The 288,358-nt window shown below is 42.3% G+C and overlaps 2 protein-coding genes and 2 pseudogenes across 3 annotated transcripts; 3 read left to right on the forward strand and 1 right to left on the reverse strand.

The window, feature by feature from the left end:
* Positions 1–22,584: 22,584 nt before the first annotated feature.
* On the reverse strand, positions 22,585–125,724 carry CNKSR3 (CNKSR family member 3). 2 transcript variants are annotated; one of them, XM_055267710.2, is made up of 13 exons: positions 124,990–125,724; positions 65,004–65,167; positions 57,011–57,213; positions 56,214–56,301; positions 47,993–48,034; positions 44,990–45,109; positions 42,641–42,700; positions 37,443–37,511; positions 37,040–37,186; positions 31,781–31,905; positions 28,122–28,330; positions 27,541–27,630; positions 22,585–23,939 (listed from the first exon to the last, which is right to left on the reverse strand). In XM_055267710.2, the coding sequence occupies exons 1-13, from the start codon at positions 125,039–125,041 to the stop codon at positions 23,641–23,643; spliced, it is 1,668 nt and encodes a 555-aa protein (XP_055123685.1). In that variant the 5' UTR covers positions 125,042–125,724; the 3' UTR covers positions 22,585–23,640. The 2 variants fall into 2 exon arrangements, with proteins under 2 accessions (XP_055123685.1, XP_055123692.2); XM_055267717.2 differs by having other exon boundaries at positions 22,585–23,851; positions 124,990–125,611.
* Positions 125,725–165,080: 39,356 nt separating this feature from the next.
* Positions 165,081–165,814, forward strand: LOC129475692 (mitochondrial transcription rescue factor 1-like; annotated as a pseudogene).
* Positions 165,815–193,382: 27,568 nt separating this feature from the next.
* Positions 193,383–194,143, forward strand: LOC129462440 (small ribosomal subunit protein eS4, X isoform-like; annotated as a pseudogene).
* Positions 194,144–219,639: 25,496 nt separating this feature from the next.
* LOC129475674 (large ribosomal subunit protein eL21-like) lies at positions 219,640–220,154 on the forward strand. The gene has a single exon (XM_055267920.1). It carries the CDS (start codon positions 219,684–219,686, stop codon positions 220,152–220,154), a length of 471 nt encoding a protein of 156 aa, XP_055123895.1. The 5' UTR covers positions 219,640–219,683.
* The last annotated feature ends 68,204 nt before the right edge of the window (positions 220,155–288,358 follow it).

Genomic DNA, 288,358 nt, shown 5'->3' on the forward strand with positions numbered 1-288,358 from the left:
GCCTTGGCAAAGCTGAGAATGTTTTTCAGGGCTCTTCTGACTCATTGGCAGTTTCTCCCACAACCAGGCCTGTGGTGAGTGGCAGTGGCAGCTGAAAGTCTGACCTCTGCATTTTTCAGTTGACCACATATTGCTTGGCACTTTACTCTCAAGAATTGGTCCTTGGTTACCTGGATCTACCCCCAAAGCCTTAGTCATTGATAAGACTGGCTGCAGGCATTTAAAAAGCAAACATCTCTCCCCATCGAATTTCTTATCTCTTCCTTCATTCATTCCTGACCTGTGGTACCTCATGCACTACTTACAAATCAGTCTCCCCAAATTTAATCTCTTTGAATCAGCTCTGATTTTCTAAATTCTAGCAAAAATTATGCAACGAAGAACTTTATTATCTGAATTTGTGCCTCGTATCAGCTCCTATTCTGACTATTTTTAATGACTAATTCTGATTTCTAGTTAATAACCATCACCTGGCATATCAGTTATCTATTGCTGTGTTAACAAATCCTCTGAAATTTGACAGACTGAAAAAGCAACAAACATTTATTTCATTGAAAAAGCAACAAACATTTATTTTCTCACCCAGTTTCTGTTAGTGAGAAACTGGGGAATGGCTTAGTTGAGTAACTAGGGACCTCATACAAGGTTTGGATGTCAAATGGGGCTGCAGTCAGCGGAAGACCTGACTGGATAGAGGACTCCCTGCCACGCTGGCTCACTCCGATGGCTGGCAAGTCAGTGCTGGGTGTAGTGAGAAACCTCAGCTCCCTAGCACGTGGCCCTCTCTAGAAGACAGCTTGAGTATCCTTACAACATGGCGGCTGTGACAGCAAGGTGGATACCTCAGCATCTTTTAAAACCTTCCTCGAAAGTCACAATATCCCATCATTTCCACAATATCCCTGTTGGTGTCACAGGTCGTCTCTATTTGATGTGGGAGAATCTACAGAAGAAAATGAACACCAAGTGATGGGGATCACTGGGGATCCCCCGAAGGCTGACCACCACTCTCAGCAAACATTTTTCATTTGAAAGGGTGCAAAGCCAAATATCCCCAAATCTGAAGCTTGATAGTTTGTAAACTACTCCAATGCACTGAATAAAGGGCAGGAAGTAAACTTTTACATTTCCTATGCAGAAGAAGATGGATTTCACTTTTTTTTTTTTTTTTGGCAAGAAATCTGACAGTTTGGGGGCTGATGGCATTTTTTGTTTTTGTTGTTTTTGTTTTTGTTTTGTTTTGTTTTTTAATCAGGCAGCCTCCTGAGCTCAAAGTAGGCTCTGAGAGACTCCGTAGCATCTTTTTTGAGATTCCAAAAATGAAATTACATTTCATGACTAAAGAGTGAAGAACAACAGCATGGATAGAAACAATGGGGGGCTGTAGCAGAAAGTTGTTATTCAAAGGTTCTGAAGTTTTCCTCTTGAGAGTCCTTGGGTTTTGTTAATTTTCACAGAATAATCAGCTCCATTCAATGAAGAGTTTTCTTGCCCTTCTACTTCTGACAGTTAACTGTCATCATAGAATAATGCTAAACTACATTTTGTTTTGTTTTGTTCTGTTTCACTTTGCTTTCTGGAGTGCCCGAAATGACAGCACCCACAGAATTTCTGGAATTTCTTTATGATCTTCTAACGAGGTAGAGAGCCATAAGTCTAATTATAAAACAATGTTAGCCTTGTTACTGCTAGGTTAGCAAGCCAGAAACCTGGCAAAGTTCAACAGAGCAGTAGTTTAAAAATATTTATATAAACCTTTGTTTAGTTGCCAAACCCCTGAAGAGCGAGTGGATTTTTCCACAAGGTGCATCGACACCATCTAGTAATATTTTCTAAGCCCTCTCTTCCTCATGAATAATCAAATTCAAGATGAATTTATGAGAGAATCTACCAGCAGCATGTGCCAGACATCTTCCCAGGTTTCTGGGAGGTATCAAGAAAGCAAAGATCTTGCCCTCAAGGAATCAGCAGGTCTCTGCTCAGCATGGAAAACCTTTTAGGCTGAGCAGTGAGTTGTCATATGCCTGCCCCTTATGAACTTGCAATAAGACATAAAATTGGCCAGGCACAGTGGATGATGCCTTGTAATCCCAGCACTTTGGGAGGCTGAGGAGGGTGGATCACTTGAGGTCAGGAGTTCAAGACCAGCCTGGGCAGCATGGTGAACCCTGTCTCTACTAAAAATACAAAAATTAGCTGGGCATGGTAGCACGTGCCTGTAATCCCAGCTACTCCGGAGGCTGAGGCAGGAGAATTGCTTAAACCCGAGAAGCAGAGATTGCGGTGAGCTGAGATCATGCCACTACACTCCAGACTGGATGACAGAGAGAGACTCTGTCTTCAAAAATAAATAAATAAATAAATAATAAATAAAAATAAAAGACATAAAATCCTGTGGAACAGGGACTCAATCAGAAGGTCTCTTCCTCACTCTTTCCCTTTTTCCTCCCCTTGCCCCAACCTGCCATTACCTTCCTGGGAGCAGGAATGTTTCTCCTTCCCATTCTTGTCTGTTCAGAGAACAGTTCTAAGTTTTCTCCGAATCCAATCAGCATGCACTGTGAGTCTGCTGAGGCTTCACTCTCAGGTCTTAGACCCTTCGTTCTGCCCGTGTTCCAGTTTTGTGGTATAACAGCAACCTGGAGCAAATCTCAGCCCCTGGTGATTTGCACAGCAGGGTCCAGCAGCACAGCCTGGAGAGCCAGGAGCCACTGTCCGGGTGTCAGGAGAGCCACCACCTTTCTGGGAAGAAAGGCAGCAGAAGCAACGGCTCCTTCTAAATGGGCTCTGCTTCCTACATCCTAGGGCCTTTCTTCTTTTGCTGAGGAAGAAAAGAACATTATCCTGCCCCATCCAAACTAAGGACTCACTTGATCCTTTTTGTCCCATTTAGATGAGGCAACTCCCCAGTGTCTCCTCCCTGTCCCTCAACTCACTCATAATTCTTTGAAAAGAACAAGACACAATACATAAGCTGCTAGATTTATGAAGCAGATCACTTAGTCTATTCCTTCTTGAATGAAATGTCCACATTTCCTGAAGGCATCTTTCTACACTACAGACTGACAGTCCTAAAACCTTCCATGTAAAAGCAATTTAAATGCGCTATGAATCCAGGTGTGCTGGCTCACACCTATATTCCCAACACTAGTTCAAGACCAGCTTGGGCAACATAATGAGACCCCGTCTCTACAAAAATAATAAAATAGCCAGGTGTGGTGGTGCATGCCTACAGTTCCAGCTGCTCTGAAAGATGAGGTGGGAGGATTGCTTGAGCCACTGTAACTGTGGTTACAGTGAGTTATGATTGTACCACTGCATTTTAGCCTGGGCAACAGAGCAGGACACTGTCTCAAAAAATTTTTTTAAAAAAAACAGTATTATGGATTACATAAATACAAAGATCCACAATTTCCCGGGTCTCTGTATTTCTATTTCTCCCTCCTGTGTCCGTCTTCCCTAGCACAGAGCACACATTTTCTCCACTACCCTCCATCCCTGGGATCGAAATGACAGTGGACAGCCCACAAGTCCAAAGGCAAGCTTCCGCTGTAGAGCTCTTAGCTTGTAAAATGGAATTAAGTGTAGCTGGGCATGGTGGCTCACACCTGTAATCCCAGCACTTTGGGAGGCCGAGGCAGGTGAATCACGAGGTCAGGAGTTCAACACCAGCCTGGCCAACATGGTGAAACCCCGTCTCTACTAAAAATACAAAAAATAGCTGGGTGTGGTGGTGAATTCCTGTAATCCCAGCTACTGGGGGCGCTGAGGCAGGAGAATGGCTTGAATCCAGGAGGCGAAGGTTGCAGTGAGCCGAGATCCTGCCACTGAACTCCAGCCTGGGTGACAGAGCAAGACTCCCTCTCAAAAATAAAATAAAATAAAACAAAATGGAATTAAGTTATCAAAACTTAACATTCCAAAGGAAAAAAGAAAAAGCCTCCAAATAAATAGGGCAATTATCAAAACGTGAAGGGTAAATTACTTCATTCTAGTTGAAAAAGAATTATTGGCCAGGCATGGTGGCTCACACCTGTAACCCTAGCACTTTGGGAGGCTGAGGCAGGAGGATCCCTTGAGCCCAGGAGTTCAAGACCAGCCTGGTCCACTGTCATCGCGGCTCACCAGTAATCCCAGCACCTTGGGAGCATCATTTGAGCCCAGGAGTTTGAGACCATCCTGAGCCCCTTAGCAAGACCCTGTCTCTACTAAAATTCTAAAAATTAGCTGGGTATGGTGGTGCATGCCTGCATTCCTAGCTACTCAGGAGGCTGAGGCAGGAGGATTGCTTGAGCCCAGGAGTTTGAGGCTGCAGTAAGCCGTGATTGCACCACTGCACTCCAGCCTGGGCAACAGAGCAAGACCCTGTCACTAAAAATCAAACAAACAAACCCAAAGATCATGACTCCTAATGGGGTCCCCTCCCTTCTCCTATTGCTGCATTCACACTGGGTTCCAGGAACCTCTTCCTCCCCTAACCCCTTCACTCCTCCTTGCTGGTGCTGGGATGCTTCACCAGTCCCTTGTGGAAGCTCCAATTCTAGCTATACTTTTGTAAATAACCCCTTCATAACACTTAGTGATGACCCTGTTTGAGGGTATCACCTGTTTTCCGCAAGGACCACGACCAATACTTTGCATGACTGATTCTTTTAGCCTGCACATCAATGCATCTAGCATTTCACTCTTTCCAAATGAAAAGGAAACTACAAAAGAAAATAATAAGCTAACTGCAGAGTGCACAATTTTACATAACTAATAAAAGGTATTAGGCATTTTGCTGCAAAGAAAATGAAATAAAGATGTTTTATTATGTACATTAGTTAATGAGGCAGAGGAAAGGAATGTTAAGAAAAGCAGGAATGTTTGTCTAGTTCATGGTCCATGATAACCACAGATTGCTGCATTTGTAGCCACGAGTCATTCAAAAGTGATATGAACATGCATACATAACAATTCTTCTGCTTTTAATGAAACATAAGAAACTGTCAAGCTTTGGAAATTAGAAACAAACATATTCAATGCTTTTTGAAAAATCAGGCCTTATTTAAAAAGAAAAATGTTCTATCATCAAATGTATTATGCATTTCTTTTTTATCATTTGAAATAATAGCTAATAAATAACATCGGTCCAGAACTAATCAATGAATTTTTACAAGAGATCTTTCTCTCCCTCAAATAGGTTTAAATTTGCTTTTCAAAATAAACAGCAAATTTCCTGGATGTAAGGAAGAGAAAGGAGTTTCCAGAATTAAAATCCAATTGCTTTTCTCTTCTATTTTCTCTCTTTTTTTTTTCAGTAAGAACACAAAGTGAGATCTACTGTCTTAACAAATTGTTCAGTGCACACTGCAGTATTGTACATTGTAGTACATTGCACTATAGTCTCTAGAGCTTATTCACCTGACTTCACTGAAACTTTATGCCTATTGATTAGTAACTCCCCACTCCCCTCAGCCCCTGGCCACCATCATTTCATTCTTTGGTTCTATGAACTTGACTATTTTAAATATCCCACATAAATTGAATCCTGCCATATTAGTCTTTCTGTTAATAGTTTATTTCACTTAGCGTAATGTCCTTAAGATTTATCCATGTTGTTGAATAATTGCAGAATTTCCTTCTTTTTAAAAGCTAAATAGTATTCCATTGTATGTATATATACATTTTCTTTATGCATTTCTCTGCTGATGGACATTTAGATTGTTTGTATATCTTGGATATTGTAAATAATGTGGCAATGAACCTGCAAATGCTAATACTTCTTTGGGATCCTGATTTCAATTCTTTTGGATAAATATCCAGAAATACGGTTGCTAGGTCACATGGCAGTTCTGTTTTTACATTTTTTAGGAACATCCATACTGTTTTCCTTAGTGGCTGCACCATTTTGCATTCCCATCAACAGTATGCAAGGATTCCAATTTGTCCACATCTTCACCAATATTTGTTGTGTTTTGGTTTTTTAGTAATAGCCATCCTGACCAGTGAGAGTTGATATCTCACGGTGGTTTTGATTTGCATTGCCCGGATGATTAGTGATGATGAGCAGCTTTTATCCTCTGGGAGCCTCCCATTTCCTGTCTCTCACTGATGAGAATTTGCCCGTGAGAAGTTAATGTCCCTATACTCTCGCAATGTGTCAACTAGCTTCTTTCATTGCTGTTCACAATGCCAGAGCCCATGCTATTCAGATTCTTGGTCCATTTTTAAAAATTGGGTTTTTTTTTTTTTTGCTATTGAGTTATGAGTTCCTTACATATTTTAGATAACACCTTATCAGATACATACTTGCAAATATTTTCTCCCATTTCATAGGTTTTCTTTTCACTCAGTTGATTGTTGCCTTTGCTGTGCAGAAGCTTTGTGATTTGATGTAACTTTACTTGTTTATTTTTGTTTTTGTTGCCTGTGTTTTGGGGGTCATATCCAAGAAATCATTGACAAGACCAATGTCAAAGAGCTTTTTCCCTGTGTTTTCTTCTAGGAGTTTTGCAGTTTCAGATTTTATGTTTAACTCTTTAATCCATTTTGAGTTGGGTTTTGTATGTGATGTAAGATAAAAGTCAAATTTCACCCCTTTGCACATGGATATCTGATTTTCCCAATACCATGTGTTGAAGAGACTATCCTTTCCCCATTATGTATTCTTGGTACCATTGTTGAAGATCAGTTGACTATATCCATGTGAATCTATTTCTGGACTCTCTATTCTGTTCCATTCATGTATATGTCTATCTGTTGGCCAGTAACATACTGTTTTGATTACTGTAGTTTTGTTATACATTCTGAAATCAAGAATTGTGATGCCTCTATCTTTGTTCTTCTTTCTCAAGATTGATATGGCTATTCATGGTCTTTTGTGGTTTCATATGAACCGTAGAATTGTTTTGTCCCTGTCTTCAGATGACATCATCTCATATATAGAACACCCTAAGATTCCATTTTTTAAACATGTTAGAACTAATAAAGGAATTCAATAAAGTTGCATAATACAAAATCAACATACAAAAATCAGTTGTAGGCCAGACGCGGTGGCTCACGCTTGTAATCCCAGCACTTTGGGAGGCCGAGGCGGGCGGATCACGAGGTCAGGAGATCGAGACCACAGTGAAACCCCGTCTCTACTAAAAAATACAAAAAATTAGCCGGGCGTGGTGGCGGGCACCTGTAGTCCCAGCTACTCAGAGAGGCTGAGGCAGGAGAACGGCGTGAACCCGGGAGGCGGAGCTTGCAGTGAGCCAAGATTGCACCACTGCACTCCAGCCTGGGCGACAGAGCAAGACTCCGTCTCAAAAAAAAAAAAAAAAAAAAAAAAAAAATCAGTTGCATTTCTATACATTAACAAACAACTATCTAAAAAGGAAATTAGGGAAACAATCCCATATATAATAGCACCCAAAAGAATAAAATACTTGGGAATAAACTTAACAAAGGAGGCAAAAGACTTGTATACTGAAAACTACAAAATACTGACGAAATAAATTAAAGAAGACACAAACAAATGGAAAGACATCTCATTCCTGGCTGCAAGACTTAATATTGCTGTTCTCCTTTTATAGAAAAATAAACAAACTCAAGTATGCAGAGTTAAGTTAATCATACTTAATCTTTGATTCATTATACATCATCATCATTCTACGCATATCCCTCTTTTATTTTATTTCATTTTGAAGATAATAAAATGAACACCCCATGTACCCATTATCCTAACCAAGAACTAGAATATTACTCATCAGTCACAAATCTCGTATGCTTCCCCACATTTTCTCAGCACCACCTTTGTCTTAGACCTCAGCCATTTGCCTTGCCTTAGCCCCAGCCTGTGCCTGACCAACTCACCTAGGCTACCGAGTTCCCTTCTAGGCTGATTAGAGTTGGCTGTCCCCTTGACTGGCAACTCTGCAGCAGGGCCAACCATACACACCCAGAGTTCCTAGTTCCTCCTGCCCTTTATGGACTCTGACAAAAGGCCACACTGCAGGGCATAGGCTTGGCATCTTGAACAGCAACAAAAGAAGGTAACACTTTGTGAAAGTATAGGGACATTAACTTCTCATGGAAAAATTCTCACCATTAGAAGACAGGAAATGGGAGGCTCCCAGAGGATAAATTTCTTCTTCCCTTCCTCTCTTCTATAGACTATACCTTACAGCTTTCTAGAGAAGTTTCACTGAGTGGGACACAATTGCCTAGTGCCCCATTGTGTCTCTGGCTCATTTTGAAGTGATAGTAAGGTTGTGCATCATTTTGTGTATTAGTTTGTTGGGGCTGCCATAACAAAGTACCACAGACTGGGTAGCTTAAACAACAGAAATTTGTCTTCTCACAGCTCTGGAGGTGGAAGTCTGATCAAGGTGTCAGCAGCATTGGTTTCTTCTGAGGCTTTTTTTTTTTTTTTTTTGAGATGGAGTCTCATTCTTGTTGCCCAGGCTGGAGTGCAGTGGCTCCATCTTGGCTCACTGCAACCTCCACCTCCCGGGTTCAAGCGATTCTCCTGCCTCAGCCTCCCAAGTAGCTGGGATTACAGGCACATGCCACCACACCCGGCTTTTTATATTTTTAGTAGAGACAGGGTTTCACCATTCTGGCCAGGCTGGTCTCGAACTCCTGACCTCAAGTGATTTGCCCGCCTTGGCCTCCCAAAGTGCTAGGATTTCAAGCGGAAGCCATCGCACCCGGCCTGAGGCCTCTTTCTTTAGTGTGTAGCTGGCCTTCTTCTCCCTGACTTCACATGGTCTTTCCTCCGTGTGCATACATATCTGTGTCCACATGTCCTTGATTGAGCCCACCATAATGACTGCATTTTAACTGAATCACTTTTTCTTTTTTTCTTTTTTTTGAGACGGGGTCTCACTCTGTCACCCAGGCTGGAGTGCAGTGGGGCGATCTCGGCTCACTGCAAGCTCCGCCTCCTGGGTTCACACCATTCTCCTGCCTCAACCTCCCAAGTAGCTGAGACTACAGGCGCCTACCATCATGCCCGGCTAATTTTTTGTATTTTTAGTAGAGACGGGGTTTCACCGTATTAGCCAGGATAGTTTCGATCTCCTGACCACATGATCCGCCTGCCTCGGCCTCCCAAAGTGCTGGGATTACAGGCATGAGCCACCAGGCCCAGCCTGAATCACTTCTTTAAAGACTAAATCTCCAAATACAGTTATATTCTGAGATACTGGGGTTAGGACTTCAATACGTGAATTTGGAGAGAACGTAATTTAGTCCATGCCATTTTGTGTCGCCTTGTGTCTTCTTTTGCTTCCCTTCTCTTTTTTCTCACCTCACCTTGGGCTTGTATCTTCCAAATAAAGCACCAATAGTTTCATCCTTGGCACCAACTCTGTTTGTAGAGATTTGGGCTAATGCAACTCTCTGTCACATACCTGTGGCTTCCTTCCTTCCCCACAATCTTGCTGCCTCGTCACGGGTAACCAACATCCTAAACTTGGTCTTTTCACATAAATGTTGTGTCTAAATTATATATTTTTCAGTTTTACCTGTTTCTGAATGTTTAAAAAGAATGTAGCTGGGTGTGGTGGCTCATGCCTGTAATCCCAGCACTTTGGGAGTCTGAGGCAGGCGGATCATGAGGTCAAGAGACAGAGACCATCCTGGCCAACATGGTGAAACCCCGTCACTACTAAAAATACAAAAATTAGCTTGGTGTGGTGGTGCGCACCTGTAGTCCCAGCTACTCGGGCAGCTGAAGCAGGAGAATCGCTTGAACCTGGGAGGTGGAGGTTGCAGTGAGCCGAGATGGAGCCACTGCACTCCAGCCTGGGCAACAGAGAGAGACGCCATCTCAAAACAAACAAACAAACAAAAAACAAAAACAAAAAAAACAGTGTACCATTATATGTTGTCTTCTGATGCTTTTTCCCACTCAGCACTATATTAATAAAATTCATCTCTTTGATATGAATAGCTGTAATGTATTCATTTTTACTTGCTGCAGAATATTCCATGGTAAGAATATACCACATGTAAACCTTTTTTTGTCAACAGACATTGGGCTGTGTTCTACAAAGGCAGATGGCCAAGCAGCACACATAACAGGCGCCCTAGAGACCCTCTGCTGGGGATGCCTTGAGAAAAAGCAGGAGTGCAGGTCCCCTGCTGTCAATTTCATCTGGGGCACTAAACAGACGGCTAAAGGAGCCCACCCTCAATCCAAAACAGGGTCCCTAAACCTTGTGGGGATTGTAAGCTCTGTGATGAAAGAGGCACCAGCCTCTCTACTGGCATCATCAGAGGTTGTGTTTGCAGCTAGGCAACACTGCAAACTAGCAGCAGGATTTGCTTCATTAGCATCGATGTTTGGGGAACAAGGAGCCCTTCCCTCCCCTGACAGCAGCAGCAGAATGGGGTCTAAGCCTTTCATTTGATGAGACTTCACTGCCCTAAGTCATGGGTCATTGCCAGTTTCCATGGAGCTCCGCAAGAGCCTGACTTCTTTTCTGGGAAACCAACTTATAGAACACTTTGACATTTTAGCTTTGTCCTCTGAGGTAGTTAGTGGTTTGTTTGTTTGTTTGTTTGTTTGGAGATGGAGTCTCATTCTGTCGCCCAGGCTGTAGTACAGTGGCACAATCTCAGCTCACTGCAACCTCCACCTCCTAGATTCAAGCGATTCTCCCACCTCAGCCTCCCAAGTAGCTGGGATTACCGGTGCCCGCCACCACGCCTGGCTAATTTTTGTATTTTTAGTAGAGACGGGGTTTCACCATGTTGGCCAGTCTGGTCTCGAACCCCTGACCTCAAGTGACCCCTGACCGCCTTGGCCTCCCAAAGTACTGGGATTGCAGGTGTGAGCCACTGCACCCAGCCTAGTTAGTGTTTCTAATCCCCAGGATATATATCTAGGAATGAAACTGCTGAGTCATAGGGCATGTGAATACTCAATGCTAATTTAACCTCATACTCATAATACACCAGATCCCACTGATCGCTCTAGCATATCCCCCAAGTATTTTCTAATCATTTCACTTTTGCCAGTCAGGTAGAGAGCAGCATCTCCCTGTGATTTTTACTTCACTTTCCCTGCTCGCTAGTGAAAATCGCATGTGCACATGGACCATCTGATTCTCTTTTGCAAAATGCCTTTTCGCTCATTTTTGTGTTGATTTGTCATTCTCTTGCCAGTTTGTAATAATTATATGTATATATTCTTACTGCTAACCCTTAGGATTTTTTAATCTTCTCCCAATTTGTAACTTTTTTTAAATTTTCTTTAAAGTGTCCTATGATGAGGAAAAGTTCCAAGCTTTAGCTTAGTTGAATTAGTCTTTTCTTTTGTACTCAGCCCTTTTATTGTCTTCTATAAGAAATCTTTCCCTATCGAAGGTTATAAAAACAAACTTCAAAATGATTCATAGATCAAAGAATAAATCATAATAGAAATTAAAAATTAGTTAGAATTGAAGGGTAATGAAAATGCCATATACCAAGCGTTGCAACACATGGCAAAATAAATGTTTTGGGGAAAACGTAGTCTTGAGTATTAATATTAGAAAAGAAGAGTTGTAGATTAATAAGCTAAATATCCAACTTAAGAAACATGTCAGAGACCACTCATCCTGACCAATATGACTCTCCCAACCTTCCTTGAAGTTGCAGTGGCTGTGACTGTCATTTCTTTTCTTTTTTGAGATGAGGGTCTTGCTTTGTCATCCAGACTGGAGTGCAGTGGTGTAAACCTGGTTTATTATAACCTCAAACTCCTGGGCTCCAGCGATTCTCCCACCTCAGCCTCCCAAATAGCGGGGACCACAGGTATACATCACCAAGCCAGGTTGTTTTATTTTTTTGAGAGATAGGGTCTCACTATGGTGCCCAGGCTGGTCTTGAACTTCTGGTCTCAAGCAATCCTCCCAGCTCAACCTCCCAAGTGTTAAGTGTTGGGTTTCTGACTGTTAGCCACCACATGCGGCCTTATTATTGTCATTTCTAGGCCAGGTTGGTTGAGTATTCACTTTCCTGGGGCCCATCCCCCAATGTACCAGGTGGATAATGCCTGGGTCACCTTGAAGTCCAAAACTGGAGACACCATAACCAAATTGGAGACACCAGGAGCAACCCAAGTCCCTGAGTCACTAGCTAGAGGACAGCCACAGAGCATTACCCAACCTGGAACATCCAAAGTGGACCTTGACGAGGAAAATGTAAACTCTTGGTGTGTGAAGTCACTGAGATTTGGGGGTTGTTTGTTACAGCATGAGCCTAATATAAGAAGTAAAAAAAAGAAGAATTCCAAAGGAAACAGAAGAAAAGAGAAAATAAAAAGCAGAAATCAGTGAAATTGAAAACAAAGAAACAACAGAAAGGCCCAACAAAGGGACCACTGTTCTTTCCTGAACCTTAAAAGCCATCAGATAACTGTCCGATTCTGTTCTTAGTCCTCTTGCCAAGTCTATTTTCCTCTCCCCATGCTGTTCACAAGAAAAGCATATCGAGAACCTGCATAAATAAAGCTGTGTGGGTTGGATTCTTTGTTGCTTATACCTCCAATGGCCAAATACATTTTCTTTCATCACAGGAACTGAAGGAAAGAGGGTCTGGGCACAGAGAATGAATCTAGGAAAGAGGTGACTGGTTTGGGCTGCATCAGGAAAACGCAAAGGCTAAAGACCAGAGCAAGAGACCAAAATGCAGGGAGTACAGGTGGAAAAGGGCAAGTGGAACAGAGGCGCCCAGGGCAGGAGAGCAGGCCTTCCTGGCAAGCTTAGGACGCGTGCTCCCCCTGCAAGGAGAGAAGGAAAAAGTAGAGTTTTCTTATTTGCATGCATCAAGTATTTTCCATTGCCAAGAAGAGAATTCAATCCCATTTCCCATGTAATGAGTGAAGGGTAGTCTATGTTTCCAGTTAATTCTACAAGAGTGCTTTCGAAAAAAGTACCTCAAAGAATTAATTGGGAAAACGATCATACAGAGCCCTGGTAACAGTCATCATCATCATCCATTGCTGTTTACAAAGAAGTCTCTGTATTTAACCATCCAGGATCTCTTTATTTTGTTTTCTTTGTTGAACTGCATCATAATTGAGTATCTCCTGCTACTTGTTATCTTTCTGCAGTGCAGGATGTGTGGGGGAGCAGAATTTCCACTTGTTTTCTTTCATCAACAAAGTAGAACATCACAGATTCAGATGAGCCCTATGTAGCAATATGCAAAGGACTTTACTTGAAAACTCAACTTTCTTGTTCTCAGACTTTTATTAGTGTAGTTTGTTGTCTCCAATAGAGCAGCAACAATATTCTCAGTGGTTCTACCACTCAACCCCTTGGGATGAAGGTTCTTAGTAATATTTCACTATTTAGTCTACAGCCTCACTATGTATGTATGTACGTTTTGTTTGTTTGAGACGGAGTCTCACTCTGTCACCAGGCTGGAGTGCAGTGGTGCAATCTGGGCCTACTGCAGCCTCTACCTCTCAGGCTCAAGCAATCCTCCCATCTCAGCCTCCTGAGTAGCTGAGACTACAGGTGCACACCACCACACTCGGTTAATTTTGTATGTTTGGAGGCAGGGTTTCACCATGTTGTCCAGGCTGGTCTCGAACTCCTGGGCTCAAGCAATCCACTGGCCTCAGCCTCCCAAAGTGCTGAGATTACAGGCATGAGCCAACTGTGCCCAGCCAGCCTTAGTATTTATAGACCTGGTTTCCTCAGGTCCAAATCCCTCTCCTTCAATCAAATGTTATACAACTGCAACTGTCCTCCACGTCGCCTCCATTTATAGAGCATTCTATTACCTTACCTCCCCACCATTAACTTTTCCCTGGCTAATTTGAAACTGCCTGTACGAGCTTTAAATGAGTTCTTTGTGGACTTCAGAAAGTGCTTACATTCTCAGCAGTTCCTGTAATCCTGTAACCAAAGAAGTGTTGTTGATGGCCAATTATTCTTCCTATAAATATGATTGAGTTCTGACACCTGGTATAATGTTTTCTTTAAAATGAGAGCCAATGTAATAAAATTCTATATGGAATAGTCTGCAAAATGCTTTACTATATTAATAAAATTAAAACAATTTTCGCGGAAAATTTTAGTAATTTTTTCTAACTTCTTTTCTGATTGCACAGTTAATTTTACCATCTAGTTACTTCCAAAATATTTTCTCTGCCTACAGAGCAAATATAAGGGTAAATTATACACACCCTGCTTTAGAAAGGCTCACAGTCCAACCTGGTCTAACTAATACGATGAGTCAATGCTATGGAAAAACAGAAGAGACCAGTTAATTCTGTTCAGAGTAAGATCAAGGAGGATCTCGTATGGATGATCTTGGGACTTATTGGGGTAACTAGACCGAGAAGGATGAGTCCATTATCAGGATTTAAGAATTCAGAACTAAGTGCTAAGTAAGGGGTTTAAGGAAAGCATTGGCTAAAATTCACTGTTAGTTTAAATTACCATATACATGAAGTCTTAAACCCTGGCATTTGTATTTTATGTTGGCTAAAGAGTATAATTCAATAAGACCATTGGATAAATGCACCATTAAAGGTGCTTCAGTGGTATTCTTTCATTAAGAAATCTGCAGAAGGGTAGCACTTTCTAGTAAAATATAGTACCCTAAACATTGTTAGCTTACATGTTCTTCCATTTATTTAAGTGCCTTAAAAACAAAAGGAGAAGCAAAACCTTGAAAGATCTTGGTTTAATTCTTTTCTTCTCTAAAAGCAGGTTTCTGTTTTTTGGAGGGGATTTAATTGCTCATCTGATCTAAATGCCCATGACCAACCCTTGTTTATCATTAGCATGACCACGAACACAAATAATATAAAATGCCAATTTAACCAATCCACCATGCTTGTTTTTTCTTTTTTCCTAGGAATTAACAGTGACAGGCCTTGGAAATAGATGGGTAAGAGCAAATCTGTGGTCATCAACTAGGTGCACAGTCCAGTGGGTGTGTAAGATGCATGCACAGGGCAGACAGTAGTCTGCAACTGTGATGGAATTAACAGGGTAGGCCCTGGAAACAGATGAGTAAAAGCAAGTCTGCAGTCATCACTAGGGTCACAGTGCAGTGGGGGTGTGTGAGATGCACAGGGCAGACAGTACAGCCCGCAACTGTGATGGAATTAACAGGGTAGGCCCTGGAAACAGACGAGTAAGAGCAAATCTGCGGCCATCACTAGGTGCACAGCCCAGTGGGGGTGTGTGAGATGCACAGGGCAGAGAGTACAGCCTGCAACTGTGGCGCAGGCACGAACGGGATTGAATTTCGCTAAAAAGACAAAGGAAGAAAAAGTACGGTCTCTGTCCTCAGGGCACTTGCAACCCATTAGGCTGAATCATATGAACTGCAGATTATGCAGGTAAAATATGGCCACATATCCACACCTTCATTGGGCTCTGCCTGACACACAGAGGACACAATCACAAGAGCCAAAGCAGGGAAGGGGCCGGGAAAAAGTGGACACAACCCCACCCCAGTCCAGCGGTGCCGATCAAACCGAGACTTACAGCCAACCTGAAATAGATTCTATTCATGAAAGTCCTTCCAGAAACAACATTCAGGATGACGGCATCAGTGTTAGCCAAGTGTCTGAGTGGTCTGGGTGTCACACGTGTGTGTGCCCCCAAATGGATGAAGTTCATGCACAACCAATAAGCCCCACAAAAGTGGTTGTTATGCTGAGCCGAACAACCATTTTTTACTTCCCTTTGTCTCTCCCATAGCTTCTCTTTTCCCTTTCACTTCCTGGAACTACCAAAGCCTTGGGTGGGGAGGCATCCAGTGACTGTCCTTTTCAGCTTCAACAATGGCAACACAATCTCTTGGCTTTGTTATTTGTGTAAGAGTTCCTTTTCACGATGAGAATTTCCAAAATAGATACCATTCTACATTATTCCTTTATTTAAAACCACAGGAAACATAGAAACGAGTTTGAGGAATACCACTTCAAGATGGGAATGGGAGGCAAAAATGCTTCAGCCAACTAGGAGGTGGGCAAAACGCTCCGATTCCCTTTGTTTTCATATATGATTTCACTGAAGGAAGTGGAAGGGATTTAATAGAAAAGATATGATGATGACAAATCAAGTCAATATTAAAAGAATCCTTTAGGCCAGGCATAGTGGCTCATGCCTGTAATCCCAGCACTTTGGGAGGCTGAGGTGAGCGGATCATCTGAGGTCGGGAGTTCGAGACCAGCCTGACCAACATGAAGAAACCTCGTCTCTACTAAAAATACAAAATTAGCCGGGCATGGTGGCCACATGCCTGTAATCCCAGCTACTTGGGAGTCTGAGGCAGGAGAATCACTCGAACCCAGTAGGCGGAAGTTGCAGTGAGCCAAGATCGCACCATTGCAATCCAGCCTGGGCAACAAGAGAGAAACGCCGTCTCAAAAAAAAAAAAAAGAATGTGTGTCCAATCATAGACTTTTGTCATTTCTTGAGTTCTGACTCGGCCAAAACATCTGAATGAGATTTCTAACAGTAAAAACTGCATCTCCAGGCCACTGACCACATTGCAGCCCTCTGACAGTGTCACGCTGGCATTATTTTGCTGCTTATGGACAAAAGAATGAGCAATTTCCTGTTGGCCAGCTCTGAATACCTTATTCACCAGAGGCTGAGATGGAGTCAGTACTGCTGCTACATGAACACCAGTCAACATCTCTTAAATGCTGTGTGCCTGACTATGTGAAGAAAGGGCCTTAAAAACATTATCTAATTTAATCACCATAAGCCTTCGAAGTAGACGCTATTATTATCCCCATTTCATAGATAACTGAGGAGTGGAGAGGTCAGTCACCTGCTTCAAGTCACAGATCTTCTAAGTGGCAAAGTGAGACAGCTGGATGATCCGACTTCAAAAGCTGAGCCCCCGCCTGCTTCTATCTGCTTGATACAAATTCCCAAAAGTCAAAGGCTTCTAAATTCGCGCTAATGCCTTAAATCCCTCGTCTTATCCTGGTGCAGCCTCAGTTGGAGTGACAGGAAGTTTAGATATGAGTAAGAAAACAGAACCTGACACTGGGTTAAAAGGACAATTTCTTCCTTCAGAGACAATCTTACTTTATATTAAACTGCATTTCTGAAGCTCCCTGATTCTCTAAAATAATCAAAATGTTCAGCCCAAGATATGTCAAAATGGTGGAGAAATATCTTATAATCTAGTTTTCATCCCTCTAACAATAAAGTTAAATCCTCCCCTTTAATGGGTCTAGTCAGTGGAAGAACATTTCTCTCATTTTAATCATTTTTCTCCTGATATTTTCTCTCCTTTTAATCATTTCTTCACAAACATCTGAATGTTTACAATGCTCCAGGCAAGAGGAGAGAAAATGATGAGAATATCCTTATCCCTGGGTGTGAGGAGTAATTACTCCATTGCCCTTTTAAATACCTTTGAGGTTTATTTCTTAATTTGTTCCTCTAACTTCAGTTTCACAACTTCTTCATGAAACAAGGAGCTTGGTAAAGGCGGCCAGCGAGTAACAGGTTGGCTGTGAGTGTGACATGAATGCTCAGGCTGTAAACTGTCATCCTCAGAGAGCAGTGACTCCAATGGTCAGTGACATGCAGGAGGAAATGCAGGATTAGGACCGACTTTCCTTAGGTGTAGCCTCACGTTTTAATCCCTGAGGTATGTTGTAAATGGGCAGCACATGAACAGGTGATCAACTCAGAAGACGAGCTTCATAAAGGTTGCCATAGAACTTTAGAATACGCCTACAGATAGCCAAGTTACAACCAGAATTGAGTCCTTAATCACTGACCCCATGTGTATTTCTATGGAAGGGGAGTGCAGTATGTGCCCCAAAGGTTCTGAAAAACTGTTTGTGGCAGTCTCCTGGCTGTGTAGCATTATTTTGTTGCTTATAGACAAAATTTCTCTCCTCTATCCAAATCAGTAGGCCATAGGCCATTATTTAAGACAAATTTTTGAGTACAAAATATTTGTCTTTTATATACACACATGCACACATATATAGGGTTTGGGACAGACTCCACATGCCTAAAACTAGAGGAAAAACAAGGCCCTCTAGCAGGTCTGAACACGATGTAATCACTTTTTCCTTTACTTATGTAAAAGGTACCCTTTGTCAAATTAGCACACTTCTGGCAATAATTCTGGCCCCAAATAAATAGAAACTTTAGGGTGAAACTTGGCAATTGTGAAATTTCCAAATAATTAAAAGGTCAATTTTACAGTAAAGAGATTAATTTTTTTCTAATTCCATACGCTATAGGCTATAAAATATATATTTTAATTCCCTTAGGTATTACCAAATGTGTGTTGAGGTCCTCAACTGGGGTTGAGGGATGCTAACTAGGGTTAATACATTATGCAAAATTTTCCACATATTGGAAGAAGCATCAGAAATCAGCTTTTGTGTGCTCCTTAAGCCAGTTTTAAAATAGATTTTAAAATATTCACCTTCCAGCTGATTAGCATGAAAGGTTTGAAAAATATACAAAAGCAGAGTGCTATGGATTTCATGTTTACGTCCTCCCAAAATTCATCTGTTGAAACCCTAATCTCCAAAGCAATGGTATTAGGAGGCGAAGCTAATACCATAAGCGGGCCTTTGGGAAGTGAGTAGTTCCTGAGGGTGGAGCCCTCATGAATATTAGCGCCCTTACAAGAAGGGAAAGGAGAGCTTGCTTGCTTCCTTTCTCTCTCTCTCTGCCATGTGAGGATGCAATGGGAAGATGACGGCTATCTGCAAACCAGGGTAAGGGTGCTCACCAGGAACTCACCTTGATCTTGGACTTCCCAGCCTCCAGAATGGTGAGAAATTTCTGTCATTTAAGCTACCCAGGGTATGGTATTTTGTTATTGCAGCCTGAGCTGATTAAGACACAGAGTAACTCACAAAATAAATAACATCAAGTATCATTGGCCAAGCCATTGAGCAGCCATACCAAAAGTAGTCTACTTTTAAGATGTCCATCTTCCACAGAATCTCCAAGAAGTAGCTTGCAGTAGTCTCATCCCCACGGAAATGATGCAGTGATTTTATGCACAAGGGTAGAAGCAAAATGTGAACTAATGGTCTACAAAACTAATCTCATCTACAATAGGAGAAAACAAGTCAGGCCTACTTCTCCATACCATTCATGCCTATGGTGGCAAAAGGCAGCATGAGTCTCATGCTTTGCTGGTGACATTCAAATGTCAGACAGATTTACTTACTCGAGCTCTTTGGGGGATGAAAAGTTTTGTGTCAATACCTCAGAGTTTGCCGCAATACTAACAACCTAAAGAGGAATGTTCATGGTCTTCCAGGGAAAAAATAAAAAAAAGAAAGCCCACAAAATAGATTCTGAAATTTCAGGTTTGGTGGGGAAAGAACTGAGAGAGAAGTAGAGATAGGAAATGGACAAATATATAGACTGAAACACTACTTAAGGAGGATACAGGATTTCTTTTAAAATACTTGTCCTGAAAGAGATGGCACCCTCCCCCACCTCCGCCCAAGAGGCAGTTTTGGAAATGTGAGCACGTTAGGGGTGCCACTGATGGGCGGCCACTACTGAGATTTAACCTGTTGGAGTATGCGTGATACACAAGCCCTGCAGCCTACAGCCCTCACAACAAAGAGCTGACCCATCAACACAACTTTCAATTGCCCCACCAAATATTCATATAGATGGAAACTCAGTTTACAATAACAAATCTATGATCTAATTTCATTTTATATATAAACACACAGAGAATTTTCAGCCCAGTTTTAATATGCTTTGGATTTTTCAAGAATGCAATGAAAGAATTCTATAAATGGAAGGAAGCCTATATACCAAGTGATTACGAGCAAGGAAGCCAGAGCCAGGCTTCTTTCATTTTAATCCCAGCTCTGCCATTCTTAGCACATAACCAGGATAACTAGCACATAACCAGGATAACTAGCACATAACCTGGCTAACTCCCTCATATGTAAAACGGGACTAACAGCAGTACTCACCTCATAAATTTATTAGAAAGGTATTAGAACAATGCCAGGCACACAGCAAGCACTGTAAGAGTGAAGCCATTACAGACTTGGTATGCCTAGAACTTTATCAAGAATTGGCCACATTTTAGAAAATCATACTGCTGACATCAACCCCGTTCCTGGTATTGAACTGCCAATGCAGTGGGTCTGAATTGATAACTACCACATTCATGGTGATTTTTCATATATTTATATTTATATACACACATACAAAGTATGTGCCCTGCTTAGTAATTTAATTACATCTTGTAATATAACCATGCTAGAGTATGTGCATATGAAAATAATTATTTCATTATAAAATATTTTATCTGTTTCAGTTAGAACATCACTGATGGATATGTTTTAGAGGCTGGTTATATTACCTGCTAGTTTCATTTCAGAATAGTAAATGGAGTGATGTTTTTATGAGTGAAGGTAAGCTTTATCATCCACGATTTTCATTTGAAGATTGAAAAGTGATGCTATAAAATATTATAATAGGTGTAGGTGTTGAGTTGTGTCTGGTAGAGTTTAAAAAATCACTCTTTTAAAGTATCCTGTCAAGGAGTTCAAGATCAGCCTGGCCAACATGGTGAAACTCCATCTCTACTAAAAATATAAAAATTAGCCAGGTGTGGTGGCGGGCACCTGTAATCCCAGCAACTTGGGAGGCTGAGGCAGGAGAATTGCCCGAACCTGGGAGGCAGAGGCTGCGGTGAGTCGAGATTGTACCACTGCACTCCAGCCTGGGCGACAGAGTGAGACTCCATCTCAGAAAAAAAAAAAAAAAATTTAAAGAAATAAAAATAAAGAATCCTGTCAAAAAGCATCATCAAGCAACTTCATATGTGAACACACATCCACAGTTAAACCCGGATTACTACTGAGGCAAGCAGTTTCCATTAATTTCTAAGAAATCCATATTAAACTATTATTTCTATATGTCCATAGTAGAGGTTTACAAAGGGTTTTTTTTTTTTTTTTTAGCAGCAATATATTTTTCAGACACAATTCAGGAGAAAGCCTCAAATAAAAAGAAAGATGAAGCTGTGGAGGGTGACTGAAGGTAGAGGAGCCAGGAGCTTCTCTCGCGGGTCCTGGGACTCCAGGGAACAAAGGCTGAAAAGCACCGATCTGGTTGGCCACTGCCTATAATGAAGACTGACTGCCGAATATTCATTTAAAGGATGGCTATTCAATTCACAAGTGGCATTTTCCCCACAGAAAAAGAGCTCACCAGCCAGCTAAGGCCTCCAAAGTGATTTAACTCATTATGCAGCAGAACTACAGCTCTTAGAGTTCTCCCCACAATCTGGGGAGTAAGAGGAGATGTCGCCACCCACTTCCTAGGCATAAAGCCAGCTCAAGACAAAACAGGCAGGGCTGGCTCGCCCCTCGTACACAGCTCCCTCCTCATCACCAGTGCCCTACACGAGACCTCCCCAGCCCACACCCCACCCTCCTAGTGTGCTGAACACCCTGTGCTCACACACTGCAAGCCTCTTCTCTCCATCTGCCAAACACCCTTGGGTCTCCATGAAATACCAGATCTTTTTTTTTTTTTTTTTCTTGAGACGGAGTCTCCTTCTGTCACCCAGGCTGGAGTGCAGTGGCCTGATCTTGGCTCACTACAACCTCTGCCTCCAGGGTTCAAGTGATTCTCCTGCCTCAGCCTCCTGAGTAGCTGGGACTACAGGTGCCCTCCACCATGCCAAGCTGATTTTTAGTAGAGACAGGGTTTCACCACGTTGGCCAGGCTGGTCTTGAACTCCTGACCCCAGGTGATCCACCCACCTTGGCCTCCCAAAGTGCTGGAATTACAGGCATGAGCCACTGCGCCAGGCTGAAATACCAGATCTTCATGGCAGTTGTCTTAGAGGTGGAAAGGAAAACAGCTAGACTGAGCCAGGTGTGGTGGTTCACGCCTGTAATCCCAGCACTTTGGGAGGCTGAGGCCGGCAGATCAGTTGAGGTTAGGAGTTTGAGACCAGCCTGGCCAACATGGTGAAACCCCGTCTCCACTAAAAATACAAAAATTAGCCAGGCATGGTGGCGGGCACCTATAATCCCAGCTACATGGGAGGCTGAGGCAGGAGGATCGCTTGAACCTGGAAGGTGGAGGTTGCAGTGAGCTGAGATTGCACCACTGCACTCCAGCCTGGGTAACAGATTGAGACTCCATCTCAAAAACAAACAAACAAAAAACCGGCCTGATTGAATTCAGTCACAGTAATAATACGTGAGTGGTTGCTAGTTCCTTTAACCACACCAGAGGCATTTTAAAGGGAAGACATTTCCTAACTCCAGTGATTTTCATGGGCTGAATTCCAGGCAGTTCAGCAAACTCAACAGTTCCGGTGGTGTGAGAAAGGGCATTTTAGAGTAGGGGATTTCAGCTCTGCCTAGGAAGACATCCCAGAAAATTCCCCTCGTGCAATTTCACTTTGCATATGCTTCTCCTGTTCCTCCATTTCTAATCCATAAAATCCCAAAATGCTTGGAAGGGTTTATTTTGATTCTTTTTTTAACAATACTGCCCTGCTGGCAACAGCCACGATAGTCACTTGCTCATCTGAAAATGCCTTGCACTTTCTTTTTCACTAGCTTCGTGTATGACGCAAAACAAAAATATTTCAATTACAGGTGACTAAGAGTAAAGAAAAATATACAACTATATTTAAAATACTTAAATTAACAGGATAGTACTTTTCCATTCTAACAAAATATCATACATTCAGTTTAAACAAGAGTTAATATCCAGACACACGTTTTCAAAATACCTGATGCTAGTTGAAAATTAGTGACCATGAGGCTTTCCAAGATATTTCTAATTAGCAAACTGCGTACAGTTTTGAAGAACTGTACACACCGTGCTGGAAGACAGACACTGAACAGGTCAAAATGCAAACTGATGTATCTTTCATCAACCTAAATCTTGTTGCTTCACTCTTCTAAATGATACTTTGGCTGTCAGCGAATCTTATAGCTTCTTTTCCCTTAAAGACAGTAATATATAACAACAACACCCCACACAAATAACCATAAACTTCTTTGTGTGAAATAAGCCCTATCAAAATGTGTTCATGTTTCTGTACCAACTGATCTATACTGAGACTGTCATGAAAAAGGTATCAAACAAGTGTAACAGGCCTACACTTAAACCTCTGCCTCAAAGGAGAAATCAGATACTTGCCACGTTATTGCAAAGTCAAAGCTGCTACACTTAAAATATGGTATATAGTTTAGAAAACTCAAATCAAAAATGTTTTCTCACTGGCTTTTTCAGATAAAGAAGTTGGACCACAAACCAACACATCTGTGTGAAAACAGCCACCAATTTTAGTCCCCTCAGCCCCTCAAAGAGGAACAATGCCACCAGTCCCTCACAATGACCATAACGTCTCTGGCCAGGACTGCGATTTCTAGTGCGTGTCTTCACATTCTGTCTCTGGGGAAGCAAGACAAACAGGCTCTACCCATTTCCCTCCTTTTGTCTCCACAAGCCAGCACCTAAGATCCTCTGAATTTGTTTCCATCCAATCCTGCAAACTTCCAAGAAGGGCAGTAGGTAACTTTTCAAAAAAAAAAAAGAAATTGCGTAAGGTCCCTACATAATACTGAGGCTGAAACGAGAAGAGGCTGTCCACTGTAAAAGCAAGGCACTTGGGGCAGGAGCCAGGCAGGTGACCTGAGCAGGGTCCCTCTCAGTGAGTCAACAGTTTGAGGCGCGTAAACCAGCTGACCAGGAGGGACGGTTCTGTGGACGAGGACTTCGTAGCTGACGAGCCAGATTTCTTTTTGGTCCCTTCCTCCTGGAATGGAATCGTGGCGCTGCTGTGGAGATCTGAGTTGATGTAGCACCTGCTTCCTCGGATGTAGTCCGCACCCCGGACCAGATGCCGCTCGGTCGTGGGTCTGGAGAACCGGTATGGGGGAGAGGAGCTCTCTTCGATGATCGGAGGAATCCGCTCGTTACTGAAATACCGGCAAAGGGCATCCTCCCCTGTTTCCAGACAAACTCCATTAAGTCACGATCCCAGCCGGGCGTGGTGGCTCACATCTGTAACCTCCACACTTTGGGAGGTCGAGGTGGCTGGATCATGAGGTCAAGAGATCTAGACCATCCTGGCCAACATGGTGAAACCCCATCTCTACTGAAAATACAAAAATTAGCTGGTGTGGTGGTGGGCGCCTGTAGTCCCAGCTACTCAGAGAATCGTTTGAACCCAAGAGGCGGAGGTTGCAGTGAGCCAAGATCGCGCCATTGCACTCCAGCCTGGCGACAGAGTGAGACTCTGTCCCCTCCAAAAAAAAAAAAAAAAATCACAATCCCCTGCACAGTGCTCTTTGGAGGGCCCTCGGCCTGCCCAGACTTCTGCCACCTGGGCAGAATGTAGGCACCATACCTTTACTGCTCTCCTCCCTGGATTGGCCACAAAGTCCCACCTGTGGCTGGGCCCACCAATGGGTGCTCTGGAAGCAGAAATGGGAAAGGTCCCTCATACTTTCGGCTGCTTTAGGGCCTGAGAGGTAACACACGGGTCTCCTTTAATGGGTGGGGATCAGAGACTGTAGTGCCCTGCGATGGCTGAACAAGAACTGTTTATGCACTGTTTAATGCAGGACATTAAAGTCAGGCATTCAGGGACATTCCTCAACAAGGAAAAGAGTGATCCTGCCCTAACTGCCAGCAGACCCCCTGGGATGGGGGTGGAATGTTAAGAAACGGAATAGAAACTTAAAATACAGGACACTTTGGTAACATGTAGCATCCTTGTGAAGCAGAAATTCTACACCCCAAAATGTGCAAAGATTTATGGACATGGATGCTTACTGAAACATTTATTTTTATGCTTATTTTTATTTTTTGAGACAGGGTCTCATTGTCATTCAGGCTGGAGTGCAGTGGTGCCATCTCAGCTAGTTGCAGCCTCCATCTCCCAGGTTCAAGCGATCCTCCCACCTCAGCCTCCCAAGTAGCTGGGACTACAGGTGCGCACAACCACACCCAGCCGGTCTCGAAATCCTGAGATCAAGCAGTCCACCTGCCTCAGTGTCCCAAAGTGTTGGGATTATAGGCATGAGCCACCACACCTAGCCTACTGAAACATTTAGAATTTGAAAAAAAAAAACAAAACCTGAATTTCCAACAGTGGCACATTGAATAAACAGGCGCTAGAGCCATAAGATGGCATACTAATACGGCTATATTCTTTTCAAATATGGTGTAGATAATATTCATTTTTACATAGTATTATTGAATATTTACTTCTCCCCTTTTTTTGAGACGGAGTCTCACTCTGTTGCCCAGGCTGGAGTGCAATGGTGCGGTCTGGGCTCACTGAAACCTCCACCTCCCGGGTTCAAGCGATTCTCCTGCCTCAGCCTCCCGAATAGCTGGGATTACAGGCGCCCACCACCACACCTGGCCAATTTTTGTATTTTTAGTAGAGGTGGGGTTTCACCACGTTGGCCAGGCTGGTCTTGTACTGCTGACCTCGTGATCCACCTGCCTTGGCCTCCCAAAGTGCTGGGATTACAGGTGTGAGCCACCGCGCCCGGCCAACTTCTCCCATTTTGTACATTTTTCTAAGTATATAAATGTAAATACAGGAACAACTGGAAATCACACGAAACATTCACAGTGATTATTTCTTAGGTCGGAGAAACAGATTCCAGCCGAGTTTTATTTTCTCATGCCTTCCACGTTTTTCAATATACTTGCTTTGCTTTTGTAATGAAAGGGGAACAGTCACATCGAAAAAGTGCCCATTGTCAAAAAGCCACATGTTGTATAAGTCTATTTATATGAAATGTCCAGAACAGGCAAATCCACAAAGTAGATGAGTGCCTGTAGGGGCTGAAGAAGGACGGAATTGGGAGTGATTGCTAAAAGGCACAAGGTTTATTTTTGGAGTGACAAAAATGTTCTGGAATAGTGGCAACTGGTACACAACTCTGTGAATATACTAAAACCCACCTGATTGTATATTTTAAAAAGCTGAATTTCATGCAATGAGTTATATCTCAATAAAACTGTTATTTTTTTTAAGTGGCTGTGTGTAGATAGATACCTTTATTCCAAAACAGTCATGCAAGAAAAATATGGAAGGAGGAGTGGAGGGAACAAGCATTTTTCCATTCCCCAATTTCACACCCCATAACCCTGACACTTCATCTCTCCGTGTATAAAATAAATAAATGGTTCAACCCGGGCTCAGAAGAATGGCAAGAAGATGTTAACGTATCTAAATCTAAACAAAGGACAGCCCTGCCACCTGCTGACTGCTCCACGGATACTCACACGTTAACTAAGGGGATCCTGAATGGTACCCAGGCATCTTTCCCTTTTTCACTTTAGCATAATACAGGTGATATGGGTACTTAGGTGACAAACTTTACCAAGTCCCTAGAAAGGGTCAGGGGCCAATAAATCCCTTTGGAAGGTTAGGCCTCCAGAATTTTTTCTTCTTCCTTTTACTATCTAAAGCCTATTGTACTTTAACTTTTCAACTGCCCTTTGTTTCAACAACTGCAAAAACAATGTTATAATGTTCTGCCAATGATGACAATCAAATGCAATCTGGCAATAAAATGAGAATGTTTTAAAACATTTCACTCAAGACCAGTATAATAACCAGTGACTTTGATTACAGGGTGAATTAAACACAAATTTCTTTTCAAACAGTAATTGCCTTCTAACATAAGAAGGACTTGGAAGAAAAAAAATCCATGTTTGTTCATCAGAAATCAAACAGATTCCAAAAATAAAAGTAACAAAATTTAGAATAAGATTGTTTAATGAAAGCTGGGCATGGTGGCGCACGTCTGTAACACCAGCTATTCAGGAAGCTGAAGTGGGAGGATCACTTGAACCCAGGAGTTCAAGGCCAGCCTGGGCAACACAGTAAGACCCCATCTCAATTTTTAAAAATAAATTTTGAAAAAGATTGCTTAGTGAATAATTTATTTCTATTTATTAAAAAATTAGACTATTGGCTGGGTATGGTGGCACATCCCTGTAATTCCAGCACTTTGGGAGGCTGAGGCAGGAAGACCACTTACAGCTAGGAGTTTGAGACCAGCCTGGACAACATATTGAGACTCCGTCTCTACCAAATAAATAAATAAATAAATAAATAAATAATTTTTTTAAAAATTAGCCAGCCGTGGTGGCGTGCACCTGTAGTCCCTGCTACTCAGGAGGCTGAGGCGGGAGGATCGCTTGAGTCCAGGAGCTCAAGGCTGTAGTGAGGTATGATCATGCCACTGCACTCCAGCCTGTGTAACAGAGCAAGACCCTGTCTCTAAAAAATAAATGAATAAAAATTAGACCATTAAAGTCTATAGCCTTTTTACAGCACTCAATGCTAATTAGGATATCTACAATCACTAACCAGGATTACATAATTTTGCCATTCTAGAAATAAGTAGGATCTTACAGATCTTTAGCAGTCCTAATTTTATAGATGAGAAAACGGGACTCAGAAAGGCCAAGCACTCAGTCTACTTACTATAACACATTTAGAAATAGAGGTGAAACCAGGGCCTGGGTCTGTTCACTCCCCATTTGCTGTTCCTTGGTTTGCTTGGATTAAACGTACCTTTCCTGCCATGACCTCGAGGTCTGGCAAAAGGGTCCACAATCCCCATCCAGTTCCCATCAGCAGGCATGGACAAAGGCCGTGGCTTGCCTTCAGAGGGATGAGAAAGAAGGTGACAAGTTTGATGAGTTCTGGAACTTTAGTGAATCCTTCCCTTTATTTATAACTTCGACCTCACAATATCGCACCCACTTAGACAGAAGCAATAACAAATTTTAAAATAAAAGTATTTTAAAGCACTGTATTTCCATAGCAGGCAACTAAGATAGAGGCACATTAAACTTGAGCCTATGAGTCTACAGAGCAAAGCAAGTCCAAAGCTAAAACCCAGGCACTGAAAGTTAAAACTGTAACATGATCTCACCCCGTTGGGCTTTGATGCCAGGCAGAGTAATGACTCAACAAGGATCCGCTTGAGAGAGATGAATAAAGGTCTCATACTTAGAATTTCATTGAGGTTTATGTTTTCCTCAGATTACTCTTAAAGTCTGCCAAATTCATCCAACAGTTCCAACTAAGGCAGGGGGCGGGGAGGAGAAGTCAAGGCCGACGGCAGAACAAAACAAACACTCGAAACTTACCATAAGATGGTGTTTTCTCTCTCATTTTTGTGGGCAGAATGTTGGTTTCCGCCGAGTACCCAGGCAACTGATCCGAGTCGGCAATGGTAAATCTTCGTCTCCGGCTTTCCTGGTCCAAGAAGGAATTCGGGGACTCTGAACCCTTAGGACCAGGCAATGGTTGTTTGTACTTACTGGACCCTCCATAAACAAAACTGCCATTCTCATCCCTGGAAGATAATATGGACAATAACTAAATTGTTTACAAAGATGTTCTCATACTGAAGAATTCCAGCAGTGCTGCTACCTCCGGCACACAGAAGATAATTTAAATTCTGGAGGAAAAGCGTTCCTTTTGTCAACCCCAGTGGCCGCTCAAATATATATAGATCCTATTAAATAAGCAAAATACCATGATGTAATGAAATAAGAATAAATGCAGGCCGGACACCGCGGCTCCCGCCTATAATCCCAGCACTTTGGGAGGCCAAGGCAGGTGGATCACCTGAGGTCAGGAGTTCAAGACCAGCCTGACAAACAAGGTGAAACCCCATCTCTACTAAAAATACAAAAATTAGCCAGGTGTGGTGGCAGGAGCTACTTGGGAGGCCAAGACAGGAGAATTGCTTGAACCCAGGAGGCGGGGGTTACAGTGAGCTGAGATCATGCCACTGCACTCCAGCCTGGGCAATGGAGCGAGACTCCATCTCAAAAAAAAAAAAAAAAAAAAAAAAAAAAAAAGAAGAGTAAATGCAGGGTTTTTTTTTTTTTTTTTTTATCCAAACAAATATACCTTTGAAAAGACAGCCCTAGTTTCCCTGTGCTTCTGTGTATAGCTGAATATCCTATTTACTACAGCAATCACACGTTAAGGTACGCTCTAGGGAACCACGTTGCTCATGCCAAGAGTCGGATCTTTGCCAAAATCCAGCAAAAAAGACTTGATGTATAATGAAGTTGTTAGATTTGAAAACCATGTCAAAAGATACAAAGGAACCTTTATAGTAACCAATGGAGGGTGATTCTTTTCTGAACCAAATACTACAAAAACCAGCAAAAGTTGGATCACCGATTCCATTCTAATTCTATCTACATGTCAGTTTAAAGTGTAGGATTAATTTGAGTCCAAGTTACCAGCTGCTTAGTTTTTTTGCACTTGGTAAATTCCATTAGGCAAATCAGGACAAAAACTGCTAGACAAACTACAGAATCAGCTGAGTCCCAAAGCAATCTACTGATCAGCCATGTCTGTGTGTGGTATTCCCAGGTGGGATGGCACCCACCTACCCCTCCCACCCACAAATATATCTCCTTCCATACCTTTAAACCAGGCATATAACTCCCCATTCACAAAGCTTTCATGACTCATGACTTGTTTCTCGGTAATCCATTCGCATTTTTCATTCCTCAGAAAATCCTTCATGAGTGGTGTGTGTGTGCACTCTCAACAGCGTCTTCCCAAGCAGTTTAATCCAGTTCTCCTTCTAGCCCCAGGTTCCTTTATCTCTCACTATGTACACACCACCCCTTTTCTTGCCACTACTCCAGGAACCCAGACAAGAATATTCTGGATCAAGGGAGGGCGCCTTCCTCCAGTTTCTGATAGAACAACCCACACATTGGTCGTGGAATGTCATGCTCTCTATATGCAGAGGCAAAGACTACCTGTAACTTTAAACACACCTAAGATCCCGCTAACCAGAATGCCCCGATCACCTGAGGTACATTTGCTACATGCTGTAATAAGTTCTGAGTAAGCCAAGACTCAAGGAAATGGAAAACAATGTTGAATCTCTGCACCCAATACAGAAGAAACACAATGAAGCAAATACCTCAGCTTCAAATGAAAACCAACAAACAAAAAATTCTGATACAAAGTAAAATGTCACTGTAATAAAATCCAGCCTGAACTTCATGAAATATTGTAGCCTAATCATATATTTCTCAATATATGCTTGAATTGCTGAATAAGACCCTGGCAGTTCTATAGGGTCAAGGACCGAGTCTGTTTTGTGTCAGATGATAACCCAGACCCAATACTGGGGAAAGATATGCTGAATAAATGAGCCAGATTGTCTAGTTTTATCAACATATATAAATATGTGAGTTGATAAATAAGCCTAGATCACACCTAAATCATCCTGTACACTCTATATATCACCCTTATTATACCATACAGTATTTAAGTTAGCCATGAAGAAAGCAACTATCTTTTTAAGAATTTATGGTACACACACAGGCCAGGCGCGGTGGCTCACGCTTGTAATCCCAGCACTTTCTGTGAGGCCGAGGTGGGCGGATCACGAGGTCAGGAGATCGAGACCACCGTGAAACTCCGTCTCTACTAAAAATACAAAAGATTAGCTGGGCGCGGTGGCGGGCGCCTGTAGTCCCAGCTACTCAGAGAGCTGAGGCAGGAGAATGGCGTGAACCCGGGAGGCAGAGCTTGCAGTGAGCCGAGATTGCGCCACTGCACTCCAGCCTGGGCGACAGAGCAAGACTCCGTCTCAAAAAAAAAAAAAAAAAAAAAAAAAAAAAATTTATGGTACACACACACACAAATATGAAATGTTCATACCTACGCTCACATGGGTTTGGGTTTGTTTTTTGTTTTTTTGTTTTTGAGACTAGGTCTCACTCTGTTGTCCAGGCTGGAGTGCAGTGGTATGATCATGGTGTATTGTACTGCAGCCTCGACCTCCTGGGCTCCAGTGATCCTACCACCTCAGCCTCCTGAGTAGCTAGGACCACGGGTGCACACTACCACACCCAGCTAATTTTTTTGATTTTTTGTAGAGACGGGGCCTCACTATATTCCCCGGGCTGGTCCTGAACTTCTAGGCTCAAGCAGTCCTCCGAACTGGCTTCCAAAGTGCTGGAAATATTGGTGTGAGACACCACACCTGGCCACATAGGTTTTTTTTCAAGTTCTACGAAGAACACATCTTTCTCAGCAAAATCAAGCTGCAACTCTCATTAATCTCACAGAAATACTTATTATCTACCCCCTCAAGATAAATTTACCATGGAGTTAATGAAACAACCTGCAGGGCCCCCAACAGACCCTTCCAAGGCCCCAGGAGAGCACGTTTTCATTTATTTTTCAAAAGTAAGGTATTGCTATATCCTTTTCTTTGTTTCTTTTTTGAGACAGGGTCTCGCTCTGTCACCCAGGCTGGAGTGCAATGGCACAAACTCTGCTCACTGCAGCCTCCACCTCCTAGGCTCAAGCGATTTTCCCGCCTCAGCCTCCTGAGTAGCTGGGACTACAGGCATCTGCCACCACACTCGGCTAATTTTTGTATTTTTTTGTAGAGATGAGGTTTTACCATGTTGCCCAGGCTAGTATTAAACTCCTGAGCTCAAGTGATCTGCCCGCCTCAGCCACCTAAAGTGCTGGGATTACAGGTGTGAGCCACCACACCTGGGCAATACTGCCATATTCTTTTCTCCAAAGGGCCCTCCCCACCAAACTGTATAGCTTCAAGCCCCACAGAACCTAGATCTGTCCCTACACTCCTACAAAGTAAGGCTGATCATACTTTTAACGGCAGTTCAAGATTCAGCCCTGTCACACTGTGGCTCAGCAACTTCCTCTCTCAAGACCCTCTTTTCACACCACCATTTACAAACGACACCAAGGGGAGACAAGCATACCATGACAATGGACAGCAACATACCGGGGAGAGTAGGGAACAGCTGGCGGAGGAGGAATATAAAGATCCAGGATGGCCGACTTCTCCTTCTTCAGTGAGGTATCCATAGTGCTTTCAGGGGACTGGGTTGTCGTGGGTGGAGGTGAGGTCTGAAACAGGAGTAACACAGCAATGCAGAGTGGAGATCAATTCAGAGATGATTCTTGGTGTTCATTTCCCCTCCCCCAAACCAACACCAACCCCGTGTCTGAACAGGGACTGAGGTCATTCATGTGTTCACAGATATTCGCAATATTTAACTTACATTCTTCTTTGAAACCTTAGAATGAGCTGAGGGATTTGAAAGACCATGTATAGTGGCAAGAAGCAGAGGCTTAGGAGCCAGGTGCCAGGGTTATGATTCTAGCTCTGAGCAAATCACTTAAACATCTGTGGCCTCCCTTTCCTCCTCTGTAAAGGAGTGATAATGATAATATCTCTTGCATAGAGCTGCAGTGAGAATTAGATGAGTTAGTTCATGAAAACTAGGAGCAAGGCTGGGCACAGTGGTTCACACCTGTTATCCCAGCACTTTGGGAGGCCAAGGTGGACGGATTGCTTGAGGTCAGGACTTTGAGACCAGCCTGAGCAACACAGCAAAACCCAGTCCCTACAAAAAATATATAAAAATTAGCCGGGCGTGGTGGCACACGCCTGTAGTCCCAGCTACTTGGGATGATGAGATGGGAGGATTGCTTGAGCCCAGGAGGCGGAAGTTGCAGTGAGCCAAGAGTGTACCGCCGCACTCCAGCCTGGGTAATAGAGTGAGACTCTGTCTCAAAAAAAAAAAAAAAAAAAAAAAAAAAAAAAAAGAAAGAAAAGAAATCAGTAGCAGTGCTACTATTGACTAGGAGTATTGCTTGGAACTCTGGATGTGATCCTGGCTAGACTTACTAGCTGTTTTTTTTTGTTTTTTTAAATCTTCTGAGAGGGTCCTCAGAATGAAGCCAACTCCACTGACACCTTGACTTTGAACTTCTACCACCCCGTACAGCAGCCCTAGCAGAGTAACAGAGGTATTAACGTAAAAGTAGCTGTCAACCTGTCACCTGTGGGAGAAAGCCCATACTCCCCAGCCTGGCACTCCATACTTGCCACTATAGTCTCATGCAACCAGTCCAACTTTATCTCCTACCCTCAGCTCCACAGAGTCGGAGCTACGCATTTCTTCTGGCAGAAGCTCTGGAGCCCACCTAGAGTCTCACTACCGCCACTACCACCCCCCGCTGCTGGGAATGTCAGCTGCTAAAGCACACAGAGAATGGCCCTCAGCTGACAGAGCTGCTTCGCCCGAGCAGGGCCACCAGAGCCTGGAGCTGTGTGGCTCCACCAGGCTGCTTCGTCCTGCATAGGAGGTCAAGGCTACGCTGCACCTGAGAGGCATCCTTGTTGCTTCCCCGTCATCATTCTGCCTTCCTCTCTCCCTTACCAGTTTTAGTTGGAGCACGTACCCTCAAAAACTGCTCTCACAAGGATGTGCACCTAAGACTCCGCTCTAGGAAACCTTACCTAAGACACTGCCCTTCCCTGATGGTGGTCTATCTATGTTTTGTGGGCGAGTGTTTTTAAAGAATAGCATTCATCTCCTGTATGATACACGCTCCCATCCGCCAATGCAAATCCCACCTACCCTCCCAGGCTCCCACCTCACAGTCCACACCTCTCTCCTTCAGAATCCAACATTTATCTTATGCAACAATTAGCGGGCAGAGCAAGCATTTGACAGGCACTCCATCAATTACCTACGAGGAATTAGCACCTCTGTAATGTTAAGCATCATATTCTGAGAAATCCAAAAAAATCTAAGCAAGTTTAAATTTTACACTGACCAATGCAAACAGAAACAGCTGGAGTATAATCAATAGGCTCAGTTATGGGCAATGATTTTTTGGCTCTGACTGCAAAAGCACAGGCAACAAAAGCAAAAACAGACAAGTGGGATTACATCAAATTAAAAAGCTTCTGCATAGCAAAGGAAATAATCAACAAGGCAAAGAGTCAACTAGAAAGTATCTGCAAACCATACATCAGATAAGGGGTTAATATCCAAAGTATACAAGGAACTCAAAGAACTCAACCGCAAAAAAACCACAAAGAACCTGATTTAAAAATGGGTAAAGGACCTGAATTGACATTACTCTCTTGGTTTTTTTTTGGAGACAGGGTCTCACTCTGTCACTCAGGGTGGATGCAGTGGTACAATCAAGGCTCACAGCAGCCTCCCAGTCTCAAGTAATCCTCCTATCTCAGCCTCTCAAGTAGCTAGGACTACAGGTATGTGCCACCACACCCAGCCAGTTGGTTTAAAAAAAAAAAAATTGTTGTAGAGACAGGATCTTGCTTTGTTGCCCAGGCTGGTCTTGAACTCCTGGGCTCAAACGATCCTCCTGCCTTGGACTCTCAAAGCACTACGATTACACGCATGAGGCCCTGCAGCCAGCCCCGAATAGACATTTCTCAAAAGGAGATATACAAATGGGCAACAGAGATATGAAAAAATGTTCAACGTCACTAATCATCAGGGAAATGCAAATCAAAGCCACAGTGAGATGACAGCTGGCACCTGTTGGAATGGCTACTATCAAAACACAAGAGGTAAGTGGTGATAAGGATATGGAGATGTAGAAATCCTAGTGCACAGCTGGTGGGAATGTAAATTAGCGGAGCCATTATGGAAAACACTTTGGAGGTTCCCTGAAAAATTAAAAAGCAGCCTCACTACTGGATACACATCTAAAGGAAATGAGATCAGTATACTGAGGAGGTATCTGCACCCTCATGTTCACTGCAGCATTTTTCAAAACAGCCCAGCCATCAACAGACAAATGGATAAGGAAAATGTGGTGTATATACACAAGGGAATGCTACTCACCCTTAAAAAAGAAGGAAATCCTGGCTGGGCGCGGTGGTTCACGCCTGTAATCCTAGCACTTTGGGAGGCTGAGGCAGGTGGAACACCTGAGGTCAGGAGTTTGAGACCAGCCTGGCCAACACGGTGAAACTCCGTCTCTACTAAAAATACAAAAATTAGCCGGGCGTAGTGGCAGGCACTTGTAATTTCGGCTATCAGAGGAGGCTGAGACAGGAGAATCGCTTGAACCCAGGAGGTGGAGGTTGCAGTGAGCCGAGATCGCAGCACTGCACTCCAGCCTGGGCAACAAGAGTGAAACTCCGTCTCAAAACAAAACAAAACAAAAAAGAAGAAGAAAAGAAGGAAATCCTATCATGTGTGACAAGAAGGATGAGCCTGGAGGACACTGTGTTAAGTGAAATAAGCCAGGCACATATAGACAAATACCACATGATCTCACTTTTATGTGGAATCTAAAAAAAAAAAAAAAATCGAACTCTTAGAAGCAGAAGCAGAGAGTAGAACGGTGGCTGCCAGAGGTTAGAAGGAGGGGTACAAAATTTCAGTTAGCCAGGAAGAATAAGCTCAAGAGATCTATCGTATAGCATGGTGACTACAGTTAATAAAAATGCATTGCATGCTAGAAAACTGCTAAGTTGCTATAACACTTGTAGATTTTAAGTGTTCTTGCCACAAATAAGTAAGTGTGTGAGGTAATAAACGTATTAACGAGCTTGATTTAGCCATTCCAAAATGTAAACATATTTTGAGACATTGTGTTGTACAATACAAATATATCCAATTTGTATCTGTCAATTAAAAGGTGAATTTTAAAATGTTCTGTTATTATTTACAAACTGATTGTAATTATGTTCCCTTCTTGCCCTGCCTTTATCACTGTGAGTTTTTGTTTGTTGGTTGGTTTTTGTCTTTGCTTTGAGACAGGGTCTCACTCTGTCACCCAGGCTAAAGTGCAGTGGCGCGATCTCGGCTCACTGAAACCTCTACTTCCTGGGTTCGAGCAACTCTTCTGCCTCAGCCTCCCGAGTAGCTGGGATTATAGGCGCAGGCCACCACGCTCAACTGCTTTTTGTATTTTTAGTAGGGGTTTTGCCATGTTGGCCAGGCTGGTCTCGAACTCCTAACCTCAAGTGATCCACCTACCTCAGCTTCCCAAGATGCAGGGATTACAGGCGTGAGCCACCACACTCGGCCTCTGAGTTATTTATTTTTAACCTCTCCTCTGTGACACCTATAATGTTTCCAGTACCTTGCCTCACAAAGTTTCAAAATTGATGGTTTAAGACTACTGTTCTTCCATGGGAAGACATACAATAACATCAAAAATAGTTACAAATAAACCATAATCTCAATCTTATAAAAGGGCTCTATAAGGTTATTGCTTTTCATTCTTGGTTTATGAAATCAACACCAAGGACCAATGGCATAACAAGGAGTGTGACCAGTTAACGTGATCCACCCAGGTGTCAGCAATAAGAGAGTATATAGTTTGAAAAGAATTTAAATAAAAGTCAGTCAGTTTGTCTTCTGTTATCAGCACAGATTGGCAATACTACATAATGTCTAAATAATGGTGTGATACTGTCCCCATGGGGCGGGCTGCACTCACCGCCCCCAACCCTGCCTTGGTAAAGCGCTGCTGAAGACTCAACCCCATGTGGTCCCTCCAGGATTAGTGTTCAAACTGTATAGTTACCTAGGTATATGTTTGAAATGAGAGAGGAGAAGGACTAGAAGGAACTTTCTGCAATGATGGAAATGTCCATATCCAACCATCTGATATGGGAGTCACTAGCCATATGTGAATATTCTACAGCCGAAATGTAGCCAGCGATCCTGCAGAGATTAACTTTTAACGTCATTTCATTCTTTTTTTTTGGAGAATGGAGTCTCACTCTGTCGCCCAGGCTGGAGTGCAATGGCGCGATCTTGGCTCACTGCAAGCTCCACCTCCCGGGTTCACACCATTCTCCTGCCTCAGCCTCCCCAGCAGCTGGGACGACAGGCGCATGCCACCACGCCCGGCTAACTTTTTGTACTTTTAGTAGAGACAGGGTTTCACCATGTTAGCCAGGATGGTCTCGATCTCCTGACCTCGTGATCCACCTGCCTCGGCTTTCCAAAGTGCTGGCATTACAGGCGTGAGCCACCGCACCTAGCCTCATTCTTTAAATAGTCATATATGGTTACTGGCTACTATACTGTTCCATGTAGATCTAGAATTTATATTTTCACATAGGCGGGATTATAGGATAATTACATACAAACTCCTGAAATCAATCAATCACCTTCAAATTTTAATCTCTTTTTGTTTGGAGACTAATGAGATACTCGACATTGTTGGATGGAGGTTTCCAGTTAATCCCAGATACCTGTACAAGAGGTGGCTTCCACCGTAGGTTTTTCAGGGGAGCAGGAGTAAAGTTGAAAGACCCGGTGGGGCGCTTCTTAAGCAGTAACACAACTCCTGTGGGATTCTCTCTCAATTTCTTCACCAGATTTTTCAGCTGCCATCCCACCTTCAAAGAAAGCAAATGGGGAGGGAGGACTTGCTCATGAGTAACGAAAAAACCAAACCTGAGAACTTAAGGCAGTCAGGGTTGTGAGCAGATACACAGAAACAAAATAAGCAGGCATAAGTATGTTCATGTTAGCACAACCTAAAATAATGAAAAATAAGATAGAAGCGGCAAATTTAAAAAATTTAAACAAAATGGTTTTAGATTTAATGAAAAGTTCTAAGGAGGAAAATCGAGTCTCAATAAACAAACTCACCACAGTTTGCTGATTAACTTGAATGACTTCATCACCAGCATGAATCTTCTGAGATCTGTCTGCAGGAGACTGTACAGAAACCAAATAACCTGCCTTAAGTATTTTAAACCTTCTATTTCTTTCTGCTTTTATTTCTTCTTTCTTCTGTAGACAATTAGCAACTGAAATAACATTTTCTCAGGAAAAATAAAACAATGCACTTTATTCTCCTGAGACTACACAGTCTATAGGACCTTACACATGAATCCTGTGTTATCCGTTTTATTAGTGTCTGTTATAACTGATAATTTGTCTGTTAGAATAGCCAGGTTCATCTAATCTATCGGGAAGAGACTGGACATACTGTCTTTTGTTTTGTTTTGCTTTTAAGACGGAGTCTTACTCTGTCAGCCAGGCTGGAGGGCAATGGTGGATCTCAGCTCACTGCAACCTCCACTTCCTGGGTTCAAGCAGATCTCCCCGCTCAGCCTCCCGAGTAGCTGGGATTACAGGTGGCTGCCACCACGCCCAGCTAATTTTTTTTTAGTAGAGATGAGGTTTTACCACGTTGGCCAGGCTGGTCTCAAACTCCCCAACCTCAGGTGATCTGCCCACCTCGGCCTCCCAAAGTGCTGGGATTACAGGCATGAACCACTGCGCCCGGCCTGGACATACTGTCAAAATGATTGCCTGATAAAAGCTACTGGTTCATCTAAAAAATTCTTACACATATCCTTATCAAAATTAATCTCATAAAAGCTGACCAACTGTTCAACATGGAAAATCATCTTTGTAACTCTGTCATCTCGTTTCCTTATTAAAACTAAATGTTGTTCTCATTCCATCTTCTTTTACATATTATTGCAATGCTGTTAAAATAGAAAGTTGGTGGCAACAGAAATTGCTTTAAAGAAAATGAATTTCGTTTTCTTTTCATTTTCAGATTACATTCGAAAACGAGTCTTCAGTGTCAAAACAAAATCCAGACTTTTTTTCCTTCAAATAGTGCCTGGTTATTAATTTACCATCACTGCAACAAAAATATATATAAAGGGATAGGCCGGGCATGGTGGCTCATGCCTGTAATCCCAGCACTTTGGGAGGCCGAGGTGGGTGGATCACGAGGTCAGCAGATCGAGACCCTCCTGGCTAACACGGTGAAACCCCGTCTCTACTAAAAATACAAAAAATTAGCCAGGCGTGGTGGCAGGTGCCTGTAGTCCCAGCTACTCAGGAGGCTGAGGCAGGAGAATGGCGTGAACCTGGGAGGCAGAGCTTGCAGTGAGCCGAGATGGCGCCACTGCACTCCAGCCTGGGCGACAGAGCGAGACTCCGTCTCAAAAAGAAAAAAGAAAAAAATATATATATAAAGGGATATAATCCATTTGTCAAATATTTTGCTCATGGTGTTCTTGTTCATATAAGCCACCTAGAACTCTTTATGTTGAAGGTATCTCATATATGACTAACAGAAGAAGAAAATATAAACCTTGGATTTCAAATTCTAATCAAACATTATCTAGAATAGAAGATTTAATTTTCTAACTTACATTACTGACTGAATCTTCAAACAATTTCCAAATATCCAAAAAATAGCACCTTTGAACACGGGGAGAGGGACAGCAATGAGGCCGAAGACACACTGGCTGAAGTTTCTCTAAATTGTTGTGACAGGCTCAACGGGAAATTAACAAGCAGCCCTAAACTGTAGAAATATTCCCTTTGATTTTATCTAGGTCTCATACAAGGCCCTGGTAACTGTGACAGTTATTTGCGAAAACATTTAACCTGCTACCGTACCCGACAGTGCTCACCTGAGAGACCAGCCCATGTTCATCTCAAGTTTCTTTTCTTTTTCTTTTTTTCAGACTTGACTTTTCAGTCTCACTCACACTCAGTCACCCAATGGTGTGATCTCGGCCCACTGTAACCTCTGCCTCCCAGGCTCAAGCCATTCTCCTGCCTCAACCTCCCGGGTAGTTGGGATTACAGGCACCCACCATCACGCCCAGCTAATTTTTGTATTTTTAGCAGAGACGTGGTTTCACCATGTTGGCCAGGCTGATCTTGAACTCCCGACCTCAGGAGATCCGCCCGCCTTGGCCTCCCAAAGTGCTGAGATTACAGGCGTGAGCCACCGCACCCAGCCCATCTCAGATTTCTTCTATCACTTAAAAAAATGAATTTATCTACGCTCCTTTTTGTGCCAGATGCTTAACCCACAGTTAAAGGCTTACTCTAGTAATTCTGATCCTAATCGGTCGGGTCCAGTTAATCTTCCTGGGCAAGGGATTCATTTAAGATAAGCTTCACTTTACAAAAGATAGCCCCAAGGCCAGGAAGTCCCTGTCTCTACATGTATAATCTTAAAAAACATGCTCTGATGTCCTGAATTGACTTCCCTTCCTAAGGATCCTTTGGCATTCATTTCTCAAATGTCCAATCAAGTGATTAAGAGTTGTGTTTGGCAGAACACTGGTAAAGAGAGAGCTTGGTACCAAAATTCTGCCCAGGGCAGTAGCTCTTGCCTATCTTCACCATGAGGAGGACTACTGAAAAATGATGCTTGTGTTGGTTTGCTGCAGAAGGGTCATGACCTAAAGAATAATGCACCCATTCTTCAGAGGCTAATCTAACTCCCACCAGATCTCAGGGGTGGAGGACAGAAGTATGAATGAGGTTGTGTCAAGACTCTTGTCAAGGTCTAAAATAACATCAAAAAAAGAAATAAGATAAGAGAAACATCAGACACTGTTGGTCTGACTTTGGAATGATCCTGGCCTCTCAGGTAACCTTCAAAGAAATGGACTGAAGACCTTGCTTGCTTCAGCCTCAAGTGAGCATTACTTCAGCCTCAAGTCCAAGATTGAAGAATATGGACATAATTCACTTGTGAAAACAATGGGTGATTTTCATCCACTGCTACCCCCCATACTAGGCTTCCATTAAAACATTCTGACAGTGAAGTCATAGCAACCTTAAGTCATAGCCAAAAGCTGACCTGGAGCTGGCACTTTCTACTGCCATTCAAGTATATAATACCCAATATTAAGAATAAAATAGCCAGACTGAGCCCGGGAGAAGTGGGCTCTCACCTAACTTCCCACGCTTGTCTAGAAGACTTAGACTTACTTAGCCCAGTGTCTAGCACATTCCAGGTCCTCAATAAATGTGAATTGAATGACTAAAGGAATGAGTGACATTTTCAAGTGGATTACCAGATGGAAGACAAATTTTCTTTTTTGATCTCTAACAAGATGGTAGCCACCACTCCCTGAGATGACTTCCATACAGTCCTACATGGGAACACCAGGACAGACCCTGAGTCTGTCAGCCAGTGTTACAATTCTGGTAGGAATTCAGGGAATGTATCATTAATGGCATATGACATTTCGTTTCATTCAAAAGCAGCTTTGTTTAGTCTGTCATTGAACTCTTTTCTTTTATTTTTTATTTTTATTTTTTTGAGATGAAGTCTTGCTCTGTTGCCCAGGCTGGACTGTGCAGTGGCTCGATCTCGGCTCACTGCAACCTCCCGGGTTCAAGCAATTCTCCTGCCTCAGCCTCACGAGTAGCTGGGATTACAGATGTGCGCCACCACGCCCAGCTAATTTTTTGTATTTTTAGTAGAGATGGAGTTTCACCGTGTTAGCCAGGATGGTCTCGATCTCCTGACCTCATGATCCACCCACCTCAGCCTCCCAAAGTGCTGGGATTACAGGCGTGAGCCACCGCGCCCAGCCCAAATTCTTTTCTTTAAAAAGGGGGGTGGTGCAAGAGGAAGGAAGTACTATGCCTTCCAGTAGTAATTCTGTAGTGCTCCAGATCCAAGATGGAAATTGCTTCAAGAAGACCCAATAGAGTTGGAAAACACACTGGTCTGGTTAAGACAGACAATGTAATCATCAAATTGCTAGATTGTGAAACTTCAACTCTAAAAACTGAAATGACATTCACCATGTTTCTCATCTATACAAACAGACATGACTGTGTTGTTATCACAGCTGAGCTGCAATGTACTGAGTCTCGACCAAGGATGCAGGAAGAATCATGTGTTGCATCTTGTGTCTTTTCTTCTGCACCATCCCAAGCCTAAAAGCAGAGCTTCCTGTGCTGTTACTGTCCAGGAGGTGACATGGTATAAAAACTCCTAGTGACTCTCAGGGCTTCCTCGCTGTAGCTCAACAGGGAATCCTGAAAGACACTACCATTTCCTACCCATTCATCTGCCAGAACCATGCAATGTATTTATAATTCATTGACTGCCTTAAGCAGTATCATTTTCTCACTACAAACATCAAGTGCTTATCACAGACACTCAAAGATAATGCCATTTTCCTTTATCAAAAGATCTAGCAGCTGAAGTTAAAAATTAGACACATATTTCTACCAAACAGATTAGAAAAGCAGCTCCTAAAATTTCCCCTAATTTTAGGAATTATCTCCTCCTGTCTTAGCTGACTAAATAGGTTAATTCCCCCAAATACATGCTTCTTTTGCACAGACCCAGGGAAGCTATTCAAACATTTTTAGTTTCATATCGATGTCTTTCAAAAGCAAGCCATATTGTAGGCTGCAAGAAGAAAGCATTCAACTAGCTCTACTTCTCACAAACTCAAAATGTTTGAGGGGCTAAAGACAACCCTCCACATAGCAGAACTTCCAGAAGGAAGTACACGGTGTACAGAAGTCTCTCACAGTAGAAAGAGACCTGCTTTTCCTATTCAAGGGGTGGGGACAGAGGACTAAACGTCAATCTCATGCCAAATATGATGAAACACAGCTATAAAAATATGTTGTAAAAAATCCTGAAATAGCTGCTTTGGAGACATAAAAATTCCATTAAATCAAAAAAATCGTATTTTATACACATGGCCACCAATCCCAGTTCTTATAAGAGTGATTCTCAAAAACAAAAAGATCATTGCTTTTGTATTTATGGCTTAACACTTCCAGGGTGCAAAAGGAATAATTAACACAAGGGTTGGGGTAAAAACTGGGCAAGGCATATGAACAAGAGCAATAAAGGACAATTTAAATAATAAATTGACAACAGCTGGTGACAAGCAGTACTCTATCAACAGAAATAAACAAAGCAGGTACCCATGCTCTCACAATAATCAAACAGCATGCACACATTTAAATTCAAACTATAGAGACTGTGGAGCAAATTTGTTTAAACACACAACAGCTTTTACACTTAATGAATATACACTTACATTTTCTGTGGTTCCAGTAATCACGTGTAAACCATCATAGGTTGATTTGATGTACATGCCCTGGAGTGAATCACAAATAGATTAAGTCATTACTCCAACGTTTAGAGACATAGCCCCAAGTGAGACTTAAACTTATAAAACATTAACAACAGTCCCTTCATAACAGTACTCATTTTTCAGCCTCCTGAAACATCGAGAAACAAGATCCAAAGGGTGGTGAAGGGGAGCTATGCAAACTGAAATACTGGTGAAAGAAATAAAACATGTGATCTCTTTGATACTATAATCTGTGTACCAGGCACACGGAATTATGCCACAACTCCAAGGATGTGGGCGTTTTCTTAGACCTACAGAATGAGTGAATGAGTGAGGCACTTCAGACAACAACTGTTCTATTATGTTGATGATGAGACACGATCTTGCTAAGTTGCCTAGACTGGAGTGTAGTGATGCAAACACAGCTCACTGTAACCTTGAACTCCTGGGCTCAAGTGATCCTCTCATCTCAGCCTCCCCAAGTAGCCAGGACTACAGGTGTGTGCCACCACACCCAGCTAATTATTTTATTTTTTTAATAGAGAAAGGATCTCGCTATGTTACCCAGGCTGGTTTCAAACTCCTAGGCTCAAGTGATCCTCCCACCTCGGCCTCCCAAAGTGCTGGGATTATAGGTGTAAGCCACCACACCCAGCCAAAGAACAGTTCTTTCTTGACCATTTCTTTGTCTAGGGACACAATATATTCATTTAAATTTGGTAACAGAAATAACCTCAGAGTGACTATTAAAGCTACTAATAATCCAGACAAAGATATATGAACAAAGATTGTTAAATAACAAAGCATAGGTAGCAATTTAGTAACAGACACCCCTCCTTTTAAGGGAAACGTAAAGATGAATGAATATTCTCTTTCCTAAGAGGCCTGAGAGGCAAACTCAGAGGCAAATACCTCACTGAGTAATACACTGAATGTATCATTGAGGAATTATTTCTGCAGTTGGACTCACCACGTGTAAATTTTTTTTAATTAAACTGTTACAAGATGGGGAAAGAGAGCAAAAAGTAGACCAGGCAAAAAGTAGTTGCTCACCCTGGTATCTATGCTGTAATAATGTGGACCCTCCTCAGAAATTATGCTGCACCCAGCCTGCTCATCAACCTACGCTAATATATGATCAGAGTCCCATCAAACACCAGCGCCTTCAGGTTCTCCTGATTCCTCTCCTATCCTGTTACTTTCACTCGCAGATTATATCAGCTTCTCCTCTACACACGGTACTCCCCCTCCCAGGGCACTGCTTGTATAACTTTACCATCTGAAATGACGACTCCATTTCTGCCTACTCAGGGCATTTATCTGCTTAAATATTTGACTATAAACCTACCTCCACAGGAAGTCCTCCCTGTTTAAACTTAATCTGATATAACCCATCATTTGCTTTGAAGCCAAGCAGTACCAATATGCAAATTTCTGCTAAGAATGTGGGCCTGTCAACAATTGGTTGATTTTTGTTTTTTCTATCTAAGAGCAGAGACTGCCTTAATAGCTCCCGACAGCTACCTATACATTAGCTACTTCTCCCCCTCCCCCTTCTCCTCCCCCTCCTTCTCCTCAACTGATGTCATCAATACCAGCAACAGTAGCTGCAGCCACGTTAATGCACACGAACTATGTGCTTGGTGCCTGGCACTTGGCATTCATAATCTAATACAATACTTTCAACAACCCTATGAGGAAACTGACATGTAAAGAGGTTAAGTCCCTCAAGAGCCGTGATTTAAACCCAGCTCTCTCTGACTCAAAGCCTCTAAGCTAACTAATGGGCTTCACAGCTTCTTCACGAAGATTTCAGCAAATTAATCCCATAAGATGCAAGCTAGGTACTAGGAGATCACTTGTATGTAGTCCCACAGCCTGTTATGATATAGCTTATATATTACTTATGAAATATTTCTAAACCTTTCTTAAGAATCACTGCCTTCAGCCAGTCTCTTCTCACATTCATCCTAAGTGCTAATACTTTCAGAACAGATGTTGTTTTTGTACCCAGAGACTATCTTTCCTTTGTGTAAATGTTTTATATTTCCTTGCATTGCTAAGTCCTAAAAATAAAGTGTTATCTTCAAAATATGAGTATACAGTTTTTAAATTGTATTTATTTTTATACTTTGAAGATAGAAAACATATCAACAGGATTCAAGATAGCACATTCCTAACTACATAATGGAAGGCGGTCTAACTTAATTCTACTTTTCAGAATTATAGTGAAAGCAATAAGGAATTTTTTTCAAATCTAGTAAATGATGGTGTATGTTATCTGAAAATAAAACAAGTGTTATTAGAACTTACCAAGCCTTCTCCAGGTTTAATGTTTGGTAAGTGAACTTCCTCCAGACATGCACACTGGCTCATCACAGGATCTGTGGTAGATCGGATTGTTTTGTCACAGATGCCATTTAAAACCTTGACCTAGAATTGGAGAAGCAAATAGGAAAGTTCAATCATTAACCAAGTTTATCTCAAGCTGATTTTTAGAGAAATGCATTTCACCTATCATCTTTAGTTCTGGCTGGCAATCATTTTGATAATTCTGCTCAATGAATGCATGGCATTTACACTCCATGTTTACCATCTGTGGGAACAGTGCCACTATTTCAGCTTTGTTCAGAAAAGGCAGCTTTTATATTAGCTCCTTGATGACCACTGAAGAGCACAGGCCAGGCAGAAATCCGCTTTCAGCAATGAAGTGGAATCATCTCTCCCCGGCCACCTACCTGACTTTTCAATGATTGCTCACAGTCTCTGAACACCAAATATTGACAAGGTAAAAAAAAAAAAAAAAAAAAAAAAAAAAAAAAAAAAAATTGTTTTGAGCCTAAACCATTTTTTTAATGGACTTTACTTTTTTGAGCTGTTTCAGGTTTATAAAAAAAAATTGAGCAAAAAGTCCACTGAGTTCCCTATTTCCCCTCCACCACCACCCTCCATTCCCAGCTTCCTCTATTATTAACATCTTGTACTAGTGTGGTGCATTTGTTACAAATGATGAACTAGGCCAGGCACAGTGGCTCATGCCTGTAATCCTAGCACTTTGGGAGGCTGAGGTGGGTGGATCACCTAAAGTCAGGAGTTCAAGACCAGCCTGACCAATATGGCAAAACCCCATCTCTACTAAAAATACAAAAATTAGATGGGCATGGTGGCGGGTGCCTGTAACCCCAGCTACTCGGGAGGCTGAGGCTGCAGAATTGCTTGAACCTCGGAGGCAGAGGTTGCAGTGAGCCGAGTTGCACCACTGCACTCTAGCCTGGGTAATCGAGCGAGACTCGGTCAAAAAAAAAAAAAAAAAAACCCACCAAAAACAAATTATGAACTAATACTGAGACATTATTACCAACTAACATCTATAATTTATATTAGGGTTCACTTTTTGTGGTGTACATTCTATGAGTTCTGACAAATGCCTAATGTCACGTATCCATCATTACAGTATCATATAGGATAGCTTCAATGTCCTAAATATCCCCTGTATGCAACCTAATTAGCCACCACCCCATCCCTCACCATGAACCCCTGGCAAACATAGATCTTTTTATTGTCTCTGTGGTTTTGATTTTCTAGAAAAGTCAAACAGTCAGAATTATGCAGCATGTAGCCTTTTCAGACTGCCTTATTTCAATTAACAATATGCTTGTAAGTTTCCTCCATATCTTTTCATGACTTGATAGCTTATTTCTTTTTTATTGCTGAATAATATTCTATTTTATAAATGTACAACAGTTTGTTTATCCATTCATCTACTGAGAGACATTAAGGTTGCTTCCAACTTTTTTGGCAATTTTGAGTAAAGCTGCTATAAACAACCTGTACACATTTTTTGATGTAAATTTTCAACTCCTTTGGGTAAATATCTAGGAGCACAACTGTTGGATCATATGGTAAGAATGTATTTAGTTCTGTAAGAAACTTCCAAATTGTCCTCCAAACTGCCTGCACCATTTTGCATTTCTACCAGCAATTAACGAGCGTTCCTGTTGCTCCACATCCTCAGCAGCATTTGGTGTTGTCAGTGTTTCATATTTTAGCCTATATAATAGGCATATAGTGGTATCTCATTGTTGTTTTAATTTACAATTCCCTAACACAAATGACATTGAACATCTTTTCACAGGCTTATTTGCCATTTGTATGTATTCTTCGGTGAAGTACCTGTTCAGATCTTTTGCCTCCTTTTTAATTGGGTTTTTTGTCTTATTCTTGTTTTTTGTATACTTTGTTCTTGTTCTTTGTATATTTTGGATACAAGTCCTTTATCTGATAGGTGTTTTGAAAATATATTCTCCCAGTCTGTGGCTTGTCTTTTCATTCTCTTAACAGTGCATTTCACATAGCAGTTTTTAATTTTAATGAAGTCTACATTATCAATTTTTCTTTCATGAATTACGCTTTTGGTGTTCTATCTGAAAACTCATTGCAAAACTGACAGTCACCCAAATTTTCTCCTATGTTATCTTTTAGACAGTTTATAGTTTTGCATTTTTCATTTAAGTCTATCATCTTTTTAGTGATCGCTCACATTCTTTGAATGCCAAACACTGACAAGGTAAAACTAAAGAGACAATGAGAGGATCCCTATTAAGTGGTCTCCTTGTAGAAGTCACAGTGGCTACGTGTGGTATTTCCCCAATCAGACTCATCTAACCTTTCAAAATTAAACAACCAAAGAAATCAGGATATTCCAAAGAGTGATTTTTCTTTCCAAGGGGGAGAATCCAAGAAGTGACACTTTTTACATTCTTCCAATTTGTTTGGCCTCCCTATTTATGGAAAATATATTTATAGCAGTTTCATTGCTAAATTCCTCAACATCAGTAGGAGGAAGGCCTTATCAAAAGAGCACAGGCTGGCTTATGTCAAAAGGAGGAAGTGATGATGAATAGTTACAAAATGCTCCTTAAACAGTTACAGCACATCCCCCCTCCATCATAAGGTTTTTGCCAAGAATTTTTTTCTTATATCAAAATGGTCCTAAAGTGAAATTTGCACATCAGTTCAATCCTGACTAGCAGGCTAGGTAGCAATGTATATATAACTGTATCCTGATAAAATGTTAGAAAAAAATAATAATAAAACAGAGACTCAATGTAGTTAATTTAAGCACAGGAATTTTCACAGTAGTTGGTCTTGTTAAATAACTTTTATGCTTTCCCACCTAAATTTAAAAACTCATGTCCCAAAGGCCAATATTTCAAAGTATCTCCTGAAGTAATTAGCCACAGTGCATTTATTTAATGTGATTCCCACTGCCTTTGGAAAAGGAATTTTACAATAACTTTTAGAATGTATACTTACCACAGTTAAAACTTTATCCTCCATTTCCGCTACACAGCAATCCTAAAGAAAGGGATGGAGAAAATGAACACTAAGTACAAGAATTAAAAACGTTCAGAATTGTTGGCTTAGCTTTCTAGATATTTTCTGCAGCTCAAGACAGTCCCTGACACACCCCTCAGCCTGCACAGTCCTGCGGGACTGGGATGGGAATGAGAGGGCAGAGTGGGAACAGAGCTGACGTTTGCACCTTCTGGAGGTCCCGCTCTCCCTGACCTAAGGAGTTCTCATCCAAGGAACCCATTTGGCCAATTACTTAATTTGAAAACTTACAAAAATAATTGAACTGAAATCCACCTACTCTCCAGACTGTCCAGAGAGTAGTAAGTCAGAAGTCCAAGTTAAGAAACCTGACGATGGCTCCCAATGTGCCCCCAGGAACAGATAGCAGTGGGCCAACAAGCTGGCAGTCTTTAGCTCTGGGCCTGCCTATAAGAATAGCTTTCAAATAAGGGCGTGAGTAAACTCAGCCACAAAAGTTTATTTTAAGCACCACTGAGATTAAATCAGGTATTTCAGTCCTTGATAGATGAAAAGGGTTCAACAAAACATTCATTAACACACTGCCAAAAAAGTGGTCTTGAGGTATGCTATTGATGACATGAAATAAAGGGCTGGAATGCAAAGCATTATTTATTCAGCTTAAGAACAAAAGGCTTGGAACACTGTATGAACTGGGTTAGCTGATTATAGGAATCACCATTGTCCTGTCTAAAAGCTGCCAAAGTGAAATTGCCAATGTGAAACTTTCACAGCTAACCTTCTAGAACTCATCTGTAGCAAAGGATTTCAACCTATACTGCAGAATGCATACAGAAAAAAAAATCAATACAACTAGATTCTATAGAGTTTATTCAGCACTATTAACTATAATCCCAAGTTAGGATAATCTTAAAGATAATGCTAATTCTTTTATGTACATGAAAAAATGTTAATCAACTGTGTTGGAATTGTCAGGTGAAGATTTTTCACTTCAATCAAAAAGTCATTTTTAGGTCATTTTTTACTACTTCTGAAGGAGGAAGATGCCTACCAGTTTCTACTCTATATGATTTAATAATCAGACTTTTATTGTCTTCTTACATTTGTTTAAAATTTTTTCTACTAGATAAAAATGTAGGAACCAATAATAATGACTGCTCCTAAAATTTATACTGACTCTCAGGAAAAGAGCAGCCTAGGGAGAAAAGACTTAAAAAAAATAAATTTAGAAATGTATTTTTACATGTGTGAATTTGATATTATCTTAAATTACAGGAGCGACTTCTGTAAATAGGAATAATTATAGCTCCAAATGTGCTTTTCCAATTCTATCTTGTAGATAAAACTAAATTGTCAACTACCGTTATGGCTCATCCCCTATTAATACTGTCTGGCAGACTTGTTAAACACATTTCAACCTTAGAAACACAGTATACATATGTGATCATGTGCTAGAAATAAAACTAATACTTTGACAAATTTCTTTTTTTTTTTTTTTAGACAAGGTCTCTGTTGCCCAAGTGGGAATGCAATGGTGCAATCTCAGCTCACTGGCAGCCTTGACCTCCTGGGCTCAAGTGATCCTCCCGCCTCAGCCTCCCAAGAAACTGGGACCACAGGTGCACGCCACCACGCCTGGCTAATTTTTGTATTCTTTGTAGAGACGGGGTTTCACCATGTTGCCCAGGCTGATCTGGAATTCCTAGACTCAAGCCATCCACCCGCCTCAGCCTCTCAAAATGCTAGGATTACAGGCATTGGTAACCACACCCGGCCCACAAATCTCTAAATTAATACAAGCACTGTCACTTCAGGGAGACCATCACCTAGAGGCAGAGAGCAACTCTCAATACACCAGAGCCCAAGAACAAGGTAGACTTGTGACCGCATGGTTCCTACAACTGGATTCCTTGAGGGATCCAAGAGGCCACCAAGAATATCGGTTCCCTGCGGTGGTGACTGCGGTGGTGAGGGAGCCAGCAGCACAAGGAGCTTCCCACCTCCCAAATTGTTCCAGTTGGCGTGTGAAAGGACTCCCTCTCACCTCCCGCCACTGTGAACGTGGTTCCCACACCCATTCCTGCCGAGAGGAAGCAGCTGCAGGCATGACTTCACATTGTTTTTTGGCATGAAGGCAATGGAATGGAAAAATGAGTGCTGAAACCAAGTCACTGACCCTCACAGGCTGGACAGTGAGCTGAGCTTCTCACAGCTCTGGGTCACCTGGCAGCAGAGGCCCAGCCTGGGTGGCTCTCAGCACCACCCTGCCTCTCCTCCTGTTCTGCCTTCTCAGGAACTGAGCAGCCTTGTGCAGTAGGTTTAACTTCTCTGAGCCTTAGTTTCCTTCTTTCTAAAATGGGGGTGATAACAAAGCCTACCTCTGAGATCTGCTGAGAATTCGGTGTGATGACACACGGCAAGCGTGGATGCACACCTGCTGAGAATTCAGTGTGATGACATGCGGTAAGCGTGGATGCACACCTGCTGAGAATTCAGTGTGATGGCACGCATCAAGCGTGGATGCACACCTGCTGAGAATTCAGTGTGATGACACACAGCAAGCGTGGATGCACACCTGCTGAGAATTCAGTGTGATGACATGCGGCAAGCGTGGATGCACACCTGCTGAGAATTCAGTGTGATGGCACGCATCAAGCGTGGATGCACACCTGCTGAGAATTCAGTGTGATGACACACGGCAAGTGTGGATGCACACCTGCTGAGAATTCAGTGTGATGACATGTATCAAGCGTGGATGCACACCTGCTGAGAATTCAGTGTGATGACATGCGGCAAGCGTGGATGCACACCTGCTGAGAATTCAGTGTGATGACATGCGGCAAGCATGGATGCACACCTGCTGACAATTCAGTGTGATGACATGCGGCAAGCGTGGATGCACACCTGCTGAGAATTCGGTTGATGGCACACATCAAGCGTGGATGCACACCTGCTGAGAATTCGGTGTGATGACATGTGTCAAACATTGATATACACCTGAGACACAGCACTCAGCAGCAGTCTTTTCCTCTTCTGCTTCCATGGCTTGCTTTCTTTTCGTGTATGTGACACAGGGTCTCGCTCTGTCACCCAGGCTGCAGTGCAGTGGCACGAACATGGCTCACTGCAGCCTCCGCTTCCCAAGCTCAAGCAATCCTCCCACCTCAGCCTCCCAAGTAGCTGGGACTACAGGCACACACCACCATGCTTGGCTAACTTTTTGATTTTTTTTTTTAATATAGAGGTCTCACTATATTGCTTAGGCAGGTCTCAAGCAATCCTCCCAACTTGGCCTCCCAAAGTGCTGGGATTAAAGGCCTGAGCCATTGAGCCTGGCAGGCTTGTTTTCTTTCCATTCAGTTTTCTCAGGGACAAATATTGCTCATTTTCCTAATTCTTTTTGTTGTTGTCGTTAAGATAGTATCTTGTTATGTTGCCCAGGCTGGTCTCAAACTCCTGGGCTCAAGAGATCTTCCCATCTCAGCCTCTAGTAGCTGGGCCTCCAGGTGTGCACCACCACACCTGGCATCATTTTCCTATTTCTTTCCAGACTGAAACCGAGCACCTGCCAGTGCCATTGTGTCTCTCTTGCCGTCTCTATTTCAGTTTTCACGGCATTACGACACGAGGAGACTACACTGGAAATACAGATCTCAATCCCTTCCCACCTTGGGGTCCTTTATCTCAAATTACAGCCTCAACACTGAACGGGAAGATCTATCCTTGTACTTGGTGTAGGACTACAGCTGAAGAAATGTTAAGAAATGAAGAAATTTCTTAAAAGAAATGTGCGGTTTCCTTGCAGGAGAAAAGCAGCAGCAATATGTATCCTTCAAATTAGAGGACTCATAAATTATTATTGGAAGGAAGGATGCAGAGATGGATGGAAGGAAGGATGTCACCACAAGAAGAAGAAGGCGGGACGGCAAGATGTAGAAGAGAGACGGGACAAGCAAATGTCTCTTCACAGACAGGGACACCAAGAATAAAGGCAGAACATGTTCTTTGTCACTGGGAAGAGATACAACTTTTATTCCTCCAGTTCCCCAGTTAAAAGGAATAAATGGCAAAGACAGATGTCTTCCCAAAGAGTCAACAGATCTTCTGTCAAGCAGCTGCAAGAGAATGGGAAGTACCCTGGCACGTTCAATCTTGTTGCTACCGTCACAACACACATGGGGTAAGCCACACTCAACTCATTCATCAAGTTTGCAATTTCTAATTTGTGTGTATCTGAGCGCACAGGTGCGCAAACATCACCATTTGCCAAAGCACCTATGTTTGTGTTGTTGTTTGTGTTGTTGTTTGTGTTGTTGGTGGTGTTGTTGTTGTTGTTGTTTTGAGATGGAGTTTCGCTCTTTCACCCAGGCTGGAGTGAAGTGGCACGATCTTGGCTCACTGCAACCTCCGCCTCCCAGGTTCAAGTGATTCTCCTGCCTCAGCCTCCCAAGTAGCTGGGATAGATAGGTGCTCGCCACCATGCCCTGGGTAATTTTTGTATTTTTAGTACAGATGGGGTTTCGCCATGTTTGCCAGACTAGTCTCGAACTCCTGACCTCAGGTGATCTACCTGCCCCAGCCTCCCAAAGTTCAGGGATTATAGGTGTGAGCCACCACACCCAGCTATGTTCTTCAATTACTACAGAACATGTGCTTGTCAATGGCACTTGTCAAGAAACATATTTTTCAATCTAAGTTCAGAAAATGATATCCTGATATATATTTACATATCAGTCTTACTCCTTCAAAACTGTTCAAATTTAAAATAAAAAAAATACCAGAGAATAAGGGCAGTATATTTGTCCAGTTCTTCTCTTTAAACTATCAAATTTGATTCCAGAAAACAAGTACAAGGCAAGATTTTTGTATTTCCTACCACAGTCTACTCCTTCTGAAGCAGGCACTGTGCTTTTCACATGTTGTATCTCCATCTCCTGACCTCGTGATCCGCCCGCCTCGGCCTCTCAAAGTTCTGGGATTACAGGCATGAGCCACCACACCCGGCCCACGTTATATCTCATTTAATCTTCATAACAATCTTTCGGAGCAGGTATTATTTTTTAAGTATTTTATATTATTTATCTGTATCTAATTTTACACAAATGTGGTCATATACATGATTTTTGTAAATAAAAAATTTTTGTTCTCTTTTTTTGGCTTGGCTTCTACATTCCCTCCCTATCTCTCCCTCTGCCAGAGTAAACACAACTTTTTTTCCAAATTATCCACTGTATTTACATATTACTTTGTATACAAGTTTGTATAGGATGTATGTTTTATACACACACACACACACACACACACACGTATTTTAGGTATGTATGGTAACCATTTATCTTCATACCACACTTTTTTTTTTGCCTTTTTTCTTATTTAACTCAACATTAACTTGTAGAAATCCCACCAAATTATCTGGTAAGGTAAATATTTGTATTCCCATTTTGCAAATGAGAAAATTGAGGTTCAAAAATTGTAAGTGACTTGTCCAAGGCCCCAGGGCTAATTAATGGTAGAGGTAGGATTTGAACCTATAGCTGTCTCTCTGTGAAGAATATGCTCTTAACCACTAGACTAACCTCCCTCAGTGAGCACCACAGGAAAAAGAGAAACAGAAAATGAACGCGGAAACAAACAAAACTAATACCTCTTGTGTCCCTTGAGTTCTGATAAAAGTCAAATTCTCAGCAGCCTATCTGTCCAAAGCATTATTTCATTCATATAACACACATTTAAAAAATCACCATTCATCATGGCCCAGGCATTCTTAGGCCCCAATAAGCCGGGCAGGCGCAATGAAGACGCTCACAGGTACCTTTCTGATGTGACCAGATCAGGACGTGTACTTCCTATGGGAAGATTTTTTTTTTTTAATCATCAGTTCATAATGATCAACCCCTCTCTACAATTACCAGGAAAAGTAGCACTTGAGATGATGCATTAAGCCCATCCCATCAGACAAGCACAGACTTCTCCTGGCTGAATTACTCAGGTGTCACCTTCTCAAGGAGGCGACTCTAGACACGTATCTCAAACTGTACTCCCCTCACTCCTTCCTGTGCGCCTTCCCTCCCTAGCATTGCTCTGCCTTCATATAACCACATAGATTCATATATAAAAGTTTGCTTATCTATCTATTTTCTCTCTCCCAGAGGCTGTATGCTCCAGAAGGTCAGGGACTTTTTATCTGTTTATTCACTCTGGTATCCCAGGGCAGCAGACACAGAGTACGTGCTAAATAAAAATGTATTGAAAGAAGTGTCCAAATACCTCGGAAGCCAACATCAACTTGCTTAGGCAGAAGTTCACCCCGTGAAACAAACATGACCCCCTCTGCCTTCGCTTTCATCCCTTTCTCTCCTTTCCCTACATTGCAGTGGGGACAGCCTGAATCAGCCACACAGTTGAGGACCCTTCACAATAAAACAAAAATGTACCAACAAGCAAAACTTTCCCATTTGCTAATCACAATATTTAACTCTTTCATTTAATTGATTGCTAGTAAACTCTGTTAAAAATCAAAACAGGGCCAGGTGCAGTGGCTTACGCCTGTAATCTCAGTGCTTTGGGAGGTAGAGGTAGGAGAATTACTTGAGGCCAGGAGTTTGAGACCAGCCTGGGCAACATAGCAAGACCCTGTCTCTACAAAAAAATTAAAAATTAGCTGGGCATGGTAGCATGCACCTGTAGTCCCAGCTATCCAGGAGGCTAAAGTGGAAGGATTGCTTGAGCAAGGAGGTCGAGGCTGCAGTGAGTCACGATTACACCCCTGCACTTCAACGTAAGCAACAGTGAGACCCTGTCTCTTAAAAATAAAACAAAATCAAAATATGAGGAAAATATTATGGGAAGAGGGAAGCAAGGGAGAAAAAGGACACTCAAGGTAGGTATCAGGGAAACGCCTTTAACCACAGATGCCATGCCTTCATGGCTGTATGACTAATGCATCGCAACTGGTATCAGACTCTTTTTTGTCAAAATTACTTTATGCATCATAAAAAAGAGCAAAAACTCAGAAGCTACTTTAGTTGCTCTGAGCACCTCTCTAAGATCATGACCTCAAAAATCCATATGCCTTGAGAACAATGGCTGCTCAGGACTAGAGCAAACAACTGCCACATGCAGAGATGAAGTTCACAATTCACATTCCAGAAACAACCAGAAAACGCATGGCTTTTCAGAATTGCATCTCTGTTATGGCATGGTCGGACAGAAGGGAGGATGTTCTTCATGTTTTGCCAAATCAGCAGTAGAAACAAATGTGGAAATAGAATTTTAGAACCAAGTGGGACGTGAAAAAACAACAAGCTCTTCCTTACATTTCATAGCCTCAATTCAATTCAAAAATATTTTACAAGCATCTGCTGCATGCCAAGTAACAGGACAGAAGGTAGTCCTAAGAGCTGATGGTCCAAGAAGAAATTTTTTTTAAAGTTAAGATCACAGAAGCTCAATCACTTGCAGACTGGCTAATATAAAACTTCCTGAGCCTTTACTAAGATACCTAGGTCTGGGCAATGAGCCATGAGTGAAATTGACATGTGTCACTTGCAGTCCAGAACATCAGTCAGTATGAGGACCTTCATGGTTTTTACCTCTCTGCCTTGGGGACAAGCAACATGACATACTGGTGATTCTGTCAACCTATGTCCTATATACATCTTGAAATGAGGAAAGTCAGAGGTGATTGCCCCCTACCCCTGACCCATTTGGATGTAAATAATCAAGGAATAAACTGCTAAGGTTTGAGGTTTGGGGGTTGTTTGTTACTGTACCACAACCTAGCCCATCCTGACTGGTAAATCCAACAACAAGAGGCCAAAATGAAAAGAAAATTAAGAAGCAGATATAGCAAAGTACTCAGAACAAAGATTATCATGCAACTTAGTTACTCCAGAATTTTCATTAAAAAAAAATTAAGTGCTCTAACATTTTAGGGGAAGTACAGGAACTATTAGTTCGACTATTTTAAAACACACAAAAAAGGTAATCTTTAATTCAAAGGCCACTGGTCAGTTTTCACAGAAAACATCTTTACAGTGGATCTAATTTAAAGCCTTTCATCTCTCCCCAGTTCTGATGGGAAAAAAACTGAGGTGGGGAGAGGAGAGTGGTACTTCATACCTGCATGAAAATCCTTTCAAGAAGAGGAAAAGCAAAAAAAAAAAAAAAAATTAGAAAGTGAAAATGACATACTACTGACCTTCTGCACTGTAGTGGTCAGGTCCAAGCAAAGCTGGATAATTTTGTTCTTCGTGACTGAGAAATCAGTGATCCCTGTAAACGGAGCCCTAGAAGGTAACAAGAATCCTCTTAAACAGGGGTAGGGAGAATCCACTGGGATCCCACTGTATGTTGATGAGCATAGCTAGCTACTACCCCCATGGGCTACTCTAAATTCCTTTTTGTTTTGTTTTGTTTGAGACTGTGTCTCGCTCTGTCGCCCAGGCTAGAGTGCAGTGGGACGATCTTGGCTCACTGCAACCTCCGCCTCCCAGGTTCAAGCAACTCTCCTGCCTCAGCCTCCCGAGTAGCTGGGATTACAGGCATGTGCCACCAAGCCCGGCTAAATTTTGTATTAAATTAGTTTTTATTTAACTGTTTTCTCTCAAGTGACACATAAAATAGGAATCTGAATAGAAAGAGAGAAGGATTAGATAAAAAAAAAATCAAAAATGACAGTTAACATCCCTTCTGAAGTCAACTAACAGCTTTCATACCAATCCAATCCCCAACCATTAATGTTTAATCTCAGTAAAACACAACCTTTAGCACAGTTTCACTCTTCTTTAAGCTGAGGTTAATTTGTTCCTGCTATTAACCTTTTAAGTAACTGGCAAAGGAATCCTAAAATCTACCACTGATCGAGGACTCCTTAAGAGCCCGTAAAAATGATATGAAAAGAACAATGGTTCCTTTTCCTAAGACAAAGTACAGCTTCCATGCAGCCGGGACTCCATCTACTCTTGCAGGGCAGTGAAAGGCACATCTCCAACTTACCGGTCCAGCCACGCCAGCAGGGCCTTGGCGGCGCCGATGAGCTCCACCACGGAGGTCAGGAACTCATTGGGGGCCTTGCGGGAGGTGTTGCCATCGTAAGCGGGACTTTTCCGCCGGCTACTTATGTAATTCTGTAAATTGTGGGAAGATGCTCTCAGTTTCAGAACCAAGTTCTTCATATTATCAGTTTCGAGGCCATAATTCTGTGGAAAATAAAATCAAAGAGAAAAATTCAAAACAATGAACAATATTCGGCTGGGCGCGGTGGCTCACGCCTGTAATCCCAGCACTTTGGGAGGCCGAGGCGGGCGGATCACGAGGTCAAGACATCGAGGCCATCCTGGCTAACACGGTGAAAACCCGTCTCTACTAAAAACACAAAAAATTAGCCGGGCGTGGTGGCGGGCGCCTGTAATCCCAACTACTCAGGAGGCTGAGGCAGGAGAATGGCGTGAACCCGGAAGGCGGAGCTTGCAGTGAGCCGAGATGGCGCCACTGCACTCCAGCCTGGGCAACAGAGGGAGACTCCGTCTCAAAATAAAAACAAAACAATAAACAAACAAACACCAATATTCAAACTCTCTGATAACTCAAAAGCCCAGTTAGTCACTTGAAAAACTCTTACAACAACCACAAAACCCTATGTGATCTATCCTCAGCCCACTTCACTCATCCCAGCCACACCAGCCTTCTCTCTGCTCCTTCCACAGCCACCCGGGCCTCAGGGACTTTGTTCTTGATAGTTCCTCTTCCCCAAATGCGCCTCCTACAAATATTGTCATGGACAGCTCATTTTTTTTTATTTTTTTTTTATTTTTTGAGACGGAGTCTGTGTCACCCAGGCTGGAGTACAGTGGCGCCATCTCGGCTCACTGCAACCTCTTCTTCCTAGGTTCACGGGTTCAAGCAATTCTCCTGCCTCAGCCTCCTGAATAGCTGGGATTACAGGCGCACACCACCACGCCGAGCTAATTTTTGTATTTTTAGTAGAGACGGGATTTCACCGTGTTGCCCAGGCTGGTCTCAAACTTGTGAGCTCAGGCAATCTGCCCCCCCTCGGCCTCCCAAAGTACTGGGATTACAGGCATGAGCCACCGTGCCCAGACGACAGCTCATTCCTATCACTCAGGTGCTGGCCCAAATGTCCCCTCCCCTGCAAGGCTTCCCTGACCACTTAATCTAGAACAAGGTTTTTCAGCCTCAGCCCTACTGACATTTGGGGCCAGATAACGCTTGTGGGGTGGGGGTCCCCATGTCTTATAGGATGTTTATCAGCATCCCTGCTCTCTACCCATCAGATGGCAGTAGCATCTCCTCCCCTGGTGTGGCAATCAAAAATGTCTCCCAACATCGCCCTGTGTCCCCTGGTGGCAGAACTGCCCCTTCGATTGACTCTCTAACCCATCACCCACTTCTGCCCCATCTGAAGCACTGTGTTTGCGGCCTTCTTCCTCCACTGGGATGTGAGGGCTGCAGAAGCAGGGCTCTGTGAGTATGCCCACTACGGTATTTCCAGCACAGCGGACTATCATATAGTCATGGAATGCATGGATTTCCACCAGGCGAGACACTCACACACACACACACAAAAACACAGCAGCACTAACTAAACACCAATTCACTAAGCGTGATCTCCTGAGCTTGAACATGTGGCTCCTGTCTGTACTCCCAGCTACTCAGAGGCTGAGGTAGGAGGATCGCTTGAGCCCAGGGGGTCGAGGCTGCAGTGAGCTGTCATCATGCCACTGTACCCCAGCCTGGGTGACAGAGGGAGACCCTGTCTCAATCAATCAATAAAATTAATTTTTTGCTCTTGTGCTTCTAACTTGTGTTCTTTTTGAACAATGTTCAGCTTACGTGGGTGCTTCAAAAAAATCAATTTCATGAGATAATACTGTCCTAGACTCCCTTTCAGAGAAAAGAGCCAATCCCGGGAAACAACACGTAAATCTGCAACATTAGAGGTGGGGGTATAAATTTCTGTATTCAGTTGCCTCTGTATGTCCTAAATTGTTTTATCATTTTTTTAAAAACATGACGATATTTCTTGAGATACATTATGCCATCTCAATAGCATCCTAAGGCAAGAATCTGGTACCATTTAAAAACTGAAACTAACAGAATACTTAACATTATTAAACACTTTATGCCAGTAACTGGACTCAGTGTTTGACATGTATTATCTCAGGAAAACAGCCCGTGAAGGTGGAAATGTTTTTATCTCTAATTTACCGGTAAGGAAACTGAGTCATGAAAACAGTAAATAAATTCTCCAAAGTTACAAAGCTCATCAGCGGTAGTGCTGGGCTTCTGACCAAGGCAATCTGCATCTAGGGCACAAGCTTTTGATTACTCTGCTGTGTACGTCCCCTTCCACACAGTCTGCCCAAAAAAGGGCCATGTGATAAGACAGATGACAAGATGGACTTTAGACAAGGATAAGGAAAACTGTCCAGTGATCCTGGATCCAGCGCAAACTGAATCGCTATTCAGCTTCTCAAAATTCTACACATCCCCTCTGAAGTGGAGAAACTTTTTCTTTTTTTTTTTTGAGACAGAGTTTCACTCTGTCGCCAGGCTGGAGTGCAGTGGCGTGATCTCGGCTCACTGCAACCTCTGACTCCCTGGTTCAAGCGATTCTCCTGCCTCAGCCTCCCAAGTAGCTGGGATTACAGGCAAGTGCCACCATGCTCAGTTAATTTTTGAATTTTTTTAGTAGAGACGGGGTTTCACCATGTTGGCCAGGGTGGTTTCGATCTCCTGACCTCATGATCTGCCCGCCTCGGCCTCCCAAAGTGCTGGGATTACAGGCATGAACCACTGCACCTGGCTGTGGAGAAACTTCTTTCAGCTGGCTTTGGCCATGTGGGCCAGAGAGAGGCAAGTCACGTGTCAAAATCAAGATCCATAAAGCATAAATATACTTGGAAGTAGGTAAGAAACTTTTTTTTTTTGCAAGATGAACAATGGTAAGTTAAAAACAACAACAAAATGCTTTGACTTTAACAAAACAATTCTAATTTTAGATAGATTTTACTTGAAGTTTAAATTTATGTTACCTCCTAGTAAAACAAAAAATATTTTAAAAATTAGAAATTTTGAAAGAAGCAAAAATTAGCTGGAAATTTTCTCTTCCAAGCTTTTGAAAAAAACTGAATTTCAAAATATAAATGAACATTCTATATTAGCAGTATTTTTCTAAATGTGATATTCATTTTTTATGTTATTTTCTAGAGACTAAAATATAACATTGTCCTTCAATAGAGAGACAAAAATAAGATGGATTTGCATCATAGCTTTTTAAATTCAAAGAATCAAAGACTCACAATTGAATGGATAAAGAGGCCACAAGACAGAGCTTGTTTTGAAGGACTTGTAACTATGATTAAAGGGAAAGGTCCCCTCATTCAGTCAGTTACTCAGCCTGCCAACTTACATGAAGAGTTTTGAACTACAAGCAGGAAAGTCAGCTTTCAATAATCAATGTCACCATAAATTACTTGGAACTTTTATGACCATATACATAATGTTTACTTATTGAACTCAAAGAGGATTAAGTGCATTTTATTGTTGCAGGAAACTTTAAACCTCAATCTTCTAAAAACGTACCACTTTTAATACTGAAATAAAGGGGTAGGGTGGCTTCTTATAACTGGTTCTCTTCATTTTCCACTCAGTTAGCTCTTTTTTTTCCCCAAAACAAATAATGGACCTAGAAAGATGAATAAATATAGCTAGAATAGAATTTTTAAAAGAAGGAAGGAGGAAAAGAAGAAAGGAAAGTTCCTTCCCTTCGACCCCATTCCACATTAAAGAAAGAACAAGAAACTGATTATAGTAGCTCAAAAGAACCTCTACTGTAGAAGCATAATCAGGAAAGGATTATTGACTTAAGTGCCCCACAAAGAAAGACCGAAAATAAACAATTTCTCAGACCAGATTAATTATTTTCACCAGCCTTTTCCCCAAAACCTGTCTCCTTCAAAAACTGCTTTGAGATAAGGCATCAAAAAGATACAAATTAAGTAACATAATGAGTTTCTGAAAATCTGTTCACCTACTAAAACCCTTCCACTGAGATCTCATTTCCTAAGTTTCACCATCCAGGATCCTTTCCTGATCTGGCTAGAGAAACCATACACTAAATGGGAGAAACGGAAAGCAAAAAGTCTTAAAATTATACACATTTAGCTAAGGACAAACCTTACACAACTTCTTCGCTACCATCTTCTCCATTCCTACTAGCTCTGTTCGTGATCTAACGTGTGCTTAAGGTGTGCCAGAGACACAAAATCAAAGCCATCTTATCGACTTGGGTCAATTAAGAGACAACCTAAGAAATATAGTTCACAGTTTTCCTAAGGCATTTTTAAATAAGCTCATAAGCAAGATCAAGTTAAATACAATTTGCCAGCAAAAATTCCTGTTCCTCCATTTCTTCTCATAAAAAAGATAACATGTTTAAATGATTTGCTGTGGGTAAATAATAAACAACAAATAATCTCAGAGGTATACCAGTGCACATAAGCACTCTAGGCCCATAGATTCATGACAGGTACTTCATTTAACCCCAAGTCTAGGTAGCATCATTTAACACATGTATCAATTCCAACTCTGTTCACTTCTCAACCTCCTTCAACCTTCAAAACACAGCTGCCCATGCCTTGGTGTTCAGTAAACTAGGGCCTCACTGACTTGGCAAAGAACAGAGGTTACAGTCATACTTATCCTTTTTTTGTTTTGTTTTGTTTTTGAGACAGTGTCTCGCTCTGTCGCCCAGGCTGGAGTGCAGTGGCGCGATCTCGGCTCACTGCAAGCTCCACCTCCTGGGTTCACGCCATTCTCCTGCCTCAGCCTCCCAAGTAGCTGGGACTACAGGCGCCCGCCACCACGCCCAGCTAATTTTTTGTATTTTTAGTAAAGATGGGGTTTCACCATGTTAGCCAGGATGGTCTCAATATCCTGACCTCGTGACCCACCTGTCTCAGCCTCCCAAAGTGCTGGGATTACAGGCGTGAGCCACCGTGCCCAGCCACAGTCATACTTAACCTTATTGGTTATTCTTACTGGTTATTCTCAATCACACCCTCTCTACCAGTACTGGCCAACAGAACTCTATGCAAAGATGAAAATGTTCTTTATCTGTGCTGTCCAATATCGTAGCCACTAGCCACATGGAGCTTCTGAGTCCTTGAAGTGTTGCTAGTACAACCAAGGAACTGAATTTTATTTTATTTTAGTTGATTTTCATTTAGACAGTCACATTGGGCAACAGCTATCCTACTGAAAAGAGCAGCTCTATAATCGATCTCAGGTACCCTCTACCCAGAGAGAGGAAGAAAAATTGGGCACAGATTCTAATTCAATCTTGGAAAGTGGTCTTGGTCTCATCGTATAATACAAATCACTCTCCTAAGCCACGACTGCCAGCCAAAGTCAATGTTCACAAAGGACGGTTTCTCTCATTGCTCTCTAACCACGACCAGCTAATTTGTGAGCCACTGCTCACCAGTTTTGGAATCTTCATTAATAGCTGTTTCCTATTTTAGGTTCCTGTCCATCTATCTGCCCCTCTCTTTGCATTGATACTTTCCAGTGGTTTTGTTTCTCCCCTCCCCCTTCCTTACTTTTAATTCTATTCATTTCCTGTCTATCATAAAATCAACATCCACTAAACTAAGTTTACATAGAAACCTCTCTTATAACACAAAGGCCAACTGTATTTGCACATTAACTGCTCTGGAGATGGTCTGTTCAAAGCATCACCAATTTATATATCCAAAGATCTATATGCTATAAATGGATTAAAAAGATAGTATAATTAGTATATGAATTATAATAAGAATATTCAAAAAGGAGATTATATCAAGACTAAAGACATTTTAGTAAAACTCACTAAAATAATCCACACTCTTTTGTGAACCCCTAAGTGATCCCCCTGTCCAATGCGGTCACTGGCACAGAGCAGGTCCAGAATGAGTCTGAGGTCAAAGCTTGGTCTGCAAAGGAAATTAGAAGGAAATTGTAGGAGATAAAACATAGCTTTAGGTTCTGGCATTTGTCCAGCTTTGTTCATTTTAGCCTAATGCTCTAAGAGGTAGAGAAGAGGAAAAAGCAAACAGAATGCCCAGAGGCGGCTGTTATGGTTATCATCCCACTTGACACACGTGATGCGTCTCTAGCTGACCCTTCCTGCCTCTCTTACTTTGGATTTGCAAGTAACTTTACCTGTCCTCAAAGTATTACTGCAAAGTGAAAAAGACAATTTGCAAAACATCAAGCAGAAAAGACGGAAAAGCCATGTTCCCAGAAAGTATAATAAAAGTAAACTCAAACACGTTGGTATAAAAAAAAAAAGAAAATACAGTTTCGGTAATAAACAGGATGCTTAGATGTCTGGGCAGTGCAAAACACTTACACAATAGTATACAGCCACATCTAAGGTGAGCGTTACTGTACAGATGGGAAAAACAGACACCATTTCCCCGGAGGTCACAGAGGGAGTAGCATGTAGCAGAGCCAGGATTAGAATGCAAATTCCTGCTTCCCAGACCTGTGCTCAGACTACTTGGCCGTAGCGTCTCCCAGGCGGCAGCTCATTTATCAACTACAAATAATTTCCCCATTACTTTCCTAAACAAGAGCAGCACATCTCAGAGCAGAAGACAAGGCTCTGTCCATTTTAAGAAGAAGAATACACACAATGCAGCAAGTGTTATATAATCAACAGTACGCAGACCAGCGATGGCAAAATCATCAGCAGCACATTCTTTCCCACCATTCTCAGTGATGTAATTGTATATACCCCTGGCTGGGGTTCAGGGCATTACTAACCCAGCCTGAATGCTGTCGAGTTTGTCCAAATCCTGACAGTTAAGTAAACTGCATCTTTAGCCTGGCACCGGGACAGGCAGATTTGAATCCCACCCACACTAACCAATTTATAAACAAAATGTCCTTACAGGTGTTTTTGGCCCACACCTAACGAAGCTACCCATGTGATTCTAGTGTCAGGACCCAGCAGGATTTTACTCATTCATGTTAAAGCCAAAACCTATCATCTACAAAATGTAATGAAGGCCACGTTTTTTTCCCATTTTATAGGTCATGTCAAGTGCAAATATCAGTTATTTAAATATCACAAATATCTGTGACACTCAACCGCTTTTTATAGTAACAAAACCAGACATGAAAATCAGAACCTATTTCTCACTTCATTTTAGAAGATGACATTTTCTTTTCTTTTTTGAGACAGGGTCTCACTCTGTCACCCAGGCTGGAGTGCAGTGGTGTGATCTCTGCTCACTGCAGCCTCCACCTCCCAGGCTCAGGTGATTCTCTGATCTCAGCCTCCTGAATATCTGCAACTATAGGTGCGTGCCAGCCACACCTGGCTAACTTTTTGTGTTTCTAATAGAGACAGGGTTTTGCTACGTTGCCCAGGCTGGTCTCAAACTCCTGGACTCAAACAATCCACCTGCCTCAGCCTCCCAGAGTGCTGGGATTATAGGCATGAGCCACTGCGCCTGGCATTTTCATTCAGGACTATTTCCATCATTTTTTTCCTTATAAAAGAAAATTAGACTAATACAGAGATTTTCTGAAAAAAAGACAAACTCTTTCTGTAAAGGGCAAGTTAATAAATATTTTAGGATTTGGGGGAACCATGTGGTCCCATTACAACCACTCAATTCTGTCACTGTAGCAAGAAAGCAGTCACAAACACGTAAGTGAATGGACATGGTTGTGTTCCTATAAACCCTTATTTACAAAAATAGACAGTGGGCCCGAGTTAACTCGCAGGCCATAGTTTGCCAACCCTTAATGTAGAAAATAACATTTTTTCGCCTTCCTATAGTATCTTCAGCTCATGTTTTATTTCAATGGAGCATTAAGGAAATAGTGATATGCTAAATCACAAACAATGAGGGCTTAAGAGAACAAGGCTCTAAAGAACGTCATCACGGTACAGACCGTCTTTTCCTGAACTAACCAGTGCACAGAGAAGGTCCACAGCCTCCAACACAAGCTCCTGGTGTCCGATCCGCGTGACCCCCAGCTCCTCCAGATCCTGATGGGAAATCTGCAGCAGCTGCTCGCCATTGATCTTCTCTCGTTCAAACTTGTGGACATATTGTTGCAGGCAGTCATCCAACCCTGCCAAAAAACAATCAGAAGTCCCATTATTGTCATTTTGTTCCTTTACCGCCTCCCCCCCCACCCGCCGCAAACTGCCCACATGTCACATCAATCTCAGCAATCACCAATTATGATGCCACTATCTGGTTATCTATGTGAGGCCTATTGCACCTGATGGGCATTTTTGCATGACGTGTCAAACAGGTTTTCAAGGGCAGCTTAATATTCTCAAGTGATCCAGCAGAATTTTATGATAGTTACCTTCTCATTCCCTGTAAACTAAAGGAATAAACACCAAACCCGTTGACTTAAAACGCTAATTATCTAGACCAGACATGTTGTCTGTTTGCTAAGCAACCCGTCTTTTGGGACATCATCCCTCCCACCCCACGTAATCCCAGGGAGCTTGCCAGTCAAAATGCCTTGCCACAGTGGGTGGCACATGGCCAGGTCTCCCGTAGTGCTCTATACACCAGCCAGTCATAGGTTTAGGGATGGACATGTGACTCAAGCAGAACCAATCAAAATCTTCCTTGATATTTGATATATGGACACAAGAACTGAGAAGCTCTTTCTTACTTTCCAATCAGAAGTCAAAAGATAAACCTTGGCAATGCTGGCAGTCATTTTTCTCATCAGTTTTCTGAGAATAAATCCATTTGAGAAAGACAGAGAGAAAATGCCCCAATAATATCCTATATGCCCCTGGATCTAACCTTGCTTAATAAAGATACTTCTAGCCCTAGAATATTTCACTTAAGTTTAAATGAGTTTTCTTTTTAGATTAAGCTTGTTTGTGTCGAATCTCTGTCCCTTATAACTGAAAAGTCCTGATAAATACAGACTCTAAAGGAGACAGGTACCAGCAGTGGTACCATACAGAAAGGCATGGTAAATGGGTTCGCTTACGGGAATTTTTCCAGGTCAAACACTATGGCCAGAAGTGCCATATTTTAATGCTTGTATATAATGACTAAAACGAGTAAGCCAAATAGAACTTAAGAATTCCTATTCCTGTACAGAGAACTTGTTTTAATAGTTTTACTGAAATAACATTTTACCCTGAATCAATTGATCTATTCAAGCCTAATAATGAAAGTCACCTCAGTGTTTTAAAAGACCCGAGTTATATAAACTCAATCCCAACACAAAGAGTGAACACTCAATTTAATGGGAAAAGTATGTAGAGAGCATGCTGCTGCCCCCTCCCCACCCAACACACGCATGCACACACGCGCACTCGCGCACACACACACATGCACACGCACACATGTACACACACGCAGACGCACACACACGCACGCACACGTGCACACGCACACATGTACGCACACGCAGACGCACACACGTGTGTACACACATGCACACGCACAGATGCACGCACACATTATATTTCATTTAACCCTCACAAAACCTGTGTCATGTGGGTATTTCTCTGAGCTAGAAAAGGCCCAGCACTTACTTTTTGTAATACTAAAGTCCATGGATATTAAAATCTGATGTGTGAGGCTAAACTACATCTCTGCCCTACAAATGTTCACCATTTGCCTCCTAATAAGATACAGGAAGAAGAGTAGTTTTCTGATAACCATTTGGGGCTATTAAATATAGGAAGAGGAAGTAATAAAAAAAAATCTATGGTAACCATTTGGAACCCAACTCATCCTCCCTGAAATGACATCTGTCTAGCCCAGGGGCTAGACATCATGCAGCAAATGAGGCTGGGGATATTGGTATAAACCCAGCTCTGCTCCCACAGCCTTGAGTTACAGGTGGCCTTCGTGGCATGTGAGTCAGGCAGGCAGTGGAGGCCAGGCAAGTCGGCAGGTGTTGAGACCAACACCCTACCTGGGCTGCAAATGCAACCTCAGCACCAGGACACTCAGAATCAATCGTCTGCAGGGGAGGCAGTATCTATCTGTAGCGGGCAACCATGACAAGGGACAAGATTGAAGGATAGCCTCCTATTTTGTTGATGAAAGAATTAAGGCTCACGAAGGATACATAACCTGTCCATAGTCATACAGCTGGTCAGATGCCAAGAGAAGGGCTGATGCACACATCATCAAGGGTCTGTTGGACACAGCCTCGCTCTTCTGCATTTTCTCACAAACGTGAGATTATAACCCAGGATTATAAAAATTCTTCTCCAACAACTTCTTAAATCAGCAGTAAAGTCTAACTACAAGACAGTTATTAAAATAGAATTACACAATCTTAGAGGCTCTTAAAAAGCATTTCAGATCTGAGTACAAAAAATTGAGACAGCACCGACAAAACGGAAATTACTGTGAAGTTTACCCAGAATCACTTAGCCAGTTCTAAGCCTGATCATGATTTTCTCCTCTCTCAGGATGCTGTCTTCCCTAGCCTACTTTTAAGCTTTAAAAAGAATTTTTTGTTTTAATTCGTCATACAAGTTTAGGACAACTATGTTATACATTTAAAGCCTGTTATGGCTAAACTGTGTCCCCACAAAATTCATATGTTACAGTCCCTGGAATGTATTTGGAGAGAGAATCCTTAAAGAAGGAATTCAGTTCAAATGACATCGTTAAGATGGGCTCAATCCGTATCACTCGTGTCCTTATTAGAAGAGGAGATTATGACACAGACACACACAGAAGAAAGATATGTGAAGACGTGGAAAAGACGGTCATTGTAAACCAAGGAGAAGGCCTCAGAAGAAACCTACCCTGCTGACCCCTCGATCTCAGACTTCTAGCCTCCAAAATGGTGATGAGACAAATTTCTGTTGTTCCAGCCTCCCAGTCTATGGAACTTTGTTATGGCAGCCCAAGCAACATAATACAAATATAATAACATTTCCTTTCATATTAATCCACATGTGATGGACTCTCTTAAACAAGGCCCAGTGACCAACAGAACAAGTGATGTTTACTGTGCTAAACACTGCTCATAATACAAAGCATTAACACTGAGAGATTCACATTCATTTTCATGTACAGAATAAATGAGTCCATTAAAACTAAAGTGAAAAAGTATATTGGATGTTCCTTGAGCTTCATTCGTGAATGCTAAGGAGAAATAAAGATGGGCCAGATCATTTCTCTGTTAATGAACTGAAAAATTCACAGAAGGAGTAGGATTTCAGAAGTAGCTTTAGAACAGTAAGGAAATGTTTGAAGCATTGGAAAGGTTGAGATGGGAGGAATGGTGAGGGTTCTAGACAGCGTGCAGGCGACAAATTATTAGAGATTGAGAATTGAAGAATACAGAGCATTTCTCTGAGAAACTAACCAGAATCTCCCTGAGGATTATGAGAGAATATAAGCATTGTAACCTCAAATAATCACAAGTTCCCTGAGATGTAGAATTATCAAGCAGAAACATCACGTTACTACCCATATAAGAATAGAATCTATTGTAGCTTCAAGACTTTGTCCTCAAGGCACACATATATCGAATATGCTAGGTTTTAAATAGTGTTACCTTACCCCCCAGAGTTTTATTATTCCAATACATTCTGACCTATTGTTCGGCAGTCCTATTGTTTAGAATACAATTAAACATTTATAAACAGCTAAATTAAACTATTACGCAGTCCCACAAAGGAGGGAAAAGCCTCCATTTCTAGTAAACTGACCTAATAGTCTTAGAATTTGCAATAAACCATATTCTTTTACTTATTTGTCAGATGGATCTATCTGCCAGTTTCTTGCTTCAAGCAATTTACAGAAAGTCCGGCAGGACCAAGAGAAACACATAATTCAGTAAAATTAGATTAAACACATTCCACTTATACAAATTAAACACATAATTAAATGTGAAGGAAAAAGAGAAGAAATTCTCACAGAAAGGGAGCCACAGGGCCCAGACCTACTCTATTGTCACGCGATCTGGCCGCATATAATCCTAAACCTTCAAGGAAATCCCAAATGCAAGATGAAAACACACACACACACACACACACACACACACACACACACGGATAAGAGCCCGCAATCCAATGCCAGTCTCCCTTCTTACTGACTGGGTAACCTGGGGCAAGTTACTCCGCTTTCTCATTTGTAAAATGAGAATACTCATACTACCCACTACATAGAACTGTAATGAAAATTTAATGTTAATGTTTATAAAGAACTTAAAACACCATGGAACACACAGTAAATACTCTGTAAATTTAGTTAAATTTTAAAATGTGATTTATTCAGGTCCTCAATTTTCTAAATGTTCAGAATAACAGTTGCTGGCTGGGCATGCTGGCTTACTCCTATAATCCTAGCACTTTAGGAGGCCAAGGCAAAAGGACTGCTTGAGGCCAGAAGTTTGAGACCAGCCTGGACAACATAGCAAGACCCCATCTCTATTAACAGAAAGAACTTGCTGTTTGTTTGTTTGAGACAGGGTCTCACTGCAGCACAGCAGCACGATCATAGCTCACTGCAGCCTTGAATACCTGGGCTCAAGTGATGTTCCTGCCTTAGCCTCCCAAGTAGCTGGGACTACAGGTGTGTGCCACCACATCCAACTAATTTTTTATTTTTTTGTAGAAACAAGGTCTCCCTAAGTTGCCCAGGCTGGTCTCGAACTCCTGGGCTCAAGCTATTCTCCTGCCTTAGCCTCCCAAAGTGCTAGGATTACAAGTGTGAGCCACTATACTTGGCAGAAAAAAATAATAATAATAATAATTAAATTTTTGAAAGAATAAAAGTTGCTAAAGAGACACAGAAACTCCCAAATGCTTAGGTGGCCATGTTATCACCTTTCCCAGAAAGTGTTCCCAAATGAGAGAGGCTGCAATCATCATTGGTTTCACCTAAAAAAATTTTATGATTTATATCAGAACATAAGCACCATGAAAGTAGTGACTTTGGCCGGGCACAGTGGCTCACATCTGTAATCCTAGCACTTTGGGAGGCCAAGGCAGGCAGATCGCCTGAGTTCGGGAGTTCAAGACCAGCCTGGCCAGCATGGTGAAACCCCGTCTCTACTAAAAATATAAAAAAAAAATTTAGCCAGGCGTGGTGGCAGGCAACTGTAATCACAGCTACTTGGGAAGCTGAGGCAGGCGAATCACTTTAACCCGGGAGGCAGAGGTTGCAGTGAGCAGAGATCATGCCATTGCACTCCAGCCTGGGCAACAGAGCAAGACTCCATCTCAAAAAAACAAAAAAAAAGAAGTAGTGACTTTGTTTTGTTCACTACTTCCTCCACTGGCGTGGAGAACATTGCTGGTATTCAATAAATATTTGTAAAATAAACACATGAGGCATGAAGAAAGACAAAGAGCTCCACATAAATATTAATATCACACCAATGCATAGAAGTCATCTGCTTTTATTTTCTTTCTTTCCTTTTTTTTTTTTTTTTTTCAGACAGAGTTTCACTCTTGTCAATTCTCCTGCCTCAGCCTCCCAAGTAGCTGGGATTATAGGCACCTGCCAACACGCCCAGCTAATTTTTGTATTTTTAGTAGAGACGGGGTTTCACCATGTTGGCCAAGCTGTCCCGAACTCCTAACCTCAAGCAATCCACCTGCCTCGATCTCCCAAAGTGCCAGGATTATAGGCATGAGCCACCATGCCTGGCCTGCTTTTATTTTCTTATACAAATAAGCAACTAAAGATAAACTATTGATTATGATATCAGTTACAGATATTTGCTGCACATTTCAACATTTCAAGATTAAAGGAGGTCATTTCCACACAAAGAGAAATATCATAAACAAAACTCCAAGCCTCTCAGTATCAGTCTTTGACAAGATACTTGCCTTGTGCTAAGAATTTTTATTAATTAATTAATCTCCCCTAAGCGTAGAAAGGATTATATACACAAAGACTAAGAAGTTAAACGCCCCAATGCAAACAAACAAATAAACAAAAAACAAAAACAACAACAACAAAAAACTATGGCTATTCTCATTATCTGTAAAAGAGTAAAATCAGATGATGAACTAGGTCCCAGAAAGCAAATGCTTATCATGACTTTAGCGGAAAGTGTCCCACAGACCACACCCTCTGTGGCTTTCCTTCCAGCTTGGCAAGCTCAAGTTGGCAGAAGCTACAATTCTTCAAATACAGGAGCCCAGAGTGGTTCTTCCAGCGTTTTGCATTGAGTACCTTCACCTGAGTTGGGTTTTGTGCTTTTAGGTTGTTTTTTGTTTTCTGGGTTTTTGTTTTGTTTTGTTTTGTTTTTTAATGATTAAATTCAGAAATCAGTTTAGCTAAAGCTTGTAAACTCTCATCTCACTCAAGACTTTTAAGAATGACAAGTGACATGTGCCGGGCACGGTGGCTCACGTCTGTGATCCCAGCACTTTGGGAGGCCGAGGAGGGTGGATCACTTGAGGTCAGGAGTTCAAGATGAGCCTGGCCAACATGGTGAAACACCATCTCTACTAAAAATACAAAAAAAAAAAAAAAAATAGCTGGGCTTGGTGGTGGGCCCCTGTATTCTCAGCTACTCGGGATGCTGAGGCAGGAGAATCAGTTGAACCTGGGAGGTGGAGGTTGCAGTGAGCCGAGATCATGCCATTGCACTCCAGCCTAGGTGACAAGAATGAAACTCTCTCAAAAAAAAAAAAAAGCGACATGTGATGCAAAAATTTGCTCCAACAGGATTTTGGACTATGTTCTTCCACGAGGAGAATCATTACAGACTCACACAAATTCAATTTAATTCAACAAACTTTAGGAAGCAACTACTACATGTAAGATACTCTCTACCGGGAATTGACCTCCACTACAAAGGAGACGGGGTTCAGGGGTAGGTCAGCTTATTATTATCTGAACCAGAGGGAAAGAAACAAGATTTGAGTGGTACATTTACACCTGACCACAATATTCTCAGAATTCTCAATACTTTGAAAAACATTAAATGGTAAAGACCTGACATCAAAGCTCCTTAGCCTTCCCGACTTACTGACACCACTTTCCAGTATATTATAACTTCCCCCAAACATGACATGTTGCTAAGAACAAAAAGACAGTTTTCAAACAGAAGCGTGACATGTTTTGGCTTCTATGTGAGCATAGTATGATTAATGGAGGGAGGAAGGCTGATGTCAGGGCACGCCAAAAGCCAGAAAGGTGGTCTACTGGTAGGCCTCTGAGTGCCCTTTGGTAAGATGAGTCACCCAGTTACATCACTTGGAAATGTCTTTCTTCTGTCGCTCGTTTTGTTGATGTCTGTAGGCCTTAATTTTCAGGACTAGTTGATAAAGAGTTGATTTAAATATAGCAATTTGAGGTTGTTCAATAATACTATGTTTGAAACCCAGGAGTGGGCCGGATGCAGTGGCTCACACCTGTAATTCCAGCACTTTGGGAGGCCAAGGTGGGTGGATCACCTGAGGTCAGGAGTTCAAGAACAGCCTGGCCAACATAGTGAAACGCTGTCTCTACTGAAAATACAAACAGCCAGGCATGGTGGCCTGTAATCCCAGCTACAGGCGTTCTCTACATTCTGTTCTGTCATTTGTCTCTGCAGAGTATCCCTTCACCATGTCCCCTTCTGCTCGTGGTCACTGTCACAGCTGAACTTATGTCTTGCCCAGATTTCTGCAATAACCTAGAAAGTGGCGGCCATGCTCACTCCCTTCTTCCTCTTAATTCATCCTCTAGCATTCCATCTGAGCAAAACCATCCTGTCCTTTACAGATCCCAGGCCATTAGCTCAACACAGTATCTCAAGCCCTTTGCGACCCGTCCTCTTCCAAACCTTCCTGCAGTCCCATCATCCTGTAACTCACCCTACTGGTGAGGACACGGTAAGCACCTGTTCTGCTGAGTTTCTCCAAAAGTAACAAAAATGTCACACTCACAGGTTGGCAAAAACAGCACCCAGGCCAAATCCTGCCAGCTGCCTGTTTCTGCAAACAAAGTCTGAATGGAACACGGCCATGACTCCTTGGTTTACAGATTGCCTCTGGCTGCTTTTGTCCTACAATGGCAGAGTTGAACAGCTATGCTAGAGACCGTATGGCTCTCCCACAGAGCCTAAAATATTTACTACCTGGCCCAGGTTTACAGGCCCTTGGTATAACTGACAGCAGCGATGAGTAGAGAGTGATGATGACCTCTGCCGACCAGAAAAACAGACTCCACCAGTCTAGTCTGGAATTAAGGGAACATGAGTTTTTCTTTTTTTGTTGTATTTTTTAAGGAATCATTTCATACAGTTACACTGAATTTAAAAGCATAGAAAATGTTACCTCCCCTCCCCTAATGAAAGACCTGAATGTTTTAGGAGGTTCCTTACAACTTTTGAGACACTTTATTATTTTCTTTTTGTCAGTTCTCTTGAGGCATAATTTACAGACATTAAAAGTCACCAATTTCCAGGGTAAAACTCAGTGAACTTTGACAAACAGGCAGTCATGCAACCACACTACAATCATGATAGAAACATTCCTATCACCCCCCAAAAAAGTTCCCTCGGGCCCCTTTGCTGCCCACTCCCTCCCCACAGCCCCATCCCCAGCTGCCACTAATCTGATTTCTACCTAAATGAGCCCAATTTCTCCTCCTGGCTGTACTCCCTGTCCTGCCCCAGTAACACTGGCTAACTCACTTAGTTCTGGTTCTCAGGCTTCCCATCAGTGGATTAGCAGGCTTTCATTAGAACTGACACCCACGCACACTACTAATTGCAGCTCTGATTTTATCAGTCATCCTTCGAGGTTTGTGGTTAAATTTAATTTGAAAAACGGGGACCATGATGAAACATAATGTCTGAAAACTGGATTGGAAAGCTGCAGTGTTTCTTTCAAGTCTAAAGATCCATAGTTCCAACATATGTCTGAACTACTCAGAAGTTACCTTCACTTACAAGAGCAGAGCATGCAAAAGGAAGTAAGCTGCCTGGAAACTTAAGTCCTAAATATCCTCAAAGCTACAAAAGAAAGAAAGAAGAAAGAGAGAGAAAAAGAAAGAAAGAAGAGAGAGAAAAAGAAGAAAGAGAAAGAAGAGAAAGAAAGAGAGGAAAGAAAAAGAAAGAAAGACTAGCAAATGAATGAACTTGGTCTTGAGAAAAACCATATAAAAACGATGCATGTAAGTCGGGTTTTGACCCTGATCAGAGCTGTGAGCTGGGACTGCTACTCCCTTGGAAGCAGGGGCCACGTGAAATCCAAACACATAATAAACATCCAGCCACCAAGAACCCTGGGAAGCCCAATTTAGAACGAGCAAAGTTCTTTCACTTTGTTTCTGAAATGGAATGACTGATTTTTGAGGACAAGGGACACCCCACTGGCCATTTATTTTTCGGGGTACCAAGCTGAAAGAACAGTAATGCAGAAGAGAAAATAAAAGTTTAGACTCTCACCCATTTGGGAAAAGCTGATCTACACATTGCTGAAGAGCTACCAAATATGTAGTAATGAACCCACAGCTTCAATATTTTTACAAAAGGCAAAAACAGGTGGAATGGAAGGACAGTCAACCCTAAAGCGCTTTCTTATTCCCAAAGCAAACGCAACTTTCTTGTCAGTAACCAGTGTCCTCTAAGACTTAGGTCACCCTGAAGACATCAGAAGACATAACCAAGGAACAACCACACTTTGAGTTTCATGACATAAGTAGAAGACATATTATTTAAACAAAATTTGGAAGTAGCAAACACATCCATGCCAGGATAATTTAAGAAAGTAAAAATAGAAGGAATACCTTAGCTCAAGGATTCAAGTTAACCAGAAAACAACAGTCAGATGGGCTGCCCTCATTTGAGGTTTCTGAATGGGTAAGTAATGTGTCCCAGCTGAAAACTTTAACCAGGAACCTCTGGCTCTCAAGTTGTACGGCTCCCAAGCCTACGCTGCCCCAAACCCCAACAGATTCTGTACAACTTCTGACCACTGTGAAAGGGACCCAGCCTGCCCCCACCCCCTCCTGGGACCCTGAGCTGCTGAACAAAGTCTAGCCGTGGAGGGATAAGTGCCCAGAGCAGGGACAGGCGAAAGAACAGAAGTTGGTATTATCTGAAAGCATTTTTGGAGGGAGGAGTTATGCTGATCTAAATCACAAAAAAAGAACCGACATGCAAATCTTAAGTCAACTGAAGAGATCATCAGAATTCAGAATATGATGGCAGCCCTCAATATTCTCCTTTGAGTCCTCCTTCCTTGCTCCTCCCTCAAAAAACAATGTATGAGGAGCTTGAAAGATAATACTGAGGGCAGGGGAGAAACACAACACTGACTTATATGTTTGAAGGTGTGTGTGCGTGCATGTGTGTGTATAAGCATACACCTATATCTCACAGCAGACGTTAAAAATGCAAAATGAGAGATTCTAAGGACAAAAACACAACTGTGGGGATGAACACAAAGCCTACTCAATACTCTGGTAAACATGTACTTTCCAAGGTTGTTTGTTGTAATTCAGTAACCTAACCATTGTATCCAATTTTGTAACAGACCTTGGGCCAAACAAGGGGAGGGGAGGGGAAGAGAGAAGCCACATGTGAAACAGAAGAAAGGAATGCATTTTACCGAGGAAGCTGTACTTCTTTGCCTCCTCTAGTGCAGCCTACTTTGCCAAAACTGTAAATTCGATTTGGTCTAAAAACCAAACACCGGCAAAACTATCCTCAGTTCATGCTTACGCTGAATGAAGGGTAGAATTAACTAGTTCCCCTGCCACACAGCAAGTTTACGTTTTTAGCACTGGGGAGAACCAACTCCACACAGAGACATGCAGTGGCCGCGACAGCTGCACCCACTGCTTGAGTGTCAAGTTGGGCAAGTTCTACCGTATGGAGGTGAGCACATCCATCACTTCCGCTCCACCTGAGCCGTCGGGATTTCCACGGAAAAACCATTCAGCCAACCCTTTCCCAACATTGCCATCATCATTTCAAAGTGCGCGGTCCAAACAGCCAGGTCTTGTATTAAATTAAAACCCTGCATGAATAGGGGACGGCTTGATTTACAAAGTTCTCACCCACACAGTGGCTCATGGATCCCTGCAGTGACCCCACGGAGGGTGCTGGCCAGGTTATCATCATCTCCAGTTTATCGGTGAGGAAAGCCAATCGCAGAGACTACCAGGAAAAAGGCAAAGCTAAGACAGAACCCAGACCTCAACTGGGCACCTAGATCCTCGTGGGGTCTGAGGTGGTCAATGAAGAAATCAGTGGAGGGACAGACAATTAAGTACGTTAATGTGCAGACTCTATTACTGAGTACTTACTGTGTTTTTAGCACCACGGGATACATTGTGGAAATGGCATAATTTACAGTTGCTGTTCAAGTAGCTGAAGATTAAACAAATGTAAATCAAGAAAGAAGAAGCTCTACACCAACTATACAGGCCAGGAGAAACAGTATGGCCTGTGGAGCCAGGAGGCCTGGATTCAGCTCTACCACTTCCCAGCTGTGTGACCTTGTGCAAATTACTTAATCTCTCTGTGCCTCACTTTCCTCATCTACAAAATGGAGAGGACAGCAGTCTCTATACTTCATGGGATTAACTGGATGATTAAATGTGTTAAAATGTGTAAATGAGTTAATATTATTAAAGCACTTACAAAAATTGCCAGGTATATAGTAAGCGCTATTATTTATAAAATAAAAGAAACTGGGGCTCAGCTTATAAGTAACTGGCCTAAAGTCACAGAACCAATAATAGGCAGAGTCAGGATTTAATGCCATTTCCCAGAATTGTGAAACAAGAGCATGAACCCAGCACGGGCTTGCGAGATTTGGAAGTTTGATGGCAGGAATCTGACATTATCCGAAACCTATGCCTTTTACTTCCTGAAGTGGCAGGAATTGGAGGCAGGAGGGGGTGCTCCAATACAAGGAGGCTGGAAAAGGGCCGAAACAGCTGGGGACAGCCACCTGGGACAATGGAGCAGGTTTGCCAGGCAGCATTAAAGTCTTTCTAAAATGTTTTAATAGCAGCTTTATTGAGACATAATGCATATACCAAACAATTCGCCTATTTAAAGTAACAATTCAGTGGGTTTTAGAATATCCACAGAGCTGTGCAACCCTAACCACAACCAATTTTAGAATTTTTAACAACCCCCCACCAAAGAAAAGTCTGTACCCATTAGAAGTCCCTCCCCCCGAAATTATACAATAACGTTGTATAATTTTCCCCCACCCTGTCAGTATTCTTTCGGGTGAACCTGTCTGACCCTCAACCCTGAGCAACTACTAATCTACTTTATGTCTCCATGGATTTGCCTGGATGTTTCACATAATGGATCCTGCACATTTCACATAAACAGAATCTTACAGTATGTGGTCTTCCGTGATTGGCTTCTTTCACTTAGTATCATGTTTTTGAGGTTCCTTAAAGCCTTCTTAACACACAACTTCAATGCCCTTCCCTTGCTCCAAGCCCTGCTGGCTTCCCACTGCACTTGGGATAAAATCTACAGCCAAAAAGGTCCAGTGTGATCTTCCTGAAGGCATCTCCGGCCACATTCTCCCCTAACCACTATGCTGGATGCTGGCCAAGCACCTCGGGTTCCTATCTCGAGGCCTTTCCCTGTGAGGTCCCATCTACCTAGAATGGCTCTCAGTCTCAGCTCCCTTCACATCTGCAGGGAGGCTTCAGCTGACCACGGTATATGAAGGAGCCCAGCACTCCGTTATTCGCTGTGCCCTCCACAAGCCTTTCCAAACCTGTGACTGTTTATGTGTTCGTTATGCTGCAGTGAGCCCCCTGCCTCCCGCCACAGAGGGCCAGGACCATGCACGGCCGCATTATTTACCATTTCGCCGCCTGCATTGCCCAGCACAAAGGAAGCACTTCGGGATTGGTTGAATGAAAGAAAAAAAAAGGAAGGAAAAGTTCAGCTGAGGTTGAAGACTGCAGTTTGGAGCGCATAAATCAATAAAGCCGTATAATTTCCCCCCACCCTGTCAGTATTCTTTCGGGTGAACCTGTCTGACCCTCATCCTCTCACCCTTTTCTTTTTTTCTTTTTTTTTTTTTCCGAGACGGAGTCTCACTGTATCGCCGAGGCTGGAGTGCAGTGGCACGATCTCGGCTCACTGCAAGCTCCACCTCCTGGGTTCACGCCATTCTCCTGCCTCAGCCTCCCGAGTAGCTGGGACTACAGGCGCCCGCCACCACGCCCAGCTAATTTTTTGTATTTTTAGTAGAGACGGGGTTTCACCGTGTTAGCCAGGATGGTCTCGAGCTATCTCCTGACCTTGTGATCCGCCCGCCTCGGCCTCCCAAAGTGTTGGGATTACAGGCGTGAGCCACCGGGCCCGGCTTCACCTTTCTTTCATATACACATCACCAAATATTTATTATGCAACCCACTGGCACATGGGCTGGGGGTATTCACCATGGGAAATGAGAAAAAGAAGATCCCGATCCTGCAGCCTGCAGTACGGCAGGGGAAGAATCCTACGAGTTCTTCAACACAAAATTCCCACAAGTTTGCTATGCTCGCGGCTTCATGGGATGCCAGCCCTGGTTACCAGAATGACTTAACTGAAGCTTTCTCTTGTTCTCCAGAAAACCCAGTTTTCACTATACTCTAGGGGCCAAGACAACATTCCCCAGATCCTATGCTGCTTGATATGAATCTCTAGGGTCCTCTCATCTTACAGAGTCACCTTTTTGCTATGCTGAGGGAAGAGTATCTAGGCCTGTGGCTCTGGCTCTCATGAGCTAAGTGACCTCAATCAGATCACTGGGCTTCTTCACCACTGTGTAAAATGCAGGGGCTGGGAAGGTGACCCTGTGGTTCCCACTGGCCCTGCGTTGCTGTGATTCCGTACGTCTTAAGGTGCTATGTTTTTTCCTAACTTCAAACTAATCAGGCACCACCTTCATGCCAAACCCCCGATAGCAGAAAGTCCTCTAATAGCAAAGCCAGCTCCCATCAACAGGGCAGGAATTGGCACTATTTATGTACAGTTAACTGACATGTGCAAAAGTAGTGTTTCTGAGGTTAATACATGATAAAATCATACAAGGCCAGAATTAGAGAAGAACTGTAAAGCACTGTTATACTTCTTGGTTTTGTTTCATGCTTCATAAAACAGTTGTGTGCATCATGCATCTGACATACAGAAAACCAGATCCTGGGTTGGCTCAGCTGGGACTGACCGTTAGGGTGGAGGGTGAAAGCCTTCCTGTGATCACTGCACATTGTCACAGCAGGGACAGCAGTGCCCCCTCTGCTGTCCTTCCCACAGATGGCAAAAGCAGGCAATGCCACTGAGGTTCTCAAAAGGAAAAAATTTCTACTCTCGGAAACATTCACACTAACATACAATTCACATCGTGGATTTAAGAAGCACGCTAAAGAAAGTCAAAGGCCTGGGCCGGGCACAGTGACTCATGCCTGTAATCCCAGCACTTTGGGAGGCCAAGGCGGGCGGATCATGAGGTCAGGAGATCGAGACCATCCTGGCCAACATGGTGAAACCCCATCTCTACTAAAATACAAAAAATTAGCCATGCATGGTGGTGCTCGCCTGTAATCCCAGCTACTCGGGAGGCTGAAGCAGGGGAATTGCATGAACCCAGGAGGCAGAGGTTGCAGTGAGCCGAGATTGCACCACTGCACTCCAGCCTGGCAACAGAGCAAGATTCTGTCTCAAAAAAAAGAAAAGAAAAAGAAAAAAAGAAAGTCAAAAGCCTTAGTGAGCCATAAAGCCCAGGCCACCAGTTTGCTCTCAAGAGGGACGTCATGGCACGGGAGGGAGAGAGCGGGGGAAAACTTCAAAGTGGTCTGTGGGCTTTGCACTGTGGCTCACACCTGTAATCCCAGCACTTTGGGAAGCCAAGGCGGGTGGATCAAGAGGTCAGGAGTGGCCGGGCGGGGTGGCTCATGCTTGTAATCCCAGCACTTTGGGAGGCCGAGGCGGGCGGATCACGAGGTCAGGAGATCGAGACCACGGTGATAACCCCGTCTCTACTAAAAATACAAAAAAATTAGCCGGGCGTGGTGGCGGGCGCCTGTAGTCCCAGCTACTTGGAGAGGCTGAGGCAGGAGAATGGCGTGAACCCGGGAGGCGGAGCTTGCAGTGAGCCGAGATTGCGCCACTGCACTCCAGCCTGGGCAACAGAGCGAGACTCTGTCTCAAAAAAAAAAAAAAAAAAAAAAAGAGGTCAGGAGTTCGAGACCAGCCTGGCCAATATGGTGAAACCCCGTCTCTACTAAAGATCCAAAAAATTAGCTGAGCATGGTGGCAGGCACCTGTAATCCCAGCTACTCAGGAGGCTGAGGCAGGAGAATGGCTTGAACCTGGGAGGCGGAGGTTGCAGTGAGCCGAGATCGTGCCATTGCACTCCAGCCTGGGCAACTGGGCAAGACTCCATCTCAAAAAAAAAAAAAAAAAAAAAGTGATCTGTGTTTGGTGAATAAATACAAGAGTTTCCATCTTCAGATATGCAAAATTGACAACTTAAGTAAAACTCTTAAGTCTTCAATGCAAAATACAATAGGGTCAATCTATCTCACCAAATACTATGGTTAAGAAGAACTCAAATTTCCTCTAATATTCAAAAGACTCTACTAAAATTTGGGAAAATGCACATATAAAATTACACGTATAATTACAGAAAACAGGTAAATGTCATTTTCTGCATGGCAGGTACTTTCTAAGACTTTATATATATATATATATATAACCCCTGAAGTCTCCTAGCATCCCCTCATATGTGTGCTATAACTGTCCCACCCGGAGCTGAGGAACTGAGGCACCCAGAGGGAAGTGACTTGCTCACAGCCTCGCCAAGCCTGGCTCACACCGGGGCACTCACATTCTCACTGCCAGATGCTACCCCCATCCTCCAACACAGAAACATTCACAGATGTCTCTTTAGCTGATCTCTGGAAAGTACAGTTTTATGTAACAGGAAATTATACACATCATTTAAGCTAACTTAGCTTACTGTCTGTGACTGCCATCAGAAATGTTCATGACCATGTAGATATAAATGGCTCTCCCACCTGGATGGGTCAGACGAGAAAATACTTTTAACTTAAAGACATTATCAAAAGCCAGTATGTGATGAGTTGGGTAGCCCAAGTTTCTAAATAACACTCAAAAATACAGGTGAGGGGGATTCTGTATATTCTTTCCAGGAAATCTGGATGGAATTCTTTTCTAGCGCTTTCATGTTTGAATGTATCTCTAGAAACTGGCCCTCCAGGCCAGTAGTGACCTAAGCAGCCATATGCAGTTGACTGCCTCCAAAGGATGAAACACTTGTGGAATTCACAAACTCTCTACCTATATGTTCCAAATTTATTTTGAAAAAACTTTAGAAAATGGCAAGTTATCCCTTGCTGGGACCAAATAACAATATGGTACTTTAGGCTGTGTACTTCAAGTTTTCTGTGTGCCATTCACATTTCAGAAATAGACAAAAGCAGGGAGAGAGAAACGGTACTACAGAAAGAGAAAATGTCAAGTAGTTGTCAGCACAGGTCACCATGTACCTGTATATCCTAAGGGCTCCAGAAACAAAATACCTGTCTAGTGGCTCGTAAATAGAGAAAGGCCAGTTCCCTTGGCTCATGTACTGACTTGTGTTTCACCACACAAACAAAAACAAAGGAAGTGCCTGCCCCACAGAAACACGCACAAGCATGAGCAGCAACACTGGCAAAATTTTGGAAATACTGTAAACCCTGAGGGATCACACTCCCAGAGTCCAGGACCCAGCCTTGGCCCTTACGGAAACAACTAGGTGATCCCTTAAAGAAAACATGTTGGGGATGGGGGGATGTGGGGAGGGGAAGGATGAGTGAAAAAAGACCTCTTGAGCTATTGTCCTCCAATTGCTCTTTTGGTTTTTGTTTTGTTTTTCAGTCAGGATCTAGCTCTGTCGCCCAGGCTAGAGTACAATGGTGCAACCATGGCTCACTGCAGCCTCCACCTCCCAGGCTCAAATGATCCTCCTGCCTCATCCCCCCCACCGAGTAGCTGGGACTACAGGTGCACACCATCATACCCAGCTAATTTTTTATATATTTTTTTTATAGAGACAGGGTCTCGATATGTTGTCCAGGCTTGCTCAAACTCCTGGGCTCAAATGATCCACCCACCTCAACCTCCCAAAGTGCTGGGATTACAGGAGTGAGCCCGGCCCACCTGTATTTTTTTATGAAAGAGAAGAAAATGTGGAAGTACCACTTCAAGGAAAAGAGCTAAGCAAAGAGAAAACAAACAGGACAGGCAGGCAGGAGGCAGCAAAGAGGGAGGCCAAACTTTGGGGAAGAGGAAAAGCAGATTAGATGGCCATTCTGTTTCTAGTTAGAGCCCTCAAATGGCCTCCACAGCCATTCCCAAGAACAGTCTTTAAGTAAAAACAACAGCTACTGAAACCTTTCCCATGGAACCACCCACCGCATCCTCCCCAGATACCCGCCGGGAGTCAGAGATACTTTAATCACCTCCATCCCTCGTGGCCTGTTTCTTGTTTTGGAGAGGCACGGCGCTGCCAACAATATAAAAGCTTTCTGCTTGGGAGTCCTAAAAGAATGACACCTTCCCCAAAACAAAGAATTTATTCCATCTAAAACAGCTTATATTTATTTAGCCAGGACATACATCAACTAGATGCTACTACTATGTAACACTCTCCCATGGAGGGCTTACAGATGCCTTCAGGGGTTCTCATGATACACACTGTCAACAGGTGGTCCTGAAGAGCACCAACAACTGGAGACGCCATCTTCTGCTGACAATCGTCACAGCTGTTTAGTGACTTAAGCAAGAAGCATAGGTCATATTCCTAAGAGGTAACTCCTTGAAGTGATTTTGCACAAGGCTTATGCCTTGATGGGAAAATCACACGAGAATGACAGTCTTCTATTGAAAAATAAGTATTTAATTTCAAGTTTATTTTCATAATATTTTATATATATATGCCATATAAGTATGTAAAGTATGTGGTTAGACCCATTATAAATATATATATATCATTTTTGTTTGTTTTGAGATGGAGTCTTGCTCTTGTCGCCCAGGCTGGAGTACAACGGTGCAATCTCGGCTCACTGCCACCTCCGCCTCCTGGGTTCAAGCGATTCTCCTGCCTCAGCCTCCTGAGTAGCTGGGATTACAGGCGCCCACTACCACGCCCAGCTAATTTTTGTACTTTTAGTAGAGACGGAGTTTCGCCATTTTGATCAGGCTGGTCTCGAACTCCTGACCTCAGGTGATTTGCCTGCCTCAGCCTCCCAAAGTGCTGGGATTACAGGCGTGAGCCACCATGCCTGGGCTTTTTTTTTTTTTTTTTTTTTTTGAGATAGGATCTTACTCTGTCGCCCAGGCTGGAGTGCAGTGGCTCGATCTTGGCTCACTGCAGCCTCCACCTCTTGGGTTCAAGTGACTCTCCTGCCTCAGCCTTCTCCCAAGCAGCCAGGATTACAGGCAGGCACCACCACACCAAGCTAATCTTTGTATTTTTAGTAGAAATGAGGTTTCATCATGTTGGCCAGGCTGGTCCTGAACTCTTGGCCTCAGGCAATCAACCCTCCTTGATCTCCCAAAGTGCTGAGATTACAGGCATGAGCCACTGCACCCAGCCCATATATATTTTATACACACACACACACACACACCACGACCATCTAACCTAAAAAAGTCCACCTTTGTATTGCAGTCACTTCTAACATACTGCCTCTTAAATTTTTTCCTTCTGAAGACAATCCTTTTTGAAATTACCGACTCTATTAGGATAATGGCTTCCTGTCTGTCATCTCCTCTAAAACGTCTGCACCGTAGAATTAGGGATCTCATCTGTCTTATTACCTGCAGTATCTCCAGCTCCTAGAACAGATTCTTGCTGATAGGAGGCACTTAGTAAATAACTACTGAATGAATGAAGAACGAACACCTCCCCGCACACCAAAGCAACAGGAAGCCATTACGGAAAAATTCAAACAGAGCGGACACAGAGTCAGACAACCTGGGCTTAAGAGCCAGCTTGACTTCTTAATTTCCTATATGTGTAGAGAAGTTGCTTAATCCCTAGACCTCTGTTTCCTCAGCTTTAAACTAAGATAGGATGGGCATGGTGGCTCATGCCTATAATCTCAGCACTTTGGGAGGCTAAAGTGGGAGGATCGCTTGAGCCCAGGACTTAGAGGCTGCAGTGAGCTAAGATTGTGTCATTGCACTCCAGCCTGGGCAACAGAGCAAGGCCTCATCTCTAAATAAATAAAGTAAGAAAATACAAAGTACTATGTTTGACAGTTCTTTGCAATTTAAAGAGTACTTTATTATTGCTGTTCATGACATCTTGAGTCAAAATTTATAGTGGCATCAAAGAAAAAATTCATTAGCATAAATCCTTAAATAAGTGAGTTAATCTGGCAAGAGTGAACTTTCTCATCTTCAACCCCATTTTGCAACGATTGGCTACCTCTCAAGTGTGTGACAGTTTGTTTACAAATAATAGTAGAAAGAAAGTATAAAGACCAGGGTTCAGGTCCCTACTCTACCACCCAACTTTAAGCCCTCCTCCCCCATCATCATCACATATGAATAATAAATATTTGAATAATCGAGAGATCTCAGAATGCTACCGTGAAGACAAAAACCTAATATTACACTTTGTCCAGCCAGTTGGAGCTTGCTAATGTCAGCTTACAATAGGATTTTGGCACCAACGGCTGGCGACATGGGCACCATTAGGAAAAGCACCATCCTATTAAACAATGGGACAATGACACCAGTCCCATTCCACTGGCAAAGCCAGACAACACCTCCACAAAAAGCCTTCTATCACTAGTCATGTGTTCTTTTGCTACCAGATCTTTCTTATTAAGATGTAATTCACATACCATCAAATTTGCTCTTTTAAAGTGTACAATTCAGTGGATTTTAGTATTTTCACAAGGTTATGCAATAATCACCACTATCTACAGCTGACTCTTGAACTAACTTGGGGTTAGGCGTGCCAACCCCCTCATAGTAAAAAACCCATGTGTAACATTTGACTTTCCCAAAGCTTAACTGATAATAGCCTACTGTTGACCAGAAGTTTTACAGATAACATAAAGTCTATTAACACACAGATTTATATCTACATATATTTTATGCATTCATGACATACCTATCTCTCTTAATTTTTTTGATATTTTGAGACTACAGAGTTTTTTCAAATTGTTGCAAATCTCCAAAAAATTTTCCAATACGTTTACTGAAAAAAAAAAAATCTACTTATAAGTGGACCTGTGAAGTTCAAACCTACATTGTTCAAGGGTCAACTGTAATTTGAGAACATTTCTATCACCCCAAAAAGAAACACCCTACCCACGAGCCATCGTTCTTTATTTCCTGTTCTCCCAACCCCTGTAATCAAGAACCTACTTGCTTTTCTTTTTTTTTTCTTGAGACAGGGTCTCACTCCATCGCCCAGGCTGGAGTCCAGTGGTGCAATCTCAGCTGACTGCAACCTCTGCCTCCCAGGTTCAAGCAATCCTCCCACCTTCAACCTCCCAAGTAGCTGAGACTAGATGCAAGCCACCATGCCCAGCTAGTTTTTGTATTTGTAGAGACAGGGTTTCACCATGTTGTCCAGGCTGGTCTCAAATTCCTAAGTTCAGGAAATCCACCTGCCTTGGCCTCCCAAAGTGCTGAGAATGAATCTACTTTCTATCTCTACGATTTGCCTGTTTGAACATTTCATATAAATCATTTCATACAATATGCAACATTTTATCTTTGTCTTATTTCATATATCATCAGGTGATCAAGGTTTATCTATGTTGCAGCCTGCACTAGTACTTCAGTCCTCTTCATGGCTGACTAATATTCCATTGTATAGATATACCACATTTTTATCCATTCATCAGTTGATGGACACTTGGGTTTGTTTCCTCTTTTTGGCTATTATAAATAATGTTGCTATGAACATTCATGTATAGGTTTTTAGGTGAATGTACATTCTCAGTTCTCTTGGGGATATATCTAGGAGTGGAAATGTTGAGTCATGTGGTAACTCTTGAACATTTTGAGGAACTGCCAAACTGTTTCCCAGAGGAGCTGCACCATGTTACATTCCTGCCAGCAATTTATGAAGATTCCAATTTCTTCACATCTTCACCAACACTAGTTATCATCCATCGTTTTTAGTATAGCCATAATAGTGGGTAAGAAGTAGTAATATTATTGTGTTATCAGATTTTAACATCCAAATTTTAAGTAGGTCCTCAGAAACAGAAACTAAATACCAGACAGTGGAAGAAAAAAAATCCACATTATGCCAAGGCAGTATTCCCAAACTTCAGTCATTCAGTCATTCCAGTACTACCCTCATGATTTTACCAAATCTGAGTGTCATTTCTACTATTATTTACTTATTTAACAAATCAATTCATTTTTAATTTCATTTTTATAAGAATCTTTAAGTCACTGCTATAGATATGTGTACTTGCCATAAATAGAAATATCATGAATACACACTTTGGGAGGCTGAGGCAGGCAGACCACTTGAGGTCAAGAGTTCAAGACCAGCCTGGCCAACATGGTGAAACCCCATCTCTACTAAAAATACAAAAAGTAGCCAGGCATGGTGCCACAGAGGCATGCAATCCCAGCTACTCGGGAGTCTGAGGCAGGAGAATTGCTTGAATCCAGGAGGCAGATGTTGCAGTGAGCCAAGATCGCATCATTGCACTCCAGCCAGGGCAACAAAGCAAGACTCCCTCTCAATAAATAAATAAATAACATGAATATAAATATGAAAGCAAAGCAAAGTTAGCTAGATGGAACTATCTCCCAGGGCCTGCTTATTCATGTTAAAAGAAAAATTTGCAAACAAAAGGTGCTGGAGAAATGACAGCTACAGAGAGAATCTTCCCTTGACCTCATCAAACAGACTGGACAGCAAGGTGCTGGAACCATCAGTGACACAGCAGTTCCCTATCACGTTTGTGTCTCTTATAACGTAATCTCTTTACTATCCCAGGCACCTCACTTTGAGAGACCCTGCCATAACGCTTCAGGAAATGCCAGTCCTGAAAGAGAAGGCCAGTTCCATAGCGGCCGTCATACTGGGGGTTTGGGTGGACAATTCTCTACAGAGCCCATTACACTTGGCTGAAGGTGTCCCTACTTCATGGTAACAAACCTCGTTCGGCAAATTTCCAATAAGTCTGCCCATTCTGTAGCTGCAAGCACCTGGCTTTTCAAGTTTCAACAAAAACAACTTTCAGAGCAAATATACGTAATACAAATTAAAATAAAGAACACCTGCCCTGGGCAGGCAAGCCCAGACAGCGCTATCCATAATGTGACAAAGTGCCTGGATGGGTTTTACTGACAGAACTGGCCCCAAGTATAATTAAAAAAAAAAAAAACACAATGCATCGGTTGTGCTTAAATATAATTCAGCCTCCCTCACCCAGCCCAACACACGTACTATTTATAGTGAGATAAAAGCAGCCAGTGACAGCATATTTGGATGCCTCCAGATTTTAAGAATAATTATCATCTGTCATCATCCAAGCTTAATAAAATACTAAATAGTATATTACATTAAAAGAAAAGGAGTGATGATTAAATCTGAAGGTATTCCACTGCCTCTGTACCTGGGTACTCCTCCTGGGCCCTCAGATCTCTGCTCACACGTCCTTTTCACTGGGAATACTTCCCTGGCCCTCAACTCTAAATGCCCCTTATTTCGTATCTCAGGATACCTTTCATTTCCCTTCCTAGCACATCTCGCTATGTAGTTTACTCTATGGATGGCTGGTGTCTGTCTCCCAACAACAAAGCCCCATGAAAACAAAAACCAGGACTGTTTTGGTCCACATCATGCCGTCAGCAGCTACGACAGTTCTTGGGACAGAGGAGATATTCAAGAATTATTTGCTGAATGGATGAGTTCAGAGGATGTCAAAATTGTATAAATTTTTTTTTTTATTTTATAAAGTCTGGCCATGCTTAGAACTACCACTAAGAGTACATCTTTAAAAGGCAAAAAAAAAAAAAAAAAAACGCAAAACAACAACAACAACAAAAATGTATAGGGCAGGACTCTACAACTTTCTGGAGTTCCCTGTGAACTGACTACAACAACCCAGGCTATCCCATACAAGAGGAACCTCCTTTCTTCTAAACTAAGTGAGGTATTGAGTCTATCAATCAGCTTTTATGGGCCTGCTGGTCAGTGGAGGGAAGTTGGTGATGAGGGAAGGAAGAAGGCAAAGAAACTAAAATGGACTGAGTGCTTACCATGATACACACATTCCTCCTTCAGTCCCCAAAGAACCCTCCGTGATCACCATGGTACATCTTAGGCTTGTAGAATGTAGTAACTTGCTCAAAGTCACGCAGCTAATATATGGTCAAACAGGAACAAGTATCTAGTTCATGATGAGCTGAAGACGTTAGACAAGTGTTAGAGAGCACACACACGTTGAAAGGGGCCAGAAAAGAATGGACAAAGTTAGATGACAGAGCCGGTGGAGCTATTGTTAGCTTACCATTTTCTATGCGTTAGGCATAGGACTAAAGCATTGACTCGCAAAATTTGATGTGTTCATCATACAAGCTCCAGGAGGTGGGCACAGTGATTATCGCCATTTCTTTAGGGTGAAACCGTAGCTTAAAAGAGTGACCTGGAAAGTGGTTGAAATCTGAAGCCCAAGCTGTCCGAGTTCACATTCAGAGCACTGACCCCTGCCTCCACCTCCTGCCACGATGCTGGGGGAGAATGGCATAAACGAGGCACAGAAGAGGAAATGAGGATGTTGTACAGAGCATGCATTTCGGGAGTGTCTGCTCTGGAGGGTAACGAGTAGAGGCGAACGACAGAGCCCCGCTCTTCTAGAGCGTCTAGAAGACAGTGAAGTCAGAGTGGGTCTGACGTATAGGGTCTGGAGTCAGGTCGCCTGGATTCAAACACTGACTAGCTGTGCAACTCAGACAATCACTTAATTTTCCTATGCTCAGTTCTCTCCACTATTTTTTTTTTCTTTTTGAGACAGAGTTTTGGTCTGTCGCCAGGCTGAAGTGCAGTGGCATGATCTCAGCTCCCTGCAACCTCCGACTCCCTGGTTCAAGTGATTCTCCTGCCTCAGCCTCCCAAGTAGCTGGGATTACAGGCATGTGCCACCACACCCAACTAATTTTTGTATTTTTAGTAGAGACGGGGTTTCACCATGTTGGCCAGGATGGTCTCGATCTCCTGACCTTGTGATCCACCCACCTCGGCCTCCCAAAGTGCTGGGATTACAGGCGTGAGCCACTGTGAATGGCAATAGTTATCATACCTACCTCATGGGGTTATAAAAAAAAAAATGGGCCAGCTGGGAGCAGTGGCTCACACCTGCAATCCCAGCACTTTGGGAGGCTGAGGTGAGCAGATCATGAGGTCAGGAGATCAAGACCATCCTGGCTAACACGGTGAAACCCCGCCTCTACTAAAATACATAAAAAATTAGCTAGGCATGGTGGCACAGGCCTGTAGTCCCAGCTACTCAGGAGGCTGAGGCAGGGGAATCGCTTGAACCCAGGAGGCGGAGGTTGCAGTGAGCTGAGATCGCGCCACTGCACTCCAGGCCGGGTGACAAAGCAAGACTCTGTCTCAAAAAAAAAAAAAGCGGGGGGTCAATATAAAGTCCTTCAACATACCCAGCACACATCAATATTAGCTATTATTGTTCTTGGAACTCATGGAAAACAAAAACAAGGTTAGATGGGAAAGATATCACCAAAGTAAAGGATTGTGGAAGGATTGAGTTCAGCAGGGTCTGAAGAATGTGCGAGATAGATGGGGGCTTGCTAAAGTCAAGAAATGCCCTCGGGAAGGCGGCTAGGCCATCTGGATGTGGGGTGATGTGCCCCTGGCACAGCTGTAGACTGGAGTGTCACGGGAGAAAGAAATGGACAGGATGAGATGATGGACTATGACATAACATGAAAGGCAAAAACTAGCCAAAGAGGGTGCCAAGGGTTTGGACCAGGTTCAAACTCTACACCAGACAGAAAATGTGGCACAAAAGAGAGAGGAGACGTGTGGGAAGAAGATGAGGTCATGCCTTTCCTCCTGTGCCTGCTGACTTGACAGTGGCTGTCAGTGAGTCAGAAAGCTGGGCAGGGACTTTCTGCCCAACTTTCTCAGGAGGCTCCAGACCAGGGCCCTGTGGAAGGGCTGGCCCAAGGAAACTACCATTTACTGAGCATATACTAGGTTTACATTGTTCATGGTTAAATCTAAGTCTTGCTTTTTCCTTCGGAAAAGTCTACAAGATCACTCCTGATCTCCCTTGTACACATGAGGAAGCTGATGGAGAGGGACTGGGGACATGGCTGAAGATGACACCACTAAAAAGTGGTAGAACTGGTCTTGAGGTCCAGGCCCATCTGACTCCAGAATCCATTGTCTTCCCACTGGGAGGCTCAGCCAGAGAAGCCGGGAGGTAGAACAAGCTCTGTTAAAAAGCCAGCACCTCAGAGTTACAACACACACCTGGCCCTTCTCCACCTCGCCCCTCCTGGCCACCATCTCTCCCCTTGGCCGCCCTTGCCTCCCCTTCTCCAACCCAACACTATGCTCATTAGACAGGACCCAGCAATAATCCACCCTCATCCATGAAGTTTTCACGCCCCCTCCCCGGTGGAAATGGTCACCTCCTCCATCTGCTGCAGCCCTTGCTGTCCTCCCTACCCACCTGGCGTGTACAGACAAGCTTCAACTCAGGTGTGGTGTTCTGGCCACCTTATGCCACCCGCTGACAGATGGGGCTGATTCTGCTATTGTGCATTTCCCAGGGCCTCTTGCTCCCTCTCAGCTCCATCCAAGTCCCCCTGAAAGCTGCACTCTCAGTCAAATGTCAGTCTTCTGGGGACAGGAGGACTCCCCAGCCCTAGGCCTTCCTGGGGCTGAGTTACCCTGCTGCACCTCTGACAAATTCCAAGTACTGTGGCTAGCTCTGCTCCACTATGTCCTCCTCCAAACTAGAATTTAAGTTTCTGGAAAGAAGTAATTTCCCTGTGCTGTTTGTAGTGCCTTACACGTGGTAGACGACCAATAAATAACCACCATTGTCAAAGATGATGAAAACAACCTTTAGTACAGTAACACCTCACTTCACACACCTTGGAACCAAAAGGCAAGCCAGGGGGCCTCTAGGCAAACAGTGTAAGAAGGCTTGGGGGTGTTGTTTTTACCCTGCAAACCCAGCAGTGATGCCAGTAGAAGTAATAATATCATTTTTTTTTTCAGATATGGATGGTTCAGTGTTAGAAAGACTTGAAAAAACAAAATAAGTCCTCCTTCTTTGAAATGTTAAAGATATGATAAAACCTATGCAGTCAAGTACATTCGCTTGACTTAAGGCCTTCTAAGACAGACCTTCGGGCCGGGCGCGGTGGCTCACGCCTGTAATCCCAACACTTTGGGAGGCCGAGGCAGGTGGATCACCCAAGGTCAGGAGTTCAAAACCAGCCTGGCCAACATGGCGAGACCCTGTCTCTACTAAAAACACAAAAATTAGCTGGGCGTGATGGCAGGTGCCTGTAACCCCAGCTACTTGGGAGGCTTGAGGCAGGAGAATCACTTGAACCTGGGAGGCGGAGGTTGAGGTGAGCCGAGATCGTGCCATTGCACTCCAGCCTGGGCAACAAGAGGGAAACTACGTCTCAAAAAAAAAAAAAAAAAAAAAAAAGAAAGACAGACCTTCACCCAAGGCCTGTTTGTTCTCATTTTAGAAAGCAGAAAAGTTCTTTTGTTTCCCAGCCTTCAAGAGAGACAAGTTTAGAAAATCCAAAAGAGGAGCCAGTGTGCATGTTACTTGGAGCATCGGTTACCTAAAAGCCAAGGAGAGTAACTTAGAAAACATGGCATTCTGGGGTCACTCGGCAAAAGTCATATGAGTATCGGTAGGCCCTATCATTATAGTAACCACACACTTCAGTGATTCTGAATAATTCATTCTTTTATAAGCAAGGAATGAAGAAATCATTAACTCACGTTGAATGCACTCTGTAAGCCCAAAAAATTAAAAATTTATTTTAGAAAGATTTCCATCCAAAACTACAAGGAAAAATTAAAAATATCCAGGTCTTAAAAATATCCAGGTTTAAAGACCTTAAACCAGGTCTTAAGGTTCAGTTATCAGGAAAATCCCTCTATATGAAACAGTTCATTCCCTTATGGGCCCAGCAAACAGAATGAGACATCATATCAGTTCTCTCAGAAGAACTGCAGAATGTCTACTTTCTTATCTTCTTTTAACTTTGCAAATAGCCCAACTATGAAATGCACATGGTTGTGAGGTCAGGCTGTCCTGAAGCCAATTTAAGAACCTAATAAAACCTGTTTTTACATAAAGAACCCACTTTATTTCAAAGCATTTCAAAAAAAGACAATTCCTTCAGATTTTTCAATCACTGAACTATCAAAAATGATTGTAACATTATAACATCATGACTTTTATTGGAATACCTGGGCAGCTATCAGCTTTGCAGAGTGAAAAAAAAAAATTCTGAGCTTCTTTGTAATTTTTATTTTTATTATTTATTTATTTTTGAGACACAGTTGCCCAGGCTGGAGTGCAGTGGCACAATCTTGGCTCACTGCAACCTCTGCCTCCCGCGTTCAAGCAATTCTCCTGTCTCAGCCTCCTGAGTAACTAGGACTATAGGCACACACCACCACGACCGGCTATTTTTTTTTTTTTTTTTTTTTTGTATTTTTAGTAGAGATGGGGTTTCACCATATTGGTCAGGCTGGTTTCGAACTCCTGACCTCAGGTGATCCACCTGCCTCAGCCTCCCAAAGTGCTGGGATTACAGAAGTGAGCCACGGCACCCAGCTGCTTCTCTGTAATTTTAAGTAGTTTCAAAATGTCACTGATGGAATGACATTGATACTAGCTATTGGTAATTAACTAGGCCAGCAAAGCTTGGGCCCACCCAAGGTAGCCTGAAAAGCGGGACCGCTAATGGACTCCCTTCCACTCAATGTGCATGGAGGCTCTCCCTAAATACTTGTCATCAGCTCTCCTGCCATCCACACTGCTCTTCAAACACCCAAATGCACTCATGTGACTCCCGTGATTTAGACCTTCAGTGATCCTGCCATCATTCACTACGAAGATGAGTCCAAATACCCTAACATCACTCCCCACCAGGCACCACGGGAGCCATCACAGAAGAACGTCCCCACTCTGCTCAGGCTTCTGTCCTTATGACGGAAGACAGGCAGCAAACACACAAACCCAGAACAGGGCAGGCGGTAAGTGCTTGGAAGAAGGCTAAGGCAGGCACCGGGGCTGGAGAATGGCACTCATCCAAGAAGCCCTCTCAAGAAAGGTGAGTATAGCCTGAATGACATGACCATATGACAAGCAAAGCCTCCCAAAGCTGGCCTGAGGCCTGCTGGCCAAGCTCCGCCTCCGCCTGTCCTCTTGCAACCTGCATTCCAGCCTCGGGAGCTGGGATTCCTTCTCCTAACGCACCTCGCTGCTTCCACACTCCATGCATTCGCATTTGCTGTTCTTCTGCCTACAACATCACCCACACACGTACCTGGTCTGGCCAACTCCTCCTGATCCTCCAAGGCTCCCCAGAAGTTTCTCCTCCTTTTTGAGGCCTTCTCTGGACACCAACCACGCACCAGCTTCCTCACCAGCAAGATCCATCACTTCTCCCTTCTGCACCTCTGGACCGCACCGTGTTTATTCATGTGTCTGACGCCTGAGCAAAGTGGAGCTCCTTAAGGTCCCGGAGCTGTGACACTCATCTCCATAGCTGCGGCCCCAGGTCCTTCAAGACAGCTGCGCCTCGAGGGCCTCCATTAATAAAGGAATAAAATGCACATCCTCTTTTTACAATGCCATCTTTGAAAAGGTCTGCCCATAAAGAAAGCACAAACAAATGCCTTTTTATTTAAAACTCCCTTTGTAAAAATCACTCTCCTTTTTTCCTGAAACCTGCAAGTTTTAAAAGTCCTTTTGGGTTCTTCCCCCTGTAAAACTATCTTGACACCTAGCCATGTATCACGGCACATGAAGCAGCTGTAACACTGCAGTTGGAAAAACATTATGCTGTGAAGGAAGAAACTCTATCTGCCAAGACACCGAAAGGCTTGCTACAGATACCATGAGAATGTCATGCTGGACACAATGAAAGCAGCTTGGACACTCCTTTATAGCCTGTGATCATTTTCACAAACATTTCCTAAATTCTACATAGTAAAACTTTCTTTCCACGGAGGACAAATTGTTTAAAAGTGGGGGGGGGGGAGATACGCTTTTCTGGTTTTGTTTTTCTGTGGTTAAACTGATCTTTAAAAACACAGCCTATACCTCCCCATCCTTAGGACACCCAAACACAAAGTCAGTTGGAGGAAAAAAGGAAAAAAGTGGCCAGGACGCAAGACAAATGGCTCCCAATAAAGGAGATGGATTCAGAGGAAAAAAAAAAAATTCTTCTTTCAGTGCAGATTCCACTACTGTTACTTGAGTTTCCATTCCGTTTTCAATGTGGGGCAAATAAAATTGTAGAAGTGAGAGCTTCCCATGTCGGTGGAAGGGAGTTGGATTCAGAATCAGGTTCTAACTGCAGAAACGCCAGCCAGATCTCATAAAGACCAGCCCAAGCCACGCTGACAGCTGGCCCTCCTCAAGCCTAAACTAGAGCTCCAAAACTGAAGACCCCCTAAAAATAACAAAGAAAAAGAATTCAGCTGCTCCATCCAAACTCAAGCACAAAAGAAAGAGGGGGGAAAAATCGTTTCCATATTTCACATAAACACAGATCTCACTGCGACAGCTAGGAATGCATGAGTCAACCAAGGACTGACAATAATTACTGCACACATCGAGCCCCCCGCTACAATTCAAGACGAGAATGTGCAACACAGAACGAAAACTATGGGCCTCTCTATTGGGAAACGTTTGTGCTTACATATTTCAAGATGGCTTTTTAAAAAAAAATAAAGTGTCCTTTTACGTGAGCTTTTAACTTTTTTGTTGTTGTTGTTCCAGAGAAAGCACCTGGAAGAGACTTTAAAACTTAAAACTTGTCCCAAAGTCATGTGAGATTTTATTCTTGCAACTTACTGTAACTGTACACTGTGAGTTTCTCCCAGCCCCCAGACTCCCTTACACGGTGGTTAAGATTAGTTCTGCCCCTGAACAGACTGGGGGTTTAACTGTACTGCAGTGGCCACTGTGGGGTAGGAAAAGAGGCAAATAAATCACAAGATGGCTGTAATTCCAGAAGAACAATTTTGGGGGAAGTAAACTTTCTCGTTGTTGGCTGTCAGGAACGGAAAGTTATCTATGGTGTACAGTGTTGAGAACCAGGCACCAGATGTCTGGTGATGGGGCCGTCTCATTTCATGAAAAGGAATGTTTTTTTTTTTAAATGTCTAAATAACAAGTACCATTTCCTAAGCTTTTCCGTATTCCACAACACAAGCTGGGCACTCTCCCCTGGTGTTTCATTAATGCTCACAACAGCCATGTGATGTATTATTATGCCCATTTTGCAGATGTGAAAGCAAACTCCGAAGGGCTAAATGCTCAAGGTTATACTACCATTGAGTGCTAGAGTGAGGATTCAACACGGGTTATTTTACTTTGCCCCAGACTGGCTCTGCTTTCTCCCTACAGCAGGTGGGGCACCTGTTCTGGCGTGTGACTCCCCCAGCAGGTAAAGGCTGTGAGCGCGGCAGAGTCTCATGAGCAGGACAGATACAGGAAAACAAAGCTGTCTCCCTGGCTCATTCTCCATGCGATTAAATTAGTCAATGCTTACTACATGGATGAATGCAGAATTTAAATCTAGTGTCTGAAGAGCCTTTATTAACCATCATGTGAGCATGTCCCTGGTTACCCACTGTCAAAGAAGTGACACTACTGAACTATAAACATCAATTTTACATCCAACAGAAGATATGCCACGTTCTTGACCTCCTTATGATCCCATAAAGCCCAGTTTCCTTGAAAGCCAGATTAAAACAGTTCACTGAGCATGTGCCACCATATCTCGCAATTACGATTTCTTTTAAAGCCAGGCGTGAACCCATATCTTTAAGAAATTTATTTGATAGCAGTCTTATGCTTATTTATTTGATAGCAGTCTTATGCTTATTTGATAGCAGTCAGTTCTAATTTATTTGATAGCAGTCTTATGCGTATTTGATATTTATGTTGCTTATTTATTATGCTTATATTTATTTTATTTGATAGCAGTCATGCTTATTTGATATTTATTTACTTATTTATGCTTATTTGATACTTATTTTATTTGATAGCAGTCTTATGTTTATTTGGTATTTATTTATTTTGCTTATGTATTTATTTGCTTATTTATGCTTGTTTGATATTTATCTATTTTATTTATAGCAGTCTTATGCTTATTTGATAGCAGTTTGATATTTATCTTTTTTATTTATAGCAGTTAAGTCAGTTCTAATACAGTTTCTAAGTCACTGAGCATGAAAGTCCATCTCTCCTCAAGAAGTTCCCTCTCTTAGGCAGCAACTGGCAGTGTGAAATATAAGAGACCTGATGCCTTCAAGAGTAGATGAGGAAAACAGGCACATGCTGCCCTGTCTCCCTGAGAATGACATTATCCTTTTATGCTGTATGATTTTATGCATGTCTGTGTTTTGTTCTTTTTAAAGGAGACCTGATGACCAGGTTCTGGTCACCTTCAGACCACTGAAGAAAATGAGTGACAGCAGGTGGCTGTCACATTATCAGGCCAAGAAGGCATCTTCCTCTTTTTCTAAATAACATGAGCCAAGGTAATAATGACAGCATTCCAAGAACATCTTCTACTCCCGGGACAACTGCCACTGCACTTCAGGGAGTAACCAAAACACCAACTCCCACTGCTGGGTTTGCTGGGGTGGCAAGCTCTAATGCACAGTACAGTTCTACCAATCTGTCATCAAGTGCTTTCCGATGACGTCGTCAGCCCCTGAATGTAACAAAACAATTATCTGCCCCAAGATCCCTTCCAAAAGGTTCCCCCTTATTAATTCTGTGTCCTACTTCTCAGCACTAAAATTCAAAGGAGTTACCTTGCCCTTTGGGTTAACCTTACCAACTTCTCTCAAATAGGCTTTGTAAAATCATGAAACAAGCTTTGGAGAAAGATACAAGTCCCACATTCTCCCTATGCCTAAAAGATCTCAAAGATTGTTTATCAGGCCACCTCCCACTTTAATATAAGCCTGGCCTTAAAAGAAGACTAAATGTTTGTTTTAAGCAGAACTGGTGCCACAGTAATAAACTTTCAGGGCAGAAGATCAGTTCTCCCTTGTTAGACTGACCTAAGATAATTTGCCAGGTGCAAGCCAGCCTGCCACAAAACATCCTAAATCCACCATCCAGTCCCAAAGTGGGTGGGCCATGACACCTTTCTGTTCCTAAGAGGCACTTAGATTTTTAGATTAATTTTTAGATAAATAAAGTTAATTAGGTTTGATTGCATAAGCACTACTTCTAAAAATTTGCGGTTTATCTAAATACGGTGATGCAGAGAAATCGTTAAGACAGTATTCAATGTAAAAAGAAACAGATTCAAACTGTGCAGAAATCCATTTACAAAAAGACAATGATTATGTGTAAATAAGAATAAACATGTATGCAAATATCTAGGAAGGGTTCCAGAAGGTGCTGACCCTCAACTCTGGGAAAGGAGAAGGGTATAGCAGAAAGGGGACTATCTTTTCCAACCTATCTAGAGTTCTGTTGTTTAAATTTTTTTTTTACAAGAAAGCATTTCTGTATTATTTGACAAATAAAAATAAAATCTACAGGCAACGGAAAGATAATGGGAGGAAGGGTGAATATATGAAAGTAAATCACATTCCATAGCTCCTGAATGTTTAATTAGAGATGATTTTCCATTAATATTCCTGTGATGACCAATTTGCTCCATGAGGATGCATTTCTGCCTGCCACGTTAGAAGCAGCTGTTTCCTATCATTCATTATCTGTTTCCTCCAAGGCCATGAAAACTGAAAGGCAGTTCTGTCTGGTTCCAGAAGCTGAACATGCAAAGCTGCATCCACACCTTTACCCCAGTGGCATCTTGGACGAAGGACAGGAAGTCCCCAAACAGAGCCTGCTGTCTTTCTATTTCTGAGTCTAACCAAAACATTCTCCCTAACCCTTCCTCCTGATCACACCTAGGCCACTGAGCCTCTAGGTATCCAATAATCCACACTAGTCACGGCCTGTTCATCGTCACACCAGTCATCATATGCAGACATTTAACATTCTTTAACCTGTAAGAAAACAGGAGATCACTGATGCACTCTCGGCAGCCTCTTTCCATTCTGAATCAGGCTGGAGAAGAGGAACAGTGCGAGTACACCTAGTGATTTCTACAACTTGACAGTATGCCACGCACAACGAACTTCACTGCCCAGCACTACCAGTGGGCAGAATCCCCTTAGTTTTCTAAATCACTTCACCTAGAAGTCCCCTACCCTCACCCTTCATCTGGCTGGCATTTATCCTCTAAAACCATCCTCAGGCAACTGTCTTTAAAAAAAACAAAACAAAACAAACTCTACTGCTTTTTGTGGAGCATGGCCAACTCCTAGGCAGGACACAGAGTCAGCCTTATTATCTTTTATTTTTAAAATACTTTACTGCTCCTTGTGGAGCACCAACAACTCTGTAACTCACTCACTCACTCCCTCTCTCCCTCTCTCATTCATTTGTGCTCCTCTGAACAGCTCCTAGACCTGTAAGTACATCTGAATGCATCAGATCATGTTGTGTAATAAATAGTGCTGACATTTCTCCTGCTAGACGGAATGCTCCTCACCAGTGGATCCTCCAAACCCAACACTGAGTCTAGTCCATCACACAGAAGGTTAATAAGGCTTCTTGATTGGGACTGTACTACAGAACAGGAAAAATGCTAGGATGTGCCACATTATTGCTGGTGGATGGGACCTACAAAGCCATAGGTTTTATGGGATTTGCGGAAAGGGGGCCAATCAGGGCAAGGTGGGAGAATAGTATAATCACAAACCTTCTGAACTGGGAGTCTAGATAATTTGGTTCTGGTCTAGGTCCTGCCACTTCAATCTCTGGGCCACAATGTCATTAACGACAAAATAATTTATTCACACAAAAGAATAAAATATTTGGACTGAATGATCGAAGGTCATTATCAACCCTCAAAATTAGAGTTAATGGTGGAAGAAAAAACATGGAATCCAGAGTGCTGAAACCACAGTCCTAGGAAAAACACCTGCTCTTGTTATATAACCAACAGAAGTCAAGAAACATCTCAATATGCCTAATACGCAGGCTGTCGTCCAGTTTACCAACGTGAACAGGATTTGCATCTGAGCACTGCCTCATACCCAGTATTTGTTCACTATAAGGATACTCCTGGCCACGCGCGGTGGCTCACTCCTGTAATCCCAACACTTTGGGAGGCCAAGGGGGGCGGATCAAGAGGTCAGGAGTTCGAGACCAGCCTGACCAACATGGTGAAACCCCATCTCTACTAAATACAAAAATTAGCCGGGCATGGTGGTGTGTGCCTGTAATCCCAGCTACGCAGGAGGCTGAGGCAGAAGAATCGCCAGAACCCAGGAGGTGGAGGTTGCAGTGAGCCAAGATCGCATCATTGCACTCCAGCCTGGGCAACACAGCGAGACTCAAAAAAAAGATACTCCTTGTCTCTATCATCTCAAACCTAAATAAGACGTCTCCCTCCTCCCCCCTTCCCCAAATAAAATGAATAAATACTTGAAAATAAAAATCAACTGTTACCATCTGGATGGAGGCAAAGCTTCTTTGAGAGTTTAGCCAGCACAGGAACACTGATGGCCCACGCTGGGTCTTAAGGCTTGAAAGCTTGAATAGCCACACAGATCTGGTAGCTGCTACTGACCTCCCTGTCTCAGGCCTTTGGACAGGTGGTTTTTAGCTTCATTCATCATCACTGCTTTCTCAGACAGCAAGACTGCCAATTCCACTGAAGGCAGAGCTGCCAATTAGCTCGGATTTTAACTTCTCTTTATGGGAATTTTTAGTGGATTTTTTCAACTTTTAAGTTCAATGTACAAGTTTGAAAACTGACAGCATCTAAAATATGATGTAATGAATCCATTAATTATGAATCACATCTCCCTACACAGAGTTCCAAATCTATAATGTTTGGGAGGAGGAGGATTGGTCTAGGTCTCTTAGAAATATCTTTTGAAAAGTACTACTCAACACACAAAAATTAGACAAATATTAACTTGGAAACTGATCTAGAAGAAATTATATGTGTTTCTAAAGGGTTGGAAAGGGGCTTCTTTGGCACATACAGATTTTTCCAGTTTTAAAAGAACTTTTCTACATTAATCACTTACTAAAGCTCCGTTCCGGAAACAGGCAAACACTGAATAAAATATAGAAACAGTTTTTTCCCCTGGGTCAAAGATGCCTTACAAAAAGTCTCCTTCATCTATAAAAAGGCAAATCAGGTCAACTTTTAAGTTTTTTATTTAACACCCTGCATTTCCCAAAATGCATCAGGTATGAGTCCTGCTCACCATAAGCCCAAATCTGTTCTTAACACTAACAGCGTGATTCACGTCACTCCAGGTTACTCCCTGCGAGGCACCTCTTTGACACGGTGGGCATCATTCTTTCTCCTCTTTGCACAGGCAATCTAAAAGTCCCTTGAAAAGTTTGAGACTTTCTGTGATTTGGAAACTGAGGAAGCAACTCTGGTGACTAAGGAACAGGGGTAATCACCCTTCTGATGGTTGCTTCTGTAAGATCTGCTCCTATAAGTTACTCCCAACCGTGCTTATAGGAGCAGATCTTTCCAAATAACTTCTTGGCTCCCAAGAAGAACCGGGCTGGTTTCCTTAATTGGGCTTGGCACGACGGGACACCTTCCATCTGAGGCCGTTCTGCCAGGACAATAACTCACTGACATACACACTACATCATGGACACACCCATGTATTACTGTCACACCCACCAGTTATCAAAAGCAGCAGTAAAGCAGGAAATGTAGTAAGTGTTGGGCATTAACTGTGATAAAACAAGAGATATGGCCTTCAAGGGTGTGCCTTTGTGGATGCCTCCCCTCGGCCATGTAATGCCTACTATACATGTCAATATCACCAGCCCTCAGGTCTCTTTATGCTAGTGGAAGAACTGAGGAAAGACATTTAAGAACTCATTTACCATCACCCCTCCACAGCATGACATTTAAAAAGGTAGAACTGTCTTCTGTTTTCTCTCTCTCTCTTTTTTTTTTTTTTTTTTTTCAGACGGAGTCTCATTCTGTCTCCCAGGCCGGAGTGCAGCGGTGCGATCTGGGCTCATGGCAGCCTCCGCCTCCTGGGTTCCAGTGATTTCTCCTGCCTCGGCCTCCTGGGTAGCTGGGATTACAGGCACGGGCCACCACGCCCAGCTAATTTTTACTTTATTTTTTGAGATGGAGTCTTGCACTGTCACCTAGGCTGGAGTGCAATGGCACGCTCTTGGCTCACTACAACCTCCCCCTCCCGGGTTCTAGCGATTCTCCTGCCTCAGCCTCCCAAGTAGCTGGGATTACAGGTGCACACCACCACACCCAGCTAATCTTTTGCATTTTTAGTAGAGACGGGGTTTCAGTATGTTGGCAAGACTGGTCTCAAACTCCTGACCTCAGGTGATCCGCTTGCCTCGGCCTCTCAAAGTGCTGGGATTACAGGTGTGAGTTACTACACCTGGCCATCTTCTCTCTTTTAAAAATATTTTTTAATTAAAAATTTTTACTTTTTTAAGTTAAAATAGAGACAGGGATCCCACTTTGTTGCCCAGGCTGGTCTCGAACTCATGGGCTCAAGCAGTCCTCCTGCCTCAACACCATTTCATATTAACACACTGCATAAAGGATGTGGGATCCGGTTTTCTCTTTACCATTCCTCTCACCAATGGGCAGTTTACTATTTATAAAAGGCAGAGTATCCTTGTTTGATTTGAGATTGAAACTACCCTGTTGGAAGATGTGAATTTTTTTTCCAGGATATGCCTGAGTTCTATGCAACAAAAGTAGCAGCTAGTGCTTTATTAAGCACTTAAAATATGGCTGATATTATGATAAATGAAAAATGCTTCACTCCCATTATCTCATTTAGCCCTGAAAACAAATCCTGAAAGTTTAGTAACAGCATGATTCCAAGTTTAAAGATGAGCTAGTTGACTAAACAATGTACATAAATTGGCCAACATCAGGCAACCATTAGAGGCAGTAAAGGATCCAAACTTGGGCAGTTCCTGAACAGCTCTGGTTCTCCAGTACTGTGTCACCCTGCAGCAGCCACAATGTTTCAGAATGAGGAACGGCCCACCCACAAACACACTGATTTATCCAGCCCCAATAGAGACAGGAAGAGACTATGAATGAATGGATACATGAATACATTTTCTCTCCAGGCAAAATCCCTAAAAGTAAAACAATTATTCTCTATTGCAGGCAATTAACTATAGGCATGTGCTCCCACCTTTACCCAAAACGGACACGCTGAAGCCAGAGCCATGGTTTTTATACGCTGATTCCAATTTTGTTGGACAGAGACTTTAGGGTTTTACCTTCTTCCCTGTCAAATATTGACCAAAGACCTTTACTGCCAGGGCCCTAATCTGAACAAACAGATGTCATCCTTGACCATCTCAAGGACAAATGTTACCACTACTATCACTTGGCTTTGAGATGAAAATAATCATTTTTAAAAGAGAAAAAAGAATGTTAACTACATGAACCAAAAAACAAACCAAACAACTCTAATCTTTACATCTTATCAACAGTATGTCACTTTCACTGTAACTTTAGATCTGTAAAGCGCAAACAAAACCAGCAATAACAATGATAAGATCTAAACTATGCAATCTGCTTTTATAAGAAAAGTAAGGTAGTCTTACAATGTTTTTATAATGTTATAGTTACTTAATTACCACCAAAGATGATAATTACCAACCTTAACCCACAAAATCGGTGTGAGATCTTTTGATGACAATTAAGTCATTATAACAGATGGATTTCACATCATTTACCACTCCCAGGAAGTCTACCACAGTTCCATTTAACAAGGCAGATTCTTCTTAGGTTTCTTCCTGAATTCCTAAGGTTGCTTATGGACATTTGTACTTTTTTATTTCTTTGTTACTAGGTACTCTTAGGAAATGTTCCTTTTCTCCTTAATTCATTAGATCATGATTTTAGGAGATGGAATTTCTACAGCATGACTGGAACATTACAAATCAAGTTAAAGTTCATTTTAAAATATGAAAAAGATACTAATACACATGCTGTCTTAAGGAAATATTTTTTCAATATTCATTCTAGGGATGGATCTTTTTAAAAGATAAAAGAAGAGAAATAAGAACACCCTCAGGATGTGAAAACAAGACCATTGATACCAAAAAAAAGTTGCAAAACAGAATTTCAATTTGCTAAAATATACAGATAAGGATGCTAAATTCAAAGTTAAAATAATAGCTATCCATGTCCTCCAAGAGATCATATACTCATGACTGGGGTCGGGGGTGACAGGAGCAGAAAAATTGGGACTGTTTTTTAAAAAGGTAACTATTAAAAACTTAAAATGTACCTTGTTAAATTACTTTCAAATCACATTCCACTGAATTCTAACTTTGGACTGTTGAAAATGGAAGCTTTCCCAGAACTGAGTGTACGTTTAACCCCGGGAATGATGCGACAACCTCAACCACATGAACAATCTGGAAAACAACACAAAGGGGAGGGAGAGCGGCCACACCCTTCAGAGGTGGGGTTTTGTGGGTTTGGGGTTTTTTTTATTCTGCCTAATCAATTCCCATTCATTTCAAGTATAACCTGTGTGGTCTTACAGGGTTCAGGAACTCAGAAATAAATACCCACATGGCTGCTTCTGGATCTGGTACAACAAATATATGATTCCCCTGGGCCTGTGTCTGAGATGCTCACTGTATGTATTTTTAAGATTTTGGTGTAAAGTCACCCTATTGCTGCTGGGCACGATGACTCATGCCTGTAATTCCAGCACTTTGGGAGGCCAAGGTGGGCAGATCACTTGACATCAGGAGTTCAAGACTAGTCTAGGTAACACAGTGAAACCACATCTCAACTAAAAATACAAAAATTAGCCTGGCGTGGTGGCGCACACCTGTAGTCCCAGCTACTCGGGAGGCTTAGGCACAAGAATCGCTTGAACCTGGAAGGTGGAGGTTGCCATAAGCCGAGATGCCACCACCGCACTCCAGCCTGGGTGACCGAGTGAGAGTCCATTTTAAAACAAACAAACAAACAAACAAACAAACAAACGTCACTATTGTATATTAGCATATGGGTATAAATACTAATAAATACTAGGTACAGTGAAATCGGGGGATGAGCAGTGTTGTGTTGGAAATACTGGACTATATTGTTTATCTTACATGTACCCTTCTTTGGGGGCATGGGGTTGGGGAATCCTAACCGTCAGATGATTGATATTTCTAACCACTTCCAGAGAAAAAATTCCAACCAATGCTATGCTTTGGCTTATCCCACTAGAGTGAAGTCTCTGAACATATAAAGACTAAATTACGTACTGAGCTAGAAACAATTACTAATCATTCATCAGCAATGGGCAGCAGATCAGTTGATAACACAGAAAACACCCACAGCTCAAGGTGTGACCTCTGGGGAACACTCCCCTCCAAACTTCCGCCATCTGTGCTCCTCCGCCTTCCCCCGCCCCAGTCTCCCTCCTTTCCATTCATCACGGCTCCCCTTTCCTCTCCCACTCCCTGTCAGCCCAAACTCCCATCTCTTTTTTTAGCTTAGGTCAATGTGTTAGTAGTTCCTTCTTTCTTTAATGAAGAGTTTTTAATGTTTTCTTATGCTTAACGTCAGCTCAGTTTTACATTTCACAGATCAAAGGAAATAAATACCCAGTAAGTCAAGTTCCTTTTTGCAAAGAGCCTTTAAATGACATTTCCCCTGGAGATCCAGGAGCTTCCCCTACAGTAGGGTGACTGGGCCACTGCAGGTCTAAAACCCAGTTAGTGCTACATCCCATTAAAGAGAGGACAGTGCCTGCCTGATAGAATTCTGAATCAAATAATGAGCATTAAAAAATAAATACACATGTATGCATATTTATATGTATGTATCTAAGTATATATATATGTATTTATGTATTATGCATGTATATATGATATATAATATGTACATGTATATGTGTATTGTGTGTGTATATATGTATACAATATATCTAATATGTATAATGTATCTATTATATATGTGCACACACAATACATATATACAAATACACACACAGTTCCTCCACAAAGGAAGGCCACGAAAAGCTCTTCATTCTTTCCTTGGATCCCACCTGCTTGGAGACTTACAGAGGGGCTTGGTGATCTAACACCCCACCCCCAACTCTCCAGCCTCATCTACTTCCATTCACCTCACAACAGATCCACCACATCGGCTTCTTTCAGTGGCTGACAAATGTCAAAATGTCATGCTGTCTCTTGCCTCCCAGTTTTCTGCCAAGAACATTCTCCTGCCCTAGACCTAGCTACCTCCTGCTCATCCTACAGGTCTCTATTTATTTTATTTTAATTTTTTTTTTTTTTTTTTTTGAGACGGAGTTTTGCTCTTGTTGCCCAGGCTGGAGTGCAATGGCATGATCTTGGCTCACTGCAACCTCTGCCTCCCGGGTTCAACTGATTCTCCTGACTCAGCCTCCCGAGTAGCTGGGATTACAAGCACCCACTACCATGCCTGGCTAATTTTGTATTTTTAGTAGAGATGGGGTTTCTCCATGTTGGTTAGGCTGGTCTTGAACTCCCGACCTCAGGTGACCCACCCGCCTTGGCCTCCCAAAGTGCTGGGATTACAGGCATGCGCCACCATGCCCAGCTAATTTTGTATTTTTAGCAGAGATGGGGTTTCTCCACGTTGGTCAGGCTGGTCTCGGACTCCCGACCTCAGATGATCTGCCCGCCTCAGCCTCCCAAAGTGCTAGGATTACAGGCGTGAGCCACCATGCTCGGCTAATTTTGTATTTTTAGTAGAGATGAGGTTTCTCCATGTTGGTCAGGCTGGTCTTGAACTCCCGACCTCAGGTGACCCGCCCGCCTCGGCCTCCCAAAGTGCTGGGATTACGGGCGTGACCCACCGTGCCCGGCCCAGGTCTCAATTTAAATGTCTCTTCTTCCAGGAAGCCTTCTCTTGCGGCACCCATTCGTAACTGCGAGAGATACTCCTCCCTCTGCACTTCTGTGACGCCCTGTAGCCTAAATGCCTGTTGATTTGTCTGTATTCCACTTAATTGAAGGCACCAAACAAAGACAGCCCCTGTCTTATTCACTGCACCTAGAAAAGAACTTGACAAACGGTAGGTGCTCAATAAACAGCTGATGAATTCTATTTCAAGTTGACTGGTTTCTCTCCAGTTGCACCAGTTTTCCTGCTAACAAATGCCTTCCACCTAGGGTCTGTACCACAGATGACATATATATGATTTCACGGCATTCTGAATGTTTCAGATAAATCTTGAAAGATATAAAGGTAAATCATTAGTAACAAGGAATTCTTCCAAGGTTTTGGATCTGTCCATAACAAATCTTTTCTACTTACATGGGTAAGTTATAGAATAACACCAAACTCAGAGAGAGAGCTATTTACTCATTTCCTGATCTTCATGTCCAAAACAATGTGAAAAAAAAAATGAAGAGATAATTTCTGCTGAATAACTCTTCTCTGTAGAAGCCACCAGTACATAGTCATTCACTAAATGAATGGCATTGTTAGTATTAAAATAAGGGATTGTATAATCTACAGTGTCCTGTTACCCAGTTCAGGGAGGGCATAACATGTTCCCATTTATCAGATATCTAATTACCAAACAGCTGATTACAGATTTTAAAGGAATTAAAATAAAATGCATTCAGCATGAATGCATCCTGAGAAAACAAAGAGCTGTGTGCACTGAGGGAGGTTCTTCACGAGTGGGTGGTTTCTTAGGACATTGATTCCTCTCCTCCTGTTTGTTCTTGAATTTACTCATCAGCTGTGTGTCCCACCAACCCACCAAAACCACCCTGTCAAGTTCACCAACCTGCACACAGCTAACTAGATACAGTAGTCATCAATTCTCAGTCATCCTCTCACTGACCTCACGGCAGTATTTGCCCCAGTTGATCACTACCTTGTTCTGGGAACAACTCCTTCGCTTGCCTCTGGCCATCACCCTCTCCTATTCCTCTTCCTACATGCTGGCAGCAACTTCACTGCAATCCTTGCCGGTTGCTTAGCTCGCAGATTTCTAAAGGCTGCGATGCCCTAGATTCCTTTCCTTGTCTCCCTACTCTCACTCACTTGGTGAGGTCATCCGGTCTCAAAGATTTAACACCATCGGCACCCCAATGGCCAGCAAATTTGTCTCCAGTATCAACCTTTCTGATTAATCCTAACACATATATCCCACCATCTCCCTCACTTGGTGGGTGAATGGGCGCTGCAAAATTAAAAGCCAGATCTTCCCTGCACTTTGCGAGGCCGAGGCGGGCGGATCACTTGATGAGGTCAGGAGTTTGGGACCAACATGGTGAAACCCCATCTCTACTAAAAATACAAAAATTAGCCTGGCGTGATGGTGCATGCCTGTAATCCCAGCTACTAGGGTGGCTGAGGCAGGAGAATCTCTTGAACCCAGGAGACGGAGACTGCAGTGAGCAGAGGTTCTGCCACAGCACTCCAGCCTGGGTGACAGAGTGGGACTCTGTCTCAAAAAAAAAAAAAAAAAAAAAAAAAAGCAGATCTTTCCTTAACCTGCTTCTCCCACCTCTCAGGAGATGGCAACTCTATCCTTCCAATTCCTCGGACCAAACACTTCAAGGGTATCCTCTCACACTCAGGTTCAATCTCTCAGTAAATCCTGCTGGCCTTTCAGAATACCCGGAACCTGGCCACCTCTCAATCTCTTTCATGTGACTATTGCCATGGCATCTGAACTGGTTCCCTGATCCCACTCTTGCACAGCCACCATTATCATTTTTAAATGTAAATCTGATAATACTTCTTGGCTCAAAGGCCCCCAATAGCTCCCCAGAACACTGACTGTAAGCCAAAGTACTGATCAGGTCTCTAGGGCTCCACACCCTCAGCTTCTCCTTGGTCACGATGCCTCAGTAACACTGGCCGTCTCAGGACACATGCACTCGCTGTTCCCTTTGTCAAGAACATTCTTCCCCCATTAGCCACATTGCTCTGTGAAATCGTTCCCTGGTCACCCTAGTTAAAATTGCATCTCCACTCCTCCAAATCTACCTGTGGCCCTTCCCAATGGTATCTATCACATTCACGTGCTATGAATTTTACAATCATCTTTCTACCCTACCAAAGTATCAGCTCCGAGAAGATAGGGACTGCTGTCTCTTTCATTCATTGCCACATCCTCAGCTCTCAGAACAGTGCATGGCACACAGCAGGCACTCAATAGATGTGTTTAATGAATGCACAGTGAATAGCAACCTTCTCCAGCCTTAATGGAGGTGCCAATTAACTGGGCACTTTAGTTAACAGGCAATGAGTGAAGGGAGTTGGAGTTAGCCTATATTCATCCATTCTCACATTGTTATAAAAAACTACCTGAGACTGGGTAATTTATAGAGAAAAGTTTAGTTGACTCATAGTTCTGCAGGCTGTACAGGAGGCATGGTTGGTAGGCCTCAGGAAACTGACAATCATGTCGGAAGGCGAAGGGGAGGCAGGCACACGTGGCAGCAGCAGGGAGAGAGCACCAAGGGGAAAGTGTTACACTCTGCCAATCAATCAGATCTCGTGAGAACTCACTCACTATCACGAGAACACCTGGGGGAAATCTGCCCCCATGATCCAATCACCTCCCACCAGGTCCCTCCTCCAACACTAAGGATCACAGCTCGAGATGAGATTTCAGTGGGGACACAGAGCCAAACCATATCACAGCCCCTAATGTGTTCCAGGGACACTGAACTTCACTGAAAGCTTCACTTCCAGAGCTAGGTAGGATTAATAAGAAAGACAAGTGGCATCATTTCAGAATACCAGGTAAATTAGTGTATCAGTCTGTTCTAACACTGCTATGACAACATACCTGAGACTGGCTGGGTAATTTATAAAGGAAAGAGGTTTAATTGACTCACAGTTCGACATGGCTGGGGAGGCCTCAGGAAACTTACAATCATGGTGGAAGAGGAAGCAAACACGTCCTTCTTCACATTATGTCAGGAAGGAGAAGAATAAGAGGCGAGTGAAGGGGTAAGCCCCTTATAAAACCATCGGATCTCATGAGAACTCACTCACTATCACGAGAATAGCGTAGGGGAAACCGCCCCCATGATTCAATAACCTCTCGCCAGGGCCCTCCCACAACACATGGGGATTATGGGAACTACAACTCAAGATGAGACTCGGTTGGGGACACAGCCAAACTGTATCAGTGGGGTTTGTTTTAATTTTAAAATCAGACATGAGAAATTAGCAAGTTTTAATAGAACTGTCAAGGAAACAGAACACGGGGGAAGAGAAATATAAGAAAAATAATTTATAAGAAAAACAATCTATCATTTTATAGCTAATCCTATTAAGTAAAGGATTTATTAACCTAACCTGAGAGAAGGCATAGAAGAAATCACCCCTACTTCTAAGGGCTTGTTGGGCCAATGATAAACAAGAAAACAGGCCACCCTTCCACCCTCTTCCACCCTCTTCCTTCAGCACGAAACCTTGAAGAGCTCTACACACCCCTGTTCCTCCCCTGTCAGTATTCTATTCACCCTCTTGCCTTGGCAACCCTAAGGAGGCACAAATCCCAGGGAAGTGGCTCACCCACCCGAATAGCAACTGCAGCCAGTTATGGTAGCCAGAACTGCTTATCTCACCAAGCACTGGACAAGACTTCAGGGATTATGCCAAGATGTATTTTGCATTGATCAGCACTGATTTTAGATCTCCATTGACATGCTGTCCTGTAGGTCTCTAATCCTCTGATTTTATTTTGTAGTCGATGACTTAGGATGCGCTGTACAGAAATAATTCTGGGTGCCATATTCATGTACATTGCATCATTTCACACTCAAGCTTGAGGACCTGAATTTCAACTAACACTGCCCTATTCTAGCACATTTCATGTGCCAGGCTGCATGATATTTGCACCTCATTACAACATGACACAATTAGAATGCTATAATAAGAGAGGGCACTGCATTTTCTTAAATGTTTGAATCATGGAAGTATCTTTGTTGGTATCAAGGAAGATGTATCATCTACAAACTAGAACAGCTTTTGAGATTGGTATCTGTAAATTGTGCTCACTCTTAAATCCACATAGCAGCTCCTTCCCAGAATTCAACACTTTTTTTATTTATTTATTTTTTTTTAGAGAGAGAGGTAGCTTTTGGGCTTTTCTGTCACCCAAACTGTAGTGCAGTGGTGTGATCATAGCTCACTGTAGCCTCGAACTCCTAGGCTCAAACAATCCTCCTGCCTCAACCTCTCAAGTAGCTGGGACTACAGGTGTGCACAACCACACCCACTCATTTTTAAATTTTTTTTTTTGTAGAGATGGTGTCAGTATGTTGTCCAGGCTGGTTTTAAACTTCTGGCCTCAAGCCATCCTCCTGCCTCAGCCTCTCAAAGTGCTGGGGTTACAGGCATGAGCCACTGTGCCCGGCCTCAACACATTTCTAATGATATGGCCACACTAAGTCACTGAGGCACAAAACCTGGACTTAAAGTTCTCCCTCTCACTACTCCCACGTGTATTCAGACCCTGCCAGGGCGCACAGAGTACTCCTGTGTGGCTCCTCTCTCTGCATCCTTCCACCACCTTTCAGTTCCGAGGCCTCTGCCTGAGTTCAGGCCCTTTCAACACTCACCAGGAGACAGGCCCAACAGCCACCTCCTCAACCCTCCCCATTGCCACGGCTCTATCACCAAGACACCACCTTTCAAAGCTCTGTATTAGATCTCTATTATCTAGTGAATTCAGAACAAACTCCCTAAAAGTCAGTGTCTCACAAAGTGTGATTCACAGACCACCCCAAAAGATTTACCTGGCCACCTGTTAGACATGCAGCCCTTACTATACATGATGTTACCAGAATTTCTGGGAGTTAAAGCCAAGAACTGTTTCATCCTGACTAGTGACTCTAATGTCCACTAACAGCTAAGTACCCACACCCTAAATCTTGCATTCAAAAGACATGGCTAGACACATCTGGCTATGATGGACTAACATCTATCAAGCCAACCCCGACAAAACTAAAAAAGAAATAAAGACGAGCTGGCTGTTTGAAGGTAATACAGAACAGCAAAGGCAACCAGGACTTGAGGGGTCACAACCCTGGAAAGACATGAAAGTGAATCCAACCTTCTCTCCCACATTTCCCTTTAAGGCTTTTCTGGTTCTGCAGCAGCCCGGGGGAGAGGCCAGGCAGGAAGCAGCCAGGGCTCTGAGTACAGAAGAAGCACCATCTGATTGCTTTAATAAGAGCAAACAAGAGAATAAAGCCATCTTTCATTCTATCCTCTATAGATAACCAACATGGGCATTTTGATGTATTTCCTTCTAGTTTTTTTTAATATACAGTCATATAATCTCAGAATTTTAACGTATGAGAGCATTAGAACCTAGAAACATTAAGGGGCTACCCAAAGGTCAAATAGTCCCCATTAAATAGATTTTAAAATCCACCTTGTCCCATTTACAAGAGCCCAATCATATATTAAAGAGAAAAGAAGTAGATACGCTATTCTCTAGAATTTTGAGTGGTAAGATTGCAGGTTAAAATTAAGTAGATCGATGTGATTCATAATGCTAATATGTAAATGTTTTTCCCTTGTCCTCAAAACCTTTTATCAGGCCAAACTTACCTACCTAAGCGCCTCTAGGGGAGAGGTCAGGCTCTGGAATCAAATGCCTCTTGATTCAAACCCTATTTGCTATCTACACAAGCTCAGACATATCAGGGTTTGGTTTCCTTAACTCTAAGATGGAGATGATAAAAGCACCCGATTTCAAGTAAGCATTGTGAAGGCAAAATGAGGTAACGCACGAGAAGCCTTAGCATGAGCCTGGCCCTTAAAGAATCGTGATAAAGGCCAGCGCGGTGGCTCACTCCTGCAATCCCAGCACTTTGGGAGGCTGAGGCAGGAGGATCGTTTTGAGCTCAGGAATTTGAAACCAGCCTGGGAAACATAATGAGACCTCGTTTCTACTAAAGTTCAAAAAAAAAAAAAAATAGCCAGGTGTGGTGATGCATGCCTGTGGTTCCTGCTACTTAGGAGGCTGATACGGGAGGATCTCTTGAGCCCAGGAGGTCAAAGCTGCAGTGAGCCCTGATTATGCCACTGCACTCCAGCCTGGGTGACAGAGGAAGACCCTGTCTCAAAAACAGAGAGAGAGAGAGAGAGAGAGAAATGCTATACATGTCAGCTGCTCACTGCTGCCTCCCTACTAAATTGCCAGCTTCCTGGACACGGATTTCATTTACACCTAACTCACCTGCATAATGTCCCTTTATGTCCCTAGCATAAAGCAGAGTAATTGCTATAAAAAAGGAAATCTGTACTTTTTTGGTTTTAGCTTTTAGAAAGGGAGTTAATGGTTGAAATAAAAATCTAATGAAGGTTTATCAAAATGTCATCCACAATAAATATATATGGTATGTTTATCTGTATATGTGTGTATATACACTTACGTATCTATATAGCCTGTATACTTACAACGCAAACTGAAAGGCTACAATATTCTCCAGTATTTAAGAAGTTTTGTAAATTGTGTTTTGGGGTGAGTACTATTCTGGATTAAGAACTGAAGCTGGTGTGTTTCTTGTTTGTTTCATTTCCCGATGCAGAGCACCTTGAAGATGGAAAGAACCTTGAGTCAATAGATAACTTACTAATTTACACAGGACCCCACTAACCAGCACAGAGATCGGGGGCACACTCCCTACTTTAGGTGATATGTGAAAACTTTCTGTGCAAACACAAACAGCTCCCATCAGAGGCCAATATTATATAGCCACTATGGGCAGGTAAACTCAACCAAGAGAAGCCAAATTCCTGTTTTTACCCTGAAGAGTAACTATTCAATGGTTTGCTGAGTACATCAGGGCATGAGTGTTTCTGGCTAAATAATACCTGCATGGAATTACATGTTGCAATTTTAGGAATAACGGAATTAGGTACATAGGAAAAACAAATTATACATTAAAAAAGTTTACTGAATAGCTGATTAATTACTATGTAGCCAATTTTATTCACATCTTACAGGTACACTTCTCACTGGACAATTAACACCTGACCATGGCTGTCCACAGAGGAAATTGCAAACTGGTCCATAGATACGTTTTGTTTGGTCTGTGTCCAAAAAAAAGCTATAGACAATTTTGTGAACACTGGGAAATGTCACACAGAAACCCAGATTTACAGCTTCATTTGACAAGAACAAAAAAAACGACAAAAATCAGAAGCTCTGGAAACTTTACATCCACAATCAGCAGAAACCAGACAACACATGGCTTTGGGTTTGCCGCAGTCTCCACCACTCCCTACAGTCACACTCCCCCACACTGCAACTTCTGACATTGCCTCCTGGCCCCTGTGGGCATCTGTGTTTGCAATTCCTGTTACAAGTCTCAGGGCCATTCCTGGTCTTTGGTGTTCACTTCTGTAGTGTCTTTTTTATTCTGGACTCTCATCGGTTTTGCCAAAAGTACAGGTTCAAATTCCATCTACACTGATTCAACGTTCACAATGTCCACCTACTAAGATAAAAGAGCTTTTCGCTTTGAAATGCAACATGTTTGTGTCTCAGTATTTCTCTTTTCTGATTTTTCTTTCCCTCACTTCTCATCTCCATGCTTTGTTCAAAGCCAAAACCTGAGTGCTAAGTGAGGAAGCTCAACTATCTTCTCGCAATGGAGGGGAGGGGGTTACATTCTGCTCCCCTATTCGAGTCAGGTCTGGAAATTCCACATGAAAGCTAAACAGGTCCTTTCAGACCCATGAAACATGCCCCTCCTGTATGTTCCTGGGCTGAGCACTCACAGGGACACAACAGAAGGATGCCCTGGGCCTGGGGTTTAGCAGGTGGCTAAGAGCCCAAGGGGATACCAGCTTTAACTCTTCCCTGCCTATTCTGCAGAAAGGACACTTACAAGCCAAGGTGCATTACTCATCCACTTAAATATGTCACCACTGTCCTTACTGGAAACATTGTCTTTCTTAATCAGTCATTTCGTATTAGCAAGAAACTGTCAACAGACATTATGAGGAAGAGTCTGGCTTATATCACCTATTTCCATAGAGTCCACATGAGTGGTGTAGACCCCCGCTTCTCCCATTTTAGCCTGTACCAGAATTCTCTGAGGAGTCTGTTAGCCTCCTGGATCCCACCCCCAGAGTTTCTGATTCTGCGGGTCTGGGGTGGGGCCCAGGAATTTACATGTGCATGTTCCCAGGTGAGGCTGGTGTTGAAGAAGTGAGTTCAAGAACAATGGTGACAAGATGCTGAGACGCCCTGCATGTATGTGCCTGGGAAAGGGTCTCTTGAAAAGCTCGGTTTAAACACTCATTAAGTTTCTCTATTCCATGGTGCCAATCTCTGCTGGGTTTTTTTTTTATTTGGAGTGTTCTTTTGGTAGAGACAGGGTCTCACTATGTTGCCCAAGTTGATCTCGAATTCCTGGGCTCAAGCCATCCTCCTGCCTCAGCCTCCCGAAGTGCTGGGATTATAGGCGCGAGCCACTATGCCCGGCCTGTCCATCTCTGACTTGATCCAAGTAAGAATGAAGAATTTCTCCAGCTCCAGGAAGGATTTTTCTTTAATCAGCTTTATGTAAAATTCTTCAAATTGGCCTAGGGGTGCTTAGAATCAAACCACTTCAAACCATGTGTCTCTAGGCATCTTACTAGCAAAGAGTATTTATGTTTTTTTAAATACTTATTAGTAACAATTTAAGGCTTTAGTGTACAGAGTCGTTTCCTAAATGCCACCCACAGTTGTGTCATCTGCTTATGGTTAGTTTAAGACTCCAGTTGGAATCCCTATTAAGATGGTGCTGACAACTTTAACAGGTGTTACATGAAGTCTGATCCACCCTACATATTAAGCTAGTTTTCCTCTATTTCAAAGATCATATTCCAACTAGTATTTTGACTTGATTCTCCTGAAGACTTTGTAATATAAAATTACTGCGAGAACATGCAAAATTGTTCAATTAATGCATATGTAAGTAAAATTAGAAACACACACACACATCCATTCCCAAACCCAAAGCACTGAATTTCCCCTCTCCACAGATATCTGAAAATAGGAAATAGAATGCTTCCTTTCACCAAAAGGTTATCCTCAGGAAAGCATGATTCAGATTATCATAATCGCCGCCTTTTCTGATGGAAAGCACGTAGGGGTTTTCCTCTGATGGAGCTGACACAGACTGTCTCCTTTTGGGGGACTCACAGCTAGGTGTGGGCACAGGGTTAAGGTTGCCAGGTTATTTTATTATCAGCCTCCCTCCTTAAGTTCCCTCTCCCACTCCCTCCCCTCTATGGAGAAGTGATATATTATGTGTTTAAAACTATGCTCATCTCTTGCTGAAAATTTCTCAAAATGCCATCTATTCCACCAAAAGTATGGGAGCTATAGTTTCTAAAGCAAAAATTAGGATAGTCTTTCAGTAGAGCAAAATATTTTAAGTCAGATATACCAATTTCTTTACTCAAATACTTTAAAAGTTTTCACATAGAAAGCTTTCTAATTTCTACATCTTATTGATTCGCATTCTAAGGAACTGCTTTGCTTTAATAAACACAACCGCATTTGCCCTTCTAATCCCAGGTTTAAAAATGTTCAATCAGCCATTTGATGTCAAAGTAAACAAAGTACCCCATTCATAGATGAATAAACAGCTTCAGAAACTAACCCCAGCAAACAAAAAGTGCCAGAAAATAACAATGATATGAACAAGGGCAAAAAGACAGAGGGCGCTCTCTATTCTAAATGACCATCATACATGGCCAGAGAGGAGCCGGGGGGAGAGGAGAGCATCTACCTTAGCCCTGGCAGGAGGGGAAAGAATGAGCAGACATCCCAACTGCAAATATAATGTTTACATTACTGAGATTGGAAGCTGTCAATGACCCAACCGTAACTAGAACTTGGCTTCACAAAGGCAGGAACCACCAACACCTGAATCCAAGACACCATCGCCTCCAAAATACTGCAATGCCTTCCAGCTGGATTTCCTGAATTCATTTCTGCTCAAAAACCGTGACTGATCTTTCAACACACATCAAATATTGTCACTCTCTACTTTCCACTGCAACTATTAAAAAATAAAAAATAAAAAATTGCACCTCCCCGACCACGACTTGTAAGACCCTACATGATCTGGTCTCTGTGTGTCTCTCTCACCTGCTCTTCACCCACCACACCCACCCTCGCTCTCATGACCCCACAACAACTTCCTTTTCTCAAACTCTCCAAGCCCGTTCACATCTCAGGGCCTCTGCATGAGTTATTCCCTCTCCTACAATGCCCTTCTCCCTAATTTTCTGATGGCTTGTTCCTTCCTACCATTCATGCCTAAATGTCACCTCTGAAAGGCTTCTCTGATGACTTCATCCAAAGAAGTCCCCCACCCAGTCCCTCTCCTTCACCTCTCTGCTTTATTTTCTGATTTATGCTTATCAGTAGAAATTTTCTTATTCATCGGTTTTGTGGTTGGTGATGGCGTTTGTCACCCACACATCTACCACACTAAAGCAGGGACTATGGATTCCCAGCACTTACAACAATACCTAAAACCGAGAAGGTTCCCCTAAGAACAGGGCGAAAGTGTCCAAGGAAACAATGAGAAGACGGAAGACGGACTTGATTTAACTTACCTCCTGTGCAACAACAAAAGGGTGAATGGAATTGTCATAAATTATTAATAAGCACATGAAGGGTGACAATCAGCCACAACAATATTAAACGTTAAAATAAAAATACCCCAATTACACCACCAGTTAACTTGAGTTATTATTGATCATGAATAATAAGTGGGTAAACACATACGCCATATGTTATGCAAGGGGCTTTCCCTGTATTTCTTCTTTTTTTTTTTTTTGAGATGGAGTTTTGCTCTTGTCGCCCAGGTTGGAGTGCAGTGGCACGATCTCTGCTCACTGCAACCTCTGCCTCCCCGGTTCAAGAGATTCTCCTGCTTCAGTCTCCTGAGTAGCTGGGATTACAGGTGCCCACCACCATGCCCAGCTATTTTTTTTTTTTTTTTTTTAGTAGAGATGGGGTTTCACCATGCTGGCCAGGCTGGTCTCAAACTCCTGACCTCAGGTGATCCACCCGCCTCAGCCTCCCAAAGTGCTGGGATTACAGGTGTGAGCCACCGCACCCGGCCTCCCACACTTGTTGGTTAGGAAGGAACTAGAAGGCACCACCTGGATAGAGGAGGAACCGGGGACGGGACAGGACCACAGAACAGAAGCCTGTGAAGCCTGGTCCCGGCTCCTCACCTCTGGACCTTGGACAACTCATTTCACTTCCAAAAGCCTCCTCCATGCTGCTCATCTGCAGTGGAAACTGCCTTCCTGTGCATCTCCAGGCTTCAGAAGAGTCAAATGAGAACAAATGCAGAAGTGCCCTGCAGAGCTCATGAAAATAACATGATTTTTTCACTTAAAGCCTACACAATGGGTAAGCCAGTGATGACACGCCAGAAATAGCATAAATGAGAGGAAAGAGAGAAAGCAAGGCAAGAACGCTCAGGTCCAGGAGCTAGAAGACAACACGCTGGGTGAAAAGAGAGGCAGTGACACAGGCATGGGGACACAGACGGGAGGGCCCCTCTCGGTTCCTCACAATAAGGGGAATGCACAAAGGGGCCGGAACAGGAGTTGTCACTTGCCAATCTCCATGGATAAAGGATGGAGATACCCCAGTCTCAGTGCAACTCATATATTTGTGCCAAGTTTTTAGAACTGCCATGGTTATTTATTCCTGAAATGACATTTGGTGTCATTTCCCATCAACAATAAAATCTCCACCAAAAGTCAGTTAAGTGTGGTAAATCCCGTGTGCTCACCAACTATAGGATGGTGTGACTAGCCAAAAGCCCATCTCATCCTCCTAGGTCCTACTGAGGATCCTGAGAACAAACTTCAACCACAGTGACCACTGACCACCCCACAACTCCCTTCTTACTACTTGTGTTAAAGATTTTTTTTAAAAGTGGGGCAGCAGGTGGTCTGAGCATGGTGGCTCCCATCTGTAATTCCAACACTTTGGGAGACCGAGCCGGGAGGATCACTGCAGACCAGGAGTTCCAGACCAGCCTGGGCAATACCACAAGACCCATCTCTACAAAAAAATTTGTTTTAATTAGCCAGGTGTGGTGGCATGTGCCTGTGGTCCCAGCTACTCGGGAGAATGACACAGGACGATCACTCAAGCCTCAAGCCCTGGAGTTTGAGGCTAAAATGAGCTATGATCGTGCCACTGCATTCTAGCCTGGGCAACACAGCAAGACCCTGCCTCTTATTAAAAAAAAAAAAAAAAGGCTGTTATAAGGACTCTTCAAGGAATAAGGAAGAAATCTCAAAGGAAATGTCTCATTTATTTTGCTAAGAATTGCCCGATGCTGTTGCCAGGTGGTGCTTATAAATATAGGCACACACCGTAAGACTGCTTTTTTACTTCAATTAGTGGTGAAGTCAAGCCTTCTCAAGTTAAGTGTCATCACTCCAGAATGTAAATGAAACAGCTGGAGTACATACCAGACCAGATAGCCCAATACTACAATAGCAGGACTCCAGCAAAGTTTGAAAACACATTTGCAGCTACGTGCCAGAGCAGTGCTTCTCTAATTGTGATGGGTGCACGAATTGCCAGGGGATCATATTAAAATGCAGATTCTGACTGAGCAGGCCCAAGCTTCTGCATCTCTAACAAGCTCCCAGGTGATGCTGAAGTTGCTGGTCACAGACCAGGTGCCAGACGGGGGCCAACAGTTGACAGCAAAAACCGTCCTATGCCATGCTCACCGCAAGCCCAGATACTATTTTTTAAAAGTGAGGAAATATGGCTCAAACTAATTTACCCAAGGGAAGTTCATGATATTTGCAAGAGGCATTTATCACTCCGCTAGTCAAGAACCCTCCTGATCAGCTGCAAGTTCTGCCCTGGATCCTCTGACCAGCTGGTAAACAGGGGAGAAATCTCTTTGACACCGAAAGGTGCCCCTGGATGATAAGAATACACCTTATGAAAGACTTGACTGCTCAGAGAGAACAGTTTGTGTCCTGGAGCTATAGGAAAAAGGAAGAGAAAAAGCAGTAAAAACAAGGAGTAGAAATTTATGGAGAGCTTACGTATGATCACACAGTCAAAAGCAGAACTGGGATACAAACTAAGTCCAGCTCCAGAGCCCATGCTCTGAACCACTCAGCTCCACCCCCTGGTACAAGTCATCAAAGTGACAAAGTGATGGAGTACGGGACAGCCCCAAAGAGACCACAACTAATAATTAGGGGACCCTGAGCAAATTCTCTCTGCTTCAGTTTCTTTAATATGGGCTAGAAATTATTCCTACACCTCACTGGGTTTTCTAAGGATGAAATCAAAGAGGCTGGACAGGTGCAATGTCTCACATTTGTAATCCCAGCACTCTGGGAGGCTGAGGTGGGAGGATCACTTGAGCTCAGGACAAGCTCAGCCTGGGCAACAGAGTGAGACCCCATCTCTGTATTAAAAAATAATAATAATAAAGCATTTTTATAATGAGAGAGCCTAAATAAAGCACTTAGAACAGCGTCTGCCAAGATAATAAATGCATCAATCAATGTTTTTCTGTTATTAAGAGAATTTTATCACTGGAGTGCAGGAGAGAGAATGGAACCAAGGAGAGGGTGGAATGAAGAGCTTTTCTGAACTATGGACAAACGGTAGACCTACAGCTGCTAAAAGAAAAAGGCCTCCCTTTCCCAGGGACCACAGAGGCTAAAAGAAAAGGTATAACCTAAACTGGAATCAAGATACAGAAAGAACTGCCTCTGTCTGGACGGCAGCAGGAAGGGCCTAACAGTGCAAGGTAGTACATTGCAGTTGACCTATGATATATCAGATCTCTATAGTTAACTTGGAAATTCCAGCCTTTCCATGACCAAATAGTGAAGCACCCTAAGACTGCTATGCGTCATAAACAAATACACATGACAGGGAAAAAGCAGGGCCCGTGGCTTAGACCTTGAGCAAGAAAGCCCCCTTTTCTCTTGGTTGGTGATGGGGACTGCTACCAACACTAGCGGCACCAGAAGCTGGCCAGAGAGACTTCTGTCCTGCGACCAAAGCTGGGTTTTAGAGATGTGCTGACTCAACTACACAATTTTTTTTTTTATTATTATTTTTTGAGAGGGAGTCTCACTCTGTCACCCAGGCTAGAGCGCAGTGGCGCTATCTCGGCTCAGTGCAAGCTCCGCCTCCCGGGTTCATGCCATTCTCCTGCCTCAGCCTCCCAAGTAGCTGAGACTACAAGTGCGCACCACCACGTCTGGCTAATTTTTTTTGTATTTTTTTTAGTAGACACAGGGTTTCACCATGTTAGTCAGGATGGTCTCGATCTCCTGACCTCATGATCCACCCACCTCGGCCTCCCAAAGTGCTGGGATTACAGGCATGAGCCACCACGCCCGGCCAACTACACAATTATTGACAGCCTACCCACTCTGGGCTGATCAACAGCCAAGGCTAGGACAGTTCTGCTGGGACAACCAGTCCCACTTCTTCCTCGTTGAAGGCACTCCCCAGTGGCCTTAAAGCAGAAACACGACTTGTGGTAGCTGCATTTGACAATGAAATTTCTCATATTTAAATCGAGCTTAGAGAAAAAGACCTCATATAAGTTCAGATTTTGACCTAAGAAGATTGAACAGGAATGAAGATATAATGCTATTTCTAAAACAGGGCTAGATATAAGTAGGGAATGTGGCACATGTCTACTCTAAGAACTGAGCTATGAAAATCAGTGCATGTAAATCCTTGTTGCCTGCCTACCAATATCTATTCTCCCCTTTTTCCTTTCTGACCAAACTCCAAGTTTTTTTCAGGGCCACAATGTACCAAACTTAAAAAAAAAAGGAAGGGAAAAAGGAAAAAGGGAAGAAGAAATGAAAAGGAAAGGAAAGGAAAGGAGAGGAAAGGGAAGGAAGGAAGGGAGGGAGGGAGGGAGGAAAGAGAAAGGAGAAAAGAAATAAAAGAAGGAAAAAGAAAGAAATTATAGCAACCAGCGTTCTTTGCTGCATGAGGTGGCCATGTGACATTTCTGGCACCTGAGATGTAAACCAGGTCACTTGATAGTTTTTCAAAGAACTCTTTCAAGGGGAAGACTTGGCTGCTACCTGTCTTCTGTCTTCCATGAGTCTCCCTTCTGCCTGGAATAGGAAGACAATCGTGCAGGAGCCGCCACCTTGCGCTGAAGCATTAAGTATGAAAAGGAACACCATGTGCCAGGCCATACCCTATGCCATGTGCTACGAATGGCTGAACAAGATGGCAGCGCCATGGAACCCCCTGATTTGGTTAACCCACTGGGTTTTCTGTTAGGTGCGGCTAACCCTACATATTGTAAAAAATCATTTGCTTTGCAAAGGCCTTTACTGAACTGACTGGCAAGGCGCCATGAACTAGGAATTAATTTGACTTACAAATAACTTTCTGACATGAACTAAAGATAGAGAATAACACAGACATATACTGGATGAGTCTCCTCCGCTACCATATGCTATTCAGACTGAATCCTGAAGTTCTATTCATAAATGTAAAGATTCTCGTTGTGGTCTAGGTGTGGCCTTGGGAAGAAACTCCTGAGAAAATGGAGTGGAGTGAAGCCAAACCACCTGCTCTGCTGGGTGACATCGGTCAATCTCTGTGTGACTTGGTTTCCTCAACTGCAAAATGGAATAACTGTTCCTACCTCAAAGGTGGTTGTGCCTATTAAATGAGCTGATATTTGTACAATGCTTAGACATGTGCCTGATACACTGCTTAATAATGACTGAGGATCCACTAACATTATGGTAAAATTGGTGACAGTGTAGCCAAATATTAATAATAAAAGCCAGACAGATTAATTCATTCTGTAGACAGCAACTTCTTTCCTAAGGCACACGTCTGTCAAATAACAAGAAGGTGAGATCCAGCTGTCGACTGTGGCCAGGTTTAGACAGTTTTAAATCTAAGGCCTTCTATGGTTCTCATAATCGCCCTACCCAGATTCATGCAATACCGTGAGTAGCAAAGTCTACATGAAGAGCTGCTTATCAGTAGCATGTATTTATAAAATAAAGGTTGGGTAAAGAGATTAGCAAAGAGCACTAAAAATAGTCCTATAAGCAAACAAGCTTTTGTAAGTCGATAGTTCGTTAAAAAGTCAATACTTGAGCATCATTATTATGAGAAATATTCAAGTAATGGGTCATGCAACTTGGAAGATTGCAGCCTCTTATCATCTTAGCCATCTTTTTTAGATTCGAACACAGAAAGTATCCAGGTCTTTCTTCTAGGCTGTATTTCAGGGTCCAAAATGGCACCGGCATTTTGTATAACGTAGCCAAGTGCCAACCACAGGTATGTAACCTAGTAAGTATCGTAGGTGTTGAGCCAGCCATAGATGTTCTTTCAGGTCAGGAGAAAACTTTTCCTAGATGAAAGTAACTCAACTAACTCATAACGGCAAGGCAACTGGATAACAAAAACATTTAAATACTCAACAAACATAACAGGATGTGATTTTACACTTCTCCTTTTCCAATCCCAAGAGGGACAAAAAAAAAAACAAACAGACACAAATCTTGAGGGTGTGAAGATCTCACTCCATAGTCTTCCTGTGTGCCTGTTACCATTTTTCTGATTGTACATTATCAACTAAGCTGGCAGAGGCTCAGAAAAGCCAGGGTGATAAGATGTAACCCTTTCTTTCCGCTACAGCAGCACTGTCCAATAGAAATATAATGGAAGCCACAAATGTGAGCCCTGTGTAATTTTAGATTTTCTAGGGGACATATGTAAGAAGGTAAAAATAAACAGGTGAAGTTTATTTTAGTAATATGTTTTATTTAACCTATCAAAATACTATCATTTCCACATGTAATAGAAAGCATTAAGATATTTCATGTTCTTTTTTTCATACCAAGTCTTCAAATGCCATGTGTATTTTAGACTTACAGCACATTGCAATTCTAACCAGCCGCATTTCAAGGGCTGGAGAGCCACAAGTGGTACTGGTTACTAAGTTGGACAGAGCGGCTCTAGAAGTCAACAGTAGCTGAAATTTGCAGTGTCTCAAGTTGGCTCTATGAGGGACATACAGATAAAATAGATATGAACTCAGTTTCAGCAAGTTGCCAGCCTAGGGAATTTGGTAGCATCCTGAATGGAGGAACACACCTCATTTCAAGCTAGCATGGGCATGGATGGCTTTTAAGCTCATGCTTCCTACCAAGTATTGGCAATGCCACTTACCCTTTACCCAGGGAAACCTAGTCACCAACGCAAAAGCATGTGTTGTTTTTAGCTTCATTTTATATAGCAGTCCAGGAAATTCTACTCACTTGACAAACCCGTTCTCAAGAAGTTCTCCCAGAGGAGCGGGAAATGGTCAGACATACCCACTGACACACCCCACACACCTCGGACATCCTATTCCACGTGGTCTATGTGTAAGTCACAGCCGTGAGAAATGAGATGTAGCGGTGATCAGTTTTCAGTATGCTGCAGCCATGGGTGGGACGGTTTGAAAGATGACCTGGTCTTACCAGTATTACCTACCTCACAGGCTTACTGTGATGACCAAGGACAACAACAGAGCTCTTAGCAAACTGTAAAGCGCTATACAATTCTAGTTACTACTGAGAAAGAACACCATTCCTCACCTGGAAGAGCAGATAGAAAAACAAACAGTAACTTGAAACAGAGATGTCGTTGGGGGTGGCGGGGGGAAACACGAAAATACAGATTGTTCTTGGTGGACTTTGTTCTCTTCAAAGTACAGAAAAAGGTTGAGTAAACTCTAGTACCTTTCCCTCGAAATCGTGGGAGACATCGAAAAGTAAGCGAGCCAGCTAGGAGGACAAGCTTCTACCTCTGCTCGTTCCCCCCACCCCACCCCCACCGCCCCAGCCCCATTGCCTTCCTCATCCCAAATATTGTATGAATCAAAGTGGTTCCAAACAATTAGATTTCTCCTTCCCAGTGCTTACATGTGGCCTGAAAATGCAGCGCCACCGGGGATACTGGCGCCTCCCGGAGCAAAAGTCACTGCCTCCCGGGGAGTCCTGGCTCGAGGTTTCTCTCCGGCGCAAATGCCACAGTGTTGGCTCTTGCGCGGCCCTCTGGCCTTCTCCAACAAAAACAGACAGGCTCAGCGACCCGCCGGAGTCCCCTCCTCTACCTGTCCGACTGCCCTGTCACGCCTGCGGACGGCTCTGGGCAGGCGGCATGGACGAGGTCCGGCGGGAGTCACCCACACAAAGGCGCCTTGTGCCTCTGCGCTCGGGCCCCCGGGTCGCGGGGCACCGCACCGGGGCCAGGCAGGGAGAACGCCCCCCGGCCCGAGTGCCGAGTCCCGAGATCGGCATCCCCAGCCCTCAACCGCCACAGAAAGGCCACCCCTACTCCCTGGTTTAAAGATGGGGCTCCCCTCGGCTTGCCACAATCCGCACCCCGGAAAGGAAGAGCTCAGAGCAGGTACGAGAGATAGGAGCGCACAGGCCACTCGGCAGAAGTTTGCATTGCCACCGGGCTGTGCCCTCACCGCTTCTCGCCGGGAGGAAGGGCCAAGCACCCCCTTCCTCAGCTCCCCGCCCGCCCCATCCCCGAGGCTGGAGGACTCTGGAACCCCCCACCAAGGCCCGCGCACCTCTAGTCCAGTCCACCACTTGTTTGGGGCTCCACTTGGTCACGGGTTCCATGGTAAACTGCTTCGCCTCTCGCTGGGCTGGAGAGTCGGAGATAAAGTGCTGCTGCCTGCGCTCCGGTGCCCCTTCCCGGGAGGGCGCGCCGCGGCTGCTCCCCTGCGCCCGAGCGACTCCGTCAAGGCTGCATGGCCGCGGTCAGCGGGTCGTCCCAGCGCGGCTCCGCCAGGGGAGCCTGGCCCTCTCCCTCCAGCTGCCACAGTCCAGCTGCAGCTCCTCCTTCCCCCACCACCGCCGGGATCCCGGGCACGGCTGCTGCTCCCGAGAGACGGCAGCTGCAGGCACGCCGGGCTCCGACCCCAGACCCCTGGCCTCGGCTCGGCACGGGAGCCTCCCGACCCGGGACCACTTCCTCGGGTCTCCCGAGGCGCTATCAGTTCTCCCACGGCCCGTCTTCTGGCCTGCTGGCTCTCCGGGGTCCCCGCTTCGCGAGCGCCGGCGTCCCGGAGCCTTCCCGGCGCAGGTCCCACCTCCTGCGCCGCCCTCCCGTGCTGCCCTGGCAGGGCCGAGCGCAGAGCGTGCGCGCTCGGGTTGCAAAGTTTCAGCTCCGGTTGCTGCAAACCGAATAAAAGAGAGGGCGGGGCCGAGAGGCCAGGGAAACTCGTGGGAGTGGGCGGGTCCGCCCGAAGCGGCCGACTCCGGTTACTTTCCCTCTCTAAGCGGGTCCGGCTCACACCCGTAGCGTCCCGGGCCCTGCTTTCCTTTTCAAGGGGCGGGTTGTAGATCGCGCGCGCACCCTGGAGAGCCCGCTGGCTTGTGTGAGGCCCTGGCCCTGTGGGTAGCAGAACACTCTGTCTCGCTGTGAGCAACAATACACTAAAAAAAAAAAAAAAAAAGGAAAGGAAAAAAAAGTAAGATCTGCATGTTCTGTTCATTTTAAATGCTTTACGTCGTAATACTACTCTACCATTAAGCCGTCATTTTAGGTTTCTTAAAGTAGAACAATTTTTTTTTTAATGGAGCCTCGCTCTGCCGCCCAGGCTGGAGTGCAGTGGCGCTATCTCAGCTCACTGCAGCCTCTGCCTCCCAGGTTCCAGCGATTCTCCCGCCTCAGCCTCCCGAGTAGCTGGGATTACAGGCGCGCGCGCCACCACGCCCAGCTAATTTTTTTTTATTATTAATTTTTTTGCATACAAAAACAATAAACATTTTCTAAAAATACATACAAACAAAAAGATGCGTATCAAACATATTAGGAAGGTTGCACATGGGAAGTCGGGGAATAGAAATGGGGGTGGGAGTTAAAATAAATGAGAGAGGGACTTTATATGGATCAGTGATAATAACTCAATCCTCTATTTGACAAAGAAGAGGGAGAAGGAAGAGGAAGAAAAAGAAGGTGGGATAAAGGATCAGAAAGGGAGGAAAATAGAAAAAATTAGAGTATGACTCCAGGGTAGACCTGTTTTGTTGTCATTGAGTTGGTTGGTTGGTTTGTCTGTTGTATTCTTCATGTTTCGCCAAGTTGGCCAGACTGGTCTCGAACTCCTAGTCCGAAGTGATCAACCCGCCTCGCCCCCTGGAGTGCCGGGACCACAGGCGTGAGCCACCACATCCAGCCCCCACATTGCTTCTGGCCTCCATGGTAGACCTCCCAGACAGAGCGGCCAGGCAGAGGAGCTCCTCACTTCTACCCAGACACGGGGCGGCCGGGCAGAGGGGCTCCTCACTTCCCAGACGGGACGGCCAGGCAGAGACGCTCCTCACTTCTTCCCAGACGATAGGTGGCCGGGCAGAGGCGCTCCTCACTTCCCAGACGATGGGTGATCGGGCAGAGGCGCTCCCCACTTCCCAGACGATGGGTGGCCGGGCAGAGGCGCTCTTCACTTCCCAGACGATGGGCGGCCGGGCAGAGGCGCTCCTCATCTCCCAGACGATGGGTGTCCGGGCAGAGGCACTCCTCACTTCCCAGATGGGGCAGCCGACGCCCAGCTAATTTTTGTATTTTTAGAAGAGACAGGGTTTCACCATGTTGGCCAGACTGGTCTCGAAATCCTGACCTCAGGTGATCCGCCCGCCTTGGCCTCCCGAAGTGCTGGGATTACAGGCCTGAGCCACTGCGCCAGGCCAGAATAATTTTATTTCATTTATATGTTGACTGAAATCGTAACAATGTAACTCTTTTAATGCTATTGCTATGAATTTTCAACTTTGCGACTAAAATTAGATTGATGGCTTTTAGCGTTATATTTTGCTATATTATAATTTCATATTTGCAGAGTGAGCTAATGCTCCTTGGGATTAGTCATTAACCGTGAGAGGAAAGTTGTTAGCCAAGGAAAAAAAAATAGCTCGCGCACAATTTCAGCGCCTGGCGGGGGGAGGGCCCTTCCACATTCATGGACTCCAACTGGGGCCAGAGTTAACGCTAAACTGGGGGAAAATCTAATTTGAATGCCTTCAAGTTCTCCCTGCATCCTAACCGCCCCCATACCCTGCCACCCTCGCCACCACCCCTCCCCTCACCCCCCAACCCCCCACCCCCGCCCCGCCCCGCCCCGCCCCGCCCCGCCCAGCAACCTCTACCTCCCACTCTTTTTGGCACTGAATGATTCTTACTTTCAATTACGGTTATTTATTTACATCTTTCTCTTGGAGACTATTAACCCCTTGAGGGCAGAACCTACTTGATCTCATATAGTTTTCTCTCCTCCCTTCCTTCCTACCACCTAACTTGTAGCATCCAGCACGGGACCAAGGGCAAGGTTGGTATTTATTCATTCAGTAAATATCCGGGATGGTTCCTATGTGCCAGCCACTGTATTCATTCAGTATTTGTTGAGTTCGTGTGATATGTGCTACTTACACAGGTCTGTTTGGACACACATGTGGAAAAATGGCTAGCAGCCAGCCTAGCATCTGATGAGCTGGAGCATCCAAGCAAAAGAAACATTTTTAAAAAAGCAAAACATCAGACCCACCTCCCATTCAACTCCCCTAGAGGACTGGGCAACACAGAGACACACAACTATCAAATATAGTGATTTTTTTTTTTCATCTAGCAAAAGTGACTGGCAGACCATGCAAGTTGGCAAAGGCAATGACAAAATTCCTGACAGAGTAGTTGTCCTAAAAAAAAAAAAAAAAGAAGAAGACCTTTAAACTTAATGACATCCAGCATTAACCATCTTTACAGCAGTCAGCAGGGAGAAGGACCTTGACACTGGTTCACTGTAAAAGATAACCAACCTGATGCACACCTTTTGTTTCAGCAATCACTGCCTGTTGTGTCATTTCTGATTATGATTAGGGTGACCACATAACTTACCTCCAAATCAAAATACTCTTGAGCATGAAAGAAGTGACTATCAAGAATTGCATTGGAATAACATGAATAAACCGGGCCATACGGTCCCCACAATTATAAAGAAAGGTCAAATATTAATGATTTTGCCATGGAATTTTACTTGATGTTTTCACGTCTTCAGATTCATTGGCAGTAGTCTTTACCAGAAGAGCTGAAACACTAAAATTCTGCGAGTCAAGCAAGAGTTTGCAAAACATCCCACGGAGCCAACACCCTATCTATACTTGGTACATAAATACAGCATAGCTAAAGAGGAAGGCCACGCCAAGATCTCTAACCCGGAAGACCAATTAACTATCTAAATGAATTAGCATTCTGTTTACACTTCAACTCCTGGAGGCTAATTACTATTTAAATAAAGCCTTCTACCTTAATTATAGCTGTTAGCATGTGAAAGTTTTAGGGAGGCCTGCCTTCCTAGCTGAAATGCAAACTTGAGGACATACAAAGCTATTAATGGCATACAAAGCTAATAAAGGCAGAATCTTAAGTAAATGGCTTTAAAAATTAAGTATATATAAAAGGATAATTTGTAAATCTGCTAACTTTTCTTCTCTGCTAGCTAAAATCTGTAGCTATTACACCATATGTTCACGCACATTACCAGACTGCAGCTATGCCATCTTCCAGATCAGAGCTCTTCATTTGTGCCTTAATGTTTACTACAATTCCTCGCTCATACAGAGAGTTCAACAAGCCTTTTTTAAATTGAATTAATATGTAGAACTGATACTAGAACCCAGATCTTCTAGATATCTTTCCAGCTCTTTCGTTTTTCTGACTTTGATCCTTCTTGCATGTTTAAGTCATTTATTCAGTTGATGAAATACGTATTAGGTACTTACTAGGCACTAAACTAAGCACTAGGAGGATTCAGAAATGATGAGTAGCCTTTTAGATCGAAAACACCATGTGACTTTCTAAAGGTGGATTTCTTCTGTAGTCTTTCATCCAAGGAAAGTGACATAGTAAATAAACCCAAACAAGGGAGTTGGAGGACCAATGTGATATTAACATTTTAAGCTTGTTCGAAATGTATTACTTCTTTATGTGACAACAAGGAATGGAGTATTTTGGATTAGTGGTTATACTTATAATTTGATAAACACAGAGGAGCAAATTAAGCAAACTTTTAAGCAAATTATTAATCTGTAAAAAGCCAGTCTCCTTCCCCAGTTAAAAACAATGTTTTCCAAAATAAAAGAAAAAAATAAAGCAAGTTGCTCTAAATATTCAACTTTATTTCACAATCTGAGTTCTTCTCTTATCATTTTCTTTCCCTCACATTTCTTTTTAACTATTTTCAGAATATTCAAAATTATTTAATTTTTTCACATATAATTGTCTCGTGTATGTTCTTAAGTTATCTTTTATCTTGAGAGAGACCAAAAAAGTCTGCAGTTTTCTGCCTGGAAAATACCCTACAGTTAGAGCTAAGCATTCTTATCTATGACATTACATCACTGCAAAGTCATCACTGGTTAACTAAATTATCCAGACTGCTCATGTTCTTGTCTTTCATTTAATTCCATTTGGTCTGAATTCTTCACACCATAGTAATGTAGTTATCTCCCTAAACATGCCAGGTTCCCTATCAGATAATTCAGGTAGTGAAGACTTCAAACTTTGTTATTTTTTATTTCTCAAGTGCTGCCTTACTTATTCAAATTCTTCTGATCATTGAGGAACATTAAGTCATTCTACAGTTGGAAAGCTGGTATTTGACTTTCTTTTACTGAGCCCTATCTCTAACTCAAAGATCAATGTCAATTAGATAAATATTCAAAAACCTCACCTACTTTAAATCATACTTGGAAAAGTTGATTAATCTTTTCTAATAAAAAGAGAAACATTGACGTTGCTAAATTCTATTTTCAAGGCCTTATCGTTGTACCTTGGAAGAGTTGATAGATGAGGCAGTACCCACAAAAGAACTGGATGTCCTTGCCCTGAAGTGCAGAAGCTACTAACGAAGGAGGGTGCTACAGACAAAGAGGGAACAATCAAGCGTACATTTTTTCCTGTGGATTTTTGTTACTTTTTGTACCCCCTATCAAGTTGCAGAGTATCCAAAAAGAACAGAATGCCATTTGCACCCGCTGTTCTTACAGTTCCAGTTTAACTTTATGGGACTCAATCTCAGAACAAGTCAAGAATTTCAGACTCGATGATTTTTGTTTCAATCATAAATTCTATGTTGATAAGGACAAAGTCTCAGGGTGAAAGATTAATGAACGTTTTCACTCTAAACCTAAAAATAAAACAATAATTAAGTTAGGCAATGTAAAAATACAACATTTGGAAATAAAACGCAAGATTTGGTCAGGTGCCGTGGCTCACGCTTGTAATCCTAGCACTTTGGGAGGCCGAGGTGGGTGGATCACTTGAGGCCAGGTGTTCGAGACCAGCCTGACCAACATGGTGAAACCCCATCTCTGTTAAAAATACAAAAATTAGCCGGGTGTGGTGGCGGGCACCTGTAGTCCCAGCTACCTGGGAAGCTGAGGCTGGAGAATCCCTTGAACTCAGGAGGCAGAAGTTGCAATGGGGCAGAAGTTGCAATGAGTCAAGATTATGCCACTGCACTCCAGCCTGGGTGACGAGCGAAACTCCGTCGAAAGAAAGAAAGAGAAAGAGAGAAAGAGAATGCAGATTTGAGTATTCTAAACGCACTAAGCTAAAATTTTAAAAAAATCTCTACAATGTTAACAAGAAGAGTATAAAAGTAATTGTTTATATACTGTTTTATGTGTTCAAGACACTTCTAGTAAAAAAAAATAATTTTAAAATATGTACTGTTTTATATTTTTCTAACTTCAGTTTGGCATAATAGACATTTAATAATCCTATTTCAAATAAAATAGAAATATATACCCAAATGCCCCAGACTATAATTAAGAAGCTGTAATGAATTTTGAGCTCAGTCTAAAAGTTGTCTGCTCTTCCATTACTTAGCTACCATTCCATACAGAGGAGGAGGCTTTTCTTCTAGTTTCAACCTACCAAAGGTATTTAAATTCTGCAGCCATTGCTAATCAACACATCCAGATTTTTACTAAAGGCACATGTATGTTTCCCCTTTGGGATCCTTAGACATTTGAGCCTGTAACAGGAGACTATTCCTTAATTTTCCGCAACTAGCTCCTTGCATTTGGAAATACTATAACCATTTGGGATGGGAGAGCGGTGGAAAGAAAAAGAATGTAGAAAAGCAGGAAATGTTTCAGTCTACTTCAACATCAAAAGGGAAAGGATGAAAATTAATACCAATCAGGTTTTCCTGTAGGCAGTCAGATGATTCCATAGGATTTTGAGAGCACTCCCAAGGGTCTCATAGAACAGGAAAACTCACACTTACTGCCAAAAAGTCAGCAAAATGATTGTTGAAATCCACAACCAGCTCACAAATGATAGCGACAGTCATTGTTTTACAGTAATTGTTTTAATACATATGCATTCCATTCTGGGAAAACTCCCAGATCAAATCTCTTTTCCGTTTGAGTTCCGTATAACTTTTGCTTTTGGTTACAGAGGAATGGGCTTCTATCCGTTTCTTTTCCACGTTTTTCCCCTTCTCCTGGGCCTAGTCCCAGAGAAACAGCTGGGGTAACGGGCAGGTGGCAAGAGGGACTTCAGGAGCTGGAGGAGCCTCATTTTAGGGAGCCACAGAAAGCCCTTGGGTGGTTAAACCAGTGTTACCTGAGTCCGAGGAAATCTCTGCTGCTAGTGGGAGAACCCAAGGGAGAACCTGAGGCCACAGCCTTCACTTCTGTCCTGCTCCAAATTACATCCCCTGGGTGTGCCACTCAGTGGCCAGCCAGATGGAGTATGGGGTTTCTATCTATTTAATATTTCTCCTAGCATGAAAGGACAGGAGACATAGGGCCCACTTCATAAAGCACCTTCTTAAGGTTTAAGAAGGACAGGAATACAAATGCAATGCTGGTCTCACCTGGGAGGACCAGGCAGTGCCATCGAAGGGGCCAAGTGTGCCGACTGCGTCACTCCTTTTCCAGAGTCACCTCCTCTGCCTTTGCCTCCATGTCTTCTTGTGAGATAACTTCATTTCCACTAAAGTGCTGGCCTAAGATTTCCCTTTTCTTGGAAAATTCATGTTTCCAAGAGGAACACTTCGTGATCCCAACTAACTTGATTACCCCAGTCTCTTACCCGGTTTATAACTGGCCGTGTGAGCTTGAGCAAGTCAGCTTCTTTGAGTGGAAAGGAACATTAAGGATCCTTCTAGCTGTAACATTCTCTTTTCTAATATTGAGATATCAGTTGTTGAGGGCAGCTAAGGAAGGGGATTTTATTTATTTATTTATTTATTTGTTTGTTTGTTTATTTATTTTGAGAGGGCTCTGTCACCCAGGCTGGAGTGCAGTGGCATGATCATGGCTCATTGCAGCCTCAAACTCCTGGGCTCAAGCAATCCTCCAACCTCAGCCTCCTGAGTAGCTGGGACTTTAGGCACATGCTACCATGCCTGGCTAAGCTTTTTTGTTTCGTTTTGTTTTGTTTTTGTAGAGGCAGAGTCTTACTATGTTGCCCAGGCTGGTCTCAAACTCCTAAACTCAAACAATACTCCTGCCTCAGCCTCCCAAAGTGCTGGGAGGTGTGGGCCACCCTGCCTGACCAAGAAGGCATTTTTGAATGAGAGAACTAATGAATCCCTTCCTGTCTGCCGTGAGTTCACATGGCTTACTGTGGTTGTGTAAACTCACTTGCTGAATTGGTTTTGGAGACATTAGGTTTGAAAATCGGAAATGGCCAGGCATAGTGGCTCATGCTTGTAATCCTAGCAATTTGGGAGGCTGAGGTGGGTGGATCACTTGAGCCCAGGAGTTCGAGACCAGCTGGGGCAACAGGGTGAAACCCCGTCTCTACAAAATAAATAAATAAATAAATATAATGAGCCAGATGTGGTGGTGCGTGCCTGCGGTCCCAGCTACTCAGGAGGCTGAGGCAGGAGGCTCACTTGAGCTCAGGAGGTTGAGGCTGTGGTGAGCCATGCTTGTGCCACTGCACTCCAGCCTGGGTGACAGAGTGAGACCTTGTCTCCAAAAAAAAAAGAGAAAAGAAAAGAAAAGAGGGAAGGAAGGAAGGGAGGGAGGGAGGGAAAAAGACAGAAAGAAAGGAAGGAAGGGGAGGGAAGGGGAGAGGAGAGGAGGGAAAGAGGCAGGCTGGGCATGGTGGCTCACGCCTGTAATCCCAGCACTTTGGAAGGCCAAGGCGGGCAGATCACAAGGTCAGGAGTTCGAGACCAGCCTGGCCAACATAGTGAATCCGCGTCTCTACTAAGAAATACAAAAAAAAAAAAAAAAAAATTTAGCTGGACATGGTGGCAAGCCCCTGTAGTCCCAGTTATTTGGGAGACTGAGACAAGAGAATCACTTGAACCCGGGAGGCAGAGGTTGCAGTGAGCTGAGATTGCACCACAGCCTGGGTGACAGAGTGAGACTCCAAAAAAAAAAAGAGAGAGAGGAAGGAGGGAAGGGAGGGAGGGGGGGAGGGCCTGGTGACAATGGGATAGAAAGGAGATTCAGGGTTCTGTATAATGTTTATATATTTAATATAGAATGAAGATATGCAATTTATCAGTAGAATGAAGATATGCAATTTATCAATAATGCAATGATAGCAAATCATACTTTGCATTTCAAACTGAGGCATTTCTGTCAGTATTAAAATAAAAATATTACATCCACAGAGAAATACTTGTTGCCATTATTGGTCATCAGATGCCAACTCAGGCTCCCCTTGAGGGTCTGGCTCCCCAAGAAAGAGACACCATCTGGTGTGATGGTTAATTTTATGTATCAGTTTGACTGGGCTAAGGGATGCCCAGAGAGCTGGTAACACGTTATTGTTATTTCTGGGTGTGTCTGTGAGAGTGTTTCTGGATGAAATTAGCATTTGAATCAGTAGGCTGAGTAAAGATCACCCGTACTAATGTGGGCGACCATCATCCAACCACTGACGGCCCAAATAAAACCAAAGGCGGAGAAAGTGGATTTTGTCTCTGTCTCCTTGAGCCGGAGCACCTGTCATCTCTTGTCCTCAGACATCAGTGCTCCTGGTTCTCTGGCATTCAGACTCCAGTACTTATACTAGTAGCCCACACCCCGTCCCCCGCCACCCCTGCCACCCACCCCACACAAACACATAGGTTCTCAGGCCTTCGGACTGAATTACACCATTGGTCTTCCTGCTTTTCCAACTTGCAGAGAACAGATGGTGGGACTTCTCACCCTTCATAATCGCGTGAGCCAATTCCCATAACAAATTAAAAAATGAAGTATACTAATATATACTTATATATGTCTGTGTTTGTACGTTTATGTCTGTGTGTGTACGTGTATGTATATGTGTGTATATGTATGTATATGTGTATATATATGTATGTATATGTAGCTATATGTGTGTGTATATATATATATAGGGGGGAGTTAGCATCTTGGATATTTGAGACATCTCTAGTTTTATAGTGACACACACTGAAGATGTTGGAAGCTCTTTGTCTCAGAAATACCTAATATTTTACAAAGTGTTTATATATATACACACACACATATATATACACACATACATATATATACACACACACACATATATATACACACACATACATATATATATACACACGCACACATATATATATGTTGGGTTTTTTTCTCTGAAGAACCCTAATACACCTGGTGTAAACAGAGGGGCTCCAATTTCACTTAGGACCAAAACACTTTCTGCCTTCCAGCCCCCTTTGCTCTGTCTTCTCCACAAACCTTACAGGCAAATGTTGTTTGAGCTTTAATTTCTCTGGGTTTTTACAGTTTGTATTCTGTTTAGTTCTGTGGTTCTCATTTCTTTTTTCCTCATATGAAAACACAACTATAAAATGACCTCTAATTAAGTTATTATTTTACAAAGACTGAAAATCCAAAACCAGTGGAGTTTTGTTTTTTTTTTTTTCCAGAATAGTGTACTGGAAGGTTCTAGTAGCCCTCCCACATCTCTTCATCAAGTAATGATCCACCAAATCATTTCATCTATGATTAAATCATCTACAATGTCTTCCTCAGCCCTGTCATCATAAATTTAACCATTGCAATGTTGCTTAACATCAACATAAATACATCTTAGGTATGCATCCTCTCACCCAAAAGAATTCTCAAATGTAAGTATTGCTTTAATCAGCACTTGGCTTTTGTTTATTTAGGGCTCTTTGTGTAAAATATTAGATGTTTCTAAGACAAAGAGCTTCCATCCTCTTCAATCTATGTCACTGTAAAACTAGGGTGCTAACTCCCTCACCAGTGCTTTCCCTACTCCTTCTTCTCTCTTTAACATCTGGCTCCATCAGCAGCTTCTTCTATTGAATGTGGGATCTAGTACGAATTAAATCTCTACATAACTGACAAGGTCTGAAATTTGACTGATTATCTTTTATGTGGTTTTTAAAATTTCTTCTTCTGATAGCATTTTTTCTGCTGTTTTATTTGTTGGAAAAGTGGCAACAATTCAAGGAATGGTGTTTTCTTCAGTTACTAATTAACCCACTAAGAAACTTAAAAGCATTCCCTTCTGGGAAAAGGGAGCCTTATGTAGTTCACAAAAGTCCTTTATCCTAAAAGGTCCAAAGGCTAAATCATTGTCAATCTCCAGTAGAGCTGCCATACTTTTAAAGACTCCCTGAAGGCTTCTCATGGAAGACTGCTCAAAGAAGAAGTCTAGTCATGGAGAAAAGTTCAGCTTGATGAATTCCAAATTCAGCATTTCAGTTACTTAGAGATAAGCCTTGTAACTGTCATCACATACGGGCCACAAAAGGAGAGCCTCTTATCTGTTCCAGTCAAGTATGTAAATATTATAGCCAAGTAGCCAAAAAATTACCCCTTCACCCACATTTCTTTAGATGTTATTGATATCCTTGAACAACCATGCACAATCTCCCACCAGGTTTTTGGGCTAAAATGTAGCTGACCAAAAATGGAAAGTTTCATTTCATCTTACAGTATTTATGTACCAACAATCCTGAGTGGTCTCCACATAGGAGCTGGACTTCTGTAGACAATATACGCACCACAAAATTAACTTATTTGGGAACTGGAGGGGATTTTTTTCAAATTGACAAATGAAAGTTGTAAATATTTATGGTGTACAAGATGATATTTTGATATACACACACATTGTGAAATGGCTAAATCAAACTAAGAGGGGATTTTATTTTACCCTGGACCATGTAATTCCAGTATAGCTGTCATTTAGGCAAATAATCTTGGATACAAATGTAAAGTAATAACAAGTGATCTTAAATTCATCCACAATTTCAGAAATGAAAAAGAAAAATCTCAAATGTTTTTATTAAGGGAAATTTAAATGACGATGGCAGCTTAGAAGTGACTAAAGTAGTAAGAAGAATGAAGCTCAAGAAATCAAAATTGTCAATAATTCTTTGTCCAACAATAATATTAATCGATAATAAGCAACAGATGTAAAACAAGGCATAACAAGGTATTACATGCTAACAAACAGTATAAATAAAGCAAGGCATGGCTAATTTAAAGGTCTCTGAAGCACACCATTTGTTTTTTAATGCATCAGGGTAATTATGGTAACTTTTGAATATGTCCACAAATTCTTTGATATTTCCCTTTTCAGAGGTAAAGCCTAATTCCCCTCCCCGTGAGGATGTGACTTGCTTCTAACAGAGTATGGCAGAAGTAAAGATATGTGACTTAGAGACTATGTCATGAAGGACATTGTGGCATCTGCCTGTCTTTCTTCTGGATCACACCCCAGTGGAGAAAGCCAACCTCCATGTTGTGAGGACACTCAAGCAGCCCTTCGTGGAGGTCCACGTGGTGAGGAATTGAGGCCTCCTGCTGATGGCTCATGCTAACTTGCTAGCCATGGAAGTCAGCTACTTTGGAAGCAATCCTTCATCCCCAGTCAAGCACTCAGATGACTGCAGCCCTGGCCAACATCTTGACTGCAACCTATGAACGACCCTGAGCAGAAGTGTCCAGCTAAGCCACTCCTGGCTCACAGGAATGGGGGAGATAATAAACATTTATCATTTCAAGCTGTTAAGTTTGGGAGTATGTTATGCAGCAAGAGATAACTAATATAGAATATTTCACTCATTTCTACATGAAGATTTCCTTTCTTTTTTGTTTTGAGACAGAGTCTCGCTCTGTCACCCAGGCTGGAGTACAGTGGCGCGATCTCGGCTCACTGCAACCTCTGCCTCCCGGGTTCATGCCATTCTCCTGCCTCAGCCTCTCGAGTAGCTGGGAGTACAGGCGCCCACCACCATGCCTGGCTAATTTTTTTGTATTTTTTTAGTAGAGACAGGGTTTCACCATGTTAGCCAGGATGGTCTCGATCTCCTGACCTCGTGATGTGCCCACCTCGGCCTCCCAAAGTGCTGGGATTACAGGCATGAGCCACCGCGCCTGGCCCTATGTGAAGATTTCTATCACATAAATATACAATACTATATTTATCAAACACTGTATGTTAATATATTCATTGTCAGTCCCATCCTGTTAGAATGTAAGCTGCATGAAAGAAGAAAGTTTGTTTTGTTCATTGCCATAGACTTACAGTGTTGATAAATAAATATTTCTTGAATGTATGAATCACTTGATGAGTTCATCATAATTTGTATCAGATTAAAAAGTGGAGAATAAAAAACTTTTTGGACTAGTGTTTCATCAGTGGTAAGCTAAATAAACTTCAGCAAAGGGGCTAAAAGGTCATCATATTTATAGTTGAAAGCTGGAATAACCTTTCTACTGTTAATTTTATTATTTAGATACAGTACTTGTGAAATCTATTTGTTGACAAAAGAAAAAAGTTCAACTGTAGATAAAATTCTATAATTTCTACACATAGTGTTTAACGAGTATGAGAAGAGAAAGTACTATAGAAAAACAATTACCAAACTCACACACATAACACACACACACACACACACCCCAGAGTCTGGTGTGGAAGTGTACTCAAAGGTCTCTACACGATGACCTCTATCAACAACTTCAAAATGCTAAGGGACTGTAACATGAGTACAATGTTGTAAGTCTTCCATGAGCCAAAATATATAGTGCAGTGTTCATTTTCAACACCCACAAAGCTGTTGCTTTCCTATGTGTGCCACGGAGCAGACAGGTCAGTACGTTTTCTTTCTTTCAGCAGCGTTCCTATTTGCATCTAAAGACCCATCTAATCAATCTAATTATTTTCCACCATGTCCAGTTGAATCCTTCTCTACTAAATTGCTTCTTTATTCAAGCTGTACCATTTCCTCTGTGTTCTTCCACGGCCGTCATTGTATCTTTTAATTTCTTTGCCTTCACTGGACAATTAAAGAAGTGCTTAGTAAATGACTATTCTGTATTTTACCATTCAGGCCTAAAACAGCCTTAAAAAGCCTGTAGTTATCTCCTGATCAATCCAACAAGGAGTTGAGTCTCTACCACCAGCTCCTACTGTTCTAGGTGATGTAAATGAGATAACATTTTTGAAAATTAGATCATCTTTTCCAAAAGAAAATATAATTCACCACAAAAAGATGGCACTGTAGTGTACAAGATTATCACACTAGTCTTATATTAGGCAATTGGTAAAAGTATGTATGAGTTCAGCGTCCTGGCTGAATTGTGTCCCAGAGATGGAAACTACGGAAGTTCAGTGAAATCAGAAATAGGTAAACATTTCAGAAGCAAAGTTAATACCAGGTCTGTATGGGTGGCTTGAGCTAAAAGCAGATTGGTTTCCATGTCCTAAAGAAAGCAATCCCAGAAAATAAAAAGAGAAAAAGAGAATGAACAGAGAAAATAATAGTGCATGAATAAATCAGGGACATAAAAACTGACTTACTAATGGGATTCCACCTTTAATAGAAAAAATGATGATTGAATGTTTTATGAATTACTGATGCCTGGGACAATAAAAATAAGAATTGTCTGACACTCTTCTGTTTAAGAGGCAACAGCAGGCAGGAGCTTGTGAGATGTGTCGTCACTGGCCTGGGTCTAGTCAGGTGACATCCACTTTTCTCCCTTGTCCAGTTGTTTTAAAAAATAAATGCAGAGAAACATCGCGTGCCAGGTATGGACAGCTTACAAAGAATCATAATATTGGGAGAAAGCAAAATCATGGTAAGAACAAAATAAGATGATGAAGTGGAGCATCATAAGTAATCTTGACTCTTCCACCTGTGTTAGTTCATTTTGCATTGCTATAAAGGAATAGTCAAGACTGGGTAATTTATAAAGGAAAACAGGTTTATTTGTCTCACAGATCTGCAGGTTGTACAAGCATTTCACCAGTATCGGCTCAGCTTCTGGTGAAGCCTCAGGAAGCTTTTAGTCATGGCAGGATGGACAGGAAGCCAGCATGTGACATGGAGAGAGAGGAAGCAAGAGGAGAGAGAGGAAGCAAGAGGAGAGAGAGGAAGCAAGAGGAGAGAGAGGAGGAGGAGGTGCCAGGCTTTTTTAAACAACCAGCACTCAGTTGAACTAACCGAGTGAGAATTCACTCGTGACCATGGGGAAGGCACCAAGCCATTCATGAGGGACCCGTCCCCATGACCAAAACACCTCCCACCAAGTTCTACCTCCAACATTGGGGATCACATTTCAACATGAGATTTGGAGGGGAGAAATAGCCAAACCGTAGCACCACCTCATCCCCCTTCCCACCCCATGGGTTCTGCAGTTCCCTGCTCTGTTATTATTAACATCTTCAATAGGCCCCGTGTTGGCTGGGGGACACAGTGGTGCGCCAAACAGGCAAGAATCTCTGTCCTCATGGATATCCCCCTTCTTCATGTATTGCATTTATTGTCTGCCTCTACCACCTTAAAAAGCAAGGTCCAGGAGTATACATGTATATATACATACGCGTGTATACATGTATATATACATATGCGTGTATACATGTATCTATACATATGTGTGTATACATGTATCTATACATAGGTGTATACATGTATATATACATGTGTATATACATACATGTGTATGTATGTGTATATACATATATGTGTGTATGCATGTGTATATACATGTGTGTGCATGTGTATATACATATGTGTGTATATACACACATACATATAGATATGTGCGTATATACACACATACATATAGATATGTGCGTATATACACACATACATATAGATATGTGCGTATATACACACATACATATAGATATGTGCGTATATACACACATACATATAGATATGTGCGTATATACACACATACATATAGATATGTGCGTATATACACACATACATATAGATATGTGCGTATATACACACATACATATAGATATGTGCGTATATACACACATACATATAGATATGTGCGTATATACACATACATATAGATATGTGCGTATATACACATACATATAGATATGTGCGTATATACACATACATATAGATATGTGTGTATATACACATACATATAGATATGTATATATTATCTGTATATATACACACAAATTAATATTGAGTTTATACATATAACAACTCATTAATTTTTCTCACATTAAACAAATATCTTCTAATGAAATTTTAAAATGACAGTGGAAAGCCTTTGATACTGGTTCACATGTTTGCCTTTCCTCAAAATTATCCTCTTCAAGGAGTGAGGAAGCTGGGGTATTTATACATCAATTCCCTGCAGTCATTGATTGAGAGTTGCTTCCAAGGAATTGTTAATTTCCTGAGTTAGAGCAACTGTTTTGGCCAAAGAAAGCCCCCAGGCAAAGAGTTGTAGCCATTAGCAGTAGGTCATAGAGCCAGCTTGCTCTGAAATGGTGAGGGCTGAGAGGAAAGGATGGGGCAAAGTTTGCCACAGTTTATAATTATAGATGCTACATTACAGAATGCCTTATTCACAGGCACACTAGCAAGGGTGCCTATGGCCTTCCTCTGCCGTGGCCCTCCCTACGGGGGAGCTAAGAGGACATGACCACCTGGATCCCATGCAACCCCTTCTAGACCATGCTTCAAGGAGCTGGAATCCCAAAATTTCTTCCTGTTAAGGGGTGAATGTTGTCCCCCCAAAGAAAATACGTTGGAGTCCAACCCCTAGTAGCTCAGAATATGACCTCATTTGGAAATAGGGTCTTTACAGATATAATCAAGTTAAAATGAGACTGGGCATGGTGGCTTATGCCTGCAATCCCAGTACTTTGGGAGGCCAAGGCAGAAGGATCACTTGAGCCCACGAGTTCAAGACCAAGTTGGGCAACATAGCAAGACTCCATCTCTATAAAAAATAAAAAATAAATTAGCTGGGCATGGTGGTGCTCACCTGTGGTTCCAGCTACTCAGAAGGCTGAGGCGGGAGGCTAACTTGAGCCCAGGGAGTTAGAGACTGCAGTGAGCTGTGATCATACCACTGCACTCCAGCCTGGGTGAGAAAGCAAGACCTTGTCTCAAAAAAAAAAAAAAATTAAGGCGGGGCACTGTGGCTCATGCCTGTAATCCCAGCACTTTGGGAGGCCAAGGTAGGTAGATCACTTGAGCCCAGGAGCTTGAGACCAGCCTAGATGACATGGCAAAACTCCGTCTCTACAAAAGAATACAAAAAAATTTAGCCAGGCGTGGTGATGCACACCTGCGGTCCCAGCTAATCAGGAGGCTGAGGTGGGATGATCACTTGAGCCCAGGATTTCAAGGCTGCAGTGAGCTGTGATTGAACCACTGCAATCCAACCTGGGTGAGAGAGTGAGATCCTGTCTCAAAAAAAAAAAAAGAAAAAAGAAAAAGAAAAAAAAGTTAAAATGAGCTCATTAGGGTGGGCCCTAATCCAATATGACCACAGTGTTCTCATAGAAAGCAGAAATTGGACATGGAGACAGATGTGGGAAGATTGTGTGAAGAGACACGAGAGAAGATGGCCATCCACAAGCCAAGGAAGAAGTCCTCACAGCACTCAGAAGGAACAAACCCTGCTGGTATCTTGGTTTGGACTTCCACCTCCAGAACGGTGCAACAGTAAACTTCCGTGGTTTAAGCAGCCCAGCTTGTGGTACTTTGTCATGGCAGCCCTAGGAAGCCTCAGAGGCAGGTAGGAGCTCTTCGGAAATCTGTAAGTGTGTATTGGTTTCCTATCAGCAGCAATATCTGGTTTTCACTCTTTTTTTTATGGTAGCAGCTACTGGTGCTCAATGCCTAGATTTATCAATTAATTAGGTTTGCATACTAGTAATGTTCTAATTCTACTACTTTGCTTTTATTTATTCAATGGAATAATTTTATAAGATGATTCTTCCTCTCATCTATTTGGTTACCAGTGCTGTGGTTCACATGGGAAAAGCAGGACAAGTGCTTGATATTCCCCCTTATACAGTTTTCATGATAATAAGTTGGGTCTGTATTATCCTTAGAAGGTAATGAGTTTCTTACTTTTTATTTTTATTGTATCCATTTTCAAAGTCATGGTTTTAAACATATTTGATAGGTTTCAACCCATTGAAATTCTTATTCTTATAGAAGTTCAAATTTTCCCCACCTTTGGCCAGTGAGAGCTTCAGATTGGCTTGCCGAGTCCCTTTGACATTATGTCTATGCCATTTAATCCTCAAAGCAATTCTTTGACGTAGATATTTTTGTCTCTATTTTACAGGTGGGTTTACTGCAGCTAAGTGGTTTGCCCACAGCTACACAGTAAATGAAGGAAATGGAATTAAAGTCTAGGCAATCTTTTTACAAAGCTTGACCTCTTCAACACTGCGATAACTCACTATTGACAAGAATGTGTCCAGCTTTAGCTTTACAAGTCTTAACTGGGTCAGATAATACTGCATATGTACTTGTATTGGTCTGGGTTCTGCAGAGAAATGGAATGAATACGAGATAATATTTTTACATCTGTATATAATTTATGTGTGTGTGTGTGCGTGTGTATGTAGAGAAAGAGAGAGAGAAATTTACTATGAGGATTAACCTGTGTGATGAAGGCTTATATTAGTCCATTTTCACTCTGCTAATAAAGACATACCGGAGACTGGGTAATTTATAAAGGAAAGAGGTTTAATTGACTCACAGTTCAGCATGGCTGGGGAGGCCTCAGGAAACTTACAATCATGGCAGAAGGGAAAGCAAACAGGTCCTTCTTCACATGGCAGCAGCAAGGAGAAGTATCAAGCAAAATGGAGAAGACCCTTATAAAACCATCGGATCTCATGAGAACTCATTCACTATCACGAGAACAGCAAGGAGGTAACTGCCCCCGTGATTCAACTGCCTTCTGCTGGGGCCCTCCTATGACACGTGGGGATTATGGCAACCACAATTCAAGATGATATTTGGGTGGGGACACATCCAAACCATATCAAAGCTGAATAGTCTAATCTCTGCAGCTGGCAAGCTGGACACCCAAGAAAGCCAGTGGTATAGTTCCAGTCTGAGTCCAAAGGCCTGACAGCCAGGAACACTGATGGTGTAAGTTCCAGTCTGAGAGGAGGAAAAGACCAATGTTCTGACCCAGGCAGTCAGGCAGTGAGAGCACATTCTTCCTTACCCTGCCTTTTATACTATTCAGGCCTTCAACCAATTGGATGAGGCTCATCCACACTGCAGGGTGGGGGTTGGAAGGTAATCTGCTTTACTCAGTCTGCAGATTCAAACGTCAATTTTATCCAGAAATACTCTCACAGACACACCCAGAAATAATGTTTAACCGATATCTAGGACCTTGTTACTCAGTCAAATTGACACATAAAATTAACCATTGCAATATTCTTCTGTAATTAATGTTTAAGTGAACGTGTTGCAGACTGTAGTGCAGTCAGGCAATGAGCATAGATTTTTGCCACTGGCCAGAATCACCATCAGAACAAGTTTTATGGATGGTCATGGTTTGGTGTTGGCCATATACAGAGGCAAAGCAATGTGGCATACACAGCATTGAAGTGTAGGTGACAGTTCAACAAAGTCAGTCTCCAGACATTCCTCTAGCACCATTAGATTTGAGCTGTTCATTTCACAGGAACCTAAATACTAAACTGGATTTAAACTATCATTCTGTTCTCCACATTGATGGTGGTCTATAACTTAAGAACAATGAGCAGAGACAGAAAATCATAATAGCAATATTCAAACAGTCAAAGGCTGAATGAGGCCCAGCGCAGTGGCTCATGCCTGTAATCCCAGCACTTTAGGAGGCCAAGGCAGGCAAATCACGAGGTCAGGAGATCAAGACCATCCTGGCTAACATGGTGAAACCCCAGCTCTATTAAAAATACAAAAAAATTAGCCAGGCGTGGTGGCGGGTGCCTGTAGTCCCAGCACTTTGAGGGGCCGAGGTGGGCTGATCACGAGGTCAGGAGATCGAGACCATCATGGTTAACATGGTGAAACCCCGTCTCTACTAAAAATACAAAAAATTGGCCGGGTGTGGTGGTGGGCGCCTGTAGTCAGCTACTTGGGAGGCTGAGGCAGGAGAACGGCGTGAACCCGGGAGGTGGAGCTTGCAGTGAGCTGAGATCGCGCCATTGCACTCCAGCCTGGCAACAAAGCAAGACTCCATCTCAAAAAAAAAAAACGAAAAAACAAAAACAAAAAACAGAAAAGGCTGAATGAGAGCTGTTACTGGTTGAATTGTGTCCCCCCAAAAGATATGTCGAAGTCCTAACCCCCAGTATCTGTGAATGTGACCTTATTTGGGAATAGATTTGCAGATGTAATCGAACTAAAATGAGATCATTAGGGTGGATCCTAATCCAATATGACTGGTGTCCTTAGACAAGGAGACAGACACACACAGGGAAGATGGCCACGAGATACTGGAAGTAGCAATTGGAGTGACTCATCTGCAACTAAGGAACTCCAAGGATTGCTGGCAAACACCTGGAGCTGGAAGAGGCCAGGAAAAATTCTCTGCTGCAGGCTTCAGGGAGAGCATGACCCTGCAGACACTTTGATTTCAAACTTCCAGCCTCCAGAACTGTGAGACAGTACACTCCTGTTTTAAGCCACCCAGTACTTTGGTACTTTGTTACAGCAGCCCCAGGAAACTAAGATGGTACCTTTCTTGGGTCATATTTTACCTACGAGAGGATCAAAGGCCAGTGAAGCTGGCCAGTGGCTCACGCCTGTAATCCCAGCATTTTAGGAGGCGAAAGCAGAAGGACAGCTTGAGCCTAGTAGTTTGAGACCCATCTGGGCAATATAGTGAGACCCCATCTTTATAAAAATTTCTAAAAAATTAGCTGGGCGTGGTGACGCAGGCCTGTAGTCCCAGCTACTCAGGAGGCTGAGGCGGGAGGATCACTTGAGCCCAGGAGGTCAAGGCTGCAGTGAGCCATGACTTCACCACTGCCTTCTAGCCTGGGTGACAGAGCAGAACCCTGTCTCAAACACAAAAACAAACAAAAAGAGCCAGTGAAGTAAAAAGATTTGCCAAAGTCCTCACAGTACAGCCAACACTTGAATCCAGACCTGACTCTTATTCCAGTTTTCCATAAACAATAACATATTCATTGCCTCTTGATCCAAGCATAAAAATTAATTCTTTTACGCTCTTTACAAATATCCATTAAACACCCACCAGTTGGCAGTCGCTAATATAGACAAAGAGATACATTGGTCTGGAAAAAGTTTTTTTCCTTCATGGGACTTAGAATCTACTGAGGAATGGCCAGGCACAGTGGCTCACACCTATAATCCCAGCACTTTGGGAGGCCGAGGCGAATGGATCACTTGAGGTCAGGAGTTTGAGACCAGCCTGGCCAAAATGGCGAAAGCTCGTCTCCACTAAAAATACAAAAATTAGCCAGGCGTGGTGGCAGGCGCCTGTAATCCCAGCTATTCGAGAGGCTGAGGCAGAATAATTGCTTGAACCCAGGAGGCAGAGGTTGCAGTGAGCCGAGATCACATCACTGCACTCCATCTTGGGTGACAGAGTTAAGACTCTGTCTCCAGAAAAAAAAAAAAAAGGAAAAGAGAATCTACTGGGGAAAATGGGTAATGATTAACATTAACAATTAATAACAATAAAACAACTACACAAGAATATATAGCAAATATGATAAGTTCATATTCTGGTAAAGGGAGTGAAAAAATAAAAGAATGAAAACAAGTTACAGTAATAAAATATTTTCATGAAAATGAAAAAATTAAATAAAATTAAGTGCAATGTCCTTGTAGCCATTTCACAAATAAATCAAAAGTTAGGCTACACTGTAATAAATGTATAAAGATTAGACCAGTAGTTCTTAATGGGGGGAATTTGCCCCCAAGAAAACATCTGGCAAAGTCTGGAGACTTTTGTGACTGTCAAAGCTAAGGGAGTGCTATTGGCATCTAGCAGATAGAGGCCAGAGATGCTGCTAACTGTCCTACAATAAATAAGACAAACTCTCAGCAACGTATAACTAGCCATTCAAAATGTCAATAGTGCCCAGTTAAACTGAACTAGACTAAAATAGAGGCTATTTTTTCAACTGTACTCCTTAGTTTTATCATCAGTTCCTTATTGAAAAGGACTTGAAGGTTGATATCTGAACCACTGTAAATCCACTAGAATGTGTTTACTGCAGGTCTATAGAAAAGTACACTTATTTCTCATTCCATACTCAACAAATCCTTTCTTCTTCTGAATAATGTCATAGCCACTATTTTACACTGATATCTGTACTAGGTGAACTCATGACAATTGCTATCAAGATCCCGCAAAAATCTAATTAACAGCACCTTTATATAATGCTGCCTTAACCAGACCTATTTCTGCTAGAGTACACTATGCATTTCACATATATCAGAGACTGATGTTTCTATGTTCTCCATTGTTCATCTATGGCTTTCTTTTTTTTTTTTTCTGAGACAGAGTCTCACTCTGTTGCCCAGGCTGGAGTGCAGTGGTGCGATCTTGGCTTACGGCATACTCCACCTCCAGGGTTCAAGTGATACTCCTGCTTCAGCCTCCCATGTAGCCGGGATTACAGATGCCTGCCACCACACCTGGCTAATTTTTGTATTTTTAGTAGAGACAGAGTTTCACCATGTTGGCCAGGCTAGTCTTAAAACGGACCTCAGGTGATCTTCCCACTTTGGCTACCTAAAGTGCTGGGATTACAGGCATGAGCCACTGCAACCAGCCATCAGTGGCTTCTTATATAAACCTATACATTATTGACCTAAGAGTTTTTAGATTTGTTAGGCACCAAGAATAAACAGTTGAAGCTGAGATGAATGCCTCTGAGATGACCGCAAGGATCAAACCTGAACAATGGGACAGAAAGCAGGGAGCAAATAATCATATGGATATTAGGTTAAGGAGGAAGTGAGTGATGCATTCAGTACAAGAATATATACAAAATCAAAACCAGGGGGATCGGAACTTACACCATTATCCCAGCTGAGCAGAAGAATCAAGAGATAAGAAGTTTCGTAAAAACAGATGATTCCGAATCCAGTATATGAATGACAGGGCAGATGGATCATGCACAAAAAGATAGGGCACATGGCCAATTCAAATTGGTTGACCTTGAGCTAGGGATCCTGCCTCAATGGCAAAGGAACCATGGATTTAGGAGCCAGATCCCATGTTAAGGTTGACTGTGGACAGCTGCAAGATGGAGAAGTGTGATTATGGAAGTCTAGCACAAACAACATTAGGCAGAACAATAAGAAGACACAGTCAAACACATAGACCAATGGAACAGAATAGAGATCTCGGAAATAAGACCACACGTCTACAACCATCTGATCTTTGACAAACCTGACAAAAACAAGCAATGTGGAAAGGATCCCCTATTTAATAAATGGTACTGGGAAACTGACTAGCCATATGCAGAAAATTGAAACTGAATCCCTTCCTTACACCTTATACAAAAATTAACTCAAGATGGATTAAAGACTTAAATGTAAAACTCAAAACTATAAAAACCCTAGAAGAAAATCTAGTCAATACCATTCAGGACATAGGCACAGGCAAAGACTTCATGACAAAAACATCAAAAGCAATCACAAAAACTATCAACAGAGTGAACAGAAAATGCAGTCAAAAACTGGTAGAGTAGTCTAGACTTTTTGAATGACCTTCAACGAGCAGATCATGATTGTAATTGAATACACTAATGAACATTCATAATCACCCACTAAAAGGAAAATTTAAAAATTATTATTGACTTTCAACATAAGCCTTTGATTTTTTTTTTTTTTTTTGAGACGGAGTCTCGCTCTGTCGCCCAGGCTGGAGTGCAGTGGCACAATCTCGGCTCACTGCAACTCCACCTCCCGGGTTCACGCCATTCTCCTGCCTCAGCCTCTCTGAGTAGCTGGGACTACAGGCACCCCCCACCACGCCCGGCTAATTTTTTTGTATTTTTAGTAGAGACGGGGTTTCACCGTGGTCTCCATCTCCTGACCTCGTGATCCGCCCGCCTCGGCCTCCCAAAGTGCTGGGATTACAAGCGTGAGCCACCGCGCCCGGCCAAGCCTTTGATTTATAAAGTAATGATAATTATAATTAGCAATAATAATAAGTAAAACATATGCTTCTGTGGGCCAGGAACAATATATTATTCTATTTTCTCAGTTGAAGCTGAGACGAATACCTCTAAGATGACCACAAGGATCAAACCTGAACAATGAGATGGAAAGCAGGCAGCAAATAATCATATGGATATTAGGTTAAGGAGGAAGTGAGTGATGCATTCAGTATAAGAATACACACAAAATCAAAACCTGATTTAATACTGACACTATTTAATACTGATACTAATCTTGTGAGGTAGGTACTATCAATAATTTCATCTTATCGGTGAAAAACCCAGGGATGAAAGAGGTCAAGTAATTAGACAAAGATTGTGTAGCTAGTAAGTGGCAGGCTAAGGTTCTCACCTAAATCTTTCTGATTCTTATGGCTTTCTTATTTTTTCTTGTTTTTAATTTACTATGCATTTTAATTGAGAAACAAAATATATGCACCTCATTAAAAAATAATAAACTATAAATGAATGATAACCATTCTTTCCCACCCCACCCCTACCCAGATTTTTTTCTTTTTTTTTTTCTTTCTTTCTTTTTTTTTTTTTTTTTGAGACAGGGTCTCATTTTCTCACCCAGGCTGGAGTGCAGTGGCACAGTCTTAACTTTCTGGGCCCAAACGATCCTCCCGCCTCAGCCTCCTGAGTAGCTGGGACTACAGGCACATGCCACCATGCCTGGCTAATTTTTGTATTTTTAGTAGACGGAGTTTAACCATGTTGCCCAGGCTGGTCTCGAACCCCTGGATTCAAGTGATCTGCCCACCTCGGCCTCCCAAAGTGCTGGAATTACACATGTGAGCCACCACACCTGGCAAACCACTCCAGATTTTCTGCTCCTCAGTCTTTACTCCAAAAGGAATCACTATTATCAGTTTTTTATACATTCTTCTAAAAAGTCTATAAATCATCTCTTGCTTACTTTATTTTTTTTTTTTAAGAGACAAGATCTCACTCTGTTAGCCCAGGCTGGAGTGCAGTGGTGCAACCGTGGTTCACTGCAGCCTTAACCTCCTGAGCTCAAATGATCCTCCCACCTCAGTCTCCCAAGTAGATAGGACTACAGGCGTGCACCACCACACCCAGCTAATTTTTTCTATTTTTTGTAGAGATAGGATCTCACTATGTTGCCCAGGCTTGTCTCAAACTCCTGGTCTCAAGTCACCCTCCCACCTCAGCCTCCCAAAGCACTGAGTTTACAGGCCAGAGCCGTTGTGCCGAGCCAATCTATTTTTAATCCAAATGACAGCACACAGCAGACCATATTCTGCACCTTGTAAATTCGTTCTTCTTAATCACTACACTATAGTTCTTCCTTCCAAATGTTAAGCTCTTCTGATAATATATTATCATTGAACTTATAAAGGCCAGACCAGCGCTTTTCACTAGGGGTTGATTTTGCGTCCTGGAAGACATTTGGCAAGGTCTGAAGACATTTGTGATGGTCACAACCAAGGAAGCCCTACTGGCACCCTCCGGGGAAAAAAAAATCACAGAAAAAAGCTCAGTGGCACAGTCACAAAAAGACTATATATTGTACAAAAAGCAGAAGACAATCTACCATAGATAACCAACATTTTGCAGTGGGTTAAGTGTGATCCTGCCTATTAGAGTGATCTCTTCAGGTTCCTTTGAGCCTTATCATGATTTAATGTAGCAATTATCAAAGGGTATATAGTTTGGAGGCTCATCATGGTCCCTAAGACCTTCTCAGGAGCTCTACAAGGTCAAAATTTATTTTCATAATAATACTAAGATGGTATTTGTCTTTTTTGCAGTGGAGTTTTCCAGAAGCTTTATGACGTGTGATGTTGCAACAGACTGAATGCAAAACAGATATGAGAATTCAGCTGTTTCCATTAAGCCAGACAAAAGACATTTGCAAATGTGCAAAACAATGCCATTCTTCTCATACATTTTTTTGTTTGGTATAGTAACTTTTATTTTTAAAAATATGTTATTTCAGTTGACATTATTACTGCTTTGGAAATGAATTATAAATAAATATTTCACAACTCTCTCAGTTTTAATTTCTATTATGGGTAAATATTGGTAGATATAACGCACATAAACGCACATAAGGGCTCTTTGGAGTTCTTGATAATTTTCAAGAGTGTAATGAGATTCTAAGACTAAGAAGTTTGAGGACCACTGATGTGGTGACTTAGAGGCCTAGTTAATACATTATAAATAGCATAATCTTGGCCCTACTTATAGAAGAATGATCTGAACATGGCAGCCACAAGGCAAGCGCAAGAAGCAAGAAAAGAGTCCCAAAGAAGAACAACTGTTCTCTAACTGCTAAGAGTAGGGCAAGAATCTTTTATTAGCTGAAAACAATAGATTGTTTTATCCTATTTTAAAATGAACATTTTTAATTTTAAAATTAGAAAAGAGCGAACTTAGCAGAAAAGCAGTCCAATATTTAATAATTTATGGCAGAATATTTTATGGATGATGTTAATATAAAAACAACAGAACTCAGCTATTCCAAGAGAAAGAGAGGCTTCCAAGATTTCCCAGAGAAGCAACACTGGATGCCAGATGTTCGTGCCGTTGAAGGATTTGCATGGTCCCTTCAAATTCATTTATAAACAGAAATTGATGATATGACTCGAATGAAAACCAAAGGAAAGGATTTCCACAAATAGGATAGTTTTTTTTTCAGATTTTAAAATTTGCAGCTAATAATTCTCACTGAGATGAAAAAGTAGTCCCTCAAAGAGCCCGCATTACCTTGTCGCATAGCTTTTCACTGAATGCACAGAGATGGAGATAAGCTGTCTAACGCAACAAAATGGAGAAGGATGCAAGTTTGTCTTGGGGGTTTCCTGTCTTCCCTTTCCCTTTTCCTCACCTTCAGCAGCTCCTCCTTCGCCCACCCACCCTGTTTCTATCCCTGAGTTCACCGCCTTCCCAACCCCCTGCAGTCTCTGCTTTCTTGACCTGAGTAGGGTTCTGACTTAACCACTGGCTGTCGGCAGGACTTAAGCCATGCCACATCTCCTCTGAGCCTGCTTACTCATTTATAAGATGGGAATGGTAATCTGCCTGCCACCCCGGGTTATTAGGATTAAATGAAAACACTTTTTGTAAATTATGCAGCTCCAGACAAAACTGTCAAATTATTAACCCCCTAACATTTATATCCATGTAGAATATTTATGTGAGGCAGACTGCACACTAGGAGAGGGTGTCAGAAATGCCCCTGGCATCCTGGATGTCCTGAAAGGGAACCAGTTCAGAAGCCCAGTGGCTTTGCGTGGGTGGGTGAAAAAGTCGGGTCAGAGGGTTATTCTGGGCTTTGCCAGGCTCTCTCCTTTCTTCCTCATTCGTCTTCTTCAACATACCTGATCACCACTCAAGGATTCGGGGAGCCAGCCCTTTATCTCCATAGATCCTCTTATTCCTGTAGGACCATCCCTGAACTTTGACTTCCCTTCCCTTTTTCACCGTTGAATTGTTATCCTCTTACCTGCACAGTGTTGAGCTCCACAGCCCAACACTTTGAATTTCTGCAGCCAGCAGCCTTCCACTCTGTAGTTCTGGGGACCAGAGCACAGTGTAAGGGCTCCGGTGGCCAGGGCAGTGCGGGAGGATGGGGGAGGCAGACTGTGGGAGGAGTTCATGGGCAGAATTTAAGCTTGGGCATGCCGCAGAAGGCAAGGGGATCCCGAATCCTCCGTGAGTAAATGCAGTTAGATCATGCGATGTGGGGGAGATGGTACTGGTGGTGATGATAATGACAGAAAGGAATGGTAGGTTTCACAGGGAACATTCCGGACTGGTTACAAATACACCAAAGCAAGAACCTGTGTGTATGTGTGTGTGTGTGTTATTTTTTTACAATGATATTAATTACAGCAATTTACATGAAATGTTAAACATAGATGCTTAATGACCGTGTGTCCCTGTGATGATTATGCTGCTCGCTAGAGATTCGTGAGCTCAACTGTATTGTTTTCTTTGACAACAACAGCAAAGAGCTGCATCTGCGTGCTCCTCTTACCCGCGCTCATCAATTCCCTGTCCCCAGCAAGACCAGCAAAGGCCATAAAACCCCAGCTGAGCCTGCAAGGGTGTCGCAGAGGCCGCACAGCCCGTGTTAATGTGTTTGGGAGGTGTGTGAGTGAGTATATGTTTCTCCTCTGTGTCTTCTATTTCCCCCTTTTATTGAGCTGCTGCAGTTAAAAGAAGACCAAAGGTTGGCGGGTGTTGAATACTTGCCCACAATAGCTGCATCTGACGTAGTGATTTAAGAGTTCTTTTAACATCAGCAGCAAACTAAAACATTTAAACAAAAGGGCCTTTGTGTGATTTTTAGTAACAAAGGGATCTAGAAAGACCGTCTTGATACTACATTTCTTATTTTTCCCAATCTTACATGTTATTGAAATAAACAACTAATTGGCACAAATTAAATGTTCTTTCTTTTTGGAGTATATGCAGACAATGACCTTACTACTTGTTATACATCATCTACCAGCAGGGGAAAACTAAAGAAGCAATAAGAAAGGTTTTTTGTCTCCTAATAAATTTTATGACAAGTTAAAAGCCAGGGGAAGATATAAAAATAAATAAAATCCAGCCCAGATTTTAAAGGCATTACAACATAGTCCAAGGGTCAGGCAGCCCAAGCACTGTAGCTGTGATATAAGGAGATGTTAGGGCCTTTGCCCATTTCACAATGCACTGCGAAATTGCAGAACAAAAAGTTTTGTATTTTCATTAAAATTTTAGGTTAAAAAAAGGAAAGGAGGACAGAGAATGCTTATATCATATGTTATTAAACTCTGCCAAACAGATTTAGCTGTAATCACTAAGAATTTTAAAATAGCGAATCCTATATTTAAGAAGCTCATCAGTGAAATAAGAGTTCCTTGCTTTGTTTTGTATGTTTTTAGCTTTTAAATATTAAATTCTTTCCCCAACCACAAGTTTCCTATGCTAGATTCTGGTACAGTGGATTTACTTTTATACGGTGGCAAAAAACGTGGGTGTACTGCACAAGAATTATAAAACATCTTGTGGGGAATAATTAGAAAAATAGATACTGTGAGTTAGGAAGAGAAAACATAGACAAAGCAGAAGCTGAGGTTTTTGTAATAAAGCCTTGTATAGATCATGGACATAATGTTAGCGAACACGGGAAAGCAAACCTGATACTCAAAACTGTCTTTCTGCATGTTAGGAGGGCAGAAGCTGAGATGCATTACAGAGATTTGTTCATGCTGGCATGAAGCTATCATGGGCAGAGCTAAGACTACACAACCTTGTGTCCTGGGAGCAGCTAAACACAAGGATCGGGAAACTGAGCAATGCCTACCTGTATGAAATAGCTGAAGTAAATCTTTCTCTGAACTTTCTCCAACTCAGCCATTCAGGTCTGCCTCTCCGAGGACCACGCTGGAAAGCTAAGAGACTGTAACAGCTGTGGGTCGTGAAGCCAGAGAGGCACCGAACAAATGCGTGGAGGACCAGAAAGGGGAAAAAATACTATAGGATCTATTTCTTTTAATTAAGTAAAGTGAATTTATTTGAGATCTTAGGAAAGGAGGAGAGAAAGAGCATCTGATGACAAGAAATGGTTCGTTACTCATTATTAGTTGAACATGGATAAGATGTTAACAAAAACATTTTTATTTGGTGTACTTTTATTAAATGTAAAAATATATAAAGGGATGTTTTTATATAAATGCTAAGTAAATTTTTATCACACAAAGGTTTTCACTTAACTGAATCCCTCTTGGATTTGCACATAATTAGGCTTGTTTTATACAGAAAAGCCTGTATGGGCCTCTTTTATAGAGAAGGCAAGCATTGAAATTCCAGTCTTAACAGAAGAGTGGCGAAAATACCTCCACTATTTAAGTTGAGAGCAGAATATTGATACTTGGCTCCTTTGCCCAATATTAGGACTATAGAAAGATATGCGCACACACACACACACACACACACACACACCATATATATATATTTTTGATCATGACAACAGTAAACCATTATTTAGACAGCCTGTGGTTATAGTGACTTTCTTAACAACAGTCAACTTTTGCTTTAGCTATTTCCTTCAATGGATGTTTTAAAAATTGTTGGTGGCTGGGGATGGTGACTCACACCTGAAATCCAAGCACTTTGGAAGGCCGAGGGGGGAGGATCACCTGAGCTCAGGAGTTTGAGACCAGCCTCCTGAGCTCAGGAGGCAACATGGTAAAACTCCGTCTCTACTAGAATTACAAAACATTAGCCAGGTGTGGTGGCGCACGCCTGTAATCCCAGCTACTCAGGAGGCCGAGGCATGAGAATCACTTGAATCTGGGAGGCAGGGGTTGCAGTGAGCTGAGATCGCACCACTGCACTTCAGCCTGGGGGACACAGCGAGACTCTGTCCCCAAAAAACAAACAAACGAGAACTTAAAAAATTAAAAACTATTTGTAAAGATATAGCCATGATTTCCTTACAAAAGTTCCTATATTAATCTTCTGAGAGTTAGAATACACTACCTCCCACACCTCCACCCCTTCCTCTCATGGAAATCTCCTCTCCTTTAAGGATGTTGGTGATACGCTTCTCTGTGGTTAGACAGCCACATCAGGAGCACCCTAACTAGCAAATCTCGCAATGATTCCATTTTCCACACATTCAAAAACATCTGTAGAGTTTCAGAATCTTCTGAGAAACTTTGCAATTCTCCAACTATAACTGATCTTTCAACTCCTGCAGAAGCTTGTGAAGTTTTCGTACCAACTACTCTCCCTAATTTGGTTGTCATTAGCTACAGTTAGTAAATCTAAGGATACAATATATTAAGTCATAGCCCCAGTCTCCCATCTGTATTTTGTTTTCCCATACGGTGTTGTTTCTTAACTGTGAATTCTTTACTGTAGTGTTTTTCTTTTCTTTTCTTTCTTTTCTTTTCTTTTCTTTTCTTTTTTTTTTTTTTTTTTTTGAGACAGAGTCTCACTCTGTTGCCCAGGCTGGAGTGCAGTGCAGTGGTGCAATCTTGGCTCACTGCAACCTCCGCCTCCCGAGTTCAAGCGATTCTCCTGCCTGAGCTTCCCAAATAGCTGGGATTACAGGCGCCCACCACGACGCCCAGCTAATTTTTTGTATTTTTTCAGTAGAGACGGGGTTTCACCATGTTGGCCAGGCTGGTCTCGAACTCCTGACCTTGTGATCTGCCCACCTCGGCCTCCCAAAGTGCTGGGATTACAGGCGTGAGCCACTCTTGCCCAGCCTACTATAGTGTTTTCTATAGCGTAAGTCTAGTAGGAAGAAGACAACCTAGTAGAGATACTGGGGTCGCAATCTACTAGGACTGCAATTATCTAACAGTGAGCCCCATAATCACAGGACTGGCCCAAGTTACGATCCAGGGATGGGAGGGAAAATACTCCCTCTAAATACATTGTAAAGGAAGAGTGGAAGACAAAAATGCAGTGTATTTTTGAATTCATTCTGACACATTAAGTTCAATGTACTAATTTTTATTGTTTTTCAATGAGATACATTAGGCAGGCATGAAATAAAATTCTCATGATGACCAAAACCTATCCACTTGAAAAGTACAGAAATCAACATTTTCACCAGTGAAACAATATTTTTGAGAGAGAAATTGATTTCAAAATTACTATGTCTCCCTTTGTGTTCATTTTTGGGAACATCGTAAGTTTTACTAATGTGTGATTTCTAATGTGGCATATTTGCCTTGGTGTATTCTTCACAAACCTAGGCCGTTTTCTTGGCTTTTATAGATTTCTTTCCTACTAGGGTGAAAGTTTCTTATAATCTTATAGCCAGGGACCACATCTTATTCATCTATAGAGATGATGCCCCATATTACATGGCACAAAGGATTATGCAGTCAATTCTTACTAACCCTTTGTGAAATGAATTTTCTTTACTTTAATAAGCTTTTGCTGAGCGCTTGTCACTCAAAAATCCAAGTGTTATTTCCATTCCATTTCACAGATGAACAAACTGAGGCTCAAAGAGGCCTAGTAAACTAACGCGAGGTCCTGCAGTTAAAAGTTGAGCCAGAATTCATACCGAAGCAGGGTAACCCTAGAGCCCATGCTCTTTTTTCCTTTTTTTTTTTTTTTTTTGGAGACAGAGTCTCGCTGTGTCGCCTAAGCTGGAGTGCAGTTGCAGGATCTCAGCTCACTGCATCCTTTGCCTCCCGGGTTCAAGCAATCCTCCTCCTTCAGCCTCCTGAGTAGCTGGGATTACAGGCATGCGCCACCACGCCTGGCTAATTTTTGTATTGTTAGTAGAGACGGGGTTTCACCATGTTGGCCAGGCTGGTCTTGAACTCCTGACCTCAGGTGATCCGCCCGCCTTGGCCTCCCAAAGTGCTGGGATTACAAGCGTGAGTCACCGCGCCCAGCTGAGCCCATTCTCTTAATGACCTCACTGCATGCCTCTTCCTTATTGATTTATTCGATTAAAAATAGGTTGAGTCACTGCTGTGTGCTGAACTCATTCTAGATGTTGGAGAGAGACAGTGAGGCAAAGGACCAGACCTGGTTCTCACAGAGCCTGCGCTCTGGTGTGAAGGGTCTGAAAGTATGTGGGAAGTGGGAGAGAGGAAGAAAGAGGAGTGGCACTGCCGACCCACTCTATGGGAACTCTGTATTGAACCATTTGAGGAAGTGCCAGGCTGTTTCCCAAAAGCAGCTGCACCATTTTGTATTTCACCAACCAAGTGTGTGGGGTGCAATTTCTCCACATCCTCGCCAGCACTTCTCTAACATTTTGATTGTAGCCATGATGAGATGCATTTTAAATTTCTGATATAATTACTTCTAAAACAAAACCATCGAATCATGTCAAATCGAGCTGACTTAAAAGAGAAAGCCTTTTTTAATTAAGTTAAAAATTTATTGACATTCTGATTGTGAAAAACTCTAATATTGCTTTTAATTTATCATAGGAGTTACTTCCCAAAAATGTTAATCACAGCTGGATTGAAAGAGTCTTTGCGAAATGCGGCAATGTTGTTTATATAAGTATACCACACTATGAGTCTACTGGAGATTCAAAGGGATTTGCGTTTGTGGAATTCGAAACAAAAGAACAAGCAGCAAAAGCAATTGAGGTAGGTCCAGATCCTTTTGAAGAAAAAAATTTCTTTACCTTCCTGAATTGGTTCCCAAAGATTCCCGTTCTCCTCCAGAAGGAGCTCTGATGAACCTCGACACAGGCTGCAGAGCTCCCCTTTGTGTTTCTGTGAGGACAATGGTTGTGCCCTACCAGGTACTTAGTGTCCAGGGCACCCACCAGCTCTTTGCAGACAAGTTTCCCAGGTGGTCTTTAAATGATCAGCCAGGCTCGTTTTCACGGCAAGACCCTTCCTCCCACGGCTTCCCCCCTGCTGTGTCAGTGAAAACAAGGTAAAACATTAGCTTTGTTATTCAGCCAACAGAAAGCTGCCGGGAGGTGTATGCTGATTTTCTTTCTTTTCTATACATCTACATTTTACAAGAGTCATAGCTCATTAAGACAAAAGTAGATCACCAGTGCATTTAACTTTGACCAGAAAAAAGGCACGCCTTTTTAAGTGACCTACATAAGATTTGTGGTCATTTTTAGATTAAACAAATGCAAAATACATTATTTTATATTGGGGCATATTTTTCTATCTTAAATACAATTTTTACTTTTTACAAGATGCATTCCAACTCTTGGGAATATTTATTATTAAAAACAGGGCCTAAAACAAATAAGCAGTGTGTAATAAGCAAGTGGTATGTCCGCTTAGCAACTGAGTTACCATATAGTACATAAAATAACTGTAATCCCTAAAACTCTCGGTATACACAGCTAACCTCAGCCAATACATATTGCTGAAGAGAGACTGCTACAAGCCAAACTGTGATATCTGACAGGAACAAAGAACTGACTATACATTTGGACTCCCCATTTCACTTTGTTATGATTAAAGTATTGCCTTTAACGCAATAAAAAAACAACCAAGCATATTTGCATTCAAGGTCAAAAAAGGAGTAAGGCGGGATTAAAACCATGGCTTCGTGCTATTTTAACTATGAAAGAGCATCAATCAATAAAACGTAACTGAAAAATTCTTACTTGAAGAATTCTTTAGATAGCAGTAACATCAAATTCTTGTTTTTGTTTTTTCACTTAGTGTTCTGATTCACAACCATTTTTTTCTTGTTGGCAACTCCCACTGACTCCAACTTAAATAAATAAAGTTTGTTCTGAGATGAGTTTCCATGGTAAGACACTACTTTGAAGCCGATAATGCACTCAGTATGATATAGTTCCTCCACATTTTCTTTTTGCTAGATTCGTAGAATATCTCACATTCCCCTTACAACGACTTTGTAGCTTTCTACATAATACTATATTAAAATAATACTTCAAATAACTTGTGTCTCTCATCGGAAGATCTCACAAAACTTGGTTTCATTAATAAACCCCTTCGTGGCCAGGCGCGGTGGCTCACATTTGTAGTCCCAGCACTTTGGGAGGCCGAGACAGGCAGATCATTTGAGGTCAGGAGTTCGAGACCAGCCTGGCCAACGTGGTGAAGCCTTGTCTCTACTAAAAATACAAAAACTAGCCGGGTGTGGTGGCACACACCTAGTAATCCCAGCTACTCAGGAGGCCGAGGCACAAGAATCACTTGAACCTGGGAGGCAAGGTTGCAGTGAGCTGAGACTGTGCCACTGCACTCAAGCCTGGGTGAAGGAGTGAGACTCTGTCTCACCAAAAAAAATAAAGGTAAACACCTCCCTGCCCTATCCACTCCAAGTACCATGAAAGTATAAACTTCCCTTTGCTGAAAAGGTTGATGTAAAAAGATTAATAATTTTTCACACAGGAAAAGACCTTTGAGATGATCTGTGGGCCACCGGTTCTCAACATGGGATGCTCAGACAATACGCAAACTTACGAGGAAGGCAAATTCTCAGGCCCCACCTGAACCTAGTGAACCAGAAACTTAAGGGACATTGGGCACAGCCAAGTCCTTTCTAACAAGTCTCCAGGTGATTCTGATGCATGCCAGAAAGTTCAAGAACCACTGATTTAGGCCAAATAACTAATTTACAATGGAAGCCTCTAAACCACTGACAGGTTAGTGATTTGCCTAAAATTGTTAATGTCAAAATTGAGATTAGATTCCAAGTCTCTTAACTTCAATTAGTTCCAGTTTGCAGACTCTAACACCATGAAACACATCAAAGAAAATCTCAACTCCTTCCCCACTCCGACCCTACCTGAGCAGCCATACCTGGTTCAGAGTTTCCAAGTTCCAAACAAAACGGGAATCAGCAAAGAGAACTTGGTGATACTTGTTTGCAAAATCCTGCCCCAATTCTTTTTATTTACAGGATTTGTTGTATAGTAAACAGAGTATTGAATTGAACCCTGGAGAGTTCCATTCTGGTTCTGTCTCTAACCACAACACCATCCCCCTCCTCTTACATTGTCTTTGAACAAAAAAGAGATGTATTAGATTGTACAGTATGCAAATTTAAGATTCTCTAGAGCTCAGAAATTTCATGATTCCTCGAGCCTGACTGCTAAACAAGTTTTCTCATTGTCACCATGTCAGATACTGTAAGTCCATTTTCTAGTGACCAGAACATCTGGATTCCTAATGCTTTCATTTTCCCTTTTTCCTCCATCCCCAACCTATGCTCTATACAATGGCTAATGTGCTACCATTGTTCAAGTGTCGAACCATAATATGGTTGTGATCATGAAGGCAGAATTTAAAGAAGGAATCATAAAATTAACCAGGAGATAAAGAGTGCCAAAAAATAAACATTTTAACTTCCTCAAGAATGGAAATTGAACATACTTGGAGGTTCGATCTGAATTAATATTCTCAGAGTTTACTCTATGGATTTGACCACAGTCCAAAAAACAGCAAGAAATTATTTTTAATTACTTAAAGCAAATAGTGTTCTAACATAGGTTAAAATATTGGCAATTGGCAAAGTCTGCTGCTTTCCAGCTTGCTTGTGTGGCATCATTTATTGATAGACATAGAACTCAATACAGAGTCATTAACATCTACATAACTTACATCTTCACTTTAATTGAACAGAAGTAATATGGAAAATTGTATCACCTAGACTGCCAAAGAGAGTCATAGCAACACAGTTAGAGAAGACTATATGTTCCAAGGATTGCAATCACGTTGCTCTCTGCTCATATTTATTTATTTATTTATATATATATATTTTTTAGATGAAGTCTTGCTCTCTCTCCCAGGCTGGAGTACAGTGGCCTGATCTCGACTCACTGCAAGCTCCACCTCCTGGGTTCACACCATTCTCCTACCTCAGCCTCCCAAGTAGCTGGGACTACAGGCACCCACCACCACGCCCGGCCAATTTTTTTGTATTTTTAGTAGAGACGGGGTTTCACTGTGTTAGCCAGGATGGTCTCGATCTCCTGACCTCGTGATCCTCCTGCCTCAGCCTCCCAAAATGCTGGGATCACAGGCATGAGCCACCACACCCGGCCTCTTCTTACATTTTCAAACCGAGGATCTGGATAGAACATGAACAGTTGGATTGTGGATGCATTTCTTGTATCTTAAATTGGGGAGATAGCATCATTAATAAACTGTCACATAATATCTTTCTGTCTTTTCTTACGAGTCTTCTAATAACTGCTATTAACAGGAAAATGATGCTTCCCAAGATAGGCCAAAAAGAGCTGTGTTGTTGAAGATGTATTTTTCTACCTGTCAGCAGAGACATTAGTTCCTAACTGAAACACATATCTAAAGTCATAAATTCATTCTGGATATCTCATTTCTGTGGAACAAACCCTTTTTTTTGTCTTGTTTTGTTTTTTTTGAGGTGGTGTCTCACTCTGTCGCCAGGCTGGAGTGCAGTGGCACCATCTTGGCTCACTGCAACTTCCAACTTCCTGGTTCAAGCGATTCTCCTGCCTCAGCCTCCCGAGTAGCTGAGATTACAGGCACGCACCACCACACCCAGCTAATTTTTGTATTTTTAGGAGAGACGGGGTTTCAGCATGTTGGCCAGGATGGTCTCGATCTCCTGACCTCGTGATCCACACCCCTCTCGGCCTTCCAAAGTGTTGGGATTACAGGTGTGAGCCACTGTGCCTGGCCCAAACCCTTTTTAAGGATAAAAAACTTTAAAAGATACAGAAATAAGTTAATGAAATCTCGAGTTTCTAAATTACGTTTGAAAGTATGTGAAATTAAAAAAGGGAAGGAAAATTAACAGTACTTCAGGAAATTTCACAAGTTGTTTCATTAAAATAAGCTACAGTGATTTATAGAAAAGAAAAACTGAAATCAGTATCACAATGGATTAAATTAGCTTCCTTTGTTAATAGCTACATGAAAACACTATACATTTTCTTTTACTTATCATTATTATTATTATTTTTTAATAGAGATGGGGTCTCGCTATGTTAACCAGGCTGGTCTTGAACTCCCGGCCTCAAGCAATCTTCCCATCTCAGCCTCCCAAAGTGTTGGGATTACAGGTGTGAGCCACTGCTCCCAGCCATTTTATTTTCTTATAGAAAGAAACTAAGAAGTACAAAATATGTTTAATTCACTTAATTACATCATCCAAAAATCATGGATATTGGGAAAATAAAAGCACGGTATTTCAATGGTGCTGCTATGCATCTTAGTTGTGCAAAGGAAACTACCTAGAAGGGAAATTTGTAAGTAGTTCTTTAGGATTTTTAAGTAGTTCTTTAGGACAGGAATATTTTATGCGTACTAAGTGCTGTCAATATATGTTTTCTTAATGGGTAGAAGAAGAATGAACTGGATAACTAAATCTATTAAAATAAATCCTAATTGAGACCTAGTGCCATATAAACTCATTCCTTCCTTCCTTTATTTATTTATTTTGAGACGGAGTCTCACTCTGTCGCCCAGGCTGGAGTGCGGTGGCGCAGTCTCGGCTCACTGAAAGCTCCGCCTCCCGGGTTCACGCCATTCTCCTGCCTCAGCCTCCCAAGTAGCTGGCACTACAGGCGCCCGCCACCATGCCTGGCTAATTTTTTGTATTTTTAGTAGAGACGAGGTTTCACTGTGTTAGCCAGGATGGTCTCCATCTCCCGACCTCATGATCCGCCTGCCTCGGCCTCCCAAAGTGCTGGGATTACAGGCATGAGCCACCACACCTGGCCCATTCATTTATTTTGAGACAGGATCTTGCTCTGTCACCCAGGTTAGAGTATAGTGACCCAATCATGGTTCACTGAAACCTTGACTTCCTGGATTCAATGGATCCTCCCACCTAAGCCTCCCAAGTAACTTGGAATACAGGCACACGCTACCATACCCAACTAATTATTTTATTTTATTTTTTTGTAGAGATGGGGTCTCACTATATCACCCAGGCTAGTCCTGAATTCCTGGGCTCAAGCGATCCTCCTGCCTTGGCCTCTCAAATTGGCAGGATTACAGACATGAACCACTGTGCCCAGCTGCCATATAAATTGTATATCGAAATACTGCATGCCAGCCTATTCCTCACTCCCTCTTATTGGATATGACCTAACCCCATGGCCCTCTGTAAAGGAAACCTACATATGGATTGGAAGTAAATTGGCATCAGAACCCTTCTGGCCCTTTCACACAGCACAGTCAATTCAGAGTACCCAGGCTGGACCAGGCTCATGTCGGTCTTTGCAGTGGATGGGGAAGGACAGTGTCACTGGAGAAGCCTCCTACCCAGGGCGTCCTGGGAACAGCTCCCTTGAGTTCTGTTTTCCTGTCAAGTCTTATCATTGTAATAGGACTTCTGTTGTTTTTGGACTCTGTACAGAGAGACTTTCAGTTTTCAATGAAACAGTTGGCTTAAAAAAATACTTCAAGGGGGAAAAAACATAACTGAATCGCAGCAAGGCCCTCAGAAGTCATAGCCCTTGATCTTCCTTAGCCTCCTCGGCGGCAGCTTTCTAAATATTATACTCTCCTGCCCCCAAAGCCACTCCTGCCCCAGGCCCCTGCCCTCGGATCATTTCCTCTCCTAGTTCACCAAGAGAACATCATCCAGAGAAAGGGGCTCCCTCCAGCTTCCTCTGTCCCCACTGCAAAGCTCTTTTTCTCTCCCTACCTGCCGTGGTGCCGGGCATTATGCCAGGCGCTGGGCACTTATGAGCTGTGTGAATCCCAACAACAAGCCTCTGTTTTACAGAAAAGGCTCAGAGAGGTCCCAGAATTTGTCAAAGTCATGGACTGTTTCTCTGTTTACATGTTCCATTCCTTCTTGTCTGGGCCTTAAAAAAAAGCATCCCAATCCAGTCTTTTTCTTTTTTTTTTTTTTTCAGGAGGGGGACAGTCTTGCTCTACTGCCCAGGCTACAGTGCAGTGGCATGATCACAGCTCACTGCGACCTTGAACTCCTGGGCTCAAGCAATCCTCCTGCCTCAGCCTCCTGTAGCTGGGACCACAGGAGAACACCACTGCGCCAAACTAATATTTTAAAAATGTTTTGCAGAGACAGGGTCTTGCTTTTTGCCCAGGCTTTGGTCAAGTCTTTTTTTTTTTTTTTTTTTTTGAGACGGAGTCTCGCTCTGTCGCCCAGGCTGGAGTGCAGTGGCGCGATCTCGGCTCACTGCAAGCTCCGCCTCCCGGGTTCACGCCATTCTCCTGCCTCAGCCTCTCCGAGTAGCTGGGACTACAGGCACCCGCCACCACGCCCGGCTAATTTTTTTGTATTTTTAGTAGAGACGGGGTTTCACCGTGGTCTCTATCTCCTGACCTCGTGATCCGCCCGCCTCGGCCTCCCAAAGTGCTGGGATTACAAGCGTGAGCCACCGCGCCCGGCCTGGTCAAGTCTTAACCTCCCTACACACACGCACACACACATACTCACACACCAATGCTGAATCCCATTTTCCCACCTCTTCTGGGGACTTCTTTATCAGTCATTCAATCCTCTTGCAACTTCCCTTTTATTCTGAGCCAGGCTTCCCTTTAATGCCACATCCAAACCCATCAAGTCCTGATGGAATTCCACTCAAAAACTGTCCTCAGCTCCACCACTTCCCAGCATCTTCACTGCCAAAACCCTGGGGCTGGTCCAAGCGTGAGCAGCTCCTGCCCCGCCCACCGCTGGCCTCCTGACTCTTCTCGCTGAGTCTCCTCTCATTTCCAATAGACGGTTCTCCAACAGTAAGCGTTGTGGACCTCAGAGGAAAAAAGGAGTCTTTTCAGAGGCCTTGACATACAGGTTATAAGTGCCATGGCTATAACTAGTGTCAAATTGAATGCTGGTGTTTTAAGAAAGCCAGATACCTGGATTGGACTCTGGGGTGTTCTCTGAGGGACACCGTCATCACACAAACTCTGTACTTCCTGGAATCAATACTTGTATTTTTTTAGTACCAAGTTACATGCACCAAATTATAAAACACTTTTCCATAACATTTTCTCACTGAGACTCCCGGGGCTTTTAATATCTCTGGAATATATTTTTCCATTTTCCATAAGACTCAAAAGTAATATAAGCTCTAAAAAATCTACTAAAAAGTATCTGCAAAAAAAATAGGAGGTGAAGAGGACTGTGATGCAGAAAGTGATCAGAATGAGATGAGTGAGCAGGAAGAGGAGCTTGAGGATGGCCCTACTATAGCAAAGACTTTCAAGACCTGGAAAGAGTAGTGCGGTCTTTTCAGGATGATGTTGTCCCGAAGACAAGCTTGGATGTTGGAAGAAACAAAGTGGAAGATGCATTCTGCAAAGGTGAATTCAGGCTGAATGGGGAAAAATTATGGCAAAAAAGCAGAATGGTCAAAGTGGGAGATACATTGGATCTTCTCATTGGAGAGGATAAGGAAGCAGGAACAGAGACAGTGATGCAGAGTCTCCTGAGAAAAAGTGTTTGAAGAGAAGACTGAAAGTGAAAAATACACGGTGGTGTTACAGCAGTGGAAAAACTTAAAAATGCCTAAGAAGAGAATGTCTAAATAAACGGATTGCTTCACCAGGCATGGTGGCTCACTTCTGTAATCCCAGCACTTTGGGAGACTAAGGCGGGCGGATCATCTGAGGTCAGGAGTTCAAGATCAGCCTGGCCAACATGGTGAAACCCTGTCTCTACTAAAAATATAAAAAATCAGCCGAGTGTGTTGACGCATGCCTGTAATCCCAGCTACACAGGAGGCTGAGGCAGGAGAATCGCTTGAACCCAGGAGGCAGAGGTTGCAGTGAGCCGAGATTGTGCCACTGCACTCCAGCCTGGGCAACAGAGTAAGACTCCATCTCAATAAATAAATAAATAAATAAATAAATAAACAAACAAACAAATAAATAAAATAAAGGAAGGGGTCAATTGAAAAAGAGGACATTTGTATTAAAATAAAGTTCTCTTACCATTAAAAAAAGAAGTCTGATCAATTCACTGCCTAAAGCCTCTGGTTGTTTTGCACTGTGATTAAACAAAAGCCAAGCCCTTTGACTGCAAAGCCCTGTGGAGCTGACCACTGTCTACCTATAAACCTCACTTCCTGCAACCTTCCTCCCTGCCTTGCCTTCCCTCCAGCATCCTAGGCTCACTCCCACCTCCTCACTTGCTTCTCCCTCTGCTGGAGGGCTGTTCATCTGCATGATGGTGCATGTGCTCCTCGCCTCGTGACTTAGGCCTCAGTGCAAGTGTACACCACGGAGAGGTCTGGCCTCCAATAAAGTACCCCCCTCCCCTACCACTTGGTGCTCATGTTGTTTATAGCATTTGTCAACACATGAGCACTTTATGTGTTCTGAGTTTGCTTTATGTCTGTCTCCCTTTACTAGAGTGGAAACCTCCTGAGGGTGGAGTTTTTGTTCACTGTTCAGTCGCCCTCCCCCCCCAGTAATTGTGTCTGCTCCCAAATAGCTATCAATAAACCCTTGCTGAAAGAATGCGTTGAGCCCATCGATGTGTTCCTCTCAGCTTACACACGCACATACATTTCCCTCTCGCTCAAATGTCTTCTTTCCAATGTCAGTTCCTGCGGAGCCCCATTGCCTTCCTGCATTTCACCACAGACTTTCTTCAAAAAGATTCTCCCTTCCAGCCACTCCTCTGCTACCACAACTTTACCCCTGATCCCATCACTTTACTAAGCTACAGGGTGCCTTCCTGGTGAAAGGATCCAGTGGCTTCCCCCAGTTCCCATCCTACCCAACCACTCTGCTGGCTTTGTCTTTTCATCTTTGTATCCCCCAAGTCTAATACTATACCAGGTACATGGCCAGCTTAATATTTGTTGAATGAATTAACAGATAATTAACTAATTTGACCCAGATTATCACCAACTCTTGAAACTCCTCTTTTGGCGGCTGGGCGCGGTGGCTCACACCTGTAATCCTAGCACTTTGGGAGGCCAAGGTGGGTGGATCACTTAGGGTCAGGAGTTCAAAACCAGCCTGGCCAACATGGTGAAACCCCATCTCTACTAAAGATACAAAAATTAGTCGGGCATGGTGGCATGTGCCTGTAATCCCAGCCACTTGGGAGGCTGAGGCAGGAGAATTGCTTGAACTGGGGAGGCAGAGGTTGTAGTGAGCTGAGATCGCACCACTTCACTCCAGCCTGGGTGAGAGAATGAGACTCCATCTCAAAAAAAGAAAAAAAAAGAAAGAAAGAAACTTCTTTTGTCTTCCACAACTCTGTCACTTTTTCCCAGTTGGCCATTTTACGAACAACATTCTTTTTTCTCTATCATTAGCCCTTTTCTCTACCAAAACTATATGTTCTTACTGTTCGTTGGAGGGGATCTCATCCATCCCAACAGCTTCATTTATCACTCATATGTTGAAAACTCTCCAATCCATATCTCCTGTCCCGATCTTTTTAGCTCCAACTTGCAAGACATAGCTTGATATTGGTAATGCATAATTACATCAAGTTAAACTTGACCAAAATGTAGCTCATAATCAGGTTCCCAGTCTCAACTCCATTCCAGGCCTGTGTGTTACAGCAGCATCATTCAATCAATTGCCCAGATGTGGAATCTCAGAACATTGCCTTCTCTGCTGACTTTGCAAAACCTGAGAAGCAGAAGTAAAGAGGAGAAATGGGAAAAGAGAACTGTCAGTTTTGCATGCTACCCTAAACCATTGCTTTGCTTTGAGCTTTACAAATATAACAGGTTTGCAAAATGTGTCACACACTCTAATTGAGATGTGTAGAAAACGGTAACTTCTTTATTAAAGTCCTTTTCCTAAGTCTTCAACTGTCAAAGGAAAAATAAATAAAGTTAATGCTCAAGTCTGTTAAATGCATAATACAGTCCAGTGATTTAAACAGACTGTTAGGAAATGCTAAGTCTCTCTTGGAAAAAAATGCTCAATCTCTGAGAAGCCTCCTCTGTTCTGATTCTTTCTTTCTTTTTTTTTTTTTTTTTATTTTTTGAGTCGGAGTCTCCCTCTGTCTCCCAGGCTGGAGTGCAGTGGTGCAATCTCAACTCACTGCAACCTCCGCCTCCTGGGGTCAAGCAATTATCCCTACCTCAGCCTCCTGAGTAGCTGAGATTACAGGCACCTGCCACCATGCCTGGCTAATTTTTGGAATTTTTAGTAGAGACAGGGTTTTGCCATGTTGGCCAGGCTGGTCCCCAACCCCTGACCTCAGGTGATCCACCCGCCTCGGCCTCCCAAAAGTGTTGGGATTACAGGCGTGAGCCACTGTGCCCGGCCCTGATTCTTTCTTGAGAGGCTGTCCAGGTGCACAGGAGGAAGGGTGTGTAATAGACATACCTGTGAGGTTTCAGGGAGACAATGGGGTTCTCAGACCCCAGAGCATGATTCTGGAGCTGCTTGTCGTGTGAGCTGTTGGTGCAGCCTGCGAGCTGGGCCTCCCAGCTTGCTCAGGACTCCACCTCACTTTGGCTCTGCTGGCTATCTTCCCCTGAGGTTGGTGTCCAGCCTCCGAGTAGCCTCTGCCCCAGGCTCACCTCCCCCTGCCTCAGGAGGCCCCACAACTGACTTGGCTTGTGTTCCACATAGGAATTGAAGTTGAGCCTTAAAAAATATTCACACTGCTATGTATTTCTGAGTCTGTGCCCTAGAAAATGTATGGCAATAGCTCCCCTTCTTCCTCTTGGCGTAACCCACTAATTTAATTAACATCCCTGTCCCCTGCCCTCGCCCCACTCCACCACCAGAGACTTAAGGACTGGCAGCTTCCCTCTCCTCCCTCTTCTTCCATTTTGCACAAACACTCTTTCTCCCTTCTCCTCCCAAGAATCCTCAGGACCAGAAAACCAGTAAGTTTTCTTTTTTTTTAATTTCTTTTTTTTTTTTAGAGATAGGGTCTTACTCTGTCTCCCAAGCTGGACTACAGAGGTGCAATCATAGCTCACTGTAGCCTTGAACTCCTGACCTCAAGTGATCCTTCTACCTCAGCCACCCAAGTACAGTGGGCTCTTTTTTTTTTTTTTTTTGAGCCTGAGTCTCGCTCTGTCACCCCGGCTGGAGTGCAGTGGCCCAATCTCGGGTGACTGCAACCTCTGCCTCCCGGATTCAAGCGATTCTTCTGCCTCAGCCTCCCGAGTAGCTGGGACTACAGGCACCCGCCACCACGCCCAGCTAATTTTTGTATTTTTAGTAGAGTCAGGGTTTCGCCATGTTGGCCAGGCTGGTCTCGAACTCCTGACTTCGTAAGCTGCCTGTTTCAGCCTCCCAAAGTGCTGGGATTACAGGCGTGAGCCACCGTGCCTGGCCCTGTGGGCTCTTTTACTTTCCCCACATCCTGTTCCCTTTTCTGACTCTGTCTATAACTGGGGGCAGGAGTGTCTCCTCTACACTGTGGGAAAATTCTAGAAGCTCACTACTCCAAGCTAAGTTATTGGCAGGCTAAAAAATAAAAAAATAAAAATAAAAAAGGAATTAAAGGAATTTGGAAAATATTTTCTCAAGATAGCCTGTTGAGCCTGATATAAATTAAAGCTGATGAAGTGAACTGAATCTATCAGCCTAAGGAATTTTAATTGATCTTAAAGGCAACACGAGGAGCCACTGACTTTTCCTTTCAAAGATCATTTTGGCCGCAGTGTACAGAGTGGATTAGACACTAGTACCTCCCAGATTTTGCACTCACAACATGCATGGAAAATGGTAATATTATATGGCACAATGGGGGAACAGGAAGAGGTGGCCCCAGACCCCGCCCAGCCGCCATGAGGGTTGAGGGAATGAACACACCTGGAATCCATTCATGGTTACCTGTGGATAAAGTAGGAAGTACAGTTCTGGAAGGCAGGAAGCTAATTAAAAGGCAATTTTAGTAATTCATGCAAGGGATAATAATTGTCTAAACATTAGTTCTTCGTAGCAGTAGATATGGGGAGAAATGAATGGATTTGAAGGATACCAATTAGATAGAACAAGCACGTTGTGTTTGATTAAATGGCTGGATAAAAGGTGGCGCTAATTCACAGACATGGAAGGAGTTTCCAAGGCAGAAAGGAAGAGAGTGCTGTTCTTGTGAAGTCCAAAGCGAGGAAGATACTACGCAGGGGCAAAGGAGTTGCTAATAACATTACCCGGAATTTTTTTCTAAGTTAGAAAATACTCTAGAGAGCATGTTAGCCAACCCACCCATTTTACAGATAATAATTCTTACTGTTTACTGAGTACTTCCGATTTGTGAAATGTTATGGGCTAAATACGCCCCTTCAAAATTGGTCTACTGGGCCGGGCGCAGCGGCTCACACCTGTAATCCCAGCACTTTGGGAGGCCAAGGTGGGTGGATCTTCTGAGGTCGGGAGTTTGAGACCAGCCTGGCCGACATGGCGAAACCATGTCTCTACTAAAAATACAATAATTATCCGGGCGTGGTGGTGCCTATAATCCCAGCTACTCTCAAGGCTGAGGCAGGAGAATCGCCTAAACCCGTGAGGTGGAGGCTGCAGTGAGCTGAGATCGCACCACTGCACTCCAGCCTGGGTAACAGAGCAAGACTCCATCTAAAAGAAAAAAACAGTGCATTGACGTCCTTACCCCGAGTGTGATGGTATTTGGAGGTGGGGCCTTTGGGAGGTAATTCAGTTTCGATTTCATTATCAAAGTGGAGCTCCTTGATGGGATTAGTGCCCTCTACGAAGAGGAAGACAGAGATCACCTTTCCATGAGCACACACGGGGAAGAGTCCGCGTAAGGACACTGCAAGGAGGGTGGCTGTCTACCAGCCAGGAAGCCAGCCCTCACTAGAAACCGAATTTGCTAGCAGCTTGATCTTAGACTTATGAGCCTCCAGAATTGTGAGAAATAAGTGTCTGTTGTTCAAGCCGCCCCGTCTATGATATTTTGTTATAGCAGCACAAGTGGTTAGCACAAAACGTTAGGCAATGATCCAGTTGCACTACAAATATCATCTCATTAATTCAGGGCTAACTCTGTGAGGTCACTGGCTTTATTTAAGAGTGAAGAGATGGAAGCCGTAAGAGGTAAGTAACTTGCCTGGGCAATTCAGAAATTCCATCACAGAGCCAAGATTCAGGTCCTCATCTCTCCATTCCCAGAAGCAGTTGTTTTCCCATTATCTTAACGTCTCTGGAAAGAGAGTACTTTGCAATTTAGTTTTTAAAGGTGCAAATCCGTATGTTTTGAAACTTCCCAAATGGTTCCATTTCATGCCCAATGCCATAGAGCCAGTTAATAGTGAGTCAGGATTAGCCTTGGGGTTCTGCCTCCCCTTCGAGTTTCTTCCCTGCACCCCTGACTTGACTTTACTGAGCAAAGTGCATATGGGAAACAGCAGTACTGCATTTTTTGCGGCCCACAGAGGCTCAATGTTTTAACTTCACAGCCACAGGCCCACCTGCAGAGCCCTCCTCACTCCCATGCTATCTCTGCAGAGGCTTTGGGGAGCTAGGCTTCAGCCCCACCCTTTGTCCCACAAGCACCACATTCAGTGGTCTCTACAGTGTCATCCGGAGCTAAAGGATGGGGGAAATGTGGACAATCTCAGATCTTCTCTGCACTGGTTCAGATAAAGGCTATTTTTTTTTTTTTTTTTTTTGAGACGGAGTCTCGCTCTGTCGCCCAGGCTGGAGTGCAGTGGCGCAGTCTCGGCTCACTGCAAGCTCCGCCTCCCGGGTTCACGCCATTCTCCTGCCTCAGCCTCTCCGAGTAGCTGGGACTACAGGCGCCCGCCACCACGCCCGGCTAATTTTTTTTTGTATTTTTAGTAGAGACGGGGTTTCACCGTGGTCTCGATCTCCTGACCTCGTGATCCGCCCGCCTCGGCCTCCCAAAGTGCTGGGATTCCAATTCTATGAGGCACAGTTTTCAGATTTTGAAGATGATTTGTATTTAATTCAATTTAACCCTGACTTCTTGTCTTTCTCATGGTGAAAGACACAGGATAACTTTTCCCATTATTAAAGATGCAGCGTACAGGATGTGCATGGCCAAATGCCCAGGCAAAGTCAAGGTGATGTCATTTCTGTGTTCAACTTAACCATGCCCTAGCCTAAGGGGAGTGACTCCTTTTACTCATAAAACATCACAGCTTGGTGCCCGGGTTAAGCTATGCTACGTGATATGATTTCATATTTGAGCCATGGCATCTCTAATGCATTAGGCTTTTGCTAGCTTAAGCTTCTTAATGGTGTGTGTTGGTATAAACAAATGCCAACCTCACCACAGCAGTGTCAAATTCCTCAGATGCCTCAGCACAATTAAGAAAACAAAGTTGCTGTAAAGTAATTACACAGTATGGATTAATGTGTAATCCTGAAGAGCAATCCGAGCATGAGCTCTGTTTTATTACTGAGCGAGAGAGAAGGCTCGTGGGTGGGGTGGGGGTGGGGGGGAATTCCAAAGCACAGGTATTCATTCACCTTTCTGCACAGGCCTAGCTAACACAGGACTGTTTTGGTAACTGAGGGTAATCTAACATTCCTGAATTCTTCAGGCACAGCTGGGGCACCCTGGGAAACCCATCCCACCCCTAGGCTTGGCACTACCCAAAAAGTGTTCTCCTGGAACCTGAGAGGGGAGATGGGTGTCCCTATAAAATTTCTTCTAGGGTTTAAACTGGCAGTTCCTATGATTATCATGATTTTCTGGGAAAGAGACAAGATTGTGTTACTTGTCTTTCTTTCAAACGAGCAGAAACTGCTCTATAAGTAGTTTTTTTGTTTTGTTTTGTTTTTATTGAGAGAGGGTTTGCACCATGTTGCCCAGGCTGGCCTCAAACTCCTGAGCTCAAGCAATCCACCCGATACCAACCTTGGTATTCCAAACGTGCTGGGATTACAGGCTTACACCACCGTGCCCAGCCTATATAAATATTCTGACCACGTATATAGTCAGCAAATCAGAGTTTTAAAATTTATAATTAATCTTCAGATTTAAATGTTTTCTACTTTTTACTACTATGTAAGGATTCTATGGAGGACATTAAATAAAAAACATTCTCCACGTTTAAAAGTGGGTTTGCAAAGAAATATAAATCATTCTGTTATAAAGACGCATGTACACGTATGTTTACTGCACCACTATTCACAATAGCAAAGACATGGAATCAACCTAAATGACCATCATGATAGACTGGAAAAGAAAATGTGGTCCATATACACCACGGAATACTATGCAGCCATAAGAAGGAATGAGATCATGTACTTTGCAGGGATATGGATGAAGGTGGAAGCCATTATCCTCAGCAAACTAACACAGGAACAGAAAACCAAACACCACATGTTCTCACTCATAAGTGGGAGCTGAACAATGAGAACACGTGGACACAGGGAGGGGAACAACACACACCCAGGTCTGTGGGGGAGTGGGGGAAGGGAGACAATCAGAATAAATAGCTAATGCATGTGGAGCTTAATACCTAGTGATGGGTTGATAGGTGCAGCAAACCACCATGGCACACGTTTACCTATGTGACAAGCCTGCACATTCTGCACATGTCTCCAGAACTTAAAATAAAATTTAAAATAATAAAATTAAAAATTAAAAAAATAAAGGTGGGTTTAACGTGAGGGAGAAAAACAGTTATCAATGTGTAAGATCAATTATCAGCCGTCCAAAATAAATGCCTGAAAATGTACACCTTTATGCCCCGTTAGAACTTTCAGGACCCCTAGAAGAAAGTGTCCATAGGCCAGCATGCTGAATTTGTGGCTGAGATGGGTCTACTATTTCTCTAGTCATTGCAGTTTTCTTCGATGATAAATATTGTCAATGAAAACAGGCATTTTAGAAGCTTAAAGGTGAATGAGAAAAGCAAGTTGCAGAAGTCTTCATACAATAAGAAACCTTTTTTGTTAAAGTTTCTAACAGGCAGGTTAGGTACAGTGGCTCACATATGTAATATCAGCACTCTGGGAAGCCAGGGCAGGAAGATCACTTGAGGCCAGGAGTTCAAGACCAGCCCGGACAGTATAGTGAGACCCCATCTCTACAAAAAGAAATTTAAAAATTAGCCAGGCATGGTGGCATGTGCCTGTAGTCCCAGCTACTCATGAGGCTGAGGCAGGAGGATCCCTTGGGCCCAGGAGTTAGAGGCTGCAATGAGCTATGATGGCACCACTGCACTCCAGCCTGGGTGACAGTAACATTGTCTCTCAAAAACAAGAAAGAACAAACGAAAAGGGATCTGCCATTTGCAATAATCTGGTTGAACCTAGAGTAGAAAAATGGTTACCAGGTGTTAGGAAGGAGTGAGCAGTGGGGAAATGTAGCTCAAAGAATCAAATGGTAAGCCGAGTGCAGTGACTCATGCCTGTAATCTCAGCACTTTGGGAAGGCAAGGTGGGTGGATCACCTGAGGTCAGGAGTTCAAGACCAGCCTGGGCAACATGGTGAAACCCCATCTCTACTAAAAATACAAAAATTAGCCAGGCGTGGTGGTGCACACCTGTAATCCCAGCTACTCGGGAGGCTGAGGCAGGAGAATCACTTGAACCCAGGAGGTGAAGTTTGCAGTGAGCCAAGATCATGCCACTGCACTCCAGCCTGGGCAACAGATCGAGACTCTGTCTAGGAAAAAAAAAAAAAAGGTACAAAGGGTCAAAGGGTGAATAAATCTGGAAAGCTAATGTACAATATGAGTACTATAGCTAATATACTGGAAACTTGCTAAGAGAATAGATTTTAGGCACTCTTATCACAAGAAAGAGAGAGAGAAAGGAAGGAGGAAGGAAAGGGAGGAAAGAAAGGCAGGTAGCTATGCGGGGTGAGGGATTTACTTGGCTGTAGTAATAACTTCACCATATTCATGAATATCAAAACATCAAGGCCAGGCGCAGTAGCTCACACCTGTAATCCCAGCACTCTGGGAGGCTGAGGCGGGTGGATCACCTGAGGTCAGGAGTTCGAGACCAGCCTGGTCAACATGATAAAACCCCTTCTCTACTAAAAATACAAAAATTAGCCAGGTGTGGTGACACATGCGCCTGTAATCTCAGCTACTTGGGAGGCTGAGGCAGGAGAATTGCTTGAACCGGGAGGCAGAGGTTGCAGTGAGCTGAGATTGCGCCACTGCATTCCAGCCTAGGCGACAGAGCAAGACTCCATCTGAAAAACAACAACAAAATCATATTGTACACATTACATATGTAAAATACAATAAAATAAAAAGTGTTCTACCAAAAAAAAGAAAGAGAGAGAAAAGAGTTTCGGGTGTTGGGAGGGTGCTTACCAACGCACAGGCCCATGGTGCCACTGGTGAAGCATGTCCCAAGACTGACCGTGGTTCATAAGCTTTTCCTTGTCACTCTCTTGCTTCTCTCAGGACAGAACCCTGACTACACCTGGTGTGTCCAGTGGGGTTATCCTAAAAAGCTCCGTCATCCGGCATTCTCCAGTGGACACCTGGGGAGGCCAAAAGTGTCTCTGAATTCACCCAAGCTCTGTCTGTTTTCCTGCCCTTGGGGTCTAGCTGCTACTGGGTAAGCAACTGCTGAGGAAGAAAAGGCATAAAGAAAAGGCATTTTGAAATATCAGGACATGAATAAAGCCAAAAGTCATGCTCAGTTCAATATCCACCACAGCCAAACTGCCGCTGAGTACTAGGGAAGCATTTAAGTAGAGCAGTTTTGTCCTTTTGTGATCTCCTTAAATGGTAGCTTTACTGCATTGACATTTGTATTTATTTTTTCCTTCATGACCTAACTCCCACTCACTGCCCTACCCGGGCTTATCTCTTGCCACCAACTCCAGACACACTGAACTGCTGGAATTTTCCAAAGACACCCTCTCCTCTCCCTGTCCTGACCCCATGGGCAACACCTACTTACTCAGTAAGACTCAGCTCCAAAGAAACATCCCCAGAAAGCTTTTCCTAACCGTTAACCACCAAGCCATGTTAGACGCCCCTGCTACGTCCTCCTTCGGTGCGCTGTGCCCAACACCTCAGCCACATGAAATTGCCTGCTTTTCTGCCTTCACCAGGAGGCTTTTTGACAAGGAGCCCTCTAAAGGCAGAGACTGACCCTCATTCATTCACCAGCAGCATCTGCAATGTGCTAAGTGGTCAAGAGCATCTGCTTTCATGAATGATTAAATGAACTTCTTTCCTCTGAGCAGTGGTTTGCAGATGAGGAGTAGAGCATGCACTTGTGTGTGCGTGTGTGGGTTTGGGTTTGGCTAGAACAGTGACAAGCACCTGCAGTCTGTGGATTACAGACCACCCGTCTCACTCATGTTGAAAACAGTCTCAAAACGTTTTGGCCAAAAGAAAGATGTATTGGTTCCCATCACACTAGAGAAGAAAGTGCTGAAGGGTGAGTCTGGTCTCACAAATGACTAAAACAAGAGATTCCAACACACTGTATTCTCTCTCTCTCTCTCTCCCTCTCTCCCTCTCCGTCTCTCTTCCTCTCCATCTCTCTTTCCATCTCTTATTTCTGCTCTGGATGAGACAGATGGGCTTTCCCCAAATGTGGAGAGAAAATAGCCAACAGAAACGCTGAGCTCATGCCTTCCTGACTTCACATAAAAAGTCATCTTGTCTTGACCCTAATTTTCTCCTTTAGAAGGGTTCTCTTCTGGCTTGGGTCACATGCCCCCTCACCCCCCAGACCACACTGCATTTATTGTGCTGAGCACTTAGTAGGTCACTCAGTAGGAAAACTCATATCCTTTAATTCAGCAAAAGTCATATCGTTTGTCTTGGGTTTTTGGGGGGTTTTGTTTTGTTTTTGTTTTTGTTTTGAGAGGGAGTCTCTCTCTGCTGCCCAAGCTAGATTGCAATGGCATGATCTCGGCTCACTGCAACCTCCACCTCCCAGGTTCCACCCATCCTCCTGCCTCAGCCCCCAAGTAGCTGGGACTACAGGCGTGTGCCACCGCACCTGGCTAATTTTTGTATTTTTAGTAGAGATTGGGTTTCTCCATGTTGGCCAAGCTGGTCTCAAACTCCTGACTTCAGCCTCCCAAAGTGCTGGGATTACATGTATGAGCCACCCTGCCCGGCCTGTCTTGGTTTTTTGATCTTTAAATAATCTCCCTCTCCTCTCGTTTTCTCTGTTGTCTCACTCTGATATAATTATTGATGGATCTTCTAATTTGCTTATCTTGTTTGCTGCTACTCCTGTCTCAGTGTCCTCTTCTGCTTTGGGGAAGATTTTTTTCAACGTCACCCTTCATATTTAGTTTTACAGTTGTGCCATCTTTGTTTTAATATCCAGGAGGCTCTTTCTTGTTCTCTGAATATTAACTTTTTTATCACCCTCATTCTTACATGTATCTTGATTCTCACCTTTTCTGAGGATATTAACTAAGAGCAAGTAGTGTGTTTTCGACATTTTCTTCTGTTTCCTTCAAGTTACTCTTATTTGGGCTCTGTGTTTCATCTTAGAGGCTTGGCCTCTGATGCTTAGTGATCCCTGGTTATTCATATTTAGACATAAAACACTAAATGTCTCTTGTAAGTTCTCGGTGCTGGTGGGCTTCAAAATAGGGTGACCGTGAGCATTAATTGTATGTGTCAACATGACTGGACTACAGGATACACAGACAATTGGTCAAACATTGTTCTTAGTGTTTTTAGATGAGTTTAACGTTTAAATCAATAAATCGAGTAAAGCAAATTGCCCCTCTGGAATGTGATGGGCCTTATCCAATCTCAGGCCTAAACAGAAAAAAAGTCCGACCCTCCTGCAAGTAAGAGAGAACGCCTCCTGCCTGAGAAGGGGTTCAGAACAGGGACATTGTTTTAATTTTTTCCTGCCTTCAGACTCAAACTGAAATATTGGCTCTTCCTGGGTCCCCAGCCTGCCAGTTTTGGACTGGAACTATACCGTTGGCTCTCCTGGTTCTCAAGCCTTCAGACTAAGACTGGAGTTAAATTGTCGGCTCTGCTGGATCTCCAGCTTGCTAAATGTGGATCTTAGGACTTGTTAGCCTCCATAACTTCATGAGCCAATTCCTTATAGCAAATATCTTTTTATAGATACATCCTATTTTTTTTTTTTTGGTTCTGTTTCTCTGGAGAACCCAGGCTAATACAGATTTTGGTGCCAAGCATGCTTCTAGAGGAACAATGTTTTAAGGTTGAGTTTTCTAAATGATTTCTGGGATATTTGCAATTTTCTCTAATTAGATTTAAAGATGCTCATGACTCTATTTCCAGCAGTAAAGAGTGCACTGATAGTCCACGGCATGCTCTGGCAATAGAGATATGCAAAATATCACCACTGGCTACTTCTAATCAACCACTTACAAGAAGCAAGGCTGTATGTGACTGTATATATGATACTTTAGAACATTTTTGTCAAAATAATGAATATTGTGAGATTGGCCAATGGCTCTTAATGTGGCTGGACAAACTGGTGGGGGTGGGGTAGAATGAGTCCAGGGATTCAAATTCACAGCTCATACACCACATAAGTGACCTAAGAGCTTCTCTGTATGCTGTGAAAGAGACCCTTATTTAGTATAGCAGAACTGAGATTGCTGAAAATCAAACCCAGAATCTCAACCTGCAACTCACTGGATTATGATACAAATTGAACTCCCAGGATCACAAGGTGTCCACTGTTAAAGTGAGGACACTGATGGAGAAGGCATGAATCCTGCAATTTGGAATGGGGACATGAGGCAAGACATTGAATGGAGACATTGAGCCCCTAAATTCTGATGAGTCTTTTCTGAAGTCTTCTTTGAGTGGAAACAGCCTCTCTACCCCCAGTGGAAGCAGCGGCTTCCATACCCCCATCTGAGAGAATTAATCCTGCATGGCCTGAGGAAATTGTAATGACGTCCCTGAGGCAGTTGTCATGCAAGACAATGCTGATTCTTTTCAAGACCCTTCCCATCACCCCTATTTGCTTCTAGACCTATAACCAGACTAAAGTGCCAACAGACCCCTAAAGTTGAGGCACAAAATGTGATCCATGAGTTGGTATTCTATACTCCAAAAGAACTACTTTAGTTATCTAATTTATACAGATAGAAATCTGGGAACATATGTTGGAATGATATTAAAGATGTGGGATAATGGTAGAAGGAGTGTAAAGTGGGATCAGGTCAAATTTATTGATATGGACTCACAAAGCAGAGAGTCTGGATTTAATGTTGTATCTTGGGAAATTAGAAAGGGCTCTAATAGTTTGGTTGAGTGGCTGAAATGTGGACCAGAAGGTGACCTGTAGTGAGCAAGTGGGAAGTGCCACATCTGCCTTGGTTTCACAAAGAGGAAAGGATTCAAAGGTGTAAGGAGATTGGATTGTTATAGTGGATTTGTCATTTAAGACCTGTTCACTCACCAAAACATATAGCTTTCACTACTGTTGTGAGAAATAAATTTGTGAGGCGAGCCCACCATCCTTGAAGAGCTCTGTGATTGCTCTTCTCTGTGGTCCAGACCTGATGGTGGGAGCCACAGCACTAACTCGAAAACCTAAATGGAATGAGAGTAGATTCCAGGGTGGCAGGAGCCAAGGAGCAGCACTCAACCACCAGAGGTAAGATGGGAAGGGTTACCGTACAGGGTCCAGGCAGCAATCAGAATGGTTTGACTTGCACACACCTATGGCATTGGCTCACTGAAGATGATGCTTCTGGAAGCATCTATAGATAACAGATAATAGGCCTATTAAATTCTTACTTTATCTATATAAACAGAAAAGTTCTAAGTCAAGTGAACAAAAGCCTAACCTGAATCATAACAAGAGCATGGCCCCTCAAGCAATTTCCAGCCTTGAGCCAGTTTACAGACCCAGAATCCTTGAATGAAGGGGAGGCCAGGTCCTCTTGAGGAAGAATCCAAGTATACTGCAAAAAAAAGAAAAAAGTTTTTGTTTGTTTTTGAGACGGGGTCTCACTCTGTCACCCAGGCTGGAGTGCAATGACATGATCACAGCTCAATGCAGCCTCGACCTCCTGGGCTCAAGCGATCCTCCCACCTCAGCCTACTAAGTAGCTGGGACCACAGGCAGATATCATCACACCTGGTTAATTTTTTTATTTCAGTTTTTGTAGAGACAAGTTCTCCCTATGTTGTCCTGGCTAGTCTTGAAATTCTGGACTCAAGTGATCCTCCAGCCTCCCAGAGGGCTGGGATTCCAGGCATGGGCCATTGCTCCTGGCCTGCAAAAAATTATGACATTAATCTTTTTTCCAGTCTTACCCAAAGGGACATACAGCTTTTTGCCAGGGCAATTGTGCACTGAGAAGAAGGAAATAATCAAACATTTTAGGGACTACTGAATGCTAATTCTGCAATACCCAAAATGTCACTGGCCCACCAGTCAAAATAGATCAGGTGAAAGTCAGATAATCAATGTCGTTTTAGCTCAAGTCTGTTTCACAGGGAGCCCATTAGGTCTCTGAATCTATCCTGTAATTATTTCCCCAGTTCCAGAATGCGTAATTGAAATAGATATACATATCAGCTGGCAGAATCCCCACATTGGTTCTGTTTACCTGTGGAAAGAGCACTATGATGGTGAGAAAGGCCAAGTTGAAGCCATTAGAACTGGCTCTACCTAGGAAAATAGTAACCAAAAGAAATACTGCATTCCTGGAGGGATTTCTGAGATTAGTGCCACTATCAAGGACTTGAAAGGATGCAGAAGTGGTATTCCCGCCGCATCCCCATTCAACTCACCTATCTGGGCTGGGCAAAAGAAAGATGAATCTCAGAGAGTGACAGTGAATTATCATGCACTTAACCAAGCAGTGATTTCTATTGCAGCTGCTTTATCTGATGTGGTTTCATTGCTCGAACAAATTAACACGTATCTTGGAAACTGGTATGCAGCTATTGATCCAACAGATGCTTTTTTTTCTCCATACCTGTCAATAAGGACCACCTGAAGCAGTTTGCTTTCAGTTTGCCGACAAGACCAGAAACATACCTTCACTGTTCTAGCTCAGGAGTATATCAAGACTCTCCAGCCCTATGTCATAATTTTGTCTGCAGGGATCGTGATCTTCTTTCCCTTGTGCAAGATAACACACTTGCCTTAGTCAGCTCAGGCTGCCATAACAAAATACCGTAGACTGGGTGACGCTAGTGGGGGAAATTTATTTCTCACTGTTCTGGAGTCTGAGTAGTACAAGATCAAGATGCTGACTGATTTGACTCCCAGTAGGGTCTCACTATGGCCTCACGTGGCCTTTCCTTGGTGCATTCATGAAGAGAGAGAGAGGAGAACTCATCTTCCTCTTCCGATTAGGGTGTTAATCCCATCATGACGGCCCAACCCTCATGACCTCTCCTAACCCTAATTAACTTCCAAAGGCCCCATCTCTAAATATCACACTGGGGTGCTGATTAGGGTGCAATATATGAATTTGTGGGGTACACAAACCGTCAACAACACTGTTTCAGGCACTGAAGACATAATGCTGATTGGACTACCAACCAAAAAGTTGCAACTACCCTAGACTTATTGGTAAGAGATCTGTGTGTCAGAGATTGGGAAATAAATTTGACAAAAATTCAGGAGGCTTCTATGTCAGTGAAATTTCTAGGGTTCCAGTGGTGTGGGGCATGTCTAGATATCCTTTCTAAGGTGAAGATTAAGTTGTTGTACCTGGTAAGTTGTTGTAGGCCCAGCCTTCAACCTAAAAAGAGGCATGGTGCCCAGTGGGCTTCTTTAAATTTTGAAGGCAACATATTTCTCATTTGGTGTGTTGCTCCAGCCCATTTACCGAGGGACCCAAAAAGCAGCTGGTTCTGAGTGGGATCCAGAACAACGGGAGGTTCTGCAACAGGCTGCAGTGCCAACTGTTCTGCCACTTGATCGGGCCATGTGAGCCAGCAGATGTGACGGTGCCTGGAGTGTCTGCAGCAGATATGGGTGCTGTTTGGAGCCTTTGGCAGGCCTCTGCCAGTGAATCACAGTGCAGGCCCTTGGGATTTGAAGCAATGCCCTGCAATTCTCTGCTGATCATTATTCTCCTTTTGAAAAACAGCTCTTAGCCTGCTCATGGGCCCTAGTAGAGACTGAATTATTAACCATGGGCCACCAGGTTACCATGTGACCTGAGCTACCATCATGAGCTGGGTGTTATCTAATACATCAAGCCATAAAGTTGGGTGTGCTGCTGATGTGGTTTCATTGCTTGAACAAATTAACACATATCTTGGAACCTGATATGCAGCTACTGTTCCAACAAATGCTTTTTTCTCCATACCTGTCAATAACGACCACCTGAAGTCACGTATACACCACCATCAAATGGGAGTGGTATATATGTAACTAAGTCCATGCAAGTCCTGAAGGCACAAGTAAGTTACATGAAGAAGGGGCTCAAATGCCTGTGGTCCCCCTTCCTACTATAAGATACTGTTTTTCTCTCAGCCTGCACCTATGGCCTCATAGAGAGTATCCAATGACTAGTTGACAGAGGAAGAGAAGAGTTTGACCTGCTGTTTACAGGTGGTTCTCCTGATAGCCAGGCATTGCCTAAAAATGGATAGCTGCAACAGTATAGCCCTTCCATGAGACATCCCTGAAGGACAGTGGTGAAGGACAGCCCTCCCGGGAAGCAGAACTTTGGGCAGTGTACTTGGCTGTGCACTTTTCTTGGAAGGAGAAATAGCCACACATGTGATTATATATCTATTCATGGGTTGTGGCCAATGGTTTGGCTGAATGGTCAGGAAATTGGTAGGAATATGATTGGAAAATTCGTGTCAAGGAAATTTGGGGAAGAGATATGTAGACAGATCTCTCTGAATGAGCAAAGAATGTAAAGATATTTATGTCCCATATGAATGTTCACCAAAGGGTGACCTCAGCAGAGGGTAATAATAAGGTAGACAGGATGACCCATTCTGTGGATACCAGTCAGCCACTTTCCCTAGCCCAATGGGCTCTTGAACAAAGTGTCCATGATGGTAAGGATGAGGGGGTAACACATGGATCTGCAGCATGAACTTCCACTTACCAAGAGCAGCCTGGCCACAGGCTACTGCTGAGTGCTCCATTTTCCAGCAGCAGAGACCAATACTGACATCAGTCACCCCAATATGACATCAATCCCCAGTTAATCAGCCAGCAGGTTGGTGGCAGATTGGTTATATTGTACCCCTTCCATCATGGAAGGGGCAGAGTTTTGTTCTTTAAAAAAAAAAATAGAGACAGTGTCTTCCTCTGTTGCCCAGGCTGATCTTGAACTCCTAGGCTCAAGGGATCCTTCCACCTCAGCCTCCAAAAGTGCTGGGATTACAGGCATGAGCCACCATACCTGGCTGAGAGTTTTATTCTTACTAGACAGAAGCTTACTCTGGATACAGATTTGCCTTCCTGCATGCAATGCTTCTGCCACAACTGCACTCCATGAACTTATGGAATGACTTATCCACCATCATGGTATTCCACACAGCATTACTTCTCATCGAGGAACTCACTTCACAGCAAATGGAGTATAGCAGTGGATCCAAGCTCATGGAATTCACCATCCTGAAGCAGCTCCCTTGCCAGAACAGTAGAATGGACTTTTGAAGACTCAGTTCTTGTGCCAGTTAGGTGGCAATACTCTGCAGGCCTGGGGCAAGGTTCTCCACAAGGCTATATATGTTCTGAATCAGCATCCAATATATGTTGCTATTTCTTCCATAGCCAGGTTTAATGGGTCCAGGAATCAAGGGATGGAAATGGGAGTGGCACCACTCACTATTACCCCTAGTAACCTACTAGCAAAGTTTTTGTTTCCTATTCCAGAGACCATATGATCTAAAGGTCTAGAGGTCTTGATTCCAAAGGAGGGAATGCTTCCAGCAGAAGATACAACAATTCCACTGAACTGGAAGTTAAGATGCCCACCCAGCCACTTTGGGCTCCTCATGCCTCTGAATCAACAAGCAAACAAGGGAGTTACTGTTTTGATTACAGTGAATAATCCTGACTACCACAAGGAAATTGGACTGCCACTCCACAATGGATGGAAGGAAGAGTATGTCTGGAATACAGCAGATTCCTTAGGGCATCTCTTAGTGTTTAAGGTGATGCCTCTTAATCACATATCCTGTGATTAAGGTCAACAGGAAGATACAACAACCCAATCCAGGCAGTTTTACTAATGGTCCAGACCCTTCAGGAATAAAGATCCTGGCCACCCACCAGGTAACGTACCATGACCAGCTCAGGTGCTTGCTGAAGGTAAAAGGAAATACAAAATGTGAGTACTAAAAGAGGGTAGTTATAAATACCAGCTATGATCACATGACCAGCTACAAAAACAAGGACTGTAGGCTGGGCGCAGTGGCTCATGCCTGTAATCCCAGCACTTTGGGAGGCCGAGGAGGGCGGATCACGAGGTCAGGAGATCGAGACCATCCTGGCTAACATGGTGAAACCCTGTCTTTACTAAAAATACAAACATTAGCCGGGCGTGGTGGTGGGCGCCTGTAGTCCCAGCTACTCAGGAGGCTGAGGCAGGAGAATGGCATGAACCCAAGAGGCAGAGCTTGCAGTGAGCTGAGATCGTGCCACTGCACTCCAGCCTGGGTGACAGAGTGAGACTCTGTCTCAAACAAACAAAAAAAAAACAAGGACTGTAATTGCCATGAGTATTTCCTCCTTATTTTGTTATGCATGTGTGAGTATAAAGTAAAGCAAATACCTTTGTTTTCTTCCCTCTCTTATTTCCTTATCATGTAACATATGACGTGTTGACTTTCTGTTACGGTGTTTATGTATTGTTAATTTTACATCATCGTGTTTAAGTTATATGAAGGAGAAGAGTAAACATCACTCAAGGACTTTACCTCCTCTCTGGGAAGGGATTGGTGCATATTGAGTTGTACACATCATGGTTATGTTATGTTAAACAGAATTATGACTGTGTTATTGTCTTCGTTTGGAGGTTAAATATGGCTTAATGAGATGCATATGGGAATCAAGTTAATAAAGGATGGACTCGTGATGGTAACTTTATTTGTTGACTTGCCTGGGCCACAGGTGCACAGATATTTGATGAAACATTATTCTGAGTATTTCTATAAGATAAGCATATGTATTAATCTGCTGGGGCCAGGTGCAGTGGCTCAAGCCTATAATCCCAGCACTTTGGGAGGTCGAGGTGGGTGGATCACCTGAGGTCAGGAGTTTGAGACAAGCCTAGCCAACATGGTAAAACTCCATCTCTACTAAAAATATAAAAATTAGCTGGGCGTGGTGGTGCACACCTGTAATTGCAGCTACTCAGGAGGCTGAGGCAGGAGAATCGTTTAAACCTAGGAGGCTGAGGTTGCAGTGAACGGAGATTGCGCCACTGCACTCCAGCCTGGGCACCAGAGCGAGACTCTGTTTCAAAAAAAAAAAAAAAAAAAAAAAAACCACTATCTCATGGACGACTTATGGGTGTGAGGTCTCTTTTGGGGGTGATGAAATATTCTGAAATTGATTGTGATTATGGATGTGCGTACCAAAAACCATTGAATTGTGCACTTTAAATAGGCGAATTGTGGATATATAAATTACGTATCTATAAAGCTGTTATTTTTTTAAAAAGACTTCATGGAGCTGTAGTCTTTGACAGTACCAAGGATCGAAGCTCTATATACTAAGTTCAAACATGGATCGTGAATGGGGAGGTAGATTAATGAATCTGTAAGAAAATAAATATTCAAAATATGTTTTAAAATTCATCATAGCTCCCAAGAAAAGAACAACTAAGCATTTCTACAGGTTTTTGTGCTGTAATTCAAAACAAATATTTAGGTCTGAAAGTGTGAACTCATAAAAGATAAATCAACTCGGGTGAGGCAATTTCATACAATCCATCGATTTAAAATTATAAAATTTAGGGGGCTTAAGTAAGTTCACTTTAGATGCTTGTGACTTGAACAGCTGTCAAAATAGCATTTTGTGGTGGATACTTTTTCATAAACTTTGTTGAAGGATGTTTTCAGATATTTCTGTGGATGCCAGCTGTTAGGTTTAGGGGAAAAGCATCTTGTAATTTGGGGACACGTCAAAGCCAGAAGCCGCATTCAGTTTATATTTCTGCATCAATTAAATTGCAGTCGGGAAGTAGAAAAGTGTCCAGGAAAATTTCAATCAGGTACCAGAAATCCACAAGGATAGTGTTGTTCAGCAACCACTTTGTGGATACAATGAAGGGAAATGACCCACTAGATGAACAACATCTGGGGCTATCCAAATGCATTACTCCAGATCTGGTCAGTTTTAATGTCATGAGAGTGATGATACCATCATTTTAAAATACATTTCAGTTTAAGTGCCAAACGGAGTTGCAAACAGTATAATTCTGTGTGGCATGGAACATTTGTTCTCCTAACATCCTGGAGAGTAATACTTGTTTTTCAGTTTGTGTTTTTATGGCTGGCTGATACTGTGCTCTTACTTTTTAGGCCAAAACCTCATCCCTCAAGAAACAAAAACAAAATCCCCCAAACCCAGCAATTAACAGACCAGCTGGCCCTGTGTCTAAGAGAAAGCGGACTGAGATAGACTCACATGACCTGACTTCCTGTAGGTGGCATATTTGCTATGTATGCGAGCTTAATCTCATCACAAGATCTCTGACCTTCAATTTCCCTATTTATTAAATGGGTACAAGGGTGACAGTCTATCTTGACTCACAAGGTCAGGGCAAAGAGCAATAAGATAATGAGTGTGGATGTGATTTATCAACTACAAATTATTAGAAGTGTAAAATAGCATTCCAAGTGGCAGGGATACATAGGAGAAAAAGAAAAAAAAAAGAGGAGAAATAATAAGTGGGAACTTCCCAAGGAAAGAAATTTTTACCTCTAATTCTAACAATTTTAAGATAAAAGGGATGCTTAAGTAGTACATACTAGGAAAACTTTTGATGCATGGTTTCTGTATTAAATATCTACTGACATTGCCTCACCCATCCTCTTTCTCTCTGTCTCTCTCTCTCACACGCACACACACACAGAGTTCCCACAATCCATGTTGCTTCATAATCCCCCCTCAAATGCTACTCTGTGGAGATAATTCAATCACAGCCACAATAACTAAGTCAATTTATAGAAAATACAGTAGAAAATAATTCTACTTACCCAGTTCTGAACCGCCTTGCACTGTTCTGTGTGGCACCTTTCCAAGGACCTGTTAAAAAACTGAGGTGTTTCCTGTTTGCCAAGAGTTGAGGCATCTCAACAGTGTGAGAAAACATTATTCTGGTCAATAATTGGCACAGTGATCAGGATATCAAGTGAGGAGTTTCCTAGGCCTTGGAGACATGGCTTCCCAGTTTCAAATTAGGTGGTAGAGAACTTATCTCAAATTTTGCAGAGACACAGAAAAAAATGGATTTATCAATTACTATCATTACCAAGCAAGAATTATATTAAATTCTCATTTGTCTCTAGGTAATGAAACTTTGATGCCTTCAACAATGGTGGAATTATTTAATTGGCCAAACTGGTCCCTGGATAACATCCTTCAGGAAACAGAAGAAAATGATGGCATGGTGATAGTCTGTGTCTGCTGCTGGAGCCAAGAGTGAGTTAGTCACACTACAGATGGGAGGGCTGGAGCCAGGGTACAGCCAGCCAGGGAGAATGCCAGTGGCCCTTGGATGTAAAGGACCCATGCTCTCCTGAGAAAACCCAGTAGCCAAAGATATAGCTCAGCTATATGGGATGGGAGAAGAAGATCAGAAGACAACAAAATTGGCCAGGCGCAGTGGCTCACGCCTGTAATCCTAGCACTGTGGGAGGCCGAGCCAGGCAGATCACTTGAGGTCAGGAGTTCAAGACCAGCCTGGCCAACATTGTGAAACCCCATCTCTACTAAGAATACAAAAATTAGCCAGGTATGGTGGTGTGCACCTATAATCCCAGCTACTCAGGAGGCTGAGGCAGGAGAATTGCTTGAACCTGGGAGGCTGAGGTTGCAGTAAGCTGAGATGGCACCACTGCATGCCTGCCAGGGCAAAAGAGCGAGACTCTGTCTCAAAAAAAAAAAAAAAAAGACAAAATTAATGGAATAAAATATTAGTATTAGGTTGGTGCAGAAGTAATTGCAGTTTTTGCCATTACTTTAATGGCAAAATATCCTTATTTCAATAGTATACTTATTCAAATATAAGATACCTAAGATATTTTCAATATCTTATTCAAACACGATGTTTTGCCATTACTTTTAATGACAAAAATCGCCATTACTTTTACACCAACCTAATAGCAACTGGAGGTGTCTGAATTCTAACTCTTCCAATCTCACTGACAACTCAAACTCCGTTGCCTTCTCCCTGCTACTTTCCCCCACTATTGCTACCTTTGATCTGAACAAGATTTCAGCAGGACAAAATGTCACAAACAGGGACAAGGGATCTCCCACATGATGTTATTTCGGGGGGCTCCTTAAACCTTTTATGGAGACTTTGTGTAGTAGTTGAGAAAAGAACTACACGCTTTCAAATCTGACCTTCCTCGTTTCCACTTACTACCTGGATGATCTTGAGCAAGTCATTTAACCTCCCCAGCTTTACCTTCCTCAGCAACCAATAGGAGTCTACAAGCAACAGTATTCATCTTAGAAATTGTATGTGAACTTTAAATGAAATAATGTGTAATGTATAAGGCAAGTACCTCAAACATGTTAAGGATGTTTTATTTTATTTTATTTTATTTTATTTTATTTTATTTTATTTTATTTTGAGACGGAGTTTCACTCTGTTGCCCAGGCTGGAGTGCAGTGGCACGATTTCGGCTCACTGCAACATCTGCCTCCCGGATTCAAGCATTTCTCCTGCCTCAGTATCTTGAGTAGCTGGGCTTACAGGCATGAACCACCACGCCTGGCTAATTCTGTATTTTTAGTAGAGACAGTGTTTCATCATGCTGGCCAGGCTGGTCTCGAACTCCTGACTTCAAATAATCCGCCCGCCTCAGCCTCCCAAAGTGCTGGGATTACAGGTGTGAGCCACTGCACCCTGCCAATAATTATTATTGTATTGCTCTTGCATTTACTAACAGGCTTTGTACTGGGGATTTTTTTTTTTTTTTTTCAGGAAAAAAAAATTTAAATAGGGTGTTGTGAAAGAGTCATGGTTTTCGAAGTTTCAAGAGAAGTGTTTTATTAAAAGAGGGGAAGAAATCAATGTTACCTTTGTCAAGAGAGTTCTGTATCTTAAACAATCAGCTTCTTGTTCATCATCAAGTTCAATAAAAAGTGCACAAAGTCCTAGAGACCTGATAATAATGAAGAATATTCACAGTCTTCTTCCGAAGGCTCCTTTTAATCATTGACTTTTATATCTGGGTGGTCTTACAATGAGCTGCTTTTGTTGTTTTTATATCTCTTGCATTCTCAATCTGGGATAAATGAGGAAAACTTCTAAATTAAAACATTTGCTGCAAGAGTTGTCCTTCTTTTACGTTCTGGTTTTGATAATGAGGCACTAATATTCTGGAGAAATCTTTCATAAACTGAGTATTGTTTTTAAATCTGCTTATTTACGTTTCTCGTGAAACTTTCTGTGATATGCTCTGTTCAGGAGGAAACATCTGTCTTTGGGGTTTTCCTCACCGTGAGGCAGTTTACTACAGGGCATGGCATGTCTGGGTGCCCAGAGATAACTCTCCAACATGGGCAGGCCCGGGAACACGTGTTCACAGTGACAGACACGGCCGTATCCCCAAGTACATGCTCATGTGCTCATTTGCAGAAAACACACAGAGGTGTGGTCCATGTCAAAATGTGTCCAGAGGTTCCAAAGAATGTGTCTGCTAGTGACAAGAGGCACAGCTGTTGCTAGGACAGAGCCTTCAATACTTAAGTGGCATTGTAGCACTGGGTGCTCTTATGAAAAGCGAGCTCAGGTCCTTTGAGGAATATGTACTATGGAAAGTTCCAGTGAATTGGAATATTAACTTTCCATTAACGTGTCTCATTTTCCTGGAATTCCTATGTGAGAATTCTCTGTTTTGTTTGCACAACCCCAGGCTTCACATATCGAATTAGTAAATGAACTATCTACTTTTAAAGATCTAGGGTATCTCACAGAGGCTATGGATTTTAGGCAAAAGAAGAACTATAAAGACGGCTGTCCCTAAAACCAGGCAAACTTTGGGAAACTCATACTCACTCACCAAATTTTGCCCAAACTCATATTCATTAGCTATTTCTTTTTTTTTTTTTTTTTTTTTTTTGACATGGGGTCTTGCTCTGTCACCCAGGCTAGGGTGCTGTGGCATGATCTCGGCTCACTACAACCTCCACCTCCTGGGTTCAAGTGATTCTCCTGCCTCAGCCTCCTGAGTAGCTGGGCTTACAGGTGTGTGCCACCATGCCCGGCTAATTTTTTTGTATTTTTAGTAGAGACAGTGTTTCGCTCTGTTGGCCAGGCTGGTCTTGAACTCCTGAGCTTGTGATCGGCCTGCCTCGGCCTCCCGAGTAGCTGGGATTACAGGCATGTGCCATCGTGCCCGACCTCATTAGCTATTTCTACATGTATGCATGTTGTTGGTCATTCATTGAATTAGGTGATCAAAACTTTACAGTATTATTTTCCAACTCCCTAATAAACTGGGGCGGTACTTGATAAAGAATTAAATGATGCTTTCTACTTTTAAAATGCTGGAGCTGGCCCCTACAGGTTCATGAGAGCCAATTGTGTGTATCGCTTCCCAACTCCACATTTGGTGTTGTCATGTTGATAGCTTAAAATCAGCTACGGTGGAAGTTTACACTATGGGAATAGGCATTTGCTACAAATCAGGGATTAATTTTCCCAGGCAGCTGGATGTGAAGCATTCACAGGCACCCCGCTTGGAAAGCTGATGTCATTTGGTGCATGTTTGCCACAATGAGGCTTTCTGGACAGCCTGGACCCAGGCTGGACTTTCTTGCTGAATCAAGTTCTGTGTAAAGATTCAAGAGCCACTTGGGATGTAGAAACCGCCAAGTCTTAAGAGTTAAAATGTCAAGGCTGCCTAATGAAGAAAAACTACCAGGGTGAGGTTTGGGTTGTTTCTTTCCTCTATGTATGTGGGTTTTTTTTTTTTTTTTTTTTAACTTAAGACTTGGCTTTTATACTTTTTCCTGTTAGATTTTATTTCTTGAATTCAACTCATTTTTCCAGATATTTTCAATATCTTATTTGAATCGTGATTCTGTACTTGGTAAACCATAAACCCCATTAGCAACATAAACTATTTGCCAGGTACAGCGGCTCATGCCTGTAATCCCAGCACTTTGGGAACTCAAGGCAGAAGGATTGTTTGAGGCCAGGAGTTCGAGACTAGCCTGGTCAATATAGTGAGACTTTGTCATCTCTACAAAAGTAAAAAAAATTTTTAAAACATAAACTCGCTGGCCGTGGTGGCTCACGCCTGTAATCCCAGCACTTTGGGAGGCTGAGGTAAGTGGATCACTTGAGGCCAGGAGATTGAGACTATCCTGGCCAACCTGGCGAAACCCCATCTCTACTACAAATACAAAAAAAAAAAAAAAAAAATTAGCTGGGGAAGGTGACACATGCCTGTAATCCCAGCTACTTGGGAGGCTGAGGCATGAGAATTGCTGGAACCCGGGAGGCGGAGGTTGCAGTGAGCCAAGATCATGCCACTGCACTCCAGCCCAGGTGACAGAGCAAGACTCTGTCTCAAACAAAAAAAAAAAAGAAAGAAAGAAAGAAAAGAAAAAAGAAAAAAACAAACTATTGCTAATATTTTTAAACAAATTAGACAAATATGCCATGATTATTCACACCTGTGTTATTGATCATAGTGTTGGAAAGAACAGTCTCTGGGATTGGGTTTTTTCCATGCAGACTTGGAGGCAGATGGTTAATTTAAAAAATGATCCAAGGAAACCAGAGCAAGAGCACAGGTGGAGTGGTTGGTGGGGGAAGAAGGAAAAGGTCATGAAGGGTACCTAGTAGAGCTTATTGTCCTTATCCCTGTGGGTCAATCCTGATGGGGACTCTGAGCACCTCTGTAGATGGTGCACACCTGCCCCTCTGAAGTAGAGATCCTGCACCATTTATCCACTGACTCCTTTCCCCTACTGGTGAGTGTTGCCCCTGAGGACGGTAACTCCCTTGCATTTCCAGGCAGCGAGGCAACTTCCCAGGCATCATCTGAGAAAGCTGGTGGAGAAAAGCCAGGAACTCTGCCTGCACTTGAGGTGAACCAACATTGACGTGCACTGAAATTGTCCACCACAGCCACAGCTGAAGCAGAGGCGGGCTGAGAGGGGGTGGCTCAGGGCATCGTAACATCTGCTATGGACAGAACTGAGGGATGGATTTTAGGAGATGTTCATTAACTCAATTAAGTATTTATGTATTAACCAATTAGATGAAACATCTACTAAACGTGTTATTTCCAGACACTATTGTAGGTACTAAGGACACAGCAGTAAAGTCTCTGCCTTCAATGAGCTCATATTCTAGTAGAAGACAGATTCTTAAAATTAATAATAATATAATGTTGGTAGGTGTTTGTGGTAGAAAAAATATTTAAATAAGAAAGGCAAAGGATTAGGAGGTGGTGAATGTGGAGTAGGGACAGAGAGTGTTATTTTAGGAAGAGTAGTCAGTGAGGGCTGCTTGGATGAGGGGCCATTTGAGCACAATCTTGAATGAAGTGAGCGAGAGGAGCATGTAGGCGGACAGTGGCGGAGTCAGCAGTACTGCTTTCCAGACCCAGAGAAAATTCTGTACAAAGATCTGGAGTCAGGAACAACCCTGCTATGTTAAAGGATTAGGGCCAGACACAGTTAAGCACAGAGATCCAGTGGCAAGTGAAAGAGACATGCTCCCTGCCCTGTAGAGCGTAGAGTCTACTGGGGCGACTGCCATTAACTTCATAAACAATCACACAGATCAAAGCAAATTTATACAGTGTGGTAAAGGCATAATCGAATTTGTGTTTCTTAATGATTACATGTCTGCTATGAGCAGAGGGACTGAAGAGGGTCGATGTTTGGTGTCTGTCTCTCATTCAACACTGTTCATTGCTTTCTCCTTTACTTCTCACTATAAATAACCGGACATAGCCCTGGATGCTCGGTATGCTTCATGACAATCTGCTTCCTGGCATGTTTTCAAGAAACACATTGATTTGTAAAAACTGGAACTACTGAATTTCTATGTGCACCAGAAGACAGAGGTCCTCTTTCCTTGCCTAACACAGCCATGGCTTGTGGTCCCAAGAAGCATCTGAAGCTGGTAGCAGCTCCAAAGCACTGGATGCTGGATAAATTGACTGGTGTGTTTGCTCCTCATCCATTCACTGGTACCCACAAGTTGAGAGAGTGTCTCCCCCTCATCATTTTCCTAAGGATCAGACTTAAATATGCCCTGACAGGAGATGAAGTAAAGAACATTTGCATGCAGCAGTTCATTAAGACCGATGGCAAGGTTTGAACTGATATAACCTACCCTGCTGGATTCATGGATGTCATCAGCATTGACAAGAGAGAATTTCCATCTGATCTATGACACCAAGGATCGCTTTGCTGTACATCATATTACACCTGAGGAGGCCAAGTACGAGTTGTGCAAAGTGAGAAAAATCTTTGTGGGCACAAAAGGAATCCCTCATCTGGTGATTCATGATGCTCTCACTCTCCGCTACCCTGACCCCTCATTGAGGTGAATGATACCATTCAGATTGATTTGGAGACCGGCAAGAGTATTGATTTCATCAAGTTCGACACTGGTTACCTGTGTATGGTGACTGGAGGTGCTAACCTGGGAAGAATTGGTGTGATCATCAACTGAGAGAAGCACCCTGGATCTTTTGACGTGGTTCGTGTGAAAGATGCCAATGTCAACAGCTTTGCCACTCAACTTTCCAACATTTTTGTTATTGGCAAGAGCAATAAACCACGGATTTCTCTTTCCTGAGGAAAGGATATCCGCCTCACCATTGCTGAAGAGAGAGACAAAGACTGGCGGCCGAATCGAGCGGTGGGTGGAATGGTCCCTGGGTGACATGTTAGATCTTTGTATGTAATTAAAAGCAATGTGGCACGATAAAAAAAAAAAAAAAAAAAAAAAAGCTGAGCGCTGTGGCTCACACCTGTAATCCCAGCACTTCGGGAGGCCAAGGCGGGTGAATCACCTGAGGTCGGGGATTCGAGTCTGGCCTGACCAACATGCAGAAACCCCATCTCTACTAAAAATACAAAATTCGCTGGGCGGGGTTGCACATGCCTGTAATCCCAGCTACTTGGGAGTCTGAGGCAGGAGTATTGCTTGAACCCAGGGGGCAGAGGTTGCAGTGAGCCAAGATCGTTCCATTGCACTCCAGCCTGGACAACAAGCGTGAAACTCCGTCTAAAAAAAAATAAAAAAACTGGAACTATTTGTACCCTATCCTCTATGCCTGCACAGAAAAACTGAAGGGAACTTAACCTGAAATTCATCTATTAATAGTACTGATTTCCACTGCCATGCCAAAGAGTAAGTAAAGAGTCAAGAGCCAGTATGGAATAGAGGAAAGAGCATAGACTTGGACTTAAATCCACCTAGGCTCCAATTCCAGCTCTGATAATGATTAACTACATAGCTTTAAACAAATGATTTTACCCCTCTAAGCCTCATCTTTAAAAGGGGGATAATAATGCCTACCCTGGAGCATTACAAAGATGAAATCAGATCATGTATATAAAGCATCTGATTCACAACAGAGGCCAAAAATGGATTATTATATTAATCACATCAGAGAGAATCCTAACTAATCTAAAACACTGTGATATATGTGGGTTTTTTCTGAACCACAAAAAAATGTTAAAATGGCCCATGCAAAATTGAAACAAGTAAACAAATAAACTGAAAGGAGCTTGTAAATAATTGGACAAACTTGTTTAGTCCAATTATCCCAAGACACATATTTAGTGTCCATGAGAAACTGCTGGGGGTGGAATGAAAGGGGTATGGCGGAAGGTCAAAGTCAACTGCCTGTGGATGATTTCCTGGAAAAGTGTTTCTTTCCAGATCTCTTGTTTAGAGAGAGGTCAGACTGACCATGAGACACAGATGCTGAAGCCTCAAACATAGAAATAAGGTTCTACGAGGTCCAACCCAGAAAGAGAAATGCATTTTGATGATCCAGCAAGAAATTCTTATTAGTGCGAGAACTCTTGCCCACCATCTGCCAAGGCAGGCTATAATGGCATTGTTGACTCCCACACAGCAAGCAGAGCCTTAATCATGTTTTACTAGGCCTCACAGATCACAGGAGCAGGCATGCCCTCTTAGCCCCAGGCCTGGCACCACCCATGCAAGGTAAGTAGTTTACAGGTGTGTCTGGGTCTACTTCAGGTCGGTCAGTTTAAGACAGCTACACAGGACCTTAACCCAGAGAAGGAGGTCAGCCCCAGGCAGAAGCTCCCACACCAAGGAAGAAAAAGCTGGGCACCAGCTTTTTCACTGTCTCCTGGGCACCAAACTAAATTATGTTTAGACTAGACTGGAAGCAATGACAACAAATCCAAAAGAAAAGTGAAAATTGGAAATTGTATTAAGAGCAAAAGCTGGTTGTTGTCTAATCAGGAAAAGCAGCAAAACGTACGTTGCGTTCAGATGTGCAGGCCAGTGATCTACAGCCTTTGCAGGCTTTGGGTCCTTTCGCGTGTTAGGCGAACGTGATAACCACTACACTATGGAAACTTACGGCTTTGGGTCCTTCCAGCAGGCCACTTATCCTCCTCATCATCGCTTACCACAGCAGCAGTGTAGGTTATTATGGTGCTGTGTGGCTTGCAAAGCATTCTGGAACACATGGTTTTGTTACAGTCCTCATAGCAATCTGATGAACAAGGTTATTATTGTCCTCATTTTAAGGGTGAGGCCACTGAGACTCAGAAGAAGAAGATTAATTGATTTACACCAGGATCCGCGTGAAATAGATTTGGGAGCAGAGATTTGGACCCTGGGCTCCTGACACCACGTTTTATTTTTGTGGCTACACATTTCATATTGTTGCGGATCTTTAATGGACAAACGTGGTCCCACATTGGCATTGCAGCTGCCTGGTGGGAGTGGGACAAAGCGCATTCTACCCGTGGCTCTGGGCTGAAGCCACGTCACCGCATAGGAGAGTAGGTAGCTCAGAGAATCAGTCCAAATAGACCAAGTGATCATCAGTCCAGAACTCAAGTTGCCAAATCTAGGAAATGAGGTCTGAAAGTGGGATCTGAGCCAAACCAATAAAGTTTCAAAAGCCAAGGTGATCCTGGGTAACTGTGTTCTCTTACTAGGCAAAAGTAAGAGAGGCTTTTTTCCTCGGTTTCAGTAAAGTACAAAGTGTGGGTTGAACAGGATTAGTTGGAAATGTCTTTGAACCTATTAAGAGAGTTGAAATAAATCATCTGCAACTTTATTTATGCACTTCCTCAAAGTCCTTAAGTGTGGAACCCTGACCGAAAGATTTTGATAGAGGCTTTTGCTTTTGTATTATACTCTCTAAGATTGTCATAACTTGTTTTACTAGTTAATGGAAATGTGTGATGTCACAACTCTTACAATGTGAGGGACGTGTGGGCATTTCCTTTGATTGCCAGTTTTTCTCCACAAACCATAGTAAGTGTAGGCTCCATGAGGACGGGGAATCTTGTCTGAGTCACTCGTGAATCCTCAATACTTAGCACATAATAGAACTCAATAAATATTTTTCATCTGTTGTATGAATAGTGGGGACATTTTACATTGTCTTTTGGCAGAAAGAGGTACTTCTTTTAAATCTTAACTAAAAATAGATTCACTTATTATAAAATACATTAATTATCTTGGCAAAACATCATGTATCTCCCCCCTTTCCCTAATGATGAAAGTTGTAATGAAGACATAACTTATTTATTGTTTTTCCAAGAGCATGTAGGCCTCAAGATTACTCCATGGTTATGCATGCAACGGACAAAATATGTTACCTGTGAAAGGTACTAATTATGTAGGTGGTGGTTTTCAATAAGGGTCAAGGATCCCATATCACAGTCTTACCCAGGGGGTTATGGTTACACATCTTATGTGACTTTTCTATAAGGAAAAACCTGTTTATATTATCTGAGCCCAGAACTTAACTCCATTTTACATATGAACACAAAGCATTTTTGCTCTCTGTTAATATATATGGAATTTCCAGGAATGCAAATACCATGTAAAGTGAGGAAAGATTGAGACTTGTTTTGTTTGGAAATTTACCAAAAGTAATTGACTATTGAAGAAAATCACCATCAACAAATGCTTATGGTATCGGAGGCACCAATAAAAGAGCAGCTATCTCAGTTTTTGTAACTATTGCATTTACGATGATAACATATTAACTTTCAAATTTACTTATTTAGACTTTCACTTCCATTTAGGAAAAATTAATGGCTACAGGAACTATCCTTCTTCCATGCACAAATTGAAAATTAGGTAAAATATATGAAACAACAGTTTTCAGACATTAAACAACTGGTAATGCTGGACTGTGAACCCTGAAAGAAGAGAATCAATTGAGCTGAATGCTGTGATTGCCCCAGCTTCCTGCCTGGAGGCAGTTTTCAAGCCACAGCATGCAGCCAAAAGTCTCACTGAGTCAAGGAAACAGAGATCAAAGTTAAGGAAGACAAGGTGGCTAGATTTGTGGGACAAAGTACTGGAAGGGAGAAAGCTGCACAGAGAGAAAGAGAGCACACTCTCAAGGTTTGCAAAGGGTTCTCTCAAATCTTTGACTAAATACTCATAATAAATATGATATCTCATAGGGAACAAAAAAACACTAGATAGGACTGATAGCAATTTACACACTGTAGAAGAGAAGATCAGTATTCTTGATGACATAGCAATAGTATCTCAACAAAATAAAGCACAAAGAGAAAAGACTAGAAAAAATTAACAGCATCAGTGATGTATGGAGGAATATCAGAAGGTAAGTGGTCTAAACCATGTATAACTGGAGTAGCAAATAGAGTGGGTGAGAAGGACAGAAAAAAAAACCTTTGAAGAAATCATGGTTGATATTGTCAAAATTTGATGAAAGCTCTAAACTCTCAGATTCAGGGTGCTCAAGGAACTTCAAGAAAAATAAACATAAAAAACTTCAAACTAAGAAAGATCGTAAAATCACTCATAAAGAAAAAAAATCTTAAAAGTTCCAGGAGAGGGATGACGGGACACATTACATATAGAAGAACAAAGATAAAAATGACAGCAGACTCCTCATCAGAAATTTTGCAAGCCAGAAGGGAATGGAGCAACATCTTTAAACTACTAAAAAAAAAAAAAAAAGCTTTGATCTAGAATTCTATACCCAGATAAAATAGCTTAAGAAAGTAAAAATAAAAGAGTCTTATTTAGATATACAAAAGCTGAAAGAATTCATCACCAGAAGAATGCACTACAAGCTCCATGAAGAAAAGTCTTTCAGACAGAAGGAAAATAATACTAAATGGAAATTTGCATCTACACAAGGGAGTGAAGAGTGTGGAAATGATGAGTGTGTAGGAACATATAAAATACTTTTTCTTCCCATTTTAATCTCTTTCAAAGATACAGATTATTTAAAGCAACAATAATAGCATGTATTGTGGAGGCATGTATGACAAAACAGCATAATGTATGATAATAACATGTAAGAAACAATAGCACGAGGACAGAAGGAAGAAAATGAAGACACGCTATTGTAAGGTGCTTATACTATATGTATATAATTCGAAGGTAAACGATGAGTCAGATGTGTATTATAAACCTTAGAACAACAACTAAAAAATAAAACAAAGACACTCCAATTAAAGGATGAAGATTGTCAGATAAAAAAGCAAGGCCTAACTACTGTGCTGTCTGTGAGAAAAACATTTTAAATATAAAGAAACAGAAAGATGAAAAGTAAAATGATGGAAAAAGACATACAATGAATACACAAAACAAAATTGAAGGAGCTACGTTAATATCATATAAAGTAAATTTCAGAACAAGAAATATTCCTAGAAGTAAAAACCAGGCCTTTCTTTTTTTTTTTTTTTTTTTTTTTTTTGAGACAGAGTCTCGCTCTGTCGCCCATGCTGGAGTGCAGTGGCACGATCTCGGCTCACTGCAAGCTCCGCCTCCCGGGTTCAAGCGATTCTCCTGCCCCAGCCTCCCAAGCAGCTGGGATTACAGGCACAAGGCACCACGCCCAGCTAATTTTTGTATTTTTTTAGTAGAGATGGGGTTTCTCCTTGTTGGTCAGGCTGGTCTCGAACTCCCAACCTCAGGTGATCCGCCCGCCTCAGCCTCCCAAAGTGCTGGGATTACAGATGTGAGCCACCGTGCCCAGCCAAAATCAGGCATTTCTTAATGGTAAAGATGTCAATTCATCAAGAAGACATAACAATCTTAGATGTTTATGCACCTACTGAAAGACATAATAATCTTAAATGTTTACATACCAGGGACATAAAAACTTAATAGAACCAAAAGGAGAAGTAAAATATTTTGCAGTTTCAACACTCCTCTATCAGTAATTGATACAAGTAGAACGTCAATAAGAAAATAGATTTGAACAACACTATAAGCAAAGTTGACCACCATTTATGGAACACTCCACCCAACTATAGAACATTCATGAAGATAAATTATATTCTGGGTCATAAGAGGAATATACTTATTTAACCCTTATTTTATTTATTTATTTATTTATTTATTTATTTTGAGACGGAGTCTCACTCTGTCGCCCGGGCTGGAGTGCAGTGGTGCGATCTCGGCTCACTGCAAGCTCCGCCTCCCGGGTTCACGCCATTCTCCTGCCTCAGCCTCTCCGAGTAGCTGGGACTACAGGCGCCCGCCACCACGCCCGGCTAATTTTTTGTATTTTTTAGTAGAGACGGGGTTTCACTGTGTTAGCCAGGATGGCCTCGATCTCCTGACCTCGTGATCCACCCGCCTCGGCCTCTCAAAGTGCTGGGATTACAAGCGTGAGCCACCGCGCCCGGACTTATTTTTAAATTTCAAATATAGGGACAGAGTGTAGGAAATATTTAGTGGAATATGGTTCTTACTTATTACAAATCTAAAATTATTCATTGTAACAAGGAGCAAGCATCTAACTATTAATACGTAATAACATTTTCTTATATATCAACTGAGAATTTCTACACTGAAATACCTTTTTTCTTTCATATTATATATGACATCATATTTAATTGTGTAACATTTTGTGTTTAAGTTACCTTATCAATAATTTTTTTTCATGACAGAGGAAAGATTATTATAAGCTAGTTATAAAAAGGGGTTTTGGATCTGATGGAGTATGAAATCACTTGTCTGGAACACAAAGGAATGTTTTGATGTTCCTGTTTCTTTATCAGTACTCTGATGGAGAACCTACAAGTGAAGTAGGATTTTTCACATATCTACATACTACAAATTCCTCCACTTGTCAAAATTATATACTAAGGTAGGCCTCTATAAATTTGAACTTTGTATGCAGAGATCTCACAGTTGCAAAGGAATTATTAGTATTACAAATAAAATTGAGTACAGTAGTGTCATGACCATCCTAGATACAGAAAGTATGTTCTTATTAATACAGCTGAAAGTTGTAGTTAATTTTTCTAGGAGCCTCGTCATATGGTTCATATCACATTTATGGTTCATTTGTTTTCTATATGTAAAGCAGGTGAATAGACAAGATTCTTTTAACCCAAATGAAAACTCTGCATTTATCTATTCCTGTTAGGTTTCATCGTGGTGATTTGTGAATCGCAGTTCTTCCACTGAGATAATTTTGAATATCAATTCTGATGAACTTTATATAGTTGCCTCCTATCCACTGGTTTTGGGTCAGGGATAAATTTGATTAGCGTGCCTTTAGCAGGATGTGAAATATCTTTGATATTTCAAAAAAAAGTCTTTGATACATTTATGCCTTTTAGTCAATCATTATTGTTTTGTGGAAAAAAAAAAAAAAAAACCTCTAATATATTTAGCACTGTAGATTCCAAAACTGGGAGTTTCCAGGAGCAGCACACTAAAAGTCCCTTAGTGACCTTTGTCTCTCAGCTCCACACCCAGCCCTCTGTACCACTGAAACTGGAATTCTGCAAACTACATTCTCCAAACTCTCTTGTCATTGTGGTCCGTGAAGATATTTTATATAACTATCTTCTTAAATCTATTGAGACTTAATTTGTGGCCTAACATATGGTCTATCCTGGAAAATGTCATATGTGCACTTGAGAAGAATGTGTATACTATCGTTGGGTACAATGTTCTGTATGTCTGTTAGATCTAGTTGATTTATTGTGTTGTTTAAGCACTTGGTTTCCGTATTTATCTCCTGTCTTGTTGGTCTGTCCATTTTTGAGAGTGGGGTATTAATGTCTCCAGCTAGTATCATAGAACTATTTCTCTCTTTGTTTCTGTGAAGTTTTGCTTCATGTATGATGGTCGGTCATTAGGTGTGTAAATATTAATATTTATAATTATTATGTCTTCTTGCTGGAGTGAACCTTTTATTAATATATAATGTCCTTGTTTCTTGCAAACATTTTTGATTTAAAGTTTATTTTGTCTGATATCAGTACAGCTACTCCTGCTCCTTTTTGGACACTATTTGCATGGAATATCTTTTTCATCCTTCCACTTTCAATCTATTTGTGTCTTTAGATGTAAAGTAAGTCTCTTAAAGACAGTACACAGTTGATTTTTTTTTTAATACATTCTGCTGATCTCTGACTTTTGATTGGAGAATTGAACTCATTTACATTTAAAGTAATGACTGATAAGGAGTGACTTATTTCTGTCATTTTGCTATTTGTTTTCTATATGTCTTATAGCTTTTCGTGGTCCCCCACTTCCTGCATTGCTGTCTTCTTTTGTGTTTAGTTGATTTTTTATAGTGAATTATTTAAATTCCCTTCTCATTACATGTATTCTATAGCTATTTTCTTTGTGGTTAACATGGGGATTATATTTAACATCCTAAAGTTGTAAGACTCTGACTTGAATTTACACCAGCTTAAGTTCAATAACATACAAAAACTTTCCTCCTTTAACAGCCCCATTCCCACTCCTTTTGGTTTTTGGTATCACAAAATTACATTTTTATATATTGTGTGTCCAAAACATAAACTAATAATTCTTCAGAATGCATTAACCTCTTAAATAATATGAAAAACAAAATGTGAATTCACAAATCAGTTTACAATAACAATAGCTTTTAGACTAGTAATTGTTTCTTTTAATGTTTTAGTCTCTTAAATCATGTAGAAAACAAAAAGTGCAGTTACAAATCATTATTACAATAATGCTAGCTTTTATAATTGCCAGTATATTTACCTGTATTTATAGCTTTATTTATTCATGCAGCTTCAAGTGATTATCTGGTGTCTTTCTATTTCAACCTCCAGGACTCCCTTGATCTTGTAGGGCAAGTCTAGTGATAACAAACTTCCTCCGCATTTATCTGGGAATGTCTTAATTTCTTCCTCACTTTTGAAAGGCAGCTTTGCCAGATATAGGATTCTTGACTGACAATTTGTTTGGGTTTTTTTCTAGCACCTTGAATATATTGGCCCACTGCCGTCTGCCTCTAAAGTTCCCAATGATTATCTGTGGATAATCTTATCACAGATCCCTTATATATGAGGAGTTGCTGCTCTTTTACTGCTTTCTCTCTTTGTGTTTGGCTTTTGAAGGTTTGATTATAATGTCTCTCGCTGTGGGTCTCTGAGTTTATCTTACTTAGAGTTCTTTGAGCTTCTTGAAAGTTTACATTTATGTCTTTCATCAAATTTGGGATGCTTTTAGCCATTATTTCTACAGACATTCTCTCTGCCCCCTTTCTGTCTCTCTTTTCTTCTGAGATTTCCACAATGTGTATATTGGTCCGTTTGATGGTCCCACAGATCCTTTAAGCTCTGTGCAATTTTCTTCCCTTTTTTTTTTTTTTTTTTTTGCTGTTCCTCAGACTTGATTTCTATTATCCTATCTTCAAGTTTGCTGGTTCCTTCTTCTGCCTGCTCAAATCTACATTTGAATTCCTCTACTGAGTTTTTCACTTTGGTCATTGTATTTTCAGTCCCAGAATTTCTTTTTTGTTTCTTTTTATGTTTTCTATTTGTTGGTATTGCCATTTTGTTCATACATCTTATTCTTGACATTCTCCACATCTTTTAGTTTGTTGAATATCTTTTTTTAATTATTATTATACTTTAGGTTTTAGGGTACATGTGCACAATGTGCAGGTTTGTTACATATGTATCCATGTGCCATGTTGATTTCCTGCACCCATTAACTCGTCATTTAGCATTAGGTATATCTCCTACTGCTGTCCCCCCACCCCCCACCCCACAACAGTCCCCGGAGTGTGATGTTCCCCTTCCTGTGTCCATGAGTTCTCATTGTTCAGTTCCCACCTATGAGTGAGAACATGCGGTGTTTGGTTTTTTGTCCTTGCGATAGTTTACTGAGAATGATGTTTTCCAGTTTCATCCATGTCCCTACCAAGGACATGAACTCATCATTTTTTATGGCTGCATGTTGAATATCTTTAAGATGGTTATTTTAAAGTCTTTGTCAAGTAGCTATGCCATCAGGTCTTTTTCAGAGACAGTTTCTGTTTATTCTTTTTTCCTTTGAATAAGCCATATTTTCCTGCTTCTTTATATGCTTTGCAATTTTTTGTTGAAAACCAGGCATTTGAGTCTAATAATCTGCCAACTCTGGAACTCAGGTTCTCCCCCTTTCCCAGGATTTTCTGGTTTTTGTGTTTATGCTTTATTGTTTGTGTTTCTGATGTTGTGGACTGTCTCTGTGCCAAAGATTGGTGTCAGCTGTAAACTTGGTCTTTGCAGGTCTTTTCTGAACCTGGGTCTTCTCCTGGGTATGTGCAGTCACTTTCTAATGCTCCCCATATATGCAGTTGTTTTCAAATGTTATTATAGTCTTCAATGTCTAGCACCCAAAAGGGAGAAAAAAGAAAAATGAAGGGAGACAGAAAAGGGCACCAGCCTTTTAAATCCCCTGGAAATCACTTCTGCTAGAGGGGAAGGGCTTGCAAAAATGGGGGGGAGATGCAAACACAATGGCCATTAGCCTCTTTGTCTGTATCTCTGTGATCAGAAGAAGCAATCCGTGATCCAAATACAGATTCCTGATGTTTGGAGGACAGGATCCTTTTTACCCACTCCAGCTCCTACCAGCTGCCTACAAATCACTCCAGGAACTCCAGGAACTCATGCACAGGTGCCTGTCATGTAGCTGGGGTGGAGGATGAGTACTACTGCTACCTGCTAAGAGCTGAAATTGACCAACATTAAATGCAATTTACTGCCTAAGCTTTCTCCTGGAATTTGCAACCTTCTATAGATTCCTGAGTTCCAAAATAGTTACATCAGACAGATTCTGCCATTACAATGCTTGTCTAGATGGGGAGAGAAATGCCTGGTGCCTTCTACTCTGCCGTCTTCCTAGAATCCCTAGACATTCTCTTTTGCTACTTACAAAATTAAAATATTAAGAAACAATTAAAAGTATAATGGCAATAGGATAAAAGAAGTAGTATTTTAACTATAGTATTTTCTAGGATGAGGAAGATTTTCCATTTGGCTATAAGTCCCTTAAGGGCAGGAATTCCATTCATCCAATAGGTATTTTTTGAGCATTATTTCATGCTAGACTCATTCAGGTGTTTTATACTACTTCAACGCAAAGTTGAATAATTTAATTCTAGGACAAAGCAGGAGTCTTAACTTTTATCTAGAGTAGTGGTTTACAAACCTTTTTTTGGCCTTCTAGCTCTTTCATCTAATGAAAGTTCATATAGAAGTCCAATAAATCCCGTAGGCATCAGCAAAGCTATTCCATTTGAGCAGGTACCTCAGAGAGTCCAGAGCCCAAGCAGCTAGTGCCCACTGCCCCCACCCGACCCAGTGGTCCTCAGGGAGTATTCACAGACACACCAAGGCCTTATGGAGCATTATCTGAGAACACCTGATCTACTTAACCCATCATTTTATATCATAGATAAGAAACTGAGAAATAGATAGAGAGCTGCCCCAGGCCACACAGCTGATGAGTAGTGAGTCCACCTACAACAGAGACTGTAATGATCGAGGTTCATGGGGTCACAGATTTTTGCAGGTCCCAAGTCTGAAGGGATTCAAATTCAAACCTGGCCAGAAGGAACCCAAGTTATATAAAAGGGGATACAGGCCAGGCACGGTGTCTCACACCTGTAATCCCAGCACTTTGGGAGGCCGAGGCGGGCGGGTCACGTGGTCAGGAGATCGAGACCATCCTAGCTAACATGGTGAAACCCCGTCTCTACTAAAAATACAAAAAGTTAGCTGGGCGTGGTGGTGGGCGCCTGTAGTCCCAGCTACTCGGGAGGCTGAGGCAGGAGAATGGCGTGAACCCGGGAGGTGGAGCTTGCAGTGAGCTGAGATTGTGCCACTGCACTCCAGCCTGGGTGACAGAGTGAGACTCCGTCTCAAAAAAAAAAGGGGGGGAGAGGGGATACAAATTTTTTTAATTGAAAACACAAGATAATGAGGTTATATGTCATGTCTGGATACTTGTATTCATGTGTATATTTTGTCATATTCATACATGTGAGAAGAGCTAATAATTTTTTGTGCAGAGATGATTTTAGGAACTAACTCAGAAAAACCAATATAGTTTTCATCCTGATGCATGACTTATGTACGATTAAAAATACTATTTCTGGTTGGTTTTAGGAACAACTTACCAGATTTGTAGATTATAGAATTGGTTGAACGTGTTTACTGTTTGGAAGTGGATGGAGTGGTGTCAAACTGCAAGAGCATTTTTAAATTTTTTGTTATATAATATTATTAGATATTTACTTTAAAATTATTTCCATGTGCTGAAACTTGTTCCATTGTAGCAAAGCTTTAGTAAAATTACATAAGCACATGAACTAGAAATGCGATTATGTGTAATTAACGTTACCAATGTAATTGAAGCACATGGCCTTACTATATAATTTATAAATCTGTACACAATTAATTTTGTGTGATCTTTTTGATCTCTTTTTACGATGCATTACTTCTCTAAGTTCTGTAGAATCCAGCATTACTAAGAGCATTTTTAGATTAGCACACATCTATGACACCATTAATAAAATATCCATCCCCTTTTCATTCTGGCTTTTGATTTGACAGATTAAGCAATAGCTCTAGTTGAGAGAGCCAAATTGGTTCTCCACTTAAAAGACAGAAATTATGCTCTTCTTCATAATTATCTCCACTCGCATTGTAATCCTCATCTACCACCACTGTTACCATGCAAAGCACTGATTAAATATTTCTTTGTACATTTCACAAAGAAAGATTTTACAAGTGCATATTTACTGCCTTCCAGAAAATAATAATTTTAAAGGAATATATGTTAATTATCTGTTTGAAACTGTCAATGTGAGCTAAATCTTTAGTACCTCTAATTTATACCCAGGTACTTGAAATTTTAAATAGCAGTTCCAAAAAATCAAAAGCTTTTTGACCAAATGTGTTATTATGGGGAAGGGAATTCCTACAGAAACAAATAATTGCTAGAACTTTTATTTCATTATCTTAGGAACCTCCTCTTCAATGATTGTTGATCTCAATATGGTTATTGTCTCATGAGGCCCTCATGAATTGGCTGGGGAGAGTCTCTGGCATTTGTTTGGAGCTTTTAAGGAGTTAGCACTTCCAGCCTGTCTCTTTTCTCCATTTATCCTTCTATTAAGAGATTCTAGTTAGCAACTGCTCTCTCTTCAGTGGCTGTAGGGTTTTATGCAGCTAATTTTTATCTGTTGAGTACAGTCATTAGACCCTTGATTACCAAGGGCAGAGATTTACTCAGGTCGCCTTAATAAAAATGGGGATATATTATAAATATAGGTGGGTGCCAGAGCTTAAAAGCTATGAGACTATTAAGTAGTTCTTGAGACAACTCTCCTCTCCACCTCTCTTACAGCCTATGTGGTCTCTCTTTCAAAGTGCCACTGCTTTGCTCTCTATGCCTGCCCCATCTTTCTGTGAATCTACTCTGTATTCCCCAGGAATCTGGGGACTTACACCCCAAGAAACAGTTTTGGGGCCAGGTGCGGTGGCTCATGCCTGTAATCCCAGCACTTTGGGAAGCCGAGGTGGGTGGATCAAGAGGTCAGGAGTTCAAGACCAGCCTGGCCAAGATGATGAAACCCCGTCTCTACCAAAAATACAAAAAAATAGCTGGGCGTGGTGGCAGGTGCCTGTAATCACAGCTACTTGGGAGGCTGAGGCAGGAGAATTGCTTGAACTCAGGTGGCAGAGGTTGCAGTGAGCCGAGGTCATGCCACTGCACTCCAGCCTGGACGATAGAGTGAGACTCTGTCTCAAAAAAAAAAAAAAAAAAAAAAAAAAAAAAGAAGAAGAAGAAGAAACAGTTTTGAAGGAAATTAATCAGGTTGGCTTAGCTAATTTAATTACTAACCGGCTACAGGGCAAAACTTTCACATCTGACCTTCTGTTTGATGCTCAGTGTTGGCCCCATCAGAAGCCATCCCTGCACAGCTAAGTCAGATACTGCCTCACTAAGCAGGGGGCTATGGCCAGTGTGTTTTCTACTGTTTAAAAAAAAAATGACAGGAGGCACTCTAATTAACATGTCCAATATATGTATAATCAGAAGTCAGAGGTGCCTCAGCCTTGGATAGCTACAAAAGGATTTTATCCAATGATACCTCCTTATTGTACATGGAATTAGTAATTCCCAAGTTTTGGAGTTCTACAGAAGAAAACTTTGACAAAACTCAACCCTATTATATTTTGAATGATATAATCATAACCATCTTCCTTTGTTCGGGTATTCATTTGCGTTTTGAATAATTAAGCAGGAAATCTAGCCTGAATATTCTAGCCATCTCAAATTCCATTGGTTTATCTGTACAGCTAAAAATAATTACACTCATGTGCCCTTAATGAATAGATCAGACTGCTTCACATTCTTGCCTGCATTCAGAAGTTCAAAAGGTAGGTTACCCTGCTTTTTGCTAAATTTCTAGTGATACTAATTTGGGGAATAGATTCTATAAACTTTAAGTCCTAATGTCCAGCTTTTGGAATTATGTTTTTTTTAAGTTTACCATTTGAACATATAATAATCATCAATATTCCAGAAGATTGAAAAATAAAATATATTTGAACTTTGCTAACCACTTTCTCCCTCAGTATTTACAGACCTCCACTAATAGAGATGACGCACTTCTTCAAAAATAAAGATGCTTTTCAAATACTTTCCGTGTTTGCTTAATTAAAAAAGACATTGGAAAAAATGACCCTGTATGCCCACTAATAGCAGTTTGGAAGCGACACTTCCTATTCATTATGTTATCACCATTTTCCTTTAAAATAATCATTCAAATACATGGATTTCTCAGTTCCAAGAAAACTAAAGCTGACATATAATAAACTGAGAGTTAAATACAGATCCATTATTGTGGGGCCAACAAAACCTGTGTTACTCAGATCTGATAACACAGTTGCACGTAAATTCCATGCATCTGCTTGTATCTAATATGTGCACATATTTACTCTGAGGAAATGGGAAAGCAAAGCTGGGCTCAAGAGTAGTAATGTAAACAGCATCTCACCTACGCTCAGCAGGAATCGTTTGCACACCTGTCTTTCTTGGAAATGTGTCAACCAGTTGTTTTCTCAGGTTCATGGACAATTTTATCGGGCCCTGGAAACACCTACTCCACATTCACTGTGCCAACCATTAGAGTCTAGTTTGTTTCTGAGTGAGGAGGTGGGAAAGGGCTGGTGTGGAAACCAAGTCTGTGACTGTTTCAAATGCACCAGTGGTCTCCCAGAGGTTGATTTTTACCACCTTTGAGATAGTACTCTCTGAAGGCTCCTCCCTCATCCTTACAGATTGGCATTTTGATTTTTAAAAATGAAGACAAAAAAAAGGAAATAGAGAAATGGGACCACATACAGAAAAACTGGGATAAAGCTGCATTTATTCAACACCCACTGTACGTCAGGCTGGTGTTAGTCTTTAGAGATACAGCAGTAAACAACTTTCTACTTTGACTTCTAAGCAATAAATTTGCTTAAGTTTACTGCAGACTTGGAGCAAAGTCTCTAAAGAGTGTAGTAATAAAATGGAGAATCCGGAACATTAGAGAAGGAATGTTTTTGTTTAGTGGGTGACTTGTCAAATAACATAATTTTCTAAATTTTTAAATGTCATACAGTTATTATTTTGTAATCTAACATAAAAATGAAGTTTAGGCCGGGCATGGTTGCGCACACCTGTAATCTCAGCACTGTGGGAGGTCGAGGCAGGAAGATCACTTGAGCTCAGGAGTTCGAGACCAGCCTGGCCAACGTGGTGAAACCCTGTCTCTACAAATAATACAAAAATTAGCCAGGCGTGGTGGCTCACGCCTGTAGTCCCAACTACTTGGGAGGCTGAGGTGGGAGGATCGCTTGAGCCAGGGAGACAGAGGTTGCAGTGAGCCATGATAGGGATACATTTTTTTAATTAAAAAAAAAAACATAAAGTTTGGATGAAATTCATACATTAAGAAAATTAATTTGCTAGGCCAGGCGCTGTGGCTCACGCCTATAATCCCAGCACTTTGAGAGGTTGAGGCAGGGAGATCACTTGAGCTTACCAGTTCAAAATCAGCCTGGACAACATGGCAAAACCCTATCTCTACTAAAAATACAAAAGACTAGCCAGGCGTGGTGGCACGTGCCTGTAGTCCCAGCTATTTGGGAGGCTGAGGTGGGAGGATGGCTTGAGACTGGGAGGTGGAGCTTGCAGTGAGCTGAGATCACACCACTGCACTCCACCCAGGGTGATAGAGCCAGACCCTGTCTCGAAAAAAAAAATTAATTTGCTTTTAGTCCAATATTGACAAACATTGATTCATCCACTCATGAATGTATATGGTAGTTATAAAATAATACAGCACAAAGTTCTAGCTACATAGATATTAAGGAGGCAAAGAGAAGGAATCCTAACCCAGCCTGGGGAGGAGTTAGAGAGGGAGTTTGGGAGGGCTTCCTGGAAGCAGTGACCACTGAGAGTTAAAACCAGAGAAGGAGTGAGGTCAAAGGAAGAACATTCTCTACAGAGAACACAGCAATAAAAAGGAACTGGAGATCTAAAATAACTCTTCTTAATGTCTTTACTGACTTCTATGTGGGGCGTTGGGGGAAGAGCACTAGAAAAGGTTGAATATATCTAGAACATACACTATGACTGAAGCGAGTTTGAGAGACAGGGCTAGAGAAATAAGCAGGAATAAAATCAGGGAGAGCCTTGAGCACCACCACGTTAGGAAAAGGCTACCATATTAGGAAAGGCTGTTCAATATGATGTAATAAAACCTAATTATTGTAGGTTCATGAGAGCTTATCCAAGAAAGGTCCTGTCACTTTCGTACCCAGGCAGGATAGTAAAGATATTTCCATATTGAAAACCTTTCCCTAATTCACATCTCTGTGACACTGTCATCTACTCTTTCATTTTCCCATTCTAGCTCTTAGGCCTGGTGGCAATTCTGTAAAAGTGCCAAAAAGGAAGTACAAGCTATAAAAAATAACTATACCATTTTTAAAACAAAACAAAACAAGCCACCAAAAGAAGTCTGCTTAAATTTTGCTTTCTGGGCTGCAAAGATCATGACCATTAGGAAGCTGAATTGAAGAAAAGCCCTACTTGTTTTGGCCAATGTTTTCCTCAAATAGAAGAGTCTGAATGTGTTGCTGTGTCCAGAGATTTGCTGGTATGTAGTTCAGATGCTTCTCCAGTTGAAGCTTTATGTGAAATTTTAAAAGGTGTAGGGCTCACCAAAGCCCCATAGGGAGCTATCAATGTGTGTCATGGGGCGGACTCTGAATCCTTGTGAGTAATCCCCGCCTGCCTTCCCTCCCCCAGCTCTCTCCCCAGCACCATGTAAGGTAAGTTCAGCCAGCAGACTCAGATCTGGCTCTCTTTACCCTTGAGAACCTTGCTTATGCCTCTAACACACACGCAGACGGTGAACTGGGCGCATTGCTTTCCACTTTTATGAAGGTCACAGACTCTTACTGCTAGAGTGACCAGATCTCGTGCCTCGCCAGGCGCAGTCCCAGGCGGTGTCTGTGCTGTCAATATAAATCCCAATTTCTAACCACCTTCAGCAGGAGTTCTACCTCTGCTTGCAAGCCTTTCTCCCATTTATTCCACAGAGCAGCTTATACGATGGAACTCCCGTGAATTCCAGTAAAACATAAGAATTTGAGAAACACCCTAGAGATTATGGTTGAGAGTTTAGCCTACAATTTACGTGTTCCAGGAACCTTCAGATAAATTATATAATTACATTTAATAAATCCTTGTTGCACTCCTCTGAAAAATAAATAGGTAATTTTTTAAAGCATAAGGAAGGCCCATCTCCCACCCCAAGCAAAGGTAACCAAGGAACTCGGAAAACCTACGGCAAAGAGTTGAGTGAAAGCAGATCTGGGAAGAAGCCATGTGAAGCACCATTCATGAGAAAATGGTGTTTGGGGCCTGGCTCGGGGGCTCACACCTGTAATCCCAACACTTTGGGAGGCTGAGGCGGGGGTGAGGGGATCACCTGAGGTCAGGAGTTCAAGACGAGCCTGGACAACATGGTGAAACCCTGTCTGTACTAAAAATACAAAAATTAGCCAGGTGTGATGGCGTGTTCCTGTAATCCCAGCTACTTAGGAGGCTGAGGCAAGAGAATTACTGGAACCCGGGAGGCAGAGGCTGAGTGATAGATCAGACTTGCATTTGAAACCAGTTCTGGCCGTTCGCAGTGGCTCCTGTAATCCCAGCACTTTGGGAGGCTGAGGCAGGCGGATGGATCACCTGATGTCAGGAGTTCAAGACCAGCCAGGCCAACAGGGTGAAACCAGCTCAATAAATGAGCTGGGCGTGGTGGCATGCACCTGCAGTCCCAGCTACTCAGGAGGCTGAGGCAGGAGGATCACTTGAACCTGGGAGGTGGAGGTTGAAGTGAGTCCAGATTGCACCACTGAAATCCAGCCTGGCGACAGAGCGAGACTCCGTCTCAAAAAAAAAAAAAAAATTAGCCAGGCATGATGCTGCATGTCTGTAGTCCCAGCTACTTGGGAAGTTGAGGCAGGAGAATTGCTTGAACCCAGGAGGCGGAGGTTGCAGTGAGCAGAGCTCGTGCTACTGCACTCTAGCCTGAGTGACAGAGCGAGACTTCATCAAAAAAGAAAAAAAAAATGGCATTTGGCCATGGTATCGGTCATCTGATCTGGCTCCTACCTATAAGCTGAGTGGACAGCATGTAACTAATAATGATTTCCCCATCCTCTCTGGCCATTCTGAAAAGCATGTTCAGCAGTTTCTGGTCCTTTGGCCCTTTCTCCTTCCCTGAGTCTTTTACAGACTCTGAACTGATGTTTCACTGGTTTTATTTTTTACGTACGTACGTATGTATTGGAGATGGGGGTCTCACTCTGTCGCCCAGGCTGGAATGCAGTGGCATGATCATAGCTCACTATAGCCTTCAACTCCTGGGCTCAAGCGATCCTCCTCAGCCTCTGGAGTAACTGGGACTGCAGGCATGCACCACCACACCTGGATAATTTTTTTTTTTTTTTTGAGAGATGGGATCTCGCTATGTTGCCCAGACTGGTCTCCAATACCTGTCCTCAAGCAGTCCTCCCACCTTGGCTCCCAAAGTGCTAGGATTACAGGCATGAGCCGCCGCACCCAGCCTGGTTTTATGCTTTAAGAACAACCTTACTGAGGTATAATGGACATAGAACGAACGGCACAGGTTTTTAAAATTACACTTTAATTGGTTTTGAGGGATGTTTATTTCTGTGAAGTCTCACCACAATCAAGATAATGAACATATCCATCGCCCCTAAAGTCTTCTCCTGCCCCCTGGTAATTCCTCCCTTTCCCCACTCATGCTCCCCAGCTCCCATCCCCAGCCGTCTTTCTTTTGGTTTGAAACAAAACAAAACAAACAAGAAACTTTTTTAAAAGTTCTTTTCAAATTCTTTTTTAATTGCCTAATTGAAACCTTCTGAAGCTCTAAGGTTTCTTGCTAATCCATATGAAACATACCCAGCAATCTGCTTAGTTGTCTGGCACACTTTTCACATTAAAAAAAAAAGAATAAATAAAATACAAGAAAATTCCAAGGGAGCAAAGAGTGTATTTGGCTTATTTAACAAGCATAAGGAAAAGAAGTATTTGCTTTAGCTTAAAGCCATCGACAGCATTCTTTCCTATGGAAAAGGGAATGCCAGGAACAGCTAGACATTGAAATGGTCCAAGTTTTTATTAAAAAGTGAGCAATGGCATTGCTAAAGGAAATGCCTTCTTAGATCATAGAAATAAATCCTATTTCACCTGAGTGGAATGCCTTCTGTTTCCACAAAGCTATCAATTATAGAGCAGCTTCTCCAGCAGTACTTTAACTAACTGGAAACTTCAGCTTTGAAAACAATGCTCAAAGTTTATTCTTGGTTTGGATTGCATCTGCTCTAGGGCGGGGGAATCCATTTTTGTAAATGATGGGAAACTTTTGGAAAAGCACGTTTCTGAGTGTCCAGAGATTCTTCCATGAACTAACTGCATGGGCCCACATACAAGTCATTTCATTTCAGCTTCTTCTTGGTATAATGAGAAGATTGAACTAAAAGAATCCTCACAGTCCTTCAAGCTCTGCATTTTATAGTGTGGGACCTTGTCAGGGATATCTTTGTCCAACAAACAGGATCAGCTGGTTAAGATTTACCCAGGAGTGCAAAGAAGAAAAGCATTCACCCTAAGAACAGCTTCCCCTCCCACAGCCTTTCCCTGTTGAAGGCTATGTATTACAATAGCTATTGTTGTATAGCTATTATACAATTCCAGATGACGTAAACAGAAAACGAATCTATTGAAATTTTAAAATGTTGCCAGAAATTATGGAGAACCATGCCACAGAACTGCTCTTGTGAGAAAATACTGCTGGTCCTAGATGCCACAATTTAGCCTGGACTAGCTTGTGATGCATCGTTTGCAGCAACCACTAGCATGCCGGAGAGAGAATCTTCCCAGGTCTCTATTTTTATGTGCCAGCAGCTCCGAGTTCAGGGCCCTAGTCAAACACTTCCCAGCCTTTTTGATGCCATGGCACTATAGAGAATTATATTTTGACATGTCCAGGAGCACTGGCCACCCCAAGCCCTAACCAGGCCTCTCCAAGGGCTGCAGAATTCCATATCTCAATATTCCTCTCACCCATTCATGGCCACAGCACACTGGTTAAGAAGCTCTGCCCTGAACATTTGCGTTACTTGGTGCCCTGTTTGCAATGGGAGCAGGGAAAACACATACCAATTTTTACTTTCTACTTCTGTAATAAAGAGGGGGTGCAGATTTCTGTAAATTGGGGAATTTCCCAAACAGATGCAGGGCAGAGGTGGTAGGGAGGGAAGAGTCTCTAAGAGCATATTCCTGTATGCATAGCTGTTACCGTGGACCTTGCCAAAACCACTTCTGCCATGTGACAGCAGGAACTCTATTTTGGATAAGACATGATTTCAAGAGGGCCTGATACCTCCTGAGCATAAGATCTGCCTACCTCCCTGCAGCCACTCAAAGTAGCAGTGCTAGATTCAGTGATCCCTTTCTTTCAGGGTTATAATTTCATGTTATTTCCACAGAACCGGGCTCTGAGGCCCTTGCTTTAGAGGGTCCTATTTGTGCCTGCTACAGTTTTCAAGTTTGTCTCCTCCAAATCTCATGGTGAAATTGGACCTCCAGTGTTGGAGATGGTACCTAATGGGAGGTGTTTGGGTCATGGGAGCAAAGCCCTTACGAATGCCTTGGTGCCGGCCTTGCGGTCATGAGTGAGCTCTCGCTCAGTTAGTTCCCCTGAGAGCTGGTGGTTGAAAAGAGCCTGGCCTCCCCTATCCCCACCATGTGATCTCAGCATGCACTGGCTCCCCTCCACCTTCCATGAAGCCCCTGAGGCTTTCATCAGGTGCCCAATCTTCCAGGCAGCAGAATCATGAGTCAAATCAACCTTTTCTCTTTATACATTACCCAGTCTCAGGTACTCCTGTATATCCACACAAACGGACTAAGACAGGGCCCTTCTCTGACCACACTCATCCTCACCAGGTGAGGACACCAGGGGACAAACGGGATGGCCCCACTCTAAGCCCACACTGTACACTCTTTCTAGCCTATGCACCCGGCATCCAGGACCCAGGATTGCCTGCCCAAATGATCCTGAGCCTACTTCCAGGGTCAATACAGGCCTTTTCCTAAGGGAGCAAAAATGGTATTACTAGGGGGCACACTCTGAAAACTGAGCAATGGTCAGTGGGTGACTGTTTTTCAGGGACAGTATGGGGCTGGAGGGCCTACACTCCCGTGTGAAGGACAGGGCAGGGGGAAGATAAGGGAGGGGCTTCGGTGGAGGAGCACTACCTGTGTTCTTGGCCCTGACCTTGTCTATAGCACCCACCCAAAAGTCTGGACTTCCAGGCTATCACCTGCCCTCAAAGCCAGATTATCTATGTTATGTGGCCTTCCAGAGCTCCCTCGATACAAAACTGGAAATCATTTGGCCGCTAAATTGTAGAGAATCAAAACCCTCTGAATCACAGCTATACAGAACACATTTCACACCAAACTTAAAAACCCCATTAGACACATAGTTTATAAAATTCACCTTTTAAGTACAAGCTGTCACAATGGAGTTCACAGAAGCAACAAGCCAGGGAAAATGTCGTTATCTTCAGTTTAAGTCTTAATCTGACTAGGCAGTGAGCGAAATTATCCACAAAGTAATTCTCCAGAGAAGGCCTCTCTCTAATGACCTGAGTAAGGCGACCAAAGAGATTTTTTTTTTTCCTGGTAGAGAAGCTAAACGTAAAAAGTCCAATCCCTAACGATGGCCCTACCTCTCCTTCACGGTGAAAAAGTGATTAAACCTTTCCGTGGTTAAACAAACTACCTCCCAGCGCCATTATATTTCTTTTTGCTTTTCAACATAGGTCTTCAGAAAGTGCCAGTCATTCTTATCTAGGAACTCGAATTTTACTGTAACACAATGACCACCTGAAAGCAATACAGGCTTTTGCCCAATCAATGAAACTGGAGCTCTTTGATGTTTTCCAGCCACAGGTACCTCCTGACCCTTCCGTCTTTGTTCATACCATCAAGTCTGCCCAGTGGCTTTGCCCCTCCTCTCTTCCTATTGAAATCCCAGCTCTTCTTCGAGGCCCAGCTCAAATTCCACCCCATCTGGCGGGGATCTTTCTCACAGCTCTGAATTCTGAGAGCGCTTGCTGTTCGTGTCATTCATTTGGTATCTATCGTGTGTTGTTTTCAGTTGCTGATTTTCTTGTGAAATCAACTTTCTTACTCTTTTTAACCTACTTGGAACTCTGATGTCATTTACAGCCACCCCCTTAGTTTGTTGACAGTGGCATTTAATAAATTCATTTTGATTAATTAAATTAGAGTATTAATAAATATTTTGATGGAGTATAGGCTGGTTTCTAAATATAATAAACATTTTATATAGATTTACTGTAATATATAAGAACAAGTGTTTAAACTGATGAAGCCCAAAGACAATATGAGAGCCTTAATTATTAAAGATGCAATTCAGTATATTGTATAGCCACATTCACAAGTCTAAAATGGAAACATGTTTTGGAGAGATTTTGAGAAACAAAATTTGACATCAATTGGGTTTGTTCAAATCCTACTTGTGGATTTGGGGTGGCCTCAGAAAATGGCTGTGGGCTGGACCATCGCCAATCCTGGGCCTGGCTGAACTGGGGCAGGAGTTAAACTAAAGAAATCTAAATGCAGATGGAGGGAAAACTGACTGTGGTCCAGAAGAACCCAGGATCAGAACATCAAGTTTAAGATTTAAAGCTAATCTAGAAACTGAAAAACCAAAAAGGGGAAAGAATGCAATGTGTAGAATAAGTCAAGGCAAGTGTTTCGAAATTAAAGTTGTGAACAGTTGGAAAACCCAGGAGAAACTTTTATGTGATGCCTGGGGACCTAGGGGTAAAAGCAGAGGCTTAAAGTAACCACACAAGACAATATAGTGATTGTTAAGTATTAACACTCAAGATACCAGAACATTCTCTTCTAAAGATACCCACCTTCCCTCCACTTGTCAATATGTTCCATCCTTCACTTACTCCCTGCACATGTCTTTAATCATTGTATTAACTATTTTTAAAATAATTTTTTTTTTTTTTTGAGACGGAGTCTTGCTCTGTCACTCAGGCTGGAGTGCAATGGTGCCATCTCAGCTCACTACAACCTCTGCCTCCCGGGTTCAAGCAATTCTCCTGCCTCAGCCTCCTGAGTAGCTGGGATTACAGGCATGTGCCACCACACCAAGCTAATTTTTGTATTTTTAGTAGAAACAGGGTTTCACCATTTTGGCCAGGCTGGTCTCGAACTCCTGGTCTCAAGTGATCCGCCCACCTCGGCCTCCCAAAGTGCTGGGATTACAGGTGTGAGCCACCATTCCCAGCCCTAAAAATAATTTTCTATTCCTATTTTTGTCTCTTCTCACTAGACTGTAAACTTCTGGAGAACAGGAACTCTCTCTCTCTTTCTCTGTCTCTCTCTCTCTCTCTGTTTTTTGGTGTTTGGTTTCTTTTTTGTTTGGTATATCTGCAGAGTGCAGTATGCTGCCTGGAACATAGTAGGTGCTCAGTAATAATATATTTAACTCTAACCTCTAAACTTAGCTGCCTGGTTCACAGGTATATGCTCAGCACCCAAAACAGTGCCTGACACATTATAGACTCAAGAAATATTTGCTTAAAGAACAGGAATGAATGCATGAATGCCAATGCAAGGCCAATGGGCCAGACCCACCCTTGGTACTGGGGAACATGAGCTTTCCCTCTAGTAGGTTAAGGGGATTAAATTATTGTATATTTTATTCATTGTCAGGCTCCACAGGCAGTGAGTGTGGAATGGATAAGCATAGGGCCATCTGAGACCAAATGTCCCCAGATGATCTGGATCTAGTGCTATAAACCATTAAATAAAAGTTTATACAGTCTACAGTCAACAACCCATAGCAGACATTAACAGTCTAAGGCATTCTTACTTTATATATAGAGCATTCAAATTTTAGTCATAGACAGCCTGGGTTTATTGTCATAGCTCAGTTGTCATTGTCATTGTCACTCCCCAATATTTGTGAGAACAAAACATGTCTCTTAGTAGCAAACAGATACCATAAAAATGTCATCATCACCACGCTTAGATGTCCCCTGTCCAGCCATAAAAACATATACACCTTTCTTTACATTTATGTCACAAGTGGAAGTTAATTCTCCAACCCAGTTTATACCTTGACATAGACAAGTCTTTGACCTCATCTTCTAAAGGCTGAGTCTTCAGCACACACATATGTGCATGTATATTCACGCACATATATACATACATGTGTGAACATGCATGCACAAGCGTGCACACACATACACACACACCCCAGTGTGGCTCCCTGAAGGCAATAGTTCAACAAACAGTCCTTGAAAAACCACACCTTAAAGACTACTGAATTAGGCTGCGTTCAGTGGCTCATGCCTGTAATCCCAGCACTTTGGGAGGCCAAGGTGGCCAGATCATTTGAGGTCAGGAGTTCAAGACCAGCTGGGCCAACATGGTGAAACCCTGTCTCTACTAAAAATACAAAAATTAGCCAGGCGTGGTGGCATGCGCATGTAGTCCCAGCTACCTAGGAGGCTGAGGCATGAGAATCACTTGAACCCAGGAGGCAGAGGTCGCAGTGCTCAAGATGGCGCCACTGCACTCCAGCCTGGGTGACAGAGCAAGACTCCATCTCAAAAAAAAAAAAAAAAAAACAAACAAACAAACAAAACAAAAAAAAACCTACTGAATTAGGGTATCTCAGTTAATTACTCCTTTATTTTATTCATTTATTGACTTATTTATTCTTTATTAATTAAACATTTATTGAGTCCCTACTCCTCCCAAGTGCTTGTTTAGGTAGTGCAGGTGATTCAAAGATTAAAAATATGCCAGGCACGGTGGCTTACGCCTGTAATCCCAGCACTTTGGGCGGCCAAGGCAGGAGGATTGCTTGAAGCCAAGAGTTTAAGACCAGCCTGGGGAACATGGTGGGACCCCGTCTCTACAAAAATAATTAAAAATTTTTAAAAATTAGCCAGGCTTGGTGACACAGGACTGTGGTCCCAGCTACTTGGGGGGCTGAGGTGGGAGGATCACTTGAGCCCAACAGGTCAAGGCTGCAGTGAACAGAGATTGTACCACTGCACTGCAGCCTAGGCAACAGAGGGAGACGCTGCCTCAAATAAGTAAATTAATAAATAAAAACATATTTATGGAGCCTACAATCCATTGATGAAAAGAAACAATCAAAAATCACTGTGGAGTGGGATCCATGTAAAATAGAGATGTTCCCTTTCGGCCGGAACCGCCATCTTCCAGTAATTCACCAAAATGACAAACACAAAGGGAAAGAGGAGAGGCACCCGATATATGTTCTCTAGGCCTTTTAGAAAACATGGAGTTGTTCCTTTGGCCACGTATATGCGAATCTATAAGAAAGGTGATATTGTAGACATCAAGGGTATGGGTACTGTTCAAAAAGGAATGCCCCACAAGTGTTACCATGGCAAAACTGGAAGAGTCTACAGTGTTACCCAGCATGCTGTTGGCATTGTTGTAAACAAACAAGTTAAGTGCAAGGTTCTTGCCAAGAGAATTAACGTGCGTATTGAGCGCATTAAGCACTCTAAGAGCCGAGATAGCTTCCTGAAACATGTGAAGGAAAATGATCAGCAAAAGAAAGAAGCCAAAGAGAAAGGTACCTGGGTTCAACTAAAGTGCCAGCCTGCTCCACCCAGAGAAGCACACTTTATGAGAACCAATGGGAAGGAGCCTGAGCTGCTGGAACCTCTTCCCTATTAATTCATGGCATACTAGGTGTTAAAAATAAATAAATAAAGGACTTCTGGGCTGTAAAAAAAAAAAAAAAATAGAGATGTTGAGAAAGTTCTGGTCCCCCTGAGGGCAGGAACTCACTTTTATCCGATGGCTGCTTTGTGCGGGATGCTTTTTAGTGGGTATCTCACGCATTCTTATAACAGCCCTGGGAAATAGGTATTATTATAGCCATTTTCTAGATTTTAAAAAGGAAACCTGAGGAGTTTAAGTTTTGTTCCAAGTCATACAGCTAGCAAGGAGCAGAATCGGGGTTGAAATCTAGTTGTCTTTGGCTGGCAATTCTGCTAGCTAGAGCATTAGGAGCGTGGCTTCATTAAGGAGATGAAAATGTAAGTATTAAAAGATTGAAAGTCCTTTACCAAACAGAATGAGTGTCTGGGGGAGAGGGTGCTCTGAGCAATCAGACCAGAACATCTGGTGGCTCCTGAGAGGGGGTACAGTTAAGAAACGGCAAGTAGGCCTATGTAGCTGAACAAAGGAAAAGGGTAAGAGAGAAGAACGCGCTTCACCGGGAGAGCTTTCCTAGGTTTCCTGATTTCTTTTGGAAGTTATTATTCTGGACCAAATTTGCCATCTTCTTCTCCATGACCAATCTGAGTTTGCAAACATGTCTGTTGCCAGCCAGAGGGATTCTGTCACCCTCTCTTTACTGTCAGCTTAGATATGTTTATTTGTCATCACTGCCTGTCACTCGTTAACCTCACTGCGAAGAACTCGGGCCCATCAAAGCAGCATTCCCCATGTTTACGTCAGTTTTCAAACTTGATTTCTTGGTGTGGAGGAGAAGCAATGTTGTGGAATGTTTTTACTTCATGAGCCACGGAATTTCTATAATTGCTTTTTATTTTGCCTGTGGTTGAAGATACCTCCCTATTTTTCCATCAAACAGTAAACACTGCTTTTGACTCCCTGGACTTCCTGAATAGGAAGATAAATAAGAGTGACTCTTACAAATTTCATCATAAGGAACTGTGTTTTTAAGTTCATTGTAAGCACTGTGTAATACATCCCAAGTGGAATAAGATGTGATTAGGAGAATAATCATTTGCCTGACACTCCAATTCCAACCCCATCCCCATCCCAGAGGTTGGTCTGACTCTGGCTACTTTCCAGGAGTACAGACTGGGTGGGGATGAGGCCTGCAGTAGCCTGACTCATCTCTGCCTCTTTTCTTGGCTCTCTCTCCTCATGGATGCTAAACTCCTTGTATCATTAGTGTCTACCATGGTGTCTAGTACATAGTGAGACTGTGGTTTATTTTTAAGTTAATAACTCAATAAATGATCTCCAAATGAGGATATCATCTACTATGTTTGTCAATGAAAGAACCTAATAAGACAGTTAATTTAGGGCATCCTCTTACAGGAATAAGGTAAATTTTCATCAAGGGAAGATGAAAGAGAATTGCATTTAGACAAATGACTACTCCTGATTCTCACCCCCATCTTCAATGTTTCGATTCTATTCCCATTAATCTCTTTGCGCAGCTCAAAGTAGGGCCAGCAGTTACACCCCCGCCAAAGTGCCTGGCCTTCCTGACTTAGCTTCTTCTCTTTATTTTCCCCATCGATAATCTGCATCCACACACTGCCCTAATCTCAGCTGGATGGCAATGAGGATGAGATGCTGACAGAGTCATGACTTTCTAGAAGAGGACAAGGCCCCCGCGGGCTGGATTCAGGGGTATGAGAGGACTCCATGGGGCTGGTAGTGCGGATGCGTCCATCCAAGCAGTAGGCAGGTGAGGGAGTAAGAGTCTCCCATGATCACCATGTAACTGAAGATGAGGTGAGAAGTGAGATTGAAACAAACCCCCCACATGACCCCATGGCTCACTCACTCTCTTCCAGGCAGATAGAGGAAGAGATGGTATCATGACAATGAGACAGTAAGCCCCACGGCCCCGTGAAAGGAAGTGTGGCTGGGACAGCTGCGTCAAGGAGTCCTCAATGTGAAAAAAAAAAATGGCGATGAGGACCTTGCCACTCATTATAGAGCTCTGGGTAAATAAAAACAGTGGAAGTTTGTTTTCTGAGCCACAGGAGAGCAGCTGATCAAGAAGAAAAGTGGATGCATGGCCTTGCCAGATAGAGCAAAGCTAGCCATGCTCATGTGCCTGGCCCCTGCCACAGCCCAACTTGGCCAGGGACAGGGATGGGTTACGGGGTACAGTGGAGGCCAAAGGTACTAAGGACAGTGGCAACATGCAGGGGCACAGAAAAACTGGGACCTGTGACCTCAAGCACCCATCAAATGCCCAGAGGCACTTGGGGGAGGAAGCAGAGCCAGTCCTCAGGCACTAACCTTGGAGCAAGGAGTCATGGGAGAAAAAACACACCCCATTAGGGAGGCCACCCAGCCTCCCCTCCACCCTGCACTCCTTATACTCCCAGATAGGATAGCACTGGTCTCTCAGCAACTGTGGCTGTAGCCACTAACTCACACGCTCCTTTGGCCATACTCCTGCAGGGGGAAACAGTGCCAGTTTCAACTCATAGAGTTTGGAGAGGGCTTGCAGCAGGGAAGTGAAATTAAAGTGACTGTGTGTGAGGTCCCTTGGGTCAATTCAATGTATTGTTGTGGCTTCCACATCTGAATGTATAGGGAATGGATGTGTTACCTGCTTGCAGTTCTCCATCCCTCAAAAGTTTCAGAGGGGTTCTCCCTTTCGGAGTCAGCAGCATATAGAAAGGTGCCAATGGGACATCACTCCACCACCACCTGGACGCCTGCCTCCCTGTCCCCTCCCAGAGGGTCAGTAGATGGGAGAAGGGAAATCACTAAGAACATGGCTTTTTAAAAATGAAAAAGTAGCTATTAACCTCCTACTGAGCACTTGTTGAAGCTGGAGGTCTTGTAATAATTCCCATTTGGCACTGGGTCAACTCAGACTCAGTAACTAACAAGATGGGAAGGGCCCAACAAGCCTCACTTCCTAAGTGAAAAGGATCTAGTCAAGAACACAGAAAGGTCCTAAATTGTCTTTACCCAGATCTTTCCTGTTTTGTTTTGTTTTGTTTTGTGAGACAAAGTCTCGCTTGCTCTGTCGCCCTGGCTGCAGTGTAGTGGCGCGATCTCAGCTCACTGCAACCTCCGCCTTCCCAGTTCATGTGATTCTCCTGCCTCAGCCTCCTGAGTAGCTGGAATTACAGGCCTGTGCCATCAAGCCCAGCTAATTTTTGTATTTCTAGTACAGACGGGGTTTTACCATGTTGGTCAGGCTGGTCTCGAACTCCTGACCTCAGGCGATCTGCCTCCTCGGCCCCCCAAAGTGCTGGGAATACAGGCATGAGCCACCACACCTAGCCTACCCAAATCCTTTCTGAGGGGTGTATTTCAGTGAGCAACTTTGAGGAGTGAAGTAAAGTCTCAATCTAAGTGAAAGAATTTTTCTTACTTACTGCTTGCTACAAAATCATGCGGTCGTCACTATTGCTCAGTTGAACACAAACCCACTATCTGTGTAGCATCTATCTGGACCCTGCACATTACCCCCCTGGGACTTGGGGACAAGAGAACTCACACAAGCATAATGATGCTTACACTATTTACTGTGCGATGAGTAATACAGTCTTTTGTCCTCACCCTGAAGTTTCATGTTTTCTGCCATTAGCCACACAACTATAACAGTCTAACTCATTAACTTGTAGGAAAGGCAAAACCTCAGAACAATCACAGTTCTTGATACTGGGTCCAGGAAGGGGTGGGAGGAAACAGCTGACATTCAGCAAAGTGAGTGATCACATTGACGCGTCATTCCCTTAGCATTTCTTTTTCTTTTCTTTCTTTCTTTTTTTTTTTTTTTGAAGTTGTATAACTTATTTGACAATCAGCACTTAGTTCTTATTCACACTGACTGTAGATTTCTGAAAGTGGCAACAGGTGCATAGGTAACCAATGTACAGAGCTTTTTTGGCTCATTTCTGAACCACACATGGCATGGACATTCCTCATTCCTTTGGCCGGGAAAGCTTTACTGAGCTTAGTATGAATGTGCATAATGGGAGTTCCCCTCTCCTTCAGGACAAACTTCTGGCCCTCTTTGAGTGCCCCAAGGGGCCTGCTTCTTGAAGCCCTCTCTGCAAATGAGCTTGTGAATGTCGATGGTTTAGTCTCTGGTCACCACCTCAGTGATGGCAGGTGGCCCTTTTTGCCACCCTACTATTCAGAAACCATTTTTGCCAGGTCCAGATACAAAGGAAGATTGCAGGGGACTGAGTGAGAGGGAAAGCAGAGATCGCAAGTACAACTTCTGCATTGGCTGGAGGCAGGAAAAGTTGGGGGCGGGGGCGGCCTTTGCACGTTAAAAAGGGGGCTAGTTAAAGAGAGATTATTTCTACCACCCCTGAAAAATGAATGTCACAAAATGGAATTTCCAACTGCACATCAGGTGGATAGATGGGAGAAACACACCACCCCTTCCCTCATGCGTCAGACGGCTGACACATCCCTCAAACAACGTGGAGGCAGTCATGCCTCTAATTCCAGCACTCTGGGAGGCCGAGGCGGGTGGATCACCTGAGGTCGGGAGTTCGAGACCAGCCTGACCAACATAGAGAAACCCCGTCTCTACTAAAAATACAAAAGATTAGCTGGGCGTGGTGGCACATGCCTGTAATCCCAGCTACTAGGGAGGCTGAGGCAAGAGAATCGCTTGAACCTGGGAGGCGGAGGTTGCAGCGAGCCGAGATCGCGCCACTGCACTCCAGCCTGGGCAACAAGAGCGAAACTGCATCTCAGGAAAAAAAAAGAAAAAGAAAAAAAAGGCAGTGGAGAGCAGTAGAAAAGGCTTGGGCTGTGGATTTGGACTGATCTTGTTTTAATTCCTGGTTTTGCCATTAACTCTGGGAACTAAATTATTTAGGGCCCCAGAACCTCATGTTTCTTCTTCAATCCAATGGGAATGTTATCTCATGAGAATTACATGTATTTGTTGTTATCTCATGAGAATTACACGTATTCGTTGTCATGGGAATCACCCAGCCCTGCGCAGATGCCTTAGTGTTGGGGTCCTCCCCCTTTCCCTCACCTCCTACTCCACCTAGAGAGGACATGCACCCTGCCTCACAGCCCCCAGCGGTGACATCCTCTTTTCTCTCTGTCATTCACACCCGCCCACCTCCCACGCAGCCTCGTGGGGGAATTTGGTCCACATCAGCACAGAAGGTCGTTTCTTCTCATGCCCACATGTTGGGGAACCACCCATTTGCTGGCTGTGTCTGGGAGAGGCTGGTGATCGTGACAAAGCCCGACGTGCAGGGACTTTCCCTGGACTGATGGCGGCAGCCCCTTGTCTTCAGCCTTCCTCCTGCAACTTCAGTTCTGCGCCAAAAACAAGGCTGAGAAAAGCCTGACCTCCAGTTTCTACCCTGCTGTAGGGAGTTGGAGTCACTTTTCTGGGCCCCCACAACCGTTGCTAGATGGAAAATATGCACCCTTCAGTGCTCCTCCCAGCTCCATCTCCTTCCTCGCCTTCTCCCCCATCCTTCCTCCGCTTCCAACCCCCTTCCAGCCAGAGCAGAGAGGCTGGGCCTTCAGGGGAGGGGGCAGAGGGGCTTTCTAAGCTCCCTGAGTGCTTGTCCTCCTACCACAGCCCTCTTCTAGGCTGCTTTGAGTTATTGTTTATTTTTTACCAAGGTGTAAGTTCCTGGAGACTCTATTTTACTTTTTTAAGTAATGCATAGTAAAGCACTCTGCATGTCACAGGCACTTTGTGACAATTTGACACTGGCTGCCTCACCTCAGCCCCGACTTTTGCTGCTTTGGACCTGTTCCCCAGGAAACACAGGCATGCAAGGGACCTCAAGAGATCATCTGTGTCGTTCTTTTCAGACCAGGCAGGAAACATGTTACCGCAGAGGCAACGGCAGCCAAGGGATGGTAACTGACCTACCCAAGGTGGGACAGCTGGCAATGGAAAGGGGGAGTAGAGGCAGGGACTGTCATGGCGCTCTGTTCTTTGAATTATATTGAACTATAATTTGCCTTGACAACTATTGAGTTGACTAGAATAAATCTTCCCAGAAACCACTGGCAAGAACATCCACTAAATGCTATTTGCAAGAAATGCATTAAAAGACATTTATCAGTGAAAAGAGAGACTCCAGCTGCCCAGAAAAGCCTGATGAAGTTTGCAAAGGGCAAGAGTAGAAAAAAAGTTACTTTGCCTTTTCCGTAAAGTAAAGCCAAGTGCCAACTGGCACTCAACACTGAGACCTCCTCCTCGGGGCCTCCTTCCTTTAGGCCAAAGAGGAGCATCAGAAGAAGCAAGAAACAAATGTTTATATGTTTTTCTCTTGAGTCCAAACAATGCTTTTCATCCCCCAGGTTTCCTCTGCTTTTTTCACTTTTTTCGTATTTATTTTTCCCAACAGAGACAGCAGTGAGGAAGAGTCCACATGAGCCTTGTCGTGGCCATACCACCTCCATTTGGTGTTAGAACAGATTTCAAATTCCTTTGTTTTGTTTTTATTCCATGGTGCTTTTTCCATAAGTAGTGGTTTCTATTAAATCTACAAAACAGTCATTTGCAGATGGTCTGGCAATTTTTTCTTTGTCATAAAATATTATGTGCTACTAACAAGGTTAACTTCATCCACTTGATATTTTCATTGGGCATATATATTTTAACTCTGAGTCATAAGAAAATAATATGGCAGACAAAATATACATTTCCTGAGGCAGTGAGAAGGAAGGTTTGAAACACAGATTTCACTGAGTTGGGCCTGCCCACTACAGATATTAATAATTTCCTTTTGTAGACAATTTAAAGCCTATTCTATGAATATATTATATAACCCTACAATTTCAATCCTGGAAAAAATGTCAGAATTAATTCCTTCCCATCAGCTAAGTTTCCAGAAGAGGAAACTGAGGCTTGGGTGTGAAATTAATTGTCTGAAGCCTCGTAGTAATGTCAGAGGTGGGACAAGAAATCCAAGTTCTTCATTTTTTAAGTGAATTGTCACTGAAACAAATAAAACAAAATATTGCTCAGTAACAATGTACTACTAATGCCTTCTTAGAGTAAGCCCTCAGTGAATATGTCTTTTGAGTACATGATTCATGGAAACAATAAAAAAATCACCAGTGATAAATAAATAAATGAAGGAGAAGAGACAAATCTCCCACGCAAATGAATTCAAAGTAATTTATATAGATTACTATCAAGGAGGTGAAGCAAACTCCTTACCTAAATGTGGGCTGCCCATAGTGACTTCTTTCCAAAGAGCAGAGTATGGAAAGGGGGTGTGGGGTAACTCCACAGTGGAGAAACCCGACCAACGGCCCCTCTGCCAGGTGATCAAGGTCAACATCAACAGTGCTAAGTCATTTGGTAGTCTGTGCTCTGGATATGATTTGATGAGAATGGTACTCCACGTCTGTGGCCTTCCTCCCAAAAAACCCATAACCCCAGTCCAATCATAAGAAAAACATGAGGAAAATCTCAACTGAAGGACATCCTACAATATACTTCGCCAGTACTACTCAAAACTTCCCCAAATAAGGAAAGCCTGAGAAACTGTCACAGCCAAAAGGAGCTTAAGAGGCACGATTAAGTGTAATGCGGGATCCTGGGACAGAAAAAAGACATCAGGGGAAAATTAATGAAATCTAAATAAAGTATGGACTTTAGCTAATATAATGGATATTGATTTATTAATTGTGACAAATACGCATACTCATGTAAGATGTTAATAATAGGGAAAACCAGTTGAGGGTAAATGGGAATTCTCTGTACTTTCTTCTCAATTTTCCTGTGAATCTCAAATTGTTCTAAAAAATATAGACTTTTTTTTAGGTGTTGCGGGGGGTATGGACTCTCTTCTGTCACCCAGGGTGGAGTGCAATGGCATGATCTCAACTCACTGCAACCTCTGCCTCCTGGGTTCAAGCAATCCTTTCATCTCAGCCTCCCAAGTAGCTGGGACTACAGGCATGCACCACCACACTTGGCTAAATTTTTTTTTTTTCTAGTAGAGATGGGGTTTCACCATGTTGGCCAGGCTGGTCTCGGACTCCTGACCTCAAGTGATCTGCCCACCTCGACCTCCCAAAGTACTGGGATTACAGGTGTGAGCTACTGGGCCCGGCCTAAAGACTTTCTTTTTTTAAATCACTGGCAAAGGGGTCAAGAGAAAAAGCAAGGGTTTTCTGTGGTAACCCATTGTAACCCATTGCCACAATATGTCCTTTTCCCCACCTATCGACCTGCAAATACACCCCTCAAGGCTTTCTTAATAAGAAAGGGAAGAGAAGTCACTATGCTTTAACTTTACTGGCATCTTTCCAATCCTAATATCTGGGCAGTTTGTTCACACAAACCCTCAAGAAGGGACTATAGAGTAAGAAAACTAGAATGTGTGATGCGTGGGGGCAGGGATCTTTGTCTGTTTTCTTCACTGGTGTTTCCCAAGTTCACAGAAAAAGTGTCTGATACATAGTAGATGATCAATAAATATCTGTAAAATAAGTGAAAGCCTTAAGTAAGAAATTAGCTTTTAAAAAGATATCTGTTATATGAAATGTGGTCTAAAGTGCTGTAACTGCACAATTATCAATGGTCCATTAAAAATACAGAAAATAAAAAATAAACAAACTGATTTTCAAAATAAATACATCAAAGCTCGTATACTCAAATCAGTGTAAGCCGTCCAAATTAGTACTCCTGGCAGGCATACACTTCATTCAACCATGATGTTACCACTCCAGATAATTTTAGAATTGTTCACTTAAAATTTTTTAGCACTTACAGGATTGGATCCAGACATGTAAAATGAGACCTTTGTGATCGAGGCCTCCAACTGTTTCCTCTAAACCACTTTCCTTTAGACAAATGTCTTCTTGCTGGAAACCTTCCCCCTTCTACTCCCACTCCTCATCCATCTAAGAAATTGCAATTCCTCCATAAAATCCTATCTTCAGAGACATATTCCCTGAAAGCCCTTTTCTTACTGTCATATCACCGCCTCCCTGAGAGAGAATTCATCATTTTTTGGTCCTACATTTGTTCCCTATTTTTACCCTTATCATGATGAGCTGTGTCTACGTGTTTATCTCGTTGTTCTCTGGATTAGCCAGTGAGCTTCTCAAAGCCAGGAGTCTTGTATCATTCATCTCCATATCCGCAGCTGCCTACAGAGCTGCTAGCTCACTAAGTGCCTGTTGAATTGAATGGGATAGAACAGAACCATAATTAAGTCCAAAGTCATAAGACATATTCCTTTTCATAATCTCAGTGCTGGCAAATCTCAATGCTTTATGGCTGGATATGTGACTGAAAAAGATGGAAGTCATTTAGTATCTACTTTGATGAACAAAGTGGGTAAAAATGCACTGAGCAATGCTATTTTATACAAGTCCAGAAATGTCTACCACTAAGGAGATGAATGGCCTTAGATGTCTCATCAGGGAAACAGGTTCGAAAATCAGTCTTAATATTGTATAACTAAATTCATACCTATTACAAAATGCTTATATGTAGACAATAGAATCTGGTTATTGCAATAATTTGTTCAACCATGTATTCAATAAAGTCATTTTTATTAAATGTAATAAGCCTAGCACTGTCTAGGTCTGAGGTATTGCAAGAATAAAAAGACAAGGTCCTGTCCCTAAGGAACTCACATTCAAGAGGTGGAGGAAGAGCTACACAGTTATCACCCTAGTCAAACTATCGTAAGTGACAAATAAAGGTGTAAACACTATACTTTGGGACTATAGATTCTGGAATTGTTCATCTTAACTGGGAAGGTATAAGAAAGGATACTCATTGAATTGCTGTCTTTGGCCAACCTCAGCTGTATGTATCTAGGGAATAGGGTAGATGATGTGTAGTGAAAGTTGAAACTGGAAAAAAAGAAGGTTTAGGCCAGAGTGTGACAGCATCTCAGTGCTGGTCTAAGGCATCATTCTGTAGGGGAAAAAAAAAGACAAAAACAAACAAACAAAAAAACATGAAGCTGTTGGAAGTTTCTAAACTCATAGCAACTACTAGACCTGGGATTCAGGAAGATGACTCTGTTGTCAGTGTGGATGACACGTAGAGGATGATCAGAATAAAGGTGAGATCAGAGAAGCATGAGAAGAAGGAAGCCCAGTTATGGAAGGCATTCACATAGGCCCACGATTCTCACAGTTTCTCTCATGACCCCTTTACACTCTTAAAAGCTACTGGGAACCCGGAGAGTTTTCACTGATGTGGGTTATATCTATTTTTAATATATTATAAGTAAAACTTGAGACAAATTTAAAACACAAGAATGCCTAAGGACACTTTCCATTAGCCATCAGAGTCAGGATGTCCCATGTCCTGTAGCTTCTAAAACACTCCACTTTCTACTTCTGAAAGAATGAAAGTAAACGAGGAAAATAACGTTTTACTATTACTATGAAAATATTTTCACATCACAGACCCCCTGAAAAGGTTTCAAGGATGTCAGGGATCTTGGGAACACTTTGAGAACCATTGATCTGGATACGTGACTGAAAAAGATCAAAAGCCATTTAGTACGTACTTTGATGAACAAAGTGGGTAAAATTGTGCTGAGCAATGCTATTTTATACAAACCCAGAAATGTCTACAAATAAGGAGATTAATGGCTTTATATGTCTCATCAGGTAACCAAATTCTCATTAGACAATAGGCCCAAAGCAGAGATAGAAGAGAAGAAAAAACAACCAATCAATTACACTTCAGAGGTAGCCTTGGTAGGAACTGGTGACAGACTGAATTAGTGTGGGGTTGGATGGAGTGGTTTGGTAGCAGATGAAGGAAGAAAGAAGAGCTAAAAATAGCTCTCAGAGTTTTATTTTGGGGAACTGCGATTTTTTGCCCCAGCTTCTCCAATATTTACATATGTAAATATTTAATAAAATTAAAATTTCATATGCTCACCTAATACTTTTAAACTGTGGCTTGGTTGTTTGGTCTTCTTATTGAGATCCTTAAGCAACCCCATGGCATTCTACCCAGAAATTTTCTTCCTCCCACCAGCAAAGTACCAAGGATAGTAAGGACTTGGTATAAATGCTTGATGAATGAATGAGCACTAAACTAGATACGTATAATACATAATTTTTTGAGCCCGCAGATGAAAAATATAAATGTGCAACCTTCTACTCTTAAACAATGAATCGCCTTTTAGGTATTTATTGAAATTATTTTCATAAGGGGGCACCCCTCACCATCCAGTCCAAGAACAATAGTACTAAACCCACTTTAAGAAACACCCATCACTTAACTGTGCCTTTTTTGAAGTAGGGTGTGTCCATTTAATTAGTTTTAATTTAAAGACCAATTAACAAGGTTTCAACATAGAACAACATAATAAAAATCGATTTTTTTATTTCCTGAACTACTGAATCATCTCTGATGATTCTGACTGGATCTGAATTTATTTGTACAATACAATTTTATTCCAAAGTGTTTACGAAAACCACGTTTTAGTTCTTTCCCTACTTGGTTCCACACCCTTCCGTGTTTTAGCCCATGAACCTCAATAAACCTGCTCAGTTTGCCATTTGATTTCAGTCAGATGCCTTATTCCATTTTTTCTGTCCTGCAACCATAATGTGACGACAATCAAAGTACAATCCCAGAATCCCACGCTACGCCACAGGACATGGTGTGGCCATTCACGTGCCTTAACAGTTCAGAAACATTTGCTCGGAACATGAAGAGCCAGGATGAGACCTTAGCCCACGTTCAATGACGTCCCTCCTCCAACCCTCCATGTGGCAGATCCTGCAGTGTCAGACAGGGCTTGTCATTTCCTGATCACCTTGTGCACATCATGCTTTTGTGCTTTTCCTCATGCCCTTCCCTTCATCTGGTTTGTTTTTCCCTCCTTCCTCTTTCCTTCTTTCAAGGTACAGTTCAAATGACGCTTGCTATAGGAAGTCTTCTCCGGTGCCTCTGGCCTGGTTTAGCCACTCACTTCCCATAGCTCCTGCTCATAGCTCTGAGGAGTTTCACAGTCCTTTAGCCCATGACTCATTAGGCTGTGGGCTGCTTTTAGCCATAACGTCATATGTATAATCAGCCCTTCATAATTATTGCTTCAGTGGAATTGACACCCAACCAGATATAGGAGAGATAAGCTCAAACCTCCTGACTCAGCACATGTGCACAAGTTTCCCAAATCCCTAGTCCACATTAGATCTTTTTCCTTGTCAATAAGAAAAAGCTTCTCTCAAGAATTATTAAACTTCCAATTCACCTTCTCAGAGTGGATAATAAGAAAGTTTTTATGGTGGGGTGGCGGGGTGGGGAAAAGATATGAGATCCACAGCAATGAGTGAGGTAAGTACGTGTCTCCAAATACTTCCTACTTGGCATAGGTCTAGCCCTTTGTCCAAGCACACTAACTTACTTTGTGAACAAATGCTATGAGATCTATCACAGTCCCAGGAATATAGTGTGTCTGAACTCATCCCTGAGCCTTTGCTTACTTTACTCCCTCAATCTCGACTGTCCTTCAGCCATTCCTTCACTTCTCCGTTTAAGACCAAGTTCATATGGCTTTCCTTCCAGCTTCCTCAACCAGAATCAGAAATGTTAGCACTGGAACTTCTACTCTATTGCTCATATCCTTAATTATCAAATGAGGGACTGAGGCCAGTGAAGTTAGGCTACTTGTCTAAGACCACATAGCTGCCCTGGAATTCAAATCTCGTGGCTTGCAATCCTACCTTCTTTTAATCATATCCACTTCAATCTTGACTCACTTTGTTTCTCTCAACTCAATATCTGGATAGAGTTGTTTCATGTGGATAGATGTGTCATTTCCACCAGTTGGTAAAACATCCGGGCACAGGATTATGGGTGGATGTGATGCAGTGAAAGACACATGGCATCTGGAGTTAAACAAACCCAGACTCAAGAGCATCCCATGGTCTAACTGTGTGACCTCCGGAGAGTTATGTAAACCTCTGAGCCTCTATTTCCTCATCGGTAAAATAGTAAAACATAAGTGGGGTCAATGAAGTGCCAGGAGGTTGGACAAGCCATCAGAACCCCAAAACGCTGTGCTGCGTGGACAAGGGCACGTGTCTCACACTCACTGGCCTAGATTGGGGTGGCCATATCTGCGTGGTCCCCTTTCAGTTCTAAACAGTTCCTTGACTCAGGGATTCAGGGTAATGTCTACTAAAGTAAAACACCAGCTTGTTTTCAAGAAGGGAAATGTTGATGCTGCCTCTGCATAGAGTCATAAGGAAGAACAACAGATAGCCTTCCAAAGATATGGTCCAAAACATAAAAATAAAACATGTCAGCTCTCTGCCAAAGTGACTTCAAAATAGTCAGGATCTTAAGTAGTTCAAAACCCTAAAGACTGACCTTGTGGTCAAGGGCATCAACCTCACAGTGCCGCTGTTTCAGTCCTCTTCCCCTGACCAAGGGCCACATTTCCTCTTGACTAGATGTGATATCCTATGACCCTTACCTCTGTGTCCCTATGCATGGAATTTTATTTTTAATCATTTGAAAGCAGAGTAAGCACAAAGCCTGCTCACTGAACCCTGGGTCAGACCATGTCATATATCTACTTTAAAAAAAAAAAAGTACTGTCTTTCATTAAAAAATAGAAAAGGAAGCCCTAAGAATGTTGCATGTTTTCTGTGTTTATATTCACATTGTGAAATGGGTAAAATAATACTAAACCCTTAATGGTGGTAACCTCAGGAGGGTGTGTAGAGATGAAATGATTGTCTTTCCTTACCTCTTATAACTCTGAATGATGCCAATGAGCATGCAGTTGTTCTGGTATTTTATCACATAAATCAAATCATTACTTTTTAAAAAGAAAAAAGTTTTCCTTTTAGTTGCTAATAAAACAGATATTGGTTGCTGGTAATTTCTTTTTATCCTCAACTAGCCTCAGCTTCCCCCAGAAAGCTACCAAAAGCAATTTAGGAGAAGAAGGACAACTTGATCTCAGGTTTACTAAATTAGCAATAAACTCCAACTTCTCAAAAGTCTATGGTAAAGCTATTCAAGTCCCCTTTGCTTCTTGATTTTTAAACACAGTTATGTGCAGATTCACTTTTCCCAATCAATAAACAGTGTCTCTTTATTACCTGAACTGGATAATTCCAGAAGTCAACAGGCAGCCAAATGGCAGTTTCTCATTTCTTTGAGATCACTGCTGATTGCTCCCTCTCCGGCTTCCTTGGAGCCCGTTGTGGACACTGTTGGAGCCTTGCCCAGTTCCTTCACCAGGCAGCGCCTCCACCCCACTGCTGTGGTGAGTGGTGGCTGCTGGTGGCTCACAACTGCCTCCTTCTCGGAAGAACCATCCTCAGCTCCTGGGAGGTTGCTGCCTCCACGAGGTTATGTGCCTCCAGCAAGGCCCTGGCGGAGCTGCAGAGCACAACCCCCTGCTGGATGGGGGTCATGTATGGGGCGCGCCACACGTTGCAGAGCCACCCTTGGGCTTCCCCAAAAGCCGCGTCTTTGCTTATTCTCTTGCTGTTTCCTCACTTCGGTACAGGTGTCTTTCTCAACAAATCACTTGCATGAGATAAGTAAATCACTCTCTTCAGGCCTAAAACAGCTGGGCCTTTGGTTACCCTAATGAGGAGCATTTTCATATAAATTTATAGTTGATTAAAACTTAAATTCTTTAAAACTTAAAAATTAATATGAAAAAAAAAACAGCTCACTACCCATCCCACCCTACCCTCCAGTTCAGGTATGAGGAAATCTAGAACGTTGTTCAGATTCACAGCAATATCCAAGCTCCAAGGCAGAGAAATAAGGATAAAATGCAATTATTATGCCTGGCCTACATGGTGGGTATTTAATAAACGTTTCACAACTAAAAAAATTTTGCCAAAATTTACTTGATTGGAAATAATGCCCAATTCAAGAATCAAAGTGGCTGATCATTGAATGTTTAAAAATGTTTTTGTGACTTTTATGTAATTTTTTTGGAACCCAGAATACCCATTTAACATGTAGAAGTAACATATAGGTTTATGGAATAGGAAGAGAGGAGCTTGGGCCACACTCCAGTCTTCAGCTAGACACCGTCAATTCCAACATGGCTCCATCTCCATAATTCTGTCCTGTGGTCCACAGGAAAGAGTGGAGCCTCACTGGGTACCAAAAGAATACTTTGCATCTCTGAATGTACCTGGAGAGCAAGATTAACATTTGTATAAAATAATAATGACAGCCGGGTGCGGTGGCTCACGCCTGTAATCCCAGCACTTTGGGAGGCCGAAGCAGGCGGATCACCTGAGGTCAGGAGTTCAAGATCAGCCTGGCTAACATGGCAAAACCCCATCTCTACTAAAAATACAAAAATTAGCCAGGCGTGGTGGTGCGTATCTGCATTCTCAGCTACTCAGGAGGCTGAGACAGGAGAATCACTTGAACCCAGGAGACAGAGGTTGCAGTGAGCTGATATCATGCCACTGCACTCCAGCTTGGGGGACAGAATGAGACTTTGTCTCAAGAAAAAAAAAGAGGAAGAAAGAAATAATAATGACAATAATACACAAAAAGATATTGACATTTTAATTGAGCTTTTGGAAGTCTAGTTGATAGATTAATAAAGAAAAATGAGAAATAAAGGGAAAATATTGGCATGTTGTTCAATTATTCAAATAGAATCTATTTTTTATTCATGGGATAAGTTGGAATTTTCCTCTTGTCAAGAGAATCTATTATATAGCACAATCTTGATCTAGAATAATGACATACAAATAAACTTTTAGGATAGAAAACCAAATGATATCCTTACCAACTGTGGATTCAAAACCAAAAGGAAAATATATTGCATCACTTTTCTTGAAGAATGCAAGCAAAGGATAGGCATGTAGTTTAATCATCTCTGCAATGCATTAAGAGGTTAATCCTGTTTTAAGTAATCTATGAACTCTAACCATAAAACACACCATATTTAAAAATAAATATCCATGTCTAGAGCATCTAAAGAGCATGTCTCCATTTAAAAGGGTCAGTCCTGGAGAACATCCGCTTTTTCCAGTGAGCTTTCCATTGTTTAAAAATGTAGGAGAGCTTCTTTTAGAATTACCTTCACAGACCACAGCATATTCTTTTGAAATTTTTCAGTGGTGAAAAATCTTTACTCTTTGAGGTTGGCCTCGACCTTCAAAAACACCTATTTTCAGACAAGCCTGAGGAAAACGGAATGATAGGGTTGGATAGTTAAGGCAATGACACGTGTGAGGTAATTTACAAAAATACTCAAGCATAGAGAAGTTAAAACAAAGGTGGCCGCTATATCCTGCCTTCCACATCCTGGCCCAGTTGTCTATCTCTGAGCATCTCTATGTTGGCTTTTTTTCAGCTGGACAGTAAACTCTATTGAGTTTTCATTGTATCCATGAAGTTCAGAGCTCAGAACTAAATCACATAACATGATAATAATACAACAGTAGTCTCATGGCGGTATTAGCTTGAGGTTTGTCTCCTTGTAGCCTATGTGCTTATTGATGACATTATCATAAATGCATGATAAGAGCATGGGCCCTTGAGCCAGCCTGCTTGGCCTGAAACCCCTGCTCCAATACTTATTATTAAACATGATTACTTAATCTCTCTCGGTTTCCATTTCAGCATCTGTTAAACAGAGATAATAATTGGACCTTTCTCATGTTGTTGCGCAGAGTCAGTAACAATATATTTCAAATATTTAGAACACTGCCTGCTATATAGTCCACACTAAGAAAGTATTAACCATAATCATTTTGTGTTGGGTTTTGTGTGTAACAGGCAAAGAATGAGGAGCTAGTCTTCAAAAATAAACAAACAAACAACAACAAAATAAAAACCAGCCTTCATTGATTCAAATGATACACCACCGTCCTAACCCAAGTTGCAGCAATTTTTTTTTTTTTTTTTTTTTTTTTTTTTTTTTTTTTTTTTTTTGAGATGGAGTCTCTCTCTGTCACCCAGGCTGGAGTGCAGTGGTGCAATCTCGGCTCACTGCAACCTCTGCCTCCCAGGTTCAAGTGATTCTTCTGCCTCAGCCTCCCCCGTAGCTGGAATTACCAGCGCCCGCCACCACGCCCAGCTAAATTTTTGTATTTTTAGTAGAGACAGGGTTTCACCATGTTGGTCAGGCTGGTCTCGAACTCCTGACCTGCGATCCGCTCACCTCGGCCTCCCAAAGTGCTGGGATTACAGGAGTGAGCCACCGCGCCCAGCCAAGTCGCAGGATCTTAAGAGGATTGGAAGCCATATAGTGATTCACGGGGCTCTAAGTATATAGGACAAAGACAGCTACTCAGAGGCGTTTTAGAGTTCCATAACTGTGGATCTCAGTGTGATTTTGGAAACCTCCAAAGAGATGAAATTATTGCTGTTAACAGAAATTGTCGGCTGTTATACTGTATTTTATAGAACGTAAGATGCCACCAATTGAAACAAACATCCCAGCTTTGGAAATAATAATTTGAAAAAGTGTGTGCATCAGAATTAATGAACTATGGTCACAGAAGTTTACAAGCGGACATCCAGCTACTAGCTTTGGTGAATTCTTTCACCTTCTAGGTGGAGCCTCACTCCTGAAAAGGGAAACTTTCCCAAGGTTCCATTATAAAGGTAACAACTGAGCTTTGAGTTCAGCACAGCGAGCAGGGGAAAGCCCCAGTGGGAGACCATATTTTATATAGGAGGTGAAGAAAATGCAGAAGAATGTGGAAATTTTTCAGCGTGCATAAATGTTTCCTAATGTAGGTGTTAAAAAACTCCCCAAGTGAATTCTGAAATTCAGAATCTTTTTCCATCTATGGAAAGAACACATGGTTCCAGTCAAAAGCGAAACAACCAGGCAAAAAAAGAACTCCCAGACCTCTCTTTTCCATGCTGCCCTTTGATTTTCTGGGAGCTCCAGTCTTGGACTACAACCACAGTTACTGAAACCTGGACAGGCTGCTCTTCACCTAACAGCGGAGCCAAGACTCGCTGCAAACAGCATTAACAAATGCAAACGAATCAGCCCTAAAGGCTCAGATCCCATTTTTAACAATTTGTTTTTATATTTCAACTCAACAAATATTAGTCAAAGACTCTGGACTATGTGTAGGTTATTGTTTAAAAGAAAAATGAACCCAGGTGCAGAGAGTTTTGCGCCAAGGGCTAAAAACAGAGACTCCGAATTAGGATCAACTGGCACTCCATCCTGTGCAGGGGGATGAAGGGAATATGACAGAGGAGGGCAGGGCAGGGAGCCGGGGAGAGAGAAAAAGAGAGACAGAGGGAGGGAGGTTGACATCTGTAAACATAATTCAATTTTCTTAGTGTCTTGGACTACTCTAAAAAGAATTTGACACAGAAGTGTAGGAAAGGCTGTCTTCTGATAATCCACTGGAATCTATTCACCACAAATTTGAAAGAAACTTCGAAGATTGGCCAAAGGTTCTTTGCACCTCACATGTACTCAACCATCACCACCTGCAGCCTATGGCCAATTGGTAAATTCATAACACACCCCTTCTGTTAAAATGTGACTCTTGGATCCATCTCCTCAGCTAGATTTGGGGGCATTTTGTCATAAAGTTTAATTTTTTGAGCAAGTTCCTGAGTGAAACTACCACTTTTTTGCAGACGAAGAATATAATTCAAGACATTCATTTTTTTAGTATAAAACCTGGAAGATAGGCCAGGCACAATGGCTCACGCCTCTAATCCCAGCACTTTGGGAGGCTGATGCCGGCAGATCATCTGAGGTCAGGAGTTCGAGACCAGCCTGACCAACATGGTAAAACCCTATCTCTACAAAAATGCAAAAATTTAGCTGGGCGTGGTGGTGTGCGCCCGTAGTCCCGGCTACTCGGGAGGCTGAGACAGGAGAATAATTGCTTGAACCCAGGAGGAGGAGCTTTGCAGTGAGCCGAGATCATGCCACTGCACTCCACTCGGCAACAGAGCGAGACTCTATCTCAAAAAAAAAAAAAAAAAAGATAAAAAAAAAAACACCTGGAAGATGAGCAGCCATATAATTTATCAGTATTTTTTTTTTTTTTTTTTTTTTTTTGAGACGGAGTCTTGCTCTGTCCCCCAGGCTGGAGTGCAGTGGCGCGATCTCGGCTCACTGCAAGCTCCGCCTCCCGGGTTCACGCCATTCTCCTGCCTCAGCCTCTGTGAGTAGCTGGGACTACAGGCTCCCGCCACCACGCCCGGCTAATTTTTTGTATTTTTAGTAGAGACGGGGTTTCACCGTGTTAGCCAGGATGGTCTCGATCTCCTGACCTTGTGATCCGCCCGCCTCGGCCTCCCAAAGTGCTGGGATTGCAGGCTTGAGCCACCGCGCCCGGCCTATCGGTATTTTTTAAATTAGATTATAAGATGTATTTTATTTTATCCACTAAAAATAATTTTTTAGGAAAAAAATAGTTACATCTCAGTACTTTCATAATTATTCAATAATACTGTTCATACCCTACTTCAAGTAATTCTAAATGGTTTAATGTCTTTCACTTATAATTTGGATCAAATACTACTGGAGTTAGATCATTGAACATCTAAGACTTAGAAATCTTGTATTTATACAATAATTAAGGAAATAATATTGGCATTTAATACAGCAGCAATTGGCAGCAATTTGTCAAGAAACTGTATCAGAACGGCATTTACCTAACTTAAATTTTCCTTGTTTTTTCATCTATATATTTTTCAAAAGTAATTGTCCAAACTATAAAAATGAAAATGAATACATTTTGTTAAATTATCTATAGCCTCTTTTATAACGAACCCAACAATGTCATTGTTAAAGTTTTTGTATTGTATTCTTCTCATTGGCAAAATGAGATTTGGTAATATATTCAAAGCCTATCAGCTCTAACTTAGTATATTTGAAGCTCCATGCCATCCTGGTAATGAATTTGAAATTGTCTGCCTTCCCTTCCACCACATACACACACACTTTCTGGTATTTTTCTGAAACGCCAGAGCTCCAGAGTTTATGCCATTATGTCTGAGTATCTAAAAGATGGCGATGATAAAGCACATGACATCATACACACTCTGTTATTTTGACTTTTAAATTCTCCTTAAATATAAATCCTGGCTAAGACTGCCAAGAAGTTTGGCAATGGTCAGCCTCATTTGATTCTCTCTAAGTGGGCGAAACCAGAATTACTGGCCTTACAAATTATTTTGGTCTCCATGAAGAGTTCCTCCTCTCTAACATTAAGTTCATCTTCTGGCCAGGCACAGTGGCTCACACCTGTAATTCCAGCACTTCGGGAGGCCGAGGCAGGTGGATCACTTGAGGTCAAGAGTTCAAGACAAGCCTGGCCAACATGGTGGAACCCTGTCTCTACTAAAAATACAAAAATTAGCTGGGCGTGGTGGCACTTGCCTGTAATCCCAGCTACCAGGGAGGCTAAGGAAGAAGAATCGCTTAAACCCAGGAGGCAGAGGTTGCAGTGAACCAAGATCACACCACTGTACTCCAGCCTGGGCAACAGAGCAAGACTTCGTCCCAAAAAAAAAAAAAAAAAAAGTTCGTCTTTAGTGTTTATTCAAATGTGTCTGAATGTGTCTGGCCCACTAATACTTCCCCTTTAATGAGAATGCAGTTCCTTGCCAGAAGTCCCATTTGGATAATTTACTTTTTCTTTGTTGATCGTATCAAGCAAATCACTCCAAATAATAATACTTTAATAACATAGTTCTTTCCAGGAAATGTCATCTTGCTGATGGCATCTAAAGCTGGATATTATTAAAATCTGAATTTTTTCCATCCTGGCTGCGCTGCTGTTTAACACCCCTTGAAGGGAGACAACATGGAGAGATGATCTAGCTTGTGATCAGTATTTCAGGTTGGTGGTCAGATAAAAGCTCTGAGAGAACTCTTTCCAGGGATTTTCTGTGCACGCTCAAATTTCTTCTTCTGTGTTGATTCAAGCTGTTATTTCAAGCTAAAGTACCTCTGTAAAAACAGGCTATTGAGGCAGTTCAGAATTAAATAGAAAAAACTTTTTTCATTTATTTTCACTTTCTGACAATGTATAATTCAAATCAGTTTATTAGCCCTTAATGAATGGGATAATTAACTAGTGCAAAACCTAATGCAAAAACATTATAAAAGGTTCTATTCCAAACTAAAAGCATTTTCCTCCATCTTGTTTTTCATCTACGTTTATTCCATGTGTTGTGATGTTTGCGCATCACACAGAAAAGAGATTCTCCTGAATTAAAGGAGATGGAGTTCATTTTGATGAACGACACAAAATCTTTGCAAGTTAATATTTGTTTCCAAGATAACATTGTAGAGCACACTCAGTGAATATATCCCTTCTCAAAAAAAAAAAAATGGAAAGAAGTACTTCTTTGGCAGTAGATAGGTAACAAGAAAGAAAGGTTAGAGTCCAGGGAAACGATGTTTCACCTTAATGTCGGGATGTGTTGGCTACAATTACAGAATACCCAATCAAAAAGAACAAGTAATATAGGAATTTCTATCTCACCTAACCAGAAGTCTGTTACAAAGTAGGATGGTATAGGGCTGATACCATAGCTCAGCAGTCTCAGCTCTGAGTCAGGTAATATCCAGTGAATACTTTATTCATTCTTCATTCAGCATGTCTTTAGATATGCCCTTGGGCTTCCTCTGTGCCAGCCCAGGTGCTAGGAGACCATGGCACAGTGCTGGCTTGTGGCCTAGTACAGCCCAAGGTTCTATGGCTGATACAAACAAAAGGTAAGATAGAGTCTTTGTTGTTGAGAAGTCAACTCGCTTTTTATCAGGAAAAGGCTGATATATACATGAAATAAAAGAGTCTGACACAATAGTCAGGCATTTATTTGATTGTCACACGTTGTACACATCTGGATAGATAGTGGCAAGTGTAAAGCAGAAAGGGAATGCTCTGGAAAGTTACGGAGTAGCTCACAAAACTAACTGGAAGGCTGAAGGACTACATTTGGAAAACAACACAAAACCCAAGGTTTTCACAACCAGGGTCACATACAAGGAACTGCTTGGGTGTAAAGTCACCACCAGATATCAGGTACAAGACGTTGCCAAGATCTGGATGAATTTTAAAGTGTCCTTCTTTTGTGGTGTTTCCTGCCTCAGCACTAAGAGTTCACACCTACTGTGAGCATACTGCCTATGAAACCCAGTTCTAAGCAAGCTACCTTTATCTCAGTTCATACTTACGATGTGTTAGGCTGTTCTTGCATTGCTATAAAGGAATACCTGAGACTGGGTAATTTATAAAGAAAAGAGGTTCAGTTGGCTCAGGGTTCTGCAGGCTGTACAAGCATGGCAACTGCATCTGCTCCACTTGCAGGGAGGCCTCAGGGAGCTTCTACTCAGGGTGGAAGGTGAAGTGGGAGGAGGCACATCATATGGCCAGAGCAGAAGCGAGAGAGAGAGTGGTGGGGGTTGGGGCTGCTACACACTTCTAAACAACCATATCTCGTGTGAACTCACTCAGTATCGTGAGAGCAGCACCAAGCCATGAGAGATCCACCCCTATGACCCAACATCTCCCACCAGGCCTCACCTCCAACACCAGGAATTACATCTCAACATGAAAGTTGGAGGGGACACCCAAACTCTATCACATGATAACATTCTGAAGAAGCTAATTGTCCCTTGACCAAGCACAGTGGCTCATACCTGTAATCCCAGCACTTTGGGAGGCCAAGGTGGGCAGATCACTTGAGGTCAGGAGTTCAAGACCAGCCTGGCCAACATGGTGAAACCCTGTCTCTACTAAAAACACAAAAATTAGCTGGGCGTGGTAGCAGGTTCCTGTAATCCCAGCTACTCAGGAGACTGAGGTGAGAGAATCACTTGAACCTGGAAGGCGGAGGTTGCAGTGAGCAGAGAATGCGCCACTGCACTCCAGCCTGGGCGACAGAGCAAGACTCTATCTAAAAAAAAAAAAAAAAAGAAAAGAAAGTAATTATCCCGTTTGACAGGTTAGGATACTGAGGATCTCAGAGACTGGGTACTTGCCTGAGGCTATAGAGCTGGTAAGTGGGGAAGCTGGTACGCAAGCCCAGGCAGCCAGACTCCACCCCATCGTCTGCCTCTCCAAGTCCAGGAGCCTCTGAATTCCTGAGCTGATGGCCTGTTCTCTAACTGCCAGGAGTCAAAAAAAAAGCACAAACGTGACCTTTGCAGTGTTCAAAACTCACGTGTGCCTGACTTTCCGACATGCCAAGGGACTTGAAATGCTGACAAGGAACAATTTACAAGTATCACTCCAAAGACTACAGAGAGAGACAGGGAGTAAGTAAAATAAGTGAAAGATCCAAACTTGAGAAGAAATAGTCTAATTATTCTCAAGGTATATTATGACTTCCTATATTCAGCTATATTATGAATATTTGTTTTAGCCTAGAAATATCTCACTATTTTGCTCTAGTTTGTGGGAAGACAAATTAAAATCAAGGATTATGTTTTTCCTTTTCTCTCTTTTTAAATTGTACCAAGGTAATGCTCATGAAAGACAGCTGTCTGGTTTCAGTCCTCAATCAATGAAAATAAAAACATCTGATATGATTTGGCTGTGTCCCCACCCAAATCTCATCTTGAATTATAGCTCCCATAATTCCCATGAGTTGTGGGAGGGACCTGGTGGGAGATCATTGAATCATGGGGGCAGTTTCCCTCATAATGTTCTTGTGGTAGTGAATAAGTCTCACGAGATCTGATGGTTTTGTAAGGGGAAGCCCCTTTTGCTTGGTTCTCATTCTCTTCTTGCCTGCTGCCATGTAAGACATGCCTTTGCTCCTCCCTCACCTTCTGCCATAATTGTGAGGCCTCCCCAGCCATGTGGAACTATGATCCCATTAAACCTCTTTCCTTTATAAATTACCCAGTCTCAGGTATGTCTTTATCAGCTGTGTGAAAACAGACTAATACAACGTCCTTACTCCATTCTACTTCTCAAATATTTAAATGATTTTCAAGAGATATTATATGCAAGCATTAACTCAGAGATGGTTTTATTAAACACACAAGAAGAAAAAACAAAACGAAACAAACATATTTTTATTCTTCTCTATATCTCTAGCTTGGAGGAGAAGGAAAGAATGAGTATATTATGGATGCATTGTTAAGCCAGCCAAATTGAGTTTATTTTTTCTTTCTAAGGGATAGAGAGATACAATTGCAACCAGAGAACCCCTGTCTTTGTCTCTTCCCTTAGCATTTTCCTGACTCTATAGGCTATTTGAGTTTATAGTCCAATAGTAGCACTAGCCAGTAAACAGAGAAGACCCAATTACCAAAGCTCACATTGCTCAACCCTAAGAAATAGTGACTAGAATTTCTTATTTTGTTCCCAAACATGGAGAAAGAGAAATTACGGTATTCCCAAATTACTTTTTGAATGTATGTATCCAATATACAATTTACAATACAATGTATACAATATTAATGTATTTTGGTAGCAGGGACAGGAATGCAAGTAGGGGGAAAAGGTAGTTTTAACATTTCATTTACCGCAGACTTCAATTCATTAGAACAAAATTTTGAAAGAAAATTTAATGTTTTCTTTGATTAAGTATATAAATAGGTATATAAAAGTCTATTTAAATATACAGTATCTTTCTCACAGAAGGAAGTCTGGCTTAGTAAAATCCAGAATTTGAATTTAAAGGGACTCATGCAACAGGAGCTGGTGCAACTCTGTTTGAAAAAAGAGAGAGGAAAAAAAAAAAAGAAAAAAGAAAACTAGGAATGCTTCCCAGAAGAATTCTGCTCTCTTATTTCCTTTTTCGTATTTGGCACACAATCTATCCTCAATTTCCTGAATTGTCATTGCTCTCCATTTAATAAACAAATGATAAAGAGAAAACCCAAGTCATGAAATCAGTGGCTCAATAATCTTCACCTGAGTTTTTAAAAACCCCTAAGCTCCAAGAGCCACTTTAATTTAAAGCCTAGGGCCAGTGATTTTTGGAGAAGTTTCCCTTTTCTTTTTTCTTTTTAAGAAGAAAAGCAACCAATATAAATAATGAAACTTAGTGACAAATTCTAAGCAGCCTTTTTTGTGTTTAAATATTTTCGTCTGTTTTAGCTCTTACCACAGCACCCTGGCTCTCAAAACTTTATTTTTTTAATAATCCCACAAAGATGAATTTCCCTGAATTTCTTCTTGACAGCATTCCAGTAGTCAAAATGGGCAATTGACTATATTGGTTTTCTAATAATCTGGACACTGGGCCAAAAGAATTCCATTCATCTCTGACTGTTCCTGATACTTGTTTTTGATTTCTAAGGGTAAATATTCTGGAAGGCAGTTTTTGATGACTGGAAAGGACATAATGTTATTTCCATTGAAACTGACTTTCATTAGGAAACCTCATACTGTATTAAACCAGCCTCTTATGCTCTCCTGACAAGAATGTAATCTGGAAAGCCACGGTTGACTTCCATGAAGTCAAACTCAAAACTCAAAAATGTACTCAGAAAGCCCTAGGTTTTCTTGAAAATTATAAACTTTCGTAAACTTAATCTCTGAAACTTAACACAGAGCACTTTCTGAAAAAAATACGTTCCATGTACTTACTCTTCACCTAGTGAAATCATTCTTGTTTGTTCTAAAATAACTCAGTTGAGCTTTCAAAGATGCCTTTGCATTTTTTCACATTGAAATTTTATTTCAAATGTTTTATTTATTCTTATTTTTTTGAAACAGAGTGTCACTCTGTCGCCCAGGCTGGAGTGCAGCAGCACGATCTCGGCTCACTGCAGCCTCTGCCTCCCGGGTTCAAGCAATTCTCCCATCTCTGCTTTCCAAGCAGCTGGAACTACAGGTGCACACCACCACACCCGGTATTTTTTGGTAGAGATGGGATTTCATCATGTTGGCCAGGCTGGTCTAGAAATCTTGACCTCAAGTGATCCACCCACCTCTGCCTCCCAAAGTGCTGGGATTACAGGCGTGAGCCACCGCCTGTAATCAAATGTTTTCTTTATAAGGTAACCCATTTTAACTTCCCTTAGGAAGAATGATGGATTAAATCATTTTTATTTTTTCTTTTTATTTTATGTATTTTTATGCACTTCTATGAATCCATAAATATTTCATTTAGAAGATATTCACTAGTAATATTGTCTACTTGTTATCTGATCTTTTGATTCTTGAGTTTTAATCAACAAAATGAGAAGATTGACTAAAGATGATCTCTAAGTTAACTTCTGTAGTTAAACTGAACTTTCAATGGAAATTCTATTTAAGTCCTTACCATACGTACTCCATGTCTGTCCTACACTACACTTTAATGAAAGACACAGTAGATATCAAGGTTACTCTTCAGTGGACACACAGCAAAATGTTGCACTCAGTTGAATTATCTGCTATTACTTCAAAGTCCTTAATTTGTTTCTGTAAAAGTAATCAAAATGCCAGAGAAAATTAACAATTTTCATTTTGAATTTGGCCCCAAAATCTTTGAGCTTTTCTGTCTTTCCTCTGTGGAATCCTTTCCACGTTCCCACGCTGGTAGAGTTAAAAGTTCCAAAAAGCTTCTGTATTATCCGAACTTATAAAATGACCTCCTTCACTTGGAAAAGCATCCTAAAATACATGAATAAAAATTATTTTGGCCAGGTGCAGTGGCTCACGCCTGTAATCCCAGCACTTTGGGAGGCCAAGGCGGGCGGATCACTTGAAGCCAAGAGTTCAAGACCAGCCTGGTCAACATGGTGAAACCCTGTCTCTACTAAAAATACAAAAAGTTAGCCAGATGTGGCAGTGCACGCCTGTAATCCCAGCTACTCAGGTGGCTGAGGCATGAAAATCACCTGAACCTGGGAGGCAGCAGTTGCAGTGAGCTGAGATTGTGCCACTGCACTCCAGCCTGGGCAACAGAGTGAGACTCTGTCTCAAAAAAAAAAAAAAAAAAAAGGAATCACTTTACCCAATATGTTAAACACTGAGATTTCGTAAACATGTTTACTTTTGAAAGGTGTAATTAAATTCAGCTTTAAATTATGCAGAACAGATTTTTCAAGTGGTAATATAAAGATTTCTTTTAAAGTAACTAATGGAGACCTTGTACTACATAAAACAACATTTACACAGTTAACAATCTGCTAGGTAGTACTTTAAATATTTCGTGACCTTCTTGGGCACACTGATTTGTTTCTGTTATGAGATTTAATTTTCTGTTCCTTTGAAGAGCTGTAGCGGGTCCACACATATCACTTACATAGCAACTAGCTTTATGAAAACAGACACAATGGCAAGGTAATTAATACTGTAAGAGGGAGAGATTTTAAACTTGAAAGAATTCAAAAATAAAATTCATAGTGGAGAAGGCCTTTTTATTTTTTAGTTTTTATCATATATACTTAAGAGGTACATGATGTTTTGATATACATAGTGAAATAGTTATTAGAGTCAAGCAAATTAGCATAGCCATTATATCACATATTCTGTGTGTGTGTTTGTGTGTGTGTGTAAGAGCACCTAAAATCTAGTTTCTTAGCAAATTTCCTGTATACAGTACAATATTATAATTATAGTCCTCCTGTTGCTCATTGGATCTCTAGATAAGAAGGCTTCTTTTTTTTTTTTTTTTTTTTAGCAAGCAATGGGTTTCTGGGGAAAAGAAGAAAGCTTTTTCAAATGTGACTCAAAATCTAGATATCATGCAATAAAGAACTGCTAAACTTGACTGAAAATTGGGAGATGTTGGTCAAAGTGTACAAACGTTTGCTTATAGAGTGACTACATTCCAGACATCTAATATACAGCACGGCGACTACAGTTAATATGGTATCGTATACTTCAAATTTGCTGAGAGAGTAGATCTTCGCACAAGGAGAGTGCTCTCATCACACACACACACAAAAAGTAACTATGTGAGATGATAAATATGTTAGTTAGCTTGATTGTCGGAGTCATTACACAGGCATAATTATGTCAAATCACCACATTGCACACCTTAAATATTACATTTTTCTATTTGTCAATAATATCTCCCTAAAGCTGGAAAAAAAGGAAAAAAACTTGACTGCATAAAAACAATGATTAATTGGAAAATATTTGTAATTCCTATCATTGACAAAAGGCTAATTTTTTTCATATGTAAGAGTATCCTAGAAATGAATGAGAAAAAGAACAAGTCAGCAGAAAAATGGGTAAAACGTGCTAGCAGACAGTTCACAGAGAGGGAAATACAGGTAGCTTTCTAACATATGAAAAGATGTTCAGACTCGCCTGAGGTGAAGGAAACACTCATTCAAACTTTACTGAGCTACTTTTTTCCAAAGTTCAAATTTGTAAAAATAAAAAGTGTGGTAATGTAGTATATCGGTACATTCTTGTATATCACTGATTGAAATGTAATCAACGCCCATATAGAAGCAACTTAATAATAACTACTACATTTAAAATGTGCATACCTTTGAACCTAACCAACTATACATACACATACACACACAGCCCACATTTATATCCACACATTTATTAAGTGATAAAGTTAAGACCATTAATTACATTATAAATAAAGTAGCAAAATGGCAGGAGTACCTTAAAAGTCAATCACGAGTAGGCAGGTTGAATAAATTATGGCACTCCATATAATGGAATGGAATGCAAAAGAGCTGTTTAAACAAACGAAATCAAAATTAAGGAGGTTCCTTATGTTCTAATGTGCAGCAGAAATTAACACAGGCGGGGCACGGTGGCTCACGCCTGTAATCCCAGCATTTTGGGAGGCTGAGGTGGAAGGATCCCCTGAGCCTAGTTTGAGACCAGCCTGGGCAACATAGTGACAGCCTGTCTCTACAAAAAAAATTTAAAAATTAGCCAGTCATGGTGGCATGTACCTGTAGTCCAAGCTACTCTGGAGGCTGAGGTGGGAGGATCACTTGATCCCAGGAAGTTGAGGCTACAGTGAGCTGTGATCACACCACTACCCTCCAGCATGGGTGACAGAGCTAGACCCTGTCTCAAAAAAAAAGAAAAAAGGTATATTTTCAGAAGGAAAAAAAGTAAGATGTAGAATACCACTATTTAAGTTGAAATAAGGGAGGAGAATTACATATGTGATTATTTGAAAATGCCAACCATATCTCTGGAAGGATACACAAGAAACTGGTCATGGTTGCCTCTGAAGAGAGGAACTGCATGGCTGGGGAACAAGAAAAATAAAGTGTCACTTTTCAAAAGTTGTAAATCATTTAAGTACTTATTGCTGACATATTATTACCAGGCACTGTGATAAATACGAAGAATTTTTTGCCTTTATGAAGCGACAGTCTGTGAGACGTAGAAGGCTACCAGATATTATACATTAGAAACCCACCAGGTATTAATTTTCTTTTCTTTTTTTTTTCTGGAGACAGGGTCTCTGTCACCCAGGCTGGAGTGCAATGGTGGGATCACGGTTCACAGCAGCCTCAGCCTCCTGAGCTCAAGCAATCCTCCCACCTCAGCCTCCCAAGAAGCTGGGACCACAGGCATGCTCTACCACACCCAGCTAACTTTTTGGTATTTTTTGTAGAAATGGGGTCTTGCCATGTTGCCCAGGCTAGTCTTGAACTCCTGGGCTCAAGTAATCTAAATGCCTCAACCTCCCAAAGTGTTGGGATTACAGGCGTGAGCCACTACACCCGACCTATTAATTTTCTTGGCCCTAACTGTAAATGCAGCAGACACACAAAGGAGCTAGGGACAGAGTAGAAAGCGTGGTGGGGAAGGCGGCATCTGAGCTGGCGTTGAAAAGCCCAGAGGTGTCTGTGTCAGGAATCACTAATGGGAGTTAATTATTTCTTTTTTTTTTTTTTTTTTTTTTTTTTTTTTTTTTTTTTTTGAGACGGAGTCTTGCTCTATCACCCAGGCTGGAGTGCAGTGGCCCGATCTCGGCTCACTGCAAGCTCCACCTCCCGGGTTCACGCCATTCTCCTGCCTCAGCCTCTCCGAGTAGCTGGGACTACAGGCGCCCGCCACCACGCCCGGCTAATTTTTTTTGTATTTTTAGTAGAGACGGGGTTTCACTGTGGTCTCGATCTCCTGACCTCGTGATCCACCCGCCTCGGCCTCCCAAAGTGCTGGGATTACAAGCGTGAGCCACCGCGCCCGGCCAATTATTTCTTTCTCTTTCTTCCTTTTCTTCTTCTTTTTTTTTTTTTTTTTTTTGAGATGGAGTTTTGCTCTTATTGCCCAAACTGGAGTGCAATGGCGCAATCTCAGCTCACTGAAACCTCTGCGCCCTGGGTTCAAGTGATTATCCTGTCTCAGCCTCCCAAGTAGTTGAGATTACAGGAGTGCACCACCACGCCCGGCTAATTTTTTGTATTTTTAGTAGAAACGGGGTTTCACCATGTTAGCCAGGCTGGTCTTGAACTCCTGACCTCAGGTGATCTGCCCACCTTGGTCTCCCAAAATGCTGGGATTACAGGTGTGAGCCACCCCACCCGGCCTCTTTCTTTTCTTTAAATTTTTTTTTTTTCTTTTTTGAGACAGGGTCTGTTGCCCAGGCTGGAGTGCAGTGGCATGATCACAGCTCACTGAAATCTCAAACTCCTGGGCTCCTGTGATCCTCCTGCCTCAGCTTCCCTGTTAGCTAGGAAGGACCACAGGCACACACCACCATGCTCAGCTAATTTTTTATATTTGTTTGTAGAAACGGGATCTCACTGTGTTGCCCAGGCTAGTCTCAAACTGCTAGCCTCAAGCGGTCCTCTTGCCTCGGCCTTCCAAAGTGCTGGGATTACAGGAGCAAGCCACTGCGTGCAGCTCACTTTCTTTCTCCTTTTTCTACTTCTTCACAACTGGGGTTCTTAACATGCATATTTCATGACCATGGATCTTTCACGCACTTTAATGGCAGGCAAGGACACTCCAACCACCAGTGATCTTCCAGCATGTTCCCAAGTATAGAATGAAGTCTTTATTTTTCCTGTGTTTTTGTCAAGTATTTTTCCAGTGAGCATGATATCGTTCTTATGTACCTAAAGCACTGGATACAGCCACCTGCTATATATATGGTGATAACAAAGTGACTACAAAGCAAATATTAGGAAGTATCCTGTTTAATAAAATCAAAATTACTTCATCAGTAATAGAAATACAATAGAACTCTTTCTATTTCTGTCTATCCAATTATCTATCAATCATTATCTCTTTCTCTGTATCTCTCTCTGATAAGATGCTGTGAATGAGAAATTTAATTAAAATGCATGTGTGTCATCTATGGAACACTGAAAGCAGCAGAGGTGAAACTTCAGTATCACTGGCCCTGACTGAGCCGGCTAGAGAAGCGGCCTTCTGGGTTTTCCTTGCTTCTTTCATCGTAAGATGTCTTCCATTTTCCCACATCAGTTCTGAATTGAAAATTCCTAACACGTGTCCAAGTCTGCAACAGAGACACACACACAGCTTGCTTCCTACTCTGGAATTCTTCCCTGTGCCTTTGGCTGGAAAGAATGCAGGAATCAAAGCATTTCCTTGAACAATGGAAGCCAAGATAAATCTACTTATGCTAAGAAACAATAGAAATGAAATTTCCACTGGGATCAAGCTCAACACAGCTTATTAGCATCTCTTTCATGCTAGGTATTTGGCTTAGATGTCAGGTTAGGGGTTAGGAGAAGAGAGTCCATGACCATTATACTAAACATGAACGTTCACCAGAGAGTAATCAACTTGTGTTTTACTTCTTCAGATGCTCTTTCTCATTCTTAATGATCAGCACTAAGTATCCCATTTTGGACCACGATTTTGGTTTGGTTTTCACATTTTTCATGTTGGCAGTAACAGACTTATTCTACAACAATTAACAAACCAGACCACCCACCAACTGCCATTAACTCTGAGTTACACTTTGATGTATTTTATGTTTTTTGTTTGTTTGTTTGTTTTGAGTCAGAGTCTCACTCTGTAGCCCAGGTTGGAGTGCAGTGCAGTGGCACAATCTTGGCTCACTGCAACCTCCGCCTCCCGGGTTCAATGATTCTCAAACCTCAGCCTCCCAAATAGCTGGGATTATAGGCATCTTCTACCGTACCCAGCTCATTTTTGTATTTTTTGTAGAGATGGGGTTTCACCATCTTGGCCAGGCTGGTCTCGAACTCCTGACCTCAAGTAATCCGCCTGCCTCGGCCTCCCAAAGTGCTAGGATTATAGGTGTGAGCCACTACGCCCGGACTTATGTTGTATATTTAATCCATCTTCAGTAGCAATTATACCCTGATCGTGAAAAAACTCAACTTTCTTGTCATTTCTATTCAAGATGTAACCTAAGTGGACAGGAGTGGGTGCCTAGGAAAATACCAGAAGATACAATATGTTGTTTGGAAGGGATGACTAACCTTGTTTATGTATCCAGTACCCAGCAACTAAACCTGCTATCTTTTTTTATCCCTATAGATGTGGTACTTAAAACAATCAAATACAGTTTATCTTGGTCTGCTGTTATGATGCAGCTAGACTTAACCAGGTTCTTGTTGGTTCCAGAAGTACCACCACATTTACTATGCATATTTTTTTGGTCTTTAGTGTCTATTCTCTCTTTTATTCCCCCTGGCCATTAAGCCTAATATATTCAGCCTCAATATCATATGTTGGAATCCTAACCCCCAATGTAATGGCATTAGCAGGTGGAGCCTTTGGGAAGTGATCAGGTGATAAGGGTGGAACCCTCATGAATGGGATTAGGGCCCTTATAAAAGATCATTTAATGAGCAGTTGGCAGTCTGTAAACCAGAAGAGGGCCCTCACCAGAGCCCAGCCATGCTGACACTCTTATCTCAGATGCCAGCAGTTACCTTGGCTTCATCCCTACTCCTTTGTACTCTTCATACTTTCTTATAGGACTTTAATTCCCTATCACCTTATACCCTAGATTCACTTCTTTTTCTTACCCAAGTCCCAAATTTCTAGCATCAATGCTTGGCTTCATGATCTGATACTGGCCCATGTCACCTTATGCCAACCTCCAAATATCTCCCTTGGTTTCCAGTCCTCTGCCTTCCTGCACTCTTTCTACCTCCCATCATCTCCCTCCTTTATGGCATCTACCACTATGGTCAGTGAGATTACCCTGCTGCAGCCTTCACCCGTGGCCAAGCAGAAACTCAAGAAATAGCCAACTTGGGAACTTATTTCAACAGGGGCATTCCACTTTCCACTAGACTCTGCATTCCACTTTATACTGGACTCTGCTCACTGAGGATCAGTATAAACATCACGTTCATTGTTGTATCCCCAGAATCCAACACAATGTCACACATATTAGATTTTCAATCCAGTATTCACTGAATTTCAATGACAGTAACAAAAGGTACTTTTGCCATTTGCCCACATAATTAGACAAACAATTTCGATGTGTTGGTAAGATACAAGTCACCCTCTCTGATGTTTATCCTCCTGCTTTGCACTTCGCAGGCATAGCCATATTGTGCAGTACAGACTGTGCACACAGTGAACTCCATGGGTTTATCGAAACCTCATTAAATGACCTTTTCAGTGAGAAAACAGCCTGATGGAAACCATGAAGCTACCCTGAGATCATCATCAAATCCTGTTTCCTCAAAGAGAAATTGGAGAAGGCTCAGAAGATTTGTTAGAAGATAATTAAGAAATTGAAAAAAATAAGAAATAAAATCAGGCTAAGATGCTGTGAGAATGCCTATTAGATTAATTCTCTAAAACCTCTATTTTCTTAAACTAGCTTGTATTGGTTTGTTGGGCCATTACAACAAAATACTATAGAGTAGGTATATACAAAAAAACAACAAAAATGTATTTCTTACAGTTCGTGAGGCTGGTAAGTCAAAGATCAAGGCACTAGCAGACTTGGTGTCCGGTGAGGGCCCACTTTCTCATAAATGGTGCCTTCTCTGTCAGGCACAGTGACTCACGCCTGTAATCCTACCACTTTGGGAGGCTGAGCCGGGCAGGTGACTTGAGGTCAGGAGTTCAAGACCAGCCTGGGCAACAGGGTGAAACCCTGTCTCTACTAAAAATACAAAAAATTAGCCGAGCGTGGTGGCAGGCACCTGTAGTCCCAGCTACTAGGGAGGCTGAGGCAGGAGAATGGCATGAACCTGGGAGGCGGAGCTTGCAGTGAGCCGAGAACGCGCCACCGCACTCCAGCCTGGGCGACAGAGCGAGACTCCGTCTCAAAAAAAAAAAAAAAAAAAAAATTAGCCAGGCTCGATGGCTGGCGCCTGTAATCTCAGCTACTCAGGAGGCAGAGGCAGGAGAATCGCTTGAACCGGGGAGGTGGAGGTTGCAGTGAGCCAAGTTGGCACCATTGCACTCCAGGCTGGGTGACAGAGCCAGACTCTTTCTCAAATAATAAATAAATAAATAAATAAATAAATAAATAAATAAATAAAATGGTGTCTTCTCATTGAGTCCTCACATGGTAGAAGGGGCACACAGGTTCCCTCAGCTTCCTTTTTTGTTTGTTTTTTGAGACGGAGTTTTGCTCTTGTTGCCCAGGCTGGAGTGCAATGGCGTGACCTCGGCTCATTGCAACCTCCGCCCCCCAGATTCAAGCAATTCTCCTGCCTCAGCCTCCCAAGTAGCTGGGATTACAGGTGCCCACCACCACGCCCGGCTAATTTTTTGTATTTTTAGTAGAGATGGGGTTTCACCATGTTGACCAGGCTTGTCTCAAACTCCTGACCTCAGATGATCCACCAGCCTCAGCCTCCCAAAGTGCTGGGATTACAGGTGTGAGCCACCGTGTCCAGCCTCCTGAGCTTCTTTTTTAAGGGCCCTAAAAACTCCTGTTTTTGAGGTCTCTGGCCCCTTGATCTAATTACCTCTCTGAAGGCCCCACCTCTTAATATCATCACCTTGGAGCTTGGGACTTCAACATGAATTTTTTGGGGGTCGGGAGACACAAAAATTCAGATCATATAGCACAGCTATAGTAAGATTCTGAAACTTGCCACCAAATGTCCCTATCTAAGACAAAGATGTATGAGTAAATGTCCCGTAATATATGATTCCTTGGGAAACACTTAACAAAATAGTATGGATAATTTAACTCTATTCCTGTACAGAGAGAGTGAAATATCTGGGGTATTTTTTAATTAACACATAAAATAAATGCAGTAAAGTGCACCAGTCTGAAGTGTTCAGCTTGATACATTTTTACTTTGTATATGCGCATTTGATTGCCAACAAGATAAACACATAGAACATTTCCAGGACCCCCGAAGACTTTCTCAAGTCCCTTCTCTGAAGAATCCTTCACAAAAACATTTAGTGGGCACCCTGTTGAGGAGATTTTAGGTGCATTTTCAGTTTTTTCTTTATACTGTTCTGTTCCTCAAGTTTTCTTCATGAGTATTACTAGTATCACCAGAAAAAATAATAAAGCCACCTTTCTTGTAGACTTTTTGGACAGCAGTACTACTAATGAGAACTTCAGGCAGCTGAATGCCTGAATCCAGCATTTCAATGTTTAACTCTATTCTGGTCTGAATGTTGTGTCCACCCCTTGAAATTCATGTTGAAATCTCAACCCTCAATGTGATGGCATTAGGAGTGGGGCCTTTAGGAAGTGATTAAGTCAGGCCGGGTGTGGTGGCTCACGCCTGTAATCCCCGGCACTTTGGGAGGCCGAGGCAGGCAGATCACCTGAGGTCAGGAGTTCGAGACCAGCCTGGCCAACATGGCAAAACCCTGTCTCTACTAAAAATACAAAAATTAGCCAGTCCTAGTGGTGGGCGCCTGGAGTCCCAGCTACTAAGGAGGCTGAGGCAGGAGAATCGCTTGAACCCAGGAGGCAGAGGTTGCAGTGAGCCGAGATCGCTCCACTGCACTACAGTCTGGGTGACAGAGCAAGACTCCATCTCAAAAAAATAAAAAATAAAAAAGGAGGTCATAAGGATGGAGTCCTCATAAATGGAATTAATTGCCTTGTGAAAGATGATCTAATGAGCAGTTGGCAGTCTATAAACCAGAACAGGGCCCTCACCAGAGCTCATCCGTGCTGACACCCTGACCTCAGACTTCCCAGCCTCCAGAACTTTATTCATTTCAACAATGAATGAAGTTCATTGTTGAAAAGCCACCCAGGCTATGGTAGTTTGTTATAGCAGCTGGAGCTAAAACAAACTCCTTTATTTTCCTTGTTTTTCTTTGTATATTTTTTGCTCTCCTTTTTCTCCTCCCTAATACTTAGCAAATCTTTTCTTTCTAGCAGTGTAATCTGTTCACTGTGCAGGGCAATACATACCCGCTTCCTGAGCCTCATAGAAGGAGCAGCATATTCCAGTGGCTGGGCATTGTATGGCCATCTAAAATCGAAGTGCAATGAGCCCAGTCGAGAACGAGACACTAAGTCAGGAGGAAAGAGATTAAAATGGACACTTTTATTACAGACAACAGCAGATTGGAGAAGGCAGCTTGGATCTGTAGCCCCAGTCCACCTCCAAGTACCTATGGCCATGAGTTCAGTTCACACACTTGTAAACCCACCTCCCTGCAGAGACAGCACCCTTGTCAGGAAGCGCTTCACCACGTCAGCGACAAAAGCATGCGGCTTCAGGGCACACTGCTTCCAGAGACAGGGAACCACGCTGTTGAGCACTCAGTGCTTCTCCCAGTCTCACCAAACAGACAAGGCACCAGGTGAAGGTGGATGAGAGAAGGGCAGAAGTTATCCTCCTAATGTTTCTAATCTTCCCTTTAAAGGAATTGAAATGCAACTTTTCTTATACGCAAACACGAAGATTTAGAAATATGGTTCCAGGCCAAATGCATGGTTCACGGCTATAATCCCAGTTCTTTGGGAAGCCGAGGAGGTAGGATTGCTTCAGCCCAGAGTTTGAGACCAGCCTGGGCAACATAGTGAGACCCCATATCTACAAAAACTAAAGTAGTTAGCCGGGCATAGTGGTGCACACTCATAGTCCCAGCTACTCGGGAAGCTGAGGTGGGAGGATTACTTGGGCTCCAGAGGCCAAGGCTGCAGTAAGCTGTGATTGCACCACTGCACTCTAGCCTGGGCAACAGGGCAAGACCCTATCCCTCCCCCACCCCCCCTAAAAAAAAAGAAAAGAAAAAGAAAAGAAAAGAAAGAAATATGGTTCCCCCAACACTCTGGAGGCATGGGCATGGCTGACTAAATGATTCTTAATGTTTCCATAAATTTAGATTCCATGATTCCAGAAGAAAGAAACTTGACCTTGGCTGGGCGTGGTGGCTCACGCCTGTAGTCCCAGCACTTTGGGAGGCCGAGGCCAGCGGATCACGAGGTCAGGAGATCGAGACCATCCTGGCTAACATGGTGAAACCCCATCTCTACTAAAAATACAAAAAATTAGCCAGGCATGGTGGTGGGCGCCTGTAGTCCCAGCTACTCGGGAGGCTGAAGCAGGAGAATGGCGTGAACCCAGGAGGCGGAGCTTGCTGCAGTGAGCCAAGATGGCACCACTGCACTCCAGCCTGGGCGACAGAGCGAGACTCCGTCTCAAAAAAAAAAAAGAAAAGAAAAAAAGAGAAACTTGGCCTTGTTTTTTTCTATCCTTCACCACAGGATTTCTTAAGGTATATTTATAAATAAATAAACAAGAAAACAATTAAGTGCAGTGAGATTAAAAGGAACTTTAAAGTGTTGTGTGGAAACTTGTAATTAGAGAACACCTTCATTCATACATGGGGGGAACCCACTGGGCATGTCTGCGTTATTGAAAAGCCGCAACAAAGAGAAACTGGCTTACCAGTAACTGATCCCTTTTCTGTCTGAACTTCCAAACTCATCTTAATCTCATTGTCAGGACCTTAGATGATTAGTCACTGGAATTTCTAAGTCAAGTGCAGTTGGCAGTAGACTAAACGCTGAAGCTAAAATTCCCACCAAGACTGTTTTTATAACCTGTGAGACACATTCAAACAATTCAGGACCCATTTCCTGAAAGGATAGTCTCAACTTTCCAGCTACTCTGCAGACTTAAAATTGGACTCAGCCTTCAACTGGAGAGCACGAGGATTCTGAAAAGGAAATAATTTTTTTCTTCAAGTAAAAAACTTCAGGGCGGGGTGGGAAGGGGAAAAGTTTACTTGGTAACGACTTGCTTCCCTTTCAAAGATTTCTCAAAAAGACTTTATGCATATTTATCTACTTATGATGTGTTTTGTAAATAAACATCTTTTTACTGAAGTATCGCATCCATGTAGAAAAGCGCACAATTCCTGAGTGAACATGAGGAATTTTTTAGAATGAACACATTTGTGTAACCAGACCCAAATCAAGATGTAGAACATCACCAGCATTGCCAAAACTCCCCATTGCTCCCTCCTTTTCTTTTTCTTTTTTTTTAAATTATACTTTGAGTTCTGGGGTACAAGTGCACAATGTGCAAGTTTGTTACATAGGTACACGTGCCATAGTGGTTTGCTGCACCCATCAACCCATCATTTACATTAGGTATTTCTCCTAATGCTATCCCTCCCCCAGCCCCCCACCCCCCGACAGGCCCCAGTGTGTGATGTTCCCCTCCTTGTGTCTATGTGTTCACATTGATCATCTCCCACTTATAAGTGAGAACATGTGGTGTTTGATCTTCTGTTCCTGTGTTAGTTTGCTGAGAATGATGATTTCCAGTGTCATCCATGTCCCTGCAAAGAACATGAACTCATCCCTTTTTATAGCTGCATAGTATTCAATGGTGTATATGTGCCACATTTTCTTTGCTCCCTCCTTTTCATCACTGTCTCCCAAGGGTCCACTATTCTGACCTCTGATACCATACACTGAATTTGCCTGCTTTTGAATGTTATATAACTGCAGTATGTTCTTTTGCATGTCAGAATGCTTTTGCTTCGTGCTATAGTCATGCACCATATAACAACATTTTGGTCAGCAACAGATGACATGTATGACCATGGTCCCATAAGATTATAATTGAACTGAAAATTTTCTGTCACCTTGTGACATCATAATGTCACAACGCAAAAAGTTACTCACATGTTTGTGGTGATGCTGGTATAAACAAACTTACTCTGCTGCCAGTTGTATAAAGGATAGCACATACAATTATGTACAGTACAGAATACCCTATAATGATAATAAATGACTATGTGACTAGTTTATGTACTTAGTATACATTTTAAATTTTTTTTATTTTTTTTGAGACAGAGTCTCACTGTCACTCAGGCTGGAGTACAGTGGTGCCATCTCGGCTCACTGCAACCTCCACATCCCGGGTTCAAGCAATTCTCCTGCCTCAGCCTCCCAAGTAGCTAGAACTACAGGTGTATGCCACTATGTCTGGCTAGTTTTTTGTATTTTTAGTAGAGATGGGGTTTCGCCATGTTAGTCAGGATGGTCTCGATCTCCTGATCTCGTGATCCGCCCCCATCAGCCTCCCAAAGTGCTGGGACTACAAGCGTGACCACTGCGACTGGCCTAGACTACACTTTTGATTGTTGTTTTAGACTGTGCTCCTTCTACTTATGTAGAAAAAAAAAGAAAAGAGAAGGTGACTGTACAGGCAAGTCCTTCAGGAGGCATCCAGAAGGCATTGTGATCACGGGAGATGACAGCTGCCCTGAAGACCTTCCAGTGGGACGAGATGTGGAAGTGGAAGACAATGATGTGGATGATCCTGACCCTACGTAGGTCTAATCTAATGTGTGTGTTTGTGTCTCAGTTTTTAAAACAGACAAGTTTAAAAAGTAAAAAACCAAAAATTAAATAGAAAAAGCTTGTAGAGTACAAATATAAAGAAAGAAAATATTTTGTACAGCTGTACAATGTGTTTGTGTTTTAAGCTAAGTGTTGTTACAAAAGAGCTGGCCAGGTGCACTGGCTCGCACCTGTAATCCCAGCACTTTGGGAGGCCGGGGTGGGCGGTTCACTTAAGGCCAGGAGTTTGAGGCCAGCCTGGCCAACATGGCGAATCCCCGTCTCCACTAAAATACAAAAATTAGCCAGGCGTGGTGGTACACCCTTATAGCCCCAGCTATTCGGGAGACTGAGGCACGAGAATCGCTTGGACTGGGGAGGTGGAGGTTGCAGTGAGCCAAGATCACGCTACTGCACTCCAGCATGGGCGACAGAGAGAGACTCCATCTCAAAACAAACAAACAAAAACAGTCAAAATTTTTTTTACTTAAATATTTATGAAGTAAAAAAGTTACAGTTAGAATTAATTTATTATTGAAGGGAGAAAAATTGTATAAATTTAGTGTAGCCTAAGTGTACAGTGTTCATAAAGTCTACAGTCCAAACCTACAGCCACGTCCTGGGCCTTCACATTCACTCACCGCTCACTCCCTGACTCACCCAGAGCAACACCCAACCCTGCAAGCTCCATTCATGGTAAGTCCCCTATACAAATGTACCGTTTTGTAATCTTTTATACCATATTTTTGTTGCATTTTTCTGTTTAGATATGTTTAGAAAAACACAAATACTTGGCCAGGCGCGGTGGCTCACGCCTGTAATCCCAGCACTTTGGGAGGCTGAGGCGGGCAGATCACAAGATCAGGAGATCAAGACCATCCTGGCTAACACAGTGAAACCCCGTCTCTACTAAAAAATAGAAAAAATTAGCCAGACATGGTGGCGGGTGCCTGTAGTCCCAGCTACTACGGAGGCTGAGGCAGGAGAATGGCGTGAACCTGAAGGGCGGAGCTTGCAGTGAGCCAAGATCTTGCCACTGCACTCCAGCCTGGGCGACAGAGCAAGACTCCGTCTCAAAAAAAAAAAAAAAAAAAGAAAGAAACACAAATACTTACCATTGTGTTACAGTTACCTACAGTATTCACTACAGTAACCTGATGTACAGATTTGTAGCCTAGGAGCAATAGGCTCTACAATATAGCCTAGATGTATAGTAGGCTATACGATCTAGGTTTAAGTATACTCCATGATTTTCATATGATGAAATTGCCTAACAATGCATTTTTCAGAATATAGCCTCATCGCAGGTGGATCACGAGGTCAGGAGTTCGAGACCAGCCTGAACAACATGGTGAAACCCCGTCTTTACAAAAAATACAAAAATTAACCAGGTGTAGTGGCAGGCACCTGTAATCCCAGCCACTCAGGAGGCTGAGGCAGGAGAATTGCTTGAACCTGCAAGGCGGAGGTTACAGTGAGCCGAGATCATGCCACTGCACTCCAGCCTGGGCAACACAGCAAGACTCCGTCTCAGAAAAAAAAAAAAAGAATACAGTCTCATCATTTATTGACACATGACTCTATTTGGGAGATTCATCCATGTAATAGTGGCAATTCCTTAATTCTTATTACTGCTTAGTATTCCATTGTATGAACATGCCACAATTTATTTATTTATTTATTTACTCTACTGACGATGTATTCATTTGGACAGCTTCTAGCTTTGAGTTATTATACATAGGGCCACGGTGTATACTCTAGAACATGCCCCTTGGTGAACACTGGTGCACGTTGCTACTGGGCATATTCTAAGGAGTCAGCCATAGGTCACTAAGTTTGTGGTAACTTGTTACAACGGCATAGGAGACACAATAGAATCACCTTTCCGTATGTTTATTGGCCACGTGGTTATCTCTTCTGTTAGAGGCTTGCCTGGTTAAGTCTTTTGTCCACTTTAAAAAGTTACATTGTCTTTCTTTTTCTTTTGCTTTATGGGAGTTCTTTACATACTCTACATTCAATCTTTGATAGATGATACTTATATTCTCCCATTCCGCTGCTTTCTTTTATTCTCATAATGGTATGTTTTGATAAGTTCTCGACTCTAATCATGTCCAGTGTATCTATCTTTTCCTTTATGGTTAGAGCTTTTTCTACACTTTTAAGAACACCTTCCTACAAGGTCGTAAAGACATTTGCATGCTGTTTTCTTCAAACTTTATTTTCTTAACCCATCTGAAATCGGTATTTGGGTCTCATGCAAAGTAAATGGCAAGATTTCCTTTTTTCCATGTAGATACTCAATTGATCCAGCATCATTTATTTAAAATAGCATCTTTTCTTCACTGTATCACAATGACCTTTGTCATGCGTCAGGCGACCATATATGTATAGATCTGTTTCTAGCCTCTTTGTTTGATTGATCTACTTTTTCATCTGTGCTCCTGCTCATAAAAGAGTTAACAAAGCTGGCCTGAGAATGCTACCCTTTGATAGGCCTGCATGGAAGGTTGGCCTTTGGCTGGTATCTGGGAACTTAGATTTGGGGAGGGTTCCCACCATTCTCAGAATAGATAAGTTTGGCTCAGTCTGCTGAACACTTGCTTTCCTTCTGAGAGTCTGGAACTTGGGTGCATGAAAAGCCCTTAGGAAGAACACTGGGGCCGGCGTGGTGGCTCAGGCCTGTAATCCCAGCACTTTGGGAAGCGGAGGTGGGAGGATCACTTGAGGCCAAGAGTTCGAGACCAACGTGGCCAACGTGGTAAAACCCTGTCTCTACTAAAAATACAAAAATTAGCCGGACATAGTGGTGGGCGCCTGTAATTCCAGCTACTCGGGAGGCTGAGGCAGGAGACTCACTTGTACCCAGGAGACAGAGATTGCAGTGAGCTGAGATCGTGCCACTGCACTCCATCCTGGGCAACAGAAGGAGACTGTCTCAAAAAAAAAAAAAAAGAACAACGACAATAACAGCAGCCATAGGCACTGAGTCCCTGATGAGCCTCCCTGATGGCAATATTCACACTCGTTGTCATAACTCGCTGGGAGAGTTAAACACATGCGATGTGACCCCTGGCACATCCACTGAAGAGAATTCTTGGAAGCTTGTTCGTAGTTTCCCACAAAGGTCACCCCATGCACATTTTCGCTTTGCTCTTGGTGTGCTTTTATTTTGTATCCTTTCACTGGAATACAAAATTTTGCTTTGTATCCTTTGCTGTAGTAAATCATAACCATGAGTACTAAACACTGAGTCTTCCTAGTGAATTACCAAACTTGAGAACCCTGGTCTTGGCCTTAGGAAATCTTAACACATTATCAATACCATACTGCCTTAGTTACTATAACTTTACAGACATGATATCTGGCAGTGGAAGTTTGCAACTTTGTTCTTCTTTAAGATGGCCCTGGCTATTCTTTCCCCTTGAATTTTTGTATCAATTTTAAGATAAACTCAATTTCCACCAAATTAAACCTGCAGGGATTTTTATTAGAATGTTATTTGCTCTCTATTTGGAAGAATTGATATTTCAGCAATTTTGAGTCTTCTAATCCACTAACAGGATATATTAGACCTTCTTTCATTTCTCTCGGTTCTATGAATAATAGTTTGTATTTTTTTTCTTTTGGTGAGAAAGTCTTGTATTTCGTTTATTAAATTTATTACAAGGCATTTGGTAGTTTCTATGCTAATATAAATCGTATTTTTTATTTCTATTTTCCAGTTGTGTTTTTTGCTGTTTTGTAGAAATATAAATGATTTTTGTAAATTGACTTTATATCCAGCAACTTAACAAATTTGTTTATTAATCCTAATAGTTTAACCACAGACCCTTTTGCTCTTTTATTCAACAACCATGTAGTCCATGAACAACAACAGATTTGTTTCTTCCTTTTTAATCATTGTTATGGGCTGAATTGTATTTCCCCAAAATTCATCTGTTTTGGCTCTTCCATCCAGAAGCCACGCATCCCTTCTCTCTCTCTTTAGACTTTAGATTTCTCAGCTGAGAATCACAGAACAAGCAGTCAGCTGACAGCCCAGACTGAGAGACCCCACTGAGGCCCCCGCTTAGAAGGCTTGGCAAGAGGGACAGGCATCTCCAAGGCTTCCACTCAGCAGGGCATGGGGAAGCACATGGAATATCCACATCTAAGATCGTTGAGTCCACTTTCTTTTTATCCTTTTATATCCTTTGTGAGGTGGGAGCTTCTAGCCTCCAGGACTCTTAGGAAATTAATTTTGGTTGTTTCAGCCATCCAGTCTTTAGTCCTTCACATGGCAGCCCTGGCTGACTAATACAGTCATCAGACTTTGTAACTCACAGTAATTGAAGCACATACTACATGCCAGGCACTGGGCTGAGTAGTTTTCACATGCTTTTTTTTTTTTGAGACGGAGTTGTGTGCTGGAGTGCAGTGGCACAATCTTGGCTCATGGCAACCTCTGCCTCCTGGGTTCGAGTGATTCTCCTGCCTCAGCCTCCCAAGTAGCTTGGATTACAGGTGTGCATCACCACATCTAGCTAATTTTTATATTTTTAGTAGAGACGGGTTTGGGTTTTGCCATGTTGGCCAGGCTGGTCTCAAACTCCTGACCTCAGGTGATCCACCTGCCCCAGCCTCTCAAAGGGCTGGGATTACAGGAGTGAACCTCATGTGCTTTTAAAAAAATTCCTCACAATATCCAAAAAGAAATGTATGATTTTCTCAATTTTACAAACAAAAAGCTGAGAGGTTAAGAAGTGTGTCTAAGTCACATAGAACTAGACAGCAAACTCAAAGCCCATGACCCACTGCTTTCCTATTCTAGCTTCCTGGAAGTGTCTAACACAGTTATTCTGACTTTAGTCACTGTCCTTTATTTGATTGAGAAAAAAAACTTTCTCTGTTGGAGAATTTATATATGTATATGCATATATATCATATATATTAACATATGTAACATATATGCATGTATATATACACATACATGCAGATATATATTCATCAACATAGAAAAAATAATTTTTTCAATTAAATAAAGGGCAAATGACTGCAGTCAGAATAATTGTGTTTTACAACTCTAGGAAGATAGAATAGGAATAGTAGTATGTGTATATATATATATATATAGTATTGTGCATGTATATAGTATTTTATATATATATATATATATTTACACACACACACATACACACACACACACACACACAACCTATCTTTGGCTGGGTCAGCCAGACCTATCTCAAGATATAATAGATATGCCAGAGTGACTTATCTTATCACCCAGACCTATCTCAAGATGTAATAGATATGCCAGAGTGAAGTATCAAACAAGATGCAGATTTCTAAAGGATTTCACACAAAAACAGGCATATAACTTTGAATCCCTCACCTCACTAAGGATTTAAAAGAGAGGAGACTGGGATATTTCAGATGTGGGTGTTCCCTCTGCCCACTCCCACCCCCTGCCAAGCTGCCAAGTGGCAGCACTGGAGATGCCCATCCTTCCCCCGAAGCCCCTTGGGATCTCCCAGTTTAGGCTGTCAGCTGACTGTTTTCTGATCTCTGCTGAGAAATCTCAAGTGAGAGAGAAGAGATGTCTGGCTAAGATGGAAGAGCTAAAGAAGTGATGGTGGGGTTGAGTCACCAGTGGTTAGAGAATTTAGGGGGCAAAGATGAGTTCATGTTTTCTAAGGCATAGATGTGGGCCTCATATGAAGGGGTTATTTTAGGTCCTACCCAGAAGGGTAAACTACAGGGGCAAAAATAGCTCCACAAAGAAAAGAAGTAATTATCAGATTTCTAGCCCCCAAGGGAATAAGCAAGCAGCTAGCCTGGAAATGTATTCTCTATGTGTGAGAGGAGAATGGAGTGAAGGTAACATAGAGTCAGCCTTAAAACCCGACAGCCCAGGAAATGCTGTGCCCCTCATGACAGACCCTGATGAGAAAGGACTTGTTTGCTCCCTGCCTCTTCCCTATCTCACCTTCACAGTAGCAAATTAAGGGGAGAAGTTAAGAGTAAGGAGGGGGCTGAGCGTGGTGGCTTATGCCTGTTATCCCAGCACTTTGGGTGGCAGAGGGGGGCAGATCACCTGAGGTCAGGAATTCGAGACCAGCCTGGCCAACACAGTGAAACCCCGTTTCTACTAAAAATACAAAATTTAGCCGGGCGTGGTGGCAGGCACCTGTAATCCCAGCTACTTGGGAGGTTGAGGCAGGAGAATTGCTTGACCCCAGGAAGGGGAGGTTGCAGGGAGCCAAGGTCGCACCACTGCACTCCAGCCTGGGTGACAGAGCGAGACTCCATCTCAAAAAAAAAAAGAGGAAGGAGGAAAAGAAGTAAAGCCAGCCACACCTTCTAGTCACCTGCGGGCCTTCCCCAAGGCTCCCACTTAGCTGTGTGTGGGGGCAGGGAGTGAAGGGGGAAGACAGAGGCGCCTCAAATTTAAATCAGTTTGAAAGTTTTGATTAATGCATGGGAGTGAACACATTAATTACTAAATCAGGATTTTTTGTAATACCTAGAAATTAGAAAAGTCATCTGGGACAGAGAAAAAACTAGCCTCATTCAACAAATTTAATAGATATTTTAAAAAGATGATTCGAAACTACAAGATAACACTATGCACCAATTAGCACAGTTATCTAAAAAAGATAGATAATACCAAATGGTGGTGAGAATGTGTTTACTGCTGGGAATACAAATGGTACAGCCATTTGGGGAACAGTCTGGCAGCTTCTTAAAAGGATAAATATAATCTTACCAAGCAATTCAGCAATTCCACAACTAGGTACCTACCCAAGAGAGATGAAAATACATGTTCACAAAAGAACTTTCACATGAATGGTTACAGCAGCATTATACATAACATAATAGCCCCAGACTGGAAACGATGCTAATTCCATCAACTGATGAATGGATAATGAATATGTAATATATCCATATAATGAAATACAATTCAACAATAAAAAGGAATGAACTAATACTACATGCTGTAGCATGGGTGAACATTATACCAAAAACATTATGCTAAGTAAAAGAAGCCAGATGCAAAAGGCTGTATACTGTATGATTACATTTACATGAAACGCCCAGAAAGGGGCAATCTATACATTTGTAGATTAGTGGTTACTTGGAGCTGGGTGTGGGAGTAGGGACTGACCATAAACAGACACAGGGGATCTTGTGGGAGTAATGGAAATATTCCAAAGACAGACTGTGGTGATCATTTCACAACTCTAGAAATTAACCTAAAATAACTGAGTTACACACTCACAACGGATTAATTATATGGAAGGTAAAATTATAGGCTGGGTGTAGTGGCTCACGTCTGTAGTCCCAGAACTTTGTGAGGCCGAGGCAGGCAGATGACTTGAACTCAGGAGTTCAAGACCAGCCTGGGCAACATAGTGAGACCTTCATCTCTATTAAAAATAATAATAAAATAAAATTATACTTCAATAAAGATATAAAAAACAACCTATGTGGGGTCAGAGGTAGGGAGGCATAGATAAAACAAGATAGCAATAGATTCATAATGATTGAAGCCGGAGGATGGGTGATGGAATTGTGGAGTAATTTGACAACTAGGTACCTACCCAAGGTGCCTATATACTATTATACTATTCCTTCTATCTTTATATATGTTTGAAATTTTTCATAGTAAAAAGTTAAAAGATAATGAATTATGAAATTAAAATTGCTTTATAAAGACACACTTGGTTAACTATTTAATGTAATCCAATATAATTATTATATGTACATTTAATTTTTAAGCCATTCCATTAAAGGTGGCAGTATTCAACAGAAAATTGGCCAAGGAGATGCAAATGACTGCTGTTAGCTATATCTATATTTATATGTTGTCCGACAACTTTAATAGGCCTAATGCAACTCAAAAGTCATGGTGTCAAGAAGTCACAAAGCTAAAAGAGACCTGGAGTGGTCACTAGATGGTCTCAGCTCCTGAAAGTGTCTCACACAATAAACCTAACTTTTCCATTTTAAATATTTAGAGCTGTACATAGCAGAGTTATTCAAAATCTTTTTGGTATTTTAGATCAACATAATTTGGCTGTGTTAATGAATATCTTCCTTTAACATAAAAACAGCCAAGTCAAACAAAATACATTCAGAAGCCAGAAGCAAGTGATATATCTATGATATGTCTGGCTTTTAATAAAGAGAAAAAAACTAATGAAATAAAATTATTGAGGAATTAAATACATGCATTATTAGAGAGTTTTTAAAGAGACTTTGTTGAAGACATCATGATATCAAATTGGCTTGTGGGCCAGATGTACTGAACAGGCAAAGTTGATAACTAGAGGGACGGACTTATCTGGAGGGTTTGCCGTGGAATTGTTGGCAGCAAGATAGCACCATCTGTTAGAAAGAAGTAATGTCAATCAGCAGTCAAGTATTTTTGATCTATGAGAAAAATCTTAAGTCTTTCTAAAGGGCCCGATAAAGAATCTTGTTAGAATTAGAAGCCATGAGTTCAGTGGAACAAGTACCAAACTGTTTATACATCACATTGCCCCAGGAAACAATCTATTTGTGTAGCCTGGATTGTTACACACACACACACACGCACACGCACATACACGAAAAAATCTACAAGTCATTTTATGTCTGAAATGTCTGTGAAATATTACCACCTTTACTTCCTTTCACTATTTTAAACTCTGAAACAGCTACTCATAGCCATGTAGAATGCGTTCCTCTGTCTTCCTGCAAATTTCTAATCTTGATAGTTATTCTACTCCTGGAAACTGCTACCAAGTCTGATAGGACTGTCAGTAAGTGTTGTACAGGATATTAAAACCCTTTTTCAAAAACATAAATAAATAGACATTCCTATGGCAATGTCAACACTTGGAAAAGATGATATGTTTGTTTTGTATTTTGAACAAAATTCCTAAGCTGTTACAATGTGTAAGCATCTAAAGGCCAAAATGCCTCAACTTCCTACCTGAGCTCAAGAAGTAGAAGAGGTGAAAAATGGCATTACCGGCCGGGCATGGAGGCTCACGCCTGTAATCCCAGCACTTTGGGAGGCCGAGCCGGGTGGATCATGGGGTCAGGAGATCGAGACCATCCTGGCTAACAAGATGAAACCCCGTCTCTACTAAAAATACAAAAACTTAGCCGGGCGTGGTGGCGGGCGCCTGTAATCCCAGCTACTCGGGAGGCTGAGGCAGGAGAATGGTGTGAACCTGGAAGGCAGAGTTTGCAGTGAGCCGAGATCACGCCACTGCACTCCAGCCTGGGCGACAGAGCAAGACTCTGTCTCAAAAAAAAAAAAAAAAAAAAAATGGCATTACCACTACTCACAATTATCCAAAAGTCAGTCCTTTAAATCCAAATGTTCTTCCCCAACATTTCAAGTTCCTAAAAACAATATTTTTTAAATCATTTTCTGTGCTAAAAATAGATTAAATGTTCCAACCGTGAGCACAGAAAGTTCTCCAGTTCTTTCCTGGAAAGTATCAGCTATTACGCAAAACCGGTATTTTTAAAACTCTGTGTAACACGTAGTCTTTCTAAGGTGGAAATTCCTGTCCTTCAAATGTATGAGCCCTAAATTTATACTTAGTTTTGAAAGAAAATGTTCTGAAAGAGTCAATGTACATAAATTACAAAAAAGTTCAGGCGTCTTTCATATTAAACAAACATACCATAAGAAATCCTCCCAAAATTCTCTCTATAATTTCTGACTCCAACTCGTTAACCATCATCTAATTGCCTGCAGGTATAAACTTTCAGATGCAGTAATGATTCTTCTGTCCTATTGTTCGCTCAGTCTGTCCAACTCAGGAAGAACGCGTTTGAAAGAATGAATGGAAAAGTTATTTGGCATAAGGGAATGTCGTGGCTGGTTTGATCTTCCATCCAGACCACTCAAACTGTCTTCATAACAGCAATAAGGCTGTTTTGCTTTCTTATCATCTGTGTGTTCACTGGAGTAGCACTTTTCATTTCCTTCAAGAGTTTTTCCTTTGCATTCACACAACTTGGCTCACTGTTTGGCACAAGAGACCCAGCTTTCAGCCTGTCTCGGCTTTGATTTAAAGTGAGAGGCATGTGACCCTTCCTTTCACTTGAACACTTAGAGGCCACTGGAGGGTTATTAATTGGCCTAATTTCAATATTGTTATCTTGGGGAACAGGGAGGTCTGAGGAGAGAGAGAGAGATGAGGAAATAGTAGTTGGTGGAGATGTCAGAACACACACATTTATCAGCTAAATCCACTGTCTTATATGGATGCAGTACGTGGAGCCCCAAAATAATTACAATAGTAAAAACGTTAAAGATCACTGATCACAGATCCATAAAACAGATATAATAATAATGAAAACATTGGAAATATTGCAAGAATCACCAAAATGTGACACAGAGACATAAAGTAAGCACATGCCGTTGGAACAATGGCACTGATAGACTGGCTTGACACAGGGTTGCCACAAACCATCAGTTTGTAAAAACCACAATATTTGTGAAGCACAATACAGCAACACACAATGAAAACAGGTGTGTTGTATATGCGAGATTGTGTGGTATTTGCCTTTCTGTGCCTGGCTTATTTCACTTAATGCCTTCCAGGTTCGTCCGTGTTGTTGCAAAAAACAGAATTTCCTTCTTTTTTAAGGCTTAATAGTACCGCATTGTGTAGTATTGCACTAGTCCCTTTTCACACTGCTGATAAAGACATACCTGAGACTGGGTAATTTATAAAGAAAAAGATGTTTAATGGACTCACAGTTCCACATGGCTGGGGAGGCCTCACAATCACGGCAGAAGGCGAAAGGCAGGTCTTCCATGGTGGCAGGCAAAAGAGAACTGGTGCAGGAGAACTCCCCTTTATAAAACCATCAGACCTCATGAGACTTATTCACTATCATGAGAACACCATGGGAAAGACCCACCTCCATGATTCAATTGCCTCCCACCAGGTCCTTTCCATAACATGTGGGAATTGTGGGAGCTACAATTCAAGACAAGATTTGGGTGGGGACACAGCCAAACCATATCAACTCTATATACCGCATTTTAAAAATTGATTTATTCCTTGGTGAACACTTAGATTGATCCCATATCTTGGCTATTGTGAATAGTGCTGCAATGAACATGGGAATACAGATATCACTTCAACACACTGATTTCATTTATTTTGCATACATACTCAGTAGGGGGATTGCTGGATCATCATTCTATTTTTAAGGTAGTTATAATTTTGAGGAACCTCCATACTGTTTTCCATAATGGCTGTACTAATTTACCTCCCCATTAACAGTGTACAAAGGTTCCCTTTTCTCCATATCCTAACACTTGTTATCTTTTGTTTTTTTTTTATCATATTTATTCTAACAGGTAAGAGGTGATACCTCATTGAGGTTTCAATTCACATTGCTCTAATGATTAGTGATGTTGAGCATTTTTCTATATATGTATTGGTCATTTGTATATCTTCTTTTAAGAAATGTCTATTCAGATGCTTTGCCCATCTTTTAATTGGGTTATTTGTTTTCTTACCATTGAGTTGTTTGAGTTCCTTATATAGTTTGGCTATTGACCCCTCATCACATGTATGCTTTTCAAATATTTTCGAACATTCTGTAGGTTGTCTCTTCACTCTTGATAGTTTCCTTGGCTGTGCAGAAGCTTTTTAGTTTGATTCCAAGCTAAATTACAACCCCAATGATCTACATTTGGTTTTGTTACCTGTGCTTCTGGGGAGTCATACCCAAAAAAAATTATTGGCCAGACCAATGTCATGGAGCTTTTCTCCTGTGTTTTCTCCTACTAGTTTTATAGTTGCAGGTCTTACAGTTAGGCCTTTAATCCATTTTGAGTTAATTTTTGTATATGGTGTGAGACAAAGGGCTAATTTAGTTTTTCTGCCTCTGGATATCCAGTTGTTCCAACACCATTTGTTGAAGAGACTATCGTTTCCCCATTGTGTGTTCTTGTCACCTTTGTCAAAAATCAATTGACCATAAATGTGTGGATTAGGAAATGTTAATAACAGTTGCTTTGCCTCGCTCTGAGGAGTGTCAGTTTCTAAAGTGACATCTTTAAAAAAAAAAAACAACAGTTGAACAGTTGAGTGACTTTATTAGAGGGATCACTTGTTTATGGATATTTGTTGTGAGGCAACACAGATTATAGTATCTTACAGTTTTTTTGAGTCAAATTGTTTTTGACACTGGTCTACAGTTCCTGCTTTTTATTTCCTCTTTTTAATTTTCCTCATCTCTATTTAGAGAATCAGAAACTAGTCGATACAACTTATAGGAGATGTCAGGTCAAGGCAAAATTGTAAGCTTCATTCTCTGTCCTCCGGACATCCCTCTCTTCCTCTGGGTGCCTTTTTTTTTTTTTTTTTTTTCCTGAGACAGGGTCTCTGTCATGCAGGCTGGAGTGCAAAGGCACAGTCATAAATCACTGCAGCCTTGATCTCACATGGCCAAGCAATCCTCCCACCTCAGCCTCCAGAGTAGCTGAGACTACAAGCAGGTGCCCCTGCACCTGGCTTTTTTTTTTTTTTAAGAGATGGAGTCTCACTGTGTTGTCCAGGCTGACCTCAAATTTCTCCTGGGCTCAAGCAATCCCCTTGCCTTGGCCTCCTGAACTTCTGGTATTATAAGTGTGAGTGAGCCACCATGTCTTGCCCCTTCCTTTTCTTTGAATCAAATTGAGGTGCCTGAAGTCAACTGACATTTGTTATTTTCTCTATGGTCCCTTGTATCTCTACACCTCAGGATGTGGCTTTCTGTATTTATCAACTTGCCAGTCAACTGGCCTGATAAAATCATGTATGCTAATGAAGGCCTGACCTGTCACCTGTGGGGCCTTCTGCCTCCACCTACATCACTAATCAAGAATCAAATGGTTCTGGTTTGGGAACAGATAAGAAGGAAGAACAGTACTTTGGGAAAGGGGAGCCTGAATCACATTCTGCAAACTGCTACCTTCACAGTCCGGAAGCAGGTGACTGTAGCAATAGCCAAAAGCCCTGGCCAGGCCAGCACAACACAGGAGCTGGAAGCCTGGCCCAGCCCTGGGAACCAGAGCAGGGGGCAGAAGAATAGCCCCAGCAACTCTGAATGCAGAAAAGTAAAACACTGTTTCTCATTTATTTCTCTTGGAGCTAGAAAATACATGTTTGGTGTCTGCTTGCCAAAAGAAGCTTTTGGAATTTATGTTGCTAGTCTCAGGTTTTGAAGTCTCAAAGGATGTGACAGGAATGTTACACGGATTGAGTGAATGTGTGTGTTTGATTTTAAGATGATAACTGTGGGCTCGTTAAGACTTTCTGGTTTTGTGATGTGTGGTCCTATTGTCATTTTTGTTTGGTTTTGATTTTTAATAGGTTTTGATTTTTAATTGGTAATGATTTTTAATAGATTTTTAATTGGTTTTGATTTAAAAGTGGAGGAGAGCCTGCGTAGGAGGGAGATTCAGGGAAAGGAAATCAAAACAATCCTGGAAACTCCCCTAATGTTCAAGGATCTCAAAGCACATGACCACAGAGGGTTGGTAGGTGAGGAATGAAGGGAGATTTTCCTGTGAATCACGTATTTCCTTGTTATCACAACAACCCTTCCTGTCAGCGGCAACAGTACGTTCAGGGTGGAGTTGAAGAGCCAGGTCCCGTCCATGACAGAACCCAGCTTAGTCATGAAAGAACATTTCCAGCTGTTTAGTACAGCAAAGAACATTCTGGAGGAATATAGAATATAGTGTGTCCAGAGTTGGCCAAAAGACTTTTGAAGAAGTTTTAAAATTTGATATCCAATTAATTCCTGCTTTTTGTAAAAACAAAGCCTATTTATTAATCTCTTGTAGAGCTATATTACACAAATGCCAGTATGCTAAGTACAAAAGCAGGTGCAAACCACATACAAAGCATCTCTGTTGCCCTGAAAGAATTTAGACCTTTTCATGGGTTGTGTGGGAGCTGATGGAGAACTGAGGTTTGATGACTTGAGCAGACACCACTGAAAGTCACTACATCTAACTTCCTCTCTGCAGCCCCCACTGAATGAGGGTCTAAGAAAAGCTATGCCCCTCAGCCTGTCCACTCAACTTGCTGGTCCTACAGTTTGCTTCCTTAACAGAGTAGGACGTGATAGTTCAGCCATCACTACACACAGCCAGCCTTACATGTATTTGCCTGCCTTGATGACAAAATGATGCTGGGAGGTCTTCTTGTCCAAAAATGTTGGGCCTTAACCTGTTCAGGGTTTGAGGCACTACAATTAGAGAATGCTTCCTGCATATGCAGCGTGATGAAGCAGAAAAAGCTTGGACTCAGATGTCAGCAGACTTGAGTTCAAATCTCAGCTCTTCCGCTGACCATGTCACTTCATTTGCAAACCTCTGCCTCCATATCAGTTAAAAGGGGATATATGGCTGGGCGCGGTGGCTCACACCTGTAATCCCAGCACATTGAGAGCCTGAGACAGGCGGATCACTTGAGCTCAGGAGTTCGAGACCAGCCCGGCCAACATGGCGAAACCCCATCTCTGCTAAAAATACAAAAGTTAGCTGGGCGTGGTGGCAGTTTCCATAATCCCAGCTACTCAGGAGACTGAGGCACGAGAATTACTTGAACCCAGGAGATGGAGGTTGCAGTGAGTCGAGATGGAACGACTGCACTCCAACCTGGGTGACAGAGTGAGACTCTGTCTAAAGAAAAAGGGCCAGGCGCGGCGGCTCACACCTGTAATCCCAGCACTTTGGGAAGCCGAGGCAGGCAGATCATGGGGTCAGGAGATCGAGAACATCCTGGCTAACATGGTGAAACCCCGTCTCTACTAAAAAAAAAAAAAAAAAAAATCAGCCAGGTGTGGTGGCACGCAACTGTAGTCCCAGCTACTCCGGAGGGCGAGACAGGAGAATCGCTTGAACCCAGGAGGCGGAGCTTGCAGTGAGCCGAGATCGCGCCAGCTTGGGCAACAGAGCGAGACTCGGTCTCAACAAAAAAAAAAAGAAAGAAAGAAAAGAAAAGAAAAAGGGTGGGGGACAGGGGCGGATATATGTGAAATCAGCGAGACAATAGGAATTCGTTACATATTATCTTCCCCCCTTACTTTTCAGAGTGTAATAGTGTAAATAATCCAGAGTTGAGTAACAGCCTCAGTTCTTACCATCTAGCAAATTGGATGCCTCTGTGGTGAAATTAATTAATTTTCGGCTTTTATCCAGAATATTGGTGGTCTTTAACCACTCAAGGGTGGAATGCTTTTGGCAAAGGTTTCTCTCTTAAGATGTTTTGCTTGCTCTCGTAATCTCACTTATTTAGACCATCCTGGAGAGTAAGGACTACATCTTATTTATTTTTGTATTTCTTATGCCTGGCATAGAAGGTAATCAATAAATGTCTGTTACATGAATGAACGAATAAATAAACAAATTCTCCAGGGAGAGCAGAACAAGAGAGGTGATAATGGGTAGAAGGAGAAAGTACCCCGGGACTAAAAAGAGGGAAGGTGAGAGGGCCCCAAAGCAAAACAAAACAATTTTTTTGCCTAATTTGTAACTTTCTTCAGAATGAGAACTGCAGCTGCTGCTGCTGCTGCTTTGGAAAGTAGATAAATAGTCTAGGCATGTTGGCTCACACCTTGTGATGGTTAATACTGATTGTCAACTTGATTGGACTGAAGGCTGCAAAATATTGATCCCGGCTGTGCCTGTGGGAGTGTTGCCAAAGGAGATTAACATTTGAGCCAGTGGGCTGAGGAAGGCAGACCCACCCTTAATCTGGTGGGCACCATCTAATCAGCTGCCAGCAAATATAAAGCAGGCAGAAAAACGTGAAAAGGAGAGACTGGCCTAGCCTCCCAGCCTACATCTTTCTCCCGTGCTGGACGCCTCCTGCCCTTGAACATCGGACTCCAAGTACTCCAGTTTTGGGACTCGAACTGGCTTCCCTTGCTCCTCAAGCTTGCAGACGGCCTATTGTGGGATCGTGTGATCCTGTAAGTTAATACTTAACAGACTCCCCTTTATATAGAGAGAGATAGATCCCATTAGTTGCATCACCTTAGAGAACCCTGACTAATACACACCTATAATCCCAACATTTTGGGAGGCTGAGGTGGGAGAATCACTTGAGCCCAGGAGTCCGAGACCAGCTTGAGCAGTACAGTGAGATCCCATCAAAAAACTGAAAAATTAGCCAGGCATGGTGGTGTGTGCCTGTAGTCCCAGCTACTCAGGAGGCTGAGGTGGGAGCTCTCTTGAACCCAGGAGGCTGAAGCTGCAGTGAGCTATGATTCACTCCAGCCTAGGCACCAGAGTGAGACCCTGTCTCCAAAAAAAATTTTAAAAACTAGATAAATATTCGTCATTCCCCACAGGCACAGGCACAGGCACAGTGATGATGATGATGATGATGATGGTGATAATTCTGTGGAATAGGATTAAAAAACTACCTTTTCTTAAAGTGGCCACAGCCCTTTTTGCAACTATCTTTCTACTACTTTTAGGAAGGCAGCTACAATTTTTTTCAGTCTCGTGACTACATTAAGTATGTAACAGATATGACTTTCACACAAATATTGTCTCATGAAAAACTGGGATGAGGGCCTGAAGGGGGTGTGCAGGGCACTTCTCTGTCTCCATGAACTTACCAAATGCCCCTGGAGTGCTGTGCTGGTCCATACAACTACCCAGCCTGAGTGGTACCCTACGCTCAGTGCATACACTTTGTTCTATTCCTTTTTTTTAAGTTAGTAAGAAAACTTAACATGGCATCTACCCTCCTAACAAAACTTTAAGTGCACAATTTTTGTTAAGCAGAGGCTCAATGTTGTACAGATCTCTAGAACGCATTCATCTGGCATAACTGAAAGTTATACCTATTGAACAGCAAGTCCCATTTTCCCTTTCCCCTACCCCCTGGCAGCTGGCAATGACCATTCTCCTCTCTGCTTCCATGAATTCGACTACCGTAGATACCTCAGATAAGTGGAATCACGCAGTATTTGTCCCTCTGTGACTGGCTTCTTTCCCTCGGCACAATGTCCTCAAAGTTCATCCATGTTGTCACATACGGCAGGATTTTCTTTTTTAAGGCTGAATAATATTCCGCTGTATGTACATAAGACATTTTCCTAATCCACTCATACATCAACAGACATTTAGATTGTTTGTACCTCTTCGTTATTGTAAATAGTGCTGCAATAAACATGGGAGAGCTAATATCTCTTCGAGATCCTGATTTTAATTCTTTTGGATAAAAACCCAGTAGTGGGGTTGCTAGATCATATAATAGTTCTATTTTCAATTTTTTGAAGAACCTCTATATGGTTTTCATAGCAGATGCACTATTTTACATTCCTGCCAACAGTGTGCAAGGGTTCCTGTTTCTCCACATCCTCACCAACAGGTGTGATCCTTTTTTTCTTTTTCAATAATAGTCTCCCTAACAAATGTGAAGGGATAGCTCATTGTGGTTTTTATCTGCATTTTCCTGATGACTGGTAACGTTGAGCATTATTTTATACACCCGTTCACCATTTGTATGTCTTCTTTTGAGAAATGTCTATTCAGGTCCTTTGCTCATTTTTCAGTCAGGTTATTTGTTTTTTGTTGTTGTTGTTGTTTTCCCTATTGAGTTGTAGGAGTCCTTCTTTACATATTTTGTATATTAACCTCATATCAGATATATACCTTGAAAATATTATCTCTCATTCTGTAGGTTGCCTTTTCACTCTGCTGATTGTTTCCTTTGCTGTGCAGAAGAAGCTTTTCAGTTTGATGTAGTCCCACCTGTCTATTTTTACTTTTGTTGCCTGCACAAAACACTAAGTCTAATAAAATAGAAAATAAACATGGCTAGGTGGATGCTTCCTCAACAAGACACTGTCCAGCTCAACCAACAAGCCAAGATCAACCTTCATAGGTAAACACTAAAAGGATTTCCGTTGAAAACAGGGAAAAAGACAAGGTTGTCCTTTACATTTTTTTTTTTTTTTTTTTTTGAGATGGAGTCTCACTCTATCGCCCAGGCTGGAGTCCAGTGGCCCGATCTCGGCTCACTGCAACCTTCCTCCTCCCAAGTTCAAGTGATTCTACTGCCTCAGCCTCCTGAGTATCTGGGATTACCGACATGCTCCACCATGCCCGGCTAATTTTTGCATTTTTAGTAGAGATGGAGTTTTACCAGGTTGGTCAAGCTGGTCTCAAACTCCTGACCTTGTGATCCACCCGCCTCGGCCTCCCAAAGTGCTGGGATTACAGGTGTGAGCCACCGCACCTGGCCATACCACCATTTTTATTTAGCACAGTATTAGAGGTATAGATAGTACAACTAGACAAGAGAAAAACATAAAGGTTATTAAAATTTGAATGGCAGATATAAAAGTATCATTATTTGAAGATTAAATGATTCTTGGCCCATAAAACCCAAGTAAATTAACTAAAAAGTTATTTCAAATAAGAGAAGGCCATAGGGTTGACTAGGTATAAAAATTAATATGCAGAAATCAAGTCTTTATTTATATAGGCAATAACCATTTAGAAGATGCAATAAAAAAGTTGTTTTACTTAAAAATAAAACACTTAGGAATTAAAGATGAAATGCGTAACACCTATATGAAGAAAATCTTAAAACACTAAGATATTTGAAAACAGATTACAAACAGTAAGGCAGACCATGTTCATGGGAAGGAAGATTTGAGAACACACACACACAATCATAATTCTCTATTAAAAAAGTTCAAGAGAAATTGACATGATTCTGCCGGTGCTGGAGACACTGAGACTTTAAAGTCCATACTAATCTAGCTGGACATGAATGGCAATAATAGAGTAAATGGGCCAGGCACGGTGGCTAACATCCGTAGTCCTAGCACTTTGGGAGGCTGAGGCAGGCAGATCACCTGAGGTCGGGAGTTCGAGACCAGCCTGACCAACATGGAGAAACCCCGTCTCTACCAAAAATACAAAATTAGCCAGTGTAGTGGTGCATGCCTGTAATCCCTGCTACTTGGGAGGCTGAGGCAAGAGAATTGCTTGAATCCGGGAGGCGGAGTTTCTGGTGAGCCAAGATGGCACCATTGCACTCCAGCCTGGGCAACAAGAGAAAAACTCCGTCTCAAAGAAAAATAATAATAATAAAGTGAATGACATGCCCCCTCCATCCTATGGCTGCAGGGCCTCAGTCTGATGGAAGAATTGCAAAGCACAGGCCTCAACATCAGTCTGGCTGACTTTGATTAAAAAAGAATGTACAACAGTCCCAGGGTCGATCTCTACACCACCGGCAAATCCAGTAAAGTGAAAGGAATGTGGGGAGGAAAGATGGAGTTGTGGAAGCAAAGGAGATAAATTCTAATCCCAACATCTCACTTAGAAATTGTTGAGTTGACTTTTTCTCTGAGCCTCAGTTTCCTTATCTGTAAAACAAAGGTTAAAAATGCCTGCTGCTTACTTCACAGGGCTGTAGTGAGGATAAAAATTGAAATGCGAAGGTTCTTTGGAACTTTAAAACTATTTATTATTATATTTATTATTATTATAGTTTATTATGCAAACAAAAGCAACCCATGTTTACTTCATGTTTAATTGGATATTATTAATCATGAGGGCTTCCACTGAGCCACCCCCTCCTAATACCCACCAATAAATCCTAGTTCCTGTCCACTTAAAAAAATAAAAATAAACTTATTCCTCAGCTTTATTTATTTCTTAAGGAACCTCAAGGCATAGACTTTCTCTGGAGCAAACCATTCCCAACTTCTTAACGAACCACCAGCTGCGGTTTCAAGTAATTACCCAGAAATATTGGCTTCTATCCTCTTCTTCCTCTCTTATTGCCTCCTTCCCTACCTTGCAAAATGCAAAATTGTGTGTAGAATCATGAGTGTGAAACACCTTGAAACCACTCATTTATATAAACTATATATGTTCTTGACTCCCCACTTGGGGAAGAGCTGCCTGGCCAGCACCAGAGTGCGACCTGAGTGAGAAATAGATTTCAGGGTTTAGTTGATTTCCACAACATGGTCTATCCAGTCCTGCCTCCTACTTGAGGCTTATAAGTGAAGTGGTGGTCAGAGAAAGGAGTTACAGAGTTCAAGACCTTGTCAAGTATGACCACATCTACAGGTTGTTGATGTGGAATGGAGATAAAGAGAATTCTATGAGAAGTGGGAAGATTTTCTTAATAACTGAGGCCTTTATTAAAGGTCTATGTGACAAATTTCTGGATAAATGCCCATTCTCACATAAAGAGTAGACGGTTTGTTTTTGTTTTTCTGAGACAGGGTCTCACTTTGTCACCCAGGCTGGAGTGCAGTGGCATGACCTCCCAAGTTCAAGCAATCCTCTTGCCTCAGCCTCCCAAGTAGCTGGGACTACAGGCACATGCCGCTATACTTAGCTAATTTTTTTGTATATTTTGCAGAGACAGTTTCACCATGTTTCGCCCAGGTTTTTCTCGAACTCCTGAGCTCAAGCAATCCGCCCGCCTTGGCCTCCCAAAGTGCTAGGATTACAGGCATGAGCCACCACGCCCAACCAAGAGTAGAGTTTAGATGTGGCACCCATGGAGACGCAGACTAACAGTAGGTGAGTGCATACAGTTGTGACTCAGTATATAAAATCTTTTCTTTGGAAGGCTGTCTGTTGATGACATCTCAGATGCCATGCCCAGAGCATGGCAAAACAATGAATGTGGCAGGGCACGGTGGCTCACGCCTGTAATCCCAGCACTCTGGGAAGCCGAGGTGGGTGGATCACGAGGTCAGGAGATCGAGACCATCCTGGCTAACACAGTGAAAACCCGTCTCTACTAAAAATTACAAAAAATTAGCCAGGTGTGGTGGCGGGCCCCTGTAGTCCCAGCTACTCGGGAGGCTGAGGCAGGAGAATGGCATGAACCTGGGAAGCGGAGCTTGCAGTGAGCTGAGATCGTGCCACTGCACTCCAGCCTGGGCGACAACACGAGACTCCGTCTCAAAAAAAAAACAATGAATATAAAATTCAGCCCACTCTTACCACACATAATACACTCAAGATTGGGTGAGCCTATCACACCAAAGAATAAAGGACATGCAACAGAAGTCTATGCTGCCCCTATCGCCCCCACATGGCTCAGAGAAAGCGTTAGCAATAAACACTTTTATTTATAATGAGGAACAGATGAAATATGGAAGGAAATGATGGCATGACTGGATTTCCTGAAAGGTACATTAACAAAGTAATAAAACACAAGGTACCCTTATAAACAGCACTAGTAAGTTTTACATAAGTGCCTCCCATGACCTTTTGTGCTTTTGAGCTATTTCAGTTACAGTAACATCAGAGAACGTGGCCAAAACCATTTACTATAAATTCAAACGTTTTCCTATTCATGTAAATCAATGCATAAAAATCAAAGCATACTTCATATTCATACATATGCAGAAATGCTACACACAGACACACACGGAGAAAAAAATATATATGGCCTTGTGATCTCATTTGCGTTATAAAATGTTATATTAAGAGCACCAGCAAATACATATAGTCTAGGGAAGGAAAGAGTAGACTTCATTAGACAGTTAGGAAATGTAAATCCCCAAATTGGCATTCCTAAGCCATGCAAGTTGGAATAACTTCACCAAAATTTGTCCTAAATAATTAATAAGTCAAACATGTTTTTTCTTAAAGCTGAGGATTTTGCAATATTATATAACCATTTCATTACTATTAAAATTCATGGACCCCTCTAGTATATTTGAAATTTTTAATCCTAAATTGTTTAGCTCTTAGAAATAAGGGAAATAATATTATTCTCTCCTGCATTCTCAAAAAAATTTTTCTTCGTCTCACTTTGGTGACCTGATTGCTATCAAGGAAAGCAATTTCCTTTAACATTTTATTCCACTGCAAAAAGCTTTTCCTGTACTTTATCTTGAATATGTATCATGGTGTTACCCCAATACTCATGTGGGAATTGCTGGCGGGCAAGGCCTCTTTTCTAGAAAAGAGGAAGAGAATGAATGTTTTAGGAACTTGGGCCTTAATGAGGAACATACATCAGAATAACATGAAAAGCCATTTCAAAATATAGGTGTTCCATGAAAGAGCCACATATGCAAAGCAATTCCCCATGCAGAAGGAGCCGAGAAACCAAAGAATGAGGCAACGAATTCAGTTTGTTGTCAGACAAATTCAGTTTGTCATTATAGGGTGATTTTATTGGGGAATTTACAGACAGATGCATGGTCTTGAGTGGCTGCAAGACAGGTAGATCTCTGCACTGTTACCCTCCAACCCAAGGGCTCTGTACCATTGCGAAAAGAAATAATGTTTCAGAGGGAATGTGCAGGAATTTGCTTAAGAGCAGGGTTTACAGTAAATATAAGTTCCGACCTAAGGGTAGGATTTATGCAAAGTACGTGTTCTTCAACAAGAAACAATAGATAAACTGGAAATATCAGAAGCATTCCTAGAACAGGACTTCATCAGAAGCGAACATGGCGGATTAACTTTGGCTTCCACAATAGGTCTGGGGCTCATCCCCAAAGATTCTAATTCCCTACAAATGTTATTGGTGGTCACGTGCTTCTTTTTCACAATGGCTGTCAGAACACTGGGGGCTAGGTTTGCTCCCCCTCCCCGAGTCAGGTGTGTACAAGCAGTGGCCCGGCGTGTGGCTTGTATGCTAACATCACTCCTGGCTCACCTTACTTTCCTTCCCATATTTTCCATTTGCCTATTTTCTTACTTATTTTCAGTTTATCTTGCTAAATTGGGTGCATCTTTAGAAGCAGCCTTGAATTCTTTTTTACAATGTGGGGAATAAGTCAATGAGTAAATAATAATGACACAGGACAGATTTTTCAATAAGGTAAAATTCTATCCTTTCTAGGACCTTTTTCTCTCCCTGCAGAATCCCAGTGCTGTGCTATTCTCTCCTCACCTCATCAACCCTAGTCTCAGATCCATCTTTTACACTCAGAATAAAATTAAATCAATGTGTTACCATTCCAAGAGATATTTGCCTTTTCTCTAATAGCAAAATAAGATGTACTACTTCTTAAAACAATTTCAGATATCAAGGAAGCAGGCAAAAGTAGAGGAAGTAATCACAGACAACAGTCTTCCCAATACTGCAAAAATTATACCACTCATCTAGGATTATTTCTGCTTGGGACATTTTAAAGGAAAGTTGGATGGTTTCAATAACAATTTTAATTTACTTCTTTTAAACTTGTTAAAAAATTTTTTAGCGGTGGGGTCTTGCTGTGTCACCTAGGCTGGAGTGGAGTGCAGTGGCATCATCATAGTTCACTGCGGCCCCAAACTCCCAGGCTCAAGCGATTTTCCCACCTCAGCCTCCCGAGTAGCTGAGACTATAGGTGCGCATCACCGTGCCTGTCTAATATTTTTTATTTTTTGTACAGATGGGGTCTCACTATGTTGCCCAGGCTTGTTTCCAACTCCTAGGCTCAAGTGATCCTCCTGCCTCTGCCTCCAAAGTGCTGGGATTACAGGCATGCACCACCACGCCCAGCCAATTTAGTGCTCTATTGATAGATTTCTATGAGTCACGTGAATAACCAAATTAATAAAGATGATGAAGAAAGGGATTACTGTGAGAAAATTGAAAGATGGAGAGAGATAAGTAGGCCCTGACTGGCATTTATGTAGAAGGGAGATAGAAGAGATCCAAAATGTTAATAGAGAAAAGGTTAAACAAGAATATTTTGACTATTGTTAGTCTAGACTGAGAGATTGAGGGTGAACTTTAAATCACAGGGCCATGCACATAAAAGTGGGCGTTGCTGTGGGAGTTGCTCTGCATTTTGGAGAGAATTTTGCCCTCTTTGTTTGGATTCCCCTGTGTGGACTCAGTATCAAGGCTGCCATTAAGGGTTAATTTGTGTCTCCCCAAAAAGATATGTTGAAACTCTAACTTCCAGGACATGCAAACATGGACTTATTTAGATTACAGATATAATCAAGTTAAAATGAGGTCCTACTGGATTGCGGGGCCCTACTCCAGTGTAAAAAGGGTTTCCTAGGGTTATTCAGTGCACAACCTGTACAGTGGAATGAGGTGGCCCTGGGAGCAATATTGCCAATGCTCAAGTGAGGTATTGTTGGCAGTATTTACTTATTTATTTAAAGACAGAGTTTAGCTCCTGTCACCTAGGCTGGAGTGCAATGGCACGATCTCGGCTCACTGCAGCCTCTGCTGCCTCCCGGGTTCAAGTGATTCTCCTGCCTCAGCCTCCCAAGTAACTGGGATTACAGGCATGCACCATCACGCCTGGCTATTTTTTTTTTTTTTTTGTATTTTTATTAGAGACAGGGTTACATCATGTTGGCGAGGCTGGTCTCGAACTCCTAGCCTCAGGTGATACACACCCCTCAGCCTCACAAAGTGCTGGGATTATAGACATGAGCCACCGCGCCTGGAGTTGGCAGTATTTAAAGGAAAGAAGCTGGGGTTCTTGTTTAAAAGAAAAGGATGATCCTTCCCGGAGAGAATATAAAATATGGATGGCTTAGTTTGTATCACTCAGGCCACTGACCTAAGATGACTGTTAATAATTATTTATGAGACATACACATATATTTTCACATTTATACATATACATAATAAATCTGTATATGTGTAAATTCTTTTTCACAATGACTCTCAGAACATTGGGAGCCAGGTTCTGATATATATGGATTGGATTATTCAATAAAATAAAATTGTTTTATGGTACAAACTTTTCTTATGGTTAATTGTTTTCCTTTGTAGGTACATATTTTAGTTTATTGAAACTAGAGTTAAATGAACTTTTATACAAGGGTGGAAGTGAAGATTTGGGAAAAGGCAAAAAAATAAATAAGAGAGAGAGATAACTTGCTATAAATAAACCTGCCAAGAAAGGAAATGAGATTTCAGAAATATGCTGCATGTAGTATATAATCCAGGATTTTTTAAAAAAGAGGGCATTGTTCACAGGAGTATTAAAGTGATCATTTTATTATACTTCAAAAGAATTTAACACCTAAAGAAACAGTGTGCCTTCCATTTCAGCTATAAAAAGTCCAAAAGGAGAAACATGCCACACCTGCTTTTTTTTTTTTTTTTTTGAGACTGAGTCTCACTCTGTCGCCCAGGCTGGAGTGCAGTGGCACGATCTTGGCTCACTGCAACCTCTACCTCCCGGGTTCAAGCGCTTCTCCTGTCTCAGCCTCCTGAGTAGCTCGGATTACAGGCACCTGCCACCACACCAGGCTAATTTTCGTATTTTTAATTGAGATGGGGTTTCACCACGTTGGTCAGCCTGGTCTTGAACTCCTGACCCTGATCCGCCCGCCTCGGCCCCTCAAAGTGCTGGGATTACAGGCATGAGCCACCGCGCCCGGCCCATGCCTGCGTTTCTAAAACAGCACATCCATGGCCAGACCTCCTACAACCTACGCCTTCAGTTATTTTCTGCCCCCCAGGACAGGGTGGGGAGGTCATAAATTTACCCACTATTTCCCAAAATATTTGATATTTCACAGATTAAATGGTTTATGATCCCCAAAGTTTAGGATTAAAACAAAATTCTCATAAAAGAAAGGTATAGGTAAAAGAGGAAGAGCAGATGGAGTGGGAGATACCGCAAATTAGAAGCCCTGGAGTCTGATGCTATTTCTGGTTCTCTTGGAGAAGAAACCCCATGGTAACCTATGAGTCTCTTTGTGAGGGTTTAACCAGGACTTGGCAGAAGGAACCAGGACTCTATATCGGGGGCGTCCAGCCCCAAAATTCAGTTATGTGGAGCTCATAGTAAGTATAAGGTCTGAAAGGAGAGTCATTAAACACCTTCTATACACCAGACACTAAAAATCAAAACTCAGCCGGCAGGATAGCTCATGCCTGTTATAACAATGTGGAAAGTGGAGGCAGGAGGATTGCTTGATCCCAGGAGTTGGAGGCTACAGTGAGCCATGATCAAGCCACTGCACTCCAGCCTGGGAGATAGAGTGAGACTCTGTCTCAAAAAATAATAATAAATAAATAAAGTAATAAAAATAGGCCAGGTGCAGTGGCTCATGTGCCTGTGGTCCCAACTACTTGGGAGGCTGAGGTGGAAGGATCACTTGAACCTGGGAGGCAGAGGTTACAACGAGCTGTGATTATGCCAAAGCACTCCAGCCTGGGTGATGAAGTGAATCCCAGTCTCAAAAAAAAAAAAAAGTTTTATAAATAAAAAAAAAGTTTCTTAAATAAATAAATAAAAACTAGGCTGGGCGCACGTGGTGGCTCACACCTGTAAGTCCAGCACTTTGGGAGGCCAAGGCTGGCGGATCGCAAAGTCGAGAGATCGAGACCATCCTGGCCAATATGGTGAAACCTCATCTCTTCTAAAAATATAAAAATTAGCTGGGCACGGTGGCGCGCACCTGTAGTCCCAGCTACTCAGGAGGATGAGGCAGGAGAATCGCTTAAACCCAGGAGATGGAGGTTGCAGTGAGCTAAGCTGGAGCCACTGCACTCCAGCCTGGCGACAGAGCAAGACTGTCCCAAAAAATCAATCCATCAATCAATAAAATAAAATAAATAAAAACTAGAGTATGTCTTCCCTTTGGGAGTTAAATTACATGCCATATTACATTTTACATTTAACTCCCTTTGGGAGTTAAATTCCATGCCTTGGGCAATACCAAACCTCTGCTGGCCTCATATATAAAATAAGGATTGTTAATAACCTCATCTCAAAGATAAAGTTCCTGGGGAAGATGGTAGGTTTCCCTTAAAGGTTAGCCTTCCTCTCCCACTTCGCAATGTGATTTGAGGATGCCTTCCTGACCCCAAAACCCTCTCTGTGACTACTACCACCTCATGGTAGTGTACTTAATAATGGATTTAGATTGTCAGATGTGAAAAAAACAAGATCATGTTGAAAATATTGTTATAATAATGTAAAATCTGATTATATGCATTTAGTCTCTATTAGAAGACTTGCTACTAATTTGTTCATTTATTTTCCACTCCTGCTTATTATTTGGTTCTTCATGCTTTTTTTTATTGTGGTAAAATATACATAATACAAAAGTTTTTATTTTAAATGTACAGTGCAGTGGCATTAAGCACAATCACAAGGCCAGGCGCGGTGGCTCATGCCTGTAATCCCAGCACTATGGGAGGCTGGGGCAGGCATTCAGGAGTTCACTTGAGGTCAGGAGTTCAAGACCAGCCTGACCAACACGGAGAAATCCCGTCTCTACTAAAAACACAAAAATTAGCCAAGCGTAGTGGTGGGCGCCTGTAATCCCAGCTGCTTAGGAGTCTGACGCAGGTGACTTGCTCGAACCTGGGAGGCAGAGGTTGCAGTGAGCCGAGATCATGCCATTGCACTCCAGCCTGGGCGACAGAGTAAGACTCCATCTCAAAAAAAAAAAAAAAAAAAAAAAGTAAGAAAGGAGAAGAACCAGAAGCAGGGATGGAAGAAGAAGAAGGAGAAGGAGGAGAAGACGAAGATGATGAAGGAGGAGGAGGAGCAGGAGGAGCAGGAGGGGGAGGAGGAGCGGGAGGAGGAGGAAGAGCAGGAGGAGGAGGAGGAGGAAGAAAGAGGAGGAGGAAGGAGAGGAGGAGGAGAAAGGAGGAAGAAGGAAGAAGGAAAAAGAAGAAAGAGGAGGAGGAAGTAGGAAGAAGAAGAAGAAGAAAACTGAGGGACGTACACATCTCACAGGTCAAAAGGCAGTGTGATATTAGCACAGGACGGGTCTCTAGACCAGTGGAGTTAAATAGAGTGAAGAAACAGATCCAAACCTAAACGGCCACCTGACTCCTCTGTAATTCACTGAAGAGGGATGGTCTTGGAATAAATGAAGCTGAGATATTTGGATATTCAAACAAAAATAACCCTGCCTCTGTCTCATGTCACACACAAAAATTATATTGTGATAGATCATAGACATAAGCAATCAAATTTCTAGAAGGAAACATAAGTGAGCAGAGTATCTTTGTGACCTTAAGATAGGAAAATATTTCTTAAACAGGACACAAAAAGAATTAGCCATCAAGATTGATATATTGTAAGAACATGTAGGAAAGGGGAAAAAAAAGATTGATAAATTGACCATTAAAATTGAGAATGAAATAGCAAAACATACACTGAAAGAATAGATATTTGCACTATATACAGCTGACAATGGGTTCGTATCCAGAATATGTTAAGAACTCCTATAAATAAATAAGAAAAAGACAGTTAATCACGTTTTTAAAATGGTTAAAAGACTTAATCAGACATTTTAACCAAAAAGGTTGTTAAAATAACACACATATGAAAAGGTGCCAACACTCATTAGTCACCACAGAAATTCGAAGTAAAACTACAACTGAGTACCTTTTATCTACTAACAGGATGTTTACAATTTTTAAAGACTGACAATTGGCTGGGTGCAGAGGCTCACGCGTGTAATCCCAGCACTTTGGGAGGCTAAGGCAGGTGGATCACCTGAGGTCAAGAGTTGGAGACCAGCCTGGCCAACATGGTGAAACCCCATCTCTACTAAAAATACAAAAATTAGCCGGTTGTGGTGGTGGGTGCCTGTAATCCCATCTACTGGGGAGGCTGAGTCAGGAGAATCCCTTGAACCCGGAAGGTGGAGGTTGCAGTGAGCCGAGATTGTGCC

Source organism: Symphalangus syndactylus, chromosome 2 (assembly GCF_028878055.3).
Source record: "Symphalangus syndactylus isolate Jambi chromosome 2, NHGRI_mSymSyn1-v2.1_pri, whole genome shotgun sequence".
NCBI classification, from domain to species: domain Eukaryota; kingdom Metazoa; phylum Chordata; class Mammalia; order Primates; family Hylobatidae; genus Symphalangus; species Symphalangus syndactylus.

Excerpts from the sequence above, each read along its gene's own strand:
- CNKSR3 (XM_055267710.2), bottom strand. The coding sequence starts at position 125,041 with ATGGAACCCGTGACCAAGTGGAGCCCCAAACAAGTGGTGGACTGGACT. Across the intron at positions 37,512-42,640 it reads TTACTGGAACCACAGAAAAT|TCTCCTGCAGACAGATCTCA; the intron begins GTAAGTGTATAT and ends GTTTCTGTACAG. Across the intron at positions 23,940-27,540 it reads TCGAGGTCATGGCAGGAAAG|GGGAGGATGCCCTTTGCCGG; the intron begins GTACGTTTAATC and ends GTCTGGAAACAG.
- LOC129475674 (XM_055267920.1), top strand. The coding sequence starts at position 219,684 with ATGACAAACACAAAGGGAAAGAGGAGAGGCACCCGATATATGTTCTCT.